General features: G+C 42.1%; 8 protein-coding genes, 2 long non-coding RNA genes and 3 other non-coding genes across 17 annotated transcripts in view; 8 read left to right on the forward strand and 5 right to left on the reverse strand.

Annotated features, from left to right (window-relative positions):
* Nucleotides 1-53,101: 53,101 nt before the first annotated feature.
* On the reverse strand, nt 53,102-55,507 carry LOC116784600. Its single transcript, XR_004356162.1, has 2 exons — nt 55,149-55,507; nt 53,102-53,394 (listed from the first exon to the last, which is right to left on the reverse strand). It is a non-coding gene; the product is annotated as an uncharacterized LOC116784600 (long non-coding RNA).
* Nucleotides 55,508-62,590: 7,083 nt separating this feature from the next.
* On the forward strand, nt 62,591-91,335 carry KCNK12 (potassium two pore domain channel subfamily K member 12). 2 transcript variants are annotated; one of them, XM_032683372.1, is made up of 3 exons: nt 62,591-62,942; nt 80,730-81,621; nt 85,115-91,335. In XM_032683372.1, the coding sequence occupies exons 1-3, from the start codon at nt 62,591-62,593 to the stop codon at nt 85,149-85,151; spliced, it is 1,281 nt and encodes a 426-aa protein (XP_032539263.1). In that variant the 3' UTR covers nt 85,152-91,335. The 2 variants fall into 2 exon arrangements, with proteins under 2 accessions (XP_032539263.1, XP_032539264.1); XM_032683373.1 differs by having other exon boundaries at nt 80,730-91,335.
* Nucleotides 91,336-109,706: 18,371 nt separating this feature from the next.
* Nucleotides 109,707-156,790, reverse strand: MSH2 (mutS homolog 2). Its single transcript, XM_032683819.1, is given in 20 exon segments — nt 109,707-110,120; nt 112,538-112,710; nt 116,761-117,008; nt 117,385-117,589; nt 119,073-119,318; nt 120,434-120,531; nt 123,448-123,598; nt 124,649-124,772; nt 126,961-127,070; nt 132,132-132,331; nt 150,023-150,065; nt 150,068-150,155; nt 152,043-152,189; nt 153,182-153,328; nt 153,638-153,693; nt 153,696-153,839; nt 153,842-153,914; nt 154,337-154,491; nt 156,567-156,658; nt 156,660-156,790. Coding segments are annotated over 20 exon segments (2,799 nt in total). The 5' UTR covers nt 156,785-156,790; the 3' UTR covers nt 109,707-109,946.
* A 5,342-nt stretch (nt 156,791-162,132) lies between these two features.
* EPCAM (epithelial cell adhesion molecule) lies at nt 162,133-168,742 on the reverse strand. Its single transcript, XM_032684468.1, is given in 12 exon segments — nt 162,133-163,730; nt 163,732-163,752; nt 164,398-164,432; nt 164,810-164,882; nt 164,884-164,924; nt 164,927-165,011; nt 165,178-165,279; nt 165,636-165,699; nt 166,864-166,929; nt 167,210-167,450; nt 168,064-168,168; nt 168,587-168,742. Coding segments are annotated over 12 exon segments (927 nt in total). The 5' UTR covers nt 168,660-168,742; the 3' UTR covers nt 162,133-163,709.
* Nucleotides 168,743-180,560: 11,818 nt separating this feature from the next.
* SPDYA (speedy/RINGO cell cycle regulator family member A) lies at nt 180,561-188,153 on the forward strand. Of its 2 annotated transcripts, XM_032683365.1 has the most exons (8): nt 180,581-180,677; nt 180,805-180,819; nt 181,235-181,481; nt 182,336-182,394; nt 182,653-182,738; nt 184,594-184,765; nt 185,899-186,187; nt 187,603-188,153. In XM_032683365.1, exons 3-8 carry the CDS (start codon nt 181,253-181,255, stop codon nt 187,689-187,691), a joined length of 924 nt encoding a protein of 307 aa, XP_032539256.1. In that variant the 5' UTR covers nt 180,581-180,677; nt 180,805-180,819; nt 181,235-181,252; the 3' UTR covers nt 187,692-188,153. The 2 variants fall into 2 exon arrangements, with proteins under 2 accessions (XP_032539255.1, XP_032539256.1); XM_032683364.1 differs by lacking the exon at nt 180,805-180,819 and having other exon boundaries at nt 180,561-180,677.
* TRMT61B (tRNA methyltransferase 61B) lies at nt 187,877-194,623 on the reverse strand. Of its 3 annotated transcripts, none has more exons than XM_032683363.1 (7): nt 193,974-194,623; nt 193,771-193,873; nt 190,780-190,970; nt 189,536-189,627; nt 188,897-189,132; nt 188,189-188,269; nt 187,877-187,992 (listed from the first exon to the last, which is right to left on the reverse strand). In XM_032683363.1, exons 1-7 carry the CDS (start codon nt 194,553-194,555, stop codon nt 187,949-187,951), a joined length of 1,329 nt encoding a protein of 442 aa, XP_032539254.1. In that variant the 5' UTR covers nt 194,556-194,623; the 3' UTR covers nt 187,877-187,948. The 3 variants fall into 3 exon arrangements, 1 of the variants encoding a protein (XP_032539254.1); XR_004356160.1 differs by having other exon boundaries at nt 187,952-187,992; nt 188,189-188,608; XR_004356159.1 differs by having other exon boundaries at nt 187,952-187,992; nt 188,189-189,132.
* Nucleotides 194,624-194,718: 95 nt separating this feature from the next.
* Nucleotides 194,719-220,858, forward strand: WDR43 (WD repeat domain 43). Its single transcript, XM_032683290.1, has 18 exons — nt 194,719-194,982; nt 199,565-199,699; nt 202,202-202,323; nt 207,407-207,527; nt 208,697-208,836; nt 209,342-209,444; nt 210,486-210,550; nt 210,925-211,096; nt 211,597-211,683; nt 213,507-213,638; nt 214,081-214,218; nt 215,015-215,101; nt 216,492-216,523; nt 217,333-217,396; nt 218,296-218,409; nt 218,838-218,907; nt 219,532-219,587; nt 219,685-220,858. Exons 1-18 carry the CDS (start codon nt 194,788-194,790, stop codon nt 219,802-219,804), a joined length of 1,953 nt encoding a protein of 650 aa, XP_032539181.1. The 5' UTR covers nt 194,719-194,787; the 3' UTR covers nt 219,805-220,858.
* LOC116785321 lies at nt 202,733-202,810 on the forward strand. The gene has a single exon (XR_004356481.1). It is a non-coding gene; the product is annotated as a small nucleolar RNA SNORD53/SNORD92 (small nucleolar RNA).
* LOC116785322 lies at nt 208,957-209,040 on the forward strand. Its single transcript, XR_004356482.1, has one exon. It is a non-coding gene; the product is annotated as a small nucleolar RNA SNORD53/SNORD92 (small nucleolar RNA).
* Nucleotides 212,459-212,534, forward strand: LOC116785319. Its single transcript, XR_004356479.1, has one exon. It is a non-coding gene; the product is annotated as a small nucleolar RNA SNORD53/SNORD92 (small nucleolar RNA).
* Nucleotides 220,859-230,838: 9,980 nt separating the features above from the next.
* On the forward strand, nt 230,839-249,262 carry LOC116785165. Its single transcript, XR_004356404.1, has 4 exons — nt 230,839-230,896; nt 230,982-231,174; nt 245,214-245,286; nt 248,751-249,262. It is a non-coding gene; the product is annotated as an uncharacterized LOC116785165 (long non-coding RNA).
* A 487-nt stretch (nt 249,263-249,749) lies between these two features.
* Nucleotides 249,750-279,093, forward strand: TOGARAM2 (TOG array regulator of axonemal microtubules 2). The gene is made up of 21 exons (XM_032681215.1): nt 249,750-249,755; nt 249,807-249,876; nt 249,979-250,107; nt 250,867-251,148; nt 251,462-251,682; nt 253,127-253,284; nt 254,530-254,576; nt 256,561-256,842; nt 258,210-258,298; nt 259,217-259,364; nt 260,468-260,626; nt 262,706-262,838; nt 264,493-264,598; nt 266,348-266,583; nt 267,783-267,938; nt 269,107-269,224; nt 270,187-270,287; nt 271,643-271,847; nt 272,993-273,209; nt 276,368-276,454; nt 278,656-279,093. The coding sequence occupies exons 1-21, from the start codon at nt 249,750-249,752 to the stop codon at nt 278,898-278,900; spliced, it is 3,195 nt and encodes a 1,064-aa protein (XP_032537106.1). The 3' UTR covers nt 278,901-279,093.
* A 7,652-nt stretch (nt 279,094-286,745) lies between these two features.
* The window catches only part of PCARE (photoreceptor cilium actin regulator), a 7,972-nt gene continuing 6,359 nt past the window's right edge, over nt 286,746-288,358 (reverse strand). The window contains exon 2 of the mRNA XM_032684609.1: nt 286,746-286,875. Coding sequence (XP_032540500.1) covers nt 286,746-286,875 — 130 coding nt within the window. The remainder of the gene's footprint in view (nt 286,876-288,358) is intronic.

Consider the following 288,358-nt stretch of genomic DNA (forward strand, 5'->3'; position numbering starts at 1 on the left):
AGGCATGAGCAGATCAACAGCAGCAGAAGGGAACAGCTGCAAATAAATCACTGCCACAGCACCCTGCTGACTGGATGAAGTCAGTGTTAGCTCCTGACATGCCATTTGGGGATGGGGGAAAGATGAGAGCATGCTGAGATATCAGGCAAGAAACACGCACACCATCACTACCTGATTTGTGGGTTTTTAAAAAATCACTATATTATTTTTTCATGTCATGATTACTATGATCTTGAGCCCACAAGAGGTGAGCACCCTTCACTCACAAGATGAACTCAGCAAGGGGTGAAGAAACATGTCCTCTCCTGGGTGTCCTGAGGGTCCATCAGACTCAAGGTGGCCATGGAGGTCTTATCTCCTGCTTCCTGCTTTGGATCAGAGTGACTGACATTCTCCCCACTCAACAATGCTACTTGTTGGAAGAGCACAAATTCAATTGCTGTCATTATACAAGAAAAATTGCTCCTCTTTGCATTGCAAATTTTTTTTACGTCCATTTCCCCATCCTCCCTTGGGCTGGAAAATAAAACTGCAGTGTGCCAGTTCATTTCTTTCAGTCTTAACATCCCTCCTCATTTTCCTCATGCCCTCCTGTGATTTTCAATAGGTAAATCTCCATGGGTAGGCATTGTTCTGGTAAGAGGTACAACTAACTTTCCTTTTGCTGAGTTAGCAACTAAGTGTTTCAGATAGCCCTGAGTTAGCAATTTCCAGTAATATGTGTAAACTTTGAAGGCTAAGATATCTTAATTCCTACAGGCAAAATTAGGTTTTCATTTTCAATAATGCTTCCATAAAAATCCTCTGTGTCCCCCATGGGTATGAAGCAAAGAACAAAAAATGCTCCACAGTGGGAATATTTTAAATAGATGAAAATAGAGGTTTAGTGGGTTGATTTTTTTTTTTTCCAAATTGGTTAGGAAAAACATTGAAACTAGTACTTTCTAAGGTGTCTCCTATTTTGTACAGCCACAGCTAATATATGGTTTCATTTTAACACTGGATACTTGGGTATTTTCTACCATTAGCACAATTTGGAAATGTGATTTGCATTCACTTTCTGATGCATTTGTTGTAAGACTTCATGACTTCCTGCACAGCACAGTTTTTTGTTAAGTCAAAACAATAAACCTCTGTAAAAATCCTACATGCTGCTCAGATCTTTGTCAAGGCAGGTGTGCAAGTCACAGAGTGCATGGGAAACACGGACAGGGGAAGTATGTGGAAAATATGCAGCAATGCAAAAGCAAACAGCCAGCACAAGGGACCGTTTCCTTATTCCACTGTAGGCAATAAAAAGCAAAAATGTCATCGGGCATCTCCCAGCACTGGGACTGGATATCAGCCGGGGAGTCAGGACATGTTCAGGGGAGAAAATACCTGGGCCCTTTGGAGCTGTTCCACACCTACATCCCTGCCCTCAGATGACAACCTACATGGTTTGTTCCCTTGGAGGGAAAGGCATGGGCTGTGCAGCTCATGGGATTGAGTCCCTGAGCACAGTGGGGGATGGCACAGCACAGCCACCAGGAGCCTGCTGGTACCTGAGGTTTAACAGAACAAACATACACCTGTCAAGTGGCAGGTGGAGACGAAGCGTTTGGGACCTCACTGTCTGGGCTCATGTCACACGTGTTTTGATCCACAGTGGGCTTGTAGGAGAGACAGGCAAGGATGCTGGTAGCATAGGAAAGCTGAAAATTAGCATATTGTCTCCATTTAAAGGACTTTTTATCAGCTTCCCAAGGTGCCACATGCTGTGTCTTCTTTCTTTTTGAAGACTGTAGTCAAGTTAACCAATGTTTTATATTTTTCTACTATAATTCTGATCGGCCCCCTGGTGGTCTAGTGGTTAGGATGCGGCGCTTTCACCGCCGCGGCCCGGGTTCGATTCCCGGTCAGAGAAGTCCCCCGGGCAGATGGAGCTCGTCAGCCCTGTAAGGCCATCCAAGAGAAGGTCACTCTAAACAAACCTACGTCCTGAGGACCTCACTGCCACTGTCCAAGCTCGCTCGGCCCCGGCAGATGAACCTCAGGATTAAAGGGTGGGCTCAGCTCAGCGCACACTGTGTCTCACCTAAAAAATCCACTGCGCAGGCTCGAAGGGTAAAGACCTTTCCCAAATCTTCGTTCGTGAAGACTGGCCATACATATACATAATTCTGATTACAAGTTTGCCCTTTTGAAATTGCACATTTTGATTGTCCACAAGGCACAATTCAGGATTTGATTATTGATGTGTTTGTTTGTATATCCAAATATTCACATAAACATATGCATAAATGAACACTAGGAAAACATCTTTTATTACGTTATATGCCCAGACTGACTTAGACTCAAATCAGTGTCATTTGTGAAAACGAAAACTTGCTATTCTATACACACTTTCAATTTTTTTGAATTAAGCTGTATTTTCTTGATGACAGTAGGGGAAAAAAAAGGAGGTTCAGACCCAATGAGAAACTTTCCTTAAATCTGTAGGTAAGAAACACAGGCTTAAGTGATTTTCAACATTTTGAATTACATTCTGCTTAAGCCGAGATCTCATGAACAAAGTCTTAGCCTTATCCCATTTGAAATGGATGAAATATTAAACCTCAAATAGGAGGGATTATCTTGAAAGACCCGTGTCTCCCACAGTAAATGGCTAAAGGAAGTGTTGTGGATCGGTGACTTACAGGCAAAATGGTGTAACATTTAAGGGAGCTGCTTCCCCATTAAGATTCTGTGTGTCTCTTCAGGAAACCACTTCAGCCCTGACAGCACCTGGGAGTCAACCAGCTCCTACTTTTACAGTCAAATTAACTTTTATTTAATATTTTAAAACCTCACCATACTTTAGATCTGGGAATTTTCTACAGGCTGATTCTGGTGGGACTCATTCCTACCAGTACACACCAGTTCTCCCCTGTTACCACTCATTTTAATGCCAAGAAGCAGTTTCTTTGGAACTCGTTCTAGCTCATACTTGGAAGTTAGATGATTAAATATTGTTGATTGTGTCGCTTTTTACCCAATAAGATCTAGACCTGCACTAACAAACCAATTAATTTTATTCTGCTACAAGTGCTCTGGGAAAAAAAACACCACCAGAATTTGGGGACAAAAGGAACACAGATTGACCCCAGGCTGTTTTCATTTAAAATTGGACAATGCTTTCAGGCATATGGTGTGATTTTGGGGGTTGTTCTGTGCAGGGCCAGGAGTCTGTGTAAGGGACTTGTGCTTTCAGCTCCTAGCACAGTCACGACTTCATTTTGCTTCACTACAACATAGGGAAAACACGATCCCCAAGCTGAGGGAGAACTGTAATTTACATTCTTGTTTTTTTCCCTTTTGCCTACGGAAGTATGTGCCAATTATATGCTGAACAGCGCTGAATGAAATTGCCACAAAACTGTCATTTGTTATAAATAGCTTATTTAATTGAGATTTTCTTGGCGTTTTTGCAGAAGTGTGAATAAAGCTGCAGTATTTTTGAGCACATGGGCAGTGCAGGCGGACTAGTAGAGTACCCAGGACACAAACCAATTGGCAAAGAACTTTTTTGGTTGGTTCTTCAGCTTCGGATTCACTCCTGGACTTTCCCTTGCATTGCCCTTTCCAAGACAGTGCTGCACAGCAGTTCTTGGAGGGTGTCTGCCCTCCACTCTCCTCACCTGCACAATGCCCCTTACCCAGCCAGTACCTTTTTGTGATCCCAAGTCCTCCAGAGGCTGAGTCAGCCCAGCATACAGCACCATGGAAATGCTGAAGCATCATCGGGCTCTTACCTCCCATCATCTCTGTAGGATGCAGCACAGTCTAAAGGAAGGAAGAATCCAGACCAGCATCTCATATTTAGAAGAGGTTAGGGACTGGTTTTCAACACTGGCATCTCTCTACTGTACACTGATATCTATATTGATATCTACATCTACAGTAGCAATGCTACAACTGTTCTGGGGTGCTTCAAACACCCCATCACCCTCACAGGTGCCATATTTTTCTACTGTACTTCATTTTTACGCAGCCAGCACCTGTTCAGGTTTTGATGTGGGATCACTGTGGCAACTTGCGTGAAACACCACGTGTCCTTTCAAACTAAAGTGGATTTAAAAACTAATGATGTCTCTCAAGACACAGGAAGTCACACTACATGAATATTTATCTTTATTACCCTTACTGTGTTGCAAAAGCAACCTTATTGCTAAGCCATTACCTGCCATATGGGAAAAATACAGTGCTGTCTGGGAGCTTATATACAAAATTTATGTTTCTTCATAGAAAGCTGTATGTTCTGCTTGGATTTTTATTGAAAAAGAAGGCATGCTGAGAAAGATGAGACTGTTTATGTATGATAGAAGGTAACAGAATGAAGTGGCAGTAGAAAACAAATCAAAAGCCCAGAAAACTGTACATTACATTACTTCCAAGAAAGACATTGGATTGTAGGATGTGGCCCTACAGATTTCTAGGTCCAGCTCTGCTCCTATGTCTGCCTTGTGGCCTGAAGAAAGTAGTTTCTCTCTCTGCATGTGCTTTTTGTCTTTTACATTTTGTCTATCATAAATACTTACATTGTAATTCACCTGAGGTTAGTAAGTGTGGTTTTAGCAAAGAAGCAGTAAAGCAACAGCTAAGACTACATCAGAAAACTGTATTTCTTGTGGGTTAGGAATGAGAGTTCTAGCCTTTCTCTCCAAAAATCCAGAAGAAAGTGAAGAACAAGGGCACAAGGAGTTGCAACTTTCTGTGCCATTGCAGCACATAGTGGAGAATTACATCCAAAAATATACAAAAGTAATAAAAGCAATTTCTTTTAAATGGATTTATAAGGTTCAATATTTTATAAAAAGTATTTAACAAAAAATGCATACACTGCAGAAGAATCCCAAATACTGGTGGTAAAAATATAACTAATAAACAATGAAATGTATTCATGTAAAAGTAGGATGACGCAAACGTACTTATGTCTTTACAAAACCATCTAGGTTTATTCCATGCATAAGCTGTCCGAAGACTAGCCTGAACATCCCCTTTAATGACCATAAATCATTCAGAAATTATGCACATATCACTATGACTTCCGTAATTCTAAGGGGGGGGACTTCTTTTTCTCTTCTGTGAAAACACATCATAAAAGAGAATACACTGAGTTACTGAGCATTCAGACGGTTTTATGCAGACTCTGATGCACCTTGCCAGCCTCCAACGCATCTTGCTTTATATATTTCTGTTAGGCTGTGACCTGGAAAATAGATGCATGAGGTTACTTTAAGATGTCTCAAATTGCACCCTGTATGCAGGCTGTACTTCACGCCTGGGAGCCACTGTTTGGTGCCGGCACTGAAACTCTGGGAAGCAGACATTCACCGTGGCATCACCAAAAGGGGCTCGTTAGGTAACAGTGATGAGACATGGAACTGTGGGGAACGAGCCAAGAAACCTGCCTTGCTCTGTAGGGATTTGTGCTTTAACATAGTTTATTTAATGTTTAACTACAAGACGCAAATATGCCACCAGCGGAAAATTGTAATGCTAGAACCAATTCTGGTCAAACATTTAAGTAATTAACTAAAGCAATTTCTCTGACAACAGGACACCTCTTCCATCAGAAAGATGTACAGCTTATGGCCATGGTATTTATCTACAGAAAACAGGAGTTTACAATGCAATTGTATTTTAAAGAGATGCAGGTGAAGCTAATAAACGAAAATGTGTATTATACTTTGTTTTGGAGAAGGAAGATTTCAAGAATGAGATGTTTTAGGGTCAACTCTCTATCCTGTGCAAAACCAGCCTGTAACGTAAGTGGACTACAGAAATGGTACAATTTTCTTACTGAGAGTGTTTTGTTTTTCAAACAGTTCTTATTAGTCGTCAAACTTCAAGAAATAGCATTAATGAATAAAGTACATTTTCCAGAAATGCAGCTTTCTGTTCCCTGTGGCTGTCATCCTTGCTTTCTGATTCTTGGGAAGTTTCTTCAGGACCCCCTCACCCATGGCGCAGTTATAAACCGAACTTCCACGCTGGTGAGTACGAATATGTTGGCTCACCTAGAAAGCTTTTGCAGTGGCTCCAACAGCAGCCAGACTGCTGAGGCCCTGGTGGGACACAGGGGACACCCACAGCCTGGCAAAGGCAGAAGAATGAGCACTTTCACCATTGGTAGGTAACCATTTTGCTCGCAGGTTATCATGGTTTAACCCTGGTCAGCAGCTGGGCACAATACAGCCTCTTGCTCACTCCCCTACTGGGGAATGGCAAGGAGAATCAGGAGGGGAAAAGGGAGAAAAATCCTGGATTGAGATAGAGACAGTTTAATAATTAAATAGGAAAATTTTAAGTTAAAACCAACCAACCAAACAAAACAACAACCAAGAAACAGAGAGCAAAGTAAAGCCCAAGAAAAACAAGTGATGCAAAGGAAAGCAGTTGCTCATCACTATCTGACTGTAATGTAATTTTTGTTTCTTCAGAAGGCATAAACCTTTGACAGCTTTTTTGAAATACTTAATTTCAACTTCCTAATACCTCATCAGGAAGAACAGGAGGTTAATGTACGCTCAAGAGATGTCAGTTCAGGATATCACTGATCACTAACACACATAACCAACAGAAAACTTTAATTGACTGGAAAGTTCATTTTGTAATGGTCCTCCAGCAACTTTCTTAGCAAATTCAGACTGCCTATCTAAGAGCTGGTAAGAAAGGGAAAATAACTTGTTAAGTGGCTATTTAAGAAATACATTTAGATAGATTGTTGAAAATTGACTGAATAAATCAAAAAGATGCTCTGAGAAATCTGACCACACTAAAAAAAGCATTTGCATGTACTCCACAGGTTTATTAAAATGGATTGTGTACTTAAGAGCTGTATATCTCATCAAGATTAGCAATGCAAAGAGAAGAGCTCCTTTTGAATTACTCCTGAAGGAGACGCTTTTCTTCTTTCATCACTCACTGCAGCACATTCTGTTCCTCTCTTCAGGCAGACAGTTAAAGAGGAAAAAGAACAGAATAAATCAGAACAAATCAGGAGCAGTACTTTCCACTTCTTGTTGCTTGGCCATGCACTCTCTTCTCTCCTGTGCCATTACTTTCAGCACAGACACTTTCCCACTCCTGCATCAGAGCTCTTTTCCTTCCTCTCCCTTTCCCTGGAAACCTCTGCTACTTCTGGTTGTTGCCAGTGTCACTCCTGGAGTGAGGCTTAACCTCAGGTCCTGATGGTGACTGCCTATGCTCCACCAAAACACCCTTGGTGTCCTTCCTGCTGGGTCAGCAATGCCCAGCAAAATCATCCATGTCAAAAATTAGGAGAAAGGGCAAGCACAGTTTTGTGGTCTACCTGGAAAACCTTGTTACATGGTCCATAGAGAGAATGGTTGATCTGTTATAATGCGAGAGCATTACATCCATCTCACTGCTCTGAGCCACACCACATCACAGGCCAGGTTTGTCTGATACAGCCTAAGATATCAGCCTTGACATCAGCGCATTTCTGGGGTTGGATGTTCAGGGGGGACTGCAGACATATTCCAACACCAAAATTATTCTCTATCTCAATATTTTCCACTGAGTTTTGAAGTTAGGTGTTCAGAACGGACTTTAGTAAAAATGACTTATTAATAGAAACACATTAAAAACAAGGCATTATTAAAAAAAACCAGGTTTAAAGTTACAAATATCCAATCCTTATAAGCAACCTTAAACCGAATTCTGCACAGGTGAGCAGTGTCAGCAGGCACTGACCCAAACTGACACCAGCAGTTTCGCCATTCTGAGCACTTATGGATGTGCAAAATGTACAGAGCTGCTGATTCTTTATATATGTATGTGTGTGTGTGTGTGTATTGCCTGATATCCCCTGAAATTAGCTTCAAGACATAACCAATTCCACGGAAAAAGAAAAACAAGAGTTGGGTCTGCAGGGGAATGCAAGACCCTTCCTAACTCTCTGGCTCTTGCAGAACAAACTAGGACGGCAACCCCGAAGTTTCAGACCTAGAGAAGTTAACTGCAACCTCCACTCTTCCCAAGTGAATGACATGTCCTCAAAACTAAACCTCAAGACACCAGGCCAAAACGACCATACTCTTTCCCCTAAGTTTACACAACCTGCAGCCAGGAAATGTGTACAGATTCCCTAAGGCTTCTGATTTCTAAAATCAGTTTGTGACTCACACAGACACTCACACCAGGCACACGCTGAGAGGGAGCCGTGCAGAACACAGCAGTAAAAGAGACGTCCAAAAATACTCAGACCTCAGACTCGTGTATATTTATGTAGAAACTGCAATAAACAGGTTTTCTTGTGTGCTTTGATGTGCACAGTTCTCATGTACCACCCATCAGGAGAGGGTTTTCTGGGTTTGTTTAAGGATATTTTAAGATGGAGATATGTCAAATAATAACTGAAGCTGTGTTGTGTGTCTGCATAAGCACCCTCAGACTTATGAGTGAGGGTATTTCCCCCTTCTAGAAAGCATTGAAAAACACCCTCTAGAGAACCCCAGGCTTTCTCTGTTCAATGGGAAGCAGACATTGCCCTTTGAAAAGCAGGACAGGGAGGTTACCCCAATCATGCCTGATCCATACACTGCCAGTGAAACCTGAAGCAAGGTTAATATATTTATAACTCTACCCATTTACCTGCGAGCTGCGAAGATGAGAAACAGCTTTACATGTTTGCCCTTTGGTGGGAAGATCATTCAGCTCAAAAAACGCATCTGAATTTTATGAGCTTTCCTGGATATGTAGCTTGGACTGAAATCAGCTTTCACTCCCCGGCGTTATTTATAGCACAGTCACAGTAAATAGTGGCTGCAAGTAGGATGGGAAAGGAAGGAAAACAACATCACTAAAATACACGGCTCTGCTAACTCCAGGAATGGGTTGGTGGTTCTCCTTTCTCTCCTACTGACAGAGCATCCTGGCTTGGCTCATGTCCTCTGCCACCACATTTTTCTGCTTCCCTTGAAACCCTTTGTCAGTCTGTTAGCAACCAGTAACTACTTTTGGATGGTTTCTTCTCACATTTCTGTGCAATGGCCACCTGTCACAGCACAAATAAAGGCTTTCTAATTCCCCAAACCTACCAACTAACATTCTTGAGGTTTATTGAGATGTGAGGGACAAGCTGTACCCACTTGCAAACAAGAGCAAAATAGGAAAGTTTTAGCTTGAGTTAGTTGCCTTCAACGTCCCAGCATAAAGGAACCTTCTCTGGGTTCCCTTGTGACAGCAGAGGTGTGGAACTATCCAGGAGAGAAGGAGGAAGACGTTGACATGGGAAGTCAAAGGAGAGATTCAAAGAGAACAGGAGGCTCCTTCAGCAGCTGGACCAACCCCAGACTGAGGTCTGAGAAGTATCAGCCAGGTTGTGTCCCTCCACTGCTGGTGGCAAGCACAGTCCCTGGCATGGTCCGTTCTCCAGTAATATGCCAGACCTGCCCAGGTGAGCAGGAGGAGAGCAAGGAGAGCTTTCTGCTGGCTCCTGCAAGCGAGCACCCAGCATGTGTGACCGATGTTTGACATCACAGTGCAGGAACTTTTGCTGTACCGGGTCTGTGGCAACTGGATGAACATTCCTGCCTATGACCTCCTAAAAATCATTTGGAGAAGGATGCAACATTACATGCCCTTTTCCTTGCAGTGTCTCAGCAGTAACATTTAACCGCTCTGCCCTCTTGCATGGACTTTTGTTCTTCCTCACAACAGTGTTCTTTCATTTGAAATAAAGGCCATTAAGATGGAGAAAGTGTTTGCTCTTTGCTCACAGAAACAAGAAAGATACATTAAAAAAAGGGCATCAGAAAGGAAAAGTAATTTATTGTAGGATACAAAGGCCAGGGCAGAAATCCTGTCTGGCTTCTCGCAGTCCTGAATTCAGCTGAAATTCATGGGACACACTAAGTGGAGTAAGAGTAATACAGTAACTTAGAAGCAGCAGAAAGGATGGAAGATTTTCCTTGCATGGAAGCAGAATAAGACCTGTACTATACCATTGCTATGATCAATGTGAGGATGTGAAGATAACTCCATTGCTAGTTGTTTTCTCTAAAGACAAGACAGGAGAACTCCACTTCCCATTTTTCACTGTAATAACAGTAATAAAGATGATCTTAGCTATATCTTTTTTTTCAAAAAACTCTCCTGCTCCCCATGCCCTTGCACTCGTGAAAGGCTTTGTTGCATGTTTACATCCAAGATCAAAACAAAGTTACAGCTTTTATCTTCTCTTTCAGAATACGAGAAATTTGGCTCTAAAATCCATCTCTAGTTGCTCTTTACTCAGAGCTCTCATCATGGTATTCATACAGTGATACCCTAAACAGCCTTTCAGAGATTTATAACCCTGTTTTCTAATGCTTTTTTAAGTGTCATTGCCCAACCTGTTACTTCAGAGCACAGTTCACTGGAATACAGCTGGCTGTCCAATTTTCAAAGCAAGATAATTTGCTGACTTACTGCACAGTCTTCCTCCAGATGTCCTGTAAAATAATGAAGCTCCTACTCTGTCCAAAGGCCAAATTGGCTTCATCCATCTTAAAAATGTAACATGAGCCTTCCTATTCTACCCTAAGTTCCCTCTAACCAGCATAAAGAGATGTATTTGAAATCCAAAGGCTCTCTTTGGAATACCTGTTCCATGTCTTTAATACACTTTTCCATTTTCCTTATTCTAATAATCACCAAAAATTTTAAAATTACTATTTTAATCTTCTACTCCATATTTCTGACAGAGCCAGTTATAAAATACCTACAGATTGAGGGGCTTCTTTAGGATACTGAGATAACTTCTAATACTGTCTACATGGCTTATATTTTCAACACCCAGCTGTTGTCAAGTCTATCTTTTTTTGACTCTCTACAGCCAAAATACCCACAAAACCTGATCTTAAATATCTTGTGTTTTTCGTACTCGTCTGACAAGAATATCTCTAATTACTGTCCAACTTACTGTTTCTTTCTTTTTCATTAAGGCCAGTGTGGAAACAGCAGCATTAGAATGATCTAAATGTGGATTTGAAAGTGGTGTTATAACACAGAAAAAATCAGCCCTCATTCAGCCTCCTTGCAACAGTTAAAAAAAAAAAAGGAACTGTCGTGCATTCAAAATGGATAATCAAACCTTGGGTGCCCCAGCATTACAGAGTTGACATAGAGTCAGCTGTTGGACCATATAAATTGTCTGTGTTGGCTTTTCCTATTAATGCATAAATCACCACCTCCACACAGAATAAATCCAATAAACCCACAAAGAGACCCAGCTCAGTACTGAGTGACCTGGGTGACCCAAGCACCCAAGTACAATAACGTGAAAGGTTTCCATTCACTCATACACATGCTCATCAAAATGAACATCATGGAATTCAGCCTCTAGAAAACCTCACTGCATAAATAAATCAATAAAATGAATTAAAGAGAATTAAATGAAGTGTGGAAAAGTTCAACAAAAGAGAGGTGGAATCTTTACCCTACTGATATTAACATCAAAGTTAATGCTGGTTTTCACGAAAATATTATTTATATGTTGATGTGCTGCAAGTCATTCCCCAGTATTATATCCATTTTATCTAGCAGGATTCCCAAGAATGAAATCTCTTTTAACGCAGTGGAGTGTTTGATTTTTAGTGTCTTGCTTTGATAGGTGTCCCATCCAAAAGCAAATCAAAGAATACAGACAAATTACGTGGTTTACTTCAAGCTTCAGTTCCATGAGAGCATTGATTTGTTTTAAGTTAGTTCTGTGCTTATGTGCACTGTGATTTTGAAGCCATTTTTTTTTTACAAAAAGTGCATGCTTTTCTTGTCTGAATTCCTGAACTATTTCTGAAGCTGCTTGCAAAGTAGCTTTCCTGCTGAAATACTTTGACAGACATATAGGCAAGCTAAAACCAGGACATATACACTTTCCTAACCTGATTGTTTCCTATACATTTGGCAGTCTTCTTTAATAGCTGTGTGTGGTGATGCTTTTTTTAGTATCCCTCAGAAGGGAAACTTAATTCTGAGGCTAGGCATATTCAGAGAGATTTGTCATCAGCTCCCTGGCTTGCTTGCTCTGAGCAAGCAGTTCTGTTGATGCTGACATGAGCAAAGACTAATGTCCCAGGCTGACAGAGAAACTATACACCATTTCATAGCTCCCTTCTGCACATATAAGCCAGTCTCATGCATCACTTATATTGGTGAGAGCAGCAGAAATAATTAAAGAAAGTCATTCTAAGATGGAATAAAGGTCCATGTTTATTGCAATGGTACAATATACAGAATAAAAATAACATGCCCTGCATGATTTCTAAGGAAGCAGGGATGTTTTCAGTAACCAAATTATTCAAAACCAGGCAGGGGCTTTGCAGGAAACCGGGGTGGCTGCCAGCCTTTCCCCATAGCAGCAGGGAAGTTGGGCAACCCAGGGAGAGAATGTTTTTACACTCTGCAGAAAGCTCTGGCTACAATGAATGTGTTTGCCCAGAAACACTTAGGTTTCATCGAATCACCATCTTTTTTCTGTGAAAATCACCCTGAAGGAAATGTTAATCTTTTTCCATTTCATGCCACACAGCCAAGTCATTAAGGATCTTCACACTCAGGAATTATTTTAGTCCCTCACCATATGAAATGTTTCCTGTTTAAAACAAAGCAGGCCGATAAGAAGAAGGCATGAGAATATTAATACAAATATATATATAATAGTCAGTTAAGTGACAGATTAGGTAACAAAAAGTAGTTACAATTAACATGCAACAAAGTTTTGTATAATTAGGAGGTAACATGAAAGCGTGTCTCCAAAGCTAACACAGTAAAACATACAAGCTCCTTTCCTAACAAAATTTTACTGCTTTTTTCCTGGCCCTTGTAACCTGCCATAACCACAAAGAAATCTTCCAGTCGTGACACAGGCTGAGCATACATCAAAGTGTGGTTTACAAAGAGCAATTAGAAGTTGTGGTCCCAATTCGTATCTCACTCGTTATGCCCATAAAAAACACAGTAGCTCTCCCTGTCTGAAGAGAAATGTCAGATATCTGCCTGCTGCTTTGACTGCTGATGTCAGAGCAAGCCCTGAAAGCTGTGTTTCTTCCCTTGCTATTTTTTATTTTTAATGCAGAGAAGTTCAGTGCAGCTCTGGGAGAAGCTTAAAAGCTGAGAAATTAAATAATGCTGAAGCACTTTTCCAATGAAAGCAATAATGAATTCAGAAAAAAAAAAAAAAGAAACTCCTTATCTTGAAGTGCTGTAAAAATATTATATAGTATATCATAATTACAACACTGTAATAGAAGTGTGCTGACTATTGCTTGAAACGACTTCAGAATTTTCACTGTTCCAATAAAACAGGGAAAGCAGTTGCAAAATTATCACTAGAAAGGCCTGTAAGATAGAAGAAACACTTTCTTATTCTTCACAAAAAAAATGCATATGCCAATACTGCCATGAACTACATTTTGTGTAGAAATATAAAGTTGTGCATGACCTAGGTTTTGTGTGGCTCTCCAACAACAAGGGAGTCTCTCCTGAAGTACCAGCTTGTTTAATTGGGGTCCCATTTCTCTGGCTGGATGCAGTGTCAACAGTATCCATAGCTTAGGGGTGAGGTGGTTTAAAAAAATGTAAAGGGAAATTATTTGTGTATGAAATACAGTGTATTTAATTCACCAAATAAGCATGAGAAACATCAGAGACATTCCCTTTTCCACATCTACACAATAGAGGAGTTCTGAGGGGTAAAACAAGGACAAATATGAAAAGTTTGTTTGTCAGCCATTTTATTTCACTTTGGCTTTTTATGCCACTGATAATAATCAGCAATAACTAAGCCCTTCCATGCAGTGTATGTAGTTACTGCCTTCCTTAAAAATGCACACTCTCTGTTTTCATCAGCAATACATTGCATGGATATATTTTTGGCTGTGGTGTTTGTTTTTGTTAGGAAAAAATCCCTTTGAAGAACACCTTGCTTTCTGAATAGAGCATACTGAATTTCAGATGGTGCTTAGCTTTTGCACCAATCTGTTCTGCACCCGTAGAGCAGTCTCCAAGGAAATGTTTGATTCCTTACCAGTGAGTCCTGTACTTGCAGAGAAATGATCTGCTGTGCCTGAGAAATGAAGTGATCAAGCTTGATGATGATCCTTCAGGTGATGCTTTAAGCATTTAGAGCTGGGTCAGTATGATTTCAAAGATATAGGAGATATCTAAAATATTCTGTGGTAGACAGTTTAATGAGGAACTCATAGTAGCTTATGCAGCAAAATCCTGTGCTAGCTGTTATTTTTTTTAACTATGGTGGCTCCATGCCCAGGTGTATTTTGGTACTGCTGGGAGGTGATAAAGGCAAGCATTACCAAGTCCTTTCAAGTCTCATCTAAACCACAACCCCCCAGAACTAAATTATTATGATTTAATTCCAGTATATGATAGCATTTAAGTCATGGGATTGGTGTTATATCTATGAATAATGCAAGTTTATTTAAAGGAATGGAAGCAGACCAGATTATTTAAAAGACACTGACTGCCAGGGCTGAATATAAATTTTTCCAAATGTCTTCATCTGTTAACAGAGCCACAACCAGAAGCACAAGGAAACACTAGTTTTGTTATACATTATGAATGACAGAGAAGTTGCTGTCAATCAGCATTCCTATTGCTTCTTTCTCCCAGTGTGTAGTTTCTACTGATTTTTTTAAATTATTATATTGCTCTTCTGGACAGAATGGGGAATGAAGAGGCACTTCCTTCTCATGTCTTCTGTACCTTCTCAAAAGAGCTGCCGTATGAACTCCTTCCTGCACCAGGGAAGGAAATATTTGGACAGGCAGAAGCAGCAACAGGAAGCACATTAGGTCCTTTTTTTTTTTTTTGTGAAAGCAAGTGGGGGATTGGAAAAAGGTAGGACAAGGTGTTAGAAAAAAACTAGCAACTTCCAGGGCAATACTATGGCGTTTGCACAGCTGCCGAATATTTTATGTCAGCACTACTAGTGTTGGGATACAGGGTGAATTTCAGTGCTTTGTTATAAATGTTCCATCAAGGCAGTGTTCACAGCATTTTCTGCTTTGACCCAGTTGTTCTAATGAAAGACACCGATCAAAAGTGTGTCATTCATATCTATAGACTATTGTGTTTATCACAGCAGTGATACTCCACAAGATACCATCACTGCTTCAGTACATCTGGTATCCGTGGCTGGTGCCATTATCTCTGTTGATGGCACTTAATAACACCTCTTGGCAGGGGCAGAAAGAAGTCCAGGCTTCACTGACTCTATTTTTCCCTTGGAAAAGCACTGATGGTTTTTGGCATCTTCAACTTATTGCAAAAGCAGCTTTACTCATTTTTGATGAAGTTACTCAAAAGGCTTTACTGATGACTTGCAAAACCCTCCATTAGCCAAAATTGTTTTAAACATGGGAGGAAACTCTTAAAGTGTGAACATTTTTTTCTGAAGGATGTTGCCTTTGAGTGGGGGAACCATAGGAGCACCTCTTCAATGACAAAAGACTGAGAGAACTGGGTTTGCTCAGCCTGGAATAGAAAAGGGTTTGGGGTGACCTAACTGTGGCCTTCCAGTACCTGAAGGGAACCTACAAGAAAGACGGAGAGAAACTATTTACAAGGGCCTGTGTTGACAGAACAAGGAAGAACAGCTTCAAACTGAAAGAGAGTAGGTTTAGATTAGATATTAGAAAGAAATTCTTCACTATGAGGGTGGTGAGGCACTGGAACAGGTTGCCCAGAGAAGTTGTGGATGCCCCATCCCTGGGTGTGTTCAAGGCCAGGTTGGATGGAGCTCTGAGCAATCTGTTCCAGAGAAAGGCGTCCTTGCCCATGGCAGGGGGATTGGAACTAGATGATCTTTAAGGTTCCTTTCAACCTCAATCATTTTGGGATTCTGGAATTCTGTGATTCTAAGTCTCACCGTTTAATTTTAAGATACTCTCCACATCCTGAAATATGATGTGTGAATTGATCCTAATCAACCAGCCAGTTTCATTTTCAACTCTTTTCTTGCTTAGTCATTCTCTGAAAGACCTTTTATTAATGAAGCCCAGCTCAAGGGGAGCAAAATGTGATTTTTTTTTTCTACAAAAATCACATGATTAATTGAAAAAGGTAAAAAAATCCATTCTTGCTACTGATTATTTAGTACAAGTTCCTGGGGGTTTTTTCTGATGATTATTTAATCCATTTTCCTCTGGGCAATACACTATTTCTGATTACTAAAATAAACCATGACTTTCCCAAGGTTTATTTGACTTGGAATTAATAGCTGATGAACCTATAACTTGAAAGAGTTTTCCAACTGAAATACGAATTGATTACTGTCTTCCTTAAAAGGAACGTGCTTCAATGAAATGGATCCTTTTGTATACACTAAGTCTGGGTCTCTGTCTAATGCAAATATCAGATTTGAGCTCCAGTTCTGCCTCTGCTGGCATGACACTGACGTGAGAGTTAATATAGATGGAGGGGACAAAATGTAGGCATTGCTCTTTCAGAAGAGCAGTGCAGAATTCAGCAGAGGCAAGAGGACTCTATCGAAGCAACTTTGAGATGAGAGATAAGTTTGATAGAGAAGGGAAACCTTACTGACTGTAGAATTGCTCTGGAAATGCGGGTAGACATTGCCAGTGCATGACAAATAGCCCTGCCAGCTAGGAACTGGGAATGCTGCAGGGAGAAAAACATGCTGGTTTTGCTCAGTCTACATTTTTACACCTAAAATCCCGCGTGCAGTAATGATTTACAAGGCTACGAATATGCCTGGTGTTTTGGATGGAGTCTTTGCAAACGCCAAGGGTGAGAAGCTGAAGTGATTGGTGATACCACCAGAGGCATATTCATCTATCTTACAGTTTGTCTTATCTTTTCTCACCTCTGTGTTATTCTTGTGGCTGTACTTGCACTTGGCTCTCATTGAGGCCAACTCAGAGCAGTAAAGTCATGCTGGTGCCAAGGCAGAGGCACAAAGGTCGGTATCTGGTTCTGTCATCAAGTACTTCTGAGTGTATTCACGTCTTCATGGGAGCAACTTCAAAGATCCTTTGGAAACGTTAGAAAAGAAAGAGCGGAAATATTGGAAGTGGTTTATGCTGTTGTCCTGCAATTTCGAAAATTTTGAGAGAAGGGGGCATAAAAAAAATTGAGTAGATTCGTTGAACACCAATATTCATAATGGTATCTTGGCTTGAATCTTCTTGTCTCATGGCTAATTAAGGATGATCCTGTTGGCAATCAGGGGGTGCTGCCATGCTTCTCCCTCTGGGGACACCCGCTTTCCTTCCTGGCCACTTGTCCTCTTTCCCAGCCACTTCCTGTTTGTGCTCATGAGCCCCACAGTGCCAGTGCTGCCCTTGGTGGTCTCAACTCCACCCTGGTCATGTAAAGGCAAGGAAAAGTGTCACTGTTGGGCACACTGACTGTACTGGCTTGAAATGCATCCCTTACAAAGTTATATAAGCAGAGAGATCATGTAGGAGGAATAGAAATAATAAGCTGTTAGGATGATTTGCTGAAGATAGTCTTCACCTCAGCTCCCACGGAAACACAGAAATAAAAGTCCAATTTCCTTCACAGATAGAGATCATTGAAGGCAGAAAAATCACAGAATGGAAAGAAACATTTCCATTGGGTATCTGTGTTGGCAAAAGCGATGCTAAAAAAGATGTGGAGTTATAGCCACGAAGGGTGTAAGGTCAAAATTAGGTGAAACCTTCAGTCAGTGAAGAGATGAAAGAATAGTGTGTTTGCAGGCTGTGACAATAGGAAGAACACGCCTGGCTTGTACAACTAGGATGGAAAGGGAAAAGCTCAAGATCTTCCTCCTTTTTAGATAATAGTGGTGTTCAAGAACTATATGTTCAATAGATTAGAAATAATTTGTAAAGGTTATAAACAGCTCATATTTCCAGAATATCCATAATATCTGTTCTGAACTTCTAAATAGTCAACACCCACCAATTGCCCACATCTTAGGTCAAGCTTAATATTTACATTCACATGCTCATATGTTTTAATTTTTTTTAGAAAGACACATTGATCAATTCAATATGTGTATAAAGACTAAAGGGCAACAGATAATGTTATACCCCATTTGCTGACCCATTCCACTCTTGGAGTGACATAGCAGAGATAAACAGTTGTATCCCAAATTTTATTAACTGTAAAGGAGGTGATTTATTTCTTAGTGTAATAAAATCAATGACAACAATGCCTTAGAGAACAGCCATATTGAGAGTATCTCCTGCTGTCATTTCCTTAGTATATTTGTGTACGACCTCACAGAATCAGAATTTCTTCTGCCCTTACTCTGAATTAAGAGTTAATTTGGGTAACATTGCAAACTGCCTTTTTTATTGTATACTCTGGATAATGAAGTGAAGTGAATAGTGAAAGGTTAGTGGGCTAAAGTCTGCTAAGGAACTGAACTAGGAACTGTGCACCCTCTAGACTCAAATCTTACTTGAAACACAGCTAAAGCACCCCAGCAATCTTCCTGTTCCTTATCAAATTGTTTTCACTTTCCTTATATTGCCTTTACGTACTTTATCAATTAGACAGCCTGAGAACAACACCATAAAAAGTTGCCAAACTTGATATTGCAGCAATTTAGCAAAATTTTAGCAAAATCATCTCGAACCATCTCGACACCAGGTCAGTATTCTCTTCACACACCCTCACGCACGTGAGGTTTCCTCCACATTATGTGACCCTACAGGGTCCAGCATCGTGTCTCGTACAACCTCAGATCCACTCCAAGCACCACTTACTTCTGGGCACAGCACTACAATTTTCTAGCAGATTAGCTGTGAAATGGCAGGGCAGCACTGCTGCTCACCTTGGCAACTTCACAAAATCAAGCATGTGACCAAAATACTTTATCATCTTCTTGGCGAAACAACAGAAGTGTCAGAGCAAATTTGAAACCTGCAGTGCCTTCCAGCTGAACAGCATTGCCACTGGACCATTTTATCAGGACTGGGAAAGAGGCATTAATTTCTCCTCTGTAAGCTGGTTGATTTTTCTGAGTCATAAGCTTTTGCCAGTCATCTTTAGCTGATTAACCATTAGGCAAAGCATCCCTATTAAATTGACGCAGGAGAACCTGCATTAGTACTGCCTTATTATTATCATTATTGCAATATTACTGTCAGAGGTCATTTGCCATTTGTGTTGCCACCTCATCTGCTTTGGGAGGAACTGGAAGGTGGCTCCAGGACAGAAGGGAAGATGATTATGGAGACTCCTACCTTGAATCAGCCAGAATATGATCATAGCACTACTGTACTTAATTCAAGACTATCCCAGATACTTTGTATGTACTTATACAACACTGTCTAATTCCATAGACCATTTTTAACCTTCACCCTTTCTGTCCTGGCTACCTACTAGGAACAAAGACCATGGTCTTAGATTAACTTAATTTTGCTTTGATGAGGGGAGGTGGGGGCAGATCTTGAAAGCAAAATACTTTTCTGTTGCAGCGTTCTACAAGTTTTCTGATGAATCCTGAGCTTTCTTCCTGTTGTAGTTTTTCTTATTCCCAAGGAATCATTTAAGATGTCATTCATGGGCACTTGCCATTGAAGTAATTTTAACATAGCCCTTAAAAACCTTCTAAGTAATGTTTAGCTGCAGAATCCTTAGGAAAAGGCTTGATTTCAAGTTTTCAAATGGCAGTGAAAGAGAAGGTATTCCATTCTTCTTCCATCATAAATCACATTTGTTGTCGTCTGGAAATTGTGTTGTGTTTCTATGGTAGGAATTTATTCAGTAGTCTTCATGCAGCACTGAAGGGTTCATCCCAACAGCAGAAAAAGCCCTTGGATACATCTGTCAGTGTAGAGTGCTGCACCCTGTCAAGCTACAAAACCAGTGGTTTTACTGGGGAATGTAATTTTCCCTTCATACCAATGTATCAAGATAAGTAGCACAGCAAATCACCATTTGCAGTTTCATCTGAGACATTTCAACAGCACCAGCTCATGGTCCATTCCCTATTCCACCCACACAGCAGCTTTTCTGGCGATAACCCTTCCCACACCTACCTAACTTTACCTAATTGCACATATTTAGGACAAGCACACAGGGACTGGAAGTTCCTGGTCGCTCCCGTGGGCATCTAGAAGCTGCTATCTGCTTTGGGAAGATGCCAGGGAGAGTGATGCCTTCTGGTCACTTCATTCCCAGAAGGCTTTCGGACTTGGCTTTGAACAAGCAGTGGTGGGACTCCACATGACAAATCCTTCCCAGCAGGATCACGACAGGAATGCAAAAAATCCTGCTGGAGCCCTGAGGACTGAAAGAGCTCCAGGACTTGTCCCTGTAGGAGGAAATGGTGTTTATTGAGTTAGCTGCTGATTATAAAACCCTGCTTATCTTAGTGGCATATAACGTCTACTGACAAAATGCATCAAGAGGTAAAATCTGCAGCCAAGAGTGATAAAGTTCTGTGGCTTCTCCAGTTGACTGAAAAACTTTATTTCTCCCATCTGCTCTTCACTGAGTGGGAAAACACAGTACACTTCCCAAAAGGGGTTTGTGCCCTTTCAACTTTCTCCATCTCTGCTGGCTGATGATGTCTCTGCAACTTACTCTTGGGATTACTTTCTTCTGAATGAAGATGTTTGTTTACCTGGTGTGTTCACAGACAGCAGTCAGGTCTTTTTCATCCCTGTTCTGCTAGACTAAGCAAACCACACTTTTTATCTTTTCCTGTGTGGTACATTTTCATTCACTTCCCTTCATCATCTTAGCAGATCTTCTCTGAACTCGCTCCAGTGCCAGTCATCAGTTTTGCAAATAGATGAAGAGGATGCCCAAAGCAGTCCAAGGGAGGACTTTGCAAATAGGTTTGCAAAAGTGCTAAAACAGGGATGAGATTGTCCATCCCATTATGCAAAAGAATTCCGAGAGGGTCCACCTGCCCAGCTGCGTGCATCCAAGGCTGAGTGCATTTTTCCTGCACTCCAAATGGATCAGAAACCTTGCAGCCTTATTAACGCAGTGCCAAGCCTGCACTGCCATGCCCCTACCTCTCAGTAAAGATTCCGGGAAGGCACTGAGTTTTAGCTGCACTTCCTGGGGGTGTGGGGCATTTCTGTCCACCTGCAGAAGACTATGTAGACTCACAGTCTCAATGGAGAAACCCTCCCTAAATATAGAAGCATATTAGCACTTCACAAAAGCTCAGGCTCTTAGCATATAAATATCACAGACAGATTTGAATATCACAGAAGTGTCACTTTTGCAAACAGGTCTTGGCTAATCCCTCTGCAGTAGCTAGTATGCCCAGAATACAATACCCTCTCAGATTACCATTATCCATTAAAGTTGCACTGTAGTGGGGAATAATAAACAGCACAGAATAGTTTTTAACAATGCTTTTTCATTACACATCCAGAATCTTTCTCAGTTTCTGTAGCACAGAAAATCTTGATAGAAGTTGGATCTGGTTCCCAACACTGCCCATTTACCCTTTGCTTGAGTAATTAAAACCTCTGTTGTGGTTGAGCCCCCCTTTTATTTCCAAGTTCCTATGTATGCACAATCCAGAAGTAGCAATGTAACTGAAAAATATCACTAAGCTGTTGTACATTAAATTTTTCACATCAAAATAATATTTAGCATTGTTAGAGGCAAGCAAATTATTAACAAAAAAGATCAGATTTTGTTGGGATTTTTTCAATATTTTTGTTAGTGTCATGCCGTCATTCAGATGTCAGCACTCCTAAACAGGAGCTCTGTTCGATACCTTGGCTTGGACACATTTGCTATTAGTGTTAGAGTTACACTGCAAACTTAATATCCAGTGTTCCAAATTTGAGCTGGGTTGCTTCATTTGGCTTGATCACAAAAGTCACACAGTAATTTTTTCAGATGACTGTAATCTTCACAGACAAAGGACATGAACCAAATATGAGCTGTTCAAATTCTGAAGAATGGGTAGACTAAAGAAAAAAAAAATCTATGAAAATATTTTTAAAGTGTGAGCCTATTCCTTTTGGAACCCCATTTTTACTCCAGACATGGCAAGTCTGTTGTGACCTCAAACCTGCCTATTGTGACCACAGGCAGCAGATCTGCAAGAGGAAAAGCTCCCAGGCTCTCCCTGGGAATGAATGGGACAGCTGACAGCATGCTCCTGCCTGCTGTTGCATCAGCATGTGCCACTTTGCCCTAGTTTCTTCTCAAAGTTTTAGAGGCTGGACTAGATGTGCAACAGGGATTCAGCCCCAAGCTAAACTTTTTTAGAAAGGACTTGTTTGTCTCTTTTTTCATTGTCTATTGGTAAGGAGAGACATGAGCTGACACCTGCACAAGAAAAACACCTTTAAATGCTAGATTTTGTGAGGGCAGCAGGTTGATAGAACTTGATTCGAATTTTTTTTCCCAAAGGAATGCTGAGCCATCCCAATTCTGGCTTCTGGCACTACTTTCAACACCTGATTGAAAGACTAAGTTACAATTTATTGCCTGAGTGAAGACAAATTTTTTCTTATATTGTGGCCGCAAAAACTACAGGCCTGCCAGTCTCACTTCAGTCCCTGGTAAGGTTATGGAGAAGATTATTCTGGGAAGTATTGAAAAACATCTGAAAGACGACATCAGACTGGTGACCTGTCACTAGTGGAGTTCCACAGGTCTTGGGCCTGTTCTCTTCAGTGTCTTCATAAATGACTTGGACGCAGGACTGGGAGAGATACTAAGCAAGTTTGCAGATGACACAAAACTAGGAGGAGCTGTTGATTCCCTGGAAGGAAGGGAGGCCCTGCAGAGACACCTGGGCAAATTAGAGGACTGGGCAATCACCAACCATATGAAGTTCAACAAGGGAAAGTGCCAGATTCTGCACCTGGGATGGGGCAAGCCTGGATGTACAGACAGACTGGGGAGTGAGATGCTGGAGAGCAGTGCCACGGAAAGGGACCTGGGGGTCCTGGTCGATGGTAAGTTGAACATGAGTCAGCAGTGCCCTGGCAGCCAGGGCAACCATGTCCTGGGGGGCATCAGACAAAGAATCGCCAGCCGGTCGAGGGAGGGGATTGTCCTGCTCTGCTCCGCACTGGGGTGGCCCCATCTTGAATATTGTGTGCAGTTTTGGGCACTGTAATATAAGAGAGATATTAAGCCATTGGAGAGCATCCAAAGGAGGGCCACAAGGATGGCCAAGGGCCTTGAGGGGAAGCCGTATGAGGAGCCACTGAAGTCACTTGGTCTGTTCAGTCTGGAGAAGAGGAGACGGAGGGGAGACCTCATTGCAGTTCCAGCTTCCTTGAGAGGGGAAGAGGAGGGGCAGGCATTGATCTCTTCTCTGTGGTGACCAGCGACAGGACCCAAGGGAATGGTCTGAAGCTGTGTCAGGGAAGGTTTAGGTTGGGTGTTAGAAAAAGGTTCTTCCCCTAGAGGGTGGTTGGGGACTGGAAAAGGCTCCCAGGGAAGTGGTCACAGCACCAAGGCTGACAGAGTTCAAGAAACGTTTGAACAGTAGTCTCAGACACATGGTGTGACTCTTGGGGAGGGTTCTGTGCAGGGCCAGGAGTCAGACTTGGTGATCTTTGTGGGTGCCTTCCAGCTGAGAATGTTCTGTGATTCTGCGAAAATGCTTGTGCTGCCTGTGAGCCTTCCAGGCTCCAAGAGAAAGGGAGCCAGCATGAGACCCTGCCCCTCGGGCAGCATCCAAGCTGAACGCAGTCAGTGCGTCCAGCAGAGCAGCTGCAAGTCACAACCACAGCTAAAGACAGTCAGAGGAATGGCAACATTTGGTGATACTGAACATTGTTGCAGCATCAGAACCAGAAATAGGAGCTAAGTGTCCTTCCCCACTGCCCACTGCCACTGCTGTTTGGGTTTTTTTTGGGACAAAGACATTGCTCTCTTGTGAATTGCTGCTGAGGTTCTTGTCAGTATTTTTTGCACTCATGACATGTGACAAGCAAAATGTTCTTCTATCCTTATATAAGCTATAGCTATCATAGCATATACTATACTTAATTAATTATACGTATGAAAGATCCCTTCATTAAGACAGTGCCTAGAACATCCTTGTCTCCTGTGGCTGCAGCGTTCCAACTAGGGACCATTTGTTTCCCTTCTGTAAAAACCTCATGGGCTGTTTTCTTTACTCACATATCACTGGTTTAACTGAAAGCAGAATTTAACCCAGCAGGTCTGAAGCTTAAGTTACTCCAAAGAATTAGGCAAACTGATTCACTAATCACCAGTATTACTTCTAGCCCAGCATGGCTGCAGCTCTCATAGCTCAGGGCCTCCTGATGGATGCCCTGACAACAAAGGTGACAACAAAGTGACCACTCTGCAGAGTTTTTAATCTCAGTGTAAGGCATCTGTGATGGGGACAACAGGGCAAGGGGCTCGAAATTCTCACATGAGTTGGGTCACCACCACAAGCAAGCTGCAGTCCCTGCTCCTTCCAACTCCCATCCCAGCACCGCTAGGAGAGCAAATACTTTCCCCTGGGATAATCTCACTAGTGGCTGTATTTGGCCCTGATACGGAAATGGACTTGCTGTCATTTCAGCAGCAATATTTATTTGTTTCCCAGCAGCTCTCCAAGGAGAAATGTGTGAGTCTCAGGTTTTCACCTCTGACATAAACAGAAGAGAGGGCAATCAAGCACCAATTTTAACCAAATTTTTCAAAGCTAGCTACTAAAAAGTTATCTGACTAAGTGACAAACCATCAATAGATGTAAGACAGAGAAAGAAATAGGAAGTAGGAAATCATGACAATGACATACTATCTGAATTCTAAAAGCAATTAAGGTAATTATGCTTCCTCAGAAATACACACAATTTTTTCATGAGCTATCAAGTACTTTGGAAGGTTGTGCTATGACATGTGCTCATAGGTGCCAACATGCATGTTATTTTGACAAGGAATTCATAGTGTTGATTGCATCATATTGAGCTAGGAAATAAAATTCTGTCTTTTTTTTTTTTTTGCTGCTCTCTCAAATTCGGCTGGAATGATTTGGACTCAGCTCTCAGTAGCACTGAACAAGCTCTGCTGGAGAGCAGCCAGACTTGGTCTGAGTTTCTGTTAGGTACAGAAACTGGTATCCCAAAGCCTACCAGTTGCAACTGAAAGGAATTATTATAATAATAATTAAAAAGTCAAGGTTTTGTTGGAGGGCATCACACTGTGACAGCACGTGATTCTAGAGAACAACCCAAGGTCATGTACAAGGTTTCAGAGCACTTCTTCTGTTCCCTCAATGGATGTACAAGAAAATATGTATGTAGTGTTAATAAGAAGAGCAGGCTAACATATCAAAATTTAAAAAAAAATAAATAGAAAAAAGAGAAATCATTTATCAGCAAAAAAAATATTAATACACAGTAACAAAAAGATCAACCCAACAAAAAGTCAAAGAGCTCTATATAAAATATCAAAGTCAACCACTTCCCTACGTTATCGTTCCCCTTCATTATCCAGAACTCAGTAGTTCACACAATCACACAACAAACTTACCACCTAAAAAGGATAAAATAAAAAGAGATATCACATGGTCTTTTCACATAACAATTCTGATCCATGGTAAATTGGCTGATGGGACAGAGGATGAAGGTATAATTTCTCAAGGGATGTTTGCTGTTGCCAGAGTGATGCTACATTTACCCTGTGTGAAATGTATGGACTGATCTGAGTTTATTCCTGCTGCTAAATCCACTGCATGGCTGATGGAGTAGCAGAGCATGAAGAACAGCACAGCTAGGAGAAATGAATTTGCTACCACCACATGTGCCAGGGAAGAGCCATGGCAGCGTGGCAAAGCTCAGGCTGTTACCCTCCATGCTACACCTACTCCAGACATCAGCATAAGATTGGACCTTCCCAGCCCATTAGTCTGCTGCGGCACTTGAGCACTGAAAATTAAACATATTAAAATTCAGAAGCAAAAGAAATCCTGCATGTGTGCCTTGGGTATATTCAGGAGTATTAATATTTCATCTAGCAAACTGATTGCAACGTGCAAAGAGAGTGTGTGTGAGAATGGATCGCTTGTGCCTTCTGTGCTGGGAAACACAGAGGAGCAAAGTCAGATTAAACATTTACCTACTTCAACAGTCTTCAAACAGCTGAGGAACTGGGAAATAAAGGGAGCTGAGACATAAACACACTCAATCTACTTGTAGCGACTCAAGCTCAATTCCTCTGGATTTCATGGTAGATTTCCTGTCTCTTGCTATTTAACAGAAATGCTTGATCAAACTCACCCATTTAAGGTATGCTGTACATGTTACTGCTTGCTCTATAGCCTCGCCACAGTGCTGGTGCTACTGGAGCAGCAAACACAGAAATTTAGATATAGGTATATAAAAAGAAGAGCACATACCGAATATTAAAGCCATGGAGCTGTGAGTCCGTCCTGTTGCTCTTATGGGGTAGCACATTTCTCTGAGCTTCCTTTAATGTCCCTGTGATTCACTGCAATGTTGATAAATGTGTCCTCGTTACCTGTCCGCGTTATACAGTGCTAAAATTTATGGCCTCCTGCCATCTGTTTTAATTGAGAAACTTATATATAGATTTGGACTCCTTGCCCAGTAAAATACTTTCGTAAAGAGAATTTTATAGTCTGATAATGGGCTGGATCTCTTGTTGGCATTCATCCATATACTTCCAGTAGTGTCATTGGAGTTGTGTTGATTTACAGCAGCCAAGCAGTCAGGCAGGTACATCACAACAGTAAACTCAAAATGTTATTCATCTCAGTGAACTCTTTTAATTGCAACACTACTGACTGATGCTTGCATCAGATTACAAAATAATCTTCCACTCCTGTTCATGGCGAAACTAATTATTTTAGTGAGACATTTCTGCAGCTCAAGCAAATATGTTTGGCTCTATTCACTCAACACAGACTGCAGATGATGGCTCCCATATATCAAATATACCTCTGCATTTTGCATAGATGTAAGAGATGTGTCAATCACAGCTTTCTGAGAAGGGCTTTTTGAAATCATTCTAGTGGCAGTAGAGTTATTAGTGAAGTTAAAACAAATAAAACTTATCACATGACAGCCCTACAGCAAACTCCTCTACCTCAATCAAAAAGCTACCCCTTCAGCCAAAAGGGGATAATCACAGCATAATTTAATATCAGCTACACCACTAGTGCCACCTACAGTATCCAGCTCAGAGAAACTATTCAGACTGTCAGCTGGCTCAGGTGTGCATACATTTCTAGACTACTTTTATCTGGCATCCAACTAGTCAACAAGACATTTTAATAGAGAAAATATATACTTGTGCAACCCAAGGACTAAACTATCCATTTGGAACATGCAGTTCAGACACCTAGCTAAAAAAATAGATGCTTCTGGCAATTGTCAATGGCACATTAGGAAATCAGACATGTATGTTCTGTCCTGAGAGATACATAGCTTTTATTTGTTGCATCTATTTTGTTTTGGAGAACTTAATGCTGAGAGCTGGAGTTCACCACTGGACAATTTTTTTAAATGGCATGGGTTTTCCTTCTCTTTCTTCTTGAGCTAATCATGTGCTTCAGGCAGATCAGTGGAATGGAAGGGCTGAGCTGGCTTGCGGGTGTGATGTACAGCTAACAGCTACAGAGCAGCTCTTCCATCAGGTGTCTACAGCTGTTGGCTCCTCCGGCTTCAGCACAGCTCAGGACACTGTACACCCACAATTCAGAAGTGCCATGCTGATGGTTAGCCTTTGGCATGTAAGTTCATGGAAAGCATGTTTCTTACATGCTGGCTAATAATGTACCACTGGGACCAGTTCCCACAGCTCAGTAAGCATTAACCTCCAATGAGGCTTGTCATTTCCAAGATTATTTCCTGGTTTGGCTTATATATTTTCTGCAGTGCTCACAACGCAATCTGTAAACACGACTTGTCTTTTCCATGTCATTTTTACAAGGATCCCAGGGGAAATATCATGTCACCTCCTCTCTGGATTTTATGCAGTATTGTTTCCTGGTTGCTGCACACCTGCTGAAGGCTTAGATGTCTATTCCTCTGAAGGCTGACTGCAGCTATAAATCCTGGCGAGGCGAAGTGCAGTGGATTTGTCTGTACAGCTCTAAGTCTTGGCAAACAAAGATTTTCAAAAATAGAAACTCTTCTCGCCTTAAAACACACCAAATGAGAGCTTGTAGACAGGATCATATTGATTATTAAGTGATCAAGGAATTAATTAATTCCTTTTAATAAGGAGTACTTCTGTGCCTTACATTTAACCATTTTCTTTAAAAAAGAACCATCTCTTGTTTACCTTTCCCTAACTGTTTCTCTTTTCTTTGACACCTCAAAGGAACAGCCTCAAAATATGTGAGAAAAGAGCTCCCTTCCACTCTTACTTTTTAAACAGAAATACTGCTGAGGCTCAGGCTCAGGAAACCAATGTTTTAGTCCTTGTATGATTTGAAGCACAGAAGCCAAGGGAAAACCTTTGTAGAACTGTGTCCCCAAGGCCTGTGTAGCTGCTTTTCCACCCTTGCTCGAGGAGCACCTCAGCCCTAAAGGGTTCTGGCTGCAGCCAGGGCCATCCTCCAAGTCGGGCTCTTCCTGAGAGAGGATTAATAATGCAGACAAAACCTGCAGGTTTGGATCTCCTGCACTGAAGTAACATAGATGACTGGCAATCCGCTTGAAGAACAGTCTACTGAAGTCACAGTACAGGTGGCTCAGCACAGAATGTTTATCACCCTGACAAGTACTTTCTCCTGCCTGGCACAGGGTCTGACTGCAGCATCACAGGGACACTGAATTACAAGCAGAGGGCTTCTCTATCTCTTTCCACACAACTACACGTTACTCAAAAGCAGCTCTGTGCCACACCACCACCTCTGTGAGCCCTCTTAAGCATCATGAGCTAGTTCCACCATTGACACAAACCCTGCTCCCTCTCTCTTTTTAATGGGGTATGAAACCAGTGACCTTCTGCCTTGTTACCTTCTCTCCTTGTTCCCTTTGTGGTCCTTCCATTTCAGGCAGACATGCTTTCTGAGCTTATATCATGGCTGGGCAACTTCAGATAAGGAACTGCTTCAGCTGAATGAAATTTAGATTATGAATTTTCTTCTACTTCCACAGCCAGAATGATGCACAAACACTGGCCCAGCCCAGCTCCCAGGAAAGCCCACTGCTTAGTGGCACTGTGACACCTCTGTAGCAAATACCAAGAGGCACTCCAATCTGTTCCCAGTATGAGATAACACTGGCTTAATCCAAAACACAGTTCTGCACATACCTAGAAATGGGATTAAAAAAAGCAAAAGTCAGACTTGGCCACAGTTAGATACTGGTTCGAGATTCAAACCCAAATGAATGTGAAGTTGAGAGAGATGAGTAGTAACTGGTGTGTTCTTGACACCTGGACTTGGGATTTGGCAGGAGATCTACCTTCAGGAGCACCAGCTCCAGAAGCTCCTCCGACAGCCCTGTGCTTGGTTGGGTTGGCTGGCCAAGACCCTCTGCTGTAGCCTCCTATCTCAGGGGTTGGCTCTCCCACCCTAAAGTGCATGAACAGAATAATGTGAGGCACATGGGCAGCTGAAACTGAGCTCCTGGCTGTTGCTAAAACACCAGATTAACATTGTACACTACAACTGATCTGGGTACAATAATCCCACAATGGCCAAAAGACACGATGCTGATGGGTACCGTCTGTAAGGGAGCAATAAGTTTGTGTGTGAAGCCACAGAGGACCTTAATTAAAATCCCTTCATGCAAATATGGATTCTAAATCATCAGTGGGCATATGGGTGTTCAAAGCATCACTCAGCATGAGGCAGCACTTGGAGAGGGAAGTGGAAACAGGGGTAAATCTGACATGCTCTGACTTTGCACTAGAGAGCTGTTTTCCCCATTCTTCTGTCTCCTTAGTAGTTAAAACAGTCCTGAGTGACAGACTGATGACTGGCTGTCTTCCCTTGTGCCTTCCTCTGCCTCTCATGCGTGTTGAGAAGGTTCAAAACACCTTCAGGCTGCTTCTTTGTTTTTCGCAGGCCCAAGTGTTCCTTTTTCATTAATCAGGGTGTGAGCTAGACTGATTGCTCATCTTTCAATCTGCCTTCCTGCTCCACAGCCAGCAAGCATTCTAGAAAAACTCTTGTCCCCTGAGTATGGTTTCACCACTCAGCTGATCCCAAAAGTTTTTGTGCTCCAAATGATTTTGTAAATTGTACTACTTAGCTCAAATCCCATCATGACCTGTTAATGGTGACTCTAATGGTGTTGGCAGATCAGTGAGATATCCAAATATATTCAGATTAACAGCAGAAGGCTCTCAGGCTTGGTAAGAAATGTTTGTTCCCTTTCAGTTTCAGAAGATTTGTGTGGTGAAGAGGAGCAAGGTTGTGGTAGAGCAGAGCTAATGTAATCCGTAACTGACAGTTCATAACATTGATTTTTATACCATAATTGCTTTGACTGTTTGCAATTATAAAAAAATGTTTAGCTGCCTGGGGTCTATTTCAACCTGTATAGGCTTCCCATCCTTACTTAAAGCTCCTTGGCATTTCCCAGGAGTTAATTGTGCCCAGGGGTACAGGGCTGAGGAGAATCAGACAGGGTTTGGGTCTCTGGTTTGGAATCCCAAAGCATTTTGCAGTCCATGTAGCTCAGAGTGGAAATCCGTAAAAAACCAAGAGAGCTGATGTACATCACTGCCAAAAATAAGCAGTGCAAAAGTGCAAAAAATATTTTGAGATGATGAGAAGATCCACAGAGGACTGGGTATGCCTCTGCAACAGCAGGCTCTGAGTTGCAGGACTAGGTACCTCCCTGGTCGGAGACTACGCACAGCCCGGGGGATACACATGGGATAAGTGGCAATGCTTAGGACCCAGGAGCCACATCTGCCAGACTCCTCCTTTCCACTATTAGCCACAGCTCTGACTGTTTGGGTTACACTGCTTTTCATTTTAGTGAGACCTCGACATGAAAGATGATTGAGGAAATTAATAGCACTAATAAAAAGACAAGAGTAACCTTTTAAAATTAGTAACTATATTTAACTTAAAATACTGTTTGCATTTCGGTTGACTGGAATGAAGAACATTTATTTCCACTGGAAACTGCGTGCAACAGAAATACCGAGAATAGGTTCATTATATGAATAAATAATGTCTTGAGAAATTCTGACCAGGGAAGAGCACTTTCACATTCCCCTTGGAGCCATCAAAACCACAGCATCAACAAGCCACTTATGAAACTCCTACCCAGGTATGTTAAAATAAAAAAACTGTAAAAGCTATTGAAAGATGTATTCTGATAGTTATTTTTATCACTGTAAAATTACACATGATCATGAGAGATTGTATTTTATCAAGTACATATTTGAAGAATCCTTAAACAAACACACAGAACAATCACAGCCCTTCTCCCTCTCTCCTCATTACAGATGACTCGCTGAAAGGTGGTATCACAAATGATTATCATGTCCCCCAAAGACATAGTCATACAATGCAAATTTTCACATCAGTGACTTTAGGCGCTGGTCTCTTCCTAAAATATGCAGGAGCATAAAGCCAAGGAATTGAGTTGTTTTCACAGAGCATCTATTGCACACCATTCTGTTAATGATGTAAGTCTTAACAACTGGCTCCAAAGGGCTGTGCTATCTTTAAATGAAGGTAAGACTGTACCAGTCTCAAAAACCTCTAATAGATAAATCTTAGCTGAAACAGCATAATCAACACAGCCTGAGTCCTATGCCATTCCTATGCACTCTTTTTTATATTGCTCGAACTGTTTTCCTGCTGAAGTGAGGAATATTTATGGTTCTTCCTCCAAGTGCAAATCAAAAGCTATAAATAGCTGCTTGTCCCAATATATCAGAAGGGAGGGTTCATAGTTGCAGTTCCACATCATTTTTAAACCCCCAAGTTTGGAAAGCAGTAAATGTAAATTAGAAATATTAACACTGAAAAATAAAAGGGTTTTCCTGACACAAGCAGAAATCCTTCTTCATCCTCTTTTATTCAGAATCACAGATTTTCGAGACCAGGAGGGAGCATGAGGCCAACTGGTTGGAGAATGCTGTTATTTATCCTGAAAAAAAAAGAAGTGTAAAAATCAGATGCTGAGTAAGCAGGACTTGAGCATCATTAGAAAACTTTTTCTGCAGAGGTTAAGGAAGAGCAGCCGCAGGTCATCCTGACTATGTCTAGCACTGGTCTAGTTGCCAGTTACACCCAGGACACAGAGAAGAAACACAGTAGCTCAGTCCATGTGTACCCCATTCCCAGGATTTTCAAATCATATATAAATCACATAGCCCAGGGGTCTGCCACCTAAAAAAATGCAGTGGCGCCATCGGTTTCTTTTTAAACCCAAAGACTGCAGTATTCCCAGGGCAACCCAAACAAAAACCTCAAAACCACAAGGCTACACAGACTCTCCAGATGGTATTTTTCCTACAGCATAATAAATGGGAATTGCTTTTCCTGCATGCAAGAGAGGTTTTAACAACAGGAATGAACTGCACCTTGGCAGCAAGCTGAGGAGCCAGCTGCATCCTGGTTTCCCAGCTCTCAGGCAGGAGTTCTCACCACTACTCTGGTACCTGGGGCAGACACCAATGCTACCAAACATACACCTGGATAAGATTGCAGAGATATTACCCTCTGGCATGATTCCTACCACTTTAAATACTGTTAAAAACCTAAGTAGTTCGGAAACAAATGGACTGTGCAAAACTGAAAAGGCAGAGTCTACTGTCCTGAATCATGGTTAGATAATCAGCCACAAAAGAGCATAGTCGGCAGCTGCACTGGAAGTATGTCTGATCACTCCCTCTCTTCCAAAATATAAAATTCAGGTCCTGTTCAGATTAGAGGGATCATTATAAATACTGGACGTATTTCTATTCTCCTACATTAAAAGACGCTTGTTTTTTTCCTCTGTTATTCATAATTATTATAAAATACATTTTCCTGTTCTAGCATCATACAGCTACTTTGCACCAACCCTGTGAGTGACACCACCATGCAATGCATAACAGTAGAAAAATCAGGATCCTAATCTGCTACCTTACAGCCCACACATATTCTCAACAAAAGAAAATTCACATTCCTTCCTTTCATATGGAGAAGTCCTGCCCATGTTCTTACTATGGTAATAGTAAGGAGAACAGGTAGAAATAGTAACAGAAGGATCATGATATTATTATTAATGGGATGATAATTATACAAACGCCTCTTGCGGCAAGAAGAGGTGTTAAAGGCTTTGCTGATGAGACTCCCACCAAGCCATCCTGCCTTTCTGAAATGAGGACACTGGGTTGCAAAACACAAGGGAGTCACTAAGGTTCTGGAAACCTTCTGGCAACCTTGTTCTTCTGCATTTACTTTCAACAGCCGTGGTTGTGATGGATCCTAAGAAACTGTTGTCCATTACAAAACAAAGTTTTCCATGTCATCTCTAGAACCACAGGAAGTCATCTGTCTTCTCATCTGAAAACAACTGGTCCTCCATCACCAGGTTTGGTGACAGAAGCTGTTAAGGGATATGGTCAGAACATCAGTGGGATGGACAGCATGACCCCTGAGGTGCCTACCTAAGGCATCTACAGCTCATCTTGAAAATACCAGACTTTTGGTCTTTTCAGTCTTTCCCTTTGATGAAAGTCAACATCCTCCATTGTTATTTTAAGAGCCATTTGCCACACTCAGAATCACAAGACTGAGACCAGGGAAGCCCTTAGTGCCCTCTTATGCTGATATGTAGTTTGGGGCAGGCTCATTTGGTGCTTTATCTCAGTTCCTATATTCTTGCAACACCCAGCCCTACTCCGCACATGTAATGTAGGCCGATTATTTGCACAGGGGCACGTAGGGCTTAATATTACCTTCCTGACTTTGGCTGAGGAATTCTTGCGTAGTAACAGCTGCACTAGATCAGACCAAAGATCCCTTTGGTAGTGGTTGATGGCAAGTGCTTTAGGGGCTGGAATAAGAATCAGGAGCACGTACAGCAATACTTCCACCAAAGCACAGCTCTGAGGCTCCTGAGCACGTCTGTGTGTGAACACCTCTGTCGCTGACGGGCCCTGGCAGACCTCTCTTCCCTGAATGAGCTAATTTCTGCTTGAAGCCATTTGAATGATGGGTCTCCAGTGGCCGGCGGCAATGAGTTCCGCAGTTGAATTATGAACCATATGAAGCAATACTTCATTATTTTAATTTTAAACCTGCCACCCAGCAGTTTTGTGGGGTGCCTCGTGACACTGCTCTACGAGGATCAGCAAATAAACCTTCCCCATCTTATTGACCTTACCGATGCTGAGGAGCCATAGCCTGTTTAATTTCTCCTGACTGTGATGCCATTCATTAGGCTGCCCTTCTCCACACCTTTCTGTTTTACTTCAGCTTGTAGTGGAACTTGGAAAACCATGCATCGGGAAGCAGCTCTTACCTTTGAAGGGACATTTAAAACTGAGTATCACCATCTGGAGCTAATCACCTTCTGCTTTTAATAAAATACACTAAATAAAAAATGCTTGGAAATGAATGGGTTGTGACAACTGAGGCACAGTGTCAGTATCAGCTGTGCCTGATGTTTTGTACTTGGATTCTCACATTCCCCTTAAACTGCCAGAGGTAGGAGCCATGAGCTACAATTCCTGTAGGCTCCTTCTCAAGCCAAAATCATGGTTAGGCATGTGTTCATCATGTGTTCACCATTTGTGACAGCGCAGGTGAGAGTCCAGCAGTGACTGCATACAGATGGTGTTTGTTAGAGCCTGGAAAACAAAAGTACTCACTTGGACTTCAGCCAGCATTTGGGCAGACTTCTACCAAAAATGGGATTGGTTTCTTCTCCCTTCCCTCAGTGACACTGTTTCACCTGGCACAGGTTGAGGTGCAATCAATTTGGTTTGAGGTCCCACACCTCACTCCTGCATTTTTGGCTTTGCAGGGATGATGCAGGGGCTGTGATGCAGTAAACAGGAATCAGTCACAATAGCTATGGAAAAGAGTTGTACCAGACAAAACTCTTGCTTTCACTCCTCTCATAGTCTTCATTAAAACCACAAGATTTTAGAGGCTTTTGAGGTGTTCAGTGCTGGAAGAACAAAGAGGCTGTGGTTCCTACTATGGCACCAGGGCAGTGTCACTGCTGACTCTGTACCTGGTACAACAGCAGGGCAAGATCATGCTGTGGTGGGGCTGCAGAGCCATTTTCTTCAACCTGAAATGAAAGGTCGAGTTTACTTATTAGTGCAAAGAAAATTGATGTTGTGACTTACAAGTACACACCTCTTTTCATTTCAGATCTCTGGGAGTGGCAAAGAGAGAAAAGCTGGAGATGGAAGATAGACACCCGTGGTCAAAGTAAAAAAATTCAGTTGTCCCTCATGCATGAGAGCATGATAAGGACAGTCTATGTGCTACCAAGGATTTTGTATCCTAGAAAGCTTGGTGATTTATGTATCATAAAGCACTGGGCACTGTTTTTTTGTGTTAACACAAACATACTGCTGTGCTGTACTGTACAGTGAGTACGAGAGATGGAGACAGAAACTAAAAGTGAGACTTCCTCGGCTTTTAGCTACCTCATCCCAATTGTAGGCTCATTACCTGGTGTGCAACATCAATTCACACACCAAGGCGAGGTATTTCTGTTTTTTATTCTAGATTTTATTCTCCTTTATGCAAAGTAGGCAGCTGGGTGGTAACCCACAAAAGGCTGGCTCCTTGATCAACAGAACTTTACATAGTTATGCATTTTAACAAACAAAGGCATCAGCATTCATTGCTTACAGATTACATAACTTCTTTATTAATCAGAACTCAAATCCCTATTTGTTAGTTCTATCTCTCTCTTCTCATGTTAATCAATCCAAGGTGCAGTTCTTCCCTCCATTTGAGTCGGGGTCCATTTTGAGTAGGTGGTCATGATCTCCCACTGCTGGAATTACCTTTCCCCCAGTTACTGTTCAGTTCTGCTGACTTCATTCCTGGTGGCTCTCATCCAGACAGCCCATTCATCTTGGGGTTGTCTTCCCTTTTCCTTAAAACAAAAGATTTGCCAAGCATACAAGGTTCACAATACCACTGCTTAATCATAACTGTCCAGCTATAACTACTGATTAAGAACTAAGAAAAAAAATCTCAAAGAGACTCAAACTTTGAGGGGCTTCATATCAGGGATGCAGGACAGGTCTGACTGTAGGCAAAGGTAATAGCTATTTAATTATTAGTATTTACTATTAGTAACTGGAATTGTATATAACTCTTCTGCAGGCCAATCTCATGATCTCCACTGTCGAGACTCATTTGATGAAAGAGTGAAGACTGCAGAGACAGTAACACTCCTCCTAGTCCTCCTGTTGTGGTTTGAAACAGGGGTTCAACCTTAGATGGCTCCTCTAGTTGCCTCTATCAATATGCAATAAAGGACAGCAGCCCAAAGAGATCTTATCTTAAAAAACCCCAAGACCCAAGCAAAGCCGGCAACACGTGAACTTCCATGGCTTGCTGCCAACACCTTTCTTTCTCCTCCACAGCCTTTTCACCGGAGGACTAGGAGTGAATATGAAGTTTTATCCCTATTTAATGACCAATTAGACAAGAATAAATGCATCTCCATTAATAAGTGCTGACTGCTGTTTGATAAAGCAGTGTATATCAGCATACACCACGATTAGTCACCAGATTAAAACAGGTCCATTTCTTCACCAGAACAAACTTTGCCATACTTTGGTTAGTCTTCGGCCAGCTATCACAGAAGCAGCAAAGCTTAAAAACTGTACTAGAAGAGATCCACAGAGTGTGAAATATACTGTATTTTGGTAATTAGTTAGTGTTTGTAAAGCATTTTCTGGAGAAAGAAAGTGCCAAGTAGGATCAATATTATCAACAGTATTTTCTATCATCAAGTCCTTGCCAATAATCCTTTCAGTTTTGTTTTCACAGCTAAATTAAGCACTTTTGTAGTTCTGTTTGGCACAGCCAAACAATTCTTGCTTTCCAGCTCAACCCTTCCAGGTTTGGTTCGACTTTATCTGGGCTTTGTTTTACAGCTCCATTCTTTATTAAAAGAGCAGTTGAAGCTGGTGACCTTTCCCTGGATTATCCATATTTAAGATAGTGGAAAGAATGGACTGAGAAAGACATTTAATTAATTGGACTTTAACAATAAGGAATATTGAGAACAAAGTTGGAATACAAGAATAAGCACAAACCTAGACACAAAGGAAAGAGGGATGAAATATAGAATAAAATTACCAAAGATAAATGCAATCTCTTTCCTAGAGAAGAGATTGGTGGGGTTTTTTTCCCAAAACATGATGCACAACTCCTTATCTTTGTGTGTTTGAAGAGCTTCATGAAAAAAATAATAGTTAAGGTAGAGAAGAGGAGGCTCAGCATGAAGAGAGGGACCCACTTAAAGAGTAAACCTTAACATACTCAAATAAAGAGGAACTTTTGGGATGAAGAAAGGATCTGCTGAAGTTCTTTATGGCTTAACTTTAGAAATATATATTTCATATTTTGCTTTTATGCTCTAAAAAGGAAAAAAAAGGAAAAGAAAAATAAGCTGGTGAGAAAGAACTTACTTCAGTTGCTGACAAGACTTGCTGACAAGAACTGGAATATGCTACAGGAAGAAACAGATAATTTTGAGAAATACGGTCTAAGAAATTAATTTAATTGTACAGTGCAGCCCAAAGAAGAAGATAATACACTTAGGAACTGCTAACAAATTTTTCTGCCTCAACTAAGGTTGTCATAATTTGGAACTCATGAGAAAGACATGAACATTATGAAAGCACTGTTGAGTAAGCACAAGCTATCTTTGTGAAATTTCTTTTGAGTACATTTCCAGACTTTGAATTGCTTAGAGCATATGAAAATGTGACTCTCCAGTGCCTATAAATCAGAATAACTTTTCTGTAAGATCTCATTATCTTTTTGGTGCTTCATTCATGTGTCACAACCTTTATATGTTGATTGTGTAGTTAATATCCTTCCCTCTGTTAACTTCAGTGTGGAAATTGAGATAAATATACTGTTAAGCAACTGAAGGGACAGAAATAGAAGGTGGAAGAGAAAAGTAAAAGGCAGAAGAGAGAGTTGCTAGCAAATCAGGTCTGTATTTTCACCCAGCCTGTGTGAATCACATAGGAGTGATTCAAAAGAGCGAATGACTCAAAAAAGTGCAGGTCACTGCATTGTAATATTGCCTTCCTGTGAGCTCTGAATGTAAAATGCTTTTGGTTGCTGTGACCTTGGACAGTTAAAGTGCTCCTCCAAGTTTTGAATTTTGTTTGCAGAAAGGATTTGAGTGTATTTATTAGATTCCTCACCAGCTACCTAGTTCTGAGTGTTGTAAAAAAGTAGTACTTGCTGTTCTGATGAACTAAATGCTCTACAATTTAATTTTAAAGTTGCCCCCACAGCCAATCAAGGGACTGTCCAAGTCATAATAAATATAAAGCAATAGAATTGAAGTGCCTGGCTGTCATGGTTTAACCCCAGATGGCAAATAAGCACCACGCAGCTGCTTGCTCACTCCATCCGCCCTGGCCTGGTGGGATAGGGAGGAGAACTGGAAAACTCAACCTGTGGGTTGGGATTAAAACAGTTTAATAATTGAAATAAAATATAATAATAATAACAACAACAACAATAATAATGATGATGAAAAGGTATATAACAGAAAGAAAGAGAGGAATAAAACCCAAGTAAACCAAGTGATTCAGAACACAATTGCTCACCACCTGCTGAGCAGTGCTCAGCCAGTCCTTACGTAGCAAACGAGTAACAACTAAAACATCAATATGTTTTCAACATTATTCTCATTCTAAATCCAAAACAGCACCATAGCAGCTACTAAGAATAAAATTAACTCTGTCCTAAGTCAGGCCACTCTGTCAGATCAATTCTCCAGCTTGACATGGGTCCTTCACCTGCTTTTACTGGGTTTGACAATTGTGTGAAAGGCAGCACTTCCCCCAGAGCCCAGCTGATCGCCCCTGGATGATTATGTACACCTGTGACTCAGAAGAATGTGGGTGAGAGGCAGACGAGACTCTTTTCTGAGCAGCATTTCATGACTCTGGGCTGAAGGAGCCAGACCCAATACAAACACACCAAACACAGCCCTCTTCCCACAAGAAGCTGTGGTCACTGCCAATTTGGCAAGTCACAGAGTGTTCATCCTACACTAACAGAGGATGCTGCAGAAGCAAATAAAAACAGACAGAAAGATAATTGATAGGAAGAAACTTTATCTGCATTTATTTTGAGGATTGTTTGGGCTCCTGTGAAGCACAAGGCTTCTCTACACATCTGGCAGATAGTTATCAAACTGTCTTATGCGCAGCCAACACCATCACAGAAGCAAACACACACGATTTAAGAGCCCTTTCTATTTGGTTCATAACTTTATTTTGGGAACAAAATTAGAACCTTGTCAGCCTGAAAACAGCACAATGAAACAAAGATCATTACTCTTTCCCTGCTTGGTAAAAGTTTTATGGCTCAAACAGCATTTCTAATCCTTTATGTCCTGTCTCTGATGCAGCTAATGAATAATCTCCCTTTCTCCTCTGTAATTCACTTGACAGCAAAATAATGGATTTTCAAAATCACACAATTTCTTAAGCAGTGGTTTATCTTAAGCAGTGTTTTCCATCCTACTTTTGCAGTTAATGCCTCTTCTCTGTTTCCTTACCTTCTTTCCCCACCCAAATACCCCTTTGCCTCCCCCACACTGCCAGTCAGCCATCCATCTGTCTCCACACAATACTTTTGCTGGCAGCCTTGCTGCTTGCTCCAGCTTTTGCTCCTGAGACAGGACATACCTTCTCCAGAAACTCTGTCTGCAGACAGAAACATGCAGCCAAATGGCACTGAGAAAAAATCATATTAATTCTAGGTCTTCTGCAGCCCAGGTGTTGAGTAGAACTGAATACCTGCAGGGTATAGTGACCAGGAGTGAAGAGTAGTGCAAGAAGTTTAGAAGTGGGATATTCAAGTCTTCTCTGAGAACTGACAGCTTTCTTCTACTGAAGGTACTGGAGTAACTAAGAAAAGGGAAATATGTTTGGGGTTTTATGGGCCACTTGCAGAGAGAACAATTTCTGTGAAGATTGTTTTTAATCAGCCACTTGGCAAAGTGGCCCAAGGATGAGCAAGATTTATTACCTTCACCTTGAGGCTGATACATAGATAGTCTTAGTTACCTTCAGCACATGGATTTGTAACAGTGGCATTAAGAGGGTTATATCTCCCACTTCCTATCACCTCTACTAATTCCAAAAATTAGTAAAGACTGAAACATACTGGGGAGGTGGGGGTGTTCTAAATTCATTGAAACAGAGAAATTACAGAAAGCTCTACCAAACCCAGCTTCAAGTACAGTGGAGAAGCAATCCTTCTCACAAATTGTCCTCACAAGACTGTATGCACATCAGCTGGGCAAGTTAATAGCAGTATAAGAGGGAACATGGTAACTACTCAGAAAGAATTCTAAATAGTCTAGGATGTAAATTTTAAAAATGTGGTATTATTCGGGGTAGGTTTGGATGAGAAAGAAAAGAAGGTAAAAAATAGAGACAAATAGATCAAATTTCAGAAGGAAATCTTTGTCTATTAAGATTTCTTGACATTGAAATACCCAGGTCTGAGGCCCTACTCAGGTTCATATATACTGAAATAAGCAGATACAGAGCAATTTCAAGCCACAGCATCCAAACAGCATTTGCAGATGGAGTAAAGTATCCACTGGGAACAGAGCTGCAGAGGGTCACAGCTTCGGGACTGCGGATGGAGGGTCACAGCTGACCCCTACTGTCTGCGTACACATAGCTTTAGTTGCACTAAATGGCACATTTTTACTGCCTTAAATAAGTTTTTAAATGTTTATTTCCTCTGCAGCTGCAGAGGCAGTCTCTCACTACGACAAATTCAAACAATATTTCACAGAGACTCCTGACAGCATTGAGCCTTTTCTAAAGTGTGGGAGAATTCCAAGGCAAACACGGGTTCAGCTCTCCACACGTCCTTGGCAAGACCTCAGTGGCCCATCACACCCACCACACCTGCAAGAAACAGTGTTGCCTTGAAAGGAAACACACCAAACAGTCCTTCATTCCCTCTAGAGGCGATTCCGTGGCACCACCTCAAAAATATGTTAGACTGGAGCCAAGGGAAAAGAAGAGAATGAAAGGAAAAAGTATTACAAATTTACTGTAACACATCTACATTAATATTATTTGTAATATACACATATCTAGCACCCTCTTTCACATTCAGGTCCATTTAATAAAGCTGTAGAAATTGTTTTTTCAGGATGCTCAGGGAGAGGAATAAATTCATACCCAGCTATCTACAACCCTGGCATGCCACTGGGAGCCTGGGAAGCCTTTCCCCTCTTGGTACAACTGATGGCATCCAATTCCCACGTCTTGGGATCCAAAACACACACCTGACTCTCCCAACACATTTTTATTCAAAGCTCTGCATATCTTAGCCATAGGCTTGTTGAACAGAAACAAAATTTTTCACCTTTTTTGTGTGAGTTGATGTTCACCACTGATTAATGGCAGCCAAGCTGCTTTCCCTACTGTGTCATCTTTCTCTCTTTCTGTCCATTTGTCTATCATTCATCAAGCGAGGCCGGGAGAGGCTTGCAATCAGTAACTTAAAGTGTCAAGGGTACTTCAACAAATCCTGGAGTTACACAAGTGCCATTGCCAAGCTATGAGACCCTATGTCCTGCCAATCCATTGGATGCAGGTGTGTGTCAGTAGGCAACTTCTGGGAGCATATTTAAAGCGTTACCAATGGCTCCTTACTCCTGAAGGGCACATCCACTAAATAAAGATACATGGGCTTCCTTTTCCTTACACTATACCTAGGAGCTAAATCGTAAAGTTTTATCACAAATGTAGTAAGAGCTGATATTCCTCTTAAGGTTCTATTTCCTTTTCTAAGTACATTTCAATTTTTTTTTATCTTTCGGAAAAACATCCATAAAATCCAGTCCTACAATGCTCAGCAAAAGGCAGCAGAAACAGGAAACCTTTTTTTTCCTCTTAATGAATCTAGGAGGGGGGTGACTTACACTTCTTGAATGTCTGAAGATGGCAAAGACTAATAAGAAAGGGAGAACAATTCAATCACAAGTCTTGTATTTTATAAATAAAAGACAAAGTTTTGAAGAACTTTTCCATTCTTCATTTCAGCAACAAGATTAATTCCCAACTCCTTCACCAGGACTGTCCTCTTTCAGTTGCATGGTGATACTTTTTTTTTTTTTTTTCAGGGAAGATGGCTCAGGAGGAAGAAGGGAGAGAGGAGGAGGGACCGAAATAGAAACCAAGTTTACTTTCCAAATTATTTTTTAACCTTGGAAAAAAAAAGCTACAGGACTGAGAAGGTGCTAACAGCAAATTTCTCTTGTTCTCATTCTTGAGACATTTCCCTGAAGCATTAAAATCTCTATGAACACATTATGTCCATCAAGGAGGCAGAAGTATCTCCTATTAATAGCCGTTCAGAGTTGTGGACCAGGAACATGCCTCCCCACTACAGACTGCACTGCAGAGGTGCCCCCCAAGCCATGACCCAACCTACTTCATCCACCCTGCACAGAGCAGCTCTGCAAAGTGGTGCAGGTTGAGGCCCGGAGCACATGTAGCCACCTTGACTGAAAATAACGTACCCGGGGGGGTGGGGGGGGGCAGCTCTATGGAGTGGAGTTCCAGACACCAGCTTGGAGATGGGCTCCCCAGAGCTGCCCCTGTGCTGCCACACTGAGCCCACCACCACCTTGGTTTTGCATCATAGGCAGAGAGCTGGGTCTAAGGTGGAGCTCTCGGAGCCCCTCACCCTGAGCGCCTAAAGAAACCTGCCAGAACAGCCTGACACCCTTCTATGTCACATCACTTTAGGTATTTCTAGGAGTGAGAAAATGGGAAAACCACTTTGTTTCCATTTTTAAATTTCAGAGGCTTTCCTGTGAAGAGTTCTCCTTTGCCCTACCCCAATGCTCTGCAAGAGAAATACAGACACAGGGCACAGGGATGGCAGTGGTGAGAAAAGGCGTCTGTTGTGCAAACCAGACAGGTTTAGATAGGTCATTAGCATCCAAAATATGATAGCCAACATGAAGTCCAGCTGAAGGTCCCTTAAAGGTTCACACAACCCCCCTAGAGCTGCGATCAGGCATTCTGCTTAAACAGAGCCACACAGAGTTCCCCTCTCTCAGCAGAACTTGACAGAGAGGCAGTTTCCAAGTGCACAGAGTTCCTGCAGGTCTGTAACCATGGTCGCACATGCAGTAGGAAGAGGGTCACCCACGATTCCCTCCAGGAAACTGCTGCAAGCAGAGGTCCACAGCCACCTTTGCTGCTGTACCTCTCAACAGATGCTCTTTCTTTAACAACAATTTTCCTTTCCATTTCTGAATGGCTTCGGACACCATGTAAGCTGAGACCAGTTTGCCAGTCTGTGTCCTTAGGCCATCTCTTGGCTTTCTCCTTCATTTTTCAGTGTCTTTTATTCCTTCTTGCAGTTCAATGTCTTACATGTAGCAATTTATATATTGGACAGCAAGGCATCTAACAGTTTCCCTTCTTCTCCACTGTTTCCTTATTTTTAAAATGGGTTTTTCATGGTTGCAATGTGATTTATGTATCCCTTTTTTTTTTTAACTTCCAGTATTTGACAGAGCCAGAATGCATTATTGTACCTGCCACTTTTTTTTTAACCAGGATGCAAATCATTGGCAAAACAGACGCTGTAATACTGAAATTCATAGAATCATAGAATATTCTGAGTTGGAAGGGACCCATTAGGATAACAGTCCAACTCCTGGTCCTGCACAGGACAGCCCCAGGAATCACACCATGTGCCTGAGAGTGTTGTCCAAATGCTTCTTGAACTCCCTCAGGCTTGGTGCTATGACCACTTTCCTGGGGAGCCTGTTCCAGTGCTCAACAACCCTCTGGGGGAAGAAGCTTTTCCTAATATCCAACCTTAACCTCCCCTGACATAGCTTCATGCCATTCCTTCAGGTAATTCATCTTTCACTCCCTTTCTTGAAGAGGAGGAAGGGGGCAAAACACAGGAATAATTTTGCACTTGGGAAACAGGGTTGCCCAGAGAATTTTCTAAAGATTTTCCATGCCTTCTTTACAGTCTCTGGCGGCCCCTCTGCTTCTTTCTGAAAACTCTGCTCTAGTCTGAGGTGTGAAGTCCCGCCTGTGACCCAGCTTTGCTGTGTACAGCCTGGCAAGCATTCAGTCAGGGCATCAGCCAGAAACAAGGATTTCATGCTTCTGACATCTCTTCCTGTCTATTCCATTTCCTCTCTGTACTTTGCCTTGCTTACTCTATTTATTTCTTAGCCACAGGTCTAGACTGAATTTGAGAAGAGCTCCACTCTAAGAAAGAGCAGTCACAGTATGGAGGATCCCAGCATGAGATTTAGATCAAGTAGGCTGGGGACTACTCGAAATACGCAGTCACATTCAAAAAGAAAACCAAAAAATGCCTGCATTAGAAACACTTTCACAAAGTAAGTACCATATAAGAACTCAAATAGTAAGTATGAAACAAGAACTAATGTCTGGAAACCAGAGCCAGGCAAATCTGAATTAGAAAATGGATGTACATTTTTAAACTTCAAGTGTGATTAATCACTGCAACTTACTGCAGTCTTTCCAAAAGACATGCTTGAGTCAGACACAATGTCTTGGGCTCCCCAGAAAAATAACTGGATTAAATTCTACTTTTACCTGATGGTCAAACTATTCCCTCTGGTCCTAAGCGACAATGACTCCATTAATTGAGTCAGATAGAACAGAGCTTTTATCCAGACAATTTTAACATTTCATTGCTGTATTAAATGATTGGGGTGTTTGCTTGCCTTTTCTGCCAGCTGCATGTTGACGTTTTTAGGATCTAGGTTCCTATAGCAGGCAGTATATCTTCTTTCACAAAGCTGTGCAAATTGTGTTTAAGTATCCATCTTCCTTAGGGCTAAGAGTAATGCTCTAAATCAGGAAAAAAGAAAAGTTTTTACTAAGATTCTGAACTTCCAGTTCTATGGGATGAGAGAAAACCATGTGACTTTTATACTGCACATTGGTCAGGAAGAGCGTTTTCACTTAATTCTGCAAGCAATCTCGAGCAAAATCCTGTAGCTGCTCAAAACAATTTTGCAGAATCACTGACACGACATTCCAATGCTCTTGTTACACTGGGACCTTCTACTTTCTACAGTGCACAAAAGGCAGTTTTCACTCAGTAAGAGCTATTTTCTTGGTCCCCTCTACAGCTACGTCAAATAAAGTTCCCAGCTTTATTTCCCATGTTATGTACAAGCAGGACAGTTTACAACTCAGCTGAAGCCAATCTAGTTGTTTAGTTGCACTTTCAATGCTTACCAAGAAATTCTTTCCTCTAAAGTAGGTATTATTCATTAGGAACGTGTTTATTCTTGTTTTTTCTTCTTCTTCTTCTTGAGAAGTCTGTTGACCACAAGACACAAGTCTTTTGTCCTTAAAATATTTCCCAAACTAAGGGGAATTCTTAGATGACCAGATACCTCCCAGACAGGTAAGAATTTCTGTTAGTATTTCTGAAAAAAAAAACCCAATAGCGATGCAACAACTCCATGTCATGTTCTCAGGTACTGAGATACCTTGGTTTTTCCATTAAGCATAAAAACCTGACCATATTTTAGGACTTGATGTAAGAGGCAGACACTCAGCAGTCATTAGTCTTCTGCTAATTATCAGGTAGTAAAAGAAGTTAGATGAGCTCAGTAAAGACTGAGGAGAAAGCTCTGATCCCTCCTACTGTCACATCATTTTGCTGATTTTGGTGGAGCTGCTTTTAGTTAATTAAGTCCCCTTAAGGTTCCCACCATAAAATCTCACTTGATTCCTCATAAATAATGTCTCTAGAGCTCATTCACAGTAATAAAAATAAATAGTGCACTGATCAAAACTGTTGTAATTTATACACATTAAATCCTCAATTTAAAGTATTATGGGGCAAGATTTCTTGACCATGACAATCTAGTTTGCATTTCATTACAAATTAACGATTCAGCAGCTGAGATTCCCATGGCATAGGACAATAAAACTCAATGAAATGATTTTCCTATTCTCTGTTGGGAGCACTCCTTTCCCTGGGGGAAAAAAAAAAAAAAGGGTATTTTCCATAGATTTGAAAAGAAGTTGTCAGGATAAGGTTCAGGACAGCAAATAATCTGCCTCAGTGTCCATGATGATGATTCAGATGATCACTGGAGCTATTTTTAAAACAAAGGCTCTTCTGGCTCATGTCAAAAGTCTGAAGGGGGAAGAAATGGCAAATTCCACAACCAGCCCCATGCCTGGTCCTGCATCCCATCAAGCTCTTCCTGTCCCTCTAATGATAATAAGGTGCAACATCTCATGAGAGGGTACCTGATGTCTTAGAAGAACAATCCCTTTTGCAATGTGTCTTTCAAAATGATCACTTTGACTTAATCCAAAGAAGCATTTTACACTTTTTTGCCTGTTCTGACAGTTCACAGGTACCTTACAGAATGCAGGAGCAAAAACCCTGCATTAAAAGTACTTGAGCCAAAGGTGGTATTTTGGGTATCAGGGACTGAAGTGGCCAACTGTCTGAAATGGCAAAAGCAGTACAAAATTCCAGGTAAGGTTCTGTGGCTAATTCTCCCCTCACATTATTCAGTTTGTTATACAGTTTATTTAACTGACAGACCTTGACCTTGCTTTCCATGCACTCAGGTTAAGGATGTCTTTTCAGTCTGAATGACCCTGGGTTGGAACAAGCAATCTGAGAAAGAACAGAAGTAAGATTTCAAAGCAAGAGTTTGGAAGAACCCGGGACTCCTGTGTCACTACCTGTAGCTGGGAGCAAAATGAGGTTTTTTTCTGTACACAAGTACAAGGCATAAAGGTGCCAAGCACAGAAAACCATTTTTAATGTGTTCAATAGCTGTAAACAGTATTATCTGCTAAGTTTAATTATTAACTATTTCCTTCCTATTTGTTCAAACCAAGGCAAAAGCAGAAACTTAAAATGCAGAAAGACTGCTCCATCAGAATGCACTTCATACAGCCAGCACTGTAAATGTGTTCCACATTAGCTGAGAGCTTATCTCTGGAAGGCCACTAAAAGCAGCAGTAAGCTCTCATAAAACAAAACACAACAAAACAGAACAAAAAGCCTCATCACATTTTAGGTTATTACAGAACAGTCCTGGTGAACATTTAACATTTTGAGCTCCTGAACTTTAAGGCTTATGCTACACAAGCCCATTGCCACTCTACTGTCCCTTATTTTGTTCCTGCAGACAGAGGACATCTCATGCACAGCACCACATTCACTGGTCTGAAATAAGCTCTCCATCTACTCGTGCACTGTCAGTATTGCTTCATCTGCTGTGAACAAAATGGTTTCACCTTGACCTGCCTTCAACCCACCTGAGTCAGAGCCCTCTTCATGTTCCTTAGGCTTGGATGAGTATATTCGGTATGAGTTTCACTATCCACAAAGCTATTGGCTTCATTTTTTATAGTGAGATTGAAATTACACTTCTTCCATGCCAATAACAGTTTCTGTCAACGCAAGGCCATACCATCCATTTGTCTCCTGTGCACCTGCCCTCATGAGATCTTCCTTCCTACAGAACAATTCATGCCTACAGGCGATGACCTACCAGGCTTTCTTCCCAAACAAACATGAAAGGAATCACTGCATGGCCAAAGTGGTAGAGAGGGTAAGTTTGTAAAATCTGATTACAATTACAGATAGATACATTTCTATTCAAGATTTTCACTCCTGATGTCAGTTGAGAGTGATGCCATTTGAATAAAGAAGGCTCCATCAGATTAAAAGCACTCAGTGCAGTGAAGCAATATCTGTGCCAAGTTTCAGGCTGTAGCAGAAGATCCTCCTTCACCAGCACCCATTTACATCTCTGAGGGCCGAACAATACCGTGCCATTCCATCCTCTGCCTCAACAGCATTTCCCTCACTGGGCAGAAGCCTGTAGGGGAACTGAAACCTCTGAAACAAGCAGAAACCCACAAAGCCTGTGGGAGCCTGACATGGCGTTTGGCCTGAACACACTCCCAGAACAAGATAAACTTCCAGCTAACCAAATCTTTGGGATGAAGAAAAGTAAGAGTTTTAATGCATGAAGACAAGCCTCCTGTTTTTCCCAAATGCCATTGCTCACTATAGTTGATCCCTGCTCCCCTGCCCCACTCCCTTCAATGGAGCACCACAGTCAACAACTCCTCAGAAACCTTCTATTGGTGAACACTTTTTTTACAGTGCTGTGCTCTGAATAACAAATCACTCTGGTCCAGGGGGACGGTGTGCTTAACTGAAGCTGTTGAAGATGACTTACTCTGCAGATGTCACTAGGAACTGTTCATGTGTTTCAAAATTAAGCCTGTGATGAAAGGCTTTGCAGGATAAGGGACTGAGCTCCCAGTGTTTTCAGGATGAAGCCTGAAATTGGCAGACTTTTACTGTTGCAAATAAAGCCAATAGCGAGAGTAGCTTTTCAAACTCTTTTACTGGGAATTGACTTTTAAAATAGATTTATTCAGCAGGACTGAGAAAGCACTGCATCACTAGCCATTTGGGACGATATTACTTCATAAACACATATGGGATGATATCAAAATTCCAATTATTCAACTCCGAAATTTTCGTTCAAAAAGCCAGTATCGTTTTGGGCTAAGTTAGAAATTTTTTATTTGTTTTTAAATTCAAAGTTAACTGTTGTCATAAAACAGGAAGACGATTTTGCTTTAGATTTCCCTGGGGATCCTTGCCTTTAGCGAGCTATGCTCAAAAATAAGAGGGTACAGGAATTTTTATCGCATGTGTGGAAACAGGCAGCAAGTAGAATTGCAAATTACAGCTGGGCAATTCTTAGCCTCGGGTCCCCCAAAAGATGCATCAAAAACTGCTGTGAAGGCAACCCACTTGCCTTTGAGAAACTGCTGAACTGCAAGTGCACTGTGCAGATGCAAGCAGGCAGAATTTCTTATGAAGGACCTGTGGCCCCCACCTATATACCTTTTCCTTTCACCAGGGTCTTTATTTATTTTCTTTTCTAATTATCTGCTTTCTTAGGGGGTGAAGGGAAAACAATCATTACTTGGTGTCTTTTACATTTGAGATGTTTTCATGAATCCAGGATAATTGCTTCCTTTCAGATTGCTAAGGTAGAAACCCTGTAACATTTAATGTAAAAGGTGAGGTTTGATTGACTTTCCAGTATCACAATATTGTTCTCAATAATATTGACGATGCTGAAGGTCATAATCCATTAATATCAGAGAATTTAATATCAGAGACAAGGAGATAGCTTATAGCTATCACACCTCTGTTGGGAAATGATTGTGAAAGGTGCTTTGCTGAAGAGGATTCCAGCCTTACAGAAGCAATGGAACAGGCGAATGCAGCAAGTGCTCAGATACCACAGGGTTGTTCATCCTCTTTACTTTCTTTGCTGCTGCATGGAAGACAACAAGTTTGTGCATAAGTACTAAACAGGAGCCTAGGAGATGCGGATATAATTTCATGTTACAAGGCAGAAAGAATGGCAGTAAATATTAAATCTCTTTTCCATGTCTGCATCTCTTAGCAGCAGCAGCAGTTGAAGGGATGATTGATAAAGACTTGAGTTTCTGCCTAGTAGAAATTAATCTTCTAATTACTAGTCATCTTCTCATCAAGAAAATGCTGATTAAAGAGGCTGGGAAAAGAGCACACAAGAGGAGATCAATCTGCAGTGATAAGAAACTAAAGGTCAATATGACAAAGTGTAGAAGTGCATCTCCTAAAAATGACAATATGGTTGTTCAGCCAACAACTAAGGCATGTGACCATCATTGCCGCATTTCTGGGCTTTCCCATCATGTTTCACTGAGCTAAGTGCAGCCCCATGGACTGAATTTGACAGCTTCCCTACCCAAGAACATTTGCACCTACCTTCCAGACTTCTGAGCATAGAGGTGCCTTTTTTTTTTTTTTGTCTCTCTTCATTCAGGAAGGCATTAAGAGCGTGACATCTAACAAAAACCTGTCTAATAGCCCTTTTTTCTCCTTTGTCATATTTTTATGCTTCTTAATCAAGCAAGGGAAAAAAACCCCAAACCTCCTCTGGGTCCGAAAGATAAATTACTGCTTTAAATGTACAGAGCAGTGTCTGGCTTAAAATGAACATCCAAGGCAATTGCTGTGTTTTAAAAGATCCCTAGGTTGCAGGCTTAATATGAAGCAGTTCTCAGCAGAATGTATTTTACTGGCTTTCCAAATAACAGTCTAACCATAAGTATAGATCTTCTGGATATTCTCAGTGTAAAAGATCAATTACAGAACAGGCAGCTTGATGTTTGCAATCTGTCTTTTAGTAAACATTTTTCTTTCTCCTCCTCAGTTGGAAAATTCCTGCTGGGTTCTGAATGACGGATACCTTGAGGAGCTTTCATGTTAGTAAAATAAAACAGATGTAACTTTTTTCTTTTTGCTTCCACTGATAAGGATGTTCTAGCAAAATCAGCCCTAGCCTTTCTTCCTAAATGCATTCCCCAGCAAGCTTACAGTAGTTATTTGACTCCTGAAAGTCAATATTGCCATGAAAAGAGGGTAGAAACACAACACCCATTTTAGCAGTGATCAGGAAGAGATATCATATATGACTGAGGTCTGTATGTTATCCAACTTGAAATATCTGATGATGTTTTGGGGCTCTTTTGCCATTAAATTCAGTTTTTCACTATTGCAGACATCACTTTACATAATACACTTCAGACTCCACCTCACAGGAAGTGCAGCTTTTTGCTCTCATTCCTCCTACTGGAACACCACTTAAAATCTTGATTACTTCAATAGCTAGGAACATTCTCAAATATTGACTCTCAGTGTATTCATAGGTAGTACACACTCATTTGCTTTTGGGCCAACATTATTCTGTAGCTTGAACATACCTTTTCTTTCCCTGATCTTCATCCCTCTGATTCATGTATTGACACCAGTCCCAATGCCGGGCCTTTTCTCCCTTTTTTGCCTTGTTCTGATAGAATGAGCTGTAAGCATTTGGAAGTACAAAATTCGAAATGCTTTCCTATAAAGGTTGAAAAGGTGGACGTGGGAGTTAATCTGCAGCAGCTGTTGTGCTATACAATGGGAATTTCTGTCTTAATGATTGTTCTACCTGAACACGAGGAGGAACAACTTTACTGTGCAAGTGACCTGGAAGACGTTGCCTGGAGAGGTTGTGGAGTCTCCCTAACTGGAGATATTCAAGAACCACCTGGACACAATCCTGTGTCATGTGCTCTGGGATGACCCTGCTTGAGCAGGGAGGTTGGACGAGATGACCCACTGTGATCCCTTCCAACATGACTGATTCTGCGATTCTGTAAATATGATGAAGCCTAGAAGTATCTTAAGGTCAGGCAGTCCTCAGGATTCATAAGTCCTGCAACTGCCAAATAATGAACTCCTGAGCTACATCTCCATCAGCTATGCACTTCCAGTGTGTGTGTGTGTGCGCAAGAGAGAGAGACTTGGGCATACACACTGACAGCACATGATTATTTGATATTCAACTGATGAAATCCAGGCACTCATCTCCTCAGTCATTTCCAGATGATTCATAGATTTACTTTGTTGTTAGGCTGAATCCCATGGCACAAGCCTCTACATACTGTGTTAAGGTGATGATTTACATTCTGTTTTATTGCAATGGCCCCTTAAAACTTCAGCACTTGATCATAGATGAGAGAATTTGCTTAATGGGATTAATACACAACAGTACTATTGACCGGTTCGGTGCACCATCTTCTTCCTGACCAGAAACTCACAGCTCCAGAGACACTCCATGCTTACCAAATGGAATGTACTCAGTTCAGAGCAAAAGGAGTGTTTTGCAATCCCAAACCAGGTGAAAATTGTGACTGGGCCATCACGAGTCCAACCCTTGTGAAGTACCATTGGAATAACCTGAATTTTTTTTATCTGAATCACAAGTCAAATCAGGAAAGGCAAATTTTAGGAAGCCTAACTCCGACAAATGTAATGTTTCCTTACTTGAGGGTAAGCATGATACAGGTGTGATCCCACAGATAACACCCTACAAAGTGCACACCATGCTGTGGGTCCAGCCAGCTGGTTTATCCCACAGCACAGACTCTGTTCTGGTAAGAGTTCTCACCAGGCTGAGCTCAAACAGAACATCTCGTCATGACCAAGATCCACCAACAGTCTTCAGGTGATGCTGAGAGACTTTTCCTTCTTCTGGAAAATACTTAAAATCATCTAGGATCATCCCCAGATTGTTCCATTCTCCTGGATGGACAAGTGTTCAAGATGTGACATTTGTGTTTTAGTACAGAGAGACAAATTTAATGGTTGGGATGAAAGTCAGAAACATGGTTCATAAGGACAAGGAAAGAATAAAATTAACATCTTTTGCTTTGAAAGCATGCCTTTTTTTTTCCCCCAGTTCCCATTCTCAAGGGTATTTGGATCATTTTTACTCATGAGGAAGGAAGCAGATCCAGAATATTTCCTCTAGAAAAGTGAATATTCCTTTTCTAATAATACTTAACACTGGAGAAGTATCTCCATAACTTAGTGCATTCCAGTTCTATAAGAAAAAACTCTAAAGACAGCACACTGAAATCACAAAAAATAAAGAATAATCTGTGATTTCTTGCCTGAGATCATTCTGTTGCTTTCCCCAGTCCGACCACAAAAAAAAGCAGCTATTTGATTTCTATGTTACACACTGCCTGTTTGTCAGCAGGAAAAATTCAGAGTACTAAAAAATGCTTACTGCTTTGAGAGCAATAATAAAATGTGTGCTTGCCTTCAGAGTAGCTATCACTGTTTTTTCCTGCAGAGACTAGGAGAAATATAGAGGTGAAATTCCAGGTTGTTATGTATAAAATAGTCTTTAAAGAAGTGCATGGGGAGTTAACTGTATTGATATTAATACGCCTCATGCAGCTAAATCCCTGCTCACTACTTATAAAACATAAAAGATATGAAATTTAGAATCTTGATCATAAAACAAATTAAATCAACACAGTCAACTTCAGAGAGCACGAATATATTTCATTTCATTAGAAAATAATAAGCCATGCTGGCATTTGGACAGCAATGAAGACTGCTTGCTAGAATGTATCTTTTTCACAGCAGAGCATTTTATTCTTCTATCATTATCAGCATGGCAAGATGTCCCCAGTACAATGGTTCTCACACCAGCAGGATTCTCTTTTATTTCCTTCGTGGATGGTGGGAAGCTTGCCATGATTTCTTTGCATCTCCAACGCAGTTGTGACAACGTATTAAAATAAAAGACATTCTATTCTGGAATATTTCTCAGCCTAAGGAGAGAAACAGCACCAAGGTCAGAAGGGTAAGCAAGGCAATTGGAAGAGAAATTAGTGGGTCAAGGTGTTGTAATAAATCAGTTTATAACCGGTGAGAAACCCCATGCTTCCTAAGCCTGAATCAGAGGACCTGACTGTTAGACCAGGAGTCAGGAGCTGACAGCACGGTGGCATCAGAAGGTACAGGGGCTGAACCTGATACAGAGTCGTGGCAAAATGGGAATGGCTCTGTCTTGAGATACAGCTGAGAGTCCAAGGAAACCCAGCAGCCCCTCAGCTGCCCCAGTGGCAGCTTGCTTTCACAAGGAACAAGATCTCACATCTCCAAAACATCTATTAGCACACTGAACTTCTGATTTAGAAAATTAAAATACAGTTTGGCAAACAGTGCTTGAAAACCTTCCAACCTCTGCGCCAGACCACGCTGATTATCTCACGTAACTGGAAGTCAACAAACCTGAAGGGCCAGCAAGGAGACTGTGCAGCTGGGAGGAAATATTCAGAGAAGACTCTAAGCCTGAGCTTTCAGAAACCTTTTTAAAGAAAGCTTTCAGAAACCTTTCTATTCTCCATCCATACCTCCTGCACTTCTCACAGATGCAGAGCTACAGAGGTGATCTCTCAGGTACCGTGTGCTCTCAGAGTTACCATTATTTACTCCACTTCTGAAGTGTCCACTCTTAGGCATTTCTCATCCCACTATTCTTTTATGTTCACCTCATTCCTTACCTAAGCTCTTACTTATCTGAAGTACACCATGTAGTTTGGTTTCAATATTGTATGTTCTTCATTGTGCATTTTTATTTCTCTTTCAACTGATGAATTTTCCCCTGATAAGTGCTTGTTAAGGGCTTAATTATATCCCAGTGTCAAACCAAAGTGACAGCACTGGTTACGATACACCTACAGTGGATTAAATCCCCTGCAAGAATTTTAATCACTTTCCCTTTCCACCACTTTGATTGCTCATTTGTGAAATGACTGCAAAATGCTGCCAAACTTCTTCATTCTGTTTCCCTCTAGTGCCTAGGTGCATATGACCAGTGGCCATCTCCAAAAACAGGAAAATGGGAGGCTGAAAATGGGAGGCTGAAGTTCATTTCCAGGCTAAGAAGACCAGAGATGAAAATGGCTCTGGTCCCAAATGTTTTCCCTGGCACATTTTTGCATGCTCAGTGGCACAGCAGTTGTCTTTCTTTCGTAACATGCACAAAGAATGTATTGGTATTACAGATGAAACATCTTTTATGTGGCTATAAATAACAGAAAACCTTAATCTGTAAAGAAAGGTCCTTTAAAAACCTCTACATAGCAAACTAGAATTTACTTTTTTTTAAAGCTTGATACATTCCCCCGTTTGCTCACCACATTAGAAGCAAGAATGGACAACTGCAAAAGGGAGCCCTCCTCACCATCACATTCTCTTCACTTTCTGCTTCCTAGGAGAAGCTTAGAATTTGCTCTAAAGATGATGTTGATTTCCTTGTATGTGCCTCATTCTTAGATATAGAATGTACCATAATATCTCTTCACACACAAATATTACCCCCAAAAGAAATAATAATTAAGCAGCACAATGTTAGGCACCCTTTTACCATCCTTTCTTCCCCTCTAACACAGTGGAACAGTCAACACTCTCTGCTGTGTGCAAGGTGAACCAGAGAGGGACTGGCACCCCTTTGCTGCCTTGGGAACCTTCTTGCTGGATCTCAGAGCCTTCCCATACAGCCTGACACTGGGCTACTCACCTGCTGCATGTCAGAAAGTGAACAGGAGCAGGGAAGCAACTCAGAAAATGATCACGCTTCCACTTCTTAGCAACGCCCAACAAAAGAGAGAGGAGGGAGTGAAAATGAGACCTTGTGTAAAGTTGGTCACTCAGCACAAGTTGCCATACATTGGATGGATACACTGATGATCAACCAACTGTAGGCTCACTTTTTTTATTAATGCAAGGGAAATTATCTGCGTGCACACACATGCACACACTCACACATATGTCTCATCTGGTCCACTGCCCAGGAAACACATCAGCCAGTCACTCCCAGGAGCCTTGGGTCAGGTACCAATAAATGTGTGATGAATGCTAATGCTAATGTGATGAATGCTAATGCTAATGTGATGAATGCTAATGCTCTCAAAAACTATCACCAGTCCTGATACCTGCATGGGAACCAGAGCACAGTGTTCAGCCACATGCTTTGACTCCACACGTCCTCGAGAACAAACCAAATTGTATGAAGCTGCCTAGCCACAAGTGGAACCTGCCTAGGAAAAGCTCAGCAGGGTAAATGGTCTCAGAGGACCATCAGTCAGTACGCACCTGAAAAAAACATGAGGGACAAATCCAGGACAGAAGAGACATTTTGACCTGTCTGTTGATAACTGACAGGTGTTAATCAGCAAGGATCACTCTCTGAAGCTTCTCACTCTAGAAAACAAATCTGGCAGGCCAAAGGGATTGCCAATATTTTCTTCAGTGCTGTGATCAAAGGTTGCCTGTCCTGAACTTCTGTAAAGGTTCATCCTGATGGAGTGAGTGTCAGTTTAGCGGGTTTCATTTCGATGCCACTGGCTGGAGAGACTTCTAGGAGCTGTAGCCCCAGGGTCTGTAAAATACATACAGTACATCTTCAGATGGCATGATAAAGGTGTTTGCCATTTCACAACTTGTTTTGACAATTTCTCAAGCTGTCCTTGGCTTTTATATGTATAAGATAAATAGACTTGGCTGTCTTGCAACTTTGTCTGCCCAGCAGCCCCATTTCCAGATCCACATGCCTGCACCTTCCCTTGAGCACAGTGAACCCCTAGGGAGAGTGGGAGAGTTACCTTTGCCATGTCCATCAAACCAACTAGGTTAAAGCACTCACCTGTCAAATGCAGGAAGGGACATGAAATGTAAGGAGGACTCATTCCCATCATTGTTGTCTCAGTAGCATCACGAGATTCAGGACTCCGGGCTCCCAGACAGACATTCCTCCTCCACTCTTCACCACGCTCTGCTGCAGCAAGGCAAGTGCTTCTGGGAACATGCTGGGGACTGGATCCCAGCTGAAAGTAGCCCATCAAAAATAGCAATTTTTAAACTGAATCATTTTCCAAATCACACTCTAAAATTAATTCCCTTCCTGGCAAGCTCCCTGCAGCTCATCGGTACACAGGCATGCATGGACTTGGAGGATGCGGATTTCTCAGGAGCTGCACCAATCCCATCCCATTCCATAGGTTTCTGCACCCATCCATCCATGCCTCTGTCCATCCATCCCTCCCCTCTGCACTCTAAACCTCAGCTACAGAATACAGGGGCCACCTCTCTCACCTCAACAGAGAGGCTTACAAAGAGCTTGTCCTCTTTCCTCCAAATTCTTGTCAAGAGAAATGACATGTTGCAGAAATGCCTAACTGGCCATTCAGTCCTTTCAAGAATTCAGCTGTTCACTTGGAGAGCTGAAGAATGCTGATGTCTTCTGAAAGGCAAGGTTCCTGTTATGCTGAACAAGGTGAGATCCAAAAAAAACCGAGAAGGTAACTGGTTTGTTGCCTAATAGTCTACACGAACTCAACAGTGAGGTCTGCATTCAGAAATTATCCTTTGTAGGATCTCAGGAATATTACAGAGCTGCATCACCCTCAGCTGTAGAACAGTAGCTTTCCATTATTAAAATGTATTAAAAATCCTTTGCATGCCAAAACACTGACTGAGATTTTCCCGCACAGAGCAAGAACAGAAAATAAATAAGCACAACTAATGCAGAAAGAGCATAAGCCACCAGAGTGGAAGGTTTTCCCATAAAATACAAAATTTCATACCACCAAAGACTGGGAGGAAAAGAGGTCATCTGAATACAGAACTACCTGCACAAGACGCAGGGCGCCTCCAGCTTCTGTTGACATTACAGGCAAGTGAGAACATATTAATGTGATCAGGATGCTCAGAGCATTATACGGCATCAGGCCTTTGGAAATTGGCTATTCATCACATTTAAATTGAATGTAATTGCCAGTGCTTATTAGATCATTCTCTGAGTGAGAGTAGTGAAAGTGAGAAAGTGTATTTAGATGACTGGGCCTCAGGAAAAATAAAAAAAAAAAAAAAAAAAGACATTGCATAACTATTCATAAATTAGCAGGAAGAATGCAGGAATCTCTGATTTAAACAGCAAATGTTTTCTGTTTCTCTTAAACATGCAGAAACATTCTCCTGGTAAAAAACCCCCCTATTTGGTTAACAGTACTCCTGTTTCAACACAGCTTAGCATCCCCTGGCAGTGAGAACTAGCAAATCAAAACCTGCACATGGCTAACTCCTGCCTCTGACCCTGACTTGATTTTGAGTTTGGGAGCACAAGATATGGTTCCCAAAGGATTCTCAAGTTCATCTCATCAGCTTCTTCAGCTCTGCTCTCATGAAAGACAGAGTGTTACTAACAGAGCAACTAGGGCTTACACAGCTACCTGACAACAGTTTCATCCCAAGACTCCAGATGGACCACCTGCTTGTCAATCCATAAGATGCCTTGGTTTTCAACCCATCTGTCTGCAACAGGTAACTCATGGCTTCAAGACCAGTTACAAGCCTGCCTTTTTCTCTTTCCCCTCCCCAAAAGGTCACCTTAATTCAGAGGGGAGACACAAGAATATAAAAATCCATTTGGGTCACAACGCTGGTCTTTTGCTTCAAAATCTACCAAAGTGCTTTGAGAGGGTGAGGAGACATTAGTAACATCTAAGGCTCCATGGAAACACACATTCTCCCCCCAGTACTTTGCAGTTAGTATACTTTTCATTGTCCCAATCTGTAAGTAGGGTACCAGGCAGGTCTCACCCTCTATCCCAAAGTATCCTGGCTTCTACCTTAAAAACAGGCATATTCACTTCTGTTATGGATTGTGACCGAAACCCTTGCTCACAATGCTACCCAGGCCCTGATGGGATAGACTACCAACTACCTCTTCCATTTCTTTTAATTACAGAGTAATACCAAAGAGACTGTCCCCTAAACCCAGTAGGAGGTACAACTGAAGAAGAGGGCAGTCTCATTGCCCACGAAGTTTGTTGAGCACCCAGGCTAACCATAAGGCCACTCATTGAAAAGTAATTTCTTTGGTACATATTACAGACAAAAACTACTTTATACAGCCAATACTGAGCCCTATAAAGAGCAACATGAGAACATCTGCACATCAATTCCAGCAGTAACAGTTACAAATCTATTTGTCTTTGGTCACTGTCAAGGTAGAAAATATGTCCAGCTACTCCAAACAAGCTGTACATTTCAGGTCAAGGACTGTATGGCATGCTTACATTCAAACTGCCTGAGACACTTCCAAATAAATGCTTGGGACACTTCCATGGCAATATAGTGGTAAAAAGTTCCTAAATTATGTACTTGATTTTTTTTTCTCAGCAGATATTTGCTGCAAAGTCAGTGGGGACATGTATGTGCAAAAGCTTGTCTTGGAATCGAGAATACAACTGTGGAGGTCTTGGTATCAGTGAAGTCAAAAAATGTGGTTGCTTGTAAAAATCACTTAGTCAAACTGTGGTTGAGTATTTAAGGATTCTACCCACACAAAAAAAAAAGGTAACTACTCCCTTGAAAGGAATAGCAGTAACTGGGCTGTTTCAGATTTAAAATATCATATTAAATTTTATTCTTTAATAATGAGGTGGGATGTTTAGCATTCCAACCTATTTTCAGACAACAGTTTAATTAAACATTTAATGAATGCATCTCATTTCTTTGCACAAGCTTCACTCTAATGAACTGAGATAATAATGTAAACATCACTTTTGGATTATTAAAATAATCCCTTTCACAAACACTCCTGACAAACAAAATGGCTGGTGCCATCTATACAATATGCCCACAGTGCAGGGGCTCAATTTGAGCATAAAACCCAATTTACAGTTGACCGTCAGCTTTTAAAAAAATCCTAGGCAAATGATTTTAAACACAGTGATGTTTTCACCAAATCCCTCGATATTTGATTCAATTAATCAAGAAAATTTATAAAAACATCATTCATTTAACCATATAACTGCCTTTAAGAGAGTTGCCCAAGTAGGGATGCAGCAGCAGCTTCAGGATGTTTCCTCAAACAAATCCTGGTATTGGATCAGAGCAACCAAAACCATGACCTTCTTTTAAGCCACAGTCCTGCAGCTCTGAGGGATTTGTATACAGCTAATGGAGCTTTTCCAGGAGTCAGTTACTTTGGAAAGGACTATACATTTTCTGTGGGACTTTAATGCAAAAAAATAGACTTTTTCCCCCTAGCTTTATAACCAAAAAAATCTGAAGTATTTTTGCAAAATGGTGACAAATTTTCAAGACTCCAAGTAAAAAAATCTTAGTGAAATGAGTTGTCAAAACATTTTGAAAATCTGTCAACAGCCAGAATTCTTAGAAACCATGATTCGGTGATGCTTGAAATATTGTCTTGTCCATGCTGAAGCAGCTAAACCACATTCCTTGCTGCTTCAGCTTAGTTTTTTTTTTTTCTTCATGGAAAGTTACTGGTATGCTTTCCTATCTATTATGTGATTCCTCAAGCTATTCAGCATCCCACCAGCATCATCCTTTCCCAGGCGGGACATCTCCAGAGAGGCCAACACAGAGTCAGTCGGCTTCGACTGCTTGGAAAAGACTCAGCCCTGTCACCTAAGGAAACAGACAACTTTTCATCCTCATCTATGGCCCTGCCATCACCCAAGAAGGGACAATGAACAGCATGATGAGAATACGAGTTACACAAACTTTGCTAACTGGCTTCTCACTAAAAACATCACTGACCTTTCAGAGTAGGTGAAATTGCTGAGGACTCCAGAAAACTGGACTCTCCTTTTTCAATGTTTCCAACAGGAAAAATATAAAAGAACAACAACAAAAAAACCCCAACCAACCAACCAACCAACCAGTCTCATTTCCCCTGCAAACACAAAAGTACCAGGAATCCAAAGCCCAATATCCATCTACAGCAACAAAATTCCTGCATATTCAGGTAAAGTAGCTTAGTTTTACATAATTAGCACAGTGGATTGCATGTAATCATTCCTGGATTACCAGAGTGGAAATTATTTCTAACTATAGACATTGTCATTAAATGGTCCATATCTGACCTATTATATTAAGCCCTTGATGATCCATGAGAGACTTTCCACTCTTTTTAATGGGCTTTTGATTAGTTCAGACATACTTTGCCAATTTTTTTTCTGCTTCTTTTGCCCTTGAGATCTACTATTACTTCTCACAGCTACTGGGTTTGTGATTTATTGGTTTAATTATTTTATTTTTACTTAGTTTTAGTATTTATAATGGGACACAACTGACACTTTGAAATAGGAGACACTTTTTTTCTTAAGGATTGTATGTGGTATCGGTTGCCTTGAGCAAAACAGAAGATGGAAATCTTCTTTGATACTTCTAAACACTTTCACTTCTACTGAAAAAAATGCTTTAGCACAAAAGCAATAGTGGCAAAAACCAAAGTTTAAACATGCTAGTGGCTATCAAAATATGATACTTGAGTACTTTGTAAACTAAGTATTCGCATTTTATCAGTAGCCTTTTCCTAGGAAGCATAGTTGTAAACACAAGCTATTTTCTTCACCTGACAAGTATAAACGGTCTGCTAGAAAAGGAGGAAATTCTCCCACTACAGATGTGGCCAAGAGATAACTGCCAGTAATGTGAAATTTCATGGCCAAGCAAAATCTCTCAGATCCAAAATAAGAAATAAATGTGTGAAGAACAGCTATGGAGAAGTCCTAGTGATGGCAAATAGCCCTTTTCTAAAAGACATCAAGTAGCTACCTAGAGACAGCAAATATTTTCCTGTATTAAAAAAATAGAACTTAGGCTATAAAAAAACATAAACCAGGACACAAGCTCCCGTTGTGGTGAGACTGACACTGGCAACTGTAAATCGTGGGGAGGATTTGCTCCTCCAAGCCCAGATCTTTCCTACACGTGTTATCATCCCCTACACACACGTTTGCAGGACTGGCATCACTCCCATCTCTTTGCAATATTTTATCAGTGTGAATTCTCGTTTTATTTAAAAAATACGAATGTAATTATTTACTTCAAGTACCAGGGAAGGACTGCAGTTCTTACTGCAGCGTAACAGATAAGAAAGGCTACAGTGTTTATTCCAAGGCAAACAGCGAAGACAGAATACACCGGATTGGGGGGAGAGGGGAGGGGGGGGAAGGGGGACGGACCGGGGGAAGCCACCTTTCATACACTAGCTAAGATTGAATGGGCATTTGGCACCGAACCCAAAATTTATCATTTTCTTGGGTCCAATTTTGTGCAGCCCAAAATCTGGAGTCAGATCAGAAACAGCGATTCGCGCACCTAGAAATGACTAAAATTAATTAATTAGCGCTCCACCGACCGGTACCAACTCCGTTAAAAACACCTCCCTTGGCACGGGGCACGAGAGAAATGTTTTCAAAGCCAAACAACCCCCGCAGCGGCAAAGGCGCATCGCACACACAGCGAGGGAGCGGCCGCGTCTCCCGTGTCCCTGTTTCCCGGGCGCGCCCGGGGGGGCGGCCACCGGCCGGGGCCGCGGTGGCAGCGGAGAACTGGGGAGCGGCGGGCAGGGCTGGGCCGGGCCGGGCAGGGCGTCCCCGTCCCGCCCCATCCCTCCCCCGGGCCGGGCGCGGCGGCGCCCCGGGGGCGCGGCACCGGCGGCTCGGGCGGCCCGGCCCGGGCGGGCGGCACCGGCGGCGGAGCTGGGGGAGCCTTCCCGCCGGGGATGCGGCTCCCCGAGGGACGCGCCGCACGCTCCCGCCCTCCGCCCGCCGTCGACCGGGCGCCGCGCGGAGCCTCCGCCTCCGCCTCCCCGCGGCGTCTCCCCCGCGGCGGGGCCGCCGCCGCCGCCGCCCCGCATGGCCAGAGCGAGCCGGCCGGGGCGCGCCGCCGAGCCCGCGCCGCAGCAGCCCCCGGCCCCGGGGCCGCGGGGCGTCGGGCTGAGGGCGGGCGGGCGAGGCCAGCGGCCCCGGGGCGCCGCCGCCAGCCGGGCGGGCAGCCCCGCCGGGGGATGACTCAGAGCCGCGGCCCCTGCAGCGAAGCCGCCGCCGCCGCCGCTCCGGGCTCCGCGCGGCGCCGCCCCATGCCCGCGCCCCCCGCCGGGGGCCGCCCGCCGCCCGCCGCGCCCGCCGCGCCGCGCACCGGATGATGCCCCCGCGGGGGGCGGCGGGCTCCTGCCGCCGGCGGCGCCTGGCGCCCCTCAACGAGGACAACGGGCGGTTCCTGCTGCTGGCCGCCCTCATCGCGGCGTACCTGAGCGCCGGCGCCACCGTCTTCTCGGCCCTCGAGAGCCCGTCGGAGGCGGCGGCGCAGCTCCGCTGGAACCGGACCCTGCACAACTTCAGCCGCATCTTCAACATCAGCCTGCCGGAGCTGCGCGCCTTCCTGCGGAGCTACGAGGCGGCCATGGCCGCGGGCATCCGCGTCGACGCCCTGCGGCCCCGCTGGGACTTCCCCGGCGCCTTCTACTTCGTGGGCACCGTCGTCTCCACCATAGGTGAGCGCCGCCCCGACGGCCCCGCGGCGCAGAACCGCCCGCCCGGGGGATGCCGCGGCCGCGGCCCGGTCGTTATAGCGACCAAAGTTTGGGGAGAGGCGCTGCCGCGTTGCTGTGACAACCGGGGGCCTCGCAGTAGAGGGGCGTCCGGCTCCCTGTGTCCCCCCGCTAACCTCCCAGCCCGGCGAGTCGCGGTCGCACCGCCCGCCCCGCTGCGCGGAGCCGGGGACCGGTGCTTCTCCCGCCCCGCAGCGCTCCGGCTCCCGCGGGTTCGCAGGACCGCCGGCCGTCGGTGCCCCGGGCCGGCGGCGTCGGGGGTCCCGTCCCTACCCATTAAACTTCTGCTGCCGGCGGCTGGGTTTCTTACAGTCGGCCCGAAGGAGCGAGCAGGGCTGGCGGATCCCCGAGCAGCGCTGCCCGCGCCCCCACCGCGCCGGGATGCGCCTGCCGGGAGAGTGGCTCGGTGCCGGGAGGGTGGCTCGGTGCCGGGAGAGTGGCTCGGTACCGGGAGAGGCGGCGCGGGGCCCCGAAAGCAGCGGGCTGATGGAGATGCTGAGTGAGAGCCGGGCGTTCGCGGTGCCTGGCCGCTGAACTTGGTACCGGCTTTAACAGTTCGCAAAGTTAAGATGTGTATGTGATTAAAGACACAATCTGTATGTCTTCCAGCTGTAGCATAATACACGTTCTCCGTGTATCGCTGGTCACAGCTGGCTGCAGTTGTTAATATCCCATAGGTGTTCAGGAAGAGCAGCACTTTGTAAGCAAATGGTGAGTTTTGGTGGGAGGATATTTTTTAATATAAAATTACTGGGGTTTATTCTAAAATTTCTTACTCTAAAAGCACAATTAAGAACTACTGTATCGGAGATTTAGCCAAAGTAAAGCCGTGGCTATCTCAGGCTATTGCTTGAGAAATCCTGTCCCTGTGGACACAGGATCCTACTGATCTTAACTCTGACAGATTTTAAGTATTGTAACAAGCCAATTGTCTTGGGGCTTCTGACCATAAATGTCGTGTTTCCCCTTTATTAGAGAGGCAGAAACGCACAGCTCATTATTGCACTTACATTCATTAGGTTCGAAAATATTTTGGCAATAGTGACTAATCTGTATAATAGAGTCGTGATGGTGACTACAGCAGTGTTGTCAGGTAGTTACTTTTTGCATTGAATAGTTCAGTTAACTTCTGCTTTGCAAGTATGTTCAATGGTCCAGTCACTAGAAAACCATTTAATTAAGCATTAGGCCTTCTTCATCACTGGAACATACATTTAAAAAAGATCATTTTGACTGACCTGAATGGCTGGACAAAAAAGTCCGTGTATTTAACAAACTCAGTCTTTCCTTACACCTGCTGTAGCAAACAGAAATTTTCAGGTGATGTGTAAACACATCACTTCCCCACCAACCCTGCCTTCTACTCCCTGAGGTAATTGAAATGTAAAATGTTTCTCTTCATTTGCATTTGTTTGCATCTCCATTGCCCCTTCTGCAGTCATTTGTACCTGGGCAGAGGGAATGAGGATATCAGCAGGGGGTTTTGCAGGTCTTGACCCGCTGTAAATGGCTGAACCAAGAATTGTGTTTCTCATTCGGGTAGCACAACTGAGGGCGTCAGGGCACTGCTCTCTCGTTATAGCCAAAAATAGCCCCATATCTCACATGGGAGATGGAGGCTGAAGACTGTTTTGAGCTACAACAAAGGCCACGTTATGACAAGGACTCCCCAAGCAGTACCTTCTCTTGGCATTCTACCTGGTAGTGCTTACTCCTGGATTACTAACAGTACTTTGTGTGAGTTCAGAGAGCCTGCTATGGAACAAGGCTTTGCTTTGGGTGAGGAGATGCAGCAGAAGGTAGCTCAAAGTGAAGCCAAGTTCTGCCTTTGGGCACAGCAAAGTCCATGGCAGAGCTGCTGTGCTGGGGGTGCCAAGCTGTGCAGCCCAGCAGAAGCAGCATCTCCTACCCCTCAAGGCTGTTGCTCTCCGTCCTGGAATAGCTTTTACCAGCTACAGGTACAGTTCCTGCAGATGAAGAGGAACTGTTACCCCCACCTCAGTCCTTCTCCTTCCATGCCTCTTCAAGCTGCTGCAGCTCATAGAGGGACAAAGCCTATGGTGAGCTTGGCTGCTTCTCCATGGGCAAGGTTTCTTCCACTACACGGTTTATTCAGTTATTATTGGCAGCTCTGCCCAGCAAAAGCAAAAAAATCCAGCGAATTAACTAGTTGTCCAACTAAAACCCAAAACTGTACTGTTAGTCAAATGTGCCCAAAGCTGTCTGGCTCATGGTCCCATCAGGGAGAAACCAAATGGTAGGCATTAGAATGTCACCTGAGGGAGCAGTTCCCAAGTTGTTCTTTCGTGGTCCATTTTTCCCCTCCCAGCCAGCTCATTTATGTACCTACCTGCCTGGAGTACCTGTAATTCCACTGTCAGCTCACACACCACATTGTCCTGGTTCAGAGCAATTTGACTTGCTTTCCTGTCATGCTTAATTGACAAGAACTGTGTCTTTACTCAACCTCACCAAGAACTACCAGACATCCAGAGTCAAAACAGCTTGCCTTCCTCAACAACTTCATCAGTTAAGTGTGTCAAAACAACTTTATTGCTCCAGCTAAACACGCTACTATCCTAGGGAGGTGTTGGAAAGCTTTCTTACTCACTGCTTAACAAACAGCAAGTGTATGCAGTGTCTGTCAAGGGTAAAGCACCCGCAGGTTGCTCAGGTTCTTATCTGTAGAGGATTCCAGCTTACAGGTATCTCACTGTGTCTTTTAAAGCCCTCACTCTGCTTTCGACAGTTTTAATAAAACTACTAAATCTTTCATACGTAGACATCAATATAGTCACACAGGAACAGGGCTGCAAGTTTTCCTGGGGTTTGTGTAAGCTGAACAGAGGGAGAGAGACTCCAGTTCTTCATCCTTGTGTGAACAAGGGTTAGGCATAGCCAGGCTTGGAGAAAACTGCTCCATCCACCTTCCTTGAGCAGGGCCTTTGCAGAGCTGAGCAGCACCCCGTCATTAGGTGCTTCCTTGGCTGCAGTTCTGCATTTCCCTAATTGCACAGGGATGCAGTCAAATCCTCTGGGTGAAAAACATGATAGTAGGATCTTTAAGAAATCAGAGTTAAAATGAAATGATAAGTCTAATATTAAAGCATTTTGCTGAATAACCCACAAAGCAAGTGGCTTACAGCCCATAAAACACCCTCTTGGTAGCAATCTGGGCATTCATTTTTCTACTATTGCATTGTTTGTGCTTGAATAATGAAATGATGAGTCTATTTTGATTAGACATATCTTGATTTTTCAGAGCTATGTAAGAAAATTCTTCAGTCTAATTTCTGGTTGTTTGCTGTCAGATTACACCATCTATTCAGTCATTATTTTGCACTCCAAAAGGTAGTGTTTTTGTAGGCAGCTGTTATTGTTCTGATTTCTTTAAGGAGCAGCTAGGTGAAATTTATTCTTGATTCTTTGGTCTAAGCGACAGTAGACTTTGTTTTTCAGTTGAGTTTTTTCTTTCCTTCTCCAAATGCAAACCATCGATAGTTCCAAACACTTTGTTAAAGACTGAAAGCAAAAGCAGAAGTCAGACCAGTTTTCTTCCTGGTGAAGTATTGCAGCATAATCAGTCATAGCTTTCCCCATATTCTAGGAGCACAGATTCATTCTGCCTAGTACATCAGGCAGCTCTGGAATGCCTGAAGCTCTGGATTTCTGACTTCAGTCCATGAGTCTAGACTCTATACCAAGATTTTTTTCTTCTCTTAAATGTTAGAATAAACCTGAGGTGCCTCACTAGTAAAACATATTGAGTCACAGACTTATCAAATTTGGATTTTAAGCTTCTTATGTATAAGAACGTATGTTTCATAAATCCAGTGATATAATTGATTTATAGAAATCCATACCAGACATTAAAAAATGAGGTCAAAAGAGGTACTCCAATTTGTAAAAGTGATTTTTCAATATAATATGTTATAAAGGACCGTTACTGTGGGCGAACTGTTTTGGGATGGAACATGTCTGGGTTACATGTGCTTGAGAAGGGCCCCGGGAAGAAAAGATAAAAGGATCCTCTCTCTGTAAAACTGTGTGAAGGCTACAGGTGTTCAGGGCACAGTGTGTAGGAGTGAGCAAGACTGTTTATCCTTTCCTTGTCCCTGAGGTATCCTGTTAAATGACTCAATATTCTGGTGGACTGACAGCTCCACACAAAAGGAAGGGGTACGTTCTACTCTTACCTTAAATGAGAGACACAATGTTCAGTGTTTTCTTCCATCTCACTGGCTTCTGGGAGCTGTTCTCTGCTTGCTTAGGATGTCAGCTGGGTTGGAGCTTCTTCTCTCTGGATCCTCTGTAGGGATTTATCATACTCAGCATGTCATTTCTGCTTGTGCTCCACAACGTAAGCACCATAACCACTCAAGTCTAAAATATCCTCTGGCTCTGCGTCATAGTCTTGTGAAAAAATCTGGTGGTCCAGTTGTTCTGGAGGTGATAATTTAATGGAAGTGATGTGCAAAGTACAGTTGGACAGCTCAGCAAGCGAATGGTCAGCTGTTGGACTGCACTGCTAGGAGCCAGGGAGTGAGCCTGCAAGAGCAGGTACTTCATAGGATAATTTGGCAAGAAATTTCACAAATAATTGAGATGATCTGAAGGTTTTAAGGGGGAAGAATATTTGCCCTGTCTTTTTCATTGCTGTATTTCAGGATATGAACTTGAGCCGTGGCCACAGGAGGTTCTGGCTCTCTGCTCTCCGTGAATGCAGTCTCACTGTCTATACAGCCAATGCATCGAAAAGGCGACATCCAAACCAGAATGTAAACCTGATCAGCATCAGTATTATTGGTCTGCTATTCCCTGAGGCTTGTACAGGCAGCTTTTGGGAGGCTTCAGATTAGGGGGGAGTTGCCTCCAGAGTTGACCTTCTTAAAGTTAAGAAATAATCAAACAAAACCAAATGAGAAAGCAGCTGGAAGAGCAAGCAGTATCATTAAGCTGCAGTGTCAGGTTATTTGTCCTTGCCATCCTATATACAGTCTGCAGCCAGCATGAGAGTGTGTTTCAGGCAGATCTGATTCCTTTGATGCATGTCATGTTTTAATCAATGTGCTGGTGGATTTCTGGAAGTTATTTTCTCACTTGGGTAGTCTCGATAAGGAACAGAGAGCAGGAGGCTCAGAGGGCAGCAGGTGAATGGTCAGCATACTTCTGTGGAGAGAAGTAATCCTACAGTGATTTTCCTCAGAGGAAGACCTGGCACTGTAGCAGTATTTTCTACCTGCCATAGCTGCATAGGAGTATTCACTTCTTTGGGTACCAGATAGGCATTTCATTAGTATGTGGGCATAGGTTGTGTGCTCTGAGCAGGAAGGTAATCTAAAACACAGCTTGCCTTCTTGTCCTTGAGAGCAAAAACAGGAAGCTTTACTTGGAGTACCTCCATGTAATTACACGGGTAACTTGAGGTGTCCCCACTGTAGGGTCTCGATGAAATAATTTTGGTCATAAATTTGTGGGGGTTTTATTCTAGAAGGCAGGAGGGAAAAGCCCCAGTATTTAAAATAAAACCCTTTTTAAAAGAAAAAATAATCTGAAAATATTATATCAGTCTCAGTACTGCTTAGGATTTGCCTGCCCTTGTAGGGTTATGCCAGCAACAGAAAATGAAGCTATTACTGTGCTTTGGTCATCTAAACTGAGTGATTTCTACAGAGCACTTTATCTTAGATTACTTACTCTAACAGATTCAGAGATTTCTTAAATATTAAACCCTAGCTATGAAACCAAATGTTTTAAAACACTAGCATCAGTACAATGGAGATCTCGTTGTTGTTTTACTGCTGGAGAAGTTTAAGTCGAGGACAGCCAAACAAATCGCACTTCTTTTTGCTGTGCCCATGGAGTTTGAGGTGCTCAGCTGGAACACTGAAACCTGGGGTCTCCAGCTGAATGTCAAACACCACAGCATCTCAGAGCAACCACCTGAAACACAAAAGCCTGTCTATAACACCAGGGAATAAAGAATTTGCCCCAGCATCACATGAGATACGGTTCAGCATCTCAGAAGTCAGGGGAAATTTTATACTAACTTACTATGTGCTGGTTCAGGTTCAAAATGAAGACCAATTGGAGTCTGTAATCATGAATTCTCCATTTGTGCAGCCCTCAAGGTACCTCTAGCTCGGGTAGTTGAAGGAGCAGTGTCTGCTTAGTGAGCAGATACCTCCTGCTTAGCAGAACATTCCATTTGGCCTTCAGTCTTCTGGGTAGCAAATACCTGTATTTTAGTTCCCTATGCATTAACAAGAGCTTGGTGATGTGACTGCAAGCCAAACATTGGTGTGCCAAAACACCACTTTGACAGCTCTCCATCCATGGAGGTGACTCACGGGGCTCCAGCCAGTCCGTCTCTTATTACTGAGCAACCTCCCTGTAAACCAGTTATCGCGTCTGTAATAGCAGTGAGGGATCATAATTACCAGGCTTATCAGCTGCTCCGTTTGCTGCAGGCTCATAAATCCAAATCCTGCTTGAAACCCTATGGGCTGTGTTCCTGTGGAGCCCTAGACTCTTCCCCCAGCTTTGCAGTCCTGGGGATATTCCCCCTTTCTTTCTCTTGCAGCTTGTCTAACACTCCCCGCTCACCTGCCTGTCTCAGGTACTCTTAATTTCTACAGCTTCTGCTGCCTCCCCCACAATTAGCATGCCATTGTCTACTGGTGATTTGTTTTCTTGATTAACTTTTGAATATTTGTTTGATGTCCTTGTAGTCTTTCATGTTAATAGCTACCAAGGAAGTCAAAAGTAAAACTTTACAGTTTCTTTCTGTTCCTCATCACTCCTGTCCCTCTTCCCTTGTGTTAATCCTGCTATTGATCCCCGTTTCTTTTTCGGTCTATTTCTTTCTTCTCTTGATTGTCTTCAGTTTGACACAGATCATACACACCTCATCATTTTTTCTCACTTGTACCGATGGGTCATCTTCACCAGCACACTGTCTTGTTTTTATGCAAACTTTAATTGCTCTTCATTGTGGAGAGAAGGGGAAAGCAATTATAGGATAGTTCTGTTGGCAATTAACGTCATGTAACAATACCCACTCCTGGTGTTATGCTGGAAAATACAATGTCATTTCTTTATTTTAATGAATGCAGTTGTTGCCGTATCTTTGCAGCAATTGAAGTGAATGAGAATTTTACCTCTTGCCATAATACCACCAGGGTTAGAGCAACAAAAAAACAACTTGGAACATTTCATCTGCAATTTTTAGAGTGAAGAGAGCTTGATATTGTTGGAAACATAACCTGTGACCATGATCTGTGTGAGCCTTGCTTACCTTTATCAAAAGAGACAGTTTTTGTAGTGTGTCAGCACCAAGTGCATATCTGAGGGCATTTTGGGAGAAGACTGTTTAGGGCAAAGATTAGGGTTCATGCTGGTGAACATTTGAAATGTGAAAGTCCTCCCGAGCACAGTAAATCTTGGAAGTGACAATAAAAACCTCCTGTGAATAGAAACGCTTTAGTAGCAAACAGAACTATAATCCAAGGGGCAGTTGCATAGCAATCCAGGCAAATCAAATACCTCCTCAATAGCCTACATCTGCTGAAGTCAATAGTAGACCAGTGTTCAGAGCTTTAGGAAATCCTGCTTTACTCATTTTATTGGCACACTAGGTTTCTAAAACAAATGTAGGTCTGCTGTTGCCAGCACTCGTTATTACTTTGTACAATACATCTTCCCGAGCTCGGTGGGTCTGTTGATGGCACTGGCTGGCACACCTAGACATTGGAAGGTTTCAGTGCAATCCCTCATGAATCAAATGAGAGGTAGAATGAAAATTAAATCTAATTGCATTAGATGAAGCAAAGCATTAGCAGCCTTTTCAAGTAATTAAAGCTTTGGAGTGGAATAAGATAAGAAATTGAATGGTTTGATGTTAACATATGGGATTACTTATTATGAGTGAGACACTGCTATTGCTCGTGTTTAAAAATCCGTAGTAAGTGGATGAAAAAAGCAGTACTACCTTGATAACAGTTGTAGCCTCACAGCAATTTCTCAATGGATTTTAACCTTTCTGAGCTTGTACCACTGCAGCTTCTTCCCCATCAGAAGTGATTGGCCAAATGTTTCCCTTTCATTCTCAAGTCTAACACAGGCAAATTTAATCATGGCAGAAACTGCAACGAGTTCTCACCCATGTGAGAACTGGTTGAGAAACTAATTCAGTAAATTTCTGTTAAAACCAGATGAGATCCTTTCAGTTATTCATTACTGAATATTCTGTCATCTCTTTGCTCAGCCTGAGCATTGTGCAAACAATATATTTATTTTCTGAGGCCAAACAAAAAATACAGTGTCACTCATGCTCAATGTGCAGGGAGTCAAGTTTGCTTTAAGACTCATGGAAGTGGGGGGAAATGACTGCAGTGTAAAGGTCTTAAATCCAAATTGTGATTTTCATGAGAGATGTAGAAAGAAGCTGTTTGATAAAATGATTTGATTTACAAAAAGGGCTATTGGCAGAGCTGTGAGGACCAGGGAAATCTCAGATAAAATCGAAAGCTCAAAATTACCCTGGTAATGTGGCAAAGTTGTTCAGTATCGTTAAATTAAAAAGTAGTCAAGGGAAATGCATACTAAGGAAGGGTTAAATGCAGAAGTAGAAAAGGGGAAGTAACTGGTTAGTCAGCAGTCCTGTCACCCTGTATTTCTGCAACACTGTATTTCTGTTAAAGTTACTTAAAATCTTCGTGCCTTCTTGAGTAAATTAGAAGAGCTGCCCAAGCAAAAAGATACTTGACAGTTTGCTTCTTTACTTTCAGCTGAAACTTTTTAAAATAAGAGGCTCATGAAGGCATGTTTAAACCATTAACAAGTCCAGGTACATTTTTGTAGAGAGATTTGAAAAAAAAAAAAACCACAACAGCCAAACAGTGGAGAAGATGTGTTCATGTTTAGAGTTTTTCTATCCCACCAGTCCATATTTATAGCCTAACTCTTCATAAAGCAGAAGAGATGACACAGCTATCAAGAAACAGATGTTCTCTCAACACCTACCTACACTGACACCACTGGCAGAAGAAAAATATGCTGCAAGTCTATTGTTTAATCCACTCAAAAGGTAAGCCAGCAATGTAACCATGAAACAGCCTTTCCCATCTGTAAGGCTCAAAAAACCTAAGAGTGACATCTTGTTTTATGAGACTTCTTACGTGGGGAAGTACGACATACGCCCAAGATCACTTGTGAAATTCAGATAATGCTGTTTCTTAGCCTGAAACAAGAAGTATTGTGAGATGTACTGGCAGTGAAGTGACAGTACATGTGCAAATATTCTTTCGAAGCCAATAATGTCTCAAGAACATAACAAAATTTGAATGCCATTATTCTTTTTCCCTTGCAGCTCAGAAAAAAAAAAAATTGCTCAACCTCGGGTCTACACAGACATCTGAAATGCAACTGCAAGTTTCAATAAACAGCAAAAGCAGGTGTGAATGCTTATGTTTGAAACCCTGTTTGAAATGACAGGGCATAAGCTTTTTTTCTGTTAGGGTGTTGCTTAGATACGTGATTATCCACACGAAAAACATTTTCGACAACCATAGGAAAATAAGAATGGAAGCAGCTTTAAAAGATGAAAAATTACGATTGCAGGAGAATTCTGCTTTTTTTTTGTTAACCTGGAATGTGGAGACTAAAGGAAGATCAGAGGAGGTGGGAATGTATGGCTTCAGATATTGGCCACATCTCAAGAGAGGGAAGGAATTGGTGACTCTTGGGGTCCATGAGCTATACCTCCATATATATCCGTGGTTACTGAGACACACTTTGTGTATTTCTTGGTTATCGTACTTTTGTTTTCTGTAGATTTTTTTTAAACAGTTACTCTAAATTCAGGTATGTTTCTTCTGTCTCATAGTGTCTCAGAAACCTCTGTGTTTTAGCTGAGGTTTGGCAGTGCAGTAAGCTGAGGCAGATGCTTCTGCCCACAACCTGGAATGTGAGCAGCAGAGGTTGTACACCGCCTCAACAGCTGTTAATGCAAGAGTTTGAAGACCCTTATCTTCTAGGGGAGATAAGGGAGACGTTTTTCACAGTAATATAACGTACTTAAGTAACCAAGGGGCATGTGGGCTATATTTTTCCATTATTAACACTACCACCATTTCAGAAAAGATTATAGCAAAATGGTTTTCCCCAGCTGTTAGGATAAGGAAAGAAAACAAACCAGAGACAGGACCCTGCAATCATCGAGTGTGGAGGTAGCCTCGAGAAGCGGCTCTGGACTAGTTTAGATTAATTCACAAAGAGACAGGCTGCAAGAACACCCTGCTCTCATCCCATTTTCCTTTGGGAGGTGGTTTAGCACTAATTTAGGCAACACTAACCCCTATTCTCTCTGTTTTAACGAGCCATTAGAGTAATCCAGCTGTGCCAAGGGGTAGAGTAACTGAAAACAAGAGGGAATTTAGTATCGTCTTGCTTAAGATTCGTCCAAGAAAGCATATAATGAAGAAAATAATTTCAGTCTTGATTTTTATGACTGTAAACCAGAGACTGGCCCCAAGAATTTAGCAGAGAAGATTATATTACTTATAAGAACAATAAAACCTTAAGTATTGAAAGACAGTTTGTTTGTGAACAATATGATGATAGAAAAGGAATATTGCCACACCACAGGTCACCTCCATCTCTATACAGTCAATTCAGCAAGAATCAACTTTCTTTTTCTCTGTGTATTTTGAATTCATACTCCTGATTTTCATTCTTCCCTGAGCTTCATTCTCTATCATCTCCTTCTAGGAGAGGTCCCCTCTCCCTCATTAGAAACCATGTTCTGCTGCAGTAGGATGGATTAGCTAAAAAACCTGAACATAAGCTTGTCAAAGATTTTGAGCTTCAAGGCTGTGACTCTTCCCATGTGTTCCCTCTTCAGGGGCTACTGCTTAGCAAGACCATGGGCCAGAGCTGCTGCTCAGCTGGCAACACTGGTGACTTGGCACAAGTCAGTCCCCATTTGCTTGTACAAGGTATATAAAGGAGCAGCCAGCCCCAGCCAGGGAACCATAAAACTGATTTAGAGACACTTCTGCTTCTTCCTGGGCTTGGTTCTGTGCCAAAGAAGCTTGGCCAGACCTCCTTATGTATTTATTGGGCTATGTCTTTAGGATAGTGGCATTTAGTAGTGAGCAAGGGTGGACTTGTTTAGTTAGTCTTTGGGCATGCACTTTCTTCACGAGCTGTACACAGAAAAGGCACATGCAGTACCACTGAGGGAAAAGGCTTACCTACTTCTGGTGAATGAAAAGATCAAGAGTACTGCTGCTGCTGGCGAAGCTGAAGCCCCAGCGCTTATCTTTTTAAGGGTCATTTATCACTCAAATTTACAAAGGTTAGGCCACTTGAACTGACAAATGTGCCTGCTGAGTACCCACTAGAAACTGAGGTCTTTCTTGGAATGCTCAACTAGAATGCTTCAGTGTAGAAAAACACCCTTGGGAAACCTGCTGCAGGGAGGAGAAGAATGTTCAGGAGTAGCCAGGTTTTGAGGAGGTTAGTCCTCTCTCCTTCCCTAAGGTATTTCAGGGGGCACCCCCAATGCCTTAGACCCCATCAAGGTGATGCTCCTCTCAGGGCCAGCGTATCCTTCACCCTAAAAATGTTGCTCCCACTCTGTCACCCAAGACAGCTTCTCCTTAGGCGTGGGATCCCCTCTTCACCTGCCTGCTGACATGGCCAGGTGTCAGCCCCACACAGCAGCACCTCTGCATGTAAATACTCTGCGTGTGGAGTCGAGCTTCACATTCCCATCTTCAGGGGATTTCATGAGGCAGATTTCCTTGCAGCTTCTTGTCCTCCAGTTGGCAGCCCTGTTGCCTTTCTAGCAGAAGAGGTTCTTCATCACCACCTCTCCTCCAAAATTTCCTCTCCAGAGCACATGACTGCTCTGTTCAATCCCAGGACCACAGCCACCAGCAGCTCTGCTTACCTCTACAGCCCTCTTCATCACACCAGTCTCTGTTGCAGGAGCCTCTTGCATCATTCCCTCGAGGCAGCCTCTCATAACATCCTACTGCCCTCCATGGCTGCCCATGGGAGTGCAAGCCCCTTGCCCACATGTGGAAATCACAGGTTGCCAGAGAAGCTGGGGAGTCCCAGTACCTCTGCCCTGATGCAGTTGCCCTTCTGCCTCCCAGCCCTGTCTCTTGTCCTCACCCAAGTTGCAGCTGGGAATAATTTTAGGTTCATCTTTGTCATTCATTTCTACAGAAAAATATTGTTACCTCTTAGTCTCTTTTCATACCTTTCACATGCACCTGGTAACTAACAACTTCACCTTTTAGTTATTGAATGCCATCATTGCAAATTTAATCACATTTTTTTTCCCCAAGGAAGCTTGGGTTATTTTAGGCTTACAATTCTATTAACCCTTTTTAAAACCAATGTACTTTAAAGAAGAATGAATATTGTGGCCGTGACCTTTTATTGTGGCCTGTGGTTTAAATCATGTCCAGCAGAGAAATGCTGAGGGTGATTGATTCTGGTGTTCACTGATGTTACGCATTGCAGTGCTGTGGATAACCAATAACCTGATCACATCTGTGTGTAAACAGAATAAAACTGATGCTGTGGAAAGCCTTTAATAATTGCCTGCAGCTCCTTTAAACTCCTTAATGTTCAATTAATCCTCTCCTGGTTCTGTTCTGCCACTGTTGCTCCTTTTTAGTAGCAGTTATCTCAAACACCTGACTAATATTTCATGGATGGAGATGAAACAAGGAGCAACAGCAGAGACCTGGATGGTTTTTAACTACATTCATTAAGTTTATCATGGTGGTGTTTCAGGTCACTGAATAGACTGGGCATCTTTTCCCAAAGTCTCTGGGTGCATGTATGCACTTTTTTATATATCGAACATTCAGTTAGGAAAACAAACAAACCAAAAAAAATCCGAACTTGTTTTAGGTCACTCTGGTTCACACAGCAAATTTACAGGAATTCTGACCACCTATTTACTGTAGGCTTTGGGGACAACAAGTCTGTTCCACATGTTAAAGAAATGTCTTTAAAATAATTTTTAAAAAGTTAGGAAATGCCAGAAACTGCCTGCTTACTCATCTTGAGGTGGTGTATGGGTATGACCAAGGGTGGATGGATGAATGGGTCGATCAATAGGTAGAATGTTTATGGGAGTCAGTTCTTAATTGAATAGTCACTCAGCATTTTCTCCATGGAATATCTACTCAGTACATGGGTCACCAAGGACTACGAACTTGTGTATGATCCAGGTTAGGCCAGCTCTAAAAACTGCAGTTGTACCTCATGTCTTCAGACACCATATAGGTCCAACTTAAAAGGTCTTAATTCGTCCAGTGCTAGACAGACTGCTACTGTTCAGGAGCTGTTTATAGACAGTAATCTAAATAAGATCAAATGGGATTTTTAGAGCAACTTCGATATTAAAGGATTTGCAGTGGAAAAGCTCTAAAAAGATTTACAGTATTTTAGTAAAGCGGGCTGAGAAAGAGTGTTAAAGGGAAAGTAAGTTTTTAATTTGTAGCCTGAAAATGCAAAGCCAGGTGGAAGAACTGACTTGTAGTAGTCTCATTCCTTGGGTAAAAGCACTGGATACAGCAGTTTTGTCAGCTCTCAGCTGTGACCCTGTATCCAAGGCAACTGTTTCTGAATGTTAGGTGGTGAGGAGCTATAGAATAGATGAGAGGCAGTTGTGAAATATACAGGTATGATTCTCAGGGGAAATAATAATGAAATGCCAACAGGTGGAAAAGGGTTGAAGGAAGTACCAGAACCCAGACTTGGAATTCAGAATAGGATGTTTTCTTCCTTGATGTTAGTTCCTACATGTTAGTCAATAAAGACCAACCAGGACTGTTGGAAAGCTATGAAGTAAAGCAAGCATGGAACAGACGTGAAACAAAATTGCTTGCTCTTTGTTTCTCTGTCTGTGTTCTGTAACCCCCATCTCTTGGGGACCAATCCTGCAAGAACTTAGTCTTTGTGTTGCAACAACTACTTTCCCTCTGAAAGCAGAATTCTGGTTATGGTTGTTCTTGTTATTGTTTATTTCTGAGGAATCATTTGTTTAAAAAGGTGTATTCAGCCATTTAAGTTTCTTTTATTCCTTTAAATGTAGCTACATTATATTTATGTAGAGGTGATGCTACACTGATGATCTGTGCTGTTTCACTCTAGGATTTAAAATTATTGTTTTGGTGTGCTGACTTGCTGTGTGAGCGAAGTCCCATAGCAGGACACTTGCATAAGAAGAACTGGAGTGCCTGAGAGAGGCAGGGACACATTATGCCGTGGTAAAGGCTGGAAGACTTTTTTTTGTGTAGTTCTTGAAGTGACTAAAACTTTATTCCATCTCTGGAGAAATACATCTTTACTGGAAAACTGTCAACCTTTTTAATCTCAAACTGTAGTAAGACAAAGCAATTGGCCTGAAAGAAGAGCTCATAGGTACTAAAGCTGCTATTCTTTTTTATCTTCTGGCATCAACTATCTCTTTTACCCATAAGAAAATAGGTAAAAGAGAGCAAGAACAACAGGAAGCATGTCACGAGTTTTTCCAGCTGTACTACCTCTTGAATCCATCAGCAGGTTAAGTAATTTAAACTCCAGAAGAGCAGAATTGTAACCACAGAACCTGTTAAACAAGTCAGGATGAGGGTCTTATTTATTGCCAGCATTTACTCATGAGAGGCTGCTGAAGAGAGTGTTTATCAACTCGTCTCTACTGATTCTGTTTGGGGAGAAGTATCAAACACACGAAATTATTGCTGCCATAGAGCTTGTATTTGAACTGGTGGATCAGAGTGAGGCAGAATTAGCGTGAGGGAGGTTGAAATATTGCATCTGAGCCACACAAAGTCAACCCCAAGGTACCTGTATAATATGTCTCAGGGCCATGAAAAATGTAAAGCACCGTTGTGCTTTTTTCCTTGTACTGTCTCAGAGGCACAGGCAGTTCTGGATTAATTTGTTTCATCCAGGCATCATGATGTACCTTAGCCTTGAGCGGGGGCTGAGCTCAGAGGTGGTGTACAGAACAGACTGAGACTAACCCCCCCGTGGTCCAGGTGGTGCCAAAGGGACAAACACGGCTGGCAAAGGAAGACCCTGTGTGGAGAGTATGTGAGTGCACTTCCCTCAGCCAGCTGTTGACCTGAAGTTACATGAGGGACATGTTTTAGTGGTGGGCTTAGCACTGCTGGGCTGACAGTTGTACTCAATGATCTTAAAGGTCTTTTCCAACCTAAATGATTCTATGATTCTCTGTTTTCCTGGTCTCACCTGTTTCTTAGCACTCTCGTTGCTGTGATGGGTCCTTTCACCTTGCATAGCTACATACTGAATTTTGGTGACATTATGCTTCAGAAAATCTCAAAACATCAGAAGTATAAAACTTCAACACCTCTCATGAATGATCACCGAAAATACTGAAAAGCTTCAGCACATTTACAACTTGATCCAAACTGTCACTACCTCTTTTTTTTTTTTTCCCTAATTAATAAATGTGTCTAGCCATATGTGGGACAATAAACCCATTTATTTTGATGGTGATGTTCACATGCTTGCTGTGAAGCACATGTTTAAATGCTTTGCTGACAAGGCAGAGGCGAACAGATGCCTTTTCCATAACAAGCTGGCTGTGTATCTCTAGCTGGCAACCGCAGCAGGCTCCCCAGCTTCTTCTGAGGGCCAAGCACTATTCATCATTAAATGAGACGGCTCCTGCTAGCAGCCAGCCCAATCCAAAGAATGGGTCTACCCCACAGAGGAGAAGGAACTAGGAAGAGCTTCCCAATGACCCATGTTAAGCCTGGGACCCCAAGGCAGGCTTCTTGAGGTCTGCTCAAAGGTGGTCTTTTTTAAAACTACAAAGTGGAGATACAGTAGATCAAGAAAACAAAATATAATTACCTCTTTGGTGATATTTTCTGGTAATACTGTGCAAGTTTTTCACTGACTTTTACAGAAAATGCTGTTTTTACTGTGAAGGTACTGATCATAGAATCATAGAATGGTTTGGGTTGGAAGGCACTTGAAAAATCAACTATTCACAACAACCCTGCTGTGGGCAGAGACACCTTCCACTAGACCAAGTAACTCAAGTTATGCAGTATAGTCTGAATTGCTGGCACACAGCTGTTTCCAAGCATGCCAAATCTCTTGTGAAAATAGGACCACCTTTTTCACTGTGCACCTTCATGTTATTGAAAAGATATGTCTGAGTTTACTTGTCATGCACATTTACATTTTTTATTAACCAATGTGAAATTCTCTATCAGTGAAGTAGGAAGGGAACACAGGTAAATTACCCAGAAAAATACAGCCATTGCAAAAATAAACCAGTAGATTTCAAGCAGCAATCTCAATTCATTGTATATAGGAAGTATTTTCCTGTTGCTGTTTGAAGGTGCATCATGGTAATAAACTGGATTTAATGATTTCATTATGGTCTTTAATTACGTCATTGTGCTCTATGCTAGAAGTAGCTCCTTTTTCTTTACAAACTTTTATTTATGTGGTCTGATATTGGTATTTACCTCCTTGAATATGTTACTTCCTCAGTATTTTTGTGGAACAGTAATTTCAGCATGTGGATTTTTTACAAACCGTTAGTTTAGATTACATGCAGTTACTTATTCATGGGACATGAGCAGTCACCTCAATCCTGTCAGTGTGCTTTTTGACTGAACCACCAAGTGTTCTTACAGGGGAGAGTAGTAGAAAAAGGGCAATACCTGCAGAATTGAGTTTCAGAAGCATCTTCCTGAGATAGTATGGGAAATATATGTAAATCATTTCCATAATACAACTGCTATCAGCAAATAACATGGAGTGAACTTACTGTATTTATTTGCATGCAAATTTAAGATCGCTTTTGCTGTTATTTAACCATCTGTAGCTACAAGATATTACTGCTTGTTCATAAAATTATGCGTATGAGTAATGTCATAATAATAAGTAATATTACAATAAGTAATTCTTATAAAGAAGAGGTGAATTAATATTGTTGCTGCATCTTCCCCGAGTGTTTATACTCTGATTTTTCTATTTAACTTTGCAGCAGTGTTTTTCCCTGCTGTAATTATCAGTCTGAGAGTTCCTAATGCTCCCAGTCTGCCAGACAGCTCTGCAGTGTGATGGCTTTTCCTTCCCTCTGTGGTGATACCAGGTGGTCTAGTTGCAGTTGGGATTTGGATAAGACTTTAAAATGCTGTTATGTTTAAAACAATATTCGATATATGGGAGGTGAGTTACACAGCCTGAAAACTTGCCTCTTCTCAGCAGGAATTATATAATTGGACCTCTATAACAGAAGTGTTACAGTGGGTTACAACTTGTGAACATAGAGCTTAAACTTTCCATCAGGTCACGGTGGGCTGGCACATATGGGAGCAGTGAAGTGATCTCTTCACCTCATCCCACCTTGAAGAGGTTTGGGCTCGGTGATCCTTCCACCTGCGTTTACAGAGTGGTGTTGCTCTGTTAATACACTGCTGATCGTATGTGCAAGGATTTTTTTCTTGCTTTCAGGTTTTAGTAATCTTGTTGAGCTTTCTGGTGCCTTCTTTGCTCTTTGCAGAACTCGCTTTTATGTTGGCCTGAGCTGATTTAGAGATAGCACTCCTTTTGCCCAGTGAGATGAGACCCTTGTTAAATTACACATATCCTGAACTTACACATGAAAACCTATGTCATTAACATTACCCATTTATCTCCACACCACAGGTTTTGGAATGACCACACCAGCAACTGTGGCTGGAAAGGTATTCCTCATCGTTTATGGCCTTTTTGGGTGTGCTGGGACTATCCTTTTCTTCAACCTCTTCTTGGAGCGCATTATCTCCCTCCTGGCATTTATCATGAAGGCGTGCCACGAGAGACAGCTGCGAAGAAGTGGTCTCCTACCTCCCAACTTCCGAAGGGGGCCAGCTATGTCAGGGGTGGGCAGCCTCGTGGGCTGGAAGCCATCCGTTTACCATGTGTTGCTGATTCTGGGAATATTTGCTATTACCCTTTCCTGCTGCGCCTCCGCAATGTACACGGCGGTGGAAGGATGGAACTACGTTGATTCCTTGTACTATTGCTTTGTCACGTTCAGCACCATCGGCTTTGGAGATTTGGTAAGCAGCCAGAACGCTGCATACCAAAATCAGGGATTATACAGATTCGGAAACTTTGTATTTATATTTATGGGGGTATGTTGCATATACTCTCTTTTTAATGTCATTTCGATTGTAATCAAGCAAGTTTTGAACTGGGTGTTGAAAAAATTCGAATGCAGATGTTGCCCAAAGTGCCATAAATCAAGTACCCGCCTCAGCCGTCGCAACGCCATCACCCCCGGAGCCCGCCTGCGTCGACATAACATCTCAGTGGACACTGATGGACAGTATGACAGTGACACCGAGGGGAGGAGGCTCTCTGGAGAGATGATCTCCATGAGGGAGCTCACGGCATCCAATAAAGTCTCCCTGGCCATTTTGCAAAAGCAGTTGTCCGAGACGGCCAACGGCTACCCGAGGAATGTTTGTATCAATACGAGACAAAACGGTTTCTCTGCAGGGGTGGGTGCTCTAGCCATCATGAACAACCGCTTGGCAGAAACGAGTGATTCTAGGTAGAGTTTTTGAAATTCCTTTTGTTTCTCTAATAAAAATGAAATGGTGATTAGGCTGGAATTATCATTGTAAGCTACTGGAAAGTTTTAAATTCAGACACAGCCTTGGTATTCATTCGGCGTTCAGCATTTTAGTCTCTGGGGGTTTTATAAGTTTTCTCTAATATGCGTTGAGATATTTATCATTATGTTACAATTTTCCCCTGAGGGTCTTTTGGAAGAGACTTGGATGTCTTTGATGCAGAATCTGATGCAGTTACAGAAGGATGGTGTGCATGGTTAGAATGGTGTCAAAACCAGCCTGTTCTTCAGAACAGAGCCTAAACCCAAACTCTGTGTTAAAATGCATTGTGGGCAAGTTTAGCTCCATATTCAAACATGGGATTGGTAAGGTTTGACTAAACCAGTATCTCACAGTTTGTTGAAGTCTGGATCTGGCCCTGAGCTTTGTGCTCGATGCTCTTCAGCAATTCCTCACAGCAGGAGGACATGTAGGTGACCGCTGCCACACCACCTTTAGTGTGATTGTGCTTCCCTTCAATAACCCTACTGACTTCAACAGCAGAGGATTGAATGGGCTGGATTCCCCTCATACAAATGATGGGGTTTAGCCAGTCATGTCTGAAAGACTGCCTGCCACCTAACTCATAAAAGTCAGGGGGTTATCAAGGACCGTATCAAAGTGTGCAAAACTATTCCTGCCTACTGAATAACTGGAAACAGGCAATTGTCATCTTCAGTACTGACTTCATGTAATGCAAGAGAAGCCAGTATGCACCTCTGGTGTCAAATGTTTGCATCACCACTGAAATGCTTATTTCATTACTTTCACATTAAAATAAGTCACTAAAATGAACGCAGGCTCTCTGTTGTCCTAAATTTGCATCTTTTGCTTCTGCAGTATTGTTGCAGAGATTCATGCAAATTATTTCCTTGCAGTTTTTTGAGGGCTCCAGCCCTGTACTTGTTTCCCACAAATCTGACTGTGTAGGTTATACAGAAGAGCACTACTTTGGAGTTCCCCCCGAAAGCTGGCTTCCCCCAGAATGCTGATGTGAAGTCATAAATTGGCCTTTGGCTGTTGCTACCATCTTAAGGCATATTTAACCTGCACTAGCCCAAACCACTGAACAACCAGAAGCAAACCTGGTCTGGAGTGTCTAGTTTAGCATAACAAATGGGTGCAGAGGAATTACTGCGAATCTCTTTCAAAATACATGCACAGCTCTGGATCATTTCTCTAAATTCTCTCTGCTATGCTATGAAGGTAATAAAAAGGCTTCTGCTGATTCCAGGCAAGAAACAAAACTGAAGCTTGTATTCTGAGACACAGTGACCTGCTCTTGGAAACTTCTTTTGAAGTTGTAGGCAAGACCATGAGTAACTAGGTTGGTCACTGAATAAATTGAAGAAGCTGATGAAAACAAACTGGGAATATTAGAAATTTTTGAAAATATTTCCATGAAGTTTCATATAGATATTTTACTCTGTTGTTTACTTACTTTGCTTTGTCTGGGTTTGGGGTAGCCATCATTTCTGCTTTCCTTTAAATTTGTAGTGGTGCAAAATGTTTTGGAATTTAACCTTGGAAAACTAACTTTTAATTTGAGGTTTTGCACACTTGAGCCAGTTTTGCACACTTGAGCCTGCCAGCTGAAGTATGGCAATGATTGTATCTTTCTCCTCACGAAAAGGAATCAGAGCAGCAGATAAACCATCACACATGGATCTGTATCACACTCTAAATGTAGTCACAGCTTTTGTCAAGATGCATTTGGCCAGAAACAGGCAGTGTTCTGTTTCTACCTGACACAGATTCACACTTAAGATTATGTGGTATAGCAGAGTCCACATTCAAGAGGCAGGAGCTTTCTTGATGGTAGGGAGACTCCCCAAGGTCCACGCACCAGAGTGCGTTCCTGTCTGTGCACTTGTGCTCTTTGAAGAAGCAGGAAGAGTTCGAAGTCTTTCATGATCCTAATTTGAAGCCCACTGAAGGATAAATTTAAGCAGGCTGTGTAGGGACAGGTCATGGTCTGGAGAAGTCTCAAAGACTGGCTGCAGAAGCTGAAAGACCCCTTTCAGGGAGGCGCCGTCCAGAGACACAGGGGACATCTTTGGAAACAGCAGAGGCGGGGAACCAAAAGAATGAAAATTTGTTTTTTTCCCTTGGGATTACTCCTACAGGTAAATAACTATGATGGTTTATGTGTTTGTTAATTAAAAGTGTGAATGGGACCCCTCTCTCTTTCTGCAGCTAGACTCTCAGGGTTGTGTCTTGGTACATTTGCCATCATGAGGACTATTACTCATTAGAAGGGGCCCCACTCTGTGAAGTGTTGTATAAATCAAGGCAGATGGGCTCCATCCCAAAGGACTTAGGAGTTTGAATAGATAGGACCCCAAGCCACAGCAGAATTTGTTATTTTGCTCATAAAAACATGTTCAAATGCATTAACATCCTCTGAGCTGAAGAGCTCTGTGGGGAAAAATTTGCAAATTAAGGTGGGGGTTTTTTCAGTAAGTTGTTTTTAAAGGATAAATATAACCATAATTAGGGTCCTGTTTAAATGTTTGTAAATTGTTGTCAAACTACCTATTCCTGCCTGGGAAATACGGTGATGTAATATGAAATTGTACATACCTCTTCTGTACTTTTTCTGCATCTAGGCAAAGGCAGTCTGTTATAACATGATTTAAATGTTTCCGAGTCTGTCTGGTACCATTGTTTACAGTGGTGCCTTTGCAGGACCCTTTGCAGTTCCTGTTGACCCCAGGGGAAGTTGGACCAGGTCCTACAGCTGGGCTTCTCAAGGGATTTGAGCATCTAATTGCTGCTCTATGCACTTAGGTCTAATGTTTATTTATTCCCAGGATCCTTGATACACTCCATTCTGCTTCTCCTTAGCCTCAGAGGCATATAAAGTGCATGCCCAGTTGTTTACCAGTGCCCCTATTTCTTGCAGTGCACATATCCCTAGAAGCTCAGCCACAGGGACCCCCAGTTCGTATCTAAGCCCTGTAAAAATCCCCAACCCCATCTGGCTCAGCAAAGCCAGTTTATGAGAGGGTCAGAGCAAAGTTACTGACTGGGTCTCACTGGGAAGCATCTGACAAAGGGTGGCCTTACAGTTCCCTCATATTCAGTGGCTGAAGTATTTTTCAAGGATGCATGAAAACCAAGCTCCAAGTCTCTACTCTTTAGCCTGCTAACACTACCTGGGCACCCATCACCCGTGTGCATGAGTACCTGAGCCAAGAGGACATAGGAGATTTGAGATCAGTCATTCGTAGTCCCTTGTGCTCTTCCTTTAGCATTTTTCTTAATGACAATTCCTCTTTAAACTTGCCAGACATGGGCACCTAACTCCTCTTTGATTGTGCATGGTCCAGCTCGGGATTCCCTGGGGCAACCTGCTCCTTTTGTGAAGTAACCCCTAAACATGCACCAATTGCACCAAGTGCAATTCCTCCTGGTATTTCGTTTTCACAGACAGAGCAGATACCAGCAATACCTGGACACAGGCTGAAGCACAAGAAATCAGAAGGAAACTGAAGGAACAGAGTGGGACAGTGAAAGCACACTGCACTAGATTGCACTTTCTTTTCAGGTAATTTGGGAGTTGTATTACATTCTTGAAATTTTTTTTTTCTAGGTTTTATTTTTGGATAGCCTTGAAAGAATGCAATTAACTTAGGATTTAAAAGTTCATCTTCCCTGATACAACCCCCTCAGCCTCCCCCTGCAGAACAGCAGCAGTGACTCCTAGCTGGCACAGACCAAGACATCCCAGTTGCCTGCTAAGAAGTTGTACAGGCAGTGCAGACCTGAGCTCAGACCCCATGCCCCAGATTAGTCTTTTGCTGCCTGAGCCCAGGGAAGAGCATTCAGGAGCAGCAGAAAGCTACTGGACTTGGGACTTCTCTGTGAGCCAGCCCTTAGTGAGAACAATGATGGCACAGGTGTGAGCTGGTCAGACAAAGGAGATACCAAGTTCACCTGGCACACGTGCTAATACCTTGCAGATGAAAATTAAAATTTACGTGAAAATTAATGAGGGACAATGATGAAGCAGCATCTTCTCTTTCCCCTTGAGCTCAGGGCAGAACAATGACAAGGAATAGTTTCTTGTGAAACCTGTAGCATTTGGCAAGTCACTACATTTACTTCTTGGGGTTTGTCTTCCCTGTTTGTGTCTTGGACAAAGTTTGGAGTCACACTGAGATGTCATCTGTTTCTCTTTGGTTTCTTCTCATCTGCAAAGCACAGTTCTCATTTTGTGCAAAAAATATAGATTTTTTTTATTTGCTTGCAATAAGGAAGGACGTCCTTCGGACCATATAGGTGTTCAGAGAAGTAATCTCAGTGACCTCAGCCGCACATGGAAGTTTCTGAAGGACGAGGCTGCAGTTTGCCTGTCTCCCTGCAGAAGAAGCATTGCACAAGTAACTCCCATTACTGCTAGCAAGACATATAAATGTTCTTTAGGCAGTGGTTGGGGCCATGCAGCAGGAGGCACAACTGAAAATGCAAGATGGGTATTTGTGCATCTTTGCTATGTACCTGCTAGTTGGCAGCCCAATTAGGAGCTCTGATTGCAACCAGAATTACTGGTGGAAGACAGGAGAGGTGTAAGAATCACACCAAAGCTCTCTATGACCATGGTGTCCCAGCACTGCTTCAGCCCTGGCCCTGAGTCTTTTCTCTTCCCCAGCTTTCTGTGGGTGAAAATTTGGGTATATTATGACCATTTACCCATATTTCAGTCATGTCTTAGCTTGCTACTGAAAGAAAGACTTATAGTAGTAGTGGAGGTCATATAGCCAAGTATGTAGGCAGAGTATAAACCTGATTGCCTATGTGGGATGAATTTATAATTATATGAAAATTAGCTGTAGCAATGAGACCGTTCTCACTTCTTAGTATTTTTCCAGCCTTTAACTTGAAAAATATTCAGTGACAAATCATTGCAACGAATGTTCGGAGCTAATCTAAACAAAACCGTATTTTGCTGATCGCTAGCAAATCTGTGGGTATGGCTTCTGCTCTAATTGGATTACTAATGTGCCTTTCCAAACCAATACACATTTGCAATGCTATATTTAAATAATACAATAAATGCTATGTTACATAATAACTTCAATTAGGGCAAATTAATACTTGACTCACACAAAATAACTAATGAACTGTGCATTGCTCATTGTACAACCAATATGCAATTTCTTTTTTTGTGTGTGAATATGTCCATATTTGAGCTCAAATTCTGCTTTCATGAATGCTAGGGAAACAGAAACTACATTGTAGAAAATAATAGGCAATTCCACTGAGACTCCACAAAGGATATGCATATTAGTACATACACAGTAAGTGGTTCATTATGCATGATAAATATGTTGTACAGCAACAGCACTGAGGAAGGACTACTTCAGTTTACACAGCCACAGTCTGTGGCTACCAATAAAGACACATGCCTTTTTTCTTTCTCTTTTTGTTTATTAAATAGGTAACATCCACCCTGTAATTAGAATAAGACTTTAAACCATCAAAAAGAAAATGCGATTGCCCTAAAGTTTGCATAGCCAAAAAGAGGTGTAAAGTCAGATCCAGGTGTGTCCCAGACAGCTCCCAAGCCCAGACTCAGCATGGGATGCAGGTAGGTTTAAAATTGTGTAATGTCATCATCCCATGTGTTTTCAGGATTGGGCTCTCCAGCAGGTGGTGCTTTATCAAACAGTCTTAAGAAATACGAAGGTGTTCCTTTTATACTTTGCAAGATGTAACAGTACTTTTTGAAGCCAGTGAGTCAATGCAAAAGTAATGCTTTTATAACATACAATAAACAATGAGAAAAAATTACTGCTATTTCTGACTGTGCAAATCAAACAGCCAAGTTTTCTCAACGGGTATAATTTCCTATTCCATGCAAGTAAAATTATGTCCAGAAAATTTTTGCTTGTGCTAACATCAATAGACTGCACAGGCAGTGCAACGATTCACTTCCAATTTTGTTGTAAAACCTCAGTATCTGAAAGCACATCTGAAAATGGTTTGCAGATTGTTGGAGGTGGGGAGGGATTGTGTGTGTAAACACTGTTTATTTACAAAAATAAAAAGTACTATTCTACATATACAAACACATTTTTAGCTCACTGGAATACTACCTTGTTGGGTACTCTCTGCAAAAATATTAGTTCCAAAGTTCCAGCCGATTTCAGTTATTCAAGTCTCAAGATACATGCGCAAAAAACATTCCTGTTTATTTTATTTCTTTTTAAAAGAGCACAGCTTGGTAGGTATCTTTAACTGAGCTGGCGTTACTGTTTCCTATTACAAGCCTCAGTAGTTTTACTTCTGCAGTTTATTTCAATGGTTTTGGTATTTGCTCACTTCTGCATTGAATTATAAAACAGTGATCAGTTCTGTGCTGTTTTCTGGTTGGCATCTCTTTCCTTTTTGTATTAATTACAAATAGATGAAATATTGACACCAGCAAAATATCCAGCAGATGTTCCCAGACACACCAAAATTAGTCACTCTCATGAATATTTTTCTTTTAAAAATTTTTTTGTAAAATCTAAATCCTGAGTATAAATTGTGTATCATGGTTGAAATTAGTAAACAATATTTTTCCTACCGACAGAAATCCAGTGAAATATGCTAAAGATTAAGTTTTATGTAAAAAGACTTTCCTGTTTCATTTGCCCATTTCATCTAATTTTTTTCAAATTCTTAGCCAGAAGTATGTAAATCTCATTTGGAAAATGTCCTGTGCTGTACATTAATTCCTATGAATAGAGCTTCTAAAGGGATTAAAACCGAGCCTGCCTGACTGCTGCAAACAGAATTGCATGTATAAACCTTCAAAACCTTAAATATTTGTACCTGTTTGGCAATTGCAAACCAAGGGCATGCTAATGTAATTCCAGTTCAGGCAAAGAAATGTAAATCATGGGGTTCTACTTGCTGCTAACCACTTCTATCAAAAAGACCTCGAGTACACAGCTACAGCATCAAGGGTAATGTACTGACTCTTGATACTCAAAGATGTTCCTTCGTAGGTTGGTTTGGTGACTGGGAGTTGGCACTGGGGTGGTTAAAGCAGTTTGGCTGGGTGATGCTGGTAGTCCCTTTTGTTGTGCCTCGGGAGGTGTTTGCCATCACCCCAGTCTGCTGCTGCTCCTAAGGTCAGTCCCTGTCTTTAGGAATCGCACACACCTGCCCCTGCCCCTGCCCTTGAATCAGGGACAGCAGCTGTGCTGTTTGAATTACCAACATACAAAAATACAGGGAAAGGCAAAAAGAAAAAAGGGAAAAAGAAGACTGACATTGTATTGAGCCTCTCTTGAGAAGCACAGCGAAGTGCTGTGTGTATAGCCTGTGCTGGACTGTTTCTGGCCACCTTTGAACCCTGGGTTGTTCCTGGAACTGGAGTGTTTGGGATGCAGGTGCAGTTATCAACTCATTTTACATTCCCCCCTGCATCAGCAAAGCAGTAATCCTCCTGTGATCCTACTTTCCTCATAAAATGGATAGATTTGTTTAGACTTTCGTAGGATGACAGAATATATAAATATTGCAAGATGAATCAATTACCAAAGGCTGGTTATATCTGCTAAGAGCTCTTTATCAGTAAAAAAAAGGGAAAATTGTCTTACCATCCTACAAGTATAGTGAAGCAACAGAAGTGGTGCTCTGAACAGAAAGTAAGGTGCTAAAATATACAATTGGGCCCCAAAGCTCAGGCATGCACCACAAAATTACAATAGCATTCTTTTCCAATGCTCAATGCACCTGTACCTTGGGGAAAAGCCTGGGTTTCTGCCAGCACCAGGGCAGGCAAGGCTTATATTTTCTTCACCTATATGAAAGCAAAATGTATTTGAGGCCATGCCTTGGTCTGCATAGCACTCAGGGATGGAGTTGCCAATGTCCACAAGTTTAAGCATGTCCATGGTCCAGAGACCATGAATAATGGTCCAGTCTCCAGCAGAAAATGGATCTGCCTCGAGGTGTCTGTCATTTTTGGAGAGGAGTTGAATGTCATGGCAATCCACAGCTGCCTCCTCTGGCCAAGTTTCCCCTGGTGTGGGATCCATCCCACTGCCAGCCCCTGTGATTGTACTGCCAGGAGACCAGTGCAAATCATCAGCAGTGTGCTCATATCCCTGCCTTCTTAATGGACTAAAAACGTTGGAAAATAGATAATTTTCTATTTTAATGATCGAAAGAATGTTGCCCATTATTCGCAGCCTATGCACAGGATGTCATGATTTTCAATTTTCCTGCACTGATCGCTCAGTCCATTTGACAGCTGACCTTCAAGTGGTCATGGCTTTTCGAAAAAAAAAAGAAACAAAAAACCCAAATAAAAAAACCAAACACCCAATACCAACATACCAGAAAAGCGAAATAATCCGAAATGAGGCGGTAAGGATCTCATATGCAAAAGCTGTGAGCAGAGCTGCCACTGTCCACAGCAGCCAGACACTTCTCCAGCAGTGGGAGAAGCTTGGGTTCAGGAGAGCATCAGCTGGGTGGTTGGGGTGCTGGACATTGCCCTGCAAGCAGCTGCAGCACTTGCTGAACCAGTTTCTGCTACTGTCTTTACACTGCTAGGGGCATTTCTCATCACTGGTACTGAAATCAGAGGATGGCAGCAAATCTTACACAAGCTTTTTACTGCTACTGTTGCATATGGGTGTTAGCCAGAGACATTTGTAACAACCAAAAGGAATTTCAGCTGAGCATTGGTCAGAAAAAATAACATGTTGCCAGCCAGAAACAGTTGCAGCAGGTTCCAGTGCCCAGCATCACTCAGCATTCTCCCAAAGAGTTGAACTATACAGAGATTACCTAAATAAGCCAAAAGAGGTGATATGCTCTAAGAAGCAAGTGCTGCTGTTGCCTGAATCTGGAGTAACTCAGTTGAATTGCAGGTAATAAATAGCCCAATTAAACAGATGTAATGACTTTTAAATGCCTGCTAGAAGTCAAAAGGAGATGGATGCATTTTTCCAGCACAATTTCAGTTGTGTTTATCAAGTCAAGTGGTAAAATGAAGAACCGTAAGTTCCTGTAAATTGGTGATTAGAAAACATAGATTTTTTACTCTCTTTCAGATGATGCTTCCTGGCAGAACATTAAACTGGAATAAATTTCAAGATTGAAATCTGTTTAAACAAGTGGCAATTTTTAAAATGCTTTAATTCTGGGTTGACAGGAACTTTGCCTCCAACACATACCGTAATTGTGAGTGCTCTTGATGAATCAGTCCCATTTTTTGTGTCAGCTCAGGATTTTTCCACTATAAAATCTTTGAATGAAGAGGACTAAAAGCCATATACAAAGCCAATTAGATACAGATCACATTTCTGCTGGTACATTATATACAATTTACAAACAAAAATGGGTATTTTGGGCTTGGCACCCCTTCATTCACAGAAGCATGGTTATGGACCTAGGAGGCAGAGACAGCTGATGTGCAGCCACATTACAAAGCAGTGCAGAGGTACTGGGGAAGGATTCTTAGAGCTAGTGGTTAATGACACTGTGGAAGAACCCACTGATGGTGTTTGGGGAACCTTACTGTGTGTTTTTAATGCTGTCATACATGGTCAAGTATGAATTCTGTACATCTGGGAGGATGTCAAATTCCAGGTGACATTTGGAATGTTGCAATTAAGTTATTACAAAGACTTTTGAAATAAACAGGAGAAAAAAAAATGTTGCCTGGGATGTATATGTGAGTACTGTTTTTTTTCTGAGCATGGAGAGTAGGAGGTGAGGCAGAAGCCCCTCCTGGCTGAGAGATTCCCTTGTAAATGTATGGCCTGGAGACCTCAGAGCCATAAGGGGAGACCCCAGAACTCCACAGATGCTGACTAAACTGTGTGTGGTCAAACAGAGCCAGGCAGGATAATAACTGGTGTGATGTGCTTCTAATGTACAGGATGATCACCTGTTAAATTTTGCAGCTGAGTTAAATTTTGCCTTTGCTTTACAATAAAGGAGAGAGCAGATGGAAACTGTTTGCTCTGTAAACAGTTATAAGGAACTCATGATATATCCCCTCTCCACAGCTTCCATTCAAATCAATAGGATCCATCTGTCCAAGGTATTAAGATAAATCCTGGAAATTTTGGTATTGACTAGAAAGGCCCTTACAAGATCAATCACACAACAAACAGATAAATGTCACTGCACCAAACACTGAGGCTTGCTAATCCTGCTAGATAACATAGACCCAAAGTGCAAACCTTTCTGGTTTGTAAACCCAGCTAAAGCCCCTGTTGCTGTCCCCAGTTCCTCAGCTAATAAAAACAAGCCCTGGAGAGAGCTGGTGCTGGGCACATGCTCTGGAGGGCACCTGCTGCACCTGCTGCTGCTGGGACACCCCAGCCAGTCACACAACCTGCAGGGGCTGCTTTGACAGCCTTTCTTGCCAAAACACACATAACTTATTTTTCTGGCAGAAAGGATAAGGGCTGAAGAGTTGCAGCCACCAGAAGTTATGCTGGGCCCAGCAGCGAAGGGGAAAGGGAAGACATTGGCTGTCTAGCACTGATTCCACTGATGTTAGGTGTCCTCAAAAATGCTGTGCTGGGAGTCCAATTCCCCTGGGATTTATTCAGGACCTCCCATGTTCAAAGAAGTTAAGATTTTGGAATATTTTAATTTCTTCAAAATTCCAACCATAAAGTTCTCCATCATAGGGTATGGGGGGAAAATTCTACTAATTTGGTAAATACTCATATTTTCTGCAAATACTTTTTTTTTTTTTTTAAGTAACAATTACACTTTCTACACCTCTCCATTTTGATGTAACTGTTCTGGCACCTTACTGGTTTGCAAACGTATCCTTTCCTGGGCAACCACCAGGAACCACCACTACATCAGCTCATTTCCTGATGGGAAAACAAGAGGCACTGAGCTCTGCTCTCCAAGAAGGCAGCAAAGAAATTGAGGGGAAGAGCAAACTCACCTGGATGAACAGCACCAGCAGCTCCCACAGTTGCTCTCAAGGTCTCTCAAGGGCCTCATCCTGGTGTAAACAAAAGGCCACTGAGAAAGCATCCAGCCTTGGTGTGTAGCAGGAGGTGGGAGAAGGCAACCAGCTTTCTGGGAGACAACTGCCACTGTGTCTGCTGCTGGTTGTATCTGCTGCCCTCAGGTCTGGGCTGGCTCACTCAGACCCTTGGTGGCCCCTCTGGGAGCAGATGTGGGGATGCCAGTACCCAGCCAGAGCATATGTCTGCCTACAGGCCCCCCAAAACCCTCTCCAGAGGCAGGAGGGTAAAAATAGCCCTTACTCCAATTTATTGCAAGGAGAATTCAGCCCTCTCATAATGGTTGCATTTATATCTGTTTATGTTTACATTATGCTACACTACTAGGTGTTTACTGAGATGATGGGGCTGCCTCAAATTCCCAAATGTGTCCGTGGGATTTTATCACATGCATGTGCTGGTACCGGCTGATTGTTCAGGCTGTCTGCCAGCATGTCACCACTGTGCCACACTGGCTTCCCCCTTTTCCAGCATACCCTACAATGGGCACATGTGCATTTCTGACACCTCCATCCTGCTCCCACCTAACTATGTGACAAAAGGTGTGGTCTTAATTTGGAGAGAAGCAAGTGTGCTGGACAGGGCCCTGCACAAGGGCTGGTGTGTACATGGTGAGGCAGTTACAGGTGATTCATTAGACCCCGTGCAGTGGGATTTGGGGTTTAATCATGTATTAGGTGTTTCAGTGGTTCCAGCCACCAAGCTACAAACTTCACTGAGTTAAGATGACTGTTGCTGGATTTTCCTGGGACTGAGTTTCATTGTCCTTCCGTCTCCAGTGGGCATCTGATCACGCACAAAGAAACACACTGTAACACCTTGGAGTGTCACACCTTGGAGGTGCTGGAGCAAGTCCAGAAGCTGGTGGCAACAAAGCTGGCGAAGGGTCTAGAGGGTAAGTCCTGTGAGAAGAAGCTGACGGAGCTGGAGTTGTTTAGCCTGGAGTAAAGAAGACTCAGGGGTGACCTTATCACTCTCTACCACTCCCTGAAAGGAGGTTGCAGCCAGGTGCAGATTGGCCTCTTCTCCCAGGCAACCAGCAACAGCCTGACAGGACATAACCTCATGTTGTGCCAGGGGAGGTTCAGATCGGACATCAGGAGGAATTTCTTCACAGGAAGGGTTGTGAAACATTGGAATGGACTGCCCAGGGAGGTGGTGGAGTCACCATCTCTGGAAGTGTTCAAGAAATGACTGGATGTGGCACTTATTGCCATGGTCTAGTTGACAAGGTGGTGATTGGTCAAAAGTTGGACTTGATGATCTCAGAGGTCTTTTCCAACCTAACTGTTTCTATGACTCTGTGATTGTCTTTATACCCGTATCCTAAAAGTACATTTTGTGCAACTATTAGATTTATGTAGGAAGATTACATAAAGGTTAAAATCCACCTCACCCTGGTCATGTAACCAGTTATTTTGGTGGAAATGACGCTATTTAAATGAGTGATCCAAAAAAGGTTTCACCTGAAATACCCTTGAAATGTGCTATAGAAGTCATTAAAGCCCTCACCATGCCCTCTGTTTGTCTCTTTGCTTTTATCCAGTTTAATTGGTCTCTTACCCCATTTATTCCTCTGTCTGCTTCCAGATCTTCCGTTTCCTTCCCACTGCTTTATTCCCCCAAACTAATTCAAAAGCTGTGTGTGAACTCGTGACCTGCTGAAATCGGTGACAAAACTTCCTTGGCTGAGCTGATCACCACACAGGTTCTAAAAATAAATCACACCCTCGCATTGGCACTAAATGTCCCTGTTCCCCTCCACTCTGCAGGCGATTCCTTTGGAGGATGAAATACCATCACTGGGGGTAATTGAAAACAGTTCATATCCTGTTAGGATTACAGGTTTAAAAATCTAAGTGCCAGGAAAACGAGGGGTTTGCAGTTTTTGTAGGAAACAAACTCCCACAAGAAACATATAACTTAATTTTGCTGTCAGATGTTCCCACAGACTCCTCTTGAAAGTCAACCGAAGCTGTATTTCTGTGCCTCAAACCAGTGTTTAAAAAAAAAATTAAGATTTATATTTAGATTGTCACCCTCCAGTCATTCAAAATGGTTCATGTGGGAAGTTTTTAATGCTGTGATCAAACCCTTTATTTTGGAATTTATTGGCATTTGAGTGTCACAGCAATACCACTGCATTGGCTTGGAGCCTGCTGGTCCTCCTGCAACCCATGAGATCTTGCACAGACTTAAGGTCCCTCTCCAGGAGAGAGGTCATCTGCTGTGCCCCCAGATGGACAAGTGAGCACTTGAGAGAGACTCTCATGAAAAAGATGTTAGGAGTCACCAAAATCGAGAAGAGTTGGCCTCAAGACTCACCTCCTCAGAGTTACAAACTGCTTTTCCTCACAGTGTTATTTTGTTTTATTGTAACCTTAGCCAGCAGAAGCTGCAGCAACATATTTGCATGCCTTGGGACAGATGTTCTTGCAGGGAAGTCTTTTTTCCTGTGCGGTCCCCTGCATGAAAACTTCTTTTTACCTCTAACACACACATCATGTCGACATCAAGAGAGATGGCTTCCTGAGTGATTCAGCCCTGGAGCAGTGGCAAACGACTGGGGACACTTTCTCTTTAAGCATATTTGCAGAACTAGGAGAGGAAGCCCCCCTCCCTCACCCCGACAGCTGCGGGTGGATGTGTGTTGGGCAAAGTTTTATGCCCATATATCCATCATCACCTAAATGTCAATCAGTTGGCAAAATACTGCAAAATACTCTCCCTTCTTATGCTCCTGGTGAACCAGAGAAATTAATGGATCTAGTGCATCCGTAACTAATGTGCTTGGGTTTGCTGTGCTAAGAGTGGCCATCTAGTTGCTCCTCTTTGCTTTCAGTATGGTTTATCTCCTACCATGTATTACACTGAGGGCAGGCATGTGCACTAGAGGCAATTGGATACTGATAGACCAGTTCTGTGCCGTTCTTCAGCTCTTCTGTCTCCTAACAAGATAAACCCTCCACCCTTGCTGAGCCACAGACCAGTGGTCATCCTTACCCCTTCCTGGAGAAACTGTATGGGACAAGTGACTCCAGGTTTCTGCTCTTTCACTAGGAAATATGTGGGCATTTGATAGTGTCTTCCCAGGGAGGAATTTCTACTAACCTGTGATGTCCAGGAAAGAAAAACTGTTGAGCCTAACACACTACTGCAGCTTCATGATGTAGCAAAATAAATGATTAAATCAATGGAGGGACCAAACCCAAGAAGACTCCTCTGGGATAACATGAAGGGGTCCCTTTGCTCTATCCACATGCCTTGGGCTCTCCCCAGCTCACTCCTGCCTGGTCAGACAGGGTCTGAATTCTTCTCCTGCACTCCTGGCCAGAGATTCATCCATGCCAGGAGCTGCAACAACTCCCTGTCTCATTACATCAACTGCATTTGCAATGCAAAATCAAACCAATTCATCTGAATTATACAGGGAGAGAAACACTCATTACTGAAATCTGATGGTAAAAACCATCAGCATTCGAAAAGGAACAAGTCAATACTGGATGAGACTGTTCATACCCATATAATCATGTTGAATCTTTACTCTTGGCTCTTCATGACTACAAGTAAAATCTTGATTTGTACCAAGATTTATTTTTATCCTTCATCTTTCAAAATGCAGGTACAATTACACAACCTCTCATGAGCATCATCTGTGTTGTTACTGAAGAGGTGATATAGCCCTATGTAGATCTAATAGATGATGATAAATGTTAGCATTATCCTTGAGATCTGCAAGTTCATTTAAGCAGAAATTACCTTATATTAAAAATCGTTATAGGCAGTCAGAAGCTGTATGCACAGCCCTTTAGCGAAAAAAGTGAACCATCAAGAATAACTTTTTAGTCACTGTTTCCATCTGAAGTGCAATTACCTTTTTTCTAAACCCTCAATAACGAGAAGCCTGTGAATGAATCAGATACTCCATCTTTGCTCCCTTCTGTCGCTGGTTCTTCTACTGCTGGTGATTTCCAAGCATCTCATGACCAGCTGTAAGCTTATCCACGAGCCTTTGAATGAGAAGTTTTTGGCATCCTCATCTCGTATACATTATTTGATGGTCTCAAGTCTTTCCTAGCCTAAACGATTCTGTGATTCTATACACAGAGCCTCAGACACTAGAGAGTCAAGGACTTGTCCATCACAACATGGGAGACCAGTACAGGAATTAACAGCAGACCCTTGAGCCCCAGACCAGTGTTGTAGGCAGCACATTTTTCTATGTGGTTTCTTCTGAAGATGCTCAGGGTCCCAACCCCACAAATCTTGAGCACCTTGGCTCCAACAGAAAAGGAAAGTATTCTGCAGTTTCTGAATTTTTCAGTAAACCAGCTCCCTTGTGCACTCGAAGGTGGTAAAATCAGACATCAGGCCACAGCACTGAGAGTATTATTATTAAAGGCAAATGAAAGAACTGAAAGCAGATGTTACCATGTAAAAAGCTGATGGGGAGAAATCATCCCATCATGCAGGTATCAGAATTAGGAAGCAGGAGTCAGAAAGCAGCTCATCTGGGTGGTATTGTAACAAAATATCCATTTATGAAAGTAGTCTAAAAAAAGCATAGCTCTAGGTTCTGAAACTGCCAGTGAAAAGACAGCTGCATCTCTCAGCAATTTTAAAAGCTATCCTAAAAATTACTTTATTTTTTGCTTTATATCTAAGTGTTAAAAAGTCAATGAGCTAACTTTTTAGAAGTTTTTTTATCACTTCTCAACCTGAATGCATTTTGACCTACATTGCATTGCTGTAAAAATATCACCTCAAAAGTGCAAGCGAAAACAACTGTGAGGGATTGTTCACTCTTTTTTGACAAAAGAGCAGAGCCAACAGAGAAATATGGAGCCACAGACTCTGCTGGAAGTCCACAGAAATATCATAAGCACTTTCTTGCTAGAGCACATCAGCTTATTTTCCAACACAAGTGGAAAAATAGCCAGTGCAAAATCCTGCCTCATATCACAGGTGCTTTTGCTTGCTTTTCTGTAGAGATGCTGATGATGGCTGCAGCCAGCACATACCATCAGAGAGGGCTCATACACACTCTGTGCATCTCCACAGCAGAAAATAGGACTTAAAACAGGCAGAGGCAGCAGCTAATGCAGGTGGGGAATAACTCCCTGTGCACAGCAATGCGTGGGATCCCTGGCATCATACACACGCCAGTGCAGGTCCTGATATTTAGACTCCCTTGAGCCAAGTGTGGGGAGACCCAGGTGTCTCTAGGGGAATTTGGGCTGCATTTGAGGGCTGTCCAGCAGACCCTTCTCCCAGGGCTGTTTCCCAGGGCTGTATCCCAGGGCACATATCCACAGAGAGGGATGGGAACACCATGAGGGGTCTCAGTGCATCAGCTGGGATGTTTTAGCCATCTCTCACCTTCCTTTCTTTCACTTTGATCAGATGTGCAGGCCACCTCAGGACTCTGAGCAGGGGAACAGGTGCCACCATCATGCCCAGGCCTCCCTGGCAAGGTGAATCCTGGGCCCCTGCATCACCTGCAGTGCCACAGGCCCCAGGCTCTTGGGGCTGGGAAGCCCAAGGGTTTTACAGACCAGCCGCAGCAACACTCAGCTCCACTGTCAGCCCTGGTGCAGCATCCAGAGTACTGCCAGCATCCATCCCATTTGCAAGCAGAAGATGGTTTGGCAGTGGTGCCCAAAGAAGCACTCCTGGATGCCCTTCAAGCAAATAAATACAAAACAACTCCAGCAGAGGAGATTCAAAAGCTGTTTTTTTAAAGAATGTAATTTTATTAAAGGGTTTTAAAGAAATTGTCTTTGCCCGACAGGACAAGAGGGGGGATAGTGGGTTGGCAGGAGCCTGGTGTTCAGGGTGACACTGCTGCTTGCAGCAACTCTTTCATAGAATCATAGATTCACAGAATCATTAAGGTTGGAAAAGACCTTTTGAGATCACCAAGTCCAAGCCTTAATTCAGCACTGCCAAGCCCACCACTCAAGCATGTCACTGAGTGCCCCATCTACATCGCTTTTAAATGCCTCCAGGGATGGTGACTCAACCACTTCCCTGGACGGGACACGGTTCCAATATTGGTCCAATACTTGACAACCCTTTTAATGAAAAAATATTTCCTAATATCCAATCTAAACCTCCTGTGGTGTAACTTGATGCCATTTCCTCTCATTCTATTCCTCTTGTACATTTCCTCTTTGCTCATCAGCCCTTTGGCTCAGCAGTGGGAACGATCCCCACATCTCCCACTCCCGATGAGAATCTGATGCCATGACATAGAGGGTCTGCACAACCTGCCAGAAGAGAAGCAACCTCCAAAAAGCAAATCATTCCAAGACACTGCTGGTACTCACAGATGTCCAGGGTCAAGAAAAAGGTTTCTCAGCATCAGAGCTGACTTTGATACGCTCAAGTCAGCACCAGTAACACTCCATACAGTCAGGAGAGGATATGTTCACGTTCACTGCATCATTCAGCACTGTCAGTCATCTTTGCTCTAAAATCTTTTAAAACTCTAGAAACTGCAGCTAGGTGTTATTAACATCAGCCCTGTATCCTCCAGTGTGTCTCTAGTGTACCCCTTTGGTGTTTAATATGACCATGAGGCAGCTCTGTGAGTGTGGGAGCTATCAGTCAGCATTTGTCATGCAGGCAGGAAACTGGTTGTGGGCACTATTAAAATACCTGCAAGGTGCATGTTGAGACTGTGAGGAAAGACTCTGAGTACAAACATTTCCCTTTTGAGTAGTGTGGTGTTCAATTCAAACCACAAAGGTTTTCCCTGCTGCAGTTAAATACCACAGTCTGTGGAATCAGCTCAGGGAGAGGGAAGTGATAGGTCCCCACGTGGATTTTTTTTCCCCCACTGCCGAGCAAATTTAGTCATTCAAATCCCAATATATTATTGATGGGAATTTCCATCTGCACAGTGCACAGAGTTGCAAACCACTAAAAATACAGGCTAGAACATCTGCTGCTCTCCCCAGAAAGGCACTGAGTGACGAGGTGAGGGTGACACTGAAATGATTTTATTTAAGGTGTTGCCACCCACAGCAGTGACTGGTTCTGCTTTGGGAGGGAAGCAAAGAGCCTGTTTCCTTTCAGGACATCAGCAAGGATGCCTGTCCACATTCATGTACTTTTCCACTGTGAACTGGATAAAACCCAACATCTTTCTGAACAGTTTTTCCAGCAACCATTTTTGACTGCTCAGTCCACTTTATAATAGGATCTGCTGACTTTTGGGGTACCTTGAAGCTGAGAACTTTTATTTCTGTTAGGCTGGTTTCTAGCTGGTCTCTCTGAAACTGCCACAAGCAGAGCCCAGCCCGGGCTTTACCACAGCTGAGCTCATGCTCTGCCATAGGGGCTCACATCCTCCTCATCACAACTTGTCCACTCTCGTGGATGTTTTTAACATGGTCTAACAAAGGGTGCAGAACAACGGGGGGGAAAATGATTTGTTTCAGAAAGCTGTCCCTAGAAACATTAATTTAATACATTCTTATCTCTATATGAATTTTTATATATTTTAAACATACATTAACTTTTCTAAGTGTTTCCTAACTTTTGGTCAAGAGTGTCAACATGAGCTAAACATGAGGAGGCATTTATATGAACTTACATAAGCACACAACATACTGCCATGCTCATATTACTGTTACATCTTAACAGGTGATTATAAATGATTTTAACAGGCCATGCAAGTTTCCTAAAATACCAAAGGTTTCCTGCCAGCTTTCCTCTCTAACCCACCCACTGGGAGAATGCAAAGGCATCTGAGGAACGGGCTAACCCCTGTGTATTAACACAGCCTTCAGGTTGCCTATTTCAAACATTATATCAAGCTTAAATTTTCCTTGATTGCATTTCTAGAAAGCTGAATTTTCAGCAGGCACAACACAGCCTGATTGTATCAAACTTTCTGCCATTTGAGTCCTGAAGGTGTTCTGCCTTCACACGTTCAAGGGCACCGATCTTTACAGCCACTTTCCTCCACAGCTGGAATTGAAAGACTTTGTTAGTGTATACATTTTTGTAAAAGGAGAAATTGGACTATTTCTGAGTGCAAACAGCTTCTGTTTGTTTGTTTGTGTGGCTTTTTTAGAGCAGCAAGTGAAGGGCATCCAAAAATCACAGTCTGTCCCTCTCCCACAGAGGACTGACTCCCTCCTTAGCATGTGCTTCCCTCATCACTGGCCTCTGTTCCCAACCAATATCTATGTTGTCACTACAGAGGGGAAGGGAAGACGAATAGAGACAGGTAACAATGAGATGGAGAGGACAGGTGATAGTCACAAAGTCTGGGAGAAACAGAGATGAGAGCGCAGTGAATACAAACGGGTCTGGCATACAGCAGCTCTCCTGGCGACTAATTAAAGACTGATGTCTAATCGAGATGCTTTCAGTGGTGGTCTCTGTGCTGACCACACACTGCTCCTCTGCAGCCAGAGCTGGACAGGGGTACTGCAGCCCCACACCACAGCCCTCAGGTTTAGGACCCCACTCAGTTTCAAAGGGCTCAGGGCTTTTGTTTTCACTACCCGAGGAAGTGAGAATTGAAACATCACCCAGACTCACAGTGACCTCATCCTGCTCTATTCAAATCGATGCAAGTTTTGTCACTAACTCACATAACAGCAAAATCAAGCAGACTGTGGTATCTGAAGTGAAAACCCTATTGTTCTCCATTTGTACCACTGCAGTTTACATAAATGCTCCTCTGGGACAGGCTCCTTCTTCCTCCCTGTTTCTCTATCCAATTCTACAGTACTAAATCCAGAGGAATTTACATTGTCCATTTGCACATGTGCATGATACACTGCAAAGCAGCACACTGTGTTTCGGGATACACTTAAGTGCATGAGACACAAAGAAGAGCATCCCTTGTTTGAGCAACCAAAGGTATCCAACACCATCACAAAGGCAGACAAGGCACTTGACTCCTGTGACCATGGGAAGGTTTTCCAAAACCACCCTGACTGATGGGTATGGAGGTTTCTCTGAGCGCCCTGTGAAATGCATTAATGGTTGCCTGTTCCCTATAGACCAGATATGTTGCAATCCATTTTCCAGACTAAATTTCCCCATTTGGATAAAGACCTCATAATGGGACTGGCCCAGAGCAGGCACAGCAGCTCTTGGAGTTCGTACCAGGCACCCTTCATGTGCCACTTTGTCCTCTTGGAAGAGCCAAAACCCAACTTTTCAGGCATTATCTGCAAATGTCAGATTACTGCGCTGGCTACCATATCCCAAAAAAACTTCTTGTTCACATAAAATATCTTAAAGCAGCCTTGATGCCTTACCTGATGTCCTTTGATAAGGGAAAGAGGAAAAGAAAGATCCTAAGGAGTGCATTACTCAGGATGCGTGGGAGGTACAGCGAAGTCTTTGGATGGTTTTATTTCCTCTCATGTGCACAGGATGAATGAGCATATAGTCACTGATGGAGACCAGTTCTCATTCTTAAAGAAAAAACAGTAAAACTGAACTTTGCAATACTAATGGGTAAGATACTCATCAGCTTCTAAAGTTTTCCAGTAAGAAAATTACACTTTTATCTACAAACTACACTCATGAGAGACATTAAACCATTGAGAACTACTAAGAGTACAACAGCATTACTGTGGATTCATGGGCCAAATCAACAGCCAGTCTAATCTCAGGGCAAAAAAAAAGCATTTACTTCATGCAGCTCTTCTAATTCACACTGAATGAGCACATCTCTTACAAGAGAGATTACAGAGAATTAATCCTGTGTCTCTCTACAGCAGAAAGATAAACAGCACTGCGGTTTTCTCATAACCAGTGTTGTATCATCACATATCATGCTTGAAATTCAGCCCCAGCAGCACAGAAAGAGGGGCTTCTTCAAGACTTCCCTTTTGGAAATTGATTTCCTTCCTGGAGTCAAAAAAAAAAAAAAAAGCCATTAAAATGCTACTGTAGGTGAAACTGTATGTCAGATGACTAGGAATAAGACTCAGGTTTGCTAGAGCCAGTTTAGCTCTGCTCCATGTGCTGTGTTACTGAACTGTGAGTGGGTTCTGCTGCAGTGGGATGGGCAGGCTCCAGCTGGGGTCCCACGGGAGCTGCAGAGCACAGGTCACCCAGTGCCTTCAGCATCAGCAGTGTTTGGGGAGGGCACACTTCCCCCTCAGAAGACCAAATATTTTAAGCAAGCTACCCAGCCATGCAAGTGTTTCACAGTGATGGTGGTCCACTGCCTGCCTGCTTAGCAAGTGCTACTCATTTTCTGGGCAAACCTCAAACAGGCATTTTTGGTCTCAGATGACCTTATTTAAATTGAAGGGAATAACCAGAACAAAATGGCAGTGGCCAAAGGACTGCTGAAATAGCATCTTCCAGAACACTTTCAGAGAAGGGACAACCTGTGCTGGGGACGAGGGCTCCCACCAGGTCCAGCAACCAGGATGCACCCAAATTGGGCCAAAGGAGGCAACGCTATGGACTCAGCACTGTCAGAACTACCCCAGGTAGCTGCTCCCAGCTGTTGCAGTCACTCTTGCCATCTCAGTCTTTCATGCCAGCATGGAGAAGCGCAAAGCTGCCTCACAGCCAGGCTATGCTATGCCATCTGTTCCAGTTGTTTGGTTTTGTGGCGCTCAGGCTACTGTCACAGCAGACAACACAAAATGAAGTAACCGCGCTGGCATTTCCAGTGCTCGCTGCACGGAAGGAGGTAGAAGTAGGTGCTTTGACTCCTGACTGGGGTATCAAGATACCTACTGAACCCCCCTCCCAAGTCCTCTCACCCTTACTGATGGTGTGCCAACATCTGGCACCCTGGGAGACTGGCATCCCTTGCGGCAAAGCTGCCAAGTCAAGGTTGGGACTTGTGTGAAAACGGCACTTTCAACAGGCACAGTTGGCAGGTTTAGGAAGCTGGGTTAGTTTTGGTTTTAAACCCTGGGGGCTACTTGAGTTTCAGTGCGGATGTACATCCACACAGAGAGGGAGCATCTCACGCAACTCACATGCACCTCCCTGTTCTCCCACACCTACATCACTAGCCTTTGGCACTTGAATACACATCCTTTTATATAGCACAGGCACAAAGTAAGCAGGCTTTTTTTTTTACCTTTTAATGTCATTGATTGCCATTAACGTGCGAGTGAATTGCTGCGCTGCATCCCAGCATCCCTGGATTGAATGATAAATGTCACGGCAGAATGAAGATATAAAAGATGACCGGCTGCAAGCGGAAAGAGAGCAAAAGCTTGAAAAATCTATTACCGCCCAAGGTGAAAAGAGGAGCAATCGCTAGGTATAGAAATCAAAACTCCTACGCTGCCTTTCCAGGTCATGGTGAACAAAAGACTACAGCCAAATTATCTGCACTAAAATGAGCGTCAGAATCACCTTGCTGGTAATTTTGGTGTTGAACATTGATATGAAGCTTACTGTTTATTTTTAACTTCTTCATTAGCACATCAAAGCATAAGGAAAACTACTTGCCATTACACTGAGACCCTGAGAAACAAGGAAGGGACATGCAGGTCAGCAACAACCTACAGCAAAACCATTAGAAAAAATTACTGAAAATATCCAGGCAGAAGAGAATTGCTTCTGGACGGCATTTCCCACAATCACCTAAAACCCACAAGGCTTGCACCATGGTAACCCATGTTGTCATTCCTTGCAAGGCTTGGGACCGTATTCTGACAGCTACATTTTTGATCCTCTGTAGAACGTTTTTTGTTGAAGTCAAAGACCCTGGAGAGTAGGTACAGAATGTGGCCCGGTACGCTGGGCTCAGTGTCTGGCTCCCTGCAGCACCAGCCTGGATGCACCTGTGTAGGGAGAGCAGGTCCCCAGGCAGCTCTGGATGGGATCAGGAGGATGCAGAGAGGTTTAAAAGCTTGGACTGCCTGCTGTCAGAAGCATCAAAGTGGTGTGGGAATGGCCACGCAAGGGGAACCGGCGGGCATGCTAAAAAGACTGACAACCTCTAGTCTAAAGTTCATGGCGGTGGATGCCGTCCTGAAGTTTGGTGCCACTTCTATGCACAAAGACACAAGTAGAAAACAAGATGAGTAGAAAAGTAGAAAACAAGATTATATTTCGAAATCTCAACACGAAAAATTTTCATGTTCCTCGCGGTATAAACCAGAAACTTCAGGCTGCCAAAGACACTTGAGGAGTGCTGACCAGATTCTTGCCTCCCTGCACAGCATGATCCAGCAGCAGGTTGGAGATGGGACCAGGCTGCCAGCGTGACTTGCCACAGCCCTCCCTGAACAGGCTAAAGGTCTGCTGTTTGCCAGGGCAGTCAGGCCTGCTGCCAGAGCCCACAGCAACCCATGTAGGAACAGTTGCCTAATTTTTGGAAAAAGAGCACACTGAAGCTGCCCCTCATGAGAGTGCATTGCCCTGACAAACAACGACTGATGCGTGCAGCAGGACCAGGTGGATCAGCAGGGGGAATGTTCTCATAAGCACAGGCTATTTGCTCTCAGCTTTTCCCTCGGCTCATGTTATTTAGCACAGCTGTTTTCAGCTTTCCAACCATCCCTATGAAGACAGAACGATTAAACCCTTACGGAAACTGCCACAAGCATCCAGCAGCTCAAACCAGGCACCAAGGCACCTTTTTCCACAGTGGTGAAAAGGCAAATACATTTCTCACCTCTAGGAAAGTGCTACTCCCTGCAGCTGCTGGAGCAAACACAACCTGCCATCTGCTTTACAGTATTGTTTCCCTTAGCTACAGGCACTGCTGCTGGACACCATGTCAGGAGGGTAAGTCCCAGCTGCCACTGAAAATGATTAGAAATTGTCACTTCCCTCTTCAACAGCAGAGTTTGCTCCCTCTCAATTTGACTGGCAAAGCAGGACGTGCAGGGATATATCTACCCCTTTCCCACCCCATGCGAAGGGTAAAAAGCATTGCTGACAGCTGAGAGAGACACACACACATAAAAGTAGCACTGCAAGGTGCTCCTCTGTGTATGGGAACAGTGCAGGAGCCTGGCAGGAGCAGGGAGAGCAAAAGCAACAGGCTGGGAAAGGCAGCTGCAAGGCTGGGAGAGGAACAGGAATATCTGAGACACAACTGCAAAAAAGGCTTTTTCAGCAAACAGGCAGTATCAAGAGGCAAGTTTCATCTGCAGCCATCTCACAGAAATGACAGCACCCTCTTCCACTCTCTTTTAAGGCTTCAGGCTCCTGAGGCCACTTGTTTTTCTTGTTCCCAGGTCAGCAAGATGCAAAACATTGAATGTACAACCTCACACTACTTCAGATGCAAAGCAGTAACTGCTCTTCCTCGATTTTTCAAATAAATCTGCCACACGGCAGAATAGTAAGGCCAACTGTCACACTTTTGTATCCACAGAAATTGCTCAGCCTATGTGTTTGTTGTGTGTTTGAAAACTCATCAAATGCCATTAAAACCAGTTTAAACTGTCACCCTAATCTCACACCAAACAAGATGAAACTTCTCACACAATCGCAGACCTCAGCTGAGCTGCAAAGGCAGCATCTCCTCCAGCACAGCGATGAGCTCTTGCACAGGCTTCCCTAAATCCAGAAAAGTTGGACCTTGAGCACTCCCAGTCACTTACAGAGTGGTTATCAACCCAGACCAGCTACATCTACTAAGAGCTAGTGCAAAGTCATTACACTTAACAAAGCCAGGCCACTAACGGGCCCACTTCTCACCAGCAGGTATCCTAAGCTTTCTCTGAGGATTAAAGTCTCCTTAAGCCAGGGCCAGTGCAGCTGCCAGTGGGCAAGGACTTAGTCATGTTCCTGCCATTTCAGATTCCAAAACCACCTCAGCTCCAATGGAGGAAAGAGACAAAGAGCCATTTAGTGACTGCATTATTACTTGAGATGAACACACACAGCTGCAAGTTAGAACAGGCACAGCCAAGTCCAGAGCCAGCAGGCTGCCTTCTCTGGATTTGTGAGCTTGATCCCCAAGTCCCTCAGTCCTTATTGGAGCCTGCTGACTGCCATCTCACCTGCACAACCCAAGAGGTAAACCCAGCACTTTCTCATCAGGTTGGCTACCAGGTGTTCCTGCACACAATCTGGTTGAACTTCGAACTCCTGATCACTAAAAGGGCGGTAAAACAATCAAAGGAAAATAATTCCTTCAGTGTTTGTTCATGTGCCCTCTTTTGTTTTACCCCACCTAATGCAGTTTTCTTTATAAAGGCTTTTCTAGACGAACAGGAGTGGCACAGTCTAAAAACGCCACTTGCCTGCAGCAAGCATTCAGGGACAAGCTTTTTCAAGTGAATGAGCAAAGAGAAACTTGCATCTTTTTTCAAGGCTGAGAGTACATGGCCTCACTGCTCCTCAATAGCCACATAACTTTGTTTTGAAGCTTTGATAGTCTCTGAATCCTTGGCACAACTCGGTAATAAGCAGACAAGTTCTGGAATTGCTCCTGTCTCATAGGTATTTTTCTGAACAAAAAGCTAAATTGGAACTAGTAAAAATAGCCATCCGCCTGCTCACATGAAATCACACTACCTGTAACCCAGTTTGAAAGCAGCACTGACATATGGAGACTTAACCCTGCCTGATCTCCTCTTGCCTATATCCGGCAGCAGCAGTACACTCAGAGGGAGGGGGAAGTGTAGTGTAGAAGAGAAAACAGTTCAGAAGATTAGTTTTAAAATCCCATTAACTTTTACCCTTCTTCCTTCTGAGTGTTGAAGGGCACAAGAAAAACTGAATCATTTTTGCTGCAGATACACAACTCCCTTTCTGAAGCACAGAGGGGAAGGTGCTGCACGGAGCTGGTCCAGTCAGGGTACCCCATCACTCCCAAGTAACACACAAGTACCGCTCTCACTCTCAGATGGGCAAATCTGGTTACTTGGGAACAGTTCTGTCAGCCTCCAATTGCAATACAAAAATAAAAGCAGCCTTTCCTCAGCATACTGCACCTGCTGAACTGATGCACTGTGTCCAGAGCGGAAAGAGGGGACACAAAGAATACAAACAAGAGGGACTGAATAAAACTGGGAGTCAGGTTTCAAAGCACAGAAGTGGTCCCTATTGCAAGTGGGAGCTCAGTGAGGGCCAACATTTGGACTTGATGATCGTAGAGGTCTTTTCCAACCAACTCCTTGGCTAAGAGTGCTGTAGACACTGAAGGCTCACACAGGGTCAAGGGGAAAACAGAGAAGTTCCTAGAAGAGGTAACCAGTGATGGTTTTATGCCTGTCCCACAGTTAGGGACTGGGCACTGAGCAAGAGGCATCTCTGATCAGACCACAGGGATCTCAGCACATGCAGGATGAGGCTGTAAGTACCAGCCATTCCAGTCGCTCACAAGAACTGCTCGTTTCTAGCAACGGTTAAAGCAGTTTGATCCAACACAAATTGCGGTGTGTCACTGCAGTATTTGATCCTCTAAATTGATTCTCATTGTCTATTTTATGTATAATGCTGTATTTTTGGATAGCTTATGCCTGAACCAATCAAATTGCAAAGCCAGCTATATTTTTCATTACTTTATGTAACAGATTTTTCCATTCGCACACTTTTCAAGACCATGCATCAACTGTGCTGTTTGTAAGTGCAAGTCTATTTTTGCCTTTTTAAGTAGAATGCATTTTAATTTTAAGACCAAAAAGGTGTTATGCAGCATTCAAACCTCTCAAACAAGCCTTTAGTTCTTCTGTTAAGAAGTAGATCTAATATGTCCCGGTTCTAGCCTAACTTCAAACAAGTATTATCCAACAGTAAATTGAACACCACGCCTCTTCCATGACTATTGTTGGAATGTTTAAATGCAGACCACTGTAACACATTAATCCAACACAGCTTTAACAGCAGCACTGCTGTCCTCAGCACACACCAACTGATGCAATCTCTGAACACAGCAAGTGTGCCCAGCATCTTCAGCATGATTTTATTCCTATCATCTCATGCGATAAACACCTTTTCCCATTAGTCTTTCAACACTGACAGTTTTAAATATAGGTAGTGCTCTTGAGCTACAATTTAAAATGCTAAATTTCAAGGAGAAAATAAACTTGTACCAGCATGCTTTCAAACTGTCTCAATGAGAGAAGTACATCAGATAAAAATCAATACATTCTTACCTTGTAGACAGACCTCACAAATCACGACCAACTCAGAAGTTCCAGTTAAACTGTAACTTCAGTCCAGCCTCTGCTTTCCTTACAAACCCACCAAAATATGCAAGACTTATCACCACTCAGGCATAAAGAGCAGGCCCACAGTATATGTGAGTCAAGCTTTACCATCCACAGAGAAAACAAAAAAAAAATCCTATCCATCCCACCCCACACATGCAAAAAATTTCTGGAAAACCATAGAAACATTTGGTTGGAAAAGACTTGTAAGGTCATCAAGTCCAACCATTAACCCAACACTGCCAAGCCCAGTACTAAACCATGTCCCTAAGTCTACACATCTTTTAAGTACCTTGAGGATGTTTCTTTTTGTCCTGAGAGAAGAGACCAACCCCCACCTTACTACATCCTTCTTTCAGGGAGCTGTAGAGAGCAATAAGGTCCCTCCATGAGCCTCCTTCTCTCCAGGTTAAATATCTCCAGCTCCCTCAGTTGTTCTTCCTAAGACTTGTGCTCCAGACCCTTCACCAGCTCTGTTGCCCTTCTCTGGACATGCTCTAGCACCTCAATGTCCTTCTTGTAGTGAGGAGCCCAGAACTGGATGCAGGATTTGAGGTGTGGCCTCACCAGTGCCGAGCACAGGGGGACAATCACTGCCCTAGCCCTGCTGGCCAAACTATTTCTGACACAAGCCAGGATGCCATTGGCCTTCTTGGCCACCTGGGCACACTTAGATTAGATGGGGTTTTTTTCTAATGGAGCATTAACATAGCCTTACTAAATCTTCGATGAATTAATATAATTGCATCCCACAAAAAAGAATCATGGTATGGGACAAAAATTCTGTGTATGCACTGTTGTTTTTTAAGGCTGTGGTAGCTGTATGCCACCTCAACTGTTACACTTTCTAGCACACTTCTGGTAAAATACTACGCATTCTGTTTGTGCCATCAATAATTCTCTCAATATGAAAAAGTACTTTATTGAAAACTTCTAGAAGAGTACAGTGGTCACAACTAAAGCAGCAATCTGGCACATAATGTGCTCAGAATTTTTTACAAAATAATTACAATCCAAGAAAAAAAAATGCCTACATAAATCAGTACAAGTATCATAAAGTATAAAAGCTACAAGACAAGAAAATTATAGTTCTTTCAATGCAAAATATGCTTCAAGAGCTGTATGCTGTTCTCACACCTATAATGATGTAACTTTCATTCGAGAAATTATTTCATTCACAAAACTGTTGTTCTTTGCCAGCACATCATTTCTCAGCTGTTTCAGCTTGATTTTGATGTCTTCTTCTGACATGTCTGTCAGGGGCAATGCTTTCACTTGACAAAGAAAATCCTGAATTATCTTTTCACCTTCCTGAAATGGAGGGAAGAGAAGTAAAAGAAAACAGAAAGAATGTTTAGATTGCAAGCAGGATTTTTGCAAATTCCCTAAAGATACAAAGCACTGTTCATCAGGAGAAACTTGGTGCAGGCAAAAAACATGGTTATTTTCGCACTTGCTATCAAGTTTTCAACACCAGAACAATCCAGTTATACTGGCATCAGGAGTTCTTTCCCCTTTCAATCCCTGAGCAAAAAGCATCAGTTGATCAGCAGAAGTACAATACTTAACATTGAGATGTCCTATATATGTTCCACATTCAATCCCAGTGTGCAGCCACATGAGGTGAGGACTGCCAGCAACAACAGCATAAGAATGGCCATATTACCCAAACTAGTTACTTTTAGGGGGGACTGTAAATCAAAAGCAATGTTTCAATATGTAAAAGGAAAGAACAAATTGTAACCAAGCAACTGGAGAGTGGCCGTCACCAAGGAGAACAGATGATAATTAAGCTTTATGCATATGCTTTTATACAAACAGGCGAAGTGGAACTTCTAAACAATCTGACTTGAATAGCAAGAACAAACATTTCAGTGAACAGTATTCAGAATCCCTGTATCGGAAACAATTTGCCCATAATACAGAATTTTGTCCAGTCCTCTGTATTTTAGAATTCTACTAAAAGGTTTTCTTAATTTTCCCCTATCATTTAAGGCTAATGCAGTTTTCAGTGCCCAAGTCTCCAAAGCACTCAGAAATGTAATAGCACACTTTTCCCTCTAAACGTGATGTCAACCAAGGCAGATAAATTGCCTGGGTGAGACATCTAAAGCTCTGCCATTCTATTGCCTAGAGAGTTTATGAAATATTATGTATTACTGAAATATCCAAGAATAAAACATGATGCTGTATTTGTCACAAGTGTTTGCTGTGTAAATTTAATTTACATCAATGTATGACCGTGCAGCCAGGTCCAACTAATCTAAAAATTTCTTCACCATGACATCTAGCACACTGACAAAGGAAAGGTAACAGTGGAGCAACTGAGGTAGTTGGAAAGAAAATCTCCTGGCAGTAAAAGTACAACAAAACAGAGATCATTCATCTACAACATCAGATCCACTTATTGAGTCAGGAACAAATGCAGTTGACCTCTGAAATTGAAAATAAAGTAACAGATAACAGCCTCTGTTTAAAGCAAAGGCTTTTTAAATGTATAAAGTGCTTTGGATATGGACTAACATTTCAAGGCTTCCATACACTGGAGTATTACCAAGATTGCCAGGAAGAGATAAATGAGGTGCAAGGCTGTGAAGTTTCAGATCGACTGCTGGGACACAGAACTAAGATCTATAAGCATATTTCTATGCACACAGCAAGGAGGACCTGCACTGGTGACAACCAATGCAAGCTATAAGGCAGCACATGGATTTCCTAGAAGGCTGCCACAGATGTCACTGTAAGGATTCTTAATCCAGCAACAAGATGACACAGGATATCCTGAGAAAGCTTCCTGCAAGCCCTTGTTTTCTTTCACACTGCCTGCTAATGAAGCTTCTTTAAAAAGAAGGCAAAAGGAGAAAAACCACTTCACTCAACATTACACAGTTGTATTGTACAATGTAGACATGATCAGATCTACGATGAGATGTGGGTTTCCTCAACCTGTGCTCAAAGACTGTGCAAAGCCAAGAAGATTTTACTTCCCAGTTGAGTAGAGAAAGCCAAGCTAAAATTCTCTCATGTGAAATGGGAAGAACTTCATAACATGTGTAAATCAGACATTCCAGGTCCTTTGATATGATCAGCTTGTGAGAAGTCTTAGTACTGATGGGATACAGAAAGGCACAAAGGAGAAAGCTGTGTACTCAGCTTTTCTGTGATGTGAACAGATCTGAACACATTGAGCTTTAAGAAATTGGCACTAATGAGCTCTCAAACAAGGGGGAGCAAAACCAGGTGCAATCCAACTGCGGAGCTAAGAATAATCTACAGTTAAAATAAAGCTTTGTCTTAAGTCCCAAGAAACTTTGCACACAAACTAAATAGTCAACAAAAGTGATGAACACAAAATTCTGGCTTGGTTCACAGCATAAATAAAACTCCAAAGGTCAAGCAGAGGCATGGTCCCTTGTATGACTCCAGTTGTTCACCAATCATACTAACTGGTGATCACTATTCTTTAAGAAAAAAAATGAGTTTCAACCTCACGACTACGTCTTTAGATAAAATTCTTGCCTATGTTAAGTTCAAATGAATCTAAATCAAAACCCACTATCCCTGAACATCTCTTCAATTCTTATAAACTTCATAGCTAAAACATTTTGTTATGGAAAAATGTATTAAAGGTAATTATCCTCAAGCGCTGGGGGAATCTGAATCCTTAAACTATTTTGCTTGAGCTATTCCAGCAAAAAAACTTTTAAAAAACATTTCTGATAGCAAACCTCTCTCTCTCTGTAGGGTTTCTTGGCTGATGGTTCTCCTTCAGAGTCCTTGGACTTGCCAATGTTCTGAAACTCCTCCAGCTCCAAGGCTTTCGCTCTTGCACTTTCTATCACATGTTTTGGGAAAGCTGCCAACTCTGCTACATGTATTCCAAAACTCTGGTCACAAAAACCTGGATGCAGAGAAATAACCCAAGAGTTAACAGTGCTCAAAAGATAATATGGCTACATAGTAATTATATGAACAAGCTTGTAACAGTTCTCTGTTCTGAAGAATTAAGTGTGTACCATCATTTGGTTCTCCCCAACACTTTCTGATTCACCTTTTGAACTAAACCTGATAACGTAGACTAAAGAATATGCTCTTATTTAATTAAGTTCTCTTAGAGCAGTAATTGCAGAGCTCCAAAGTGCTTCAGGAAGAAATGGAAAATTCTTTAGGCAGAAAGAATTTCCCTCTAGTACTTGAATGACATTGAATAATCATTTTTATTAAAGCACTTCAGCACAGTCTGTAGTATATAGTAATTTGCCTCTTTTTTAATATATATATCTCACACTTATATAATATAAATTAGTTATTTATATAAATATATATGTGTGTGTATGCATAAATATTAAAAATGTTGCATTCTCAAACATCCCTTTTCTCCTTTGCATCTGTACCACATAACTCCTCAGTCTCCAGGAGTCCCCTTTAATTATATCAAAATCTTTCAACTTTAAGTTTACACTTATTTTAATTAATACATGGTTTATAACACTTGGTTGAGAAAGAAAAGTTCTGATAATTGCTCAAAATATCTAAATTATACATGGTTACATAAAACAATTTTCAAAATCTGTCAACTTCATTAGTTTACATTATCATAATTCCACTTGGCATCCCACAAATATTACTACATCCTTTTAATTCCGGTCTCCAGCCAAGAGTTATGAATAAATGAATTACACATGCAAAATGACAGTTAACTAATCATCTATTAAATACTGGGTATCCAAAGAAGAGGTAAAGGAAAACTTAGCATTTAGATTTTTTTCTGTTTTATTAACCTTGTAATCTCTTAAACTTCTCAAAAGGAGACTACCATTTTTAAGCAGAAACTAGTCTCCTTGATTTTATACTAAAAACACACACCTTCCCAGACACAAAACTAACTCAGTTCTCACTCAGAGAATCCTGAGCAGAGGCCTGGAGAACAGTACTTTCTGTGTCTCCTCTTTCAGAGATCTTCTCACACTCTTGAAGCATGAAGACAGGGTTGAACATACTGTATAAAAAGTTCCTTGTCACGCACTTCAGATTTAGTTATGAATTTCAAATGACATGAAACCTGTTATTTGTTTCAAAACACAGCTGTATCCAAGCTGCCTCTGCTCACATCCTTGTCAGAGCAACTTAACACTTCCAAAAGGGAAAGAGCACAACACTAAATGCAAAAACTTATGTGAGAGAGATCCAATTTTAGACCAGGTATTTTAAGATGAAGACTTCATAACGTTGTATCTCCTCTGTAGATAGATAGATAGATAGATAGATAGATAGATAGATAGATAGATAGATAGATAGATAGAAAGAAAGATAGTAGATAGATACAAACTATTGTGCCTCTACACTCAATAGCACTTCCAAGAAAATGGATGGAATGAAAAGACATTGCACATACACAGAAAAGGTGGGTATGACTAAAAACAGCAAATATGAAACTGGGCTTCTAGAATTTTTATCAGGACCAGAATAGTTGCATTAATACAGGTATAAAAACCAAAAGGAGTGGGTTGAAGAAAGAAAATTCACCCAACTATCTGGGGAGTATTAGGGGATTTTATCCTAAGAGTTGCTATTCCAAAGGATATAGAAGGTAGAACGTTTTGATACAGTGTATATTAATTCCCTCCCCAACCACCCTGCTCAAAATAAGGCATCTAAATAAAGAAGGCTTGTTTGAAGATAATGTACATCACCAGCTCCTGCTGCACCAAAACCACTCATAGTTTCAATGTGTGCTTGCAGCAGCTTATTACTATATTTTTCTTCAGTTCCCATGCCACACTAAATCATCTTCTAAGCACTGATTTGAGCAACGCATTCAGAGGGCTCTGAACCATCACTTGGTGGAAGGAGCTCAACATATGCTGCAGAAGATGGGAAACAGCAAACTTGGGAAGAACCACAGACACTGCCTCTCCATGGGCAAGGCTGTGTACCAGGACCACAGCACTCTGGACTGATACTCAGAAGCCTGGAAAAGTGCATGAACCAAGAGCATTTCTAAGGAATAAAGATCCCAAAAGGCAAGGACTCAGGGTTAAAAGAAACAAGGCTGTGGCAGCCAGAGCTATCTACCCAGCTGTAAGCAGACTCTCAGTAAAGCCAGAGGAGAACAGTACTTCTGGTCCTGCTGTGATTCCCCTTGTTCAGGGCAGTCTCCTCATCTTAGAGAAAAGTATCCAAAATCTAATTGGAAGATTACAGCCAGAGGGGAATACCAAATTAGAAATGGTCATACATGTAATCAAAGGGCAAGAAATGAAGTAATTTCATGGATTTAAAACCAAAAGAAATGAGTAAGAAATAGTGAATTAGTAATGTCATAGGAGCAAAACTTGCATGGTACCACTCCAGGGAGGCTCAGATCAGGATATAAAACCACATTTACCAATTATCTAAGGACATTTAATAGTACAGTGATAGCCTGTGAAGATCATAAAAAATATCTTTAAAAGCATCTCAGTAAAATTTGATAGCTGGGCAGCATACTAATTACATTTCAGAACAATATATGCCAGAAAGAATGAACTGAAAAGTCCTAAATTGCCTAAAGAAATGAGGAAATAGTGGAGAGAGTGCCAAGATAACACATACTGAACATGCACTGTTCACGAATAGCAGAGTTATTAGGACGAACAAGGCAAGCAAAAGCAAGTGTTTGATATGTCAGCATAACAAAACAGCTTTTAAAATGAGGAATGTAGTACAGCAATTGTACCAGTAAGATTAAACTCTTAACGAAAAAGATATAAGTAAACGTCAGTCTCCAGGATTTGAGATGAGACATGGACTAGCTCCTTACCCTTAACAAGGATGGATGATACTGAGTAATTCTTTTAGTAAAGTTAACAGCCTAACTCCTCAAATAATTATTCCTTTTTTGAGACAAAACCACTCCACAAGGTAAGCTGTTGATCAGATCCAGTCTAGCCAGAGTGCTCTACAGGAGCCATGTTCTACCTATTTGAGAGTCATCTAACTCACTCCTTCATTGTGGAACTCAGAAAAGGTATTTTTAAGAGGTATTTTTAAGTGAGAATATAGAGTAATAGTACTCTGCCCACATTTTAAATCAAAATATCAGTCCAGAGGTTGCCAACCTGACTGAAATGCTCTAATGAGAACAATAAAAAAATCACTGTACGGTTGACAACTAAATTAGAAGGTCATAAATGAGCACACCTTGCAAGCCACAGTTACACAGCCCTCCTTTATGTAGCATAAATACAGGCTCCTGCTGAAGGGAACAAGAAATGATTGGGGATATAGAGAAGCAGGAGGAACTGCTTACTGCAGTGAACAGATTAAATTTATGCCTAATAAAAAATTGTTTAATTTAACACTGAAGGAATAACTGGATCCACTAAAGGATTTTAATTAAATACATCTAACTGATTTTATACTAACAAAACAGGCTACTTGTTGTTTCACTATGATGCCATTTGCTAAAAATAAACCGTATGATTTTTCCTACATCAAACTACTGCATAAATTGGGCAACATAAGACTAAATCTTATCACAATGAAATAGACATTATTAAAAATTGCCAGTACATAAAAGTTGCACTCATTTCTTTTAAAAGAACAGTTTAAGGAACATAAGTATTTTCCACCAGCACATTAAAATGGCCGATTTAAGAAAACAGAAAATAACCCTTTGGAACCATTCCCTCTGGTCCTTAAAAAAGGAAAAGGGAGTGACTCAAAAGCACCAACTTGAGTGGCAGAAATAACCTAGAAGTCTTAACAAATAATCATCAACATCATCACCAACTGTGTTCACACATGGTCAGAGCTCCTGCCATACACACTCTCTACAGACAGAGAAGAACGTGTCTATTATAAACCCAAAGCCTGAAGTATGACATTAATTTATTCCCCCCCATTAAGACTTTTTCCTCTCTCAGGGCAAAATGAAGTTTGCCCTGATTCACCATATACACAGTCTTACCTTCCTTGACACGATAAAGCATCGTCAGTGTGTCATCGGTGGTCAGAGCAGTAACATGTAGGTTATTTACTGTTGGCACTTCGTCAGCAAGAGCTGTCAGTTCATGAAAATGTGTAGCAAACATAGTGAAAGCACAGATTTTGGTAGCAATGTATTCTGAGATAGCCCATGCTAAGCCAAAGCCATCGTAGGTAGAAGTTCCTCTTCCCAGCTCATCAATAATTATCAGGGAGTTTTCAGATGCTGTCCTAAAAACACAAGAGCATTTTATAATGTTTGAGAACAGCATGAGTTCAGGATATTGGAGTATCACAAGTTATGAAGAAGCAAAAGACCTTTCCTATTTACATAACAACATAAAATAAAGTGCAAACACAGGGTCACACAGATCATTCCAAATTAGTTCCTTTGTCCCATTCAGACTTTGGCCTCCCGGTAGCAGCTCTGTATTGACCACTGAAATAAACAGAAGGCAACTTCAAGAACTTATGAACCAGCTAAAAAGGCCTTGAGATCCTCCACTGAGGTTCTTCTACACAAAAGAAAAACATCAATGCATCTTTCTTAGGGCACCTCCTTCCCCATCAGCCCCAACCAACACAACCAAATAAGCACAGGACTTGCCTAAGGATTGAAGCAGTTTCCAGCATTTCAGCCATGAAAGTAGACACGCCTTTCAGCTGACTGTCTCCTGCTCCCACCCGAGCCAGGATACAATCCACAATGGTTATTTCTGCAGAGTCACACGGAACAAAACACCCAATTTGGGCCATAAGAACAATCACTCCCGTCTGCCGGATGTAGGTTGATTTTCCCCCCATGTTAGGGCCTAGAGAAGAAATTTTGCAAAAAAAAAATTTAAAAAACATCATCTTTTTACAATTCAACAGTTCTTTTAGAGGAGAACGGGCTCTAAATTAAAACAAAGAATGTTTAAACTTATAACTCTCTTGCCAGGAAAAAGTAGCAAACTTGTCTAACAGGTGCAACAAGTGGCTCCAGTACTAACAAGGCTGGTTTGTTCGTCTTACTCACTGTGCTTTTGCAAAAAGAAAAGTGATCAGAGAGCATAAGTTTTAGGACTTTTCAGAAGTACAAGCAGTCATCTAAAATATGTGTTCATACCTAAACCTTTAAAGCCATCAGTATTGCTGCTCAAGAATAATATTAATTTTTTTTCACCTCAAAAGACAATTAAAATTTCCCTGTAAAAATGAAACAGTTTAGATACTGAGTGGGTACAAGTTAATGGGTGATTTAAAATCAGCAACCCCAGATATTAATAAGTTAATTGTAATGAAGTATAAATGAAATAAAAATTATTTTCCAGAAAACTGATCATTAAAACTAATTTTATGCTTTTGCTAACCAGAAAAACAAGTGTCTTACCATGAATTTTTTCAGATTTTCAGTTTTGCTTTTTGATTATCTTAGAAGTGTTCATTAATCATTCTCTAATTTCAGATCTTTGCTACTCAGAATGTATGTCAAGGACATATGGATGGAAATTAAGATTCAATTAAATCTATAAACACTAAAAATGTTTTCCTGCGTAGTAAAATTATCTTAATTACACCAGAGAAAAGGGTAAAAAATGGTACTGTCATTGAAACATGTTTTGCATTTAAAATCAACCTTAATACTTAACAAAGAAAACACTAATGAAGAGGCTGCTTAAAATCTTGCATACAAAAGATGCCTATGTGGCTACAGTACAATTGATACCCAGTGGAATTTTCCAAATCACTTAAGCAGTTTCAGGTTCTCCAGCTCCTGAGGTTGCCTGGTTTGTGGAGTTACACTCACTAAGGCAAAGAAAACATTAAAGAAGGACTAAATTCTTCTTTTCTACTGTCCTAGCAGCCTCTCTCTTCATGAATGACTCTTTCGAAATTAGTGATCACCTTCTACAAAGAGTGCACCATAACTACAATCACAATAACCAAATCCATTAATATTAGTTTGGATGATGAGAAATATGCCTGTATGTGCAGAAACATGTAGAATATCCATAATCAAAGGTAACATTTCACAAGAATATTGCGGACACTTTTTTTTAATATAATAAACAACAGTAACTTACAAACACCCTCTCTTCTTTTACAGTGCTAAATCTTACTCCCCATTCAGAAAGAAAAGCACTTTGCTAGCTGTTTGTTGATTAGAGAAATTGTTTTGACAGAGTTCTATCAAATTGCTGGTTTGTTTTGCTTATTGTTGGTTAGGTTTTTTTTAAAAAAACATCATTATTGGAAATACTCAAGACATTTATAAAGTAAATAACAACAGAAAAAGAGAACAGAAATATTTACCAGTAATAATGTGGAACATCTGCTTGCCCTTCTCGAATGTAACATCATTGGGGATGAAAGCCACCTCGTCCTGCATTTCGAGGCAAGGATGCCTGGCACCTTTCAGCACAATCCTCCCCTGTCCCTTTTCCAGAATGACGGGACGGACATACGGCACCGGTGCTCCGTTGGACACGTGAGCAAAACTGACAACCACATCTAACTGAGCTACCACGTCGTTCATCGTCTGCATTGGCTCTGCATAACCTGTTTTGATTAGGGAGATACACAAATTCCATACTGTTAGCAATTTTTTTGCCCTTGCTGAAGAGGTGTCTTAAAGCTTGCAGCGAGCCCATAAAATTAGTTCATCTGCATTAACAATTTTGTTCGTGGTGGCAGTCACCTTCTAGGAGAGTCCAAGATGTAATCCTAAAGTTCCCATGCCTTGAATACTAAGGGGACTTCTTCAGAGTAAGACAGGGGAGAGGTGAGGCCATGTTGACTATTTTGCCTCAACACCCAGACAGTGAGAAACAGCTTATCCTAGTACAGGAAGGCAAACGCTCGCGGTGGCAGATGGCTGGAAATCCAGTACCTTTCTTTCCTCCATAATACACTGCATTCCGATGCTCAGGCGAGCAAACAGACACAGCACAGACACTTCAGGCACAGCAACCATCTATGTTTATGTGAATGATGGGAGGGAGAGGTCTATGAGATACAGTGCCTGTGATACCAGAGAACCAGACTAGATGGTCCAGCATCCCCAGTAACAGTTCTTAAGTTTTGGTGTTTGGTTTTCTCCAGTGAAAGGGAGGAGGTACTGGAGTCCACAGCCCAAATTCCCCAATGTCTCTTTTGCTTTTGGTGAAGAATACTAAAGAATGCTCTGTCAGCAGGCAATCTTGGAGCAAAATATATGGTAATTATTTATGAAAACAAGTATTTTTTTATTGCACCATTTAAGCAATGACTAACTTGATCTTATATTGCATACCAACGTTCTTCACAGACCTCGGGTCCCACTCCCTCAGTTCTCTGTTGTCCTTTACCACTTCTGCCATTTGGGTGAAGGTGCCCAGAGTCAGAGAGGTAGGTGAAGGATAGATGTGGCCTTTATGGGCTTATTTTTGTCCCTTCCATGGGATTAGCATTTGCACACACCTCATCACTGCCCATCTGTAGCAATGCCAGGAAAGGGTCTGGCCACAGAAGACAACATATTTCAAACTTCCAACAACTGTCTGAAAGCCACACCTCACTTTTCACGTTAATTCTGTGGGGAATGTTACAGTTCTTTTCTACAGAAGGCTCTCAAAGTAACTGCAAGTCCTCCCAGCATTCCAGACTGTGATACCCATCAAAACTGGCATTTTCACCTGAAGCAATGCTAATGATTTCCTTAACAATTGCATCCTGAGCCTCTTCATACTCTTCTCTGTTCCTTTTATATTCTTCATTGACAGAGCTCAGTTTGCTGTGAAAAAAACAATAATATTTAGAAGCTGTGGTGTTCTGTCTTCACCTGCAATGCCAAACTTCTGGCCTCCTCATCTATGAGCCAATACCAGTTGTCCCCCACCTGTCTTAAGAGCAAGGTTCAGCACAAGGACCACAAAGCAACTAATCTACAATTCGTTCACACCAGGATATCTGCAATATTAATTCCAAGCTGAAGAACACCCACAAGGGCCAAACCACCAATTCTAGCATCAACACATGATTCTTCAAAATCTTCCAGTAGTTGTTTGTTATAGACACTCCATGTGATAAGGACTATCGCTTAAAGCTGAATTTCTGGCTGTTTTGCTATGGGATGTGGCACATTATAGAACTGGTAGAGAAGAATTGCTGCTAAGCAACTGTGTAATTAGCCCAGAGTCCTACAGCAGGCTTATCAGAGCTGAAGGCATTGACTTATTTCGTTTAGTAAAAACCTCAGTGAACTACTGTCACTAAGAACAGGTTCTAGTCTTCAAAATAAGGCAAGCTGAAATCAAGAGTTTAAACAAGTCTTTAGTTTTCTCAAGCTCATCTCTCAAACAAGGAACATAGTCTGCAAGACTGAATAAGAAACACACTCAAGTAGTGTACCCACATTATAAGCAGAAGTCAGCCTTGTGCTTCTAGCACCACCAACAGAAGCAAGTATAACTCAAGTAAGCACAGAGAAGTCTGTTTTATTAGTGATGCATGGGCTGCTTCCCTAAGGGAAAGTAACAGATGACACAGAACAGGTTCTAAGTACCATCTTCTCAGTTACAGAAAAGCCTAACTTCATCATACATTTAGATTCATACCATATTTAGAAGCAGAAAAGGCTGTTTTAAATTTCAGGGATGCTTTTAAAAAATATCCTCTGAGTAAATGTTAAAACAAAATGCAATTAAGGTTTACACTTTGTTCATTTAAGTAAATTGGTGTGAAATACACCAACACATTGGTTGGTGTGAACCAATATGTTTGCCCTCCTTTTCAAAGCAAAGGATTTATTACTATAAAAGTGAGTGATTAACAGAAAACAGTCACTACTGGTAATAGCCCTGTCTTGAAACTAACCTTCCCCTGTAGGCAGTGCTCCTCAGACTTGTTTGTCAATCAAGATCTCTCTCTAAGTAAACTCCCTTCTCTGCTGCTAATTCCAGCAGGACCAGTTATACATAGAGCAGTACAAGCAGCGTTTGTCTGAAACAGACTGCATGATATATTAAATTCTGCTGCTTTTACCCTTCCAGGTAGCACATGCAGGAGACTTAAAAATTAGTTTTCTCTGGGACCTGCCATTGACAGGCTTGTCAGAAGGCTGAAGTCCAATTAGTGGCTGATTATCAGAGGCATTTCTTAGGGTTGATACCAGGGCTGATACTACTTATGCTTTGATTAACAACCTGAATGATGGGGCTGAATAAACTCTCAAAGACTGTGAACAATACCACAGGAAGGAGAACTGTCAGTATGCGGGAGGACACGGCTGCCATTCACTGGGCTACCTACAGACTTGAAAAATAGGTGGACAACAATTTCAGCAAAGGCAAACGTAAAGTCCTGCACCTGGGATGGAATAACTTCACATAACAGTAGAGATTGTAGTCCAAACAATAAAAAAAATCATAAAATACTTGGGGGACCCAATGGACAAGAAGCTGAACACAAGGCAGCAGTGTGCCCTGAGGCAGAGAAGGCCAAGCCCATGCTGACTGCACTAGCAAGAGTGGACCCAGCATGTTGAAGGAAGTAATTCTTCCCCTCTATTCAGCACTTTTGAGACCGTATCTGCAGAGCTGACTCTGTTTTCTTCTTCCCTGTGAGGGAGATCAAACCTGGAGCAGATGGTCACCACAAAGATACAGAGCTGGAGCACATGGCACACAAGGACAGGCTGACAGAGATGCCTGCCCAGGCTGAGAATCTGAAGTCAGCCCAGAGGGAAGAGGCACCAGACTCTTCTTGGAGGTGCACAACAAAAGGATGAGATACTAAGACCTCAAGTTTCTGAAAGGAAAATTCTCATTAGATCAGATCAGAAAAGTTTTCACAAAGAGTGATTCAGCACTGGAACTTGTGCCCTGTTAGGCTGTGAAGGATTCCTGAAGGATGGGCCCCTGGGCAAGGCCTCGGGCTACGTCATCTAACTTGCAGATGGGTTCTAATTTCCAAGGTGGATCTGCTTTGAGGGTGAGATAAGAGATTATCACCCAATTCTGCATATCTAACTTTCTACTTTAGTGTGCTCTGAGTAAAAACACTGAAGAACAGAGACATCTGATGACCAATGTAGTCCTTGCTCCTTCTAGAATGCTCTAAAAGAGCTAAAATTCAACCAAAAAAAAATAGACTTTTTGCTCAGCTGACCTGTGACAGAACTGCTGTCCAGACAAGGAGACATTGAAACAGCATCAGCCTGAAGACTGGAATTTTTAAATAGCTTAATCAAAAGAGGCACTGAATTGATGTTCAATACATAGGACTAACAGAAATTAGAGCATGACTTGGAACAAAAAAAAAGGTAATCACCAACAAAATTGCTGCATGTCATATTTGGTGATAAACATAAATAGCTCTTTCCCTACTGCAGCTTGTAAAAGTGTCTGTATAAACACTTCAGAGTGACTGCAATTATGCTACTTGCTGCAGCTAAAACGGAGGAATTAGCCCAAGTCAAAGGACCAAAAATAGCTAACAGTTGGCAATGGAGAATGCAGCTTTTAACATAAACTGTATGACTATTCTTCTTTCATGCCAGTCTTGCTCAATATTTCAATCTGTGAGCCAATTAAAAACGTGAAAATTCAGCCATTCAAGATGCAGGGAAACCAGTTCATCGGTGTAATTAAAAAGGGACAATTCTATTACTTCACAATAGGCTTGGAAAAGCACCAAGATGACCTTATACCTGTTGGTGAATTTCACACCATTCTTCTGTGTATCAACTATTGCATATTTTGAATTGTTGCGGAGAACTTTTTCCTCCTTGCAAGTTATTCGAAAGTGATGTCCAAACTGTGAATTTGTCTCCAGTTTGATACTTTTGCCAGCTTCCAAACCTTTTGGATGAAAAGAAAGAAAAAGAAAGCAACTGTATTATCACAAATCCAGCAGCCTGTCCTATTTCTGCTCACTGTTCCCCAGTTTCCATAAGCCAATTCAGCAGACTTGCTTTGGTTCTGTACAGGTATGAGAAATATCCAGACCTAACAGGAGCACACTGATACATTCTCTGCTCTTACAATGATATGCTCTGAAACTGCATATTCAAATGAGGCTCACAATTACTGTATTGCTATGAATTCTCCAGAAAAGTGAAAAATGTTCATAGCAAATTGCAAGGACATTCTGCATTGCTGCTGCAAGCATAGCACCTGTACTCTTGTGATCCTTCTACTAACACATGCTTCTGCTGGTGAGATTTCTCATCTCATCCCTACACGACCTTGTCTTTCCTTCTTTTCATCCAGGTATCTTGTTTACACTAAAGAAAGTACCAAGACTAAAAAAATATGCAAGCCCTTAAAGGTGTAACCTAAAATGGTGTTGCCAGTTTTCCTTGCCACATTTGCATTAAAAGTTGGTGGCTTTTGTTTTTTTAAGTTGCTCTTTGAATGCCTGATCCATCAGCTGCACATGGAACTTTTTGCATAGGGTAATCAATTCTTTAAATGTCTCATTTGCTTATACACTACATTTTGCAAAGAAACATAAAAAGAAAACTAGCATGTCCTGAATGGACACTCAGGAGAATGCATGGGGGGGGGGGGAAAGTTTCAATGCATGTCCTCAAAGGATGTAAAACAGAACTAGACTTAGCCAAGAGTTTGATGCGTTACAGTTCTACAAAATGAATTCTGCAGTATAATGCAACACGCTTGATAATTTCTGAAATGCTTCAGAATGCTGTCCTCGAAAAAAAATAAAGGCCAAGTTCTAAACCAAAAATCACTCTGTTTTCAACAGATTGTACTGTGACAACTAAAGTCACACCAATCCAACAACAAAATAATACAAACATACCTTAACTCCTCTATACCAGTTTTCACCACTTGATCGCAAAACATTTTACAAAGGAGGTAAGAATCAAAGGCAATTCCAAACCCTACCTAGTTCTTTGGCTGCAGTCTTTAACAAGGACTGCATTTGCTCTTCCAGTTCATTCATCTTCTCACTTAATTCTGTTAAATTAGGATCAAAAGAAGACTTGACAAGAAATTCATGATTCTCCACCTAGGGAAAAATAACAAGAAAAAATTCACATGAACAGAGGCAATAAAAAAAAAATTACCTCCCTGATCATACACAGTGAAATGAATTCACTTAATCATTTATTCAATTTTTAAAATACGTATAATTTTGTAATGCAATGTTCTTTATGATAGTTGGTGTGTGATTCAACTGCAAAACAAATACACCTCAAACACTCATTTTCTCAAATAATATACTTTATACAATCAAAATATACCAATTTAACAGACTCCTTTCTGCTGAAATGAAGTTGCCTGCCTATTTATTTACAAACAAGTAACTGAGCAGTAGGCAGAGAAAAAAGAGAAGTCAGGGGAAATGAAATTGTTATGTACATAATCTGTATGCTAGCCTGGACTTCTGCAGCTAATCCAGACAGAGTGTAAAAGGATGGGGCATTTCAAAACAAGAAGCCTTTGGAAACGGAAGTTTCTGAAACAGTAATTCCTGCCCAAAGGAGATTCAAAAGGTTATGGAAGGAACCTACTTAATATCACCAAAAGTCCTCCCTAATTTCAACTCAGCTCTTGAGTTGAAAAGCATACACAGTTCCTTCTAAACTTAACATTTTCAGAGGCACAGATTAAATAAATTGTATTTCATCTTTTTTCTCTCTCTTCCCCATGCTTCCACTGCCAGGTGGCTGTATACTGAAAGCACCAACAAACACTGAAGCTGTCCCAAGTTGAGGAGGAGGTTGGAATAGAGGGTTTTTCAAAGGCCTCTTATGATTCTGTGAAAGACAGGAATGGAAGTGACAGTTTCTCAACTTTTATTACAGCTAGGTAAATGAATAACCACATCCCACGCTTTTTGAACTCAGATGTTTCTTTTTATATTAGAATGGATTATTGACATAATTTAGTTGCTATGACAACCTACCCTTCAATTGCACTCAGAATAGAGCTGGTTTTGTTTGAAGTCCCTAAAAATCTAGGGGGAATTTCAAATCAAAGTGCAAGTTTTAACATTCATATAGACAAGGGTTATTCTCCTGGTAAAACCAGTGTTGGCTTATCTATAGCTATTTTCCAGTATCTTGATGGGGAGGAAAAATCAAATCCAACATACCAGATTCTATGGTACTTGATTAAAAATAACTGACTTGTTATTCTGTTTAGGACAACAAAACATTTTTAAAGTAGAACCTGAAAAGAAGTTTAAAGAGCTGGACTATGAAGGGCGAAGGCTTAGAACAGCTGTTAGTTAAAGAAAACAGAGTCCCAGGGCACACAAACTGCATCAACAGATGGTCTGTAACTAGTATAAAGCTATAAATTTCTTCATTACCATATATCACAAATTACAGCAACATGTCAATCAAACAGTCTTTCCATAAACAGTAAAAGGCAGCTGATGGATGCATAACACAATACAAAGAGATAAAATGCAGTGCTTCTGCCTTTGGAGAAAAGTACGCGTGTTCAAAATTTTAAAGCCACTGCAGTTTCCACAAGTTCGACACCTTGCCCTTGCACAACGTCTGGCACGAGGTTAGAGAGATTTCATACTTCCAGAGTCAACTGAGACTGACAGTTATGGCAGTCTTAAAAGACTTCCCAAGTTTACCAAAATTACTGAAAGACCCTGCTGAGAGAGGAACATTAAATACGTTTCTAACCAAGTATGTCCATTTCAAAATCCATCTTATCGGTTCTCTAACAAATATAATGGGAGAAAAGTAAAGTCAGTCTTTAAGCCTAAGTCAATAATTTTTCAGAGAGGCAAACTGTTAGTTATGAAGACTTAATCCCACTAAATTGCACCAAGTCTAATGAACTTAGAAGCAAAAAAATATGTAATAAACATATTCTGGCTACACTCAAGATATGAGACATATCACAGTAACTTTAAAAATACAAAGAAGCAGAGAAATGACAAAATTACTTCTCCACTTTCAGTACTGATGAGGTTTTGAAAAATAGTTTCAGGTCACAGCATCCATGTATACAGAGCCTTTTCTCACTGGCTAGATAATTTCAGATAGCAGGTGAATATCCTGTTGATATTCAACTGCTATACTAATAACAGTCTTCATATATTCCACAGATAAATTATCACTAACTGCTTAATATAGAAGATCAATTAAATTTAGTGTGTAGAGCAGATTGCAAAGTTCAATAAGAAACTTTAATTGCCAAGTAAACCCCTCCCACACACCAGCCCATACCTTATCCATATCCAATGTTGTCTCTATCATCTCCAGAAATTTTGAGAAGTCAGAGCAGATATCATTAAGGGGTGTTATAAACACTGCCAACAACAACATCTGGTGAGCTCCTGTTAAGAACAAACAAGAAAAATTATCATTCACAAACCCCCACAAATTTACCAGAATTCAGTTATCCAAGGTAAACAACACAACTACATAGCTGGTTAATTTTTACTAAGATGGGCTGTGATTATTTCACTGGAATACATGTACCTTTTCCTAAATTGGCATTATCCCACCTACACTCTGATCGAGTTTGTACCTATTCTGTCATCTTTGTTCATAACTGGTTGTATTCATTCCCTTCTACTATGAGTAAGACTACAGACAGGCAACACTTTGAAAGTAAACCTGCTGTCTCAATATTACCAATTCTTGCACATAAAAAGTTGAAACGGCTTTGGTAAAAAGTGTTAGGTCTTATCATCCACATTCAGTTTTTAACTTTTCTTAAGACAAAATTACCAAAATTTGGGAATATTTAGTAGATTACAATACAGATAAATAGAAATAGAGGTGTATGTTATTTGATTTTGTTTTCCACAAAAAACCCAGATCTTTATAGTCACTGATGTTTCCACTAAACAGGAAGTCATCAAAATTAAACTAGTCTCTTCCAAGGTACCTTGTTAGCACAGATACTCTGTGCCACTAATTGACATATTGGCTGGAAGTCACCAAAAGCAGTTTACAGTTAACATGCACAAATATTGCCAATTTTGTGAAAGAAGTATTTTCTTCAGGCCTACAAATAAGCACCTACATCCAGCAGCCAGCTCTGAAAACATTCTGTCAGGAAATAAATGTTTACACCTTTGCAGCCACTTTAAGTTACGATTTAATCACAGAAAGATTAGCATTACTGACTATGTGATTTACAGAAAATGTCTCAAACTGAATCCAATACTAGGAGTTTAGAGTCACAGGATTATGTACAGAATTATGGTATTTGCCTCTAATGTTTGCAGGCAAGGCTTTGCACATTAACAGAGAAATACAGAATTGAGCTCTGTCTATTCTGCAGCCTCTCAATTTCTCACCAGACTAGGGAAAAAAGTCTTAATCTTTCATAAGAAAAATTTCCATACAAATTTATAGAAGTCACACAGTGAGGACATGATTACCCAAGGGAATCTCTCTTCTCTCTCAGCTCTGTAATTCAAGTAGAAAGAAAAAATTTGGTTTGATTCCTTTTCCTCCCATGCCTTTTTGCTTCCCCACTCCCTCAAGCTTTTAAAGTTAAAGCTCTAAACTGATTAGTCTCTATTACTGGAGAAAAAAAATTATATATTATTGAGAGATTATTTAACTTGTAAAAATGGAGTTTTCTGCTGATTAAAATCTTAAAAACCAAGAGAGAGATGAAATAAAGTACAGCTTGTTTTTTATTCCAAATCTCTTGCTTGGTCTCATTCAGTATTTTTTTCTCCTCCAGTAAGAAGACACCTAGAAAATAAAAGGAGTCAGCAAAGAAGGAAGAGACTGAAGAGCAGAAAACCTTCACATCCACTCTTCAGAGTGGACTTAGCAGTTTCCAGTGCTCCAGCTGACAGAGTACATGGCACACACCATGAAATGATCTTCAGTATTCCCAAATTAATGAAAAATGATTGTGCTTGAACCTGAAGTAGCTATTAGAATTTCTTTTACTGAAAGGAGTAAGTTAAGTAGGGAAGTTTCATTATATCATTTCATTATATCATTTCATTATTTAAGTTTGAAGAGAACATCTTCAGACACCACAGAACAATATCACATTCAAAAATTAAAATATATTAATTTATTAAGTAAATAAAATACCAATGTATTTACATATATTTATTATATGGTTAGAACTGATATATTGCAAAATTTATTTACACTTTCAGTCCAACTCGAAACTCAGTATCCAGCATTTGAAGGAAGTAAAACAGTGGAGTTAGTAAATACTGAGGCATTTTAAAAGCTATATGGGTATGCCTTTCTTAAAAGCATAACACCCGTCATTAAGAGAACATGAGCAAGAAACACCACTGAAAAATTCTAAATGAAGCTCAACATGTCTTGCACCTACATAGAAAAGATGCATAGTAAAAAAAACCACTTTTGCACCTACTCAACATTATCAGCATGTAAGCTAACGACTGAGAGAAAGACTAATGAACCTGTGTACAGTCAAAAGCACAGATGCATACTGATCACAGAGCCTATCTGTTCCCAGGTACAATTTTTAATTTAAACCATAATTTACTTACTGAAGCACAGAGAAGTGTTTATTACACACATTAAAAACGTGACTATTAATATGGTTTAAAAGTGTTGTATAGAAATTAAAATCAAGCACTAACCTTCAGACTTGAAACACAGTTAGTCTGGCAACAAACTGACACTACCCAGGGAATACAAACAAATCTCATGACTAAGTGCACCAGCCATTTTGATATCAATTGAAATTGGGATAAAAGGAAAAGAACGATGGAAACTGGGATAAAATATAGTACAGTTTACTAGAGGCAGATCATACCCATACAGTGCAACATCTCTCTGAGATACTGAATGCCTAAAACAAAGGGAAATCTGCAGACCTAATTTGGGCTGTTCTAAAGCATTCAGCAGGGTGTCACAGGAGATGTTAAGGTGCAAGGTCCATGATTTATGAAATGATCAGGAGGCAGATAAAGGGGACATCACCCACTTGCAAAGGATGAAAGAGCTGAAAGGACATCAGCAATACAGTCCCTCCAGGGCTTAGACAAGCATTTATCTTTAAAAGATATGTGAATTTATATTATTGCACAGAAGAACGCTGCTTACAAAAGCCACTAAAATATACAATATGGAAGATACCAGTGGATTATATTGGAATAAGATGAATCAGAAATAGATCAGCACTAACTGACCTTAGAAACTGGGCTAATAGAAATGAAGTAGAATTTAACACGGAGTAAGATGACACTGATATATAAATGTGTTTCCACTATGAGTAAGGGAATAATCAGCTGGATATGAGAAAGGAGGGGAAACAGCCAAGTTTTGATCACAACATGGTTATAATACACCAGTGCAACAGTCTTGGAAAGAACAGTACCTGAAACAGGCAATAAAAGGTATTTCCAAAAGCAGAGGAGGGGGGATTCAAGTCACTGTATACAGAATGGTAAAAATACACCTGAAACCCAGCATCCAATTTCTGTGTCCTGCATATTTACAGTCTTAAGATAAAGAGTGTCCATTTGAGATGGGAAGGAAGATGTTTCAGTAGCTTCTTGAAGACAAAAATCCTTTAAGTACCAACATTTTATGCCCCAGTAATTTGAGTAATGAACTGCTGCTCCCTTTTGCCAGCCATAGCAAAATGATTTGATGACTGAGTCCTTTCCCATCTTATGCTGAATTCTTACGTCTAAAACAGAAGAAGTCATCTTCACTCATTAGCTCCCTCCTCAGGTTTCCCCATCCATAAAAACAAGGATCTCAATTAAGCAATGCTTCGCACTGAGGGAAAGGCAATCACTGCTGAGCACTTCATGGTATAGTTGCTCCATCTCCCCACAGCCATTCATGAGATAAGAAATTCAGAAACTGGCAGTGCTCAGAATGGTCAAAAATCTTTTTGACTTCCCATCCCTTGATGAGTTAAAACATTTTGCACAGTCACAAACAGAAATATTACCAGATCCAGTCTGAATCAGTCACATACATTCAAAATCACCAGACCATTCATGGAGTTTAAACAGGTGGTACAAGCACAAAGAAAAAGAAAAATAACACGTTGCCTATTTTAAATTATCTTTGATATACTGCTGGTGATTGCCCTACTAAGGCCAACTGATTCACATGTAGAACAGCAAGAACCTCTTGCAGTCTATTAATTTTTCCATATGGTGAGCTTAGCAGTTTGCCTTACACAGCTTGCTCCTCAAAACTTCTAAAAATGGAATTGTTTTCCTACCCCAATGTTATGACAGAGAAACTCTGTTGATCCAAATGACAACTAATAGAAAAAGAAATAAAGACAGGAAGCCAGCATTCTGACCTAATATCTCAGTTTAAGATGGGAATCCAAGAGTTCCATGTCAAGGCTAAAACAAGCAGAGCCTGTTTGGAAAAGCCAAAGGGACATGACTGAGGCAGCTAAAGAGTGGCACAGCTCTTTAAGAACAAAAGCAAACAAAAAAGTTGTATCTGCCAGTTCCTTCCCAGCTTCAGATTTTAACTGCTTTTGGAAAACACAGCCAGCAACTAAAAATTAATTTATTTTAAGATTAATATTTTAGAAGATTTAAGTTTCACTACCTAAAGTCATAAAACTATAGTACAGAAAAGTATAAGACACCGGGTAGCTTTATTGCCTACTCAAATACAGGAGAGAAAGTTTTGCAACCATACCATTTCAAATAACAGTTCTCTTTAAGGCTTTGGTGCTTGCTTTATGCACAGAGATTTTCAAACAAATTAATGGGCTTCTACAAAAATATGCTTTCTGGCAGGTTGGGACTGCTATTGCTAAATTGAATCATCCCTTCATTATGCTGATTTTATCCTGCATTTTCTTGGCTACACACAGAAAAGAAAAAGAAATAGCAGCATTTATGTTTTCTAGAATTGCCTGTCACAGTACTGCTCTTCCTACTAATGAAGATCAGACAAAACTCTGCCACATTACTCGTATCAAATATAGCACTATGATTTTAAAAAAAAAAGCCACTCCAATTATACTAATAATGCTTAAACTGATTTTTTTTGTGTTTAATTACAACCCAAAGTGCAAAATGTCCTCAAAAGGAAGACAACAATATCGTATGTATGTTATCTTTTTTGTAAGATCATAATAACACACAATTGGTCAGAAATTCTTAGAGACACGTCCAGATCAAAGATTACCACACCATCACTCAAGTATTCAAGTTCTAGTATTTCAGGTACACAGTAATTGGAACACTTATTCATGTAAGGATTTGGCTATGTATATTATTAAGTATTTGACTGACATTTCAGAATTTCAGCTCATTTCAAATTCAAATGTGTTTAAGTTTTATCCTTGCAACAAAAGAACGTGGGAAAAAAAGTCATTTTTGGAAAACTACACACTCTTTCTTTGCATCATCAGTATACTACGAAACACTGAAAATAGATGGAAGTAGTATTACCTTCATGTTTTTCTAGTGCTTCTATAACATTAGGCACTTGATTAATAGCCTGGTACATTCGGTAACAGTCCTGTAAGTTTGCTGCTTGTCTCTGAAATTTCTTTGCCATCCGGTTGAGGTCTGGAAAGCGACGTAAGAGATCTTCTTGAAGGCACTGACGTAGTTCTGGATCCATCACAAACGCTTCAACCAAATTCAACCTAAGTAAGAAGTTCATAACAATGATTAGCATGGCATAATATATAATTCCTTTATGACACCAATGAGAATGAAAACATCCGGCAGCTCCTATCTGTACTTTCCCTATGGCTGTATCCATTGGCCAACTTGCCTGATTTAAAAACTCCAAATGAAACTAAGACAACCCACGAGCTGAGAAAGCCATGATATTTAGCCTATGTCAGGCTTCGGTAGTTTTGAAAAGTTGGGGTTTCTAATGAACAGCATTGAAGGGAAACTGTTTTGAGCACAGATGCCAACATCTATTCAATTAGGTATGTTAACCCTCAGAATCAACTCTGAGATTAATCCTTTCCCTGAACCATAAAAGAAGTCTTCCAATAGTCTATGAAAAAAAGAGGCATTAACTACGAAAAAAACCCCACTCTTGGCAGAGTTTAGCTTCCTGTAGTCGAGGCCAACATTTACACTGTGTAGCTGGGCAACCCTGCACCACAGAATCAGAGTCCTCAAGGTTGGAAGGCACCTCTGGACACTGACTACTCCAACCTCTGCTCAAAGTACGGTCACAGCTAAAGTCAACTGCCCGGGACAGTGTCCAGTCACATTCCGGGTTCTGGATCCCTTTCCCCACCCACGACGTGGGGCGGCCCAGTTCTAGTTCCATTTCCATCTGAAGAACCATTCCAACGTCTTGAAGGACGGGGAAAGGGAACTCCAGGGGTTTTCTCAGGGGTTTCTTCTGGCCCTGAGGCTGGAGGGGAGAGGTGCCCTCTCCTCCCCCCACACACATGGCTCCATGGCCGGCACAGAGACAGCACACCAGCGTGGAGAGGAGGCAAGAGAGAGTTTATTGTTGGGGATGTTACATTTATAGGGTTTAGGAGGACTCACAGAGTAACCAATTAGAAGACTCAAGGGGCTTACAGGAACACCCAATCACAGGAAGGGGTTAACAAAGGCCAATGGGAAACACCTCAGGACACCTTCCCAGGACATTCCTGAGATAACATTACCGTGGGGGGTGTTGGGAAGAAGAAACATGTGTTTGCAGAGACCACCAAAAAGCCATTTTAAGACATGTTTAAACAGCAGTTTTCCCATATAATGCAGATTTAGTGCTACACCGGGTATTCCCAAGGATAGCGCCAGTATTGACCCCTGGAACACACAACTAGTGACTGGCCTCCAGGTGGACTTCATGCCCCTGATCACCCTCCTTTGAGTCTGGCAGCTCAGCTGGTTTTCAGTCCACCACACAACTTACTTGCCTAGTCCATACTTCATCAGATGTAATGGAGACAGTGACAGCTCAAATCATGATAAGCAACATTCACTGTTCTTCCCTTATCCAACCACAATTTGTTGTAGAAGCCCATTGGGTTAGCCAGGCATGATCCTCCCTTTTTACTTCAAACTACTGTTTGTCTCATGGGGGGGGGGCTGCATTCTTATCAACGTCTGTACTGTCTGCCAGCCTTGTTGTCACCACCGACTCCCAGCTTGCCTTCCCTTACTGCAGCTCCCTGACATTTTGGGTTGGCTATTTTTGTTGGTGTTTTTTTGTTTGGCTGGGCTTTTTTATGTGTTTTTTTTTTTTTAATAGTGAAATAAATATTCTTTCACTGCTGAAAGCAAGTGTAAATCTCAACAAGAAGTGACAGAGCATTAAATTGTATTTCTTCACTAGAATGTAACTGACTTTCATACGTTTCTTGTTTTGGGTTTTTTGCATCATGTCTACATATTTTGCATTTGCAGTTAAACAAAGAAGTCAGATATTGTTTGTTCTGGAGAGGCCAGTCTTCTTCGGTCATACTTTCAGAATAGGAAGGAAGAGCTCTGCCTCCTTCAGAGACCTCCACACATTATATACTGTACTCATTACTGGTTAATCACATTAACATGTCATCCATCAATATCTTGGCTTCAGCAGGGAAGTTAATTTCATGTAGAGACATGTAAGCAAAGAAAGGACAGCTTTCACCATATTATTCCTCCTGGTTTGCTTACTGGCAGAAAAATGCATTCGTCTCAATTACAGTAACATTTGCACTTGCAAACTGCATTGGAAATGACGGGGTTTTTTGTCATTTTGAAAGCAGTAATCCCTACATTACACTATGCAGTGTTCTGCAGAGAGTGCCACTTGCTGGCAACAGTACACAGGGGTTAACATGGTACACTGCCTCACGTAATTAGCAAAGGCTCACTCAAGAAAGCAAGGCTTTGGCTAAGGCAACACAAGAGACAGAGACCTCCTGGACAGGCAGTGGTACACATCTGTATATAAAAAATTCAAAAAGGATGTCCTTCTGCTGCAGAAAGTATTCTACCCCCAGCACTTCATGAACCTTCTGTATTATACCAAACAAAATCAATTAAAAAGATGAGAGAAGAATCCTACCTCTACATTTACCCATTCAACTACTGCCTTAATAAATACAGAGATCGACATTACTAACACATAATGGTGCTTTCCTTCCAAAAGATAAATTGAAGTTTCAGCATGTATCACACAGAGAGTGTGATAAGTAGACAGGAATATACGTAGGATACCTACTGCAAGAATGCAGAAGATTTGTAAAAGAAACATGATAAAAGCCAAGTAATTTTCAATTCTAATCCCTGTTGGTGTTTCTGAGCACAATTTCTAGCTTTCAGGCTTCTGTCAAGAAGGTTTGGAGGAATAATAAGAATTATGTGATCTTGTCACAGCAGATACATTGCCGTGTTTATGACAAATCCCTACATTTTACCAAGCAGACCTGACTTACGACTCACATCACAAACTGTCTTCTCTAAGGCACCAGCAGCAACCAGTGATCAAACACCGTTTTCTAAAGACCAGCTTTTTTTAAATATTAAAAACCAAACCAAACCCCAACCAAACCAAAGACACCCGATACAAATGCTTAACAGCCTAAATATAAGCCCACTAACCGGATGTCTTCCTAACGTCCCCAAGGATTAGAGAAGGAACCATCTTGCCAACTGTACCTCCTCACAGAAACTAAGGAACTTGGTCATTTTCAGTCATTTTTAGTCATGTAATCTGGAAACCATTCCTTTGGGAAAAACAAAACAGGGTTCACTGAAAACTTCTCCACAAAGCAGACCCATGTGCTGTTACTGTTACCTTCCTTGGTCTTTAGCAGAGACAGTCATGGCAAACACACAAGAGGCTGTACTATCCTGGTGTTACATGCTCTCACTTCTCAGGCAATATTTAAGATTCGTAAGCATATTATCACTTCTCAATTATCACAATACCACCACATATCATCCATAAAGAGGAACTAGTTGCAAACACCTTCAAGTTTTATTACCCGCAAACTCCCAACAAATTCTGGGTTAAAACAACCTTTTATCACTTAAAAAAAAGACTAGGAAGAAGGCAAGACACATTAGGAGTGTTTTTCCACTAAAAAAGTAAATTTTAATCTAGAAAAATACTATTCTTGCCTGCAGTAGGAAACCAGAGTTCGGTGTTTTATCCAACCTGCTTAGGCTACAGACTACTCCACAGTTTCAACATTAAATTTTCCAGTATAAAAACTTTTTTTTTTTTCTGATTTTGAAGGCCAATCTCACACACGCAAGAATGTGGAAAATTCAAGTTCACCATCAACATTAGATCCTATCTTGCCCTCTGATAGCTTATGCTTAAAGCCAGAGCGCTTAGCTTCTCTTCCAAGAGGTCTTTACACAATCAGTAATACTGGAGTATGGATATATACATAGAATCACTTCTTGGAACTTGCTAAATGTTGCACTGGGAAAAGACCAGCAGCAACAGTTTCTATAATGTCACTGTACCTTATCTTTAAAACCCAACTGCACAGAGACTTGCCTTCAACCTGACACAGAGATGCCCAATACCCTTCCTGAATCCATGTAAACCTCTGTAAGACACAACCAGAATATGTTCATTCTTTCTATACACATTGGTTTATACTTTTTCTCATTAAAATCCAAACCATTCCTGTTCCCTCCAATCAGTTGGCCTGGTTTGGTCTTCATTAAAAGTTTGGTACTTACTTGTGTCACCTATAAAAGTGTCAGTACAGCAGCTATAATGATCATTAAAGAGTATCTTCTGGACTCTTGAGCTTATCTCTATCAGGATTTAGACTTTTTTTTCTTGCTTGTGCCTTTTGCACAAACAAACCCTTCACTTTGATCACATGACTCACTCAGCTTGTTCAACAGCCTCTTGGAAAAGGACTTGTCAAAGGCATTTTGAAAGCTCTAATTTATTTTTTTTCCCCTCCTCTTTTGTCCACAACCATGACAAGTTCAAAGAAGTCTCAGATCAGCATGAACAATTTTCCTCTGCCAAAACCATGATAATTAGACTAACATTTCATGACCTTACTAGTACTGTTCTATCCTTCCCCTTACAGTTGCCAACCACTAAGACATGTCTGACAGGTTTGTGTTCACGCCACATTTTGCATAACAATTTCCTGTTGGTAAGAACACATACAAGGTTGCTGAACAGAAGGGGTAACATTAAGGTAATGCAACCATAAGCCATGAATAATGCTCACAAGTAATAATGAAATCAAATGAAAGTTTGTTTTTAATATAAAGCTCAACTAAGGAAAAAAAAAAGAAAACAAAAAAAAAAACCAACCAAACAAAAGAATCCAAGAAAGTGTAATCAAACAACAGCTGACAACACTGGATAACTTGTTTCTGCCACACAACCAAAAGGGAAAGGAAAATAGGGCAAAACTTTCCACCACAGATCTAAGGCAGCACAGTCAAGATAATAGAAAAAATTATAAGTAGTGAAACCACATTAGAACATAAATGAAATCTTTGTTTCGAGACAGTTATTTAAGTTTGCAAACTAAACCACAAAAACAGTAAACAAAAGTTCCGCTAATATAACTGAAAATCAACACAAGTGCTTTTCTTGGACTTTGAAATTGTAACTACCTTTTATTCCTGCTATGCAAAACCACAGCTGTTTATCAGCTTTAAACTCTGTGCAATAATAAGTAACATTAGGCTCAGTGTGCTCTGAGAGACAGAAAAAACCCCCACCTATCTCCAAGGGTCTGCTGGATATACTGGAATCCAACTGAAAGCATTTCACCTTTCCCCAGTTTTACTGTTACTAAGAGTCATCTCTTGAACCTACTATTGACAAAATACTAATGCAATACACCAAAAAAAAGACAACAAAAATCTGTTTTCAGTCTAATAAATGTCACACACTTTCCCGAGTCTCAACACAACACTTCTGTTCCACCAAGGCTGACATCACATTTGACATTCGAAGAGATTGCTGCTTCTTTTGCTACAGCTATGCAGCATTTTTCATGACCATTTTAAGGTTATCGCACTCAATACTGCCTCAACACAGAGACTGTCAGGAGGGCTTAATTATATTTCTAGACTTTTACAGAGCTGGATATAGAAGTTTAAGTTAATAGGGAAACATTAATCAAGACTGATTTGTATACAGATTTCATAGAATGATGAAAAGAAGTCAGTTTGCAGAAACAATAACTAAACTAAGATATGAAAGTAAAAGACCAGTTTGAATGAAAAGAATATTTTTAATGCCTGAGCAGGATCAGCCAGCACAAAAAAGAAAATCTAACAAATCAATAAGCTGTACAATACACTCATTTATAAAGCATCTAAGATGTAAACTTCTCCTCCACCACCATCCTGCAAAACCCTAGGTAGTTCCATGCCTCTCTGTTCATGCAGGAGGAAGAACACTTCCCTCAAGCACCTCTGCTCAGAAAAAGGACTCTGAGGTTTTTTTATCATTTCATGAAACTTGGATCCATAAAAAATCAGTAATATATATTTAATAATGAGTAATATATATTTAATTACTACTACAGGGGGAGTGACTTAAAATCCCAAATACTCGTAGATGTTTCACGGGGAAAAAAATGTACTAACTAAAACTCCACGTGACCAAGGAAAAAAAACTGTTAACACTGAAATCAAATTAAGATGTACTCTTTAGAGGATAAGCTGACTTTTAAGAAGATTTTAAAGTTTGTAACTCGCCTATGTAACAGCTGCATCTTCTGAAGAGTGCATATTTGTATTCTCTGCCTGCTAAAGGGTTTCTTGATGGCAGATTAAGATCAGCTTTCCTGTTCAACTTGATTATAGCAAATTTCAATCGAGAAACACCACTTACAAAAGCGACATATTAGCGAGTGCTTTAAGGTATACTGAGCCTTTCATCTCACCACAAGTTCAGAATATGCACAGTTGTATCAGTTTAATTCATATTTTCTTTATACAAGGAAAGTGGAAAACACTTTATGTACCACTACTTTGTTTCCCTCAGGTTTCTTTCAAACCCAGATCTCTTCTTAATCCAATTGTAGCCAAGGCAAATCCTCCCTGGACATACTTAACCTAGACATATAAAACACCATCTTACCTGTCTAATTGCGGTTTTCTGTTCCCACAAAGCATTGGGATTTTGACACCCTGGAGGAAGCCCCACCAGAGCAAGTTGTTGTAGTTGATTAATAACAGCATTTGTGTTTCAGCCAGAAAAAAAGCAAGGCACTATCCTAAGCTTCCTTATAAACTTCTCCTGGTGACCCAGTCGTTCCCTAGACAATCATCTCTCTCACAAAAATCAGCCAAAGTCCAGTTCACTGCCTCAGGTAAGCAGTAGATATCACCTTAAATTTGCAAAGCTCTCTTTTCATGCCAGAGAACCTCAGTGTGCTTTACAGGCCTTTGAAGTATTGACAGACACCTAAGATGGGCACATGGGAACCTAAATCAGATCTCTGAAGCCTGATACAGAGAAGTACTTTGGTCCAGCTCACATCTTAGCAGCATAAAAATCACACTGACCATCCCAAGTCATTTTGCCCAATACAATCAGAGCTGCTGCATGCATTTATAAAAATAACATTCCAAGTTTCTCAGACGAGCACAAAGAAGTAACAATGCAAAATATTTAGGCAACACACACGTGCTTTTGGAAGTGCTAAGTTAGGCACAAAAGACTTTTTTTATGAAACTGGAGCAATCTCTGTAAACAATCTGAAATAACACAAAACCTGAGGAATGAGGAACCAGCAGCTTTAGAGAGACTAATACCATCAAAAGCCATTTTATTTTACTCATACACCACAGGCTTAGGATCAGTGGATCTGCTTCAATCCCCACTCAGCTCACACTGGAAACTGCATAGAGAGAAGTTGCCCTGGTTTCTGGCAGTGAGCATCCAGCTGGTAGCAACTTTTACCCAAACCACAGGAACAGCCTTGCAGGGGGCTCACCATAGGCACCAGTTCCTCCAGCACTTCGACAACACAAGACTTGAATCCAGGCTTTTGAGAACGTTGCTCTCTGGCTGAGTTGTATACACACCTCTCCAGCACTTCTTACATACGAGACAGAACATCCCAAACAAGGGGTCAAAATCTTCCTGTTGTTCTAATAAAACTGTACCAATTTGGCCCTAAAATATCGTTAGGGTCCAAAATCTGACGTCTGAGCGAGTGTCCCAAGTTGGTCACCTGAGCAAGATCTCTTTCAGCTCTCCCAAATTTGTATGCACAAGTGCCTGTAGTTCAGAAGCAGACAACACAGACAATTCCAACAGGCTTGGGTGAGAGGTTTGTGCCCAGGTAAGGAAGGCTTCTCCCTACTCTGTCTGCCAAAAGAGCAGTCTGCACATTCACGTTATTCCCCTCCATGCTAAATGGCTCAAGTTGTTCTGTTTCCCACCTGCTCTTACCCAAATCGTGTGACCTGTTATTGTTTCTTTCTGGCATGCTAGCAAAAAGTTAGTTTTGTTTCCTCAGTTAACATGCTATAAATGCCTCTTTGTTATCCAATCACTTCACAGCTTCCCTCCCTGAAAACTATTGTTACAACCTAAAAACAACAAAAAACCCCCTAAACTAAAAGATATATCTTGCCTACATAACAAAACTTTGAAGATGACAGTGAAGTACAACAGTGCACATACATCCTCCATGCAGAATTTAAAGGGCATTACTGTTTTATGTGAGGGATGTGAAATTACAGGCTTCTAACAATGAAAAGAAATTGTATAATACATTAACAGCGACAGCAAGCCAGGAACAAAGAGCCCCACAGTGATGCATGTCACAGTTTACCTGTAATGTCTGTGTTCTTCCAAAGACAATGCTGTCATCCCAGTAAGATTATAGCAATCCCTGTACTCTGATGACCTCCCTAGCTTCTAAAAAGATTTTGCAATGATTCACAGTTCTAAACCCAAACAGTTTCAAAACTTCTTCCCTGCAGGAACAAAACAGTCATAGAGAGACCAAGCATAACTTGGCTCAGTGGTAGAGCTTGAAAGCTGTCCTGCTCTTTACACAGGCAAGCCACGGAGCATGGAGGAAGAAAAGATGGTAGTCTGGAAAAGGGAGCTTTGGACACCTCAGGTTAACACTGAGGGTGATGCTCCCAGCTGCAGTCCCCTTCTTAAACACACATCTTCATTTGCTGTGGCTGTGTTTGCTTTCCACCTCTGGCTTCCCTGAACCACCTTGTCCTGGGGTGGCCCTGCCAGCTGTGGACAAGCCCAGTTGTATCCTGATGTTGTCTTAATATGTCTAAGAAAACATGCCCTCAAGCCACAGTTCCACCAACACTTCTAAGATGGCAGAAACTGGTACTGCCACCATGAAAAGTGTGAGATAATAGTGCTGCCCATTGTTCTTCTACCTGCCATACTTTCTCCCTCAAGTTTTAAATTAACTAAACCAAGGGATCTCAAGGCACATCTGATGTCCCCAGGACATATTTAGCACTAAAAATTGGTCTTCACTCCATTATAACAGGGCAGCTCTTCAAATTGAAGCCACTACTATCACCTTTTAATCTTAAATATAAAGAAGTTGAAGCAACCATAAATATGATGACTGCTTTTGCAGCTCTTTTGAAGTAATCCCTTGCAATACAGAGCCCTTGAAGAGCAGCTTTAGACCCTAGGAAAGCCACAGGAATCAAATTGCACACACTTTCCAGACCTCTGGGTACACAGAGCATGCTACTAAGCAGCTGGACAGATCAGGCTCCCTGCTGTTTAACCTGAAAGATTAAGCAATATAAGAGAAAGCCACATCCAAATATCAGTCTCCTGCCTTTTCTAGTTTTCCTAATTAGTCCCCAAACCAACAATACTGGATACTTCTAACCTCAGGATAGTTCATTTAAAGACAAACTTTTAACTCAAATAAATGCATTCTTCCAAATCAAGAGTTCTCATTCCTCTACAACAGTTATACTCATATAACATAAAATTAATATTTCTTAGAGAAGCAACAGAGTTTTCCCACCCTACATGAATTCCTGAAAGTACCATTTGAGTATTATGTCAAAGTTTAGAGACAGTAAATTAAAGCCTTGAGATTATCACAGGGGTATCAGGCACAAAGTAACTATTTTCTGTGACAACCAAGCAAAGCTTTGGAAGCTGTATGAATCAACTGTGAGGCAAGCTAATAAGATCAGATTAAAAATAAAAAACAGGATTGTCAGGAAAACCAGTGAACTACAATGTAACACTGGGGTTTTCTTCCTCCCAAGATACTTACGTATGCTGAAATAAGTTAACAATAATTCATTATTCTTGCATGAGTGTTTAAACACTTTCCAAACCCAGGAGATGAGGTAAGGTAAGAAGAAAACAATTCTTCAGCAGAAAAACAAAATCTTTGGTCTAATTCTTGCTAGCAAGGTACCACTTGATACAATTAAGACCTTGCTACTGAAGCAGACTGCTGCAGCAGCAGTATTTTTAGATGCTGAAGAAAAGGATGCCTGGCATCATGCTGAAGAACATGCAATAAAGCAGCACCACAAAACAAGCAGAGCTTCACTTTGCCCCCTCTATCAGGACACACCAAAGTGAGGAACTGCAGGACTCTTGAGGCATGCACACAAATTCCCTACAACAAAAAGTAAAAGAAGCAGAAAGGAATCATTTTCCCTTCATTTATGGGGCAAGGCTGGCAGTGCTCCTGATGGTACCACCACAGATCTGTCCCTTCACACTGGGACAGATGTGTCCCTTCACAGGCTGTGAGCTGTGTTTCACAGCAATACAGAGGGGGAATACTGCACAGAATGCCAAAGTGTTACCAACCTTTAGACATGCATGTTTATACAAGAAAAAACCCAGAAGATCCATCAGCAAAGTTAAATTTTGAATACAAGATTTTTACACAGCAAATCCTTTCCAATTTCAAAAACCCATCACAATCCTGCTGGACTAAACAGTCTCTTGCCCTCAAGGAACTGCACAGACAGAAGTGATAAGAGGATAACTCATAAACCAAGATTCTCCAAGTATCACCCAAAAACTTCGTCAGAGATATGGTTTTTGTCTTTCCAATGTTAGCAAAGATTTTATTTATTTCCATGCATATGTTATTTCCATAAAATTTTCATAGTCTGCTTTCTAAAGGAGCTAAAAATAGTCAAACAGCATCTTCAGAGCGAATTTGTCAGGAAAGCAGCAGGTTTATTAAGCAATGTCAGCGCTCAGCTCTATTTCACAGATTCACAGACACTTTTCCAGTCCAAGGATAGGCAGATATCCATTCTATCCTCCTGTAGCAAGTTTGGTAATCCAACTCACAACATAAATTAATTAGCATAGGCTCTAAAAAGTCAAAATACCAAGAGAAAGCAAACACTTACAAGTCAGATTATTAAATCTGAACAACAGGCTTTTGGTATTAGTTGACCTGCACTTAAGAAGATGTTAATCTTCTCATGTTTATGATGATAGCAGGTCATGGACCAGCTGCAGAGGAGCAAAAGGATTAATTATAGATGACAGCTTCCCTCACTTTTTCATGGATTAGTTTTCATCACATGAACAAGCCAAATCAAATTAATCTGGAGATATGAGACCAAAAAAAAAGCAAGTAGGAGGTACAGATTGCCCCTTTTGGCAACTGCTTGGTTTTATTGGATTAGATGCTATACAACATGATATCCTTGATTATTTAAGAATGATAAACTCTCCATCAAAAGATAAATGAGGCAGCTACAGGGACACTAGTGCCAGTGCCAATAACAAGGGAACTGACTGCACCTTTTGATTTGAAGTGCTTACAGACAGAGTCAGCCATCTACAAAACAGCTCGGTACCACAGGCTGCTGCACGGTGCACAGGAGTCAAAAACAAATAAAAAAACCCTTCACACCAAATCTTGACCATTGAAGACCAAAGAAACCTACATACAGAACAGCTGGTGTGAGCAAGTGTCAAGGACATGAGGGCAAAAAGATCCTAATTTGAATAAAGAAAAGAACAACCAGTTTTACTTTTTTTGAACATTGTCATTCAATCAACACAGTATTTAGGCTTCTAGAAAACAAATGCCCATCTTTTAAGAATTATTAATAAACCTCCGTTTCTTATATGATAACAATGAAGACAACAGAGCAAGAACCCATCAAGTACTACACAGTCATGGGCACATTTGTAAGCCCCATATAGAGAAACTGCTCCACCCAAAACCTTCCAGAGAAACCCAGGATGGAAAGCAGCAGGGGCTGCTTCTCAGCCTAATGCCTAAAGCCACAGATGTTTTCTGCCAGTCTTCCCTTTTAATTAAATATGGCATTTTTGAATCCCATGATAAAACTATATTACTGCATGCTCTTCAAAGACTAGAGACAGCTGAGGAAAGGTGTTTCTATTATTATTTTTTTGTGCTTTATTCCTTACAAGTTGCCATACACTATTAAAATTAAGAGATTCAGTTTATTACACTACTCCATCAACACTAATAGTCCTTTGAATTGCTAACCTGTGCATTTCTTTAATCTTGTGCAGACTAAGAGCATACTGAACAAGTTCTATTTCTTAGCCGTAAAAACCCAAATATTTCTTCATTTGCATTCATTCTGTACAGAAGAAACTCAAACCTGTATGTCAACAGAACATTAAAGACTTCTACAAGATTCATACATGAGAAATGAAATTGCAAGTCAAGACAAAATTATCTTGCCAAGAGCTTCCACTGCAGTGTCCTAAGATCCACCTTCCTACTGTTTTTGCATATAAATTAAATAGAGCAGAAGCAATAATGTGTCCACTGTTCTTTCACAAAGAATATACCATATTCCTGTATACAATGGTCAAAATAGTGACTACCAAGGACACTGTTACCAACCTGAGAGCTTTGCACCCCTACACAGTAAAAGTTTTCATACAGTCCTGAACACTTAAACACAGATTCTAAGCAAAAGTTAACAATGGCAGTAAATGCCATCCACCTCTAATGGTAGGCTGAGAGACAAAGAACAGTATGGCAGCTACAGATTCACATTTCCCTAAATACACAGCAATTTAATTATGTCTTACAAGTCTGAAAACCAATCTGACATTTCAATCAAATTTTAATTTTCATTTCTGTTGAGCCTCAAAATTCAGATGCAAAAGACACTGACTAAAAGCTTAATCCTTCTATTCATTTTGCACCAAGTGAAGACTTGTCAGGAAGAAGTGGGCGAGACTAGAAGATACTATGACTACCTGCTCCAGTGCTGCCCCACTGAACGCCACCTGTAATTTACCGATTTGCAACACTGATTGCTGATCCCTGACCTAGAAGACAAATTATTTGGACAACGTACAGAATACAAACACCAACACTGTCTTTCCCACACCTGAAGGTCATGAAAGGAGTCTTTTTTCCAGCTTGTCAGACAAGAAAACTAAAAATAAGTCTTTTGCAACACAAGAATCTAAGCTTTTTAAAAGGTTTCAAGTGCCTGGCATTCTGATGGAAGTTCCTTCCTAGAGACATGGCCGGTGTCTGACTAGTAGAGCTTTTGTTTAATGTCTCTCGACAGCACTCAATGTCAACCTCAGTTTCACAAGCAGACCCAAGTGAAAACACAGATAAACTGGTAGTTTTGAAAATAGTAAACATAGGTGAAAGGAGGGGAGAGGGTTAAAGGAGAAGCACTGAGAGCTTCAAGCTCCAAACACTTCTGTAGGGAACTTAGCAATGATAACTTTCGGAATGACAAAGGTGACATTTTTCTAACATTTCTAGAGGCTTATTGGAAGCCAACACCATTTTCATGTCACCAATGACAACTTCTTTTATGCGAAGTATTTATTGCATCACGATCTCCATGACAATAAGAAATCATACTTCTGTCTTCCAATTGGTTCAGATTCAACCTGTATTTCAGAAGTTTCTTTAAAGGCATTAGGAGCACTCTGAGCATCTAAAATGCATTTGAATCAGGTCATTTAGACAAACCTCCAAGCTGGTCACATCTTCCCTTCCCTTACTGAGGACACAGGTCACCACATACTAATTCAGCTGCCTGAACTCAGTCTGTGGCTGTGGAGAAGTACTGACCTGTACTCAGAAAAGTACTGAAGGTCCTTCCAGAGCTGCTAACCACAATGAAAAAAGCAACAAAGCCTATCTGCAATGCTTTGCAGGGACAACTGCAGGTTAGAAAGGAACACAAAGCAGTGAAGACCTATTGCAGAACAATTTACCCTGGAACTCGAGGCCTCTTGGTCCAGCCCTTGCTCAAAACAAGGCTAATTTCAACTGAACACTGAACAAGAACAGAGACACCTCCATCTCTCTGAGAGAGACTGACCATCCTCATAGGGGAGACTTTTTTCTTTCTATTCAGCTTGGAGAGTCCTTTGGTGAAGCTGGTGTCCGTTTTGTCTCATGGTTTTGCTGTGCCTTTGCAAGAAGCACCTGGCTTTGCCTTCTCTCTGACTCCCACTCTCTCAGCAGCTGAAACAAGCAGTTAGAGCTGCCCCTTAGTCTTCTCCTCTCCAGACTACAAACCCAGCTCCCTCAGCCTCTCCCCACTCACCACACATGCAGCAGCTCACGGACCTGCTCAGTGGCTCTCCACTGGACCTGCTCCTTTTGTCTGTCCTGTCCTGCAAAGCCCTACACTGCATACACTACTCCAGATGCAGCCTCACAGCTTCCAAGCAGATGTGAACAATCAGGCTCCTTGAGCTATTCTTACCAGTGGAGCCCAGTGGAGGGTCACCCTTGGCTCCTGCCAGGGCACTGCTGACCCCTCCCAGAGCTCAGCCGACTCTCCCAGCCTGTACAAAGATCCAAGTATCACATTCCACCCCAGCAGGTGCTGGGCTGACTTGAGTCCTCCAAGAGAGGCCTTTGGTTATGTTTCTTTTTCTCATCTCAAGGGAACAAGTTCGGGGAACTTTTTTCGTTTTTAAATCTGTTACTTTAATTATCAATCAAGACTGATTCGTGGGAATGTCCTGTAAACTTGAATTTTTACCCTGCTAGCTATTTATTCACCTCAAGCTTCCAAATATGTTACTTTCTGACTCTGCTAGAGACAGGGCTCATTTCCACAATGTGGCCCCCATGCAGCGTGATATTTAGGAACACCGGAGAAAAGCTCAAAATAGGCTTGAATCAGAACAAGTGATGTTTGAGTACAGCCTTTAACTCCTCTGAGACCCTGCATCTCTTCTACCATGGGACACAGGCATATAAGAGGTTCAACCACAATATATATAAAGGACTAAAAAGGTGAGCTGCAATCTTTTATTTATGCTGTGTATAAATGTCAGTTTTTCCCCAAAACAGGAAAAAATAAAATATATTCAGCATGAACTCTCTCCTCAAGACATAACAGAACAAGCACTGTTTTACACTGTGCCACATTTCTCAGACTTTCCAGTATCTGAAGAATAAACACTACATACTGAAGCTGCTTGCTGTATTACAGTCAACTGTGTTATGAATTAATATATGTATTTGCACTTCCTGTCTCTGCGACTATATTTTAATTTCAGAAATATGCTGACTACAAGACAAGGAATAAGAATTCATGCACTTGCCTTCTGAACACACCACATGGAAGATATAGGGCTGTATCTTGTATGCTTATGACTAATAATTATTTCCTTAATCAAGGAAAACCAGGTGGACAAGGGCAGAACCCCAAGTCTTACAAGACAGGCAAGTATCAGGAGCCCCAATTTTCTCAGTTCTCATTAGGAGTTGTTCCAGTAAATATCATTTTATCTGAAGCATGTGCACTATGTACTTTAATTTGTGTTGTTACTGTATCAATGGTTAATACATACTACTGATGCAACACCGTGTTCCACTTATCCATAGAGGTTAACAACACACTGCAGATTACAAACTACAGAAAGAAGTTGATTCCTTTAGCTCCAAAAGATGACTTGCACCACCTGGAGGTCTTAGTGGAGGAATACAACAGCCTAACTTTTTTTAAAAAGTTAAACTTTCAGAAAACTATTATCCCAGTAGTGTAGAATTGGTAAGTTAAAATACCTCCTATACAACCAAAACAAGAAGCTTCCTTCAAACGCTGTCACCAAACAATCCAGCTTGGGCAGTTCTGCTTATTTTGAGAAGTTCTGCACTGGTAAGTTAAATGGGGTCCTTCAACATGGCACACTTCAAGTCAAGAAATCATCAGTAGCTTCCCTTGACTACAAAGGAAACATAAAAGAAGAGCAGTCCAGGTATTTCCTTCTCAAAACACCATTATGGTTTGCAATCCTTAAAACAGCCACAATATACTGCAAAGCCTTTAGAAAACAACTTGGCAACTGCAAATCTATCAAAAGATATTTCAATCTGTCAATACATCTCTCAGCCCCACTAACAATTCTCTTATGCTTGTTTCCTTTGGATTTAAAAAGGAACAGTCCTACACACTTTGAAAAACGTGAAGTTTGGGAAGATGGCAAACAAACAGCTTATGACTAAATGACATTGCTTTTATCCCAAAGAATTAAATTTCTCAAAGTAGCACCTCAAAGCAAGATGCATTCAGACAAGTTTAGCTATGCAGCAGAATAAAATGAAAAAGTATGACTATGGTATCTCAGTGCCCGTAAGTAAAGGTTAAAGCAAACAACCTTTAACAAATTACAGCTCAAATGACTCTAATACTGGACAACATACAGGAAGTTATCAATGGACTTCTTTCAACTTTGTAACACTTGGATACACTGACCTTTACAAGCTTCACTAAGAACTGAACTCCATTTAATTACTCCCCTCCTCCTTGAAATATAGCTTTTCCTATACACAGTCAACATCAGCCATACAGAATTGCAGCACAAAACATGGAGATGATCTTAACTCTACAGAACAGGTCAAGTTACATTTTCTGCTACAACTCAACCCCAGCTTTATAAAGAAAACAGTGTATCTCTTCCAAACTTGTAAGACTTCTGATGCACAGTAATGAGCAAACATGTCTGACACAAAAGTTAAAATTTCCAACGTTTACTTTGACATAAGAAAATTACAAAATGGGAGCTATAACTTTCAAAATCTTAAAACCAACAAAAAATTGGTTAAAATTAAACTTGGATCAGATCTTAGGATCCAAAACTGACAGATGCAGAAGATCCTGGGTACTTAGTCAAGAACAATAAAAGCTTTTGTAACACATGCAAGAGGTAAGAAGTAGCATTCAATAAACCCGGGAACAAATATTTCAGTGTCACATTAACAACATTTCTAAGTGGGCTCTGGTCAAGTTACTACACTTCATTCTGCAAACAATTAGGAAAAGTAGAAAAACTTGTTGAAGACACAGAATAATTCAGTCTCCAGAAATCTAGAGAGAAAACTCTCATTCTGATGGTAGTGAGCAAGCGGCTGTGCTTAGTTGCCAGCTGGACTTAGACCACAACAACTACTACACAGCTTATTTAAATATCAGCATGTCCAAGCCAAAATTTCTTTTGGTAGTAGGGATCTGTGCCAAAGCCCAACAGCATATACAGACATACCTGCAATGCCTCATCTAAAATATGAGTGTTAGAGAAGCTATCAAAGTTAAATCCAGTCTTCCAGCCTCTTCTGCTTTGTCAAGATAATTTTAATACACATTTTGCAATGCATTAACCTGCTGATCACTAGAGTTGCATGAAGTTCGGTTTTAGATCATAAGAATGGAGCTGTATTTAGCAGGAGTTCAAAAACTTGTATTTGCACGGTGAACATAACCAAGACAAATGCACACCGGAGGAACAGAACCTTTGCAGTTTTCCTTTCTGAAGGACTGAGATTTGCCAGGTTGATAAGGCTTCTTATCAACTGATACTGCTATCTACTGGTAGGGCAGCCACACAGTGACAGCAGGATCAAAGAGCAAGAAAGAAAAAGACCCCTCGTACTTGGGCTCACAATATCTAGGCAATATATGATAGAGCGACCTACTGCCAAACCAAAAGTAGGGTTTTTTCGGAAATAGGAAGACATTACTACTGCTTAATTGTTTGGGTGTTTTGCTGTTTTGTTTGTTTGGTTTTTTAAGTGGTAAACTTGAAGTGACATCAAAATATTATTACACAGACTGAGCACTTGCAGTATTAACAACAGTTAGGAAGCAGCTGCTACAGTGCCTTAGCCTGTAGCACAGAATCATTTGAATCATTTCGATCATCTAAACATATTGTACCTCCTCTTTAAAACATAATTGTAAAAAGCATTTAATCTAACAGTAACCTGTCACTTTGCATCTCAAGGAAAAGTATATTCTGCTCTGACTACAACACATTACAGGATAGCTCACCAAAGCCTCCAACCACTACTATTCCCTGGTTAGTATTTGTGCTTAAAAAGAAAGAGCTTTGTATAAAATAGTTACTAACTTGTGTAAGTCTATCAAACACATAATATTGTTACCTTTCTTCAATTCTGTTCTTGTCCATAAGCGGTTGTTTGATCCCTGATTAACTAGTCTTTGTCCTTGAGGGGTTCTGCATTTATTGAGCAAACCAACTAGAGATTGTGCAGTATTCCCATTTTCCACAGAACTCTGAAAAGAAAAAAAGAAAGTTAGTGAAGCTTATTGACACCCAATGAATGGCACACAACTTTGTTACTTAGGAACAGGTCAGTGGATTTTTTTTCTATTCAACTATCATGCTTCCCCAGATCATCTTCGGAGTACTACACATTTCTAAACTTCCTCTGTTCAGTTATAGTTTACTATCTATAGTTTAGCTTTAAATAGCTGGACCTAAGACAGAGTTTTGGGCATTTTTCTTGAGGTTTTGTTTGGTTTTGCACAAACAGCTAGGAAGGAAAATTTGTTTATTATTGACTCCTCCACCCCTCTCCACACAAGAACAGCTGCAATTAAAACAGTGGGCAAGTATTCAATCAGCAGCAGGTCTGAATGCCTGTGAACAATTTGGACGTAGAACTAGAAGCCTGACAACAGGAAATGAACACAGTGAGAAGGATATTGACACATTTAGCCCTGGAGTATCCAATATCTAAAGTGGATGTGCCCATTTTCAGTGTTCTGAACAGCACTGTACATGAAAAATTTCTGAATGTAAGACGGTGTCACAGAGTACAGACATTATACACAAATTACCTATTTCAGCACATTCCATTTGCAAGGTACAGTTCCATATAATCAACTGCATCTGCTGCACCATAAGGTATTTACCTACATACCTCACAGGGCAACTCAAACTGTCCAAAAACCTCCCCACAAGCAGCTTCCTGCTAAATGGCAAACTGTTGGCTCCAAAGCCCCTAGAGAGAGACATGGCACTGGATTTCCTATCACAAAATGTGTAACACCTGCAAGGGCTTGTAAAGGAATGCAGCTAAAACAGAACTTCCTGGAACAGCTCCACAAATATGGAGAAGAGATATGATTTTCGCTTCATGCCCTAGACAGTGGCACAGCACCAGGAAATAAAGAACAAACCCAAATAAAACTCAGAACTTCTCTCTCCAGGGTTAGCCAGCTCAGATGCTGAATATATGCTGTTTTCCTCTAGAAACTACTCTAAGGTAAACAGGGGACTGTTATCTGTGACTTCTTCCTATAAATCTGAAACGCGAGTGGATTAGGTCCAAGCAAAGATCACTAACCAAACCTTACTAATGTGGAAACAAAAAGAAAAGCTGATACAACACACCCCATTTTCCTACAACTATAAAAAGGAGCAAAGCAGAAAAAGAGATGGTGGGAGGTATGAAGGAGCCTGGTAACCTGTTTGGATTTGTAGAAAATGTGTGTAAAAAAGTAAAATTGACATCATCCAGTTAGCATGACATGGTGCTTTCAGAATGTTCTCAAGTATTGTCCTGTTCATTGCCCTGCAGCCAGCCCTCCCTTCCCATCACCACCAGCAGTGCTCCTGCCATATGCTACATGTTCCCCTATAACCATCTAATTCAGGCTTGTGTTCTCTTCCCCAAACAGCACTACTGTATAAAGCAACTGTGCTTTGGCACTCCCTATCATCACAAAAGTACACAACTCTCTTCCCTCCCACACCCCAAATCTGCTCCTGCCACTGGAGATGTGAACTTCTCTGACTAAACCCCAGGAAAGACACAGCATTCCCCCCACTGCTTAACCAGACTCCTCAGCAGCTACAACCATGAGGTACTGCTATGGCTTTTCCCACTGCACTGTACACTGTGGCCACTTCTTACCTCCTGGATGTTCTTCACTTCTACATTTAACACAAACTAACAGGAAACAAAAGCAAAAAAAGGTGGTAACAGTAGCTAAATGTTTAAATCACACACTGAGCAGGAGTAAATGAAAACGAAGTTAAGATGCACAAGTTGCCCTCAATCAGGATCTGGGGAGTTGTGATTGGGCATTTAGGCTAGTTAGCAAGCAGCTAAGTATACTGTAAAACAGTTACTAACTCAAGTATGTATTTCTTACCTGAAAAAGGTTGAGGGCTTGAACAGCTGCATTATCTAGAACCATATATTGACTGAGATCAAAAGTCAGTTCAAATTGTCCAAAATTAGACTCGTCTGACAGCAACTCCAAAAACTTGATAACGGCTGACAAGGACGAAACAGCAACCTGGAGTTTTTTTAAAAAACATTCTAGTTAAAACACTGCTGAATCTGAGAGTATTTGATCAATGATCCTAGAAAATTACAGTTGGGGAAGACTTTGAGCCATGTGAATTCTGGCAGGACAATGCCAGAAACTCATCCTGTTTGACAAGACTTCATTTCCATAGGGACGTTCCATGGCACTGCTGCGTCTTTCTAGGTAGGTGCAAGAACAACGACCACATTTGCATAATCTGATAAACAAAATGTGAAGTGCACACCTTGCCAGCTTTCCAAAGCTGTTATCTGGATGTTTCCAGCTGAGGAACACAAACAAGTTGCTGCAGATAAATGAGATATCACGATCATCTCAGGACATGGTTTCAGGGTTACTTTTCAGCCAGAACAAGGATCTGATCTGACTTGCTGCATGGCATTACAAACTCTAGTGCCAGTACAAAAGAAAGCAGCAGCATGACTGACTTGTTCAGCTGCAACACACTTCAAAAAATTTTAATCTGCTATGAAATGACACATTAAGGGAGTATAACTGTGAACCTTACACCTGCAGTGAGCATCTGCAGTGAAGGGCATTTTATAGCACGTTTCTCTCAACAAATTGCCTCTTGTTTGCAGCTAAGAACAAATGCAGGCACTAATCACATACTTAAGCCACGAGACAACACAAAATATTATCATAAACATCACTTTGTTTTCAAATACCAATTTTCCTGTCATGCAAATTGTATTTCAGTCCTTAGGCTAGATGGATTATGAACAGGAGGCACCTCTTGTGCAGTCTATTTGCTTACCAGAGCTTACTACTTTAAAGAGATAAGTGAAGGGTTTTCTCAATTTTTTCCAGGACCACCTGGTATCCAGCTTTGACACAGACTCAGGCTGAGCAGAACTGCTAAACACTTCAGCGAGAGTGTAGAGGAGATCAGGTCACATCAGGTGCACACACCACTCCACTTCTAAAAAACAAAGGAACATTAAACATTGCTCTGTGCTCACCTGCTTTTCCATCTCTGGCAGCGCTGCACTATTCTTTTGTTCTTCTTTTTTTGATTTTAACAAGCGATTGAGATCCTGAACAATATCCTTTGTTGTGAAATCCGCCTTCTTCCTGTCTGTAATCAGGATCCCTCCCCTCTGAACGACCTGTTGTTCACAAACACACAGAGTTACCAATTACCTTCAATATTCAGGGGACAGACGGGAGCAAACCCTGAAGACGTATTTATTTCCTGCTACACTGCAGGAAAGACAAGATTTTAGAACAACTTTTCCTGATCGAAATCAAGTGAGTCAACAGACACATGACACATTTCGTTTGCACAAATCAAAACTCCCTAGAGTTAACATGTTGGTCCTTAATTTTTCCACAAATCATAGAGCCTAGCTAATAAACTAGAATACGGCTTTTTAGACAAAGTTTTGTATGGCTGCGAGCCACCATGGTTCTCTTACTTGTCGCAGTTTTCCCATCTCTCCTGCAGTGTCTCCTCCTGGTAGGACACACTCCTTGGTCCCAGCTGAACCAGTAGAGCTTCAAGGTTTGAGAACTGATCGTTATCTGGAAACTCACAAACACTCAATTTTCTCAGCGTGGTGTCAACAAAGCCCGCTCCTACTACTCTTTGTCCATCAGCAGTGGACAGCTTAACCCCACAACCCCAACGGCCGAGGACATGTCATTGTTGGCAAAGAGAACTTCCTCAAACTGGGCAAGATTTCCTGGAGAACCCTATTTAGAAAAAGGAAAAATACTTTTTTAAGAGCGTGTATATACATATACTTCCTTTTTTGTCTTTAAAAAGAACAACAAATGATAAAACTAAGTACTGAACAGTCCACTAATATATATATATAGCTGTTCTATTTTTTAACTATTCAAATTTTACATATCATCTACACAGAGCAAAGTATTTTGTGTTTCCTTTATTTCCCAACCTATGGCAAAGACACACAACAAGCTCTTTCAGCCTTATATCAGTAGAAAATACAGTGATATATAACATATATAACCAACCTATTAAAAACACGTATGATTTACCATCATACCCCCCATGTCAGCCCCTTAAAATCCCAAACTCCAAGCAGAGAACCTTAGGAAAGATTGACGGGTTTTTTTTCTTTCATCTCATAAAGAAAGGTTGAGCAGTATACCTTGTAAGCTAAATACCAGTCATTTTCTTTGACAGATTTGCTCCCTGCTTTGTTCTTGTAAACTTCAACTCTGTAATGACGGACCAGAAGCAGATCTCTCACAAAAGATTCAAAGTTCATTTTACTAAGCACAACACTCTCAAGTTTCTGAGTTCCTAAAAGAAAAAAAAAACCCACACAATTATTAATTGTTCATAAAAATTATTTTGTGTAATCAAAACCCCCAAGAACAGCCTTCAGGAAAGCCACTATTCTAATATCAAACAAGCAAACATGTAGAATCCATGAAACGACAAAACCCCACAACAATCAGCTGGTTAATACTAATGAAGAAAGCATACTCCAACTCCAAATAAAAACAGTGTTCATTTCCAAATTTCACTAAATCTGTATGGTAATATATACAAAGAGATCTGTTCCCCTCACCCTTCCCCTCTCATTATGATATTCTTGACTTGGTTTACTAATTAACATTTCACACATTTTGATCTAATGAGTGATAGAAGCCAGCTACAGGTTTTCCTTCTGGATACCATTTTTTCTTTCCTGGATAAGCAGCTTCTGTTGACAGAACAGACTGTCACCCTAATCACACTCAGAAGACAGCAAGACACTTCCCTTTTATCACAATATATCCTATAAAAACAACATATTCTCAAAAAAACCTAAACCATTCATAGTTTACATTAACATCTAAATTAGGAAGTGCTTAATTTAAAACCTTCTTGCTTCTGTTCCTTGAGGTGTTCAGGCAGATGATGCAGCTGAACAAACTTATTTCCACACAGCTGCCCAGAGGAGCAACACAGCTTCTACCTCCCCTTCCAGCAGCAGCCTACTCACAGAATTAGGCAGTTCCACTATTGAACAAATTGGGATTTCAGGTGAGTACATTAAGTTTTCTGCCAGATTAGGAAGTGGAATTAACTCAGACTGGTGTCAGACACATGAGAGCTAGATGACATACCAAGTAGAAGCAATAGATACTGAATATCACATCTCTCTTTTTAGTAGCATGCCTTCCTCACATTTGAGGTCCTTCCTCCCTTTACATGAAAGATGTTAAAATGGTGACTTTCCATAGCCATAGGATCTTATGGTTTTATTTTAGACAGCATTTTTTCATTTTCTTTCCTCTTCTTTCCTCAAACATCTAGTAAGACTTTTTTTTTTTGAAACAGGTAAAAAATCTAATTCTACATAATTAGGTTTTCTTTCACAGTGCAGAACTATCCAAAAAACCACAATTTTTCTTATTTTTTTCAGTTGAGACAGCATAATACATTAGCAGGGGGCCAGCTGATGTTTATGTGTGCTTTGAAATCATTCTGAAAGTAAAAAGTCTAGTTTTATTCTGACTTTAAACTGGATATGGTGGATAAGACTTTAAAGGGTTTAAAACTGGAGCTCACAGTCACATGATTATACCTACAAAATTATCACTTTTGAATGGAATACAAAAATAATACTGACGCATGAGTTTCTAGTCTGAAAGACACATCAAGCTTAGTGGCTTTGGGGAGGGGCTGGAGTTTCTTTGGTTTATTTTTTTTTACATGTGAGCTCATCACAACAGAAAGTGAAGAGCATGAGAACGTCATTTTGTTTTTAGTGCCATTGCTCACACACAAGAAAACTTCATTCATTAAAAGAGGTTTATTTTGCAAAGTACAAGCCAATAATTTAGCAACACTGTGTTCCTCAAGATTAAGGCTAATACTAAGGTTTGTCTATTCTGACAAGATAATTTATCTCGATGCTCTTACATCTGACATCTGCAAGCTCTGTCATACACCAGGAGATAAATGAAAAGCATCAGTGAGTGGATTGCAGAGAAAGCCTTCTGCAATTCATAATAAAATGTTACTTACTTCTGCAGGCCATCGTTATTCAATGGTAAACAATAAACCATTATTTACCCATCACCTGCACCATGGAACGCTATGAGGCCCATCCTCAGTTAGTACAGAAAATATCGTGCAATCATATTGCCCAAGACACCACCAGATCACAGTGACATCCCGCAGGCCTTGCCCTTGGGAACGGGGCACCGCTGCACCGGCTACCGGGGCTTCCAGGGGCTACCTGGGGCTACCAGGGGCAGCTGCCACCACCATGCCCGCCGCTCCCTCTTTCCCCCGCTCCCCTCCGGCCACCCGGGTCCCGCCCCGCCGCAGCCAGCCCCGGGAAGGCGAGTCGCGACCCGGGGCTCCCCCGCGCCCCCACCCACCCGGTGCCCCCGCCAGCTGCCGGATGACGGCGCGGGTGCGGAAGAGCTCGCGGGCCGCCAGCCGCGCGTCCACGCCGTGCACGTGTCGTAGTCCCGCGCTCGAAGAAGCGCACAGTGGTTTCGGGCTTCTCGGGCAGCGAGAGCACGGCGCGCACGAAGCCCGCGTCGGCCCCCGCGCCCTCGGGCCACACGGCCTCCCGTTGCGGCTCCACCGCCATCTTGCGCTGCCGCCGCCGCCGCCGCTGCTCCCACAGCCGCCGCCTCCCGCCAACAGCGCCGCGCGCGCGCCAGCGGCGGCGCCCAATCGCTGCGGGGTCCGCGCCGCGCGTCACGCCCGCCCCGCCCCGCCCCGCCCAATCGCTGCGGTGTCCGCGCCGCGCGTCAGGCTCGCCCCGCCCCTAAATGGCGGGTGCGCGCGCGCGTTGCCGGAGCGCGAAGGGTCCGCCCCCCCCGCCGCCATGGCAACGGCGAGCCCGCGGGGCTGGGCCTGGGCCGGGGGGGTGAGCGCGGGAGGCGGCGCTGCCTTAATCTCAGAATCACAGACTCAGTAAGGTTGGAGAGGATCTCGGAGATAATCAAGTGCAACCTATGACCGAACACCACCACGTCAACTAGACCATGGCACTGAGTGCCACGTCCGGTCCCTCCTTAAACACCTTCAGGGACGGTGGCTCCACCGCTCCCTGGGCAGGCCCGCTCAATATCTGCTCACCTTCTGTGAAGAAATTCCTCCTGATTGTCCCACCTAATGCTGGACAATCAGTGTGCCCCTGGCAGCCCTGCCGATAGGTGCCATGAGGAGGAGAGTGTCCAGTGGACTTGGAGCATGGAGGTCCTCAGGGCTCAGTGTGCTGAGCTGCTTTCACAGGCTGACCAGAAGGCAAATGCTGTAACACAGCCCCAGAGCAGGGCTGTCACGCCGCTCAGTCCGACCGCCAGCAGGCAGGGACCGTGGCTGACAGGCCCTGCTTTGCTTACAGCGGGAATGGTGCCCAGAGACTCACGTGCCCCCTCCGGCAAGCACAAAAGCTTCTCTTGCCCGTCCATACAGGGAGGGGTCGCTCCTCCCGGGCAGCACCAGGAGTATTACAAATGGCAAAAACACCCCCAAGACTTGACCTCCATTTACCCACGGGGTACCCAGGGACAGACAGGGCACGACTGCCTGGCATCACTCAAGCGAAACCCCCCAGCCCTGACTACAGTGCGGCCCTTGTGCCCAGAATGCTTCAGTTTTTTATTTTTCCTGGCAATGACCTAAGCATTTTTCTTTTTGTTTGTTTTCCTTGTGCTGTAAAGACACAAAGAATAGAAACAGTGTAGGTGAGAAACTTTCATGTAGTGATTATTGTGAGAGAATAATGAGAAATCCCATGTTTCATCAGCTACATCAAGTCTTTTGAAAACTCCTCTTGCCTTGCAGTGCTTTTTAACCTTTCCAGTCAGTTCTAAACCATTATTCTTTCCTGATCCAGCTGCCTGCACCCTATCACTCACAGACAAAACACATATTTTACATGCCTCAGCATTTCTTACATAAATCCTTTTCTTCTGGTTTTGTGGGCCTTGCTGCTACAGTGTACCTTTTGTTGCATACCACTGCTTTCTCTCTCATTCCACTCTATTTTCATCAGCTTCTTGAAAATCACCTGCCATCCTTTCTGTCTTCCTCCAGCCCAGCCCTGTTTCCAGCTTTGGAATGCTTTTGGGACTTCTTTTTCTACTCAGGGAATCAACATGCCTCCTCTTTAATACTGGTATCATAGATGCTTTCCAAAATGCCCTCAGATGCCCCACATAAGAACTACTTTGGGTTTTCACACTATCCTTTTTCCACTGAGCCTTTTTCCACTAATAACATAGTCTGAAGGTATTGCCATGTGCTGCCTCTTCCACTCCAGGAACTACTTTGGTGTTTCCACCTCTGCCCATTCCTGACCAGGGCTTGCCTCGGCTTCCTATCCCCACTTCAGCCTTTCCCGCCTCACGCTCCAATCCTGTACCCTTGAGGAAACACAGTTTTTTCCAGAAAAAGCCTTCAAAGCCCTTCTGTAAATGCCTTTGCTGAAGGACCACAGGCAGTTCTTGTGGCAAGAGAAAGTCCATCTGCCTTCATTTGACTTAGTAAGAAAGGAGGAAAGCAGTTTACTAGAGCTTTGACAGATTTGTAGTTGCCCAAAATCTTCCTCTTCTCTCCATAGCACTCGAAAACATGACAGCTCATTTAGAAGTGGCATAATCTGGTCCAATACTTCCCTTCACCAAAAGAGTTTGCTTGCAGCAGTACTCATGTAGGAAATAACAGCCTAAAAATTGTCATTTAGCAAAGACGTAACCCTCTTAAGGCACCTACAGTTGTCAGGCAACCTTGTCAAGAGGCAATAATACCAGGTCAGCTCAAAATACACATTTTTAATAGCTATACAAAGACTGCTTGTCTTTGTACACTTACACAGGGATGGCTACATACAGATAAGGCGGGAGAAGGACAAGAGGAAGAGTGTCCTGTACAAACAGCTGGAGAGAGAGGGGACTCCAGGGAGCTCATTACCATCTCAAAACAGGTAAAGTAATGTCTGCTGAGCTGTAATTGCTGCATGTTGCAGCGTTTCCCTCTCTCTCCCCTGGGCTGGTTACACCTCCTCATTCAGCAGTTTGCTTAATGTTAAGGCCGCTAATGTTCTTAGCCTGGGTGGACACAGTCCGCTGAAAACATGTATATTGTACATCACTTGCATAAACATCACGGCCTGATTACCTTTCCTTTGAGCTTCTGCCGTTTTCTTTGTCCCCGTTGTTTGATCATCACAGGTCTGAGTGGGGATCGGTTCCTGTTGCCAGGCTTGGTTGCTTCACCGTGCTGTAGGTAACAGAACCCTCCTGCTTTCTCCTCTTGCCTACCAGGGAGCGACAGGAATGAGAAGATGGCTTTAATTGTTACACACAGGCAGATGGAAAATGGATGCTAATCTAGACTTTAATTAATTTGGTTGCCTTTTTGTGCATAAGTGGCATATAGAGAAAGGTTGCAATGGCTTTTCAGTTAGGAAAATGGATGTGCTTTAACAACTCTATAGGGAGAAAAAGTTTAAGAAAAAAATAACTCTTTTTCACGGGGGTTAACCAGTGTACAAGTGTGATCATTGGCATCCCTAATGCTTTCAAGTTGGTGGGGATGTCACCAGAAATTTGTGGTTATTAAACTGATGGTAGCTATATGTGCACACATACAGTGCAGCAGAGACTTAAGATAACATTAACAAAGATAAGAATATTTAGATAATGTAAGTTGAAACCAGAAAATGTGCCTGTTGCCTGTAAAGAACCTTTTAACTTTCTTCTGTGTACTTTTTTTACTCAGATTTGGCACAACCATGCTCTACTTGGCAGGGCACCTGAACGTGTGTGAAGTTTACACACTGTTATAAGCTGGTCAGCGTTTCCTCTAACATGACACATCACCTCCTTGTCATCCACTACCCTTTCCCTTGCATATGCCAGCCATTGCATGTCACTGCTAAGCCAAGGAGGACAAAGGTTTTTGCAAAGTTCATAAAACTCTTCAGTTTTGTGCCCAACTGTCCCCAGCATACAAGGCACCCCTGCAGTGTACCTGACTGCCTGTATGCCTAGTGATGGACCTTAGTAATACCAGCCCACAGCCTCCCCTGGGAGCTGCTAGAATTCACTAACTACCAGGTGTAAAATGGGAGCAGCGGGGCTGGTAGCATTTTTAGTTGCCTAGAATGTCTTTCAGGCTATTTCAAACAGTCTGTAACCCCAAGTCACTGTATAATATACTGATCAAAGTCCAGCAGGTGAGGATATAAATAAACATGGTTCACAAACAATGTTATTTCTCTTACCAAACTTACTCTGACTGTTCAGGAAGATAAGGAGGACAGAACTGTCAACAGACCCTACACAGGCAACGCTGACCTTTCATTTTGTAGTTGTGGAAACTGCACTTAGGGATTATTTAAGTCTTGGAAGAAAGTTGTAATAAATAGACTTTATTGGTCATTCTCTCTCAAATACATCATTTGCATACCCTCTTCTAAAAAGTCTTCATTGTCTTTGCATAACATGTATTTAATTTTACTCAGCAGTAATTAATATATATTTGCTAATGTAATATTTCACAAGGAAGTAATAGATTTGCACTTGCCTGTACAAACACTATTTTCCCATGCTGTACATAGGCACTAAGATAAATAATTATTACTAGAGTTTCTGGCACAGTTTGTGTCCATCTTTTCTCTGTAACAAAACTCTCATCTAGTCTCAAATTGCTTAATAAATCTTCAATCTGTCTGCCCTCATATGCTTTTCACAATTGACATTACATTAGAAGAGGGGAAACATGGTATCTCAGTTTTGTGCAGAACTTCACATTTAAAAATATATGCTCCTTCACGTAAGGTAGTTAATGAATAAGACAAATGGGAAGCATCAAAATATTTACCTAGTTAAAATTGATGCAGTGACTATAGTCCTTTAAGTTCTATTACTTGTGTTCTTTTACAGGAAACTCACTTAACTTTACTGAAGGTTTTCCAGGTGTCAAAATAGAGAACACTTAGTATTTTGCTATTTAATATTGTATTATTTTCAATAGCAATTATTTTTTTGCCAGCAGTTAAAAAGTTCTCTATATATGAGAAGAAATATTATATGCATATGTAGAGGAGTTGACACTATCTGATAGCACCTTTTTTTTTTTATTCCAGCACATTAATGTCCTCTAGCTATAAAAAGGCTATGAAACACAATAACCTGGAGGATACCAATAATTGGTAAATAATACTAATTTCTCAGGTCTTTTCCCCCCCTCATAATTTTCCATTTCCCTGTAAGTACACAAATTTTATACATCCAGATATTGAGACAAGTGCAGTGTTGTAGTAAACAAAACAGAACACTGTAAAAGCCAATATAGAGGTCAATAAAACTATTTATACAGGAACTAAGGAAAAAAACCTATTACTAATCTTTTGAGAGCTGAGCAGCATCATGTTTGTACATAGTAACTGAGTTCAGAAACACAGTAGTTACATCCACTTATACTCATTTCTGTAAACTTTGTGGTTTTCTACGCTTGCTAGTTTCAGACAAATTTGACCAAAAGACAACATTGAAACATTAAGCTTCATATCTAACACAAAAACTCATTAGGTAAAAAAAAACCTGAAAAGTGTCTTGTCTATATGCCTTCCTCTAGTGTGGGAAAAGTAGGGAGAAAATGATGTTCAAACAAACGTCCTGGGACAAGGTCCAGGCCACACAGCAGGTACATACCAGCCAGCCCAGTCAAGTCAGCACATGTGCAGCTCCAGCTCAGCCACAGCACACACTCTTTCCACCCCACAGGCCAAAACCGTGTTGAAATTGGATAGGGAGGGTAGGGAGAGCAGGAGAGAAACAATGGCATTAGGATCTTAGGGAGAAAGAACATGGCAAAGATACCATATTGCAGGCATTTAAGAGAGTTTAGAGAATATTGACACAGAAGCATTGGGGAAGACAATAAAACACATGGACTCAGCACAAGACGAAACTTACTGAAAACTTGGCTTTATTTATTTAACAGCTTACAGGATTGTACTAAACTCATACCTCAGCAAACCGCCCAAATACCTGGCACAAAGGGAGTGGCAATGTATCAGCAGGGGGAGAGCCTGCCCTACAGAAGTTACCACTGACAAAGCTGCTGGAACAGGCTACAAAACACTCCAGTAAACCCCCTACTGCAGGACTTTTGTACAATATCCAACACAGCAACACAAGTGTGTCAGGTACCACCCTGTTGAAAGGCAGAAGGCATCCTGGTGAGCTGTGACAGAGGTACATCAACACAGTTCAGCGACTTCCCTGTGGTATCTGCCAGGCACACAGGATAGGGTATGCTTCACATTTAATTTTATGAACAGTACATAAATATCCTCTCAGTAGTTTATCCTATTTTCCTGGTTTAGGCAGTGGGGGTCAAAACAAACACCACATAAGTAACAAGGTTTGTCATTCAGGTTCCTTATCTTGCATCTCATTATTTCTTTGGCAACAGGAGTTACAGCATTTCCTTTATAAATCAGATATGCTGGATGGATTTCTAGCCAACATATGTGACACAGATTACTGACAGTCAAAGCAAGCTCTCTTGTCCAAGGCTCTGGGAGGCAGACAGCCCGTGTAAGTCTGGTCTGCCTCCAGGACAGTGAACAGTAACAAAAGCAGAAACAGCTTCTTGCTGTGCAACAGCTTTGCAATGGACAGCTTAGCAAATCACAGTAATAGTGTAAATTGCTCTTCCCTAGCTCCACCATCAGATGCCAAACCTGCCCACCCCCAACCCTGCACCAGAGATGTTCTAGATTAGAGGCTTATTTTAAATACTAACATAGCATTTGAAAGAGTACTCTAGTGCATTCCTGAAATTACTACATCTCAGCATCTGGATTTTTTATACAACAATCCGTATTTCATTTCACTCCTGTTGCAAGCTGTTTCACAGTTTCAAGAAAAACTATCATGCTATTTAGATATTAGCTGTCTAAAACAAACTGCTACCTGGAGTTCTAGGATATTTTCACCTATGCTGAGGTTGCTTCCTTTAAGGGAAATATTAAACTACAATTTGTAAGCATGATAACTTAGCAGATCATCATTTCAACATTGGAAGAAGTAGAAGCCTGTTTCCAAGTTTTATTAATTCAAGTCATAAAAAGTACAGCAACTGCAAATAGTACAAACTGCCATAAAAACATCATGTTAGTATACAGGAGACAGTCTCATTACAACATGGCTACACAATCATTTTCAACAAACTCCCACAAGGGCAAAATAACCATTTAAGCATGTATGCTCCAAAACCCTTAGTAACAGCAGATGACAACTCATTTTATCATCATAAAAAAAAAGTAAATCGGGGAGCAATAGTTAAGTTTGACTTGAGTGAGACAGGGCGTTTAAGATTTAACCCTCAACAATAGTAAAGCATGGTACCAATCTTGGCTGTTTTACCAATCAGTAAGTGAGCACAACTGCTTCCCTTTCAGGAGGAAACTTTTAAGAGTTAAGATCCATGCCTTCAATTATGTTTTGTTGTCTTCTTGTTTGAATCTTGCTTGTCTTCAGTTGTTTTCGTTAAGCATTCAGTCCTCTATAGCATTTCATTCATTTCCTTCACCTGAGGGGAGGAGGTAGAGGGAATCAACAGTTGTGCTACTTCTCAACGTTAAGACTCAGAAGTCGGTGGGATTTAGCAGCTTGGATTTTTATTAGCAAATGCGTTTGATGCAACACTATCAACCATACTAAAACCACCAGCTTTTTTTTTTTCTTTTTGTTAAAACAAAGCACTATTTAGGGTGGTGTGCATGAAGCAGACGTTTCTATGTAGCTACAACAATTGTTGGAATTACTTTACAAAAGACTCCACACTTGGCGTGAAGCACCGTTTTCTAGGCCATTGGAAAGTAGCTCTTCAATAGACACTGCAAAGCTGCATGCAAATACCTCAGTAAAGGTCTTCGTTACAGAACAAGACTATCATTATTTCCTGTGGATTGTACAGCCCCTGCCTATAGATATGTAAAGTAGTACTTGCCGTCGAGCGCACCCCACCCCCCAGATCAGCGAAACAGCAGATCACCAGTTCCCATTGGGAAGTGTGCAGAACTACACAGATGTGAAACTAGCTACGAATGTGAATACTTCATCTCCTTGAACACAGATGAAGCACCCAAAGCAAGCTTTCAACCTACACCAAAATTCGGAGTTTCTGGTTTCTGGTCAACCTCCTCCGTATGTAGATCACAATAAAATTATTTACCTCAGCTTTCACGTACTTCCCTTTCCTTCTCCTTGGAGACCTGTAAAAGAATACAATTTTTTTTATTCTTGATTTACTTGTAACTTAATCTGGTTTTGACTTTAAAACACAAAACTTGAAGCTGTCCTTCCCCCCATCCTTCCAAAGTGAGGTACAAAAGATGTTGTGTGTCACTCTCAACTACTTTAAAGCAGAGGTACTTTCTTAATCTCAGTGAATTGTTCCCCATACTTGTTTTTCAGTGTGACAATCTTCAGTTTTAACTTTAAAGTGACAGTATGCCCATCATCAATTTCCCATCTCTCAAGTCTGCAGAAGTGAGCCAATTTAGAGAGGGAGACTGTTTCTATCAGCATCCAATTACCCTGGTACATTATTACTTCCCAAATTGCACCGTTGGCAGCTTTGTTAGAACTTACCAGAACAACAATTGCAGCAACTATTGCTATCACTACTACAACAATGACAGCAATCAGGCCAGGAGTCCAGAGACTTCATGGAAAACTCTGGTGCTATTTCATCAACAAGTAGACCACTGTCCTCTCAAGCTTCAGCTCTTCGTTATCAATGCTGAGATTTAGTCTGTTAGTATGAAAGATGGAGTCACCTTTCACCTAAAACCGATAGCAAAGGGAGAGACTTGCTAGTTCACATCGTAGTAGGCAGTATCCAGGCCCTGCAATAATTCACCTTGCTTTAGCCTGTACACAACAAGATTCCCGAATGCAGTGCAGTACACACAAGCCAGCCTCTGGCAGACTTTACCCAGGACACACTTACATCTTTTTCAAAGTAGTAGGCCACATCAGCTATATCCACACCTCCAGAATACTTGTCTGAGGAATTCTGCTTCAGATCAATAGTAAGGTATGGGTTTTCATACTGCAAAAATACAGTGTGGTATAAGAAGGAGTTTAAAAGACTAGCAAAATATTATGATCCACCTCACAACCCACATCCTGAATCAAGTTTATGATACTTCATCTCAGCCAACTGTTACAGTATGATTCAAATTCCACTTTTTTATGGAAGCAAAGAATTCATCTACAGACTAAGGAGAACAGTGCATCTTTCTCAGCATTCTAGTTCAGATACAGCTATTTGCTAACTGCTTAATAAGTGTCACTACTTGAGAGCTTCTAATTAGACTCATTGCTATACTGCATTAGTCAACCAGAGTTTTCAAAGTTACTCACAGCAAAATAATGATACTTTACTAAAAATTATGTGCCTCTTACCACAACATTAGTTATATAGCGTCCATTCAGCAAATAACGATTGGTAATTGTATCCATGAAGAACCTGTAGGATATTAAAGCCCGTGTTAGAAACAGTACCTAGTTTAACACATATACTATTTCAGAAGCAGAAAGACCAGGGTAATTGTTTTTTCCTGCAGTCTCTCTGTGGGGACGAGCTTCAGCCAGCAGCTAATGTTTACTAGTCTCTCACTCACTTCCCCTGGCATGATCGGGAAAAGAATCAGAAGGGCAAAAATAAGGAAAAAAACCCCTCATGGGTCAAATAAAGACAGTTTGATACTAAAGCATTGGGTGGGGGAAAAAAAAAACCCCAATTGATGCAAAGCAACAATCACTCAGCCGAGCAATGGCTACTTTGGGAAAAACTTTCCCCCAGATTTATTGCCGAGCATGACATTATACAATAGTGGGTTATTTCTTCAGTCAATTCAGTTCAGCCCTGTCCCCTTCCCAGCCTCTTGCCCACCTCCAACCTACTCCCTGGGGCAGCAGAGTGAGAGTTGAGAAGGTCTTGACATTATGTAAGCCCTGTTCCAGCAACATCTAAATATTAGTGACTTATTAGCACTGTTTTGGTCACTGGTCTAAAACACAGCACCTTACAACTGCCACTAGAAAGTTAACTCCATCCCCAGCCAAATCCCGTACACTCTCTTTATAAAGTATACTACAGTTCAGTTATCTCCTACAATGAAGATGCACTTATCGAAAATAAACACACTACTGCAGTGTTATACAGAAGAGGATCTGGAGGGCAGCAGCTTTTGTTCCATAAAGTGGAATATCTAATAGCTACAAGCATATCTTTCTTGCTATATGATCTCTTACAGAGAGAAATAGGATTTTGTTACAGGCAAATAACTAAACTGTCCTTTTTCTCCCGCTGCTTCTATGTAGTCCCCCTGCCATCTTTGTCAGTTTACTTTCTAGCCAGTATCACCTATCCCCTCCCATTCCTTTAGGATATTGATTTTAGAAAAAAAAAAAAGGTAGAAATCAATTTTAAATGGAAATGAATCTCAGCAGTTAATTTATTTCCAATAAAAATTAAACCACTTCTATGAAGGATTCATAGCTCACGTCTCAGCTGTCTTACAAATCAGTTCATAAGTTTTACAGTGCTTTTAAAAAATTTTTTTAGAATTACACTAGATATCTAGTAGAGCATGCAGACATGACATGACATCTTACAATCATCACTTACTTCTTTAAAGATTCGGCGTTCAGAGGAGCATTTCTCTCAGCATGTTTCATTTCAATGATGATCCAACTAAAGTATAATGAATATTCTTAAAGCATGTGCCTATAAAACTCATATCAAAAAAAAAAATCTAACCCCAGGTTAAAAAACAGAACAGTGAGATAAAAACAAAGCAACCAAAGTCCCTTCCAAACTCCTTCAAGGTCTCCTGTTTCTGAAGAAAAAAACCCCAGCAGTAACCAAGTGCTTATTGCCCCATCTTCATTCATTCTCAGCACATCATTCACACAAGGCAGAGCCTCATACAGGAATGTTTTCATGTCACAGCACACCCTGTTGAAAGACTTACATCGTTCTGACTAATTGATTGCATTTCAAGTCTGCATCATGTTTGTCAGTTCTTCTAACACCAGCTGTATTCACACACCAACAGGTGGTTCCATTGCACTGCTTCGCCTTGAAAGCACCACTGTTTTCACACTCAGGATCATAAAGGCCATCGGTATCTTCAAATGCATCTTTTGGTTTCTCCCGACGCCCTGATTTTGAGCCCGTCACTTCTGCTTTCATCAACAGGCATTTTGGAGTCACTAAAAATAACCAGAAAGTCACGTTATGCAGCAACAGACCACGCATGTCCAAAACGGAGCTCTTAGTCCGTAGAAACACAAGATTACATCAGCAGCAACCAGATTTGAAGCCATTACATGGAAGAGCAGGTGTCTAAGGTGTAGGTGGTGCATAAAGTCAATACAACTGGGTATGTCGGCCTCTCAAGACAAAGGCCTAAGAAGTCCAGCCTTAGGACTTACAGCTTCCATTTTTTCACAGCTAGAGGCTCACTTACAGCTTAGCTGAGCTCAAACCTAGAGTAAGGTCTTGAGACAAGGCTCTTTCCTCTCTAGATTCGTAGGAAAAGTGACGATATGTGCTTGCAAGGAAGCTAAATATTCATCTTTGAGGAATCCTTGCCACTAGAGAAAGAATATAGAGGAGGAGGGGAGAGCCTGCATCAATATAAGCGTACACATTTCCACAGAAGTCGCACTGGAGGAACCCTAAACCCTTATCTGCCGTCGCCACTTGACCTGGAAGATCAGGGAGAAGTATTTTTTCTTTGCTACCATTATTTGCTGAGGATTCAAGGGTCATTTTCACCTATATCCCGGCGCTCTGCCTCCCCACCGCGCCCTTTTTACTCACGGGTGTCGCAGTACACGGTGATGCCGGAGCCGACGGCGTCGCACACGCACTTCGTATTGTCTATCCTGCAGTTGGCGACACGCTTGTTCATCTCGCAGATGCACGCTGGAAGAGAAGCGCGGCCGTGAGCGGGTACGGCGGGCAGGGAGCCGGGCAGGAAGCCGGGCACCGCCGCCCGCGCCCTGCCGCCGGGAGCCGGGAAGCACGGACAAAGCCGCCCCTCGCCGCCCGGGCGTGGCGTGCCCGCACCCCACCGCTTCCCACCTGGCCACCCGCCCTCTCTCCCCGAGAACGGGGCGAGAGCTTCCCTCGGAACGCCGGGTCTCCCCTCGGGTCGGGGACAAAGGGGCGCGGGTCGGGCGCTTCTGATCCCTCCCTGCACCTCCAGAGGGAGGGGGGTGCAACTCGGTGGTGGCGCCCCCGGGGCGGCCCCACGGACAGCGGGGGGCGGGAGGGGGTCCCGGGGTGGGGGAGCCCCGTCAGGAGCGGGGCGCAGGGCGGACGGAGGGATGCGGGTACTCACAGCTCTGCTGGGCACAGACGGCGGTGCAGAACAGCAGCAGCAGGAAGAGCGCGGCCCCGCAGAGCGGCTTCATGGCTGGGGCGGGCGACGGGCCGCGGGGAGGCCGGGGGAAAGTCCTCGGGGACGCGGGCGGACGGGGAGCGGTACGTGCGCGGCAGCGGCGGCGGAGCGGAGTGAGCCGCCCGACAGGTTCCGCAGGTGGAGGTGGCTGCGCCGCGCCCTCCCGGCTCCGGTTACACCTGGGACGCGGGGGGGGGCGGCGGCGGCTCCTCCCCCGGGACAGCCGAGCGCGCATTAAACCACCGCCGCCCCCTCCTCCCCCCGCACCTGGGCGAAACTGGATGGGGCAGGGCGGGAACCGCTCCCGGCCCGGCCCAAGCAGAGCCTCTTTGGCGGGATGGGGAGGGGGAGCAGCGGAGCGAGGGGCGTCCCGAGGCGCGGCCGTGCCCGGTAAAAGGGCTGCGAAACCGCCCCGCCCGCGCTGTGAGGGGCGGCGGGACGGGGCTGCGGTGGCGATCCGGGGGACAGCTGCCCCCGCCGTCGAGGAGAAACTGTTAGTCATCGAGGGAGCTCCCGGGCGTGTTTGCGCGGTGACACACGAGCAGGGGGAGCAGAGCCGGCGCCCCTCCCGGCGCGGGGCTTCCCGCGCTGGCCGCTGACCTTCAGCGCGCTGGGGCGGCCGCCCCGAGGTCCCTGCCCTGGCCGCGTGGCCGCCGGGATCTTCCCTCGGGAGGGCGGCGGGGGGTGTCTCCGCTCCCCCCCTCGTCGAGCCGAGAGCCAGCAGTGAATGCTCGTACTCCATAGCGAGCTTTGTTCGCGTCCGGGGATGCCCTGTGAGCTGCTCTGTGTTGGACGTAGCTCCTGATAATTCCTCAGTTAACTTAAAAACCTGAACTCTTGTCTGTATAGAATGAACTATTTCGTAAGGATCTTTGTGCTGGTTATGTGTTTCGTTTTTATTTTCTTTTGTTTGTTTGTTTCTTATACCCAGTAGAGCTCTCTACCTTAGGGCTGTTCTGAAGAGTCGCTCCTGGTGCTGCAACACCCGCATTTCCTTGCTCATGAAAACGTAGTCCTGGGTGCTTTGTCTCTGAGCAGCACAGCTTTGTGGGAACCTACAAACTGGGAAGTAGTGCCAGAGCCCTGCGAAGTTGCTGAGAAGGAAACACGCGAAAGCCTGCTGCAGGCTTTAAAATGGCTTTCCTAAGAGTAAAAGCAGTGCCAAAATGGAAGACAAAAGATATGCCACACTGGAAATATGTTCTGAAGCTTGAGTTTATTAATTCAGTTAAAAAATATGCATAGACCTTTCTGAAAGATATATTAGTACCTGAGAAAAACAAGTTATTTTAGTACAGGAAAAAAGCAGAATGACATCCCTCTAAGTCTGTTCCTGCATGTATGAGAAATCAACAGCGTTTTCAGAGACTTGAAATTTTCTCTTACCAGTTCACTGTACAATAAAAACATGTTGCTGCGTTTGTACAGGCAGACCGCAGTTAATGAAACTTTGGAAGCTTTACACGTTCTGAAATGAAATGCAGGTGAGCTATCTTTGTGGGTTTGTCTCTGTGCGCAGCTTGTTTGTGTTGTATCTGGTTTTGTATTTTGTATCCAGCGCCCTGCTGCAATCTGGTAGGTGCTGTCTCAGATGGGTCCAAGTTAAAGAGCTGTTCTTTGGGTTTGCTCCTGGTACTGCCCAGATTGGTGTTTTGCAGCATTTATCTTGGTTCTTTTTGAGGTTTTTTGTGGCTTCTTATATTCTTCTGATACACTTGTCAAAGACTCAAAATAAAAGCTTGATCCTAGCAATGTGAAAACTTGGGAAGATTGAAGACTCAGATACATCTTGCATTGCTGCTGTCAAATAATGGTGTTTTTCGGAAAGATGAGCAGCCTCAATAGGCTCAGAAATGCCTGCCTTACTGTAAGCTCATTTTCTATGTAAATGTACCAGTTTGTTCAAGATGAGAAGTTATCTTGTTATCAAATTGCCAAGCTGAACGACACAAGCCCTAATAATAAGGAACAATAAATTTTATTATAGCCTTTTGCCCTTTTTTCTTATTTTTTTTTATTTCAAATACTTAAATGGTACAAAGATAGATGTATCATGTTGCTTTTTGTAGTATGGTGCTTAATTTGGCTCCAGTTTGCAGGACCTAATAAAGAGCTCACAATGTATGATTTCCAAATCTGAAAAAATGATTGTTTAAATGTTGCTCAGTAGTTTTGAAGGGGAGTTGCTCTATGTGATGTTGTTCCCCAGCAAGACAATGGAAATGAGGGACCATTCACAATAGTGTTGATCTTACCCTCTTTCACAGTTGAGGGAAGTTTCTTCCTAGAATCAAAGCCAGTAGAGCAGGCATGTGGCTAAACAGATACAAGGACCTGAGTATTGCAGTAGCTTTATTACAGAAGTACTTTGGTTTCCAGGGGATTGGGAGGCAGTGTATTCTTTGTAACTTTTGTGGCAATTTTAACTCTTTGTGCTGGAATACATGACCTTATTCAATGGGTGTTCTATATTAACTTTCCTCAGCCCATAGCTTTAAAGGTAAGGCCTTGCATATTGGTTATAAACAGGATAATTTTATCAACTGTTGGAGATACCTCCTCTTATCAAATAGCTGAATGCTGATTAGGCAGTGCAGTGTAGGCTAGTTGTGGTTTAGTCTTATTAAATCATAATTACAGCTCAGACAAATTATAATTTAAATGCTTCGAGCACATTACTGACTCTGCCATATAGCAAAAAGAAAAAAAAGTTTTGGTCACCAAGACCTACATACACCAACTATGTGAAACTATATTTGGAAAACTGATGTGATCTTCATTTTTCAACTTTTGCTCTGTAATTTACATCTGCTTCAGGTCTGTTTGGAGAATAAAGTTCTATTCACTAAAGTACTCAGGAGAGGTTGACACCAGTGTGAGGAGATTTTCTGTTGACTTCTGCGAACTGCGAATCAAATCTGAGGAGATAAATCCAGCTCTTTCTGAAGCCAACAAGAATTAGTGTGATACTGGGATCTGAGCTAGGTTTTTACCGGGTCATTTCCAGGTCTTCACTACAAATTTGGTAGGTGGGCTTTGTGAAACTCCCCAGGCACAGGAAAGTGGGGAAATCTGCTTTCAGGGAAAGTCGCAAGGATGTGTGAGTCACTCCTGAAGTATCAGGAAACGATGCAAGGTGGGGCTGTGACATGCACTGTGGTCAGCAGATCAGAGAGATGAGTGGAGAGAACATGATCAGTGCCACTGGGGTATTTGGCAATCGAGCTCTAACTGAGATTCTTCAGAGGCTGCAAACCTGATTGGTTTTGGGTGTACCCTTGTGAAGATAACCAAAGTCTGGTCCCTAGAAAATAGGTCATGTATTATAGCAGATAGCAAAACATAATGTTGCTAGGGTTTTTCCAACAAAATTAATGGATTTTCAAAATTCATTATGGCTTTTAACTGGTTAAGGCTGACAATGATAGAAACAATCAGAAGCACTTATGCTCAAAAGTGCCAACAGCTATTTTGAACAGTAGATGTTGCTGTATACGTCACCTATGTTATAGACTTGCTCAGGAACTTTATTAGGGTAGCTTTAGGATGTTTGCATTCAAATTTTTTGGCAGACTGCACCATCTACACAGAATGAAGCTGTGAAAGGACTGTAGGAAAAAACAGTGTTGAGAAATTATATACAGTATCTTGTCCAGGACATGTTTCTGAATATTCCATGTCGTCACAAATTGACATATGCTGCTGCTCAAGGAACTGTAATAAAACTGGTGCTTCTGCGCTTTTTCTTTTTCCTGCAGGTTTGAAAACCACCATATAACAGGTAAGTCTTGTTATGCTGATTTGAATAATGAGGACATTGAGAGTCTTGGAGAACTTCGATGTTTTAGCCATATGGAGCTGGTCAGGTATAGAGCCAGTAAGAAAACAAATGAGCAGTCATGTCTTTCTGCTAGACTGAGTGTCTAACAACTTCCAAACACTAGAAAAAAAAAGCTAGTTTACACATTTGGGGTTTTTTTGGCCTCTTTCTATATTGTGACATTTTTTAATAATAAAAAAAGTTTAAAAATATGTCTGTGTATTTTGACAAAATTTTAATGCACACTGGAGATGGAAATTAGTTCAGAGGCAGTGGCAACCCTCATAAAACTGTCCTCGGCTTCAGAAGCCCCCAACCTGGGTCTCTGTTGGTCTGGAGACCTTTGCCTAAAAGTAAGAGTAGCTACTAAGAGGTAAAGGGCTGTTGGTTCAGAGGTTCATAAAACTAGACAGGGTGTAGCCACAGGAGAGAAATGCTCATGCCATTAACATATGTTCTATTTGCGTCTTTGAGGATTATAGAAACCAACCTGTCTGATACGTTGTGGCATCCTCACCTCTCTGCCAGGGCTTAGTCTTAACTCCAGAGGGTGGGGTCAGTAACAGGTTTGTCATCCTCGTCTTTACTTACCTGAAAATACATCTCCGTGGCTCTATTACTGACAGCATTTTTTAGAACATCTATTGTCAGCATTCAAAGCTGCTTAAAATGAGCAGCCCTAGATGTAAAAAACTTAGTAACTCTTCATACCAGCTGCTGTGTAGCAGCAAGGCAAGCCTTTTGGTTTCATACTGTGCCCGATCCCTTAGAACACTCACTGGTTTAGTGAGGTTTGGAAGGGGCTCACAGGAAAACAACAGATCACAAGTTGTAGTTAAAAGAAGCTCCATTTACACTAAAATAGTTTCAATTCTGGCATCTAATACTTTTTCTTTTTCCCTTTTAGCCATTTTCTGTGAAAGAAGATACAGATGGAACTTTGTCAAAACACTTGTTAAAAATTGTTTGAAGAGTCCTAAGTGGTTTTTAACATGTTTTATCACATGACAACATCTCTGTGCTGTGGGCAGAACTGAAGCAGATGGTTATACAGACAGATAGGTGTCCTGTCTCTCAGCGTGGTGTTATCAGAAGGCACACTGAGTACTTCTCTCACAACCTGAAGGTGTCTGCCATTGAATTTGCTTGTGCTGGACTTGTCTTATATAGGTACAGGTTGCTGCAAGGCTAGTGAGGGTGTGGATTTATAGTTTGTCAGGTAACTCGCATCAACAACCTATGGACACAGCTGTGCCCAACAGTGAGCAGAAGCCCTGTGCTCCTCAATGAAAACAGGGTCACAGCATGCACAGAGGCAGTTTCCAGGGAGCAGCTAACACGCTGTAAATCCCCACCCACTCTTGCCTCACTCTAATTTGTGTGCGTAGTCATACCCCAAGCAAAGGTGAATAAATACACCCATGAGCTGGGCAGAAAAATCTCATCCCACAAACACCATTTAGCATAGCACAGCGGACAGCAGAGAGTGGGGTTAAGAAAGCTGGGTTTACCATTGGTGTCAGGGTTTTTCCCCTCGCTGAAATAAATTGCTTTTGTATTGTGACTACTTTCACAGTTCACAAGTTTCCCTTTTTTTTTTTTCAGTTAGCAATAGCTGTTACCAAAGTTCATCTGTTTCTCTTTGCACTTTAATTTACAACCCTTGTACTAGTCATTTTATTGCTTCAAACTCTGAGTAAGAGAATTTTTACAGCTTGTTAATACCGAACTCGGAGAAACAAGAAGGCTTTTTGACCTGTTGTGGAGTAATTATAGACCCCATTGCTTCTTGGGAGGGGCATTCAATGTTTAACAAACTGTGGCAACTCTAATTTAACTGTGTGGAGTTAAAAAAAAAAATAATCCTGGGCTTTTTCCAGCTCACATTTTAATTTGTCTGTTTTTAGTCTCCAAAAGGGCTGCCCTTGAAGTTCTGCCTTCCCACTAGGAAACTTCATGCAGCTCCTTTCTTAGCAGCATGAGGGCATTGGAGCCAAATAGGAAAACAATTTTCTCTTCCTTCAGAAATTATAGCTACACTACTCTTGATTAATCCTTTCATGAGGTATGTCTTCTGAATGCCGTACCATGGAAGTACGGCTCCTGACAACCAAAAAATTGTCCTGTCTTAATTACTACTATTGTTACTATTATTGTTTCTTAATCGCTACTATTGTTTCCCCTATTATAGGGGATGTTGTCATGGACAAGGATTCAATTGTTTTCAACAGTATAAAAACAGAGAATAAATAGATACCATGTTTGAAAGACTTTGTGATCTGAATTTTGTGATCTGAATTATGTGATCAGTAAACTTTGGAACTGGAAAACGAAATGTGAAAAATTTGATTAAATTAACACATTTTGTCCAGTTATAGAATAATAAGCCAGCTAGGTAAGAGTTTGAAGGCTCCCACCTATTCTTCAGGCACTCAAACAGCTCTTATTTAAGAAATGGTGAACTTGCTTTCAGGAAAAGAATTAGGATGTTATTTTGAAAGCACCAATGTTTTTCTACTTTTTATGTCCGTAGATAATAACACAAGATATATTTCCTGGATAATACGTTGCTTAGATATTTTGTGGTTTAGTGTATTAATGTATGCATATCCATTACATCAGTGAGACAAAGCATTTGTGTTATTTGCCAGGTGGAATGGAACACTTTAGCTAATGCCATTTTATAAAAATGATTTCTTAAGTAAAATTCCTGAAGTTTTCTTTGTTCAGCCACATTTGCTTCAGAAATGTTTTCAAAGTCCAGGGTTTGTAGTTGTTTCTGAGAGGAAAGCAGAGAAAAAGGGAAGCTGAAGAGTCCCCATTTTTCGGTGTTAATGTAGGCAACCCAGTCACTCTGTGCATGCGCAATATGCCGGCAGTGCCCCGGGCATGGCTGACACACACCTGCTCCTTGCTCCTGGTGCTCTTGGCAGCTGGAACAAATGGCTCTAGCATCATGGAGGTATAGAGGAGTCCTGTTTATAGGGGGCTTTGCACAACTCAGCACGAAGAAACGGCATGGGCACAACCGGGTACCAAGTAACCATGGTTATTAAATACTCGCAAATACAAAATACAACCTCCAGTGGCTTAAAAAAGCTACAGTTTGGTGGATAACATCAGATGATTCAAAAAACGCTTAGAGAAGAACTGTGCAGATCTCCTTTCCCTTTGACATAAAATATGCACTGAGAGTTTTGAGTTACCCATGTTGAGAGATCCATCATTCATCACTTGCCATTTTGTGATATGATAGTGAAGACGTAATGTAGTCTATCCCATCTATTTATTTTGACAAAGCAATTTGAACTCTTCTGATAAGACTGCTTCATTTCATTTACAACCAGCACACAAGTGCCAATTCTTAAAAATAAATCTTAAGGGCTTCCCCTGTCTGCTTTGAATTAGTTAAGTTCATAGAAGATATATCAGTCTATTTACAGCAGGAATGAACAGCAAGTTCAAACTTATGTCCCTGGCACTTCATGTGGATTTGCTGCTGCAGAGTACTTGACTGTTTTGAAGTATGCAGGAGCAGCATGTTGAAACATGCACTGTGTTTGCTGGCAGCCTTCACCTTCTTTTACCATTTGCCATATTAGTCTAGTCAGTGCAGTTCTGATTCACTCTTTAATTTGAAAATTATTTTTTTCTTCTAGTTCCTGAATTTCTCAGTACCTGAGGACACCTACAGCTGTCCTGGGACTTAAGTATTAGCAAACGCTGCTGCTATATGCTTAGAAGTTCTTTTCAAGTAAACAAAGCTGGAAGCAATTTTCCTGCCCATTCATCCATAAGTGACATACACTTAAGTGACACTGAACCATTTCTAGTTCTAATCATACTGTCATCATGGCCGGGCTTCGCGAACAAAGATTTGAGAAGGGCTCTACCCATATTTGTTACAAGCGCGTTGGTGGCTAAAAAGGCCAATATGGGATAGGCATGTCCGGTTGCAAAAGGTACAGTAGAAGGACTCTTCAGGTGGTAAATTCTGCAAGGCACGATTCTTTCTGCGTTGTCTTTTCTCCTCAAGAGTGATCCTGCGTGTGTTCTCAAAGGCATCAGCAGCATTATAGATAGTGTGTCTCCAGACGTCCCGGTTGGAGGCCAGAGTAGACCAGTTATGGTGATCAATATGGCCAAGGCTGAGATGTTGTTTCAGGGAGTCCTTGTATCTTCTCCTGGGGGCTCCTCTCTTGCGGCAGCCAGTGGCAAGTTCACCATAAAGCAAGATCTTAGGGAGGCGGTGGTCCTTCATCCTTGAGACGTGCCCTGCCCAGCGCAGCTGTGTTCTCATCAACATGGCCTCAATACTTGTGACTGCTGCTTATTCTAGAACAGATGTATTGGTCACATAATCTGACAACAGTGGATGTTTAGGATTGTATGGAGACAGCGTTGATGGAAGTGTTCTGGGAGTCACGGGTGGTGGTGGTAGATGACCCATGATTCAGATATAAGAGAGTAGACAGCACTATGGCTCTGTAAACACTGATCTTCGTACTTTTCTTCAAGTGTTTATTTCGCTAAACTCTTTTATGAAGCTTTCCGAAGGCACTATATGCCTTTGCCAACCTGTTGTCTATCTCCCTGTCAATCTTACCATCCGAGGAGATGAGGCTACCTAGGTAATTAAACTGCTGGACTGATTTGAGCTCTGATTTGCTGTAACGTTTGTCAAAAGCAAGGATTTAGCTGTAAGGCACCTTTCCAGTGTCCTTGCTCACTATCTCCAGTAGCAAACTGCTAAGGCATATTCAATCTGTTATGCTTAGCCCTAGCCCTGACACCATGATGCCATAATAATTTGTTTCACACAACTCATCTAAATCCTTACTCTCTCTTCCCACGTAAGAAAAAAAATAGGTTTCTGGTGTTAGGAACAGGTTTACCTGTTCCTCTTTAATTTACTGAAACTCATGTGACTTGCTCCACCCTTTATTCTGAAAGAATTAACCACATGTCCAAAGTCTGCTTTTTAGATGCAGGTTTCAGTTTCATTATGGTCTTTAGGAATGGAGTTTTCAGCCTGTGTGCATTTAATTTAGAACATATTTGACTGAGAGGCCAGGCTCCCCCAGCAAGGTCAGCAGTCCTCTCTACAGGGAAGAGAGATTTTTTTTTCTATTTTTTATTTCTATTTTTTATTTCTATTTTTTATTTCTATTTTTTTTTCTATTTCTCTGCAAGAACTGGGAAAAGTCTATAATTGAAAAATACATATTTTATTGTGAACAATGATCTGCATTTAAAAGAACTAATGGTGGTTCTTCATGACTTTGCTTGAAAAGGAATATCACGTGTTTTTCCTGCGGTATTTTATCTTTCTTAAACAAAAAAAACATTCACTGAAAGGATATCAGAGGCCAAAGGCAACTCAAAATATTAAAATATGGAAAAAAGTAGGTATATCCTAAATATAATTTATCAAAACACCAATCCTCTTCTTCTTCAGTGATGCTTCTTAATCTATCTGCAAACATCTCAATCACTGAAAAATTTTAAGTTCTTTTTTCATGTAAAGGAAGCTAACTGCTCTGCAGCTGTCTCTGGACCAGCTACTGGATATCTATATAACTATATATCTCGCAGAATCAAGTTCCAGTGTATATATGGACATTTTTTTATTCAGAAATAAGATTTTGTAAGACTCCCAGGTACTTTAAACACAGGTTTTATTATATATATATATAAACCCCCCATAATTTAAACTATATAAATATATTAATATAAAATTAAAATTATTTATACTTTTATATTAAAATATGATTTCAAACTGTGATTACATATAAAGAGTGGCTAAACTGGTTTGATGTCCACCTACAGGAAGTATTAGGAACGATGTACAACATGAATCCCACTGTATTGTGCTGGACAAACACTGCATTGTCTCAGTTTAAAGTGCTGGTGGTGAAACAGCGCTCCCTGACGTCCAGCGAGCGACTTGGAAGTCTAAAAGTTTCATTTTTCCCGATATTCTTGGATGAATTGTTCAACAACCCTCTAAAAACTGTAGTTGATAATAAGCAAAGTTGAGAATCAGCTAAGTCTATTATGTCATGCAGAGGACTTAAGTAAAGTTCTGTTTCCTTATTGTCACGGTGTTCAGGCATCAACCTTTCCACATTGATGTTTTTCCACATTGATGTTTTTCCACAGTGTTTCCAAGTTGAATCCTTGAATCATCCCCATCTCAACAATCCTACATCAGGCTTCAGAGTCCTGCAAGGAAAGAAAGGTGGAGTTCCAGACGTTCTCACAGCTCTTTCTCATGTCTTCAGTTCCCTCAGAGTCTGAGCCAAGGTGATGCAGCTCATCTGAATCAGAGCAGAGCCCTCGGTCCTGGCAGGAAGGGGACAGCACACTGGGGGAAGAGAGTGACAATATCTGTTCAAAAACTTGATCATGACAAATTTTTGAATGAAAAGAAAAAAAACCTGTTAATATTTTGTTGCAGAACCACCAACTCAAAAATTATTTTAGAAAGGGGAGACCTGCAGGAGAAACCATACAAACCCTGTAAAGCTCTGTGTGGATAAAGACTTACACTGTAAACCACTTTTTACTGATATAAAGGTATAAAGAATAAGGAAGCATGCACATCACAATTATCATTGCAGTTACATTTTCCAGTAGGAGAAAAACAAAAAGAAGTTTGTTTCCTGGTCTGAACGGTTTAGATGGTTATATGGAAGTTTCTGTACCCTGCCTTTCCTCTGTTTTTCACAGTTATGAAATTAACAGCAATTAATTGATGAGTACTTTGAATTCCTTAGATGAAAAGTATTATGCAAAAATAAAGAATAATTTAATGAAGGGTAAGTCAATGTGAACATGTGCATATGAAGAGACAACCTCAAAGAAACAGACTTTTGCCTGACTGATGTATTTGGTACTATCTCCACTCCTCTGCCAAGTTTCCTGATTTCAGCCTGTTTCATACAGAGATGTTGTTAGTTACTACATTTACCACTTGATATGTCTTTTATCTCCCTATCTGATCAGAAACTTGGTATGTCCTTTCCCTGAATATGCTCACTAACTCAGAGCACCTAAATAATCTAGCAATTTATTAATTAAAGATGAGGAAGGAGTAGAGAGGCCTCTCTTCTCATTATCATAACAGATGAGGCCAGTTACACTTTAATTGGCTTACACAGGAGGAAACAATGAAAATGGATATATTTCTTCCTGGATAAACCTTTAGCTCTTATAACAAAAGGCAACATTAAGATTTCACACTGAATCTTGCTAGCAAAGGGAATTTTTCATTCTTATTATATTTTAATAGAATGCCTTAGACTAATTGCACACTACTACACGGATTGCTTTGGTGGAAGCAGGGTGTCCTGCACCTGTATGTTTGATATTTAGTTAGATATGTCTTCTCCCTTGTGTCGTGCGTCTCCTAGTGAGATGTTTATCATCCTGGGGAGATGTTTTAACCACAGAATCAAAGAATGGTTTGGGTTGGAAGGGACCTTAAAGACCACCCAGTTCCAACCCCCTGCCATGGGCAGGGACACCTCCCACTAGGCCAGGTTGCTCAAAGCCCCATCCAGCTGGCCTTGAGCACTTCCAGGGATGGACGTGTCATCACCAGCTTCTCTGGGCAACCTGTTCCAGTGCCTCACCACCCTCACAGCAGAGAATTTCCTCCCCGTATCTAATCTAATCTAATCAAATCTCTTCCAGTTTGAATCCCTTCCCCCTTGTCCTGTCACTACACGCCCCTGTAAAAAGTCCCTCTCCGTCTTTCTCGCAGGCTCCCCCCAGGCACTGGAATGGAGGGAGGAATGAAGATTTCACAAAGCTGTTGGGCAGCTGAGAGACTAAACTCAGCCTTCCCCACGGCCCGTGGTGGGGAGCACTCCCTCACGCAGCGCCGCCGCCCCCGCTCCCATTGGCTGCCGCGGCGCGGGCGGCAAGCGAGGGGGCGGGAGGTGAGAGCGCCCCGCCGCCCGATTGGCTGGGACGGCAGCCTGGCGCGCGCCCATTGGCTGCGAGAGGCGCCACTCCGGGCGCGCGGCGGCGGCTGCGGCGTGAGGGGGAGGCGGCTGAGGGAGGCGGGAACGGAGCGGGAGAGGAGAGGGAAGGGAAAGAAAGGGAAGAGGCCGCCTCGGGCTTTCCCGCGGGGAAACAAAATTACAGCCACAGCTGAGGGCTTTTTCTGTTTATGTGGCAGCCGGCTAAGCCCTGGGGAGTCAGGTAGGCTGCTGTGAGCTGGCCTCAAACAGCCCCATGTGGAGAGACCTTCTGAAGGAGTAAATACATTTAATACCGCCTAAAAATACCTTTCTTCACTCTGCATTTGGTATCCTCTTCAATTTTGCAGTTACAAGCACCTCAGGTATGTTTCCTTGGTTGTGCCTTCAGGGTATGCCCGACTTGAGGGAAAAGTTTGATTCCCAATGGCTGTAACCAAATGTTAACAAAGTTAGGAGCTCAAGACTTGATTTTAATGTTCATGGTTCTGCTGCGTTCATTCTATTAATACTCTTTTAAAAAGACACAATCACAAATTGGAGCAGAGAAACACAGATTTTTTTGGTAGATCTAAGTAAGGGTGTGGAGCTATGAGGATCTGACAAACAGCAACTTTTTATGGAAAGGCTCTTTTCCTGTTTTTCAAGCTCTACTGAAACGCTTCATGTGAACTAAAGAAATGTAGAGTACTGAAACGCTTCATGTGAACTAAAGAAATGTAGAGTACCAATGCTCAAACTGACTGTTTTTGTAGTTAATTTCTTCTTCTTTTTTAACAGGAACCTTTACTTACCGAAATGAAACACAATCTGGTGTGTCAGACACCTCCCACTGTCACTGTTCATGTAAAATCGAGTGCATCCAGATCACATCAGCAAAAAAAACTTTATAGACTAAAGAGACCTGCTTTTAAAGACCATCAAGAAAATTGTGAAAAAGGGGTCCCTAGTCAGAAATATAAATGTCCAAAGGGACCATGTCTAGTTATTCAGCGTCAGGAAATGACAGCTTTCTTTAAATTATTTGGTAGGTTAATAATGACAGATACAAATGTATTGCCTGAACAGAATGTTTTCTAAGCTCAGTAATTTTGAGAGTGCTTTTTATATGAACACTAATGGCAATTCTTTATCTAAACATATTTTGTTGTTATATTTCGGTGTATAAATATTTAATGCTTAAGTTAAAAATACAAGAAGGGCTACCAAACTGATGAAAAGTATCTTTTTTTAAATTACAAATGAATCCAAGGTAGGTTTGAATACCACCATAGACAATCCAAGCACCTCTTCTTTATTTGTGTCTCTTTCACGTAACGTTTTGTATTTATTTAATTTAGTGAAGACATTAAATAATAGTGGAAGGTTACACTTGGTTTTTATTCGACCCTTAAATGCAGAAGTGACTCAGAGAGGTCGCGGTACTTACGGTCCATGTTCACCGACAGTGGTGCTCTGACCACAAATAAACAAGTATTGCCCTGTAAAGGCTGCAAGGTAATCAAGGTGCAGAGATCTCAACAGTCTGTAGTTCATCCAAGGTAACAGTGTGGTACTACCTGGAACCACTGAATGCAGGAAGAAATTACCCAAATAGAAGAAATACTTGTGATTTGTCACCTTCACTTGCTGTTACTGAGAATGGATGAAATTTGGTCATTAGATTTTCCATCTTGCCTCATGGTGGTTTGTCTTCTTTTGTCCCTTAAATTTTTTCACACCTGATCTCCTACTCCCCTCAGTTTCTCTGTTTCCACTGGTGGGTCTAGTTTCTTTCCTTTTATTTGGTTTAATGAAACAACCATCTGTTATTTATTTACAAATACTCTCTAACATAAACAGTTTTGGTATTTGAAATGCTACAACTTTTGCTTGTTGCAGATGATGATCTAATCCAAGACTTCCTTTGGATGGACTGCTGCTGTAAAATTGCAGACAAGGTAAGTGTGTTTCCTTCTTAGTTAACAGAAAATACATTGAGAAAGAAATGTGCCCTTAATCACTCAATACTTTAATGCAAACACAGAACATAATTTTTTTCTAATGGATTCATATGGAAGTTTCAAGGAACTCAATTCATGCTTTCATCCTTGATGAAAATGGTGAAATATCTTGGTGCAAGATAAATGTGCTAGGTCAATTTAGGAAATAAGGTGCTGAAATAACACATTGATACTTCATTTTACATTTTAAAACAGTATCTCTTGGCAATGACTTTTGTTTATTTCAAGAGGGCTAACTTCACAACAAGTGAGCATACCAGAATTAACTTCTTCGTTGCTCTGTAAGTACTTTTGAATTATCTGGTTTTATTAGGATAAACTTTGTACTATTTTATTTCTTTATGACACTGATCATTATGATAAGTGATGAGACTTCTTTGATGTGCAGTTGTTTGGGTCCTATATGAAGTACAGAAACATAAGCAACCTGATCTAGGGGGTGGCAGGGGGAACTAGATGGTCTTTAAGGTCCCTTCCAACCCAAACCATTCTATGGCTCTGTGATAATCTACATAGTGTACATAAATAGTGCAAATTCAACATTCTTCCTCTGATGGAACAAGCTTGAGCAGCAGAGAGGGGATTTTGCATTGCTGTAGTGATACATAGTTAAAAAAAATTAAAAAAACCAAACCTGAACCTGTGAACTTCGTAAAGCTTTACAACAAATATATGCAAGACAATACATGGCAACATACACACGGCTCACAGTTCCTGTTATAAGACATATTCCATATCTTTGCCAGCCTTTAAGTCATTTGTGCCGGAACATTTCACCGTGATGTGCATCTCAGGAGTAACTTTTTATTAAAGTTTCTGTCACCATGATTTAAGTCAACTGTGAAAATGTTGCTAGAGAATTTCTGAGAATTCTTTTGAACAGTTGTAAAATGTCTGTACTTTGAAACAGAGGAGCAACCTGTGCTGTCTTTCCCAAGCCTACGTAACCCCTCCATATTTGGCTATACCTACAGGCATATCTATCTATCTATCTATCTATCTATCTATCTATCTATCTATCTATCTATCTATCTATCTATCTATCTTATCTATCTTATCTATATCTATCTTATCTATCTAATCTATCTATCTTATCTATCTTATCTATCTATCCATCTATCTATATATCTTATCTATCTTATCTATCTATATCTATCTATCTATATCTATCTATATCAATCTATGTATCTATCTATCTATGTATCTATGTATCTATCTATCTACAGGATTCTGCATTTATGGTGTTCAGACCATCTTTTTCCATAACAGTGCTTCTCAGATGCTCTATTTGCACACTAGTGAGGGGACAAGGATGGCTGTTCCTTCTGGGTAACCTCCACAGAGCATGGAGGAGGGAGCCCTCTGACTCCACTGAAGGGAGAAAAGCCAGGCCAGAACAGCAAAAGGCTTAGAAAGGGACAAAGGGTCTGGTGAGACTGGGACTAGAGGGAATATTGGGGTCAGGAGCATGTGAGAAAACTTAGGGAGGAGACTAAAAGTCGTAATTTTTTCAGGTGTGATTTACAGTTTAGTATCAGGTGGATCCAGAGGAAGTAAATATTTTCCTGTTGTCTGAGAAGACGATCCAGAACCAAAAGTAGCAGATAGTGAAGGAAGGGAGAAATACGGACATTAAAAAAGTCATTTAAGGTTTTCATTTCTATCTGAAGGTAGACCTGTATTTATTTGCTTGCTGCTAATTTAATATGAGCAACATAATTGTCCAAGAATAGCTAAAATCCATAGAGTAGAAAATGTAAAGTTTAAGATTTCATATAATAGTTTAAAGCTTTATTTAGAGAAATAAATTTCAGTCAGAAACCCTTCATTTTAGCACAAGGGTTACTTGTCAGTTTGGAGAAAGATGTCAGTTCTTGCATATCTACTAATTTAGGAAAATCTAGGGTAAAGCAATTTTTATAAGAGCTTGTTTTTATTTACCCAAAGGATGCACAAGGAACTGATTAAGAAAATATTGTATTCCAGAGAGAAGGCTGTATTTTGTTAGCATTTTTTCCTCACAATACTAGAAAAAAAGAAACACTTCAATGATGTCTTTTAATGTTAGAAATCATTCTGATATACTGATTTAAGACTGAATAATATTTACAAACACAAACATATATATGTTTGAAGGTATCTGGCAAACACAGTTGAAGAAGACCATGAAGAAGCAAAGTATGACATTTTCCCATGGGCTTTGGGAAAAGCCTGGAGAAAGCTCTTCCCTGATTTCTTAAGGCTGAGAGATCAGCTATGGAGTAGAATTGACTACAGGGCTATTGTGAGCAGACGCTGCTGTGAAGAGGTAGGGAAGGGGATTTAATGTTGTAGATGCTGAAATTACACCAGTTAACACCAGTCACTGATCCACAGCTGTGCACAACTGCCTCCCTAAAGTGCATTGACAATCCATGGGAAAGAATAGATGCAGCTAAAATGGAATGGTCCATTTATCCTCCATGATTTTTTTTTTCCCCTCTGCATTTAAAATATAGTTTGAAATTACGTTTTTAAAGTAAGCTAGAATATTTTATATTGCACTACTGTTAAAAGTTTCTATTGGCTAGAATCTGCTTTATGCCAATATTTTTTATTTAAAATCTACCTTCATTTGTTTCGCTTCAGCCACTTTAGAGATAACTTTGTGTGCGTGTTTGCTTTCAATCTGTAAGTTTGTACACAAGTAAAACCTTCAAATAAAAATCCCAGCAGCTCAGGTGAAATTTTAAAGCCTTCAAAACTAATAATGCCATTTCAACTGACTTTTCAAGGTAAGAGTTTTTCACTACATTTATGAAAAACTTGGAAAGTTTTAACACTTTTAACATTCTCTACTATTAATGCAGTGTCACAACCTAAAATTTTCAAATATATTAGGAAGGAAAAAATATATTCCTCGCTTTTGAGGCAGACTGTATATCTGGAAAAGCCCTTGTCATGTTCTAAGTATATAATGCTTACTTAGAGCTGGCGGAAAAGAAAAGGGTTCCCTCTCTGGGGATGGGATTAGATGCTTATAGGAAAAGTACAAGGAATAAGGTGAGTGCAAAATGCTTTTCCCAGCATCTTCTCCCAGCTTCTCCTATCATTAGTTCAGTGATGTTGTGAACAGGAATATCCATCTAGTTGATGTTTAGTAGTTAGTCAAAGACACCATCTTCTGTCCAACATGCAAAGAATGAGCTGGTGTTTGTGATGATTCACCTGAATATACAAGGCTGTAAGCTGTTATGTTTCCACATCTGATTGGCATCTGGATTACTTATTTCTGCCTAAGGTAGCAAACTTTCTAGTGGGATAGAAGCAGAGAGATAATACATGGTACCCACTTCAACGATGTTGTATTAATTCCCTGCCATACGCTAACTGGATCCCTTGTTTTCAGCCTATGTTTTCCCCTCACTTTTACGTTTTCTGACCCAATGGCTGTCCCAGTAGGTGATGGCTATTGCTCCAACACATTACATATGGCAGCGAGAACGTTCTGTGCACCACAGTGGAGCCATGAGGAATCACTGTGATGAAATCCAGCTGCCCCGAGGGCCCAGCGCTACCCCTACAGACTGCCTGCTGTGCGGCAAGAAAGGAAGATTTGTGCGACTGGGATTATCATCTTCCTCCTCATCTACCGACACTTTGGAGATGATGGAATTACATTCATCCCAGAATTCAAAGGACACCCTTCCGACTGAAAAAATGCTCGTTGACTCTCCTGCTTATGCCCAAGGTATGGTTTAATATTGCAAATAATTTCCATTTAGTTTAGGCAACTGAGGCTGTATTTGCTTCAGAGTAGTGCAGGGACTTTTGTGTCCTTCCCTCTTACCTTGGCAGAACTCTGTTTTTACTGCCACAGATCCATTTTCATTTTCACATCTTGTATCTTGACTTCCTGGAAGTACCAACTGCTTTACACTGAGTCTCTTCAAATTATCTTCATCTGCTACAGTAGATTTTGGGTTACACTCCAGTCTATTTAGGCACTTATTACTATTCTAGCATTACAAATGAAATTGAAAATTCTATTTTAAACACTTAGAAGAAACAATAAAAATACTGAGGTGTGTCATGTGAGTTAAAAGAGAGGGTGTTATGTGAGTTAAAGTGCTCTTGCTGAGACCACTGTTCTTAGAAAGGGCTGGCTGCTCAGTTGTGGTCATCAGTTTGGACACAGGCTAAATCACAACTCACATTTTCCTTGCATCTCAATTGTTGACTTCATTTTCAGACTGGGGTACGAGTAAGAAACAGTACAAAAGTTTGTGAAAATTGGTGATGTGTTTGAATCTCTGCACATTAATCTACTCAAAATAGCATCCTCGGCCTTTGCACGAGAAGCCTCCATTACATACAGAAGTTATGGGGCACACTCATTATTAAATAATTATTGAAAGGGGAACACACTTGAGATGTAAATTTCCTGGGGCAGCTGTATAAGGCTTCAGCTCTGCAAAGATACTTCCATGTACTTAACCACTGGCGAGTTCCTAGTGTAGTTATTTAATGCAGGGTTAGTCATTTATAGCTCTGTATTTTTTATTTGGATATGTTCTCATTAATATCCGCTTTTCACTATTATAGTAAGATTGTGTTACTGCTTTTGACAGCTTTAGTAAAACTTAGTGATTCTCAAGGGACCCCTCAGCTTTGAAAAATTTGGCATTTGAATATTTCCTGAGATACAGAACAAGTTAGGTGTCTATGACACATCACTTCATAATTTAATGTGTTAAACAGCACCAGATGCTCACGTGAGACTAAAAGACTTAAAATTAAGTCTATTTTTACTTGAGAAATCTTGCTTTTCATATCTGGTCAGAAAAAAATTGTGTTTACTTTGATTGTTTTGAGAATGTTTTATATAAAGCAAAGTTCACAATTAACCAGGCAACTTTCAGCACGAGTGGCAGAGGTGAACCAAAGCTGTATGTGTCAACAACTGTCTTTCTCTTGAGATGAGCACAGCTTTACCAAGCAAGCAAATTCAGTGAATTTCAGTAGCTCTTTAAGTTGTGCTTTAAGAACATTGTTCTTCAAGAAACCGACAGTCACCAGTTGGTAGCCAACCAAGTATTCATTTAAAAGAACAGACTTTGATCCCTTATTTTCTTACTGAATTTTTTTTCTCCTTATTTCTGGTAGACTGTCAGAGACTGTCCAGCAAAAGGCAACCATGTAGCACCTTGAACCAAGATAAATCCATGGACTGGTTTATAAGCAATGAAGAATGAAATACACCTGATGAGACAGAAACAGCTGCTGTGATTTGCAGAACAATCTGTGCTGCATCACAGATGCACCAGACCTGATGATTCCCTTAAACCTTTTCTCTTTAAATAGTAGGTGGGGTTTCAAACTTCACATGCAGTAGAAATCAAAGCAGTCATTACTTAAAAGTTACACAACTTGCAAAATGTAGCAGCTACTTTGCAATGTTTTATTTTATTCTGATACAATATTCAAATTAGCAGCTAACGCAGCAGCAGCATCAAGAAAGCAGCGGCCGAAACTTTCTCAGCTTGGTAAGGAATGCTAATCAAAAAACAAAAGAAGTTACTACTTCAGTATTTCAGTATGCAGTGATTATTTTATTATTATAAGTTTTATGATTTCATGACATAGTAACATGCCAAATGCTAGTACAAAAAAAAAAAAAAAAAAGTAGTACTTTCTGGAAATAAAATACCACTAAACATTTAAGATAAAACACACTTTCCCAGTGTCTCACCTGAATGACCTTCCTGCCAGTAAGACGGTCTAGCAACGTAAGGCACTGAGTGATACGTGTCAGCATCATCAGAAAGTGATCCTGTGAGAAGTACATTGAGTTTGTTACTTCTTTCCCACAAGCTTAAGACACACATGCAGACTAGAGTTGCCAATGTGCACAGATTATTTTACCTGACAAATTCTTTCTTTTTTTTTTTTTTGCTTCTGTTATGGTGCTTTGTTGTCACCTATGACTCTTTGCTCTAGTATGGATTCTGCAAATCTATACTGTATATATACCTATACCTGTTGTTTATGTGTACATATGTATGTGTATGTGTGAGGCATCCTCTTTGGGCAGCGTGACTTTTAAAGCAGAGCACACTGGCACTGTTTCTTCTATGGAATTCTTAAGTCCATCAGGGTCCTCTAAAGCAGCCTTAGGACAAATAAAAAAGAACTAAATTTTATTGAAAAGCAAAAGTTTGAAAACAGTAGTAGAAGAGCCGTCATTCTTTATTGTAATTTATTTTCTACTTAGTCTAGATTATTAATAAGATATTTAAAATTAAACAATTACTATTGTAGTGTTTTGCAAACTTGACAAGGTCTAGGCTGTCCAAAACCTTGTCTATTCTCAGCTGATCTAAGAAAAAATACTGCCTCTTCCTACACTGGATTACCAAAGTGCAGTAAGAGAGTGTCTCATGAGCAGTAATGTTCTTACCATTGTATTCGCTTTCTTTAAGAACTGCTTGATCCTCAATGTGGATTTCTTCATATTCCTTTTGAGGTGGTTCTTCAATATTTTGTTGAGTTTCCACCATTTGGCTTGATTTGCAATTCTTGATTTGAGCAGGGATTACTAACCAGTTTCTGTGAGTTACCTCAACAATCCTTTCACACAGAAAAGGAAGCTTGCAGGTCCGTATTCTGTCTAAAAGGTCAATAACCTGTGTGATGCTTTTGAAGAAATGCAAAGGATGAAGTAGTATTTCAAAAACTCAAATCACACAATCTCAATTCTAATGTGACTTTGTCACATTCTTTACCTTTGAGGTTATAAGAGTCCTTCAATTTTAGGGTAAAGGAGTAGCAACCTGACCACTGAATTTGAGAACAGTACAGTTACTTTGAGGATGTCATAAAGTGCAGACTTCCACTGATCAGAATGAGAACATTCCCAAAGGAGAGGCCAAAGGATTTGGACAAGTGCAATTTATACCGAGTGCAACTCCCTAAAGAAGTTACATGTGAGAAAAAACCCCAAACTTTGCTAAACATTTCATTAATGCTGGATGTGAATTTTAAAAGAAGTTTGTTTTTGTAACAATGCCAGCTGTAAGTGCCAGAAGTAAATACTTACTTTGCTAAATACACAGCGCACACACCACCTTGTTTCAGGCTTGGGTGTACAACAGGCAGAGCAGACTGAGGGTTAAGCATATCCAGAACTATCTGCAAGAGAAAGATACATTAATGTTTACTGGGAAAACACATATATCTACCAATGTAATACAGCAACACTTGGAAAAAAATGTTTATGGGAAACAGATGCATCCAACAGCAGTACGTAATCATGCCTCTCAAAAGCTGAGGTCCACAATTCTACAAAACCAAGTCCTTGCTACTTCCAAGTGAATTTCTACTAAAACAAGTAGCGTTTCACCAACCAAGCAGGCCTATAGGAAGTTAAACCTCCTGCTAACTAAGTTCCATAATGCTGACATTAATAAAAACTTTTAGAAGACTACATTTACTAATACATATGAATACCTATTTCTCAAATGTAAAAAAAAAAAAAAGACTGTTCAGGTGCATCTTTATAATGAAAAGAGCACACTATGGTATCAACATCTAACTTGCTTGTTGTTTCAAGATTTGAAACTTGTCTTTGGCAATTTATCCATCTTCTACTAGAAAGTTATGCAAACTATAAGACAAGGGGATATGCAGTATTCGATATTTCCTGTTGATTGTAAAGTTTTTTAAAATGGTATTTTTATGCCATATATATATTGCTCAAACCATTTAAAAAAATAGTCAGTTGTTTAAAGCATCTAGTAAGTAAGCAGTTGTAAGCAGTTTTTCTGCTTTACAGGGAAAAGCAGTTAACATAAAGCTGTGTTCCCCAGCATGTCTCCCTTTAGAAAATCTGGATACAAGAAGCAGGACAGGAGAGCAACCAACAGCATTGTTTAACTTATGCTTGAGTTACATTGTCCATTCTATAAAGCTGATAGCAAAGTGGTTATATATTTATATTTTTAATAAGGTTATGTATTCTTCTGAAATTTAATGCTTGAAATATGTATCTCAGTTATAAAAATATCAGTTTCTGACAAATACAAGGAAGTAAGTTGGTCTTTCCTAACAAGACAGCAGTAATGAATTGTTATACTTCTATAGTACAGCTTTATCACTCTTTCATTTGGGAAACCGTAACTGAAACCTTGAAAATACTTGTAAATCCAACAAAACCCCACTGATGAAGACGCGATTGTTTTTTCTCATGTTAAACTAGATATGGGAATCCTGTTCTAAGTGTGAGCACTAGAGGTTTTAATTTATGCAGAAAAGACACACGTCAAGTGGACTTTTTGGACTCACTGCGTCAAGTGTTACAGATTTCATCTCTGCAGCAGCTGTTGAAATGTCTCTAAGAACGAAGTCCACGTTATCCGGCCACTCGTCCATGTGTCCTATTTCCCATGCGGTTCGCCAGTGCCTGTAATTCTTCTTAGCTAAATTATGATGATCATCTCTGATTTCATAACTTATAACACGTCCTTTGGGCCCAACTGAAAACAAACAAAAGACGCTACGCTTAAAAAAAAGCGCAGCCTACAACATAAGGACACATTTGTATCTCAACCTCACTTTGGGAAATAATCCCATAGGAGGCAATCAATTACCATCTATTTTATTCTTTACATTTAAAACAAACATGCAGAAAAAGTGCCATGTTAGTTCTTTTACAGACACAAATCCATCAACCCACAGATGAAATAAAGCAGTTATAGTAGTACAGACTGTTCCCAAGACGTCCTCCTGAAGTCACTCCTGCAGCAAAAGACGACTTGAGCATCTGTGGCCCTATCACATCTGTGGCCCTATCACATCTGTGGCCCTATCACATCTGTGGCCCTATCACATCTGTGGCCCTATCTCCTGCCAGAGCTACCAGAGGCACCAGCTGAGAACGCTGCAACAGTGGTCACAGCTCACAGATGCTATCAAGCTGACAGACAGTGACTGCTTCTGTTGTTATTAAGATTTGAAACTGATGGTTTTAAGGTTTTTTGACAATCCTCGTTCTGTGCATAGTTTGTTCTTCATCTGTTTTTCCTCAGGGTTGGGGAAAGGCTAAGAAAACTGCCAGACCTGCTCACTGATCTCAGCCCCACAGACAAGTTTTCAAGTGTAGTCTTTGACTTACATAGGCTCGTGTAATTTTCCTGTTATTGTTTGCTACAGCAATAAATTATTTTATTAAGTCTAAATTTACTATCCTGAGATTTACCATGTTCAGTCCAATACACAATGCTCCTCATAAAGGACACATTACCAGGCTGTCTGTGCACTGCTATTCTATCCTTGTGTTACTCCCATTCCTCAAAGCTATCACACTGTTGGCTTTTCCCTCTCCTTGCTACTTTGGAATGGGCACAGGCAGCTTTCAGCAACCACCAACTCAGAGGGTCACGTTCTGTGTCCTTCTAAGCCATTTCAGTTTGAAGTTGCCAGGCTCCTTCCCTCACCTGTGTGATGCCACTGTGAATCCATTCAGATAACAGAATAAAAGAAGCAATGTATTTCCCAACAGTCGCTCCTTGATCCAGCTCAGCAGACAAAGGCTGGAGCCAACATGTAAGAAGGGAGGGTTTCAGCAGGTTGCCTTGGATCACCTTAAGCAGTTGCAGAATTGCAGCACCAAGTTTTTATTACTTGAGATTATCAGTTTAGAAATATCAGAAGAATAAAACTGTTCACATTGGGGGACGGTCTTACTCATTCAAAATAATTCCTACATTTTGTAACTGACTTTTTAATGGGAAAAATAAGATCTAGTTAAAATAAATAGGCAAAACTCTTTGTTATTGTGAAGCTACAGTATGTCAAGCTTAAATACATCGTATTGTCCAGTTTTCAGGGATCTTAAAGTCATGGCAAATACCACAATCTTAATTTTGTCTACTACTGCATGTCAGTAGTTTCTGGGAGTGATTAAAGAAAGAATGGAAAAGAAAACAATGAGTAACACGAAGGGAGGAGATTAACAAAATCTTTTAAATCAATGAGAATTTTGGAAATTAAATACTTCCATGGACCACTGGATTTAAATTCCAGCATTTAGCTGTTTTTCTTGTTGGGTATCACAGTATTCTGAAGTGCTGAAGGGTACAGAGTAAGCCCACAAAGGTAGAACAACCCGTAAACATTTCACAGAGACAGCATAGTCTATAATGCAGCCTTTTAATGAACAGTGGGATACAGTAAAAAAATAAATGCGAGTTTTACAGCTCAGGTATTCAGTTACTCTGAGTGCCCTCAAACAGTGAACGTAAGCCTTCAGAATATGCAACTTGTGCCTTTCTGCTCTGTCAGTTCAAAATGATCCATGATGAGGTTCTTGTCTTTACCCTCCCATGTCCTTTACTATTGCAAACAGTGGGGGTTTTGTTTTCTTTTTTTAAGGAATCTGTTCTATCAGGAGCCCATAAATCAGATTATCCTGAAACGTGATCCACTAAGAGGGTGCCTACAGATGAGCAGAAGCTTAAGGCTGAGGTTTCACCCTCACTCTGAGGCTGAGTACAAGGGCTCTCTACCTTTCAGAGCACTGAGACCTAGATCAAAGCAGGCTCGTTGTAATGTGAAAAAACGAGTGTGCACCCAGAGAGGCATTTTCACTGGTAACCAGCAACTGGATTACTCATGTGGTCCATTAAGATGAGGAAAAAAGAAACTGAGAAAAACAAGATAATGGAAAAACTAGTATGATTAACTCAAAGCCAAAAATAATTACGGGTGAAACTCAGCTTTCTGCAGGGCCTTCTGTAATCGTTTGCACTACAGCCCTCTAAGTAGTCAAAATGGTTTGTAGTCCCTGTCCCGGCTCTGGTGTAACTTTCCTTCAACAAACTGTGTGAACATGTGAACTGCAGCAAAGCTTTTAAGAACGAAATCACAGAATCAATCAGGTTGGAAAAGACTGCTGAGATCACTGAGTCTAACCTTTGACCTAACACCACGTTGTCTAATAGACCACGGCACTGAGTCCCACATCCAGTCTCTTCTTAAACACCTCCAGGGACGGTGACTCTATCACCTCCCTGGGCCACCCACTCCAATGCCTGATCATTCTCTCTGTAAAGAACTTCTTCGTACTGTCTAAGCTAAACCTCCCCTGGCACAGCTTAGGACTGTGTGCTCTTGTCCTACTGCTGGTTGCCTGGGAGAAGAGGCTGATATCCACCTCACTACAACCTCCTTTGAGGTAGAATAGCACTGTGAGAACCATGAGTATCCGATCAAAAGGAAGGCAAGGTGGGATAAGGAAGTAAATAAAGTCTGTGTTTTCTAAAACCAGGTCCTCACCTGCCCGTGACAGAAACAAGCTCATAGCGCCAGAACCGCTGCCGCTTTCTAGCACGGTGTCTCCCGGGTGGACATCCATCATCGTCAACATCGCGCTCACGTCCTGCGGGGCGAGAAAAACCACGGTACGGTCACCAGCCTCGAGAAACCGAAAGGCGAGACTCTGCCAGCGACCTCCCGGTCAGGACTTGGTCCCCACCCACCTTGGGGTAGGCGATGGTGGGTCCCCGCGGCATGAGCAGCACGTACTCCTCCAGCGACGGCCGCCTCAGCAGCAGCCGCTTCCCGGCCGAAGTTCGCAGCACCTGCCCGGGCATCTGCCCGATGATGTCGTCGTGGGGCAGGACCCCGCCGGGGCCGGTCAGCACCGCCCCGCTCGCCAGCCGGCACATCACCTTCAGCGTCCTCTGGTCCTTCTTCCGCAGCTCCGCCAGCGCCAGCTCCCCGGCGCGGAACGGCGCGGGGAGCGCTCCCGCCGCCTCAACCACCCCACCCCGAGGGGCTGCGGTGGTGGCCGCCATCTCGTCCATCCCCTCCTCCTCCTCGGGACGCTGAGGCGGCGGCGGCGCTGCCGCGCACCGCGACACCGCCGCCGCCTCCTCGGGCGGCAGCAGCCGCCTCACCCGCTCCAGCGGCGACAGGGAGGCTTCCCATGCCCTCCTCCGAGGCCTCCCTACGGCGGGAGAAGAGAAGGAGGAGGAGGATGATGATGAGGAGGAGGAGGAGGAGGACGAGGAGCGGGAGGCGGCGGGGACCGCCCGGCGCAGCGCGCGCAGGGCCCTCATGGAGCGGGGAAAGGCGGGAGGGCGGGAGGGGAGAAGCGGAGGGAGCGTCTCGCGCCGCCGGCGCTCTCGCCCCCGCGCGCCTGCGCCGCGCGCGCCGATGACGCCGGACGGCATCATCGGCGCGCGCGGCGCAGGCGCGCGGGGCGAGCACGCGGGGGGCGGGCTCGGCGGCTCGAGGTTGGGGAGGGAGGGAGGGAGACGAGGAGGGGGGCGGGAAGATCGCGCGCCCGCCATGGCGTCCCCTCCGTGCGCCTTCTCGCCCCGCGGCCGCCGCCTCTTCGCCGCCTGCGGGCCCGACGGGCGCCTCCGCGTGTGGGACGCGGCCGGCAGCCGCCTGCAGCACGAGTACGTGCCCTCCGCGCACCTCAGCGCCGCCTGCACATGCCTGGCCTGGGCCCCGCCGGAGGGGAGGCAGATCCCCGGCAAGGTGAGGGGAGAGGGGATGGGGAGCGCTGAGGGGTGGGTGTGTGTGTGGGGGGGATGTGTGGGATGGCGTGTGTGTTGGAGGGGGGAGGAATGGGGATGGTGGAGACCCCGAGCGCAGCCCCTGACGCGTGGCCGCGGCCCGCTCGGCTTCACCCCGCCCTCCCGGCGCCATGTGGCCGGGCGGGCCGGGGAGCGGGGGAGCGGCGGGCCGGGGCGAGGGTCCCGCGGGCCCCGCGGGGCTCGGGCACGGACACCGCCCGACCTCCCCCTCGCCCCCACGGCGCTATGGCTACGTGTGGCGCGCCCCCGGGTTTGGGGGGTAAATCCGCTTCTTCCCTCCCCCCCCCCCCCCCGCCATCCTCCGGCCCGGATGGCGCTGCACAAGGTAAATTTCACGTGTTGGTGGGGGAAGCGGCTCTGGGGGTTTTGTTGTTTTTTATTTTTAAAAAAACACAAACAAAACAGAAAAAAAATCAGCGGAAGCACTGACTGTGTAAAACCATCTGCCTCTCGTGTAACCTGCACGGAAGAAGCCTTCCTTGAAAGGAGCAAGGTATGTTAACTTCACGGCGTGCCTTGCCTTAGCCGAAAAGGTGGTGCCCCAGAGCAGGTCGGCTCTGTGCGCTCACTTAGTTCACGTTCCACTAAAGGCACTATCTCCCCACACTTCCTTACCCTTGGAAGTACTCCCCTGCAAGTTGCTACCCTATCCATGATGCATCTTTCTGAGCCCAGGAATCTTGCCGGAAAGTATTCAGTAGTTTCGTTCATGGCACACATCAGAGAGCTTGGATGTTCTCCGCCTTGATCAAGGTTTAGTTAACTTCACTTCAGGTGAACACTGAACCTGAAAATACCTGGAGTATATACTGAGGTACATTTTTTATCCTCTTTGTGTTGAAGTAATCCTATTTTCTTTAGCTAGAATGTACCATTTCCTGAGGAAAACAGATGTATCACTTGAAAAACGTATGCGAAGTCCACTAAGAAGTAGGGAGGGCTTTTCAAAGTGCGTTTTGGTACATCAGCAATTCAGTGTATTCGAAATACTCTTAAGGGCATTTCAAAACGTGTAACACACAGACTGCCAACCCAAGGGAAAGCAACGTTGTCTCACTTTCCTCAGCTGAGCAACTTAGTTCCTGAACTTCGAGAGCTCCCAGGACACGTGAAGAATGTGGCAGAAAGGGTTAGATTTAGATTGGCCCAAGCCTGTTCATCTGTCACGTAACTTTGAAGCAAAAAAGAATACATGGATTAGTTGCAGAGCTGTATAGGTGGTTCTTTGCTCTTAAATTAACTGAAACTGGCTTGTAAAAATGGGGTTAATCTGTCCTGTGTGGAGTAAAACTCAAGCTGACACTGCTCTGCTGTGGTGCTGTAAGTCAAGCACAGGATGTTACTGAGTGGCTTTTAAAACCTTTTGTTTAAAACAACCCCCTTTTCTACAGATCTACCCCTGAAACCCACAGGTCTCTGGTTTTAACCTGGCTTAGGGCTGTATGAAAATGGACCTCGTCAGACACCATTTGGCCACCTCTCAGTGCTTTCTAATCCAGTATTTTGAGTGCTGTCCCTTGCTTGAAAGTTGGTATGTTTTCAAGTGGAGCTGGAAAACATACTGTTTGTTGGAATAATGATGCCATAAACCTTTGTAAATCATTGGTTTATCCTTAGACTGAGCTGAAGAACTAAAGCTTTGATGGTTCTGACAAATACATTTTATTAAATGTGTGTTTTCTGACATTACTTAGTCTTATTTTTTGCTGGAGAATTGACATCTGTCTAAGTAGTACTAGTATTTGGTGTTCAGGGGTAAAACTGTGCCAGTAGATATCTATAAATGGTGTTTGGCCTAATGACACCTAAAGTAAGTATGTTTTGGACTGCTGCCATGTTAAGGAAGGCCATGTGTTACATGGGAAATCAAGTTTTGAACTGCAGGCCCTGGAATTGCTGATGCAGGAGTGGCTTATTGGGATGCTCCCTGCCCATGTGCTTTCACAGTGTCAGTGCTTCCCACGTGCATTGTTCATCCCCTGCTGCTCCATGTGGTGCCTTGTGCAAGAGTGCACCTCCAGCATTCAAAATACCTTCTTCCACTTTCTTCCTAACAAGCTGCAAATGCTCCATCATCATCAACTGTCAAGACCTTTAGATTTATCCCCATTTCAGTGATTTAAGTGCTTTATTTCACATGACAGCAGCAGAGATTGGGTTTCAGTTTAAAAAGAAAAGTCAGTGGCTTACCTAGTGAAGTAAGAGCATTAGGGGAAAATGTGTGCACAGTTCCTTTTCAAATAACTTCCTTTAATCATCTCTGCTAATTAAAACACTGCTTTTTCAGGCACAGTTGAAGGATTTCTAAATAAGCTTGAGTTTCCATAAATAATGGAAAAGAAAGAGAAATGGAAATGGAAAAAGAAATCAAATGACAAGGATACTTAGTATAGTTCAGCTCCCCTATCCTGTCCATGAGAACAGGGAGCTCTTCTTTTTAAGACCCTGATCCATAAGTGAATCCCATGTGGATGTATGTTTACTGCAGTTGGCAGGCTGTCTATGGACTAATGTAATGCTGAGTAGAGAAGTTTGATTTTTTTTTTTAAATAGTTCTTAGAGTGTTTTCTCAAATCATCTCAGACATTGACAGGTGTCTGCATTTTCCACTGGCATTTCTTCATGCAAAAATTTCTGACAAAATACTCCACTCATATTGCTGATAAAGGATGGTCAGTAAAGAAATGCATGTGAAAAAAACCCTTGACTTCAGGAGGAACCTTCACTGCCTCTTGCTTTCTTCTTGGCACTGGAAATAACTGTGCGCTGTAGTGGGAATTCTGGTGTACCTTTGGGTTGTTCCAAGGGAAATTGGCCATAACAAACTGGAGGGTGAACAAGTTTTAGTTAAAAGATTTATGCAAGGGAAGAGAATAAATCTCTTCTTAATTGTGATTTTGCTTTGTCCTGGGAGTGTGTGGGGTAATTAGTAAAACTATATAAAGAGATTAAAAAGTACCAGAAAACACATAAATTGTACTTTCATCTCCACTGTCTTTGGCCCTTGCCTTTGCATGTCAGATAGGAATTTGAAAATTGCTTAGTTGTCATTGCTGCCCCAAAATCCAGTAGTTTAGTCTTTTGTCTTAAAACCTGCTTGATTTACTTGGTTGTGCTTTGCAACTGTGATGGTTTCTCAGCATCTCTACTTGTAATATTTTATAAGCACTTTTCTTTACAAGGAAAGATGAAGCCTAAACTAATACTTGCAAAAAGTGCAGTGTAATTTTTCTCAAGAGCCTGCTTTTGATATAAAAGTTATCTGTATTTTGGTATTTCTTGGCCTAAACCAAGATGCTTTTCCTTGAAGGTACCTGTGTTAAATACAGAGAAAAAGCAAGTCATGCTTCAAAGAACCAAAGTTTTTATCCTGCACTGTTAAACTTGTACATCTTAGTTGTGGTGAAAACTCCCAAATCCCGATTGTCATTATATGTCTGATTCTGAGTAGAAATTATGTGTGTTCACTGTGTGATGTCTGTTGTAAGGCAGATGAGCTACACCACATGGAACTTTCATAGAGCTGGTTGTTCACATTATATCAGTCTCCTTTGGCTTCTTCTGGCTGCTTGTCAGTGCCAGTATACCTGTTGTGTAGAGGAAGCATTAGTTTGCGTATAATTTTTAAATTGGAGAGAATACTTTGCTGCAATGTAACAAATTTAGGAAGACTTATTAAGGTCCAATTAAAAAATTTATCAATAGCATTAGGGATGTTTTTTTCTTTTGAAGTCCTTGAACAGTGTTTTTATTTTCTTTTTTTCATTTGTGTGTGTTTGATTAGTTATGTGGGATTAATCCAGTGAGCTTAAATGCAGTGGCTTCTTCTGCCCTCTTTATTTTAGTTTCGCAGGAGCCAGTTCTATTCCTCTTCCCCTTCCCAGTGATGTGCTGCATTCACGTGTTTTTGTTTAAGAGAGATGAAGTAAAATCCCTCCTTGAAGTGGCTGATAGCGCTTGTAGAGCGAGGGAGTGAAGATTTAAGAATTGCCTGATGGTAGGAGGACCTCTGGTACTGACAACAGGACCTGGGCAGAGCACTTATTTTCAAGTACTGTCATTTCCCTCTGTGGAGTAGGGTAGTACTTTTTTTATAGGAAGCATTGTGAACAGTTAATGTTTGCAAGACTCTTCTGAATAGCTTTTGAGAAACAAACAAACAAAGATCATGATCAATCATTTCCATTTTGTGGGTGAAGTGTTCTGATTGCGTTAATCTTTACTTCTGCCTCTGGGACAGGAACTTTGTGAAAAACTTGAATGTTTCCTTCCCTCATGGATAAGGTTGGTAGGGTAGCAAAATGGCCTCCACCAGATGTTTCCAAGTGACTCAAAGCAACTTTGTTACCTTGTACACGGAGGTACAACATGAACAGCTAGGCTTTTGTGCACTTCAATGTCTTCATTTTGTGTCTGACTGGTCTCAAACTTAGGGAAGTTTTTCCCCCCCTCTGCTTTACCACTGTGATTAGCCAGTCAGACTAATAAATTTTACTGTTTCTCTTTTTTTGTTGTTTTTCCAGGATGGCCCTCAGAGGAAAAAACGGAAGTCTGAAGTTGGAGAAGTGGACAAGCAGTTAGATATCCTGGCTATCGGTACAGCAGTTGGTAGCATTTTGTTGTACAGCACAGTAAAAGGAGAATTACAGAGCAAGCTAGTAAGTAATACAGTCTTCATCACGTGCTACCAAATACTGATGGTTTTGGCCAGTTTAGACTGAAAAATCCTGGTTTTGAATTTAATGGAATATCTTAACATTGTCCATAGATTTGTTATTTTGCATTAAAAAGAATGGTTGTAATGAAATGCTTAACCTGGAGAGTTAAATTCTCTGAGAAAGTGTTATATCCTCAGTTGCTGCATGGTATTGTTGGAGAGAAGGGCAGTACTCATCCAATGCTTGGGAAGGTGTCACATTGATAAACTTTTCTATAAACTTACCTCCCTTGTGGAAGCTTTGGAGGTCTCTCAGCGCATTGTCTTTTACGAATGATACAGACTGACTTCCATTTTGCCTTTCCAAAAGATAATGTCCCTGTTACTTCCAAGTACCTTGGCTTTAGTCTTGAGTTACATAACAAGCAAAATAAATCCACATGAATGGTTGTGCAGTATTTTGAGATACTTGGGCATACTTTTGCTTCTAAACTGTTAATTATATGTACAGTGATAAGTGTACATGAATTTAGAGAAAACACAGTAGCTAATGAGTATCAACTCTGTTTTATGGAAAAACTATTTATGCTTGAAAACTATGAGCAAAATAAAGATGTTTTCAGGTTAAAATTTAGTTTCAGTTGGTTTGAAAACAGTGGCTGCTCTTCTGTAGGAGCAGATGTTATTTCACAAGTACTTTGTTTTTATAGGTAGGTCAAATTACTGTTATTAGAATAAGGGACTTTACTTTTAGCTGTCCTTATTGAACAGATTGAACCACATCTTTCTGCAATGTGGTTTGTTTTGCTCGAAGCTGATTTGCAGTGACACTTCTGGGAGTAGTCTGAGCAGCTTGTTAGTGGTCCAAATAGTGAAATTTTATAAACTCCATGAAATATCTTCATAAACAATTGAAGGGTATATATGTGGAGCTGCAAAAATTTTGGTTATTAAGAGGAGTGAGTGATACCCCCTGTAGGGTCTTGTGATCTGATGATAGCTTGCTCTTGAATGCTGATCTAAAAGGGGAGGCTCCTCATTTCTGAGGGCCCTTAAGGAAGCAGGCACTTAGATGACTGTCAGCAAGACGCCTGGGCTTGCCTTTCCTTTGAGTAAATTTGATGCTGTTAGCCTTGTTTGGCTGTGTATATAAAAACAGTAGGCAGGGCAATTTTTTGTGAATTCTGAAGTCCTAGAATCATAGAATCATAGAATATCCCGAGTTGCAAGGCCCAAATCCTCTCCTGTGGCATCTCACCCTGAAAGGGAAGCGAACATGCAGGTGCAGAGATGCTTGTGGTCAAAAATGAATGACCAAAGTCAGAGGGTCCACAAAACCTTTGGTAGTAAATTACACACTTGGCATGGAAATCAGTATAAGTTAGTCTCTTCTAGTATAAAAGCATGGCAGTGGATTTTGAATAAGGAATAGGGTGAAAGAGAAGAGTGAGATTAAAGAGTGGGAGAAAGAGCAAAAGATGGATCACCAGTCCTGGCTCCAGCGTCAATCCAGTTGATGGGGTGTCCAGTGTCCTCGGGGTGCCACTTGGGCTTTGTGGGGTTCCTTTTTCATAGAAAAGTTCTCCCCACCTTGGAACCAAGTTTCTCACTTTATGTGCAGTTTAGTTACCATGTACAATTTGTTCTTCTAGACCTTTCTGGAAATGGGTTGGAGGGTTTTGGGGGTCTTTGATGGTCTTGATCCCCCCTACTAGGTGGGCCTTTGGTCATCAGTCAGTGCCTGCTTCTTGACCTCATTCCCACACTTGGGCTGTGCTGTGTTGTGCTTACCACAGGAGCCAGAACAAGGATGTTTGTCCCAGAAAAGTGCTGCCCTGCCTTCACATGGCCCCCTTCTCCATCCACATCCTGTTCTTTCTCACAGTGTGCTCTTACCAGCAATCCTTGGTGGGCTCCATGGCTCTACGATGGCTCTCGGTGTCTGAGACACACGTTAGCCCCTGATCTTCTAGGCTTCTACGTGGCCCTGCACAGGGGCCACCCCAAGAATCATGTCTGAAAGCATTGTCCAAATGCTTCTTGGACTCTGACAGGGTTGGTGCTGTTACCACATCCCTGGGGAGCCTGTTCCAGGGCCCAACCACCCTGTGGATACTATTTTCCTAATATCCAAGCTAACTACCCCCCAGCCCCGCTTCCTGCCATTCCCTTGGGTCCTATCACTGGTCACCACAGAGAAGAGATCAGTACCTGCCCCTCCACTTCTCATTGTGAGGAAGCTGTAGACCACAATGAGGTCTACCCTCAGTTTCCTCCTCTCTAGGATGAATAAACCAAGCCAAAATACTTATGTGTATGTATCAAAATATGAAATGTCTTTAATTTGTATAACTTTATATGTAGGTTGGTCTTTTAAACCACACACACTCTTCAAGTTGCTAATGATTTGAATTCTTGAAAGAGCACTTTATTCACATTGTTGGAGTGGGGAAGACTCAGTAGTCAAGATACTTCAGTGAGTTGACACTCTTACCTTTTGTAGGATGGTGGTCATGACAGTAGAGTAAACTGTGTAAGATGGCATCAAGACAACTGCTGCTTGTATAGCTGTTCAGAGGACAAACACATTGTGGAATGGAACACACAGACCTGCAAAGTAAAGTGGTGAGTGATACTGATTTTCAGTCAAATTTATTTGCATTTACTTTTGTGTATTTCCTCCTTTGCAGGTTTTAATGAGGCCCCTTTGGAAGTGGTGCACTCTGCTATCCAGGCTTCATGCCCACTGTGCAGAATTGACTGCTGGCCATTATTTTTCTGAGATTGGAAGTGGTTTTATTGAGGGATGAAAGAGTAATTGTCATCTGTGTATTGGAAGGACTAGATGAAATTGAGAGGGATTTGGTTCCCTCCACACTAACTTTTAGTGGGACTGAAAGACTAAAAGTTGCTCTAAATGATGAAAAATCTAAGTTCTAGATAAAATCCTCAAAAATAGAGTGCAGCAGATACTGTAAGACCTCATTTATCCCATTTAAACCTGTTACATGCACCTGGCTTTGCTCAAAGGGCCTTGCTATGATGATAACCCACTTGGTTTCGCTCACTACTGATGTGCAGTGGGGACAGTTCCACTTGGCTGTCTGAGCAGGCTGCTACTGTTGAAAGTACTGTTGAGCAAAATAGAGCTTAGTACAGAGTAACAAGATGTCTGTTGTGGGCATTTACTTTCTTTTGTAATAAAGTCAACCTGTTTTTAAACTTTAAAGAAGAACCCAAAGTTTCTATTAATGATCTTGGTTATCTTTCTTCAATAAAAGCCTAGTACATGATGACCCATTGATCCTTCTTTTGATTTTGTTTCTCTTTCTTCACATTTCCCGCTGTTGTTTTATTACTGCAGCTCTCTTGGTTCTGTTAAGGTTGGCGTGGGCGCTGCAGGCAGCCCATCGTCAGTAGCCTCTTAGATTTCCCTAAAGAAGGCATGCATCCTTAGATTGCATTATGTTGAGACACTGACATAAAGTACCAGAAGACAGCTGCAAAATCTCCTTCTAGCCTTTTCTTTTTAGGGTTAAACACACCTAGTTCCCTCATCTTTCCCTCTTCCATTATGTACTGTAGTCCCTAAGCTGCTTTTGTGGCCGTCCACTGAATTTACTGCACTATGTCAGTGACTTTTTTGTACTGCCCCAGACTGGATGCAGTGCTTAGATGCAGTTTCAAAAGAGGTACACAGAGCAGAGATATCACTTTCCTTGATCTGCTGATGACACTGTGGCTAGTGCAAATCAGTATGCAGTTGATCTCATTGCTACAAGGAGTCCCTGCTTGCTCATATTCAGCTTGACTATGAGGACCACAGGCTTCTTTCCTGCAGAGCTGCTTTCTAGCCGTTTGTCCCCAGCCATTTGTACTGGGGTTTTTCCATCCCACCTGCAGGACTTTACATTTTCCTTTGAGCTTTGAGATTCTGACAGCCTGTTTCTTCTCAGGCCTGCTGAGATGCCCCTGAGTAGCAGCCCTACCCTCCAGGATATCAGCTGCTCTCCCTGGTTTGATATTGAATGTGAGCTTGCTATGTGTGCATTCTGTCCTGTTTTGAGATCATTAACGAAGACCTGGGCAATTACGGAGGATATTAAGCAGAGTTGGGATGTCCTTAGTGACACCAGTAATTGGCCACCAGCTGGTCTTCATACCAATGATCACAACTGTTTGAACTCAGTGATGCAGCCAGATCTTACTCTCCTTAGAGCCCATCCATTCAGGCTTTGTATCTCCAGTTTGGCTGCAAGGATACTATGTGAGACATTGTCAAAAGCATTGCTGAAGTCAAGTTAAATGGCATACATGGCTCTCTTCCCATCAGCCAAGACAGTTGTCTCATTAAGAAGACAATCAGGTTGGTTAGACACAATTTGCCATTTGTAAATCAATGCTGGATGTGCCTAGTGACTTTCTGACCTTTCAGTGCCTGGAAATGGCTTCCAGGTGTTTTCATTGTATAACCTTCCCTGTTGTTTCCTGAATTCTCCTTCTGTGGATATATTTTGTCTCCTCTCTTTTTTTGTTCAAGTCATCAGAAATTTTTCCTGAGTCTGTGTGACTACTCAAAATGGTAGCAGGGTCTTGTAGTAACACTGGTCTTAGGAGTTCTGGATTCATCCCATTCAATCTTAAGGAGTCACATGTGTAGAACTTGCTGCTGTGATCCCTAATTTGATGTCCCTTCACTATAGCGGGTGCTAGTTCTGACTCTGGCACAAGCTCAAGAACGTGGGAGGCCTGCAAGACATTACCCTTCAGTGCTTTGGCCTTTTCTGTGCACTGAATGTGTCCCTACACCATTCAGCATGAGCTCTGTACTTTCCTCAGTCATCATCTTACTGCTGCTGATGTGCTGTGTGTAGGTGTCATTTTGTTGGCCTTCATATTCCCTGCAGGCTTGAACACCAGCTAAGCTTTGGCATTTTCTGTTGCTGCATGCCTGGACAATATTTCTGTATTCTTCTGTGTAATCTTATCTCGACTTTCACCTTTTGCATACTTTTTTTTTTGTTCTTTTGAGTTGAGTCAGGAGTTACCAACTTGGCCAAGCCAGCCTCCTGCAGTAACTGGTGATTTCCTGCTCATTGGAGAGGACCCTTCTTTTGCTTTGAGGAGGTTATCCTGGAAGAACAACCAGCTTTCTTGGGCCCCTTTTTGCCGGAGGGCAGCCAACCAGTGTGATCCTGCCAATCAGTTCTCTGCATAAGTTGCAGTCTGCTCTTTTGAAGTCCAGCATTGTAATTCTGCTGTTTATATTGCTCTTGTTTTTTTAGGGTCCTGAATTCCATTGTCTTGTGGTTGCCATAGCTGGAGGTTGTAGTGCTTTCTTTTTCCCTTTTGAGTGGCTGATCCAGTAAAAGTCACCTTTCATAGTATGGTTGCGAAGCACTTGCATCAAGACAAGGTCTTCAGCACTTGCCAGCAGTTTTGGACTGCATGTGCACTCCTGTGCTGCCCTTCCAGCAGTTACTGAGGTGGTTAAAGCCCATTAAAAGAGCCAGGGCCTGGGATTACAAAGATTTATCAATTTCTTGTTTACTGGGCAGTCTGTAACAGGTGTGCACCGCTGCTCCCTTGTTGGTCTCTTCTCATACCTGCAAGTTCTGCAGTGGCCCTTTGCCTGTTTCAGAGGAAAGCTCTGTCCATTCATGCTACCTTTTTATGTGGAGAAACCCCCCTCTTCTCTTTGCCTTCCTGGCATGTCGTTCCTGAAGTGCCTTCGTAAAGATCCTTGTCTTGCAAGGCATCCAGCTGTTGTTCTGTGAGCCCAGTGAGATCAAAGCTCTGAATTCGCCCATGGACATCTAATTCACTCTGTTTGTATTCCACAGTGTGTGTGTTCATGTACAACTACTTGAGATGGGTCCCAGACATGCTGCTTTCTTGGGAAACACGAGAATTTCTGCTTCTTCTTGGGTGTTTCACTCTGCTCCTGTCCCATAGCAGGGACCACAGAGGGGAAGGCTGTGGTTATGAAATGTAATTAGAGGCATTGTGTTCTTTCATTTTAAAGATGGCAACAGAAAATAAGTTCTGGAGTGTACAGATTAAAAGTACACGAGCCATGTAACATCATGGGTTTTATATGAAGATTTTCTCTGGTAATATTATGAGTCATACCTTAGGTGCCTGAAATTGGGAAGAGTAGAAGAAAGCAATTCTCTTAAAATTTTACCTACTGGAAGGAACAAATATCTATAATAGTTGCTCATGCCCAATGTCCACGTGAGTGCTTGCGTTCTCTAACACTTGTCAGGACCTGGAAATTAGTATTTGCATAACCCACAGAGAAATCAGGATGGTTGCTCCTGGCATAGAGAAGCGGTATTCAACCTTTTTTTTTTTTTTTCCTTTGCAGGCTTCTAGACATGTTTCTATAGAGGTGTGGACTGCTAGATAGGGAATAGAAACCATATGCCTTTAGTCTTGACTTTTCTAACTACTGTAGGAGTACTCCATAGGGCCACTTCAGGAGGTCTGTGCAGCACACACGAAACCTTTGGCAGAGGGACAAGCTGTTGGGGAAGACAGAGAGGCAAGATAAGGTGTTGTAGAGAGGTAATCTGAAACATTCTGGATGACTTCTTGTTTCTCTGTAGCTTTATCATGTCTTAAGTGCTCTGACTACTGCCAGAGGCATTCTGGACATCTTATGCAGCTTCTTGTTTTATGAGATCCTGTTTAAAACTCTTTCCTGTTAAAATTATATGGAGAGTATCCAAACTGAACCAACAGATTTTTTCTCTTATATTCTGCAGTCTACTCCAATCTTGTCTTTTTAGTACATTTAAAAATACCTTCTTGGTTTAGGTTATTAAATGGTTTGAAATTCTTAGTCTTGACCTCTTCTTTGGAAAAGAATACAAAATCATGTCATACACTCTGTGAGGTGTAATGCTGTTTGTCAGGTTTGTGGGCTGTAAAAGTTTTAGCTTCTATCAAAAGTGATACAGCAGATGATCTCTGTTTTGGAAGACAGGAGAGGCATTGCTTGAGCATGTGAAAGTTATTTGAGGTTTTCCCAGAGCAGCTGTTTTACAGTCAGAATGTGGTGTGTTGCAGGCTACATCCAAACTGTGAAGGGTTTGTGTTCATGCTTTCCTTGCAATTCTGTCCTGTGAGCCACATGTAATATTCGTATTCTTTCAAAGCAGATTTAGGCTTTTCATGACACTATCTTTATTTTTTCCCTTTTTAATTTTTTAAATTATTTTTACATAGTACTTTGAACCACAGACCGTTAAGGTGAAGTTTGCTTTTGTCAGTGACATTGACAGACTTGGGAGGAGAGCCAGGCAGGAACTGAATGGGCTCTGAAACTCTGAATTTTAGTGTTGAGAAGGCCTTTCTGAATGGATTGGTGTAAGCTTTTTGGATTATGGTGCACAAAGGAGTCTTGAAAATGGTATGGCTCTTTTTGCCCTATTTTCAGTAGAGAACTTTGAGAGGACCAGTTCAGTATTATATAGCTTTATATTATTGAGTTGTTGCAGTTTTTTGTAAACCAATTCTGCAAAATGCAGAAGCAGAATAGCCTTGACCTCATCTTTGACTATTTAAATTACTATTTTTTAAATTTTGCCTTAAATTTTCCTTCATGGTGGTTGTGCATTTTGAGATTATCCTAATGAATGTTGTTTTTTCTGTTTCTCCGTCTTTCTCCCTTTGTACAAAAACCCCTCCATCCAAATTCTAGTAAGTGGAAAGGCGACAATAGCAGTGTCACCTGTCTATGCATCAGTCCAGATGGAAAAATGCTGCTGTCAGCCGGTAGAACTATAAAACTGTGGGACTTGGAGACCAAAGAAGTCTACAGAGTAAGTACCTCTGTACCTCTGTTAAACTAGATGCAAAAAAATACCCTTCTTGATTGGTGACATTACTTACCAAGTGTTCCCTGATCGGACATCTGAAAGTTTCACTGTGTGTGAGGAGACAATTGGCAGTTTCAGGATTCCTGGAAGCTTTTGCTCTGATGATACCCTAAACTGTAGTTTCAACTTCCTGATAGTTGAATGAGGACATTAAATTCCTGTTCCTGGGCATGCTACTAGCACCCTTTCTCAAGCCTGTGGGAGAAAGATGGATGCTGTCCTTTTTCACTGGCTCCCTGCCTGATACCTTTCTGGCAGGACAACTTAGTTCACCACTGTATCAGTTCCTGCTGGCTTGGGTTTGTCTGTGAACTCCCTGACTTGAGCTCCCTAACATGAGTCCCTCCATGAAGCCTTCAAGTTTCCTTGCTAAACTTCATGTAAGTGGTGGCATTATTAGTTTTGCTGTTAAAACAGCTGAAGGCATAGGAGTGAAATCCTTGTTCCCTGGGCAGGGCTCAGACATGAGCAAATAGCCAGGCTTTAGGTGATCCCTGAATGCAACCATGTTCTCTTGCCTGCCATCAGATAGGACACAGCTGGCCTCTGAATTTCCTAGTACTACTGTCAGGTGAGTGTGTGCACATGTGCTGTTACTGTTCTCTTGCTAGCTCATGGCAGCTATCGTGTATGTCTGCATCCTATCGTGACCAAAACCACTATTTGCAGAAGTAGATTGAAGAACCGTTTTTTGGGGGAGTCTGGGGGTGGTGTGTTGCACAGACTTAGTGTGTCAACACATCTGTGTGTCCGTTCTTAAAGTTGAGACTGAAACTAAGAATCTAGTTTCATTGTAAAAGTTGAAGGGTAAAACTGGGGGGGCAGAGGGGAGTGCTTTGTGACAGAAACAGTAGTACAGGTGGATGTGATTTTGTTTGCATGGATTTAGTCCCAGTGGATTTGCCTTTGATTCCCCATTTAACTTTTAAAATGCTGATAAATATCTGGCCAGACATACAGAAATGCAAGGAAGCTGATTACTAGTTAAGGACACCACTGAGTTGTCCTTGTTGACACTTGAATCTTTCCTAATGTCTTTGTTAACTAATGTTTTGGTTTTGGCAGGAAGACTGCTTATGACAATCACTGAAAGATCCTGTTTTTTCTCTTAGCATTTCACAGGCCATGCTACATCAGTGTCATCGTTAATGTTTACCACAGTGAAACCCATGAATGAAAGTATACCTTTTGATGGGATTACAGGACTTTATTTCTTGTCTGGAGCCATACACGACCGATTATTGAGTGTATGGTATGTAGGCTTTTCATAATTTGTGACTTTTAATTGTGATCAGTATTGAGCATAGACCTACCAAGTGTGTTCTGAACTCTGATTAAACAGAAGGTGAAGCAGAAGGGGCACTCTGGAAAAATGCCATGATGATCTCTTAAATGGTGGTTTCGACTCACTGATTGTTGGGTGAAGACGTGATTTTCCTTGGCTGTGTCTGAGCATGCTTCCAGTTGCCATTTGTATCACCACTGTGTGCCAGAACATACTGTGTAATAAAATTCCTTGTTCTTTGCACTTGCTGTAAGGTTTATGTGAAGTTTTCTTGCTCAGTTTCACTTGGGAGTTACTTTGCACTTGGAAGTTAAAATATTTTCTAAGCTGAAAATTGAAATGTCAGCAGGATACTTTTGGATGTGGTAGATACTACCACAGTTGCTAGTGATTTATAGGCTTTATCACGCTTGTCAGGTGCAGAGTCCTGTTTGTGCTGTGCTAAATAACGTGTACTGTTCATGTCTTCCAGGCAGATCAGGTCAGATAGAAAAGAAAAGAATGCTGTGATGTCTTTTGCAGTAACAGATGAACCAATTTTTGTTGACCTGACTGTATCAGAAGTCAAAGAAGAGGTAGGAGCAGTAGTCTGTAATCATATGTGTTCAACAATTTTCAGTTATCGTATCAGTTTGCATTTAAGATTCTAAAGAAAGAAGCTTGATTTGTATTTTAGATTCTGTTAGGCAGAGATGAGGTCTGAATGCCAATTCATGTGTATAAGAATATTTATTACCGGTGCACTTATAAAGCCGATAGTTTGAAATACTCCTTATCAGAGCTACTGAGTGCAAATTCAGTGGTTTTTCTCAGAAATTTTGTTTATGATGGCGGAAATGTCAGTTGTTTCCTATGTAGAACAAGTTAGTAATCAAAGTGGTTTTAGAACTTGGCACCAAAAAACACAAAATGGATTATTTCTAAAAGTCTGTTTTGAGTATGTCCTGTTTGTTTATGATTTCAGGTGATTTTGGCAGTGTAACTGCATTTGGAATTAACTAGCCTTTAATGAGTTAAAGTAGCAATGTGCATTGCCCAAGTCTCAGTTTTAGCAAGGACAAATCTTTCTAAGTAATTGCCTTATGAAAACTATGTGCATGTAAAACATGGTAACAAACTGTTTCGTTAATTATTTAAAACATTTTTTTTCCTGCTGTCTTTAGATTCGGTTTCTCAAAACAGTATTTCATGCTTTATTTTTCTAGTGTTTCCAGTTGTTCCCTCTTACTGCATGTATTGCAGAGTAGTCTGTAATGTACCCCTGTCATTAAATTGCTCAGAGGACTCAAATCAGTTTCTTTCCTCTAAGCATATTTACAGCGTTAGTGCCTTTGTAGGCCTGTGCTTCTAGACATGTCTGCTAGTGTGCAAACTGTTCAAATTGGCATGTATTAGTAGTGATATGGTAAAGTACAGTTATGAGTTGTATTTTTATCTCTTAATAGTTCTACTAAGTGTTCATGAGTTATGTCTTTGATCTTCCTTACAGATTTAGTTTAATGTGCTTAGGTACTGAAAAAAGTCAAATTGTAGCCACGCAGCTGTCCCTTGATGTCCTGTACTTCCAGGAGGTTTGTCCTTTGATGTAATTAAACTCTTACTGTGCTTTCTTTCAGCCTGTGAAGTTAGCAGTTGTGTGCAGGGATGGGCAGTTGCATTTATTTGAACATATCTTAAATGGGTAAGTTAGTATTGCTCTTGAGGGTATCTTTGGGAAGATCACTGTAAGGCAAAGTTCAGTTTTGTTATTCTGCTACCTTTAAGTTCTTGTATCTGTTGCAAACCTGCTGCAAACCAGCTGATTCTTTTTCTTGGGTTGCTGGATACATTTTTCAAGAACTCATTCGTTGGTGACTGTGCTGCACTTCAGTATTAAGTGTGGCTTTAGCCCAGATTTTGTGTGTCTGTACCTCTTCTTAGCCACCTGTAAAAGCTGTAAAATGGCTGAGTTTGGTGAGTACCTGCTAATGAAAGGTACTCAGATGTGCAGGATACTGAAGTGTTCAAGCTAAACCTCTTGGAATTTTTTAATTTCTTTTTTTTTTCCCCCCCCAGTTATTGCAAAAAACCCTTAACGTCAAACTGTACTATCCAGATAGCAACACCTGGAAATGACGGGGACTCCACACCGAAACCAGTCCCTATTTTAGCAGCTGCGTTTTGCACGGACAAACAGTCTCTGCTGCTGGTGTATGGAAACACCTCACAGCCCGTCATAGAGAAAGTGGTATGTAAAACTTACCAGAGAGGCTTTGGATTCTCTGATATCGACTGCATGCTGCTCTCAGTTGGAGGAATTTGTGGGTTTATTGTTTTTATTTTTTCTTTTTTGGAATTATATAACAATACAAAACATATTGCTCGCCCTTTTTTTGGGAGCTATAACTTCCCCCACAGCTGTTTCAAAAGGTCATTTGTATTCTTCCATTCTTATAATTGGAGTACAGCTTGATGTCACTGCTGGCTGTTTTTGCCTTTTCAGCTGTTACTGAGTTAGGCCATGGAAACTGGTTTGAATAGTGTTTCACTTCACCTGTTTGAACTTCTTTGGAGAGCATAGAGATCTGGTAACAAAAGGCAGATATGCAAAGGAGCTGCTGTTGTAGAGTGAAAAAAAAGTTCATTCTAATTTATACCTCTGGAATTTGTTCTCATCTTTTAAGTAGCATAATAAATCACAGGTGTGAATGTCAAATATATTAACTGGTTTTGTTCCTGTCCTTGTAGTCTTTGAACACCAGTGAACCCCACATATGTTTAGTAAGGGACATCCAGAAAGTGTTGTCGCTTAAAACAGATGCTGCTCTAACAAAGGTGAGTTTTGCATAAAATATGATTTTGTCGCTTCTCTTGTTTTACTTTGGAAATGGTAGAATTCACTGCTCACTTAAAACAAGATTGGATTTCTGGATGGACCTGTTCAGAGCTGCAGTGATAGCTACAGATGTCTGTAGCACTCAGGCAGGAGTGCGTAAAGAGAACTCTGTGGCTCCTGTGTATCCTGGCACGTAGGAGGGCACACGGTGACCCTCCTGTTCTCAGCAGGTCTGCTTGAGAGACAGGACTGATTGGTGGGGTTTTTCTGCTTGAGATCAGTCCTTCCCTTGGAGTCTGTCAGTTTGTACAACCTCTTTGACCCTAATGTTTTGGGGTGAAGGTGGGATGGCTTTGTTTTAGAGTCTAAATAAAATGTAACGGAACCTTAAAGGGCACATCCTTTTGGCTCTTTCTTGATGTGGCTTTTATATGTTCCTACTCACAGGGACCTGGGAATGTGAGCTTGGCACTTACATGGATGGCAGCAGTGTCCACTGAGGCCACTTGCCACTGTTTTCTCTCATGCAGGATCCCCTGGGTGTTTAGAGACAGGCTGTGGAATTCTTAATCATTGTGCATATTCAAGGCCTTGAAGATGTGAAATGCTTGGAGTATCAGTGAAGTGAGCAGACAGCGCTGTTTTTCTGACCCTAAAGTTACCTACTGGATCTGGTGCTCCATCAGCCAGGCGGGGTTTTGTGCTGTTTCCTCAGCCCTGGAGCTGGTGGGTAGCAGAGCTGAATGGCAGTGAGAGGTGTAGGAACTCCCTGGCATGCAGTGATACCCATCTTGGTTTCGCTTTTTGCTGAATTCCAGTGAAGACGCATTTCTCTTGGCTGTCTGAGCATGTCGTGTGGGGAGAAGGTCAGTGATGAGTGTGGTGAGCAAAGGGGGCAGTATTTTAACACCATTGCTGTTCTGTGTTAAAATTCTTGAGCCAGAAGATGAATTCTTTTGACTTTTACACACGGCGTACGGAAGGTGCTTTGCTCACTGTAGTAGATTATATTTGTATCACTTCAGTGGGCACCCAGCAGGGCTTCCACAAGTACAGAAGTTTGGGTAGGTACTTCAAACAAAGGCCTGGACAGAAGTGCTGTGGTTAAAAAGCGTTCTCGAAGTAGCTGGTAGCATTCTTGATATTCTGGAAGTTGCACACTCCCTTACATCCTCTGTGGGTCAGGGGAGCATTTGATTATTGAATATATTGCCTTTAAAATTCCATCTCCTTTGTGTTCATTGAAGATGATACCTTAGCTTGCTTGGTATAACCTGGGGTTGCTCTGTTTGTCACCATCATCATAGTCTAATTCAGACAACTGAGTTCTGTGTCTGAGCAATCCCTAGAGGAAGATAGGTGGGATTGACATGGGTGGTAACTACCTTTTACTATTACATTGTGCTGCTTTTTGTGGTCAGTTACTGCCTTCCAGTGGCTGCTGAATTAATCTGCATGCGGGTTTATGGGGCTGACTATTAGTACACGTGGTATCTATTGCTAGCAAACGTCCAGATATTTGTTGTTGGATACAAAGGCATAGTTCTATGAATGTTATGGCAAAAGCTTGTAAGAAAAATGATTCACAGGTGATTCCAAAGGGACTGCTGCTTTAGTTACTTATGAAAATTAGCTGACTGTTACTTGAGGTTATTCATTGCTCTTAAAAATGTCACATTTTCCTAGTATATCAAGAAGATGGGTTGCGTCGGGCTGGTTTTAGCATGTACGTGTGAGTCTATTCGGAATAAAATTAGTATTTTAAATTGGAAGAAAACCCAAGGCATTAGCAATTCATGCAAATGTGGTATCTCGGTCCTAGGTAAAGACGCCTGTTGTGAACTCGGACACCAAAGTTCTAGTGCCTGGCATTCCGGGACATAGTACAGCTGTCAAAACTCCAGCCTCGGGAAAGGAGAAAAAGAAAAACAAGAGGAAACCAGGGGAGACAGAGGTAAAAGCCTTCCTCTTTTAAACACAGCAATAAGGGAGAAACTAGAATCGTAAATCATCACTATGCCTTCTTTTGGTGAACTTGAATTTGCTTTGTTTGGCATGGAAGAAAGGCTAATGATACCATCTTTTTGTATGGAAGAGACATTTCCTTCACTCAAGCCCTGTGTGCCTTGCCCACAGTTTTGCCAGGTTGTTGCAGAACTTTGTCACACACTTATGTCTGTGTGTCTGTGCCAAGGTATATTAATGTCTTTCAGTCAAAACTTCTTTTGTTTTCTCATGCTATTCTCTTATCAGTACATTTAAAAGACTGTGCAGAATTTCCCTTATTTCCCATCAGAATTAGAGGGAATGCTGTAAGCTAGGTACTTTGTTTTCAGCTGATGTTTCTGAGAAGCTGCACTGAAGCAGCACTGCCCTTATTTTCCTTTCGTGTGCAGGAGAGCATTGAGGAGCGCCTTGGGGCATTGGATATTGATGTGAGCAAAGTAAAAACTCCAGGTGGCCTTCCACAAACAGACAGCTTGGCCGTGCTGCTGGTTCAGGGCTTGGAAAGCAATGATGCAGAAATCTTAAATGTAAGTGTTGCGAGCTCAGTGTTTGCTGTTCAGTGTATTCACTGGGGCTTGTGGGGAGCCGTCCTGAAAGCTGGGGAGGCTGAACAGTCAAGATCCTGTTGTTTCTCCCAGCTGGTTTTTGCTGATTTGCTGCTCAAGGCAGTGGTATTATGAATTCTAGTGGCAGTATTATTTTTTTGTTGTTTGTCTGCCTTGCCTTCTGAGTCAGTCCATGAACTAGGAGGCACTTCTTTTATGATAAATTTGTTATGTCACAGTTCAGATCTTCCCTTTAGCTTGAGCGTAACCTGTTGTTTAGTCTCCTGAGTTTTCAAGTAGATACTGTTTGAAAAATGCATTGAAGACAACAGTTTCACTTGAAAAGCTTGCTGTTGCACTTGGGCTGGGAGGACATAAAAGTACTGGGGGACCAAAATGTTAAGATTTTGACACCGAATAGAAATTTCTTGTCACTGATGCTGATGAAAGGGATTTGTTTACAGAAGTCAAACAGAAAATATCAAGGGAAATTTTAATGTGCCTGTGATGCATCATTTCTAACATGGGACAGGTGGGCTGGAGGCGCTGGCAGATTGTTTTAGACGGGTTAATCGAGTGTCTTACTTTGTTAATTGTAGCTGACTTGGAAAATGGAGTTCCTTTGCACAGCCTATCTTTTGCTCATTGTCCCATCTTACCATACAAAAGTAGTGGAGTAGAAAAAGAGATTTAAAGCCAGGAATTTTTGATTTTGCTGATTGCTCATACGCATGTTGGATCTGAATGATTCTCTGATCGTATTTTTTCACTTTAACAGAAAGTGCTTAATACAAGAAAGGAAAACATAGTAAAGAACACAGTAGCCAGAATGCCTATATATGCTGTCATTCCACTGCTGCATGAGGTAGGAGAGACTGGTCTTCTTGTACTGTCCTGCAAGCCACATGTGGTTTGCATTCTAGCTGTAGAAAATCCAAGATATGTCTCTTTGTTTTTACTAAAGAAATTGGTTTGGTACTTTTAATGAGTCAGAAATGTGTCTTAATTTATCTCTGATACACTCTTTGTCTTTTCTGGATGAAGCTTAACCAAAGGACCAAGTGCCGCTGTCAGAGCTAGGAAGAGCATTAGATCATGTAATAATATCTTAAATGATTATGTGGGGAAAAGAAATGGAGGAGATTAAACAAAAGGATGTTTAGTACATGGCAAACAATTGCCATTACATCTTATTTTCAACTACTAACATGGATGATAATTCGAAGCGTGAAAATAGGAGTGCTAGCCAGAGCAAGCTGTATGAGCATAAATATGCTGGATACTCACATGAGAGGAAGAAAAATAGAATGCCTACTTAGAACAGTGAGTTTACAAGACACTTGGAAAATGAGGGGTAATTCCTTTCCTGTTTTGAAGATAATCAGAAGCCCTGTTGCGGTACTTAAGCTTTGCAACATCATTTAGTAGCAATTCTAAAAGGGATTTGGCTTCTGAACTGCTTATTCAGTGATATTAAATAAAATCTGTGTTTGGACAGAAATATTTTAATGATTAGCCTTAACTAGACATTAGTTTTTAAACCGAATGTCGATTAGTTGCTCTTGTTATGTGAATGACATTTATAACATAAGTTAATGGTTAGATTTCTTATGTATTTTAATGTGCTGGCCACAAATAAGATTTAATTTGTACTTATGGTACTGATCTTAACTGAATTATGCAGATGTCCTGGTGCTGAATGTATAGTCTTGCAGCACTTCCTTAGGCTTATATTAATGAGATGCAGCGTTTCTTCCCTGGGACCTTTGTCAGGGAATCTAAGTGCAAGTGTTTGACTGTATAATCTCAGTGGTGGACAGACCTTCATGTAACTGCCTTCCCCAGAGCTTGAGGTTTGTTCTGGGAAATGGCCTTTACCTGATACTACCTTCACTTGTTTCCCCAAATCGTCCACCTTATAACAACTGCTTTACTAAGCAGATACTCAAAAACATATAAAAAAAGGGATTTCCCTCTATTTATTCCAGCATTCGCTTTTGCTGAATATTTTTCCTCTTAAGAGTTACAGCTTTCTTGTAGTCATGAAAGTCAGCTGCTGTGAGTTATCAGCCCGTCTACAGGATGGTAGAGCCAGCAGTGTAATTTTCTGGAGCCTGGCTGTGGTTAATCCTAGCAAACTTCAGATGTCTGGTGAACTTTCTGCCCCAGTATTGGGGCTGTCACATGGATGTAATGTTGGGGTTTTAAACTCATTATGTTTGTTACTTATTGCTGACTATTTTTTGTCCTTTTAGCTTACGAAGAGATTGCAGGGCAACCCATACAGGTGAGACAACTCAACTACGGTGTAATTCACCTGAAACTTTATGTGTGTGTGTGTGTTAGGGTTCCTCCCACCACCTATGTGATTGATTTCCATAGTAACTGTAATTAAACTGCAGCATGTGGAGGTAAAAACTCTCACCTGATTGTGGGTGTAAAGAGGAACTTTTATTAAGGCTTTCTCAGGATGGCTGAAGTGAAAGTAAAAAGGGAAAAGGATACCTGAAATAAGTGTGTAATCCCGAGAATGTAACTGAAATCCTCAAATGTTGACAGTGTGAACCTGATCAATATGGAAGATAAAATAGCTGTCAGATTTTCAATTTAATTATCAGCTTGTTAAGTTTAGTTATCAAATGTATTTAGACTTCTCTTGCTATTGTGTTTAATAACAAAAGAGCTTCTCCCCCATCTTATGTTGCCATAAGGACAGCTCTGCTGAGACCAGCTGTTCTGAATTGTGGTGGTTAGGTTGATTTGGTTTTGGTTTTATTTTTCTAAATATAAATTTCCTCATTGGAGGTGGACTAAAGGTAGCATGCTTTGATCTTTTATTCACTGAGACCTCCCATAAAAGATGTCAGAAGCACAGCCCCCTGAAAACGTCTAGTTTAGTCCCTCAGTGAAGTGTCTGTTCTTTTCCTAGCACTGATATATCTCATCTGGATAGCCAAACTGTTACATTTCCATCTGCATTTATCTTTTTATCTAATGAAAAAGGAACACTTTATATAGAACTGTTTAGCATCTAGAATGTGAAATGAGTGTCTCTCAGCCAGGATCTCTTTGATACAATTAATTTACCTTTTCCAGTGCCTCACTAATGGTTCGATGGCTGAAGTCTGTTTTTACCCTACATGCATCCTACCTTTCCACAGTAAGTATTTTACATTAATGGAAATGCACTTAAATGAAACTAGATTTAAATGCTTAAATAAATGTATACTCTTTCTTCAAGAATCTGTCTCCTGCTTTCCACGTGTGGCAGTGCCCAAATCAATGTACAGAGAGGGATATACTTCTGCCACTTTTGCCAAACTGCTACACATTGCAGATAAATTGTTTGTCTCAGTCATTCATGACATAATTATAGCCATCCCAAAGTCAGGCCAAGATAAGTTATGTCACACCTGTGAGAGGGAACAAAATTACCGTCAAAGAGTAATGTAGTCTGTGCCACTAAATCTTACATAACTAAATTTTCTTTGCTCTTGTAATGCTCATCCTGAAACTATCTGGGGCATGGCTAGATTTATGGGGTAAAGGTGTGCCAAAGGTGGCAGGGCAGTAAGTAATGTCATAGCTTCTGCACTGAAGTCCAGCCTTGCCTTACAGGTGGTCGATACAGCACTCTTACTGGGTTAAGAAAAAGGCATTTTTGGCACTGTCACTTCTTTCTCCCATTTATTATAGGATTGATGAGCTTCAGAACTTGCACACGTTACTGAGGCTGCATTTGTTCACTGGTGTATGTTCGGTTCCCATTTACACAGCTTTCAGAGTAGTGCTTCAACACCTGCGTGTGGCAGTGACTGTGCAAAGGAGTAGTGTAAGAATTGCCACTTTCTGAAAGTAGATGATGTTTCTAAACATGGCCAAGTGTTGATTGATCAGGCTACAGATGATTTCTGTGAACACTAACTCTCCCTTCTGTGTAGAATAATGTGAGCAAGGGTTGCTTGCCTCAAACACACGGAGGTAGTTTAAGATAAAAAGATGTTTGGGATGTGTCGGTTAACAGCTTCATATTTTTTTCATCTCTCTCTTCTCTGAAAGTTGCCAGACCTTATTCCTCAGCTGGGAATGTTATACCAGTTAATGGAGAGCAGAGTAAAAACTTTGCAAAAGCTTTCCCGTCTGCATGGAAGACTCTTCATTCTTGCCAGCCAGGTGAGCTTCAACTAAATAACATGGGGTGTGCAGGAGTGTTGTTCGCAGACTTCACCTCCTGTTGTGATTGCATCTGATGGGACCTGTCATTGGGAACTGTACAGCAACATTGGTGATGCTCAGTCACTACACTTAATGGACTGTCCTGTCAGTCTGTGCTCTGTGGAAGTGTTACACGTTTTGTCCTGCCAAATGTGACTACTGACCCATAGAGTTTTAAAGGGGTATTAATGGGAGGCACTTCAGAGCAGATGCCTCTCACATTTTACTTTGTCATTTGTACTTGTTTGTCTGTTAAACTACTACTGTAAATGAATTAATGTGTGTCACTCTTGACGTAGACTTCATTTAAATTGTTATGAGTTTTGTTGCCTTTTAAGGTTGAAGTATATGATTTCCTCTAAGGCTAATCTTCAAATTCCATTCAGGTTGCAGCATCAGAAGCAGTTCAGGATGTACCTGAGGTTAATCAGACTGCAAAGCTGGTCTATGAGGATGGTAAGTGTTGTATGCTAAGTGTGACTCAGCTCCTGAATTCACATGACAGCCAGCACTTGGCGGCTGTTCATCATGCTCCTCTGCTTGTCTACCAGAGTACAGGCTGCAAATAGAGAGGTTTTGTGGGATGTCCATGGCAGTAGAATCTGTGGCTAATGATGGGGACATCTTGCAGCTAGTTGTTCCTTCCTTCCCCTCCTTTTATCTCTTTTAATTCCCTTCCATCCCTGCTTCACAAATGAAGATATCAGTGACTTGGAAGTTCAGTATGCTGCTTTAACTTACCTGGCAACCTCAAATTTCTGCTGTTACCTGCCCTTCTTCTAAGGTAGATATAGTCAAGGCTCTTCTCCTTTTGAGTCAGTGAGACCTCAATGTAGTGGATGTCCATGTGTGTGCATGTACACTTCCAGTTTGGCTTTTTTCCTACTGTGTCTTCACACTGTATACGCATAACGGAAGTGACTTGTTCCTAATTGTTGTTGATTACCTCATCTTGAGGTAGAATTAGTTTTGGAATTGAAATAGAACAGTTTGAAGACCTTGGCAGCATGTGGGGTTTGGCCTTATTTGCACAATTTAAAAGCCTGTTCTCCAAACTGAGATATTGTTTTCTCTTTGCAGAATCCTCAGAGGAGGAAGGCTCAGATGATGAGATGATTGCAGATAAAGACTCGGATGTAAGTGGAGCTGGACCACATCTTCTCCCATTTGCTTGTAACAGAAATGGTGTGACTGACAAGGGTTCAAACATTTCTGTTTTATTTTTTTCCTCAGGAAAACTGGGATGAAGATGAAGAAAAAGAGGAGCAATCTGATGAACAAGACATGACTGTTGAAAAGGAAATCAATGGTGATTCTGATTTGGAACCAGAAAATGAAAGCGAAGAAGAATAACAGCACGAAAGAATAATTTTAACAGTTTGAACATGTGGGCCACCAACCTCTTTAATTCTGGATCATGTTGCTGAAAGATGCTGTATTTGCATATCAGGAGTGCAGAGTCATGCACGGCCTGTGTGCAGAGGCACATGTGGGGCACTGTGCATTTCTGAATCCAGAATGTTTAACCGTGCCAGCCTTCTCTCGCCCTATTTCCCTGCGCTTACTTATAGAAACATTTCTTCCACCTCATGGTCAAAGTATGCCTGTCATGTGGACATGCATTTGTATCTCAAATGAAATAAATCTGCCACCACTGTTTGTGTGGTAAACTTGGTTCAGCTTTACATTGAATTTGTTTCAGATATTCAAGGATCAAAGACAACTGGTCTATACCTTCTTTCCATGCTTCAGTTAGCAATAGCAAGTGGGCATCCTGCTGTTTTGGTTTTTTTTTTAAAGGAAACAAAAAAAAAGAAAAAAAAAAGATATTTTTGTAATATTTAAATTCTATACTGAAATTCTTTTCTTCTCCTCCCCCCCTTCATTTGCCTAGCCATGCCTTGGCAATATCTAAATGCCAACCTGACTTAAAAATGGATTTTTCTTTTTTTTTTTTTTAACAAATTTGAACTCAAGATTTTTGTATGTACAAATCAATGACTTTTCTTGTGCTTTAAAAGGACCTTAGAACTATCACTGGCTCCCAATTTTGTTTTAATGGAGGCTGTATATAAGTTCAGTGCTAACCCAGAGGTCAGACCGTGTCGAGGTGGGTGGGGAGAGGAGTGACACAGGGAAATGAGAAGGGGAATTCTTGTGAATACATAGCACACGGCTATACCTTTATTATGGATTTTTAATCTCTCAGTGGCAGAACAAGGACAGCTATTTGCTCAGCTAATGGAAGCTGAAGTGGTGCAAACATATTTTTAAGAGCAAAACAAGGTAAAAGTTTGAGCCATTCACCACTATAATGTACAATAATATATTTGTCTATAAATGGAGCTGTTGCAACTAAATACCACCCTCTTTGTAAAGTGAATAAATATACATCTCTTTTACCAAATACCTGTCCTGTGGTGTTTGTTGAGAGAGAGGTTAGGTAGCTATGGATGGTGGTTCAAGATGAAACGCTGCTTGTAGAAAGCAGATTTTTAGTGGAGGAGGAAGCCAGTCTGAAAGGTTACAATGTTCTGCAAAGGACCTGTTGTTACTGATTTCTTGTCTCCTTCTTGTCCTGTCTGTTGGTTTGTCAACTGCTTGGATTGCATTGGGGTTGCAGTGTTTTCTGGAAGTGCATGGGGTTATGTCATGGACAAAGCTGGAAGAGATGTTCTTTGTTTTGGAGAGGTGGAGGTAGAAGGGCAGCAGGGGGAGGCTTTTGGTCTTTGGAGGGTTTTAACTGACAGTAAATTAGTGTACTTAATACTTTATAAATCTGGGCTTTATCTTCAGTTCTGAGATGCTGTGAAAATAAGTGCCAAGATTTGTGCTCTTGTCTGTACTCAAAGCCACCAGATTAGGCTGAACTTGTGTCAGTTTTTAATCAGTCCTGCTGTTACTATGTGCGGGCAGGCTTTGAATTGGGCAAAAGAGGGGTTTGAATGAGGGGTTTGATAGATGTGTTCTATCTCAGGTGAGTGCTGGTCTGCTGAGCTTTTGAAGTGTGGAGTAACACAAGGAGCCAGCTGTGTTTTGGTCATGCAAGTCCTACATGTGTCTGCATCCCAGCCTTTCCAGAAGTCGAAGCAAAAGCCCTGGGCTGGGGCTGAAAGAGCAGGCGGAGTATCTCGTTCGCACTGTTTGGATGCGGGAAGTGGTGGCATTGGAAACTTTCCACCACTTCCCACTGTACCTGCAAGGTTGGCATTGCCTGTGTCCATCATTTCTGTGCACAACAAACCTGTTCCAGCAGGAGAGCTGTGGGAGAACCTGTCAGCAGGAATAGCAGAGGCATCTCAAGAAGATTTTGTTCATTCTTTGTTCTCGTGGGCATGAAAATCCTGTGAATCTGTTTCAGTTACAGACAGAGAGCTGGTGACAGGGGTCACCAGAGGTGAGTTCTGGTCTCCTGCTTGCTGTTATGACAGCCAGGTCACACTGTCCTCAACCTTCTGCCTGCGTCACCTTCAAGCAGATGTTGTGTGTGAAACTGTGTGGGTTTGGCAGCTGTGAGCAATTGGTCTCCTTGGTCAAAAATGCCCTCACCTTAGAGCTGATAATTAACAGTTCTGTGCACTTTCTAATCTTTATGACTATTTATCTGCAAAGCCACGGTCTCAAAACAGTTTGAGCTGTGTGTCTTCATCTTCCAAAGATGCAGCATTGTCTGAAGAAAAAGGCTGGAAATGGCGTAGATTCTCCCTTCCAGCACTAATCCTGGTAGTTTTGGAGCAATAAAGAGAGTGAGGAAGAGAGACCAGCTGCTCATTTGGAGCAGTGGAGGTTGGATGAGAATTCTGTGAAGACCCAAGGTGTGCCCAGGGCAGACCTCCCCAGTTAAGTAGCCAGCAAATCAATGGGGTAGAAGCTCCAAGGTGTGCTCTTGGTTTTATTTGCCCAACTAGTATCGTGTCCCATTTACAAGTGTGTATTTAATGTCTGTCCAGGCACCACTGCAGGGCCTATGGGATTTTTGTTTGCTGTTTTTCTTGTGGTGGCCTTTTTCCAGATTATAGAAGTATTGTCTCTAACAAGGAGCAATACCACAGATGGCCAGCGGGTGCCAGACCAGCTCCACAAAATTCCTTACATTACTGGAAGACAAGAGCAACCTGTGACTTGAGCCTTTGAGGGTGGTGCAACTGCATTGTTGCTGAGTTCTTGCCTCTGGGTATGGTCCTGCTTCCGAAGGAAGTACTACAGTACTTAGTACTACATCAAGACTTGGGACAATAAATGTCTGTTGCCTCCTTTGCTAAATATTTCAGTGCCACATCTGATTAATGGAAGTTTCGTAGGGAGTAGGATGTGCACCTGTGTCTGTTAAAGGTTGTGCTCTGTAAGGACTTGAGGAGTATGGATGTTTTGCTTTTGGCCTCCCTTCATGCTATGGGAAGTGATTTAATTTGTTTTTTAAAAACCCACAGTTTTGGGTTCATCCTTAGAATTACTTGTGCTAATGGTTTCTCTGTCCCAAAATAAGTATCTCAATGACCTTGGTTAAGCAGAAACAAACAAAAGCAAAATGTGCTGTTGGAGAGGAGAAGAATAATGTGGAAAGGGAGAAAAGAAGGGAAGATACAGAAGGCACAACTGGTTCTTGGAGAATTCCTGGTTACTGGCAACATGAGCATGTAGACATTTGAGAAATGCACATAAAAATTACGGAGATGGTGTATAGCTCAATAGCCAAGTTCTAGCTCAGGTTGTCTTGTGATGAAACTGGCTTGGTACTGTATTGGCCCTTCTTTGCTTGATCAGAACTGTGGGGTGACAAGGAAAACCGACTCTGTGCAGTCTTGCCCTTTGCCCCATTAACCACTGCCTAAACCAAGATTAAGTCTCCTAGAAACTGATCCATGGCCTTTGGGATGTTATTTCCCTGCTCCTTGGAAGGAGGGGACTGAAGGAGAGGCTTATAACAGACACTCTCTTTCCTTGCAGATGTGTCCAAGCTCACAGCTGTGGAGACTCTCCACTCTCCTTTGTAGGAAAAACAGATATTTTGTGATTTAATTTATGGTGGATGGCTTAGAACTTCACTTTTGCTTTAAAGAGCAGTATGATTGACCCTGGAAGGAAAATTTACTCCTACATCTCCAGTCTGCTAAAAGGAGGTGAGTGCCACTTCAGCTGGTTGCATGGTGTCCATAGCCCTCCAGTTAGGAATTGGGTTTGAGATCAGACTTCCCATCTCCATTCTGGCATGTAGGTCCCTAAACTCTCTAACTGGGTGTGCAGAGCACCTGGAGTCACCAGGAGGGCTGCTGGAGCTGTGGTTTGGAGGTGATTTTTGTAAAGCAGGTAGTGTGTAGTATTAAGTTACAGTGTCAGGATGCCTCAGCTGTGATATTGTGAGAGCTGTGGTGTTTTTCAGTTCGTTTAAACATTTATGAGGGCTTGTTTTGAGCTGGAGAGAGGGAAATCCACTTGCTCTTGGGGTTGCAGAAATAACGTGTGGGAAGCCACTGTGCTCAAGCAGAGGAAATAACTTGCCAAAATATGTTTGATTGTTGCCAGCATGATTGCATTTGACTCAACTGCTGCCTGAAATATAGCATCTTTTTTTTGAGCTTTTCTTCAAATCCACCTTCTACCCAGCCCTTGAAAAATAAAGGAGATCATAAAGCAAATCCTGCTTGGAAGTAAGCCTGGGCCTCTGCATGAAGAAAATTTTGTCCAGGTGCCTTCATCTCTGCTTCTGTTTTGGCTGCAAGATACAAAATTGCTAAGCAAGGAGGTACAAGAGACAATTAAGAATTGTGTGAGTGAATCTCACATTATCTAGGAGAGGAAGTGAAGTCACAGTCAGACCTGGAGCCTATCCAGAGCTCTTCTAATCATGGAGATGAGGTTAGCTAGGTTATTTCAAATACCTTGGCTCAGTAATGAGTGCTTTTAAGTTATTTAGGAATAACTTAAGGAATTGATGCATTATGTCTCTGAGAAGAACGTGTTTCCCTTAAGCTCCATGGCAGCCTGGAAGGGAGGGCATTGTCTCTAAGTTCCTCCTGTAATGATTACTGCACACACAAGCTTAAGACCCCCTGGATCTCTGCATCTGTGAGCTGGAGGACTGTTTGCTTTCATCATTAGCAAGCACTTGTCTGTTGGTTATTTTAGAGAGTTCCCAAAGCCCCTGCAATGAAAGAGCCAACAGTGTTTCAGTGCCTGATGGTGAACTTCAGACCGAGCAGGTTTGTGCGTTTGTCACGGTCTCTAGCACAGAGTAAACTCATCCTTTATATTCAGCTGTTGGCCAACAGGGTGGTGGGGGGCAATAAATGATTTATAACCACGGCAACGGTTGCTGTGGGAAACTGGCATCAACAAGAATCTTTCGGTGTCCACATCAGTGGAAGTATTAAAAATCCTCCTGCTCGGAATTGGGTGAGACCCAATTTGTGACCCTTCCCAAAAAGATGGTGTAGAGATAAATCAGATTGAAATGATCTCACACAGACTGTCTGGTATGGGAACCAATGACCTTTTCAGCTGCCTCAAGTTGGAAGTTCCTGCAATCAGATCAAAGAAACGTTTTCTGCCCTCAGCGAACCAGGCTTTCTGGGAACGAGGGCTGACAGTGAAGGTTGGTAAAATCTGCTTTTGCTGGAGCTGTGCTGTGATTTCTGTAATGCAAAAAATCTCAGGGTGTCAACGTGGGGATTGCAGGAACATGGGTAGTTGTAGTGGCTGTTTTGTCTCACTGGCTTCCAGCACTTGTAGGTAGGAAGGAGCTTGGATCCTCTCCAAACCCGTGGTTCTCTGAAACTCATCGTGTGCTCAGGCTTCTGAGCATATATATATATATATATATGAAATAGAGTTCATAGATACAATTAAAGATTTGGAAAAGGGGTACATTTAGTGAAGGAAACTAATAGGAAGAAGGGAAGGCTGTTCTGGAAAATATGAACTCTGGTGGATGCTTCAAACTAAATGACTTTACCTTTAACTAACAGGAGTTTCAAAGTAACAGTTCGTTTTCTACAATCCCCTAATTCCAGTGAAATATGCTTATAGGAAAAGTTTTTCCTCTATCTGTAAATAAATTACTTTCTAAGGTAATTCCACAGAAGATTCCCTTTGTAAGGCATTGAAACCTCTGCTTGCTACTGCTTCATAAAGGGATCTGATAACAATTTTGCTGCTTTCAAGGGCTGGTGCATCCCCTTTCCCAGTTTCATAAATTCTAACTTGGTTTGCTAATCTTTGCTCATTCTATATGTTTTTTTAACATGTATTAGTGCTGTGATGACCACTGCTAGAAACTGCAACCATCTGCTCCGCATTTTGAGCAGATTAATAGTTCGAAGCACAGAAAAGGGAAAGGGTGAAGTGAAAGATAAGGGACGGAAAAATTGAAGAAACATTGAAGTTTTTTGTCTGTTTTTATTGGAGAGAGGTTGAAGCATTTTATTTTAGTATTCTAACAGAATTGCTGACTTTTTCTTTAGAATTGCATGTTTTTAAACTGCCTTTCATATTTTCATTTTATCTCCTCTAGGTACTCACAAAGCAACCGCTAATTATGTCATTTTTGGTTTTTGATGTGGTTTTCTCTTGTTTTCTTTTTTGAATTCAGGTCCATTGAATTCATCCATCTTAAATTAAAACTTCAACCCGAAAATTTTGTTTCCCTCTCAGTCCTGGCAGTGGGAGCTGCTGAGAGATAGTACAGTGGGCAGCAGTGCAAGTGAAATCCTGCTCCAGAGCCACTCATCAGATGTGAGGTGCTCTCAGTTCTTCATGATGTTCGTAACTGCTCTGGGAAGCAGTGATGTTCCTGGGACTAGTCATAGTTCAGCATTTAAAAATGGATATATTGATAACAGTGCTGTAATCCTCAAACTATTTTGAAAAGGTGACCAAATGCTGGATCGCTTCTGTTGTTTGGCCAGGCAATAAAACAACTAAAATACCCTCCAAAAGGGGAATATATTTTTTTTGGGTTGGAATAAAAATGACCATCAAGGCAGGTTTTTCTTCTTGTCTTTCAGGTTGCAGCTCCAAGCTGTTGATTGCTTTGGAAAATGGTGGAGGAAATGCAGTGAACACAAAACCACTGTAGTACTCTTGTGCTGTTTGTGCTGCCTGATCCTGACCCAAGGCCTTTGTGGTCCATCAGGCAGACAAGCTTCAGAGTGTGCTCCTTTGAACGTGACCTTTGGCCCTTTGTCTCTCACTGCATCAGTCTGTCTTCTCTCTGGGAAAGGCTGTTGCAATGTTCTTAAAGTGTTGGAATGGTAGAAAAAAAATTACAGACCGTCATGACCACTTTTTAAGTAAGGCAGTGAGAGCACTTCTGGAAACACGCAGAATTTAAGTGCACTCAGGGACCATAAAGGTTGCCATCCAGTCCTTGTGAGAAGATATCTGTAGAAATGGGAGTTAAATAAGCATGGTCTGTGTTTCCCAATTAATTTGCACAGTGTGTTTCTCTGGTGCCTGAAGCTTTGCTGGTGTGCGAGGAGTCTCAGCTTTCATCGATTTTTTTTTTTTCTTTTTTTTTTTTGGTGCACTTTTAGTTTCCTTGACTTCAAAAAGCACTTCCCAAGAAAGCCAAGCTCTTATTCCTCTCAGCATCCCTCTATTTGTCAGACCTTCCTTTGGTTATTGCCCATCACTTGCCAGGGCAAGTGTTTGAAAAAAAAAAAAGCCTTTAATGGTGTTTTGTATGCTGATGAGAGGGGACATTTTGGAGAGTCTCCTCTGCTCCAGTTGTCTGAACTCTGGCATTCTACATTTCTGTTCTCTAAAAGGTTTTAAGGTATGATTTCATGGGGAACAATTCCAGCTCAGTATGTGAAGAGTGGAAAGGCTGACAGAACAGAAGGGAGGTGTGTGCACGTGTAAGAAATCCTTGTTCATTAAAGATGGGGGGGGAAACAAAAATGAGCTGCCATGCAAGTTTGAACTCTGATGTGTGCCTCAAGGGAAGAACTCAAGTGCAGCCCTGTACTTTCCCTTTAGAAATATGAATAGAGCTGCAAGCAATGAGAAGTCTTAATACAACTGCAGTTATCTTCCCGTGTTTTCCAGACCCTGCCAAAGGGGGCCTCTAGGAATTATTGTAGTATTTTACGCTGGTGTCTCTTTCTTGCCTTTGTATCTGAGCTATCTTGCAGCATCAGAGTGGGCTGTGTGGAGTCTGGTCCCCCCCATGTTTCTTTTGGAAAGCTTACATGGAGATGCTGAGTTTTTCGTCTCCTCTTGTCACTACAGTGCTAGTGGAGCAATGTCACCTGTGGTGGGTTGACCTTGGCCATCTCCAGGCTGCCCACCCAGCTGATCTCTTGCACCTCCTCCTCAGTGGAACAGCAGGGGAGAAAATAAGATGGAAAAAAGCTCACGGGCTGAGATAAGGACAGAGAGATCACGTCCCAGTTACCACGGGGGCTGTGGAGGACTGGCCCTGACCTGCCCTGACTGTCACAGGAAGTCCCGGCCTCTCCTTGCAGAGGCCCCCCTGTGCCACCCAGCTCTACCTGTGGAGTTGGTTGTGGAGCTGTGACTTCTGGCTGCCAGCACTGTACATGGAGCCTGAGCAGGTATTTATAACCAGCTACTGTGCCTGCAGGGGGCTGTGCACTCAGGTAGCTGAAAGGTAGGCAGAGGTTTGCAAGGGGGATGAAGCTGCAGATAATTTAACTGGCTTGTGTCACAGATGTGAGAGACGAGATGTGCTGAATCAGGAATGTGGGAATTGACAGGTGGGATGGGGCTCAGGCCACCTCTCCTGCTCGCAGTCCTTGGGCAGTCCTGGGCTCAAGCATGAGAGCCCTGCCAGGGGCAGATAATGATATTTCATCCCAGTGGAGGGCATAAACCCAGCCCTTATCTCTGCTTTGGAGTGCTTGATGTGAGCTGTTGGGAAATTGATGACTTAGACAAGCACTGAAGATCCCCACGCGGTTTCCTGTCAATGATTTCCTGTCACACCTCTGTTCAGTTCCTAGGAACCCCTCCTTGAAACTCAACTATTTGAGGAAGAGCAAATGAACCCAGCCCTGACCTGTCAAGGCACTGTTACCTCGCTCTCAAGTGGAGTCATCCAGAGTGCAGACTCTCTTTAAATCAACTTTATATAAGCTCTTAATTACACAGCTTGAAGAAAAAATAATGAAGTGATGCCAGATGTGAAACAGGGTAAGACATCAACTCCTGCATGGAAAGAGGGGATGGGGGTTTTGCACTGAAATATATTTAACTGTTAAAGCGCCATGCAAGATTCTGGAGGTTTTGCAGTTGTTGGTCAAGAGACTGCTGGTATGCTAGATACGTTGGAAAGGTTGATGGCAAGCAGGCAAACCCCTGCTGCCTGGTTCCTCTTCTTCCTCATTTGTTCTTCAGGAGAGGCAAGTGCAATGCTTCAGCTGAGTGAAACAAGGACTTGGCTGCTAATGAATGGGCAGGCATCAGTGTATCCTTCAGCTCTACTGCTGAGATATACAGGCATTTGGGGTTTGTGTGTGAAAGGGTTTCCCTGTGGAGGTAGCAGGAGGTGGACTGGGTGCCAGGGGAAACTCACAGGGACATGTGGCTGTGGAACTGTGTGGTCTCATGTCCTTCTGGACATTGGGAACACAGGAAACAGAAAAGCCTTCTCCAGTGTAATCCAAGTAGCTGCAGAGCCCCTGAACATCTGTAGCAGAACACACCCAGAAAAACTTTATTTTGATAGAGGTATACTTCCTTTTTGCAGTAAAGGACTGCTTTGTCCAGACCTGCAGGCTCACTAAGAGTCCTGTGATGATAAACTAGTAGAGCAGACTGAATGGATCTAAGAAAGGTTGGTTTGTATTTTGTGAATAAAATGCAGGATCATGTAGTGTCTTCTAGGAAATACTGTGTTATGGTTGCCATTGCAGGAGGTTATGTGCCTAGCTACTTGTTTGCTCAGTGAAATGTTCAGAAATTGCAAAAATTCAAGAATTTCAGTAAGTCTAATTGCTAGCTCAAAATTCAAACTGAAAAGCAACTGTAATTTAGGGTTCATTTTGTTTCTGCTTTTTTTGCCGGCTTCAGTTACTTAGGAAGCAGAAACAATGCCATATGGCCTGGGCACCCACTTGCTCATGTACCACGAGTGCAGAGGCAGCAGTGTGGCAAATTGTTCCAAGAATAATTACTCAGCTGAATGTTGCTTCTGTGATCTATTTGGAAAATATTTGCTAATAATCAGTTTCTGCACAAAAGTCAGTATTAGTTTGTAGATAGACAAATGAGCTATATTTGTCAGCTAATTTATTCACAAACATTTCAACCCAGGCTTGTTTTTCTAAACAAAGGAATCATGTCAATAGATACTGTTTTGCTTTAAAACTCCAGAGCTTTACCAGCCATTACCTGAACCACCAGCTAAGTTAAAATTTTTGGAAAGCATCTTGTCTCTTTAAATATTCAGCAGTAGAATTAAATAGGTGTGGAGAGAAACAAAAGGCTTTTTTTAAACGAAATGAACACAAACAGCTACATGGATAATATTCCTAGACTTAACTATGAGTGTACTTAATGCACAGACCATACTTGTGTGGATTTTACTGGTTTATCCCTGACCAAAGAAGGCACATTTTGCAGCCACACACAAGATGTCTTACCAAGCTTTCACATCTCTCCTAGAACTGTAGGGTTTTTTGGAATTGCATGTCCTGTGTCCCATTACGCTTCAGAATTCTCCTCCAAGTATCTTTCTGACCTGGTTCTGCTTAATTTGTGAAGTCTAATGAGATTGTAGTCCGAGGTGCAAGTACTACAAGGCAAGCTGCCCCCACAAGTCAAGTATGTGCCAATCAAAATGTATTCAAGTGTCCTGCAAAACTGTAACTGTACCGAATTACAGGGCCAGTAGCTATATTTATCAGGAATGAAGTGAGAGTCTCTGGGAAGGACAGATAAACTTTGAGTCTCACCACCCGTGGCAGCTGATATGTGACAGAATTAACAGTGAAGGTGCATACCTGACACCAGCATCTGCCTCCCTCTGCACTGGTTGGTTTGGTGGCTTCGTTTTTTGGGCTGTGTTATTGGACTGGAGAAGCAGTGAACAAGGTAAGTCAGTGCAGCTGCATAGCCAGCAGCCACGTGGTTAAGGATGGTGAGAATATCTCCTGGATGGTCCTGAAGATTAACCTAGAGCTGGTTTGTCTTTTAGTCCCCATACCAGGGACAGGTACTCCATTGGGATTTGTTTTGGTCATGATTAATGCCACGTTTCCTTTACAGTTGAAATGCTGTGTGTGCTGTGACACGTATGGGAACTGCATCACCCCTCCAGAAGACAGAAACAACTGATGCCATCTTCTGTGTTTTGCTGTCTTGAGGCAAGCAGTAGGTTGTAAATTCTTCTAGTTCAGCTTTGTGGGGCTGACACTTTCTTACCTCTGTTTAAGAAAGAAGACTGGCGAGCTGCCTGCCCTCCCCTGGGAGCATCATTCTCCAGGTTTGTTTGCACGCTGCTCGCCAAACCTCTAAAAAAAGGAACCAATCAGATAGCATTTGCCTAATGCATTAATGAATCTACTTAGGTGTCATCAATTCTAATTTCATAGTGAGCTGTGACAGCTTAATGCCTCGGGACTGAATTGCTGAGAAGTTGCAGTCTGATGGATGGCCAGAGAGGTGCTGAAACCTGAGGACTTGACCATGCCATGTACCCCAGCTCAGGTTAAACTTCCCTGGATACTAATGGAGGCATATAAACAGAAAACAATCATGAAGGTAGGTCTCCCTCTTGTAATTCATGCAGCAAATGCATTATTTGCTTTGTGGCTAATGCCCTTCACCAAAACAAACTTAGACTCCTTGGCTAGATGCATGGGAGTAGATTTTACATGTTAGCATTTGAGTCACAGTTTCAAAAAAAAAATTTAAAGATGTAAATGCAGGATTATAATAGGCTTTGTTATTCCTAGCAAAGTGCACATGAAAACTGGATTCAATGTATGTTAGCTCCTTCCCTGTCTCCTGTGGTGATGCACTGATGGCTCTGTAGCAGATATGTTTTATATCTAAGGGCTGGTACACAAAATTCTGACACTTCTGAAAAAGCAGGCTGTAGCCAGTGGCACTGATCCTCAAAGAAACAGTCTGCTGCATGTCTCTTCACACTGTGAAGACCACTCAGATGCTGAAATGACAGCAGCTGGGTTTTTGGCCAGCATGAGGAGGGTGCCACATTTTGGTCTGCCCCAGGCAAGGCTTTGAATGCTGTTTCAATCTGGATTGCAGGAGTGTGTGCAATTCTTGTGTGCACCATGTCCCTTTCAGAGCTCTTGGGACCAGTTGAGATCACAGTAAGCCATTCTTTTGCTTTAAGAAAAAGGTAGGCTGACAACTTCCTCTTGGAAGCTGTAGCTTTTCTAGGAAACTTTTAAAATTTTAAGTTTACAACAACAGTACTACCCCAAAAATATATATATTTTAGTGGAAACTTAATAAGACAAGCAAGTAAAAATAGGGGCTTGTGAGTTTTCTGGTTTCTTTCAGGTGTTTGCATGGCTTTGTCAAATGTTTCCGAACATCTCAACTACTGTTTAGATGAAAATTGTTCTGATCTTTTTTTCCTGTTCTGTGGAAAATAAAAGATCACAACCAATCTATGTGTTTTGAGAGAAATTGTATTTTTATTGAGGAATATATTTCCAGTGAAGGTTTTTATTGCATCTTTTAAAAAATGTATAGACAATAGCCTACATAAACAAGCTTTATTCCATCTTTTAGTTTGTGTGCTGAGGTTTTTTTCCTTGACATTTAAAATTAATTATAGGTTTGCTGTTAGCACTAATAGGAATGAGTTAAGACCTAAACTGTCATCTCTTCTCATAGTTTCCTATGGTTTAAAAAAATCCCAAACAACAAAACAAACCCAAAACCAAAAAAACTTGAGCACCCAGAATCAATCACTCCTAGGGTTTATTACAAATTCATGGTCAATGTTTGTGCCACAGACCCAGAGATCTTTGGCAGTTGTAGAGAGGAAAAATGAACCTGCCTGAGCCTCCAGTGGAGCCTGTCACAGTATTAAGCTTGCCATTAGACTCAGATTTCAAGGACACCTTTTTGTTTAGATGCTGATATCACTACTGCTATACACAAGCAATGCAAGTCTCTACTGTCTTTCAGTAACTACTCAAAAAATCATCAAATTCAGCATGAAGAAATGCCCCTATTTATATGTAGCAGCTCTTGATGCCTCACAGCAGAGCACAAAGCTATTCTCTGTGGGAAACTCATCTCTTAGTCCTCTCATTTCTTGAAAGGCAACATGTTTTGTAAAATGCCTCTCTAAAGTCTCAGAAAACATTGTGAACAAGGTGATGGAATTTTATGTTCAGGAAAGATGGTGAAGTCCTGGCTTTGCTTTAAGATAATGGTGAAACCGCCAACATAATCGCCCTCACTCAGATGAGGAATTGAGTGACACAGCATGAGTAAGGTGTCTGAAAACAGATTTGTTTCCTTAGCAGCTAAAGCTATCACAGTGGTATCCAAAGTATCTAAGGACTGAGTGATGGGAAACCAGTGAATGTCAAGGCTGAAAAAACTTATGTTTCTGAGTTCTGTGCCTCACTTTCCCCCTGTGCAAAGAAGGGATGATCCTACTTGGCTATTTTACCGAAATGTTTTCTTATCCGTGGCTGAATACTGAGAATTTCTTGCAGAAAAATGTGTGGTGGAGGCAGTGTGTGCTGCTGAACTTCCCTTGTTTGTGAGGAAAACACTACAGAAAGGATCTCCAGCCTGAGCAAGCCTGCAGTGTAGCTGGGCAAGACAGTCAGCAAGATGTGGGGAAGAATGTACTGTTGCAGCTGGAGTGCAGAGAGGACATGAGAGGGTACAAACTGCAAAATACAGCACCCTACTGAGCCTCTCACCCCTGTTCTTGGTGAGGCCATGTGGGATTTACTTTGCAGACCCTGAGGAGCGGGTGGCTTGGGGTCCACAAACTGCTTGACAACCACCTGTAGTTCCACATGACGTTTTAGTCCCTGCCTGCAAATTCTCCTTTTTTTGGCACTCATGGGGTCTCTTCTAAATGTACTGATGTTTCCATTACCTGCCTGCCTCAGGGTGCAGTCAGGAGGCATGGAGGCTTTAATTGCTTCGCGCTCTGCCAACAAGGGATTCATGGCATTTCAATGCACTAGTCGTTTGCCTCTTTTTAGGAGCAAACTCATCGTACAAAAAGTTCAACACACAAGTACCAGCTCGGTGAAAAAGAGCCGTCTGCTTAATGAGCTGTACCCATGGTGCTGCCGCCGCCTCAGAGCAGGCAGGCACAAAACCATTCCTCCTCAGTTCTCCCACTCTGCCCACAGAATTCCACCATACTTCATTTCTGGCATCTAGTGTAAACCATAGCTTGGCTATTTTTCATTTGTTATTATCGTCTGCTGTGGACTAGTGACTGGAAATAATTTTCTACCCAAGACTGACAGGGATAATGTGATTCAGAAGAGGAGCTGTTTCTCAAAATGTCCACAAGGCTGGGCACGCTGGCTGTTTGATTTCAGTGGGGTCAGATTTGGTCCTCTAATTCCTAATATTTCCCCCTGCCATCCTCAGCAGGTTCAGTGAAGGGAAAAGAAGGCAGAATTACATCCTATAAAATTTTATTTCAAGAGCTTCGATATAAATGATACAAACAAACAAACAAAAAACCCCCACAAGAGCAAACCTACCACCCCTTTAATACGCCTTAAATTCAGGTAGTCAAATTTTTCTCCGCCATAGGCACAGAGTTTTGTTTAAATAGTGAAGGTGAGAAGGGAAATATATCCATATACCACTGCAGTCTTCTCTATGAATTTATTGTGGTCTGTAAATACTAGGATTTTCTGGGGGCCTCTTTTAAAGAAAAATCCACCAACCTGTGCCCATTTTTCCTTTCCATAGTGCTCAGGTAGCTAATTTCTGCAGTTGTAGAGGATTTGAATTGAAAGTCATTAACAAGGAAATGGGATCCTTCCTCATTGAGTCTTGTCTCAGTGTTTATTTTGTCGTGACATCCTCCAGTACAGGAGACTGAGGAAGAAGCTGTTACATCACTCTGTTTCAGACAGGCTGTTACCTGTGTATGGGTCTGGATATCCTCCATCTGGCAGTATGTGCTTTGCCAAGCACTTACCAGGAATTGATGGAAGCTGAAGGTGTTTTTCAGGACCTCTTCAAAGTTGATGGAAGGTAAAACAAGCTGCAGGGCTAATTTCTCTTACCTCTATCACCAGTTCAAGTCAAGTCTCCATCACCTTCATTACACGGATGTTCAACAGCCTGAACAAATCTTCTCATTTGCCAGCACTTTTATTTTTCTGTCCAAATGATCACACCTTTTTCTCTTTCAGAAATGTGTTGAAGGAAAACTTTTCGAGCTGTTTATGAGACTTAAAGAAAGAGCTCTGCTTCTCTGTGTCTCTTTAACTCCAACACATTCAGGGCCAGCTGCCATCTGACCTGTGCTGTGCTAAGGGAGTACTGAGGGGGCTTAGCAGGTCCAGCACTCCAAGCATGGTTTGGTGACTGTCACCTGTTAGAAGATGTGGGAAAGCATGAGCTTCTAAACATGCCTATCTTGCACCTTCATCTTTCATCTCCATGGTGATCTCTGTTGCCATGAAGGTACCTGTTATTTTACAGGTTTTGAGGTTGTGTGTTCTCTCTGCTTGTAATCTTTGAGTCCTTCAAATTAGAAATGCAGTCCTGAAACCGCAGCACTGTGCCCCGAACTGTGCTGACAGATTTGCTGCTTGGCAGATGAATGGTATTGAGAAGAAAAGAGGGGCTCTTGGGAAAAATGCAACTAATCTTTCTGTAAGAGCAGAGTGATTTTAAAGTCTGAGGAATGAACTCTGCATCACTGGGACTCAGTTCTAGGTCCTTGCCTTGGCTTTAATGTGGTGTCGTGGGAAAGCGTTTTATTTTCTGTGCAGCTTTGATGTTGTGCAGCTGCCTCACTCTGTACAGCAGCTCGCTGAAGCACTTAAAAGCAAAGCATCAGGGCCTGTAGCCTTTCACTGAACCCTCACTTTGAGCAGCAGAGTGGGCATGGCAGGGCTGCAGTTAGAGCTGGGTGTTGCTCTCTGATAGTGGTCCTTGGTACAGTGTTGGTGAAGCTCATGGAGTTTGCCTGCCCACTTAGAGGTGCAGCAGCCCAGATCTGCCTCCAGCTGAACAGGAACCTGCTGACATTCATGAGACAGGGCATTCAGTAAAAACATAGCAGTTGGGCTCAGTTTTCAAAATTATTTGTGCTAAATTGTGATAAATCTGTGGAGAAGACTTTGGCCTTTTTGTTCCTATCTAACCCCCAGGAATGTGAGGTGTATTTGCATACACTTGGTTAGCAAATTACCTCAGTGGCCCTGTTTTTGAGATGTCTGTATAAGAACCAAAGTCTTTTTTTTTCCTTGTTTCTCCTGTGTCCATCTGCTCTGGGACTTTTTGAAGAGTGTCCTCAGGTGACAAGTTGTTTGTTTGTTTGTTTTTGATTTTGTTCTTCACTCTCCCTGTTACAGAAAAACATTCTATTTTGGTAAAGCAAATGAAAGTAGACTTGTAGTGGACAGCAGGAGGTGGCAGCTGGTTTCTCTGCATCCCCACATGAGGTGTGGCTTCGTGTGGCTGCTGACTCTTCAGGTAGCCAGAGCAAAAAGACATGAGATGATGTGCTTGGCAGTGAGCTAAAACCTGCCATTAGCCATATGCACTTAACTAGATTAGCAACGTGGGGAACCAAGGGGCCTTAGTTTAGAACCACATGATCCTGAATGAATTAGGAGGCAAAGCACAGTGAGTGTTTGTGGTGGTCCAGCGCCCTGGATCACCAGAGGGCGTTAGAGGGGCTCTGGACAATCCTAAACTGGGCTGATCTTCTGCTGCCTCATGGAGGTCTTTGTTCCACTTTTTGGGTCCTCACTGGGGATTGGTGCTGTGAGGTGCTTGTATCTGGCACATCTCATCCTTCTCCTCCAGGGCACACTTACAGCTCAGAGCATATTTGCCTACATCCCTTTGTATCATGAGTTTTTTACAACTCTTACAGGAGTTAAAATATTTTCTATTACCGTCTATGATTTCCCAGGCATACAGCAATTTCTAGTCCCCTGCTATACTGAAGAAGCACTGGAAGTAGGCTTTTGTCTCATCAAAGTCTGATCTGGAAATGTGCCTGAGGTAGGTGGTACACAGATAGGTTTTCACTGCATAGAATTAGGGTTACTCAAAATGGAGATAATTCTATAATACCATGGAAGAATTTGAGAAAAAGTATCAAACGTGCCATCCTGAAACTTACAGAAATAGTTGAAAAAAGCATATTTTCACAGATCACATCAATTTTGTGTAATCACTGTGTTCTCTATCAGAAAAATTTGGCAAGCTGTAGGCAAGATACTGTATCTGTTGATCTGAAAGACCCTGATCCCCACAAGTAAAGCTGTGATAATGTTTATCTGGCAGCTCTTAATATAGTACCTCCGGGTTTTGACTTCTTTTTGAAAGGCCTCAGCATTTCAGCTGACCCAATCCCAGCTGTTTCCCTGCCACAGAGAGCTGTCACCAGAAAAGAGAACTGCTGGTCTCTTTGCAGTTTCTTTATTGAGGTCCTAAGAGAGTTCTGGAGTGCTCAATTTCCCAGTGTATCTTAACACTGTGTATATCACCTCATGAAGAAATGTTAAGTGCCACTTGTGGCAATGAAAACTGCTGTAGGCTCTTTAGAGGGAAGATGCAATATAATTCTGAGTCAATGTATTGATGCCATAATTTCCCCTGACCTTAGTGTGTCTGAGTCTTTGTGTTTAGGCTTTAAAGTGTAAAGTGGTCGTTTCCTTTCCCATTTTCTTTCACGAGCTCTGTTTACACACATCTCCTTTAAGCAAACTGAAACACTGTTTTCCTGAGATTTTTGTTTCAAGTATTGGCCTCAACACACAGTGGTGTGACAGTATCCCACAACAGTGCTCCCTGAGAATGTAGATGCTGAAGCACAGGTTTTTCTACCTTGCTTGTTCTTCTATCTTAACAGATCCTCTCTGCTTGCCTTTTGTGCCATTGGGGTGCATAACCTGCACAACTCTCTTGTCACTCTTTGGATAATTTAATTTATTTTTCATTCCAGCACTTGGTGGAGGAACGTTTGTAGAGGGTAGTACCTGTCTTCAGGTCCTCAGGACCCTACTGATAAGGGGACAGTGCCTAAAGAATAAGGAAAAGCCAAGGAGTTCTGGATGCTCCTCAAGGCTGGGCAAAACAGAGGCATATATAGCAGTATCTGTATTCTTTTGTTTTCTGTCCAGCCTTTTTCTCTCTTTTCCTGTCCCTCAGAATTCAGAACTGATAAAAATGAACATTTTAAATATGAAAAACCTTCATACCCACCCTTCCTCTATGTTGGTATTTCAGCTCACGTCAATTTTTATCAGCTGAGGAGGCTTTGGAGAACAGCTTGTACTTGTTACTGATAGTTGTGTCTTTCCTACTAGTCTACAAAGCTTCATTGGCATCTCCAGCACTAAATTAATAACCTGCTGCTGTTGGTCATGTAACCAGAAGGTCTGTTTAAGCTTGCTGGCTTCAGACCTGTCTGCTAGGCTCTAATTAACATTTGCACTGTGTGCTTGAGCCGTTTCCCTCATGGCCTCGGATGCCATGCATTATTGATGTCCCTTGCCCAATGCACAAACAAGGTTGCCATGGGAAAGCCCAAGGGCTCACAATCCAGCAGAGGTTTCTGTGAACAGAAAACAAGCTGTCTGTGTGCCAGGAGGCTGCTGTGAAGCGCTGTGCTGCTCAGCAAGTGAAAGAAAGAGGAATAGCTGAGCAAGTTTCTGGATACAAGCATGTAAGGTGACAAGATTTCCATCGCTGCTGTGGAAAGGGGAAAAAGCCCTGCTTAGCCCTGGGCTCCTGCCTGTGATGCCCAGAGGCTTCAAAGCAGAGTGCAGAGGTTTAGCCAAATAAGCCCTGGATGTGTTTGTTGAAAGTGGGGCCACATTTCATGTTTATAGAAAGGGGATTTCAAGGCAATTTGTTTTGTTAACTTGTGAGGAATGATCGGACTGTTCTTTGCCTGGGGGGGGAATGGGACTGCTTTGAGGTGCTATGGATGGATGAGAGAGAGGGTTGGACCCTGTAGCAAGGTTTATCCCATGGCTGTCTCAAGGAAGGACAAGATAGCCATCACCAGGTTTATTTCCAGGATGCATGTGAGCACGTGGACACTGCTCCTTCCCCATGGAACATAATGTGTTATAACAGGATGTGCACATGGGTGATGCTGTTGGAGGTGAAGTAGGTGTGACCCAGGAGGGAAGGTACTCTGTTCCCTGAGGACAGCTGCAATTTTTTTATTCCTCTCAGAAAGTATGAAATAAAACTTTGGGTCACCGTTTTTAAGGCTAAGCATATAGGTTCTTCCCTTTCATTGACTGTGTTCCATCACCTTCAGTTTTACTGAGTCAAAAGAAAGAAGAGTAAGCAGGTGCTCAGGGAGAGAGGCTGGACATTAGATGCTCCTGGGTGGTCTCAGTCTGACTGGCTCTCCAATTTTGCTCTACTTTTGTCACTTTTGGTGATTTGATGAAAGTCACACTTTTCAGTGCTGCTATTTCTTTGTAAAAGTGCTCATTTTGAGACAGCCAGGAGCTTAACTTTTTCACTAAAGATGAGCTAGCAGCTTGTTGCAGGCCCCTTAATTAAAGAGAAGGACCAAACACTGTACTGGGGAAAGTCCTATGAATAGCTACTGACATTGCTATTCTATAGCAACATCTCCAGCTGATGTCTGTGGCAGCTGTGTTAGGTGCATATATGTATACAGAAAAATTTCCCACTTTAAAGGAGAAAGGTGAAAAAGCAGCATTTCTGCTTTGCTGGCAGGAGCTGGAGCAGGTTTACTCTTGCCTGCAACACAGCTGAAACTTAATTTTCTTTGTGTCTCCTGAGGTCTAAAGCAGTGCTGAAGTCCAAGGGCAGTCTTCTACGTCTTCCTGGTAGCAAAAGGGAGAAGCTTTTCAGGAGAATCCTCCCATTTGATGCAGGAGATGTCACATTTGGAGATCCATTTGCTGCAGTCAGCTCATTTTCTGCCATTCTGCGATATATAGGGTTATTTTCTCACATATCTGATCACTCAGCCTTGGAGAAGCTGAGAGAATTGTGTAGTTTAAGGTGACTCATTGTAAGGCTGAATCTTTTACTCCTACAGTGATGGTAGCAACGGAGTGGCTACTTTTTACCAAGTGAGGTGACAGTCACCTTCCCAAACCACAAAAGGGTGTGTGTGCTGCCTCTAGTAGGTAGAGAAGGACTGCTAACTCCTGCAGAGGGGTTTTCTGTGGTTCTTTTTGCCCCCTGTAGGAACTGAATTATTGCACATTTTTACAGCTAAAGAGTCCCTTTCCACTTGCCTGTTGACTTGCAGGTTGGATATAGTTGCTCAAGACTTAGTGTCTGAATTCTTTGTCTCATAGTAGTCGTGTGGACACCTCCATCCATATAATTGTAAAGACATGGGCTGAGAGATTAACAGAGAACCTCATGTGAGCCCTTGCACCTCTGCAGAGAATTTCTTTTTTAATGTACATGAATGTTTATAAAAACAGCCAGTAGTGACCTTGTTACGGAAAATTTCCAAACTAGACATGGAAATGATGAAATAATTATTATTTTTACATTTGAAAGTAGCTTTTGATTGAGCATAACAACAAAACAATGCACAATATTGCTGCTCTGCACTGCATATTGCACAATTATCCACAGCACAGGGGAGAGGCATAAAATATTTGTAATGGGGGTGGTAGAAAATTACAGTTTGGTAGCATTTAGTGGAGATCACAGAGACTGTGACCATGCCATGTTGGAGGAATTAGTTCTCCTCTTTTCCTAATCTTGCCTGAATGTGATGCTTTCTGTAGGGCTGGTATGATCACTGATCTAACTGAGGGGGGATCCAAGCTCACACTGGAACAATTTACCTTGTAGAGATGTTATCAAATATTGCAGCGAAGAGGGTGGAAGCCTCCCCCTCCCTTTTCTCAGTTTCCAGCAGATGCACACTTTGCTGTTTGCTTGCACACTGTGGAAAGCTTTAGGATGATCCTTGCACAGGGACCACGAGCAGGCAGTGAGGGACTGGGAGTGTGTCACCATTTGGTGTGTGCCCCTGACTGAAGGTCTGGGTTCTGTTGAGGTCCCTCGGGTGCTTGTGGCTGCAGCACAAGACATTCCTTGCATCTCAAGATTTCTTCAGAGAAGTTGTTGCTATGCAGCCTTGTTTATTCCTGGTACTTGACACTGTTCACCTGCAGAGCTCAAACACCTGGAAGTGGGAGCCTGCTGTCCTGCTGGAGAAGGGGTCTGGCTTGACAAATGTCTATCCCTGCTTCCAGTTTGGGAAGCACAGGGTCTGGAGCAGAAGAATTCCTTGCTCCCTTGTGGGAGGCAACCTGCTTTATAGCTCCTGGAGGGATTACAAGCTTAACAACGTGGAGCTGGATTTCCAAAGTGAAGGACATGCATGAATGAGGTTGGTGGACAGCCCTGTCTTGTGTGCTGTTGCTTTCTCAGCAAGGTGGTGCTCTGGCAGGGGCTGGCAAGAGCCAGGCATTGGGGTTGCTTTTGCTGTGCTCTGGTGGAGGTTTCTTGATGCAAGCATCTCTCCCAGAAAGCAATAAAACCTGGGAGAAAGATTTGATGATTCTTCCTTTTATCTTTCTCTTTTCAAAACGTCTTTAAAACCATAGGAGGGAAGCTTCTGCTGTGTGACTCCAGCTGTGTGCCTGGGAGTTTAGGTGTCATTAAAAGAGACACAGCCCTCAGAGGTGTGGAAGAAGATCAGGGCTTAGGGTGGTGGATGGAAGGAGGGGAGAGGAGGACAGGCAGGAGCTGCAGAGCACACAGGGTTGCTTATTGACAGGGAAGCTTCTTTTCATAAGAAGAGCAACAGCCTGGCTTCTGCCACACCATGGGAGGCAGAACAAGAGCTCCTACCTCAGCTCAGGTACTGCCCTTGGGCTCCCTGGGCTCCCTTTGCCACTGTGTGAGGGCAAACGGGCAAGTCCCAACTCACCTCCTGCTCAAAGTCCCTTGCTCTGAATGGAGCCAAAAAGCAAAAATTCCACCTTTGTCCTTCCCAGGCTCACACTGTTATTTTCCAGGTAGCATCAATGAAGTCCTAACCCAAATCAAGTTTCTGTATTGGCCTCTGCTGGGATTTAGATCAGTGTTATTTGGCTCCTGGGCTAATCCCTGCAGGATGAAGTCTCTTGTTGCCAATGGTTTAAACTACCGTGTTTCACTAAACTTAACATTGGTGCCTCACTCCAAAGGATGTAGGGGACAAGTAGAATTATTTTACTCCAAGCAAGGAGAGAAGAAGTGAACTTCAGTGAGCTTACAGGTTTTTTGATACATAAATGCCTAGTCTCAAAGTGCTTTCACTCTGATGAAGAAACTTGCCTGCAGGCTAGCCTCTGTTTTCAAATGGTTTATTACTAACAGTATGAATCTCTGAAAATTTGATCTGGGAAAGATGTAGTAGGGTAAGGAGGGAAGATCTGCACTCTAACACATCTTGTATCTTTTTTGTGGTGTGGAGATGCCAGCCTACCACAACAGCAGAGGGAGGACAAACCAAACTCTCTGAAGGACTGAGGTGCAGGGACTCTGCTCATTAAGAGAGTTGTTTGCAGGTTCCTTTCCCCCTCTGTTTCTATCTCTCTCTGGAGAGTGCTTTTGCTTTACTTATTTTTCTTCCTCTTTCTTCCTGGCAATATCCATACTCCCTCACCCCTAACAATTTAGCAAGCCAGGGCTCTGCTGCAGAGACTGCTGCTGTAATGACAATGGTAGCTGCTCATATTTCTGGATTATCTGTCACCCCAGGGCCTTTGAAAGCTTTGCAAAGCTTCCAATCATCATTTGCATTTTCAGTGGGAGATAGTGCTCTGTAAGAAACTAAAGCTCCCTTCCTCAAAATCTGTGACCTGCAGAGGTCCTAAACATTTTTCTGGCCCTAAGATTTATATTTCTCTGCAGGCCAGGCAATGAATTGGCAGCAGAGTTAGCCCTGCTTCTGCAGACTTCCACTTTTCATTCCCTTCTTTGGCTTTGTTCATTTTGGACAATGGAATTGATGGCATTTGGGAAATATGTGGTGTTTTCTGTCAGATCAGTGAGCCAAACCATCACAAGGTTTTGTCAGCCTGCTCCAATGCGTGGCACGTTCACATCTGGAGGCTCTTTTTTGTCTTCCTTCTTGTAAGCATTTCAGTTTGCTGCAGAAACAGCCTATTACTCCTTTACCTCTTGGTGGCTTCTGGTTCACCCAGGGTAGATGCTGCCAGCTGGCAGGTATTGGAAAATAGGTGTTTGTCCTGCATTGGGTCCTCTGGGCACCATGGTGTGGGGCTCTCAGCATCCAGTCAGGTGCAAGACAGCCTCTGCAGGCATCAGCCTGTGAACACTTAGGCACTCTAGGGATGTGGAGTTATGTGATACCTTGTAGGTTAGGTGAATGGAGGCTTTAAATATTTCAGTGATGCATGAATGGAGGACCTAGGCCCTGAAAAAGATAGAGGTGCTTAAATACTGTGAAGACTGGGCAATAAATTCTGAGCAGTGGGAACTCTTGTATTTCAAAGTTCCTACAGCTCTAAGAACAGCACTGGGACTTGAGTGGGATGGATAAAAGAGGAATAAAATGAACAATTAAACCGGTCACTTTATAGGATATGTTTCTGCTTTTGTATATCAGCCCTGTACCCCATGCTTGTTACTCATCATGAAAAATTTCAATACAAAAGTCATATCCTATGTTGCATCTGAATGAAATTGCTTCAGATCATTGAGAAATTTCCTGTCAGGAATAGGAGGAAACTGTTAGGATGCTCACTTGGAATTATCTTGGATTTCTGCAGCTGTTTGTGAAAACCTGCTGTAGTTAGAGTGCTTGGAGCTGGCTTGGGCCTTTATGAAAGATGTATGGAACAGTATGCAGGGCTCTGGTAGGAGAAAACTACTGGCCAGGGATCATATTTTAGTAGCCCTCTGGGATGGCTTCACACAGCAGTATGGGGTGGGAGACCACTCTCCCCAAGGCTGCTGAGAGGAAGGTACTGAGGAAGACGAGCCTGACATTCCTAAGGAAAATTCTTTTACAACAAACCAACATGAGTCAACAAAGAGCTGACCTAATATTTCAAGACATGGGCTTTTGGTCAAGGCTGGGTTATGCTCGAGGCAAACGTGTGTCAGTGTACTTGGCTTCTTCTCTCCTCATTGTCTCTGGCCCACAGCTCCAACAGAAACCATCACAGCACTCAGGGGGAGCAAACCTGTGTACAGTAATCAAATATCTGTAGTGTCCAGCACTACACCTCATTAGATCTGGAATGAGTAATTGTTCAAGTGCTTTTTGAAGGAGCTAGTGTGGTTTGGCATTCAGATCAGCTTATTCCTAACTTTTCATTTGCTGCCCTGGGTAAGCTGCTGCTTGTGGTAACTCTTGTTTCACAGCTGAGCAACCCTGCTCTGCTGAAGAACAGCCATTGCAGGAGCTTTTGATAGGGGCATTGAACCTTTCAGACTTTCCATATAAAAGCTGAGGCAGAACTTGTAATAAGAGCATTGTGTGGGCGACGCTTTTAACATTACATCGTTTATATCTGTACTCCTTGCCATGCACAGTAAATATTTGAGGAAGCAAGTTTCGCTGCTTCAGAAACTCCTCAAAACAGTAAATTCAACTGTAAGAGAAAATTGGTTTTGGATGTGTAATCTCACTTGTATTCTTTGTGCAGAAAAATACAGGAGCACTTCTTGTAAGCTGTGTGTCTAACCTAAGCGACTTTGACACCAAGAACTTGGGAGAATGGGGAGAGATGCAATTAGTAGCACAAGGATCTGCATTGGGATTCTCCTGCAGGCCTGGGGAAACTGCCCAGTTCCATAGGGAGATGGCTTTTTACTCTGCATCAAACCTTTATGCCACAGGCGCATTATGACCCTGTAAGGTGGTCAAAAAAGCCCCAAATTGGAGTCATCACTCCAATTTAATTTTACCCTCCCAACAAGCCTTTGGTGAGATACTAGGTTCAACCTCCACAGTAGCTCCAATCCTGAGGGGCTCTGTAGGGTTGTTGGCATCAGCACGTTTCACATAATGATACTGTACTTTTACTGCACTGGGAAGACAGCTTGTTGGTTGGGAAAGAAAGTAATTGTAGCATTAAATTGTCTCTGTTTTCATTTACTGGGTGCTAATGATTCCGAGAAGCTGAAAATTCCAGAGGATGCATTTCCTTTTGATTAACCCAGCAGAAGGATGACAAGGAGTGTAGTTACTGTCTGGTGAAACATCACCAGGGCCTGGAGCTGTTAAAATGCAGCTGTGTTCGTTTTCCCTCTTCAGAAAGTCATTTTGTAACACCTTTTTTCACTCAGCAGTGAATGACTGCCACTGGTCTCCACGGTACTGAGAATGGCACCAGCTTGTTTTTCATGCTCCTACAGCAGTGGCAGAAGATGAATCCTGCACACCCAGAGCTCCCCCAGGCTGCAGGCACATTGCTTTGCTGGTATCATTCCAGTTGCAGTGATTTCAGTGCAAGGGAGAAAGGGGTGGCTTTACATTCGGGATTTTCCATATCGCATACCTGGCCTTAAATAGGATCTATGTCCTGAATTTTGGCAATTAAGCCTTTGGGGACCACAAAGATAGTGCCATAAGTAATGCCCTTTCTGGTTACACTTCACAGCATGCTAGTTTGGCAGAACAGCCTTGCCGAGGAACAAGACTGAGCTGTGGAGAAGCCTGGCTTTGTGTTTTGGGTAAGTCCATGGCAGAGGCAGCTTCTATCCTGGCTACAGGACACACTAATGTTCTCTTGGGCATTTTTAATACCTTAAGCAATGGGGCATGGTCAGATTCATTTAGGGGGTGATCTTAACCAGACAAAATTGCCACTGATGTGTTTCTTAGATGTTATTCCTATGCAATGAGCCCTAGGAAAACATACCTGAATCCCTGCTTTATGTACTAGTCCCACAGAGAGCTTTGACTGGAACACAGGGAAAAGTGAGAGTTCATCATCTTTGGAAAAAGGCACAGGCAATTCACAACCATGAGGATGTTGTGAGGTTATCTAGGGGGCAAAATTAGAAGGGACAAAGCCCAAGTTTTATCTGGCTGCTGGAGTGAAATCATAGAATCATAGAACAGCTTGGGTTGGAAGGGACCTTACAGATCATCCAGTTCCAACCCCCTGGCTGTTGGCAAGAACATCTCCCAGTAGACCAGGTTGCTCAGGGCCCCATACAACCTGGCCTTGAACCCTTCCAGGGATGGGGCATCCGCAAGTTCTCTGGGCGACCTGTTCCAGTGCCTCACCACCTTCACAGTAAAGAATTTCTTTGTAGAAACTTGTAAAAAACAATAAAAATATTTGTGTAAATATACCAGCAACAAAAGGAGGGCTAAGGAGAATCTCCATCCTTTATTGGATGTGGGAGGAAGTATAGGACAAAAGATGAGGAAAAGACTGAGATACTTAATGCCTTCTTTGCCTCAGTCTTTAAAAGTAAGACCAGTTGTCCTCCAGATACCTGGGCCCCTGAGCTGGAAAACAGGGATGAGGAGCAGAAGGAAGCCCCCATAACCCAAGGGAAATGGTCAGTGACCTGCTACACCACTTAGACACATGCAAGTCAATGGGGCCAGATGGGATCCATCCAAGGGTACTGAGGGAGCTGGCAGGAGAGGTCATCAAGCCACTTTCAATCGTTTATCATCAATCCTGGTTAAATGGGGAGGTTCCAGGTGACTGAAAGTTAGCAGCTGTGACTCCCATCTACAAGAAGGGTCAGAAGGAGGATCTGAGGAACTACAGGTCTGTCAGCCTGACGTCAGTGCCAGGGAAGGTCATGGAGCAGATCACCTTGAGTGCCATCACGCAGCACATGCAGGACAAGTAGGGCATCAGACTCAGCCAACATGAATAGGGAGACCTGCTTGACCAACATGATCTCCTTCTATCATAAGGAGACTCTCTCAGTGGATGAGAGAAAGGCTGAGGATGTTGTCTACCTAAACTTTAGTAAAGCCTTTGACACCATTTCCCACAGCACTCTCCCAGAGAAACTGGCTGCTCATGGCTTGGATGTGCACACTCTGCCCTGGGTAAAAAACTGCCTGGATGGACAGGCCCAGAGAGTGGTGGTAATGAATGGAGTTAAATCCAGCTGGCAGCTGGTCACAAATGGTGTTCCCCAGGGCCAGTTTGGGTCAGTCATATTTAATATCTTTATTAACGGTCTGGATGAGGGGATTAAGGGCACCCTCAGTCAGTTTGCAGATGACACCAGGTTGGGCGAAAGGGTACTGGAGGGTAGGAAGAGTCCTTGTTTTCAAGTATGCAGTCCCAAATAGACCTACATTTGTGGTTTTAAAGCATTTAGTGCTTGCCTTCCCTTGAAAGTAATGGGAATCAGGCTCTATAAGCTCTCTAAGCACTTTTAGTCTGTGAATTTAGGTGCTTTTGACAAGAAAGTTTAGACCAGAGGATCCTTGAGTCCTCTTCCAACTTGATATTCTGTGATTTATCTAAGCTAATAAAAAAGATGAAAGTCAGAAGTGGGTTAACTCTCTCAGCTGACTTCAGCCTTTCTGCAAACACTACCTTTACTCCAGATGAACACTTTGACAGCTTTTGAGCTGAATTAAATCACTTGGGTGTGGGGTAGAACATTACTAGACCTTGCTGTAATATGAATAATTTCCATTGAAATTTGTTTAAGGATACCATTTTATCTGATTGTAAGTTTGATTGTCAGCATTGTTAGTAGGGTACCTAAGGCCTTGTACAGGCATTCTTTGTTATTTGTTTTAAGCTTACAGAGTTCTGCCTTTCCCTTTTCCATTGAGTGCAGAGGCGTTTTTTCTTTTGTAATAATTACACTGAACTGTGTCTGTGATTGATTCTTCTGGCCTCACTCAGCTGCCATGTGGTAGTCATTGTGTTTGCAGAGCTTAGAGGCACCTATGAGTGGATTTTCAAAAGTGGTTCTGTTTGGCATCCTTCAGTACTCGCCTCTACAGGGATTTTACTGCTGCCTTGCCATCCTGACCTCTTGTCCTAAAATATGCTCCGCAAAATCCCCTCTTACCTCTTACTTAGGCCATAAGAAATGGGCTAATATGTTTAAGGAAGCCCAGTATGGCAACTGAAGTCTCTGTCAAAAGCAGTTTTGAAGCGAAAGTAACCAAACCAGCAAAGAGACGGTCTACAGGGACTGAAGGTGAACATTGTCACATTTTCCTGTAGTACTAACCTGAAGGGCTAAGCACAAACTTTCTTTGCCCTCATATACCCTGCATCCTATAGCACTGTCTACAACTCCAGCAGTCCTTTGGGATATGTGCTTGCTGATGTGAGCACGGCAGGAAGTTTCTGGGTGCTGGCATCCATAATTATGAGTTGTGCTGTAGTTTCAGGCTTTCTGAGGTGCTGCAAGTGCTAGAGGTACCTCAGCAACATGATAAATGCAGGCAATTTATCTACAACAGCACTTCTTTCAACTGCTTTTCTCCTTCCTTTCTCAGTGGGTGGCAGATTTGGAAGTATTTGTCTTGTGGTTTGAGTTGTGGCTCAGAATTACTCATAGGTGTGTTGTAAAATCTTATCTATGCCTTTGACAGTTTGCACAGACTTGCAAACTAGTGGGAAGTGCTAGAGGTAGGGGTTACACACCAGTCTCCAGTATCATTAGCCCAGTGCTCCTGCTTAAATCCAGATATGTCTGTACTGAAAAGGTGCAAACTATTCTAACCCTCTTTTTTTTTCTTTTTTTTTTTTTCTTTTTTTTTGGTAGCTTTTGGTGCAAGTCCTATATGATGTTACAGCTCATTGTTATCAAATGTATGGAGTGGTGCTCCTGCTGCAGTGGCAGCCCTGAGTTCAGTGGGAACAACTCTGAGGCACTGTCCTGGGTCCAACAGCAAGTGGGCATGATGAGAGACTGGCCTCTGCTGCCATGCCCAAACAGCCATGGGGAAAGCAGCTGCTGGGGTAGAGATATACTTCCCCCATGCTGCTGACAGCAGTCTTCCTCCAGCATTTGGACTTCATGGCCATAATTTTGATAGAATGTGTAAAATGCATAGCTTGAAACATCTCTTTATGTTGCTCTAACACCACCTGACTCGAGCAATTTGGTATGCAGGACCCCCTGTAGGCAGGGCCATGCCAGGGATTGGTGGCTGTCACTTGCACTAGCAGTGTTATTTTTCCATGTAGGCTCCTGATGCTGCAGGGAAACGCACCAGCAGCTGTGTCGGGCCCAGCGACCAGCAGCACCTCGAGTAGACTCTCATCTGCAAAGAACTCGCCACCCCCTCTGTCCCCACCATGGCAGCACAGGGTGATTTCGCCGCAGGTGGAGGGCTGCAGCAGAATGGAGACTTCTTCAGCCAGCACTTCTTGCAGTCTCGTTCCTGCAGCCTTTGCCTGGAGGACATTTGCCTGCAGCGATGGTGCCGATGCCCAGGAATACTGCTGGGCTCAGGGAGACAGAGCATGTACAAAAGCTGCATTCAAAGTGTTGATCGTGAGACCTGGGAGACGCTGGCAAGTGCAGCAGCAGCTATTCTTCATGCCGTGCAAGTGAGAGCCCAGTCTTGGAGGCTGGGGAATAGGGAAGAGATTGGCCAGGACAAGGGACAGGGAAATATGCTGTGTATAATTTTGAATTTTCAGGAACAGCCAAGATCAGAAATTTTTTGATGCAGATCATGTTTGTGTTCTGTTTGGGTGCCCCTGCAGTAAAAAACCCAGGGAATAAATCCATGTCACAATGAAGGAGAACATTTGGATGGCCAGTTTGCACCCTACAGATACATTAATCATATAGGCCTACTGAGTACTGGGAACACCAAAAGCAGAGTGCAAAGCTTCTTTTAATTATAACACCTCCTTGTTTCCCAGCACTTCCTTTGCAGTTAAGAGAAATAATAAAAAAACCCCAACAAAACAAAACCAACAAAAACAAACAAACCAACAAAAACAAAGAAACAAACAAAAACCCAAACCCCCCACAAACCTGACAAAACCCAACCCAGATTTGAGTGGGAATTACAGAAGCAAAGGGCTGGAAAACTAGCTTTGGAAAGAATCTGCTTCCCAGACAGTGTCAAACTCCCGAGCCCTGCCTGGCGAGGCGCAGGACTGCCTGCCCTTGGGAAGGGGGTGGCATCGGGGATGGGGTAGGGAGTGGGATGGGGATGGGAAGGGGATAGAATGGGGGTGGGATGGGGGTGGGATGCGCTGGGGATTCCGCGGGTATGCAAATGACAGAACGTTGCGCGGCCCGCGGGACGGAACGCGGGGGCGTCACAGGGGGCAGCCCCGCGCAGAGGATGTGCAGGTGAGGGGGGCACGGACCATGGCGGGAGGAGACGTGCCTGGCTTGGCCCCTCCCTGTCCGCTGCCGGGAGTTGGAGTCACCCGTCCTGTCCTTATTTTAAAGCTAGGTGCCAAGCCCCCGTTGCTGCCTCCGCTGGGAGCGTTCCCAAACCCAAAGGCAGGCGCAGAGCTCTGCAGGGCGGAAGCGTCGATCCGAACACACGGTTTGGTGGCAACGGACGGACCACTGAAGGTGAGGATAGAAAGGAGCTGAACATGCAGTGGTGGCCTCAGCCACATGAAAAAAAAAAAAAAAAAAGCCAAAAAACCCCAAACCCACCAGATTTCAGGGAGAAATGGTCCGTGGATGTCAGTGCTGGCTCTGTGTCAGAGTAAGTGGCTGACAGCTACAAGATGATCCTCCAGGCATGCACATGGCATCACATCTTTCTATCATTAGTTCATTATGCTTTCTCCTTTTCAACAGTAGCCAAATCACTAGTACCGCCAGCCAGGACAGGGAGTGTGGCTCAGCTGGCCACAAATGGGACATGGTAATGATATGTAAGATCTGTTTCTATCTTTGCTATCATTGTCTGGTCTTGCTATAGGTAAATTTCCTGTTCTTCTTCTGCTTGCTCATCATATCAGACCTTGAAGATGGTATGGTGCTGTAAAAACACCAGCAAGGTCTGCCCACTTGCTGAGATGTCTTTCTGGTTTCCAGAAATAGCAGTAGCACCCTGTAGGTATTTACTGGTAGCCTTCAAAGAGGCCAAGTCTCAAATGGGAATCTTTTTTCCCCTCTTACCAGTGGAGCCTTCCATCTCCTCTCATGGCTTGCTAGCTCAGTCCTGTTCAGAAGAATTAAACTTGTGCTAGTTGCATGAAAAACTAGAAACAAACTGATCTCCTAAGTGATTCAAAAAACCCTTGAATGTCTCACCCATTAGATGGGTTGATTGTAAAGGTGTGAGGTCAACTCACTTCCTCCCTTTTACCTGGTCTACAGCCTCTTCTCAGTCCATGTTAAAAACCCCAATGAAGAAGCGAAGGGGTTTATGGTGTGTGGCAAGACCTGGGAAACCTCCATACCCAAGTGCCCTCGCTCCCCTGTTTGGCTGCAAGGCTGGTGTGTGGAACCTCGGCACTGGCAATGGAGGTCACCACTCCCACCTCGCTCACGGGGCCTTGACCCAGGACCCCCGAGAGAGGGAGGTGAGCAGCACTGCCCCCAGAAACACTCCTGGCCAGGACAAGGGGAAGACTGAGCATCTGGTAGCCTCACAAAGAGGTAAGGCGGGAACTGTCCCTCTCTGTGGTGGGAGGAAGGGTCTTTTCCCATCCTAGAGAGCCTGTGCATATTCCCAGTGAACAGTTCTCCCCTGCATGTACCTCCCTGCAATAACCTGTCCTGCCAGGTTGTTCCTCTGTGGAAGTGGGTCAGTGTTGTCCACTGGCCTGCTTGTGGTGACTGCCAGCATGAGCATGTTTCCCTGTGCAGTTATTTAGAAGTTTCCAAGAAATCTGTCCAATGAAGTCTGTAGCTTCAGATGCTTTAAGTTTGCCGAGCAGCCTCTATTATGCTTTGTATCTCCACTTTGCAGGCCTGGCTGACTGCAGTGATCCCAAGGAGTCAGTGGTTTCCCTGTCAACTTCCCAGATGTTCTTACCCTCCAAGCCCTTGCCTCCCATCCAGAACAGCCCTCCTTCCTTGGAGTCCAGCAAGATGTGCAACAGAGAGCAGGAGCATGGGGAAAATGGCCCAGGCTATGATGACAGTGAGGGTAATAACAAGGAGCTGATAACAGAGGAAAGAGAATGCCAGGTAAGGAAAACAAGCCACATTCTGTGTGGTCAATTTTCAGTTTATGCCATGTAGGCAGAGTTCTGAGGTCTTCTTTCCCTGTGGTGTAAGTGAATGAAAGCAGCTGAGCCACGGAAGAGCTCAGAGGGACATCACACTTCAGGGTGTCTTTGCAGTGTGTGTGCTGCAGACTTCATCCCCTGCGCTGACGTGTATCAATAGATATTGCTATCGATACCAATATGTTGTGGTTACAGTTCCAGACACTCCAACATCTTAGTGGTGTTTTATATCAGCTCTGTCTGTTTTTGATGGAAAAAAATATTTGCTGGAGCAGGCAGTCCTGCAAACTCAATTCTAAGTTGCCTCAGCTTTTGAGTTGTACAGCCATGCCCTTCTGCACAGTTGTCTCTAATAATATTTCTAGACTTCATCAGCTTCTGTGCAGTTTTGTCCTCTGCCATGGGTCTGTCCAGAGGTAAGTGATGGCAGGTGGCCATGGGGAGTGCAGTCCAAACCCCATCCACATGACTGGGGATCCCTTTGCAAGAGGGACAGGAGCTTCAGTTATTTTGGATTTGGTGTGGTGTGCAGGAGAAAGCAGATGAACAGCAGCTTTTTTAAAGAGAATAACCAATAAAAAGCCTTGTGTACTTGATTTCAGCCTTGCTGATAAAGGGCCAAATGTATCCCTGACATTAGCTGCTCATTTCACTGAAGTTTGACCAGGTCTCAGTTTGGCTCTTTAGCTCTGCCAAAAATGATGGGATGCTAAGGAAGGGTGTGCATCTGCCACTGCTCTTTCCACCCTCCTTCCTAGCCATGGTGTGGGGGGCCTGAAGCAACTAGAGCAGGCAGAGACCTTACACAGAGCAGCAGGGCAGGGAGCTCTGCTGAACTTAATAAATGACAGCAAGCCTGCGAAGATGAATTGTGTGGGATCCGGAGAGCACTGAGCATGCAGAGAGCACATCAGCATCTGGGATGAAAGGCTGGTGGGGGGCTGTAGGGGAAGGGCAGAAGCAGAAAACTTTACAGGCTTGAGAAAAGCAGTTTTTGACTTTGTGCAGAATGATTTTATGGGGACTTGGCAGGAGATCAGCAATAGCTGGTAGGTGCTTTAGGGACAGTGAGAGGATAGTGACCTAAATCCATTCCCATACCATCCAAAAGGCCAAGAGAGGCAGTGACACCTCAGAACATCTTTATGCCAAGCATGTGGATGCCAGATGGTAATGCAGCCACACTGCCAGAGAAGTGAGTGAGGGAAGAGAGCTGGCAAATTTGAGACAGGATCTCTCCCTCACCACTTCCCTTTCCATTGCCCATCCTGGGCCAAGCTGCTCCATCAGTTGGACTTTTCTTTTCCTGCCAAGTCCTAGCTAAAAGCATGGCTAAACTTCTTGTGACATCAAAGGGGAAGGACTGGGTGCTTGAGCTGAGCACTGTGTTCTACTGTTTCCAGGCTTCCCTGCTGCCTGTGCATTGCAGTGGTGGGGATATGAAGAAAGGGCCATTGGGACCGTCTTTGATCCCCCCTATACCTAAGTCAGTAAGTCCACCTCTTGGCAGTGCTGCAGTGTCTCTCCCAAGCTCTCAGCACCAAGAGGCCCAGGACATGAGGTAAGCCAAGGTGTCTGCTGCTCCAATATGTTGTTCACCTTGCACTTTTCATCTTGTGAGGTTATTTTCCACAGTCAACTCTCCAATGTATTTATGCAAACCTTTGTGTATTCACCATTTTGCCTGTCTATAATGATCCAGTACAATGTCAAAACCAACACCATACACTCTAAGAGCAGAGGTGATGGTGGGGAAGAGGAGGCAAGACTTAAGAGGACCTTAAAACAGGTCCTCTGTTAGACTCAGCTATCGATTCCCTCTATAATCTTTGTAGTGTCGTTTGGGAACTGTATTGCATGGATCTGAATGCAGCACTTGGTTTTGTGTGTGATCTTTGACTGTCAGTTTCTGCAAGAATATTTTAGGACAAATACTGGCTATTGTAGAGCTGTCTGCAAATTCAGATGCTGCTTCTGTAAATGTCAGTCATAACTTCTCTGTGCCTGGGCCTCCACTGTGAAATGAGAGCCAGATAAATTTTGGTTTATGGATGTATAATCCTATAGATGTTTAATATTTACATAAGGTTTTAAGATCAAAGAGGGCAAGGTGTTAGAGAACAGTTATAGGACTGTAACTGATGGAAAGATATTTTCTTGGGTATGCATGAGGAAATCTAGCTGTCAACCTTATCCTAGTTATAACAATAAATAATGAGTCACGGAAATATCAGTCCAATTTAAAAGCTTCAGTATGGCTTTTAAAGTGCAATCTGAATATACTTACCTACCAACTGAGTTGGAAAAACCCTTTTTCTTCTTGAAAGAGCAAGGAGGTGTAATATTATCCTCGGGAGACAGCACTGATATTACAGTGTGTAGCAAGATGCTGTCATCAGTTTAAGGCATGACCAGGCAAAGTTAAGCTTCTGCAGCAGTACAAAAGTAGCTGCCCTCAATACAGACTTATGACTGCCTTAACATCTTTTGCTGGTTCAGAGAGACTGTACATACCAGTAAGAGCCACTTAATTCCAAAAGGAGAGACAGCAGAATTGGATAGTTATGACACAAACTGAAGAATGGCTCCAGTGTTTCAGCTGGAGCTTGATGAGCTCTGTCTGACTCCAGCAACGGAAAGGTTAATGACAATTAATCAGCTTTGCGTATTGTTGGTTTTAGGTGTTGCGTTTCCCCCTTCATCAGAATGACCATGCTGAGAAAGTTTGCGTCCTTTAATGTTACGCCCATCCCCCACCTTCTCATTCTATCTCCTCATATGTTCTTTTATCCTCAATTTTCTCAAGGCTAAGATCAATCAGCAGAAACGAAGAGAAGAACTCTAAATATCTAGGTAGGTACAGGGCATGTCTGTCCTAAAATGACCATAGGAATCTGAAAGTTTGCTTGAAAACTATCCTGTAACTTTTTTCAGTTCCTTGATGGGCTCAGATGACTCCCCTAGAACCCAGTCAACTGGGAAATGTGCTCTGGTGATGCAGTGAAAATTATTCCAGACTGAAGTGTAGAATGGCAGGAGCTGGAGGGGTATCTTGGGGCCCTGGAAATGCACATCAGAAAAAGAAAACATTCCTCTACATTGTGTGCATACCTTTTATCTCCCTGCACAGTTTCTAATGTCACAATTATTAGAGAAAAAGGCATTTAGCATGAAATGAGAAATGTTCCCACTCCTTCCTCATACACTTGAAGGAGAAAACCTTCCCTTGGGGCAGATCCTGAGCCGAATCCTTTGAGAGCTGAAGTAGATTCATCAACATTGCCTGTTTTTGCACTGGGAGAAATAGTGAAATCTCCTGTGATAGAAAGACCTTGTAAATTTTCCATTTACAGAGAAAGAGACTTAAAAAAGGATCCAGCCTATGCAGGATCTGAGTTTTTAATTCTCTTAAAGCACAAACCTTAATTAAATGCTGAGGTTTCCCTTGTACAACTCATTTACCTCAAACCACATATGCCAGGTTCATGATTACAAATCTCTTTCCCTGCCCTACGTGCCTGTGGCAGCATTGCAAACTGAGGCTGGGCTAGGAGATGCCTTATGGCTTGCCCTCCCCTCCCTGCATTGCCTTATCACTAGGAATAAGAATTCTACAAGACAAAATGCAGTGTCTGGTGCATCTGTGTCAGCCAATACTTTCAAGTTGAAAACCTCAACGACACCGTTGCTGTCCTTTTGCCTCCTGATGGTTTATAGTGATAGGAGAGAGGAGAATTGAACAAATAATTTTGCTGATGCAGAAAAAGGGATAAGATCCACTGGTCCCTCGGCTCAGTGTTAGTTCTGCCAATAATGGGCATGTCCCTTCAGAATGATTCCTTTATTGCTGATATGCAGCTAGAATACTGAATGCAACTAGGGAGAAGTGTTGCTGAGTAAGTAAGGTGACATTTTTGCAGGATACATTCTGGACTAGAAATGAGCTATATCGTTAAACCTTATCTGTCTCTCTTTTATTATTGACCTGACCATTCCACAGGGAAAAAAAATCCTGATTTAAGGAAGTTATTCCTCTTTTATGGTTTGGCTGCCACATGATTTTATCATCTGTGAAGCCATGTAAAGAATGATTAGTTCTCTGAGTTTTAACAGCTCTGTTGGAGAGCTCCTCTGTTCAGAAGGAGCTGCCCTGTGCTATTTCTATTAAGAAATTTTGAATTTTCAGGAACAGCCAAGATCACAAATTCTTTGAGGCAGATCATGTTTATCATGGATTTGTGAGTCTTTCCAGTAAAGGAGGCAGGGAATAAATCCCTGTAACAATGAAGCAGAACAAAAGTACAATGTTTGGGTGGCCAATTTTCACCCTACAGATAATAGGCCCATTGAATACTGGGGACATCTAGTGCAGAGTGCAAAGCTTCCTTTAATTATAATACCTGGTGATATGGTTTGTGTCCTAGTACTTCTTTTGTTGTGAAGAGAAATAAAAAGCCCCAACAAAACCCAGCCCAAAATTCAGTGGGAATTACAGAAACAAAGGACTTAAGCACTAGCTTTGGAAAGCATCTACTTCCTAGACAGTGTCAAATTCTAGAGACCATTGTGGGTTGCCTACTGTTTGGAAGGAAAGAGATCCTGTAATCGTGGATGGGTAAATAGCAACACATAAGCAAATTAGTAGAATCTCTCTCCTGGCTTGCTAGTTCAGTACTGTTCAGAGGAATTAAACTGATGCTAGTTTCGTGAAAAATAAAAACTGATCTTCTGAAATGAATGATTAAAAAAAATCATTAAATGCCTTACCCATTAGGTGCGTTCGTTGTAAAGGAGTGAGGTCAACTAACTCACTTCCTCCCTTTTACCTGGTCTACAGCTTCTTCTCAGTCCATACCAAAAAAACAGATGAAGAGGACAACAGATTCATGGTGTGGGGAAGGACCTGAGAAACCTCCACACCCAAGTACCCTTGTTCCTCCATTTGGCTGCAAGGCTGGTGTGTGGAACCTTGGCACTGGCAATGGAGGTCACCGCTCCCACCTCGCTCACGGGGCCTTGACCCAGGACCCCCGAGAGAGGGAGGTGAACAGCACTGCCCCCAGAAGCACTCCTGGCCAGGACAAGGGGAAGACTGAGCATCTGGTAGCCTCACAAAGAGGTAAGGCGGGAACTGTCCCTCTCTGTGGTGGGAGGAAGGGTCTTTTCCCATCCTAGAGAGCCTGTGCACATTCCCAGTGAACAGTTCTCCCCTGCATGTACCTCCCTGCAATAACCTGTCCTGCTGTCATCCCCCATGTAGCTCCAGGGGTGTACAGCTGTGAGGCAGGGAGAGGAGCAGGAGAGTGTATGTGCAGGTGACTTACCCTTGGTAAGCACAGGTCTGTGGGCTCCCGGTTGTCCAACAGGAGCCTAGAGTCCAGGATGTTCCTCTGGTAGCTCTGTGGAAGTGGGTCGGAGTTGTCCACTGGCCTGCTTGTGGTGACTGCCAGCATGAGCATGTTTCCCTGTGCAGTTATTTAGAAGTTTCCAAGAAATCTGTCCAATGAAGTCTGTAGCTTCAGATGCTTTAGGTTTGCCGAGCAGCCTCTATTATGCTTTGTATCTCCACTTTGCAGGTCTGGCTGACTGCAGTGATCCCAAGGAGTCAGTGGTTTCCCTGTCAACTTCCCAGATGCTCTTACCCTCCAAGCCCTTGCCTCCCATCCAGAACAGCCCTCCTTCCTCAAAGCCCATATCTGTCTCTCTTTCATTATTGACCTGGTCATTCTGCAGGGTGAAAAAAATTCTGATTGAAGAAAGTTAATCTTTTTTTTCCTGCTTGGCTACCACAAGATTTTATCATCTGTGAATCTGTGTAAGGAATGATTAATTCTCTGAGTTGAACAGCTCTGTTGGAGACTGTTTTGGAATGAGCTGCACTGTGCTATTTCCATTAAGAAAATCAGCCTTTAGGCTGGCTAGAAAGTGGCCTGATCTCATATAATTTAGAATGAAAATCCTTGGGGAAAATGAATTATCTAGCTTCAAGAACACAATTGAGGTTTGGGTAACACTCTAGTGGACCTAAGCTTTTCTTTAAATGCCCTCTAAAATATTCCAACAAATACATACATCTATTAAAATGTAGGAGTTCTTTTAGTAACTGGGAAAAAGAGGATGCTTACTAAAATCAGCATGGATAGGAACAGATAAAATCTCTTTGGCAGGAGCAATCTGCGTCTCTTCACCCTTCTCTATCAAACACAGCTGCTCACGAGATGCCAAGGGCTGAGGCCTTTATCATGCAGTAGGTTTGAGTCTGATGGCCAACAGAGTAGTGTCATTTCAGCTGCCAGTGCAACATGGCAGCACCCCATCTGTTTGGAGAGGTTATAGGTGTATGTGCCTTGCTGTTCTCATACATAATCTCTGTGTATTATCAGAGCTCTGCAATCTGGAACCTGGGTTGCCTTGTTCCACAGTGTCACGTTTTTGGTGGCTTGAAGTCTGCTGGACATTTACATGGACCTTTGCTTCTATTAACAGGCCTCCCACTGAGACAGACCAAGGACATGGATCATCTCATGAGTCCTCACTTTACGAATGATGACGACTTGAAGGACAGCAGTGGAAGGGTAAGGGCTAAGGACAGGGATGAGCAGGCTTCCTTTTCAGTGACTGTTCAGTGCTTAGCACAAAATGTCACTGAAAATCATAATCTTCCTCTCCTAGGGGATGGGGATTCTCTTGGGAACACATTTGACAGCTACAGAGCAATTGCTTGGGTATTTTTACTGGTGCAGGTGTCACTGGTTAGGAGATGGTGCTAAGGTTATGAAAGAAGCATTCTCTCTATGTGTGAAGGCCAATTTAGAGAAGTTTTGAATGGCAGGACAAGTTACATCAGTGAACATGTGCAAAGTGCACACTTGGAAGCAGAGAAGGAAAGATTCTAATGTTGAGTGTAAGCAACATTAGAAGCAAAATAAAATAGGAGAGTTTGATTTTTCCTGGTTACCTTTCTTGCTGTATCTCATAGCCCTCTCATTGTCAGGTTTTTTAATTCATTAAGACCAATGTTTCTGCAACTTGTTTTCACATGACTCTTTTTGTGGACTTGTGTTCTTGGAGAGCAGCTGAGTCCTTCAGAACCAAAGAAGTGAGAAACAGCTGCAATTACTGGCCATGAGTGTTAAGAAACAGCTCTTATTGCTGGTTATTGCAGATGGTTTTTATTCTCCTGCCACGGCCTGTTCACCAGTAGTGTGAGCTTTTCATATGCCTTGGAGCACTCCTATGACTTTCTCAGTTCAAGCAGGGCACCCTGATACAGATTCACAAATAGTACCTTGGACAAGTGGAAGGTTATGGCAATAAAGTGTTCCACCTCACTGTGTGTAATTGTCAAAGTGAGGACAGGAGAAATTCTTCTGAAACTATTGGGATGTATATGGAGCTGCTTTAAAGACTATGACACTCTACCACTGTGTTCCTGTTGTGTACGGTTTGTGTATCTCTGTTTATGGTCTGTGATGTATTTCCATCGCAACTAGGTCCGTGTTGTATTATGCAAGTCAGCTGAAAAGAAAATACAACAGAGAAAAATGAGAGAGATGGAGCTTTTGGAGAAAGAGAGAGAAAAGGAAAAGTCCTTGCAGCTCCCTACACTGAGAGTTGACCCCAGGAATGCAGCTGAAGAAAGTAAGTGGTTGCTATAGTTGTGAGCCTTTTTGATCACTTGCTTTCTCTTTGTATAGTGTTGCAAAACTCTGTGATATCAGACTGGAAGGCTGTTGCTTCTGAGTGGAAGTTTGAATATGATTTATTTCCATTTTCCAATGAAAAATACAGAGACATGAAGTGTCTTGCCTATGGCCCTCACAGAATATCAGCTTCCCACCTTCACCTATAAAGTCCTTCAAGATAGAAAACCCTGTCATGCAAACTACACAGGGGCTTCAGACTCTCTAGTTGTGAGCAGCCTCCAGAGAAGGTGAGCGGATGAGTCCAAAAGAATGCTTTTCAACCAAGGTGCAACCTGGAAGAAACAAAATTAAACTGCTTCTAATTAAAGCACAAGAGATTCTGCTCACACCACTCCCTGCCGAGGAACTCTCACCGTAGAGCTGTGCTGAAGCCCTGAGCCAGTGCTTATGTTTTACCCCCACGAGCAAGCAGCATTACTGACTTAATCACAGCTGACGGGCTCTGATTGCACTGCTGCGTGCGCTGCCCTGAGCGCGGCAGCAGGGAACTTGAAGAGTCAGCACTCAGCCCAAGGGCATCGTGCAAGGTTATCTGCTCTTTTCTTTTTCTTTTTTTTTTTTTTGTAACTTCCCAATCCAGCCTCTGAAACAGAAAAACGAAAGAAAAGCCATGCTGAGTTTTCCTTGTTTCTTGGGGAAAGCGCCACTGCATTTGGTTTTAAACTAAAAGAGGGTAGATTCAGACTAGATATTAGGAAGGAATTTTTTACAGTGAAGATGATGAAATTCTGGAACAGTTTGCCCAGAGAAGCTGTTGTTGCTCCATCACTGAAGATTTTCTGAAAAACCTGATCTAGTTGAAGATGTCCCTGCTCAGAGGAGTTGGACTACGTGGCCTTTGAAGGTCCCTTCCAAGCCAAACTATTCTATGATTATGTGATCACTGTCCAATGTTAGCATGCAATTGTTATGCTTGAAGTTGTTTGGGGCAACAAAGAGCTGGGTAACCCAGCTCCAGAAAGTTTTCTAGCCCTTTCCAAGCCCCTAGCCATTCTGTCCAGCACTCTTCACTTACAAGGTCCTGTTTGGTATCTGCAGGCTTTAGCCTACCACCTGTCAACGGGACCCTTTTCAATGTGCATAGAAAGCCTGCTGCTGCCTTGAAGACGCGAATATTGAAGAAGCAGATCAATGTGCCCCTAATGCCCAAGACACCCAACATCAATGTGGATGGCAGCTTCCCACACAACTTCTCAGGTAAGCCTGCTCCACTGCTGTCCCACGCACAAGCTTTTTCCTTGCACAAGGAGCACAAACTGCCTCTCTCCTCAGCCACAGGTGGGATCTTGGGTCCATAGACTGTCCTGAGAATTAGCAGCATATCTGCTTTGGATTTACTCCAGCTTGGTGGTGCTGGAGCAGTTGGTGCTTAGAGATCCATTGGAAAGTTGAGCTGAATAAAGCAATGGTAAAGGCTTAAGTTCTGGCTTTTGCCCATATTGATAGTCCAAAATACAACACTGGTGCCAGGAGGCAGCTGTAAGTGCAGAGCTGGGCTCCAGTGCAGTCTGGCAGGGTGTGCTCACTGTGCCCCTCCGAGTACCACCGTGATCAATTGTCCACGCACCATCTTGGCCCTCTGCCTGTGCTGGCTCTCCAGCCAGCTTTTCTGCTATCACAGCAAGGGTTGTCTCTGCAGGGAAATCAGGGACTTGATACAATTGTGCTGTTGCACCCAGAAGTACATAATGGCTTCTATCCACTTTCATCCCACTGCCTGCAAAGGAAACTGGGAACACGCAGTGCTCTTCCTCTGTCACCTCACCCAAATACAGTGGCTGTGTGTAGCAGATGACATACGGGACAGGCTGCCTGGTGCTCCCAGGCTGCTTGCTGCCTGCAATAAATATACAGCAGATAGTCCACAGTAGTTCTTGTCTCTCCTTTGGGGGTAGCCTGCCTCGTGTTATGATCCTGAGCAGGGTGGATAAGAAAAAGGGGGGTAGGAATGATACTTTGAATTCTCTTTTCTAGTGACGCCACTTCAGTTTTCAAGATTGACCATAACTAGCCTGATATGGCCCTCCATTCATATTGAATATGGATGTGTATATCTGCATGCCTGTGCAGTGACATCATTGATGTCAGTGACAGTGATACATCAGTGACATCCAGATTAGCTCGCATCCAAATATTTTTGATTTTACAGTTCCTCCATACTTTGTAGAACATGCAAGGTAGCATAAAACCCCCACAGAGTCTATAGCAGTTCATCTAGATTCTGTGCAATATTTATACTCAATACTTTTAGACAGCTCAGATGTTTTCATCTACACTTTAGAAAATGAGCTTTTGAGTGCAAGACATGAAATTTTTGATCGACAGTGCTTTTGATGGCAAATGGGTTTCATAAGAAATGCATTTATCATCTGAATTTTCTTCTACCTTGTAAATTTATCATCAAGAGAGTGTGTTTGCCAACAATTTGCATCTATATTTACATATTTTTATTCTCAGTTCGCATTTGGAAGGCTTTTTTATCACAACTATCTAGACTAGAAATTGCATTTTTCCACAAGAGAAAGCTTAGACATTGTAGAGTTTGCAAACAAGTACATTTGATGACAAATAAATTTCACCTCAGCATCCCTGAAATACAGCCAGTGGGTACCTCTGAAATAGTAAATATTCATAATGCTTGGAAAATAACAAAATCCATAAACTACTACTTTCCCAATAGTATGCTAAAATGTACGTGCACTCAGCTGCCTGCTGTCTATAATATTTGAAGTAAATGGAAACAGAGACACTGTCAGATTTAGAGGATCAGGTATCACTGTTCCGTGGTGGTTGCTCCTTGGGGATTCACCCGAGCCCAGCAGGACTCAGTTGCTCAGGCTTGGTGCTCACGGGAGGCAGCTGGAGGTCTTTCCTCAGAAAGTTACAGAGATAGGACATTATGGAGATGAGGCAAGAGAGGCACATGCCCACCTGAGGAGCTTACTCCTGGGGTAGCATGTCCTGCTGGGCAGCACTGTCTCCCAGTGAGTGTGAGCCCTATGAGCCTGCAGCTGGCTGTGGCACCTATATGGACCTGGAAGCTGGCGCTGTGTGTGCAATTTTCAGGTTTACACAAGGAGATGGTGCCCAGCTGGGGGTGGCTGGGAGAGCATTGGATGCTGGGGAAAGCAGTGAGCCAGACAGCAGTGAATTCTCTGAAGCAGTGCCAGTTTTCATCCATATGTAATCTTGGCTGGGAGACTGGGTTGCTGCCTGCTCTGTGGAGGGGTGTCTTGCTGGGGTATGTAACGCTCATGTCTGACCTTCTCCTCATAGTGAACTCACAGATGGCCATTGGTCTGGAGCGCAGAGAGGAGCCAGGATGTGGGAATGCCCAGAAAGGCAGACCCTCTTCTGACCCTCAGCAGCTGTTGCTCAGCGCACTCACATGGCTCAGCAGTGACAACTGGTAAGAAAGTCCCCTCAGAGTAAAGTCAGGTTAGAAGTGTATTTTTCTAGTGCCTCGGAGCCCAGACAGCCCAGAGGTCCAAAGGGGACTAGTGAAACCACTCCAGAGCAGTCAGAGTATAAAGACTTGAGAGCAGCCTTTTATTGGCCTTGGTCTGTAGCAGTGGTACAGCTGCAGCAGGTCTGTGCTGTTTCCTAATTTTGCTCTCTGCTCCATGTAGCTGCAAGTGCAATCTGTAGGGAAGAGGCAAAGCTGCAGAACAAGATGATTTGCTGGCTGAAGCCAGAAGCAGGATGGAAGCAGTTTTGAGTTTAGAGATTTGGGTGCCTCAGGTCACTGGCCCAGGTGGGACTGAGTAAGGATTTGTCTCTAGTCCTGCTGCTGGCATCAGTGGTAGAAGACAGGGTCTCCCTATGATCTCCTGCATGTCCCAGACACACCTACAGGGAGTTCCTATTTCTGAGGAGTTGACTGAGTTGTGGTGCAGGGTTGCTCAACCTGTCATTTCTCCCGAAGAGCTCAAGGAAAGACAAGGAAGACAAGGAAAAAGAAAAAAACATCTTAAGGAATCTTGCACTTTTAGAATTCAATTTTTTGCTTCTCACTGCTTAATGTGGGCCTGAGATGTCTTGTCAATAGTCACAGTGTGTCCTGTAGTTAGACACAGACAGGAGTAGACCTGTAGAGGCCCAGCAGTGGTGACTTAAAAGTTTCATGTGATACTAGTTGTCTTTTAGATTTCTGGCTTAGCATCTGCTCACTAGGACTCCATTCACACCGGGATAACTGTGAAAAATCTTCCGTGACGCATCTCCTTGTGCAATTGTTTTGTTTTGTGCCTCTCTCATTTCTGTTTGGTGCCCTGTGAGATGCAGAGAGCTGGTGCAGGTGTGGGGGGTCTGGGTTACACTCAGGGACCCCCGTGGGATGAGTCCCGAGTACTGTGCTGCAACCTTGATGGCTGGGTCATGTACCTTCCTGTAGCTCAGGTCCTGCACAAAGCAAGTGCTGACAGAGGCAAGTTTTTGCACCTTTTAAATAATATGTTGCTGTTGTGGGTGCTATTTTAAGTAGGGATTTTCTGGAAAATCCAGCATTTCTGCTGTTCTTGCCTGGGTGTGAAATCTTTTAGGACATACTGCTGCTTTATGGGGAGTGTGTGGGGTGGGGTGGATTGGGGGACAAACAGGACTAGATTGTAGAGTGGAAATTCAGCTATGGAGGGGCAGTGTAAACTCTCACTCTTGAACTTTGCTGGGGATGGCAAAGAAGGAAAATACCCCAATAACACACTGACAGGGTTGTGTCTCAGGGACAGGTACAGGGAGGGTGCAAGGAACAGAAGCATGGTATGGTCTCACAGCTTCTAGGAAACAGTGACATAGAGACTTCATGTGCCAGGGATTTCAGAAAGGCTGTCTTGTTAAATTGCCACAAATTAATCCATCCAATCTGAAATCCATCTATTTGCCTTTTTGATTTGTGAATGCTTTTGATACCCACAGTATCCTGTGGCAATGAGTTCCATGATTTAATTAAGAGCTGTATGAAAAGCACCTCTCTTTGTTTGAGCCATAACCCTGGTCCTTTCAGAGGATGCAGCCTATTTCTTGGGTGAAGAGAAAAATCAGTCTTTTTGTTTATTGCTTTTCAGGGAGCTGAAAGAGAAGGGACTCCTCAGCATCAAATGCCTGGCTATCTCCCATTCAAAAGTCCTTCTTTGTAGACTTCGTGAGGTTTCCTTGGCAGTCACCAAAGAAGTAAGAACACTGTGCTGAATTTTGTCCCACATACATGGTGTGTAGAGTGGATATGTGCTTGTTCATCTACATGTGTGCTCCGTGTCTCCCTTCATTACTATTTTTAGACCTTATTTTTCTAGTTGCTGTCACAATTGATCTGTCTGTACATATATTTATATTTAGTGGTATGTAGGGTATCTGACACTCTCCTCTTTGAGCTAGGTGCCATTATAATGCAATATACAAATGCAGAAACTGAGACACTAATTAGGTTATTTGCCACAGCCCAAATCTCTGCCCAAGCTGCAATTAAACACTGAAGCTTTTCCCTCCCATCTTTCTCCCACGCTCTCTTCCTCCTCAGCATCCTGAGGGATTGACTGCAGGTCTTTATTTTCCAGTGTATCCCGCTGATGGTTTCTTCTTCCTTTCTGTGTGCTTTTATGTAATTTGCCCTTTTCATGCATCTATTGCCTCTGTGCACAAGTGGAATTTTGCACAGTGGCCTGGCTGTGGGATTTGCAGGGCAGTTGTACATGTCTTCACTACATCATCTCTCAGTTAGCACAGAGGTCTCAGCCTAAGTTCCCTAATACCATCTGTGGCTCTATTTCCAACTTGGCACTTGTCTGTGGCCTGAACCAGCTGCTACACAATTTCCAAATATATAAAATTTCCTTTGCTTGCAGAAGATAGTAGGACTTTGTTCATATCCGTGAAAATCAGTCCTTCTCTCCAATATTTAATGATGTTGGAGGCTTGAATGCCCCTTGTGTTGTTGGACTCTTCAAACCTGTCTGTTTAGATATGTAGGACTGGGATTCTCCCACTCTGAGATCATCAGTGTTAGGAGTAGAAACCCTTTTAGCTTAGCTCATCTGATTTTTATATCACTTTTATATTTCGGAGGAAATTTCATCTTCTCTGTTCTACACACTCATATGCAGAGACATCTTTCAGCTTCCATTTCACTCCAGTTCCAGATTTTTCTCTCACAAGCACTTCTAGCACTTTGTTGTTAATTTTTATTAGGAGGCACAGCTAAGTGTGGGAGAAAGAATCACTGGTCTGTCCTTCAAAGTATCTTTCAAATGAAGGACGTGACTCTCAGACGCTGCTTCCTTAACCTTGTGGGAGAGCCTTTTGGAAGCGGGGATTACTCCAGGTTCTAATGGAGCAGCACTGAAAGCTGTGAAACCCCACTGATGGTAGCTGTAATTGCATGAGATCTCCAGGAACCATGAGTGCCCTGAGGCCAACAGCTAGGCTTCTCCTGAGTAGAAAGAGCTGCAGATGCACTCAAGTCCCTGCAGCAAATTATTCTGCAGACTTGAGCCTGTGCTTTCTGTTTCCTGGTTGAGTGCTTAGGCTGCTGGTGTTGCTTTTTTGAACAGGAGAAAAGTCCTACTTTTTTTTTATCGTGTCTTTATGAATTGTGCTTTTATGGTTTGAAATCAGCCCTTGCTTTCATTTGTTTGTTTTTATAATAAAAGGGCCTAAAATCAAAGCGGTGTACACCATGAGTTTAATAGCACACTTTGTTTAGGTGTAACAATATTTTATAGGCTTGCAGTAAATGGGCCTGAGGCCAGAGAAGAAGTTGGCACCAGAGTAAGTGCCTTTCTGCACTTGTGGTCTTCTGCTCTTACTGTGCTTTTATCTTCCCCCTGGACACAGTGAGATGTCTTGTAGTTCTCTGTGACTTTTGTCTAGGGGAACTGATTTGCTTTACAGTGTGATTATTGTTTCCCCTCGTGACTTCCCCAGGTGACCAGCCTCCGCTCGAAGGTGTCTCACTCTGCAATCGTTGCTCTTGGAGAGCTCTTTGTGACCTTGAAGAAGGACATGGACTCTGAGGTGGATGAGGTTGCTCAGGTCTTGCTCCAGATGGTTTGGAACTCCCCAGAGTTCATTCAGAAAGCAGCCAGTCAGACCCTGGGCGTCATGGTGGAGAATGTGACTCCTTCACGAGCAATGACTGCTCTCATGGACAGCGGAGTCCAGTACGTTGATCTTTTCCAAATTGTATCTTTCACCTTATATTGTGTGGGTGGGGGAAAGGATGAGAGAAAGAAGGGGAATGATGGGAGGGAAGGGTCCTTTATTCTGTATCTTCTGTGTACTTGATGACTAGATCATTCGATCAACCTCATTTCCTTCCTCTTGTCTCCTACTTCTCTCCTCAACAGCCTATTTGTTCTCACAGTCTGTCAGCATTTTTTAGACGTGGTGAATGGTGGAGAAGTGAAAGTCCCTGCAAAGGCTGGGGATAGAGCCTTGTGGTTTTGTGGGAAGAGGGACAATTTCAATTCCAGCAGTGAGCGCCCTTTGATATTTCACAACTAACCACAGAGATGCTGGGAAAAACCATGCATCATCATTATGCCATTAACTCAAGAAATAAGGAGGGTAATTGCTGGGACATGGAGCACACAGGGGAGGACGTGCTGGGTGTGGCACAGCCTGCACAGCAGGCGTAGCTCCTGCCAAGAGGAGCCTTGTATGATTGTCCTGTCCTTAGAGCTCTACTTTCTATTCAAATGGATGCTTCATGTTAGACTTGAGGTGATGAATCACTTTAAAGGCGCCTTCACAGGCTGACTCCCATAGGATAGCTGAACCAATGCTGCCTTAAAGTATTGGTGCTGTGCCTGCTAGTTTCCAATAGGCACCCTCTGGAACAGGACAACCTGGATAAAATGACCGCCACCCTTTCCTCAGCTTTGGAAAAGGGTAAAACTTTCAAACTTATCTCTTGCCAAGCCTCACAGAACAAACTGGCTGCATTGCTGGATATTCTGCAGCTTCACGCCCTACAGCTTTTTTTCCCCCACTCCAAGGGTTTGCAGATTTGGAGATAAATGGTGGAATAAGCCTCAATCCTGCTGCAGCTCTGTCTGTGTAGTGGGTCCCCTCTGATGGGTCAGCGTGAATTGTCTTTCATTTCCCTCTTTCTCTGAGTTAATGTTGGTAAAGAAATTGGGTCCAGGGAGACTGAATTCTTCCCTCTTCCATGCAGGCTGTCCTTTGGTACAATGCCAACTTTGTGTTTCTCTGAGGACAGAATCTTCTACAGGTGGCTAAAATTGCAGTGAGAACACAGGCCTCCTTCTCCTAGGGATGACAGGGAGCCTGCTATGACCAAGGCATGTGTTTCTGGCCCTCCTTTTCCCTCTGCTCCAGTGTTTGCTCTCATTTCCAGGCATCGCCATGTCCTGGTGCGGAAGTGTGCAGCCAAACACCTGCTGACAGTGATGGAGAAGATTGGAGCCAAGAAACTGGCAGCCACACCTGTCAGGGCCGAGAGGCTGGTGCGCCTGGCGGTGAAGCTTGCTCAGGACTGTCACAAGGACACACGGTAATGATCTTCATTTCACCTCCTAAAATATGGAAACTGTTTGATGTCTGACTATAAAGGGTAAAACCACAAAAGAGTGGAAGGTAAAGTAAATATTAAGTTACTTTACTGTGTGGATAAGTTCATGGAATCATAGAATATGCGGAGTTGGAAGGGACCCATCAGGATCATTGTGTCCAACTCCTGGCCCTGCACAGGACATCCCAAGAATCACACCATGTGCCTGAGAGCATTGTCCAAATGCTTCTTCAACTCAGACAGGCTTGTTGCTGTGACCACTTTCCTGGGTTGTCTGGGGAAATGACTGTACTGGGTAACATGAGGTTGCCCAGCAAGGACCACTGCCAAATTCCTGTGACTTGAACGATTCTTTATTGAGATCAAAACAGCTCAGATTAATCAGTCAAACAATTTTGTTTGGTCTTGTGTGTAATTCAAAGCTGAAATGTTGGCCACTGTTCATCACTGAAGGATCCCAAGCATTTATTTTTCATAAAGTTAAGACTGTCCTTGAAAAATTCCAGGTGTCTTTAGCCAATGTATTTGGTCTTTTAAATGTTCTGCAGATTTGTGTAATGGTTTTGTCTGTGACTGAAAAACCTCCAGATTTCTTCTTGAAGAGAGCTATAGTTTCCTAGTAGCAAAATCAAACCAAACCACCAAAAGCCCCTTACTTTGATGATTAAATTCCCATTAATAGATGCCAAGAACACACGAGAAACTAGCTGCCCATATGCATATATAAAGTATAGAATAATCAATATAAGCATGAGGTGATTTGTCCTGGCTTATCTACCAGTTAAAGAAAGGTAAATTATTGTGCAATGGCAGCAAGACACTGCTAATAAGCTCTGACAACAAAGCAGATGTGCTTTGCTTGTCCCCTGGGATCCTTCAATCCTGCAAAAGCATACTCACAATTTCAGAGTGAAATTGCATTTTTCTCTTGCCCCATGTTCTCCTCTTGCCTCTTGTGTTCATCTGACAGCACCATGAAGTGACATGAGGAGGTAAATATCTCTGCTGAATAGGTAATGCCTTCTCATGAAAGTATTGCACCAGATGAGTTTAAAGCATCAACTTATTCTGTTAATACTTTTCCTTTGTTTATTCACAAGAGAGAAAAGACAGTAATAGTCTCTATGAATTTCCCTCTTTCCTGTGTTAGGTATTATGGATGGAAGATGCTGCATATGTTGATGAGTCATCAAAAATTTAATAGGCTTTTGGAACAATCTGTTTCCACACGTGACTTGAAAGATATTCTGGCAAGAATTAAGAATAAAGTAAGTGCTGGCAGGAGAAATGTCTCCTTCATGCAAGTATTGAGATTGCTAATATGAGATCAGATGATAATCTTTGTTTATCTCATTCCTCTTCTGCTGAATCATTTTGCTCCTGGGAATGAACTGTTCATCCTCAGCCTGTTTATCTACAGACAACAAAGGAACTAATATTATTAGAAATACAGTGGGGCTTTGAATATTTTGAATATCAGCCACAAACAGGAAAGGGAAGTAGGAGAAAATATGTTTACATTTCAGCATAACACCCCCCTTATCCCTCCCTTGCCCCCAGTAAAGCAATTAAGTGAGAATAGTACTTCTGAAGATAATAGAGTCTTTGCAAAAGACGAAGGAAGTAGTAGTGCCAAGAAAATTTCCAAATACACAAAAGATGCACAAGGCAATCATAATTACTACAATTATTGTCTGTCTTCTGGGAATACTGCCCTGCTGTCATGCCCTGGGGAGCTGGAAGAAGCTTGGTGAATTCAGCAGCATCCAGTGGAAAATCATGTTTGGTTTTGGGTTTTTTTTGTTCCTTTTCACTTACATTCACATTCTGGAAAGGAATGTCCCTTTGTGCAGGAATAGGGAGAGTGAGTGTGAACCAAATCAACTCTCAACACAAAGGGGCCAGCCTCCAGAGAGTCCAAAGTTTTCTGCTGTTCCCTTTAAGAACCCTTGTTCCCTACCAATTTGCATTATTCCCATTTATGCTCAAGACTAATGATTTCAGGATTTTATACTGCTGCTCATTATGGTAGCACCTATAACCTGCCTTGGGTTATTGAAAACAAATAGTTGGCATCACTGAATCTCTAACCTGTCTCCTTCTGTAAGTTAGGAAATATTTTCCTAAGTCTTCCCTGGTAGCAGTGATCCTGGTTACAATTTGTGTTTTAAACAAGTAATTTCCTATTTTGTCTTCTAAAGGCTCATGGTTTTTTTAAATGTCTCTGTAGGGGATAGAAGACCATGAAGGTGAGCCTCCACCTGTTGAGAACCCCAGGAAGAGGAGGAACAATGGCTTGATGCCCCAGGCTAGAATGCCTTCTTGTGGAGGGTACTGAGCACTTCTGATAGATCTGACAGAGCACGTGACAAGCTTTACATATCTCTTCCTCGGGAAAATCTTTCTGGTGGAGATGCCCTGTGCCCGAGATTGTTGCCTTTCCTTACAAATCTTCTATGATAAAAAATGTCTATTTCTGCCTTACGCGGAACACAACTCTTTTGAAGGGTTTTCCACAAAAATTCAAAGAGACAAAGAGACATCCTCTGGTTGCAGCTCAGAAGATCCAGTGCAGTGGTGATGAGAGCAGTGTTGTGGAGGCCTGTGGGAGGGTCATGTCTCTGCTGCCCGACTTGGGACAAGTAATTTGAATCACGGAGGGGTTTTATCTGAGTGGAGTCTTTTTTAGATGGGTGGTTTGATGAGAAGTCCCAGTCTAGAACCAAGATGCCATTCCCAAAAATAGCACTTCCCATGCACGTGGTTTGGCCTGGAATCATGGTTTTCTCACCCTCAAACACTACCAAGTTTGAGTAGTAAGTAGCAACTCAATTTCTGAGCAGTTCTGGTCGACAGATTTCTCAACATGGAGTTTTCCTCCAGATATTCATGTCATTCCTGCTGTTTGATTGTTGAAGAGAATGTTGTTTTTCTTCCCCCTCCGCTGTGCTACAATCAGCATTCAAGACAGGAATTTGGTCCTTGCTGTCTCCTCATGCCAGTGGGAGAGCTACTTGTACCCATTCTCCTCTGATAACAGAGGGGATTTATTTATGTTATGCTCAGCAGTGGCAGAAAAATGACCACATGCCTCACTAGCATAGTTAGTCATTCCTCCCACGGAAGAGAGAGGTCGATCCAAGAGAATTGTTCCCAGTGGGTTTGTTAAGCTGTAGATCCAGTCTCTAGGGAAGCAATAATGTGAGCATAGTGATGGGATGCCTGGCTTCTGTTTTTGTCTCTGTTACTGATTTTCTGGATCCTTCAGATATGCCCCTATTCATCTCTTTAGATGCATCCGAGTTATTTTTCCAGATTGCCATACCCTAGTGTAGAGAGACTTCTCCAGAGTAATTATTATCCTGATTATAATACAGACACCTCCCATATGATGAAGCATTTAAACTTTGAAGTAGTGTCTATCTTTCCCCACAAAGCAATGCTAGATGTGTACTTGGGTAGACATCTGAAGATAAATGAGATGCATCTCCTCCTTGGTTTTCCTGAGTAAGCACTAGCAAGAATGTTACTTGCAGATTGTTTCCTATAATTATTGTCATGAGATCCAAGTTGTTTTTCAGGTCAGGATCTAGCTGAAATCACATCATTAGGAAGCCTCCTCAAGAGGTTTTCCTCACAATTAACTGAAGATGTTATCACCAACAGGTCTTGTTTTTATTTTCCAGTTTGGAGTCTACTTCTGATGTACCCTTCTTACACCGTTCAAAAGTCCATCTTATGTTACTTCCAACTGTGGAAGAAACGGAGCTGCTCCAGAAGCTTTATGATCTCCTGACAGCCAAAGAGTTTCAGATACGAATGGAGGGAGTGGCACTCCTCCTAGATCTCTGCAAAAGCAGCCCCAGGCTCATCTCCAATAACATTGTCCAGGTATGTGGGGTATCTCCATTGCTAATTTGCTTTAACTCCTTTCCCAAGCCTGTAGCATTGAAGTTAATTCAGTGTGTCTTGCTGCTACATCCTGGTTGTTTGGGACAGGCTGGTCCCTCTTATCCAAAATAATTTAATTCAGCTCCAGGCTTCAGGACAAGTAATTTCAGTCCAGATGTATTTCTCTGACAGGTGCCTATTGGTGCTGTTCCTGAGATGATGACAGAATGTACTGTTGCTGTAGCTTCTGCTGTCTCCTACTCCCAGTTGGGTTCAGTAAAGGAAATCCAGCCACTGAAAACATGGCAATTACTCTCTAGACAAAAATGGAGTGGGGTGGTAAAGAGAAGTGTCAGGTTGGGTTGGTTTAAAAAAATTTTTTTGAAAAAGGATGCGCCTGTGAACTCTGTCTTGTCTTGTGGAGCCACGGCTCTGCCTACTTGTTCCTGTCCTCGTTCCTTTTTGTCTTGGGAAAGACTGTTCTCATCCTTCCTGGGGGGCATTCTTTCTCTTTGGAAAGAGGAGGAAAATAGCTAAAGACAGAACTTCTCTTCCTTCTCCTCCCAGTAGCTGCTTTTTCCCCTTTTCCAGAAAACGGTGCCTGATAATGTGGCTGTCAAGGGACTGAACCTGCTCTAAGGAGAGCTGCACAGCACATTAAACTTCAGAAGTCTACCTGTTAGTTAGACAAATGGTCTGGATCCTGAAGAGTTGATCAGAGCCCTGCACTTCTCCAGACACAGGTTCTGAAACAGATAAAACAAAACATGTATCTCAGCCAGCCACAGTCTTGCCAAAATCAAAATTACCCTCAGTACTTGAGGCAACTGAATGGAAAAATGGTTTCATACTTCTATACCAGGGATATTGTTTTTCATTAATCAAATGGGATTAATTTAATGATTTATAGGTGAAGAGAAACACCATAGGAACTATTCTGTCCCCACCCAAACCTCTTAAAAACATATGAAAATCTTTCAACCAGCATGAGGTTGCTCAACCGTTCCAGTGAGTAGCCCACAGGAAAACAGACCTGACAGAAAGGATTACTTTCATCTTTTACATTGCTGAGTACTCGTTTCTACACCCCTTCTTAAAACAAAGACACTTTAGTACAGCTTTCATGTCTTTTGTTTTCTTTACAGATTTTTGATTATTTTGTCCTGAGGATTTGCGATTACAACAAGAAAGTGAAGCAGCAGGCGCTGGAGGCGCTGGCTTTGATGATAGCCATGCTCAGAGATGCCTTAAACCCAGTGCTGATCCGTCTGGTGGAAGCAATCACCAACAATCTGAACTCAAAGCACTTGGGGATTTATGGTGCAGCTGTGAAAGCACTGGAAGCATCCATTGCTCACTTAGGTAAGGCTGACCTCTGACTTTGACTGTCTTCAGCAGTGCCTTCTCCCTCTCAGGTTGAAATGAACACTGACTCTGCACACAGCTCTTGTTGTCTGTGGAAATATCCAGCTGGTATCCACCCAAAGCAGTGGTGGTGCAGTCCTTATGCACCAATCCCCAAACAGACTTGAATGTGTATCAGCATTTCCCCAAAGTCCCAGGAGCCTTTGGCTCTGTGCTGCTTTGTCTGCTTTGGTACAGAAGGAGCTGAACAATAAATCCTGGACTACAACTTTGCTAGAATTCAGGGACAAAGGGATTTTTGGAGCTTGCTTGAGCCCAGTTTGACTTCCTAAATGAATTGCTTTGCTGTTGGCATGAAGGTACACTGGCCCATCAGAGCTGCTGCAGAGCAGCCTCCTGGAAGGCTCTACATTATAGGCATTAGCTGGTCCTGTCTATTTTTCACCTTTCTTCTTTTTCTTCTTTTTTCAAAATGAATTTATGATTTGCCGAATTCATTTCTTTAGAACAAACAGGTATAAATCCAGCTGTAAATGATGGCTTGTTCCACACATTGTTCTGCATGGGGCAAGATCACTATAGCAAATAACTACAGAGCCAAGGTCTGCTGTAAATTCCTTTGCCACACAGATTTATGTCAGCTGTGAAAATGCAGCACTGGGTGAATATGTCTGAAAAATTTAGTGTTGAAGAGGCAGGCCTTAAAGGGGAGTTACCAACTTTCTACACATCAGCTGCTTTGCAAACTCATTGAATTTGCTGACTCACTGCCTTTCTGTGTCCCAAGTGTAGGGTTATTTCTGTTCATGAAGTGGGGAGAAGGGTGTGAGACCTGTACTGCTCTTGGCCCTTATCCATTTTTTTGTGGTGCACGGGAGAAGTCTTGGAAAAAGGTGCAGAATCCTGCTAACAGAGGATGTGGCAAACAAATCCCTTCACGGTTTTGTATGGAGCTTTCTGTCATTCCTCTCTCAGCAATACTGAGATCACTATAAATTTTCCATGGTGGCAGATATCAGAACAGGAGCAAGGCACATCTCTCTCTCATCACAATGACTTTACCCAGGGATAGGTTCAAGCAAACAAGGTGGAATGTATTTTTTTCAGTTCTGCACATTTTTATGGAAGTTTGCAAAAATTCAAACAAGGAACTGAATCACAAATATTTCAAAATTCATCACCTAGGGCTTTAGTGGGGGAAGGAAGTCTCTACTGAAAAAATGTGTGAGCGAAATCTCCCCATGTACTTTAAAACTGTCTGCCTTTACAAATTAAAATCAAGTGCCAAATGACAAGAAACCTCCCAAACTCTAAAGGATTGTGCAACACTCCTATCTTAGGGTAAGTGAGCAAAGCACACGGTCCTGCCCCATTGCTCCACTGAGCTTCACAACTAAAAGCCCAGCTATTGCTCTGAGGCTCTGAGCCTCAGATGCTGAGTTTTGGGTGAGACTTCCTCATCTGTCCTGCCCTGTCCTTTGTCTTGAAAGAAATGCCTATCAGATGGCCACTGCCTGATGGCAAGGCATGGAGTCAGCCCAGCAGCCTACACAGCTCCCAGAGCAACCAGCCCTCTGCAAAAGGGGAAGGGAAATTTCCCCTGTAGGTGTTGAGGTAGCAGAGAGGTGTCTGCAGCAAAAATGAGGGCACGGAGAAGTAGATTCTTCTTTTACTTCTATTGCAAATGCTGGGCCATCTGTCCTGCAGCCGATGGGTTTAGCTAATATTCAGAGCAGAGAGTTAGAGCTGAGTTCATAAGAACTGAGCTGCCTGCCACCTTGTTTTCTCTAATGGCCATTAAAACTCCTCTGTCTTCAGGTCTCTCAAGGCCGCTAAAGTAGCAGTTGGGTAAATTGTGTTATTGACTTGAGCTTTATTGTTTCAAAATGCACGGGACACTTGAAAACCTTGAAATGGAAGGTGAATAGTAGCTATACACTTGGATTCCTAAGAACCAAGCAGACACGCCCAAGCCCTGAGTGTTCCCCTGATAATCCATGTAGATACCAATATTAACACTTAATTAACAGTTTGTACTCCTTCAAGATCTCCTGATCTCAGGGTAGTTTTTTTTCCCAAGCAGCAGCTGCAAGGTAACTCTCAGGGGAGGAACAGCAAAGGTGAAACAAATGTCTGCCAATACTGCAAGAGTGTGAGACAAAAAGTGAAGTGTCTGTTTAAAAAGGTGAATGAGAAGACTGTAATTATCAAAGCAGAAGCTTAATTAGGGTAGCAGGATTAGTTCTTTACTGCATGCTTGCAAGAAGATCATTAGGGACTTCCTTTTTGTATCTCATGCAAAAGAGGAACTCTTAATAATACACTGCTACTGAAAACCACTTTGGGATTTACCTCTGTTGTGGTTCACAAAGAAGTAGGTTGCCTGCTTTATCACTCCTGGTGACACGGCATCAACACAGTGACATGAGGTATCGCAGTGCATCCCACGCACATTCTGTCTCCAAGAAAAGCTTTGCTTGGCTTACTGGAGTGGTAGGACTGCAGGCTTGCAGACCAAGCCAGGCAACAGTTTATAAATTCAAACAAGACTGTCATATCAACAACGGACAGCATAGGAAAAACAAAATACATACGACAGTCAAGTACCGGGAAGTCAGTTCATTTTCCAATCTCTCTACCAAGATCTGATTTCACAGATGTACAGGAGCCCCCAGTAGTGGATGGCAATGAGCAGTAAGTTCTCTTGTAAAATTAACTTGGAGTCTTGTCCATAGATCCCAACAGGTAACTTGAAGATTTAAAAACAGCTTGTCTTTAAAGTGGGAATGGATGTGTGAACTTCTGAGCCATCTCACCCTTTTCCTTAGGGAAGGGAGGAGATCACTTCTGCAAAGCTCTGGCATGCAAAACCTTGTCACTACTTACATGTGATTTGAATTTTGAGGTCCCTGATATGAAACGTTTAACACAGCTCCTGGTACAGCAGACCACTTTGGATTTACAAATGTGAAATGAAAGCTTTTCTTTTTGAATTTATAATCCTCCCAAGTAAGAAGGAAAGAAGAAAAGGACTCGGAAACTGGCAGAAATGTACTTTATTTTACAAAATTCAGTTGTCTCTGCCCTTTCCCTCCCCACCCTCCTTTCTCAGGTGTCCTCAAAAGAATGAGCAGAAATAAATGTTTCTCTTTCAGATAAAGTATCAGTGCTGAAAGAGTTTAGCAACCGAATGAGTCAACTGAGTGGCCAAGCTCTGCTGGATGTCACCGAACGTCTCTCAGGTATCGCCTGCTTCAGCTAATATCCACTTCTAAGCCAGGTCTCCAGAGGAAATATTCAGAGAGATTGCCTGTGAATAGACAGTACAGTAGCTCATCAAAATCTGAGCTTGTCCCTCCTGCAAAATACACATAAAAGGTTTTTACCTGGCTGCTGCAGAGGCTGCGTGTGAGATGAGAGCAATGCTCAGGCTCAGGGCTGAGCCCTCACTGGGGCATCTCAGGACCCTCCTTCAGGAAAGAAAGGGGCTAAAAATACTCTAGATGGCTCCTCCCTTGGAAGGACAGTACAGTAAAGGTCAGGGAGGTCTGTGAGAGCAACCTTTTCTAAACCAAATAACCATCCTTTAGGAAAAATGGTGGCACATGGTGTTTCTGGGGATCAGTTTGTTTTGTCCCCACAGAATTCTTGTTTTCCTCTTGGAAACTTTTGAGGCTGAACCCTGCAGTGCTTGGTAGCTTAAAACTCAATACACATATTACAAGGCAAGGATTTTGTGCAAGGTAGGATTTGGGGGTAGAAGCAGAGTGCTGAGCCTCTCTGCCTGTATTGCAAAAATGGCATTGGACTCTGAGCATTTCAGGATGTGCAAGCAGCCTGTTTCTATATCAGCACTGTCCGACATGCTACAAATGCAGCTGATAATTGATTTATATTTGTAGCTTGCTATGTCAGCAACAGCCAAGGAATGGAAAAACGATAATCTCAATATATACTAGAGAAGATTATTTATAGCTTTGCTTTAATTATGGCTAAATCCACTGCTAATTATGCCAGCATCTTTTAATGCAAGGTTTAATACACTTTGCTTCTTCATTAGGAATCTCAAAAGGGCATGTTCAGCCATAGCAAATGTAAAAGGGCCTTTAAAGATAATTTGAATAAAGTAAATCTCCAGAAATGGAGAATTTAGTTTTGCAGTTATTTAAATCTCTTTTTCAAATGGAGTATTTGAGCATAAATTAGGACTACTTTAGAAAGAGCAGATGTTCTCTCTGGGATTTAGTTGGAACAAACAGCTCCTTCTCTTCTGAGGTCTCATAGTGACCGATGTCTTTAATTGCATTTAAACTCAAATTAACTCCCATTTTAAACGGGGTACCATAACCCTTTTCCTGCTTACCAGAAATGGAATGACTGCTGCCAGATTAACAGCGTAGAGAAAATGAAGGTTCTTCCACCACAGAATAATAAATGGTTACTGCATAACATTTCAACTGAACAGAAAATAAGAATGGTCTTCAGACCATTTCAGATTTTGATCTCTCAGCAAAATCTGCCATGCAAAGAGCCTATTGGTAGTAAATTTTTGTTCATATTTAATATAGTTCAGTTCAGAAAATGAGCAGAGAGCAGACTTCAGAGAGAGTGTGAGAGAACGCTTGTTTTTTGGTTAAATTTCAGCCCCCCCTTGTAACATTTTCCTTTCTCTATTCCGCTATTTCAGTGCACATTGGGAGAGTAAATGCCATTAACATTGTGAGGGTAAATGCCATTAAAATTGTGAGATGCTCAAATGCCATGGCAATGGGGTCTAGGCAATTATCTAAGACACCCTGAAGTTTGAAACAGCTGTTCATTAGAAGCCACAGAATATGAGGGAAAGAAAAGCTCAGATTCGACCATTCTGCCAAAGACATCAGTTAGTCACTGATGTTTCTAATAAAACTGTCAAGCAGCAACCATCTTTTATGGGCTGGAGTTCTGAAGTGTGGTCTAATACTGCCCTTTGCTGTGTGCCACTGAGCAAAGGGAACCGCCAGATGAGACTTTTGGCATTTTACATCAAAGGTCACAAAAAAGTAATCATCCCTTTTATTAGAAATCTTTCAATTACCTCTCTAAGGTGCATTTCAAAATCTTCAGCAGTGGATTTAGACAACTTCTTAATGGAAATAAACAGCAATTTGACATTTTGGTCATTTGTCATGCAGAAACAGACAGTGAAATGATTTAACAAATGTATATGATTCACTTTGCTAAGTCTGTCACAGACACAAGGCCTCTGATTTAGAGAAATTAGTCCTGGGGGGTTGGTTGTTCTGTTCAGTGGATGATCAGCTGCTTTGCCCATTTCTGGCTCATTGGGCTCTTTGTACTTGCTGATATTAGCCAGAAAAGGCTCCCAAGAATCAAAAATGCTGGTAGGTACCTGTCTGCATGAAGGTTGGTTGTTAAGAAGCTTGTCTCTCTTGCCCTGCAGTGCTCGTGGCACGTGTTTATCCCAGGAGCCCTGAAGTTGTCCAGCGCTACGCGCTGCCCGTGCTCTGGTCCTTCCTGGGAAACAAGGTCCCGCCCGTCCGAAGCGCCAACGTCAGGACGGTGGTCGCCAAGCTGGCAAAGGCCCTGCATGATGCGATGGGCTCCAAGCTGAGGCAGCACGCTGCCAGCCAGCCTCAGAACGTGGTGAAAAACCTCTCCAACATTTTGGGCTGGAATGTCAGGTGAAGGCTGGGTACGTTCCGGAAGCTGGCAAAGTGCTGAGTTGGACAGGTGGAGGCAAAGGTGGACGTGGCGGCGGCATTAGTTTTATTCTGCACGTCTGAAGAACAAGGGACTTATCCTATAGACTTTATAGCTACAGATGTACATAGTATTTTGATATTTAGATGTAGTTTGGAATAAATGTGTTTTGGTTGTATATTTTTTTATTTTGATTGTATATTTTTGATTGTATATATTTCATTTTTATTATATTTTTAAATTTAACAAAATAATAAAATAATTAAAAAAAAAAAAAAGAAGAGATTGAGACAGCAGGACCTGGTAGCCTAGAGGATATGTGGTGAGGTTATCGAAATGCATCTCACTGTATGTGCTAGTGTCTCACCATGTCCTCTCCTCATTGAGCCTCTCCTCTTCTTCTTTTGACATGTCTTCTTTGTGTCATTTGTGCTGCTCTTTGTTATTTGGCATTTCAGTGGTGCCACTTATTTACATGTTTGGGGGACAATGTACCCCAAAAGATTCTGTACAGTCTAAAGTTTTCTAACGAGATGTATTCTCTGCTCACAATAGACCTGAGCAAAGAAACAAAGAAAACTTGGCCCAAATCCCAAAACTTTGCCCATTTGCAATCTGAGACATCTCTGGCTCCTAGCTGTCCTCAATCACAATTTTATATGTAAGAAGAGGACACATATTTCACTGGGAAAAGATGCACTGCTTTGGAAAACACATATATATGTATATTTATCCAGGATAGCAGTCAAGTGATGTTGTTTGTAACTTGTTTGCAGAAGGATGAGTTGACTGTGAGGCCAATAACAGGTGAGAAGGGTTTCTCAGATCTATTTATACTCCAGCCTGGGTGCCATTCAGGCCGGAGCTATGGGATAATTTATTACCACGGACCAGTGCTTGCCAGCATAATGAATTCCTGCATAGCTGGAACAAGCACTTCTGGTTCAGCTTCAGCTCTTGGTGGACAGCATGATCATTGACAATGCTGCCTTTCAAGAAATTATTTAGCAGTTCCATTTCATAATCATTTGAATCTTTTAAATTTACCTTTTAATTTGCTCTACCTTAGGGAAAAACACTTTACAGACCAGTACAAACTGTAACATTTTGACAGCAAAGTCTGCATTGTTGCCAGTTTTTGATGTTACAGAAGAAAATGCACATGTATGTGTTAATTAAGTTTTCTGGAGGAAAATATCTATTTCATGTGGCTGCATGTGTTTGCTTAGCTATGGATCTGGTCCTGGTCTAGAAAAGCCCAGGCAGAGCAGCATGTTGCAGGGAAGAATAGTCCATGAGCTTATGGGTTTGCCAGCAGAGTGAATGTGTTCTTTTGGGATTTCCTTGGAGACAAAATTAGGGACCAGCTCCCTGCCCCAGTATTCTTTCAGATCTTTTTAAAATATTGTAGTAAAGGCAGTGAAACTTTCCACCTACCTGCACACCCACTGTTTGAATAGGGGCATTTTTGGCTCTCCTTAAAGTCATTGCTCTGGCATACCAGAAGAATTTCTTAGTGTTCAAACAAACGTGAACGATGCATGGTCCTTCTGATGGTGCTTCAGAGTCCTGGTAAGTGCTTGGTTTACAAAACTAAATTTAGATATAGGTTGGATCTTGGCTCAGTTTTATGCAAATTTAGGAGGAAAAGAAAAGCCGAGATAAGAAGCTTGAGATAATTGGATTTATGGACCCCTGTGCTAGTTTTCTGCTTAACTTTTTGCAGGATTGGCTTGTCATCCCCAAATGAGTGGGTGGGAAGTAGTCAGCCCCAGTGCTGTTGCTTTGTACTTCTGGAGTGTATCAAGCTCCTGGTAAGCATTGTCCAAAGAATAGAGAAACTCACACAAGTCCTAGTCTCCTTTTTCCTGCAAAGAGTCTAAATTAAACCTATAAAAGGATTCTTAAAAGTATGAAGAGTTTATTTACAAGGTTTTAAGTGTTCTAAGTTTATTTGATGAGTACCTTTCTATTTTTACTGGTGTGTAAACAGCCTCTGGAAAGGTCACAACAAGCTTCATTGTGTGTTTGGAGAAGACAGGCTGCAGAAGCACTGATCAGCCCAGGGAAACTGGGAATACACCGAGCATCTACACTACTGCACTCCTTGTGCTATGGTGTTTCCAGTGGATGTTTTTCTGTGGAAAAGCTTAGTCTGGTTATGTGGGGCTGAAAATCACAGACTTCCCTGGGCTAGCAGAGCTCAGAGGTGCAGTGCATGCTTTCTTTCTTCCTCTTTGGGGTATCGTAGGATAAATAGTTCTGAAGTACTTTTTCAACATGAAGAGCATATTATTGCTTGTGGGTTTTTTTTAATTGCCTATGGTGCTTTCTAGGTTATTTCTTTATTTTGCATCTTAGAGGTGGGGGGTTTTTGTTTGGTTGGGGTTTTTTGGTTTGGTGGTTTTTTGTTTGTTTTGTTTGGTTGGTTTTTTACCCTGTTATGAGCTGTTGTTGCTATGTGGACTAAAAAGGGATTTGTTTAAGACTCAGAGTTAGGTAACTGCTTACCAGCAGTCCCGTCTTACTGTCTGCTCAATTGCAGAGCACTGTGTGATAGGAAGGTGTCCCTGATGCTCTCTGTTTCCTGGCTTATCCACACGAAAAACTGTGCTATGGAAACCTGCTTGTAATCCAGGTCTATTACAATAGTTAGCATATGCCTGTATATGGATGTGTTTTCTCTGAATATAAAGATGAGAGGATCTGCGTGGATATCTGGTTATTGATACAGCCTTCAATATTCAAAAAAGGTCTGAAAGATTAATTGCCTTATGCCCTGATTGTCCACATTAACTATATTTACAAGCAAAGAGACACAAAGCTTCAAAGTGGAGGAAAACATTTCAAAAATAAAGCCATTGTATTGTACTGGCAGGTTTGATTTCCAGTTTGGATGTAAGAGACATTAAACTGATATTAATCATAAGAGGGGCTAAAGCTGCAAGGGAATTGTCCCGTAAGATTGACTCCTTAGAGTCACATTTGAAAGCGAAGCAGCTATTGAATTTGTTGGTTTAGGTTTTATCTGCAGAGTCATCTCTGCCTTGCTATGTATCTTTGTGTGTCTGCTGGAATGCCTGGGAAGTTTTGTTCACAGCTTTACAGTTGCTCCTCTAGGGAAGGTTGGGTCTTTGTTAACATCCTTAGACTTCAGCTTTGGTTCATTCCTATCCTAAGGAGCCAGTGGTTCAGTAGTATTTATAATAAATGAAGGGCAGCCTGTAACACTGAAAGCTTTCAGTTTCTCTTTAATTGCTACACAATCAACTCAACTATGCCTCAAGGAAAACTTTATTAAAGCAGAAGGGATTCATATGGAATAAGATAGGCTTATCACCCCTTTTTCTTTGAAATAACCTTGATAAGGGGTGGGCTCTGTACAGTCTAACTTCAGAAATCCGCACACTACTGCCTAATGCAATCACGTTTGTATATTAGGAAAGAAAAAGAACATAATGAGTAGAGGGAAGAGCCCAGATTTTGAAATTAAGAATGCTGGTGAGTGGAGAACAATTAGGGGATGTGAGGGCTGTTATTTTGTGCTAATGGTGGTGGAACAGGATGGATGCAGGGCAGGCATATGTAAGATGAATGGAAATGGGATAAGAGGGATAATGTGGTCCTGAGTCTTGATCACCTTGTCCTGTTGAGTATTTACTGTCTGTATCTGCACATCTTTCTTTTTGACATTCATATTTTCATTATTCATCCAAAAAGGGCTATGGGCAAGAAATATAAACATGAGATATTTGCTCCCAATTTTCATATGTTTCAGTACACAGTTGTGAGTTTGTATTAACCTTCACCTTTACCTGAGGACATGGAATTGAGCCCCTAATTCATACTGCAGGTGTTATGGATCTTGCCCATAGGATGTTGCCCAGGAAGATCAAAATCTGAGTTTGAAGTTCATACTTGTTACATGCATCTCCACATGCTGTAGTCATGATAGCACTGAGTATATTTAATGTGGAAGAATTAATGATTTGCTAATCTAGAGGGTTTTCTCTTCAGGAGATGCTGGCAGTTCCTTACTGATAAGACATGACAGTAAGAACAGGTTACTTTATCTCTGTGTTGTGATCTCTTCTTATAGCAAAGGGGATAGCTTCTTAAAATATCCCTCTTAATGATAAAACTTCATAAATGAATATGAATGTTTAGAGGTGTGACAGTGCAAATGGTGTAATACACTATGTTTATTGATAACCTGCGTAGCATTCTCAGCCATATTGCTAATCACAGAACCACAGAATATTCTGAACTGGAAGGGACTTGCAAAGATCGTCAAAGTCCAACTCCTGGCCCTGCACAGGACAGACCCAACAATCCCACCATGTGCCTGAGTGCATTGTCAAAATGCTTCTGGCAGGTTGGTGCTGTGCCCACTTCCCTGGGGAGCCTGTTCCAGTGCCCAACCACCTTCTGGGTGAAGAACCTTTTTCTATTATTCAACCTAACCCCTCCTCGATACAATTTCAGGCCATTCCCTCGATTTCTGTCACTGGTCCCCACAGAGAAGAGATCAGCGCCTGCCCTTCCTCTTCCCCTCACAAGGAAGCTGTAGATTGCGATGTCTCCCTTCAGTCTTCTCTCCTCTAGGCTTTCTGAGGTTGTTCTTGAAGCCAAATAAAGCAACTGGAGTGTGTGTAGTGCTTTGGTGTTCTAACCATCTTCAGATGCTGAGGGCTTGAAATGACAAGCCCCTTGAAGGTCGGAGATTTGAGCAGTGTCACTGGAAACAAGGGCAGGCTGCCAACTTGTTAAAGGTCTTCAGATAAACTGCAGCACAGAGCTGTTGGCTGCTCTTTTCGAAGCTATGAGCCCTGGCTGGGAAACTGATACTGCATCAGTCTGTGCTCAACACCTCTGCAATCCGACTCCACGGCAGCCAGTGCACTCTGATTTTAACCCTTAGGACAAAGCCACAGCCCCCTGCTTGAGTTAGCTGTGGTTGTGCATAGAAGCTCCACTGAACTGAGCACAAGGCTGCCAGGTAGCTCAAGCTTAAATCAGGGCAGGGAAGGGTTGGAAGCACAGTTGACCTATGTCAGTGACCAGGCTGGATCCTGTAGCCTAAAAAAAGACATATTTGCTTAATGAAAATGCAGCCTAAATTAAGTGATGTACCAGCAAAACACAAAACAAGACAAGCTTATGCTGGTGTGGGGAAGGAGAAAGTAAATGGACCTTTTATAGTTCAGTGCACTTAGGACAGAATGAGTAGTATAACACGGGGCTAAGATTGAAGCTGGTTGCATATAGAATAAAAAAGAAATCAAACTCATACCACGTATATAAAAACTCTGATTTATTTACGTCAATAAAAAATAAATGTTAAATTTGAGTATGGTCTTATAAAACAATTGTGTTCCAGAAATGTTGTATTTGTGAAAAATGGAGCTGTTGACCAAAAAAATGGTTAAAAAAATTTTTTTTTTAAAAAGTGGTGAGCCAAACTATAATTTCTTGCATACTATAGTTACTCAATTTCATGCTTGCAATAGAGATTGAAGGTAAACAAATGATTTGCAGGAGTCCTGTACATTAACTGGACTACAGAGAATCTGTTAGCTATACATAATCATGAGTTCATGTTACAAACTTGTGGATCACTCCTGGAGAAACTCTGTGTCTTGCATGCAATGTTCAGTTTGCTGCAGCGTCCTTAGGGCAGCACTGGAATCCTTCAGCAGCAGCTGCAGTGTTTAGGTAGGATTGTGTTTGCAATGAGCCTCCTGATGACCACAGCCTCAGTCAAAGCTGGAGAGATGCAGTGGTAGGATGCCAGCTCATGTACCACATTCTCAAGGTAGCCTGGTTTGGGGGAAAGATGCTTTGGATGACTCCATGTCCAGCTAGCACACGTTGTGCTGAAGTGAAGTATTGCCCCATGTGCTCATGCAAATTCCACAGAATTTAGTGTTTGGGGGATATACATAAATACTTTCTCTAACTCCCCGTTACGGATGCCAGGAAATTTCAGCATGAAGCCATATAGAGATAAACTGATTGTCGTAGCTGAGGAGAAGCTGTCCTCCCACTCTGTTCCATGTTCATCTGCAAAGCTCCATTCAGTCATGCAAAGTGCCATTTTTCTGCTGTCATGTTTCAGGTTTGGTTCTGTCTGGGTGGTTACAGCCAGTGGAACAAGCCAGCCCAAAATGCATGCAAAAATGCATTTGTATTCTTATGCAGCAGGGAGAGAACTACACTTCTGATGATGGGGAAGACTAACCTGCAGAGTTAGCCCTGCTGATGATCTTTCAGTATCTCCCTGGTGATTTTCCAGCTTGATAGGGGGATGGTGCATCTGCCTGTGCGATTACTGGGTGGATCAGTTGGCACCTCCCAGCTGTTCACTATGGGTGTGGCTGCTTTGCCACCTCAAGGTCACAAACCCCTGACCATCCAAAAAACCCTATTCGCTGCGAGCTTCTCTATATTCAACACCCCACCTTAAACATAACAATTAAGGTTTCCTCGTGTCTGTGACATAAAATGGCACTGAACTTAGTGAAAGACGGTTGTGAATAAGGCACTGGACTAAAACTCAGGAGTTAGTATGCAGAGGGGTCCCTTATGCAACAGAAGATGAGCCTCAGTTCCCCATTCATGAAGGTGGGCAGCTAAAAATCCTGTGTGAAAGTGAAATGGCCAGACACCACCATGATGAAAGCTGTAGGAAAAAATTAAACTATTCCTAACAAAATATGATACAAAGGGCTTTTTCCTCTTGTCTCTTATTCTGTATGAAAGTTGTATCTGAAAACATGTCAAATAAAACAAAAACTACATTAATTAAAAGTTGCAACTTAATCATGATGATATATTAGTTAGGTAAGAAAGATCTAGTAATTTCTGAAACTGTATTCAAGAGGATGCTGTAAAAGCTTAGGATTAATTGACTGTAAATAACTTGTGCTTTTATTAAGAAGAATCTGCCTAGACTCTTCAGTGAAATTACAATATACCCTCAAGCTGTATAACTCAGAAAAAAATTATAATACATTTTCAGGGAGAACAGGATTTTCTAGGGTGGCTTTAATTAAAAAAAAACAAAACAACAAAGCAAAACCCAAATGTGTCCTTGGATGACTCAGGATTTATAATGTTGTTTGATTGGGCTATTGCAAAACTACTCTAATCAGGATTAAGCCTTGTACCCTGGAAACTAGAGGTGATAAGATTATCTGATCATCAAGGGTGATTTAGAAGATCAAAACCTTTTTGAGTGAGTAAGATCCCTAATTTTATTCCTTTAAAAGGGGTTATTTTGTTTTAACTTGTATTTGACCTTATTCTCTCCTTGCATATTGATAAATACCTAATGTACAGATGTTGCTTTGTTGACACCATTGTTGTTTTTTGCAATAATATTCAATTGGTTCAGGGTTTTACCTCCCCCTGAGAAAAGTCACAACAGCCCCTTTTTACACAAACTGTGATGCCTCCTGAATAAACAACATATTGAATAATGATCCCTTCTGATAGTTTTTGAACTCATCTCTCTAAACAGTGAAAAAAAAGGACTTGGCTACAGGCCTGGTCGTTATCAACTAAATTTGCCTCACACTCACCTGGCTACAAAGTGTTTCTTTTGTTCCTGTAGATCTTTGAGTTAAACCATGGAATGAAAAGAGAAGCAGCTGGCTGGTGTTTCGTTAGATTGTTGGGGCCAATTGGGGGTTTTTGATGCAGCGCCATCATATATTCTCCTTGCAAGAGAAGATGAAGCCACATTTTGGAGACTCGGGTAAGGCTGCTTCTTCCCTCTGGGGCCTCTGGCCTTGCTCATTCCTCTGCCTTTGGAAGGGGCTTCTGCTGTCAGTCCCTCTGCAGCCCCTGGCCCACGATGTAGAGGTTGGGGTGGGAAGTGGATCTGTTGGAGTCTTTGATTTCAGGAGCACAAGAGTTGTTCCAACAATCACTTGCTTTTCTAGGGCTCTCCTCCAAGCTGTGGAAGGAAAGATGCTTAATTTAAGAGGCTAATGAATAGTGACTTTTAAAAACAGTGCTGATTAGACCATGTTAACCCACAAAGCAAAATGGTGCACAGTACTATGTCATTCCCTGTCTCCTCCTGAATACACACTCTTTATGTGCACCACCCAGATTTTATTCTTGTCATGCCAAATGCACTATACTGCTCTCTCTCTCCCAAACCTCTCTTGGGAAACAAGCATTTTATATGTTGAACAGGGGATCAGTGTGACACTGGGTTCTCTTGCAGATAGGGACAGATTTCAATGAAGCGTCTTGTTCCAGATAGCTAGAGGAAAGGAAAGGTCTTACCTTTGATATACATCTGCTTAATGTGGTTACAGTGATTTCTGAGCACGCCAGCACGACTGTGGGAGGGGAATTCTGGTAGGATAAATCTGCCACTGAAGACAGGAGAACTGAGACATAGAATGTGCAAATGATGTTCCTGGTTGCACTGGCACTCTCTGGGGGTTCAAGGACTTTATGTATCAAGACCGATTAGAGCAGTGGAGCTAATCAAGAGTACCTCACACTATGTACCTTCGTGCTGAAATGTGTCCTGTGTTGCTGTAGCTAATTAAAGTGGTTTAAACTCAACATGGGGAAATATTTCAGAGCTACCTGGGAATCATTACTGTATTTTAAGTATATAAACTGCAAAACTGAACTAGCTTTCAACTACAGACAAGCTATTACATCCCTGTTCTGACTGCTAGGACTTTATTTTCGAACTGCTGAATGAAGAGATTTGGGATACATGTCCAGTTGTGAAATTAATCCAGATTCAAATATCCCCCAGTTGCAGAAGGTCTCACTTGGGTTCCTTGCTTTGGAACTGATTCAGTCAACCCAATCCATCTTCAAGTTCTCTTTGAACATTATCTTAAAGGCAACAGTATTTAATCTTCTCTTTCCGCTCTACCTCTTGGGAGAGGAGCAGTCCCAATGAAATACTATTTTGTTTAAGTGCATACACAGAAATGGTATTACAGATTAACAGAATTTCTATGAGCAGAGCAACTGTACATGTTATGCCTTACTGAGATGTCAATAACTGCTGATTGCTGTCAAATGACCAAGCTTAGAAACCAGCACAGTTAGCTCAGTCTGTCCATCCACAGGCTGTCCAAATAGGAACAGGCTGTACTGACTTGAGAACCTGAAACTGAAACTCTTGTCAGATACCCTAAGACTAAATCCAAAAGCTCTAGCACCAGTCCTAGTTAGGGCTGATGACGTTTTCAGTCCTGATATTCCTCGGAGCATGGGATGAGCAGAAGATATGCTTGGAAAAAGAGTGGGTTCTGCCTTCTAGGAGAGCAGTGAGAGTGCAGGAAACATGCAAATCTATGCACAATGCCAACATTTAATGCCCAGCAATGCCAGTTGGCAAAATGAGATGGTATGTTTTTTTTTTTGGCATGTTCTACTAAAATGGGGTGTGTGGGAGGGGG

The sequence above is a fragment of the Chiroxiphia lanceolata genome, chromosome 3 (genome assembly GCF_009829145.1).
Source record: "Chiroxiphia lanceolata isolate bChiLan1 chromosome 3, bChiLan1.pri, whole genome shotgun sequence".
Lineage (NCBI taxonomy): Eukaryota > Metazoa > Chordata > Aves > Passeriformes > Pipridae > Chiroxiphia > Chiroxiphia lanceolata.

Coding starts and splice junctions, on each gene's coding strand:
- TRMT61B (XM_032683363.1), bottom strand. CDS start 194,555: ATGAGGGCCCTGCGCGCGCTGCGCCGGGCGGTCCCCGCCGCCTCCCGC. Junction 193,874..193,973: donor CCACCATCGCCTACCCCAAG/GTGGGTGGGGAC, acceptor CTCGCCCCGCAG/GACGTGAGCGCGATGTTGAC. Junction 190,971..193,770: donor CTTGTTTCTGTCACGGGCAG/GTGAGGACCTGG, acceptor GTTTGTTTTCAG/TTGGGCCCAAAGGACGTGTT.
- SPDYA (XM_032683364.1), top strand. CDS start 181,253: ATGAAACACAATCTGGTGTGTCAGACACCTCCCACTGTCACTGTTCAT. Junction 181,482..182,335: donor AGCTTTCTTTAAATTATTTG/GTAGGTTAATAA, acceptor TGCTTGTTGCAG/ATGATGATCTAATCCAAGAC. Junction 184,766..185,898: donor GCAGACGCTGCTGTGAAGAG/GTAGGGAAGGGG, acceptor CTGTCCCAGTAG/GTGATGGCTATTGCTCCAAC.
- KCNK12 (XM_032683372.1), top strand. CDS start 62,591: ATGATGCCCCCGCGGGGGGCGGCGGGCTCCTGCCGCCGGCGGCGCCTG. Junction 62,943..80,729: donor CACCGTCGTCTCCACCATAG/GTGAGCGCCGCC, acceptor TCCACACCACAG/GTTTTGGAATGACCACACCA. Junction 81,622..85,114: donor GCAGAAACGAGTGATTCTAG/GTAGAGTTTTTG, acceptor TCGTTTTCACAG/ACAGAGCAGATACCAGCAAT.
- WDR43 (XM_032683290.1), top strand. CDS start 194,788: ATGGCGTCCCCTCCGTGCGCCTTCTCGCCCCGCGGCCGCCGCCTCTTC. Junction 210,551..210,924: donor TTTGAACATATCTTAAATGG/GTAAGTTAGTAT, acceptor TTCCCCCCCCAG/TTATTGCAAAAAACCCTTAA. Junction 214,219..215,014: donor ATGATGCAGAAATCTTAAAT/GTAAGTGTTGCG, acceptor TCACTTTAACAG/AAAGTGCTTAATACAAGAAA.
- TOGARAM2 (XM_032681215.1), top strand. Junction 273,210..276,367: donor AGCATCCATTGCTCACTTAG/GTAAGGCTGACC, acceptor TTTCTCTTTCAG/ATAAAGTATCAGTGCTGAAA. Junction 276,455..278,655: donor TGTCACCGAACGTCTCTCAG/GTATCGCCTGCT, acceptor CTTGCCCTGCAG/TGCTCGTGGCACGTGTTTAT.